The 288,358-nt window shown below is 37.2% G+C and overlaps 9 protein-coding genes and 1 long non-coding RNA gene across 23 annotated transcripts; 5 read left to right on the top strand and 5 right to left on the bottom strand.

Moving 5' to 3' along the window:
• Positions 1-13,153: 13,153 nt before the first annotated feature.
• Positions 13,154-38,283, bottom strand: LOC128864507 (glycoprotein-N-acetylgalactosamine 3-beta-galactosyltransferase 1-like). Its single transcript, XM_054104205.1, has 5 exons — positions 37,721-38,283; positions 36,961-37,447; positions 25,072-25,165; positions 16,678-16,977; positions 13,154-13,513 (listed from the first exon to the last, which is right to left on the bottom strand). The coding sequence occupies exons 1-5, from the start codon at positions 37,785-37,787 to the stop codon at positions 13,289-13,291; spliced, it is 1,173 nt and encodes a 390-aa protein (XP_053960180.1). The 5' UTR covers positions 37,788-38,283; the 3' UTR covers positions 13,154-13,288.
• A 6,380-nt stretch (positions 38,284-44,663) lies between these two features.
• Positions 44,664-45,776, top strand: LOC128864705 (putative uncharacterized protein DDB_G0282499). Its single transcript, XM_054104456.1, has 2 exons — positions 44,664-44,675; positions 44,736-45,776. The coding sequence occupies exons 1-2, from the start codon at positions 44,664-44,666 to the stop codon at positions 45,774-45,776; spliced, it is 1,053 nt and encodes a 350-aa protein (XP_053960431.1).
• A 13,723-nt stretch (positions 45,777-59,499) lies between these two features.
• Positions 59,500-84,668, top strand: LOC128863252 (glycoprotein-N-acetylgalactosamine 3-beta-galactosyltransferase 1-like). 6 transcript variants are annotated; one of them, XM_054102333.1, is made up of 6 exons: positions 59,500-59,643; positions 59,860-60,098; positions 78,703-79,295; positions 79,881-79,977; positions 80,069-80,347; positions 80,409-84,668. In XM_054102333.1, exons 3-6 carry the CDS (start codon positions 78,784-78,786, stop codon positions 80,601-80,603), a joined length of 1,083 nt encoding a protein of 360 aa, XP_053958308.1. In that variant the 5' UTR covers positions 59,500-59,643; positions 59,860-60,098; positions 78,703-78,783; the 3' UTR covers positions 80,604-84,668. The 6 variants fall into 6 exon arrangements, with proteins under 6 accessions (XP_053958308.1, XP_053958307.1, XP_053958309.1 ...); XM_054102334.1 differs by lacking the exon at positions 59,500-59,643 and adding an exon at positions 59,650-59,776; XM_054102332.1 differs by lacking the exon at positions 59,860-60,098 and having other exon boundaries at positions 59,501-59,643.
• On the top strand, positions 84,419-86,115 carry LOC128864704 (uncharacterized). The gene is made up of 4 exons (XM_054104455.1): positions 84,419-84,427; positions 85,661-85,836; positions 85,899-86,028; positions 86,101-86,115. Exons 1-4 carry the CDS (start codon positions 84,419-84,421, stop codon positions 86,113-86,115), a joined length of 330 nt encoding a protein of 109 aa, XP_053960430.1.
• Positions 86,116-89,519: 3,404 nt separating this feature from the next.
• LOC128865417 (glycoprotein-N-acetylgalactosamine 3-beta-galactosyltransferase 1) lies at positions 89,520-188,154 on the bottom strand. Of its 4 annotated transcripts, none has more exons than XM_054105780.1 (6): positions 187,537-188,154; positions 110,841-111,056; positions 105,488-105,998; positions 105,315-105,411; positions 90,629-90,913; positions 89,520-90,530 (listed from the first exon to the last, which is right to left on the bottom strand). In XM_054105780.1, exons 2-6 carry the CDS (start codon positions 110,881-110,883, stop codon positions 90,312-90,314), a joined length of 1,155 nt encoding a protein of 384 aa, XP_053961755.1. In that variant the 5' UTR covers positions 110,884-111,056; positions 187,537-188,154; the 3' UTR covers positions 89,520-90,311. The 4 variants fall into 4 exon arrangements, with proteins under 4 accessions (XP_053961755.1, XP_053961758.1, XP_053961757.1 ...); XM_054105783.1 differs by lacking the exon at positions 187,537-188,154 and adding an exon at positions 186,061-186,338; XM_054105782.1 differs by lacking the exon at positions 187,537-188,154 and adding an exon at positions 185,764-186,042.
• Positions 188,155-190,634: 2,480 nt separating this feature from the next.
• Positions 190,635-193,153, top strand: LOC128862715 (gamma-tubulin complex component 4 homolog). The gene has a single exon (XM_054101381.1). The coding sequence runs from the start codon at positions 190,759-190,761 to the stop codon at positions 192,772-192,774; it is 2,016 nt and encodes a 671-aa protein (XP_053957356.1). The 5' UTR covers positions 190,635-190,758; the 3' UTR covers positions 192,775-193,153.
• Positions 193,154-195,904: 2,751 nt separating this feature from the next.
• Positions 195,905-197,211, bottom strand: LOC128864703 (uncharacterized). The gene is made up of 2 exons (XM_054104454.1): positions 196,617-197,211; positions 195,905-195,981 (listed from the first exon to the last, which is right to left on the bottom strand). The coding sequence occupies exons 1-2, from the start codon at positions 197,209-197,211 to the stop codon at positions 195,905-195,907; spliced, it is 672 nt and encodes a 223-aa protein (XP_053960429.1).
• A 3,847-nt stretch (positions 197,212-201,058) lies between these two features.
• Positions 201,059-238,813, bottom strand: LOC128863277 (uncharacterized). 6 transcript variants are annotated; one of them, XM_054102375.1, is made up of 3 exons: positions 227,179-227,316; positions 226,460-226,985; positions 201,059-203,070 (listed from the first exon to the last, which is right to left on the bottom strand). In XM_054102375.1, exon 3 carries the CDS (start codon positions 203,057-203,059, stop codon positions 201,515-201,517), a length of 1,545 nt encoding a protein of 514 aa, XP_053958350.1. In that variant the 5' UTR covers positions 203,060-203,070; positions 226,460-226,985; positions 227,179-227,316; the 3' UTR covers positions 201,059-201,514. The 6 variants fall into 6 exon arrangements, with proteins under 6 accessions (XP_053958350.1, XP_053958352.1, XP_053958348.1 ...); XM_054102377.1 differs by having other exon boundaries at positions 226,460-226,735; XM_054102373.1 differs by lacking the exons at positions 226,460-226,985; positions 227,179-227,316 and adding an exon at positions 238,568-238,813.
• Positions 227,635-238,201, top strand: LOC128863279 (uncharacterized). Its single transcript, XR_008454590.1, has 3 exons — positions 227,635-227,731; positions 227,802-227,922; positions 238,004-238,201. It is a non-coding gene; the product is annotated as an uncharacterized LOC128863279 (long non-coding RNA).
• Positions 238,814-257,366: 18,553 nt separating the features above from the next.
• On the bottom strand, positions 257,367-288,120 carry LOC128864377 (adenylate kinase isoenzyme 5). Its single transcript, XM_054104009.1, has 8 exons — positions 287,664-288,120; positions 266,782-267,063; positions 266,569-266,711; positions 263,549-263,731; positions 259,063-259,601; positions 258,783-258,999; positions 258,554-258,718; positions 257,367-258,480 (listed from the first exon to the last, which is right to left on the bottom strand). Exons 1-8 carry the CDS (start codon positions 287,683-287,685, stop codon positions 258,091-258,093), a joined length of 1,941 nt encoding a protein of 646 aa, XP_053959984.1. The 5' UTR covers positions 287,686-288,120; the 3' UTR covers positions 257,367-258,090.
• Between the last annotated feature and the right edge of the window lie 238 nt (positions 288,121-288,358).

Below are 288,358 nucleotides of genomic sequence, written 5' to 3'. Positions count from 1 at the left end.
AACTTATTCTCAATATATATAAATGAAAAAAAAATGGAAACTAAATATATAATTTTTTTATATTAAATAAATCCTTCTTTAAAAATGGTTGAATGGTAAAATTGAGTAAATTTGATAAAATAAAAAACCGACGCCATAAGCGATTTCTCTTCACACCGTAACGGTTAGATGGATTTAGATAAAATTAGGTACACGGATGGCTTATAACTCTGATTATTTTTTGGAATACATTTTAGGTTTAGAAGTGAAATTTTACTTAATTTAACAGGTAATTGAAACACATACAGTGAAGAACTTAAGTACAATATATTTTCTTATTCAGAAGGTTTACAATAATTGAAAAAACCTGTTGATGTAGTTTTTTTCGGAATTCGTATTAATTCATAAATTTGCAAAGAACAAATTATTTCATTCGCTTTATAACCACAAAATTTAAAAAACAAGAAAAGAGCGGTATGACAAAAGTCTACATACATACATTCATCTGCTTTGGTACACTCACACAAATCAAACTTTAAAAAAGTAGCTGTAAATTACCGTTATTCAAAAATTTCAGTTTATTAATCGTCATTGTTATTACATACATACATACATGTGATAATTCGTATGAAAAAAAACCTGATGTTTTGGTTAAGTTTTTGTGAAAAAAAACCGAGTGCCAAGTGGTAAGAAGCTTTTCGTTTAAATATATTTTTGGAGAAGGTTGTCCTGTTTTGAAAGTCAGATTTCAATAAATTATACCCAAGTTATGTGAAATATTTACATTTGGTATCAAAAGAAGAGTTTCAAGAAAGCTTCAGTTTGAAAGTAAGAACCTAAATGAAAATGAATATGAAAGGTTTTTAGGAGAGGTATCGATTGAAAGAAATACTAATTTACTAACATTTACTATTAAATCAGAATTGGTTTGATTCAAAATCAATTGCAGCAGTTTTTGAAAATTAACATTAACAAACTCGTTTTTGAATTAAACTTTATTTAAGGGGTTAGGGGTAGTCAGAGTCAAAAATGATGATTTTCAATAATTTTTTGTTTGCTAGTCAATTGCTTTATTTTACAAAAATAAAAACATAGTATTAATGCATCATGTTTCGACTTGGCTTTGGCAAAATTAAAAAAAAAAATTAATAATTGTAAAAGTTATCGCTGTTTGTGTGGGGCCTGTTCCTCCAGAAGTCCCTTGCGGTGATCATCACAAGTCCTTGGAGATTCATCTAAAATCAATCGGACTAGAGAAATTAATTTTATTAATATATAATCTTGTGCCGGCCTCAGGAAATATTTTTCAGATTTTCGAGAAAAAACCGACAATTTATTGTTTAAAAAATCGAAATTTTTGAAAAAAAATTCTTCCTCCGGTACGAGTTTTATATGTTTTTCTAAAGCAGTATAAATTTTATTGAAATCTACCAAGCGGTTTTTAAGTTGCAGTGATCATCAGTTCAAAAAACATAGTTTTGAGAAAAACGCATTTAAAGTTTTGCTATCGATTTATGTAGAGCCCAAGCGCCCTTTTATTAATTGTTGAATAACTCGAAAAGTATTTGTCGGATTTTTTTAAAACTGAATTATTAAATTAATTTTTTGAAAATTCTCACTACCCCTAACCCCTTAATAATAGCGATTGGAGGCGGCTTCAAGTTAGCCCATGCTGTCCATCAAACGATATAATAGCGAATAAATCCAGCTTTGAAAATACAAAAAAAAGGTATCCGCTGGCATCTACGCATAGGGCGAACTACAGTTGGTAGTAGTTCTGGGCATAGAATTTTAATACACGGATGCGATGTAATTTAGTTCTTTGATTTACCAACTGGTAATATTTTATGAGTTATTCATTTATTTATTTATTTGTTTTAATGTGTTTTGGCAGGTTTATTATCTGAAGAAGATAGAAAGTTTAGACAAAATCTTTAGAACATGTCAGCATTCTCATATTCGAAAAACTGGAAGAGTACATACCAATCAAGATTTAATAAGTCATTTGCTATTATCGTCACATCTAACTTAGTTTCACGTAGTAGGAGCTTAAAATAAGGAAACAAATCATCAAGGGGTTCCCTTTTTGTATTTAGCAATATAAGGGGTGGTTATGTTTCAAAGGCCGGTGTTGATTTTGAATAAAGTACAACTTTTTTAGGAAATTATTGTGATTTCTCTTTATTATGATAATACTGGTATAGCTCAATTACGTATGGAACAAAATATCGGCTAAATGGGCGCCGCGGCCTCGGCGACACACCTCCATCCGATGGTCCAAATTTTCAATGATACTGAGGTATAATTGAGGTTCTATGCCGTTAATGTGCCGAATTATCTCACCATTTAGCTCTTGAATTGTTGCTGGATTATCGTCGTACACATTTTCTTTCAAATAACCCCAAAGAAAGAAGTCCAACGGTGTCGTTGACGTTTAGGTGTGGATCACATTCAACATCGGCCCTTGAAATTCGACCACCCTTTATATTAGGTATATATATAATTGTCATGTACACCCTTTTTGGGGTGTATGGCCGAGCACCTCCTACTATTTGTGGTGTGCGTCTAGATGTTGTTCTACAAATGGAGGGACCTACAGTTGCAATCCGACTCCGAACGGCAGATATTTTTTTATGAGGAGCTTTTTCATGGCAGAAATACACTCGGAGGTTTGCCATTGCCTGCCGAGGGGCGACTGCTTTTAGAAAAAGCGTTTTCTTCATTTTGGTGTTTCACCGAGATTTGAGCCTACGCTCTCTATGAATTTCGAATAGTAATATAGTTACGCACCAACTCTTTCGGCTACGGCGGCCGCCGTTAAATAATATACATATTGTTGAAAATGAAGAAACAGATAATGGCATAGAACTCTCCGCTTCAATTATAAGGATTTAAGTTCAAATACCGGCCCATAATACACAATGAATATATCATCAACTTATATCTTCGTTTTATTTTCTTAATTTTAGGAAATTTGTAGTAGACTGTTTTATTAATAATTTTTAGTTTAATTATGCATGTCAACCTAATTATGCCTTATTTTACCCACTATCAAAAAGCAAAAGAAAAAAGACTCGGTTGTTTCGAAATTGGTAACCATTCCATTTTTCTTTCATTTCGTTTTTGAAATTAACGTGATGTTATCCTTTCAGGATTAAAGTTGCAACAAATTCCGGAAACTCCGTATTAAGTTCCAGATTGATTAGTAGGCTGGTTTTTATTTTATAGTCTATTTCGCTCCCTTGATAAAGTGAGAATTACCAAAGTTCTATGGTGTATTCGGGGTGAGCTATAAATTAATTTAGTGCACTAAATATCAACCACCACCAATTAATAAAGTAGTGCAACTATGATATTTAATTACGCTAGTGCGTAGTGAACTTGGATTATTATCCACTATCAGTAATTGACGTAGTGGTAATGTACATTTTCTGGAGGACCTGGACTTTGTCGATGACATCTGCCGCCTCTCTCACAAACTCTCTGACATGCAGGCGAGGGCGGGCAAACTAGTCGCGCTAACACGCACTGTCGGATGTTCAACATCGCCAAGCCCAAGGCTATGAAAGTTAACCACAATAACGCAAGGCAAATATTGGGGCAGATGAAGATGTCAACGGCAGGCTAAGCAAAGTAAGGGCGGCATTCGGGCGAATGCATACAGTATGGGGGAGTTCGCAAATCTCCTGGCGCACTAAACTACGAATGTTCGGCTCATGCGTGAAGTCCGTATTGTTGTACGGAAACGAAACATGGCTGGTCTCTAACACCATCACACAGAGACTACAATCCTTCATCAACAAATGCCTCCGCATCATCTGCAGAATATTCTGGTCAAACATCATCAGTAATGACGCATTGTGGAGATTAACGAACTAGAAACCCATCCTTAGGCAAATCAATCGCAGAAGAGACGATGGCCACACATTGAGAAAACCACCAGATTGCATCACAAGAATGGCATCCGCAAGGAAGCAGAGGTCGCGGTCGACCAAAAACACTTGGAGAAGGTCGATGCTGTGCGTACTAGCAGATGGCGACATCTCATGGGACGGTGCGAAAACAGCAGCACAGATCCTTGTACGATGGAAGAGTCTTGTCGAGGCCCTATGCTCCCGAGGGGAGTGAACAAGGAAAAAAAACAAATGTAAATTTGTTCTAAATATTATTTTCAGTAGTAGAGTAAAGAGTGTAAGAAATTCTCAAATTAACGGCCTGTAGTGATAGTGACAATGGTAGCCACCACTGTGAGAAAATACTTTTTCTAACATTTAGGGGTTTCGAATATGACCTTACCGAACGGTCGTAAAAAAATAAACCAATAAAATACATATGTATGCATGTAAATATGTCAACAGCCCGATTCTATATACTGGCAAGTTCACGTTATCACTACTAGTCATTGTTTACTAATCTAACAAAGGCGAACGTATGCAAGTTTAAGGCACTAAAGTCTAGGAGATACCTTCGAATATACTTATACCTATAGCAGGATATACCACATTGATCAAAAAGTTACCGCAATATATTCGAAAAATTGAAAATACAAGTATATTCCTCAAAATTGATATTTTCGCCTTCAAAGTACTATCCATCAACTGCAAGGCACTTATGCCATCGTTTGATGCAGCCTTTGAAACATTTTTGGAACTCTATTTTCGGTATTGCAATCAGAGCCGTCTTAAATATTTTCATTACTTCTTTTTGCGGTTGTTAAACCATTTCCCCGTAATGGTTTTTGGACTCGATCAAACAGAAAAAAACAAATTGCAGGAAGCAGGTGAATTCGATGTCTATTCGATGTTTGGATGGTATTCGTTTCATTCATGGTGCAAAACTCACGAGTTGTTTTCCGAGAAATCCTTTCTTTTTCAGCGAATTACTTCACTTAAACGTCTCATAACGCCCAAATAATTATCCTTATTAACTGTCTGACCTCCTTTGTAATCCCCAAAAACCGTTAGCAACACTTTGTTCTTTGACTAAAACCAACGCGGTTTGTTTTTTGCCTTGCTCCATTCGGAGCTCTCCACTCAGTCACCTTATTCTGTGTCTGATTCAGCCTTGGAAATCGTGTCTTTGGCGATATCAATTCGCTCTCCGTTTGCATGAAAGTCAGAAACACGGCGCGAACCCAAATAATTAGCTACAATATCATGAAGGGATCAATAAGCAATGTTCAAGTCCTCTGCCAGCTGTCAGATTAACCATCAGTTACGGTTATTGATCAACTTTTCTTTCACTTATTAATGTTTTCTCTACTCTTAATATACATACATATGCCTTTATTTATATTGCTCAAATCAGAACTCAACTTTCTAAGATTGTAACCAGGTTTTATATTTTTTAATATACATACTACATACATACATATATATATGCATTGGCATTGCAAGTATTGCAAACGAATATGACAGCCTCAGTCTAACTTCTACATACTCTGCTATCCATATCAATACCAATTATTTGTATACGATGCTTGATGTAGGGAGCGTCCAAAACTATGCTACAAATGAAGTAAAACCAAAACTTTACAGTAGCCGTTAGAGTTATTGGGAAAGTAGGCCATAATTTGCCATTAACATTTCGATTATTAATATGGCGAAGTTGTATATTTTTAGGGTAAGGTATTTGAAGTTTGGTAAAAACGATACTGAAACTTGCATTTAAAATTTTAAATTTATTAATCAATAAAAATTAATAGTATTTTTGATTGACTTGGGAGAGAAGCTAAAATATTTTTAACGCGAACGGCTAAGTATCTTATTTGTATAAAGCCCACATTTTACTCCTTTTTTCATAATAAAAAATATAGATGTAAAAATTTCATCAAAATTAGATTTTTGAGGAAAGTTATTTACCGGAATTGCTAAAATAATTTAACTTATATTTCTAACTTTTTTTTAAGTTATATTTTGTATTTATTTAATCAGTAATAGTGTACCAAAAGGCTGCCAAAGTCATTCGCTTTAAGTTTTTTCTTTGTTTTTGCTGATCAAGCAAGAATATGGTGATTATTTTAAAAACCTTTTATTAAAAAATTGAAGCGTATTTTCAAGAGGTGCACCATTGCACTGATGACATAAATCTGATAAAAAGTCAGTTTTGCTCCATTTGTTCCATTCCCTGTTTGGCAAATAAACTATTTTATTTGTCCCGTTTGGGTTTCGAAGGAACTTTTCAATTGTGAAAGAGGAAATCATCATCGGGTGTGCAAATATAGGCACTGGAGAGTCCCGATGCGTAAATATCTATTTTAAGGTCTTCCCAAGATTTTTTTTCGTTCTGACCGTTCGGACATCATTTTGCTTATTTTCATTTATATGTATGCAATATGTAAGGGGCAGCTTAAAAAAGGTGACGAATTTAAAGGTATCGGATTTTAAATTGAAATAAAACAACGAATATTCAAATTAATTGGGTAATCTTTATTATTTTTGTGTTGCATCATTCACGATATTTATTTTTCAAAGAGAATCCCATTCAAATATTGACCACAACTGCGTCGTAATTCGGTCATCCGTAACCACTAATTTTTAATGACTCGCTGGAGGTCGGTATCTCTTGGATAACTTTAGTAATGTTCGTTTACAATGGCTCAGTCGAAGCTGGATTATCGACAAAGTATTTAGACTTTACATACCCTCACCAATAAAAGTCAAAAGTAGTGATATCACACGATCTTAATGATCAATCCACTGGCCCAAGACGAGAGATTAATTGCTCACCGAAACGACGACGCAGGAAATTCATTGTTTCATGGCTGTAAGGCAAGTGCGCCGTCTCGTGTGGAGATCACAGGCTTCAATTTCCGGCATCAAATGGTCGTTTATCATGGTGCGATAGCATCCGCCATTCATTGTTATATTGGCGCCAGCCTCGACTTTGAAGACATACGGGTCTATCATTCCTCCCAGTCTATAGGCCGCAGCTAACGGTTGTTTTCAATGGAAGTAATGGCTGTTCTTGAATGGCTTCGGGTTGCTCTTCAGCTCAAATACGGCAATTTTGCTTATTGACGTAGCTATCATCGCAGAACAAAATTCGGGTCTCAAAATACGGATCTTTGCCGATGAACACTTTTCACAGAGTGTCGATTCTCGTAAACTAATGTACGATTTGTAAACGTTGTTGAAGCGTAAGTCTTTCCATGACGAAATGTCAATGAGTACTGAAAAAAATGACAGTAGTTACGAATGATCTGTCAAAAAAGCCCTATTGGAAAACTTACCGCCAAACTGATCACCCTTTATTATAAGTTTCCAAAATCAGTCCTATTCTCGGATATTCCAACCTTCTTCGCGTTCCTCCTTCAAAAAAAAAAAACAAGAACTTTAAGAAAATAATGAACGGGGTAAATCCAAATTTCGTGTTAGACAATATTGAGTAATAGAGATTTTTTGTAAAGTAATAGAAGTTTGCAAAAAGTAGGGTATTCGTAGAGCATGACACTAAAGAGAGTAAGACATCCTTACAAGTAAACTGGACTTTATACTCTTATTTTTAGTATTTTTTTTACTAAAATGAGCTCTAATACAGGGCTAATGATCATTCGATAATGTTGTGTTTAATGCTGATACTTTTACTTGCTTCTGGTATCGGAGCAAAATATCGAATGTAATAAATATAGCAAAAAAAGAAACGCCTATAGTCAAGTACCGAGTAAAGGATTTTAATTATAAAAATTAGAGAATTTTTTTTAATATTATTTTTATTGAAGGGAAATTAATTTTTCGGATTTTGTTTGAATTTTATAAAGAGAATGCCTACAAATTAATATTTTTATGTTTAGCATAATTTATATACAGGCGCACAACCAGGTTTTTTCTCCGAACGGTAGTAGCCGATTTGACTAAGGGGACCGTATGCTAGCGAAAAATTGTCAAAAAAAAGAGGTTGTCTGTAAAGTCGGTTTACTGACGATAGTTTAACGTGACAACGTCATAAGAAAATATTGATGGAATGGTTGCAATTTTCAAAACAAAATTTTAATTTTATTTGTTTGATAGATATTTTGTATGGATATAGAGGAGGAGGTAAATGGAATTGCAATGGAATAGGTCAAGTTACATTTACACAAACGTGAAAAATGACGAAACATTTATCAAATTCATGAAAGATATCTTCAATTTCGATTGTGCATCAGACGTTAATAAGTCAACAACACTTAGAGGCATCATCATCGGTTTGACTTTCTCAAGACACATTACACTTGAAACACTCCCTTTCATTTCCTATTTTTCCTATCATCGTTTATTCTCAACAGAGAATTGGTTCATTACCATGCACACAGGAAGAAGGCATATGCAAATACAAGTATGTGAATTTATATACAAATGCGCATATACATACATATACATACATATATATGCTCACTCAAGTAGGACCAAGGTGGATTTAATAAGGTGACAGCATTCACCCAGCTGAATTTTTCGCCGTAGGTATGGCTTACGTCAAAATGATATGCTTTGTTTGTATGTATTGGTATGTTTACATTCGTATGTTTACATTTGCTTGCTGATTTTGACATGATGCTTGCACCAAACGCAACAACAAATACATGTAGGGTTTTACTTATATGTGTTTGCTGTCACCTGTAATAAATTCGCCTTGAGTAGGACAGAGCCAGATGTCGAACGTTGCCGAACGCGGGGGCCGATTGCGCTCTTTGTCGTTCGTTCCGCGCTCTCGCTTGCAGTTCATTAGCTTACATTTGCTTGCGGACGGAATAGATTCGTATATTTGATATGTCCATATGACTTGTATGCATCTTTACATATAGATTTGTTCTTTTTGAAAATTGCGCGAAATTGTATATGTATATGTATGTTTATATACATAATATATATTAGTATACAACATATCTTATAAGGTATGTGGTAAATATTACCATACATTTTTTCCTTCATATATAATAAAAAAATTAATAATAATAACATTAAAACAAGAGGTATTATTAACAAACTTGGTTTTATTTTAAATTCTTCAAGTGAATCAAATTAATAATAATCAATAAGAAGGCATATGCAAATACAAATACGTGAATTTATATATGTACATATGCGCATATACATACATATATACGCTCACTTAAGTAGGAGAGAGCAAGATGTCGAACGTTGCCTTTCGTTTGCTTTGTTTGCTTTGTCGTTCGTTCCGCGCTTTCGCTTGCAGTTCATTCAATGCAATGAGCAAGGTAACGACACATTTTTTCGTGCGTGCAGCCGGCTAAATCGAATTATAAGACGTTATCACGTCAAAAAGTAATTTATCTATATATCTCTAAATATATATGTATGTAAATTTGGGTTGGCCATATTAAACTGACCCATTGAGTAACCCTATAACTTTTTACTGTAATTTCAGATCAGCTAATGACATACCGCGTTGGAAGCGTCAGTCGAAGGAGATTTATACCATGAAACAGTACACCCCAATAGAACGCGCTGAAATTGTTCAGCTGTACATTCAAAATTCCTTCTCGATTGTAAAAACGCAACGTGCGTGGAGAAAAAAAAATAAAGTGAAAAGTGCGCCGCCAAAGAACGCAATCAAGCAAATGCACAAAAGATTTTTGTCTTCCGGCACTGTGGCTAATACCCGACGTCCAAATAAAAAGCGGCCAAGACGATCTAACGAAAATATCGCGGCCGTACGAGCCAGTATCGAGTCATCGCCGCGAACGTCAGGTAATCGTCGTTCTGCTCAGTTGGACATCCCTCGGACCACTCTACGACGTATCATTCGTTTGGATTTGGGGATATTCCCGTACAAAATACAACTAAATCAACAACTGTTGCCGGCCGATAAGCCTCGTCGCTTGGAATATGCCAATTTTGTCGTCCGAATGGCCCAAACTGATGAGGATTTTTGGCATCAAATGGCATCAAATCATTATGAGTGATGAGGCCCATTTCTCCTTGAACGGAACCGTAAATAAGCAAAATTGCCGTTTCTACGCCACTGAAAACCCTCAAATTATTGAAGAGGTACCTCTCCACGACCAAAAAGTTACAGTCTGGTGTGGCATTTGCGCTGATATGGTCATTGCGCCGTTCTTCTTTGAAAATGGTCAACACCAACCATTGACCGTCAATCAAGAGCGTTATCGGGCCATGATAACCGATTTTGTGATGCCGATTGTTCGTGAAAATGGTATGGAGCACTTCTGGTTTCAGCAAGATGGCGCACCACCACACACAGCACGAGCCACCGTCAACTTATTGAAGACTTTGTTCCCTGGCCGTTTGATATCAAAAAGCGGCAATTTTGACTGGCCGCCACGATCACCGGATTTGACGCCACCGGACTTTTTTCTTTGGGGCTATTTGAAATCTAAGGTTTACGTCAACAAGTCAAAGACACTAGGCGCACTTAAGGCCAATATCCGACGGGAAATAGCCGCCATATCGGCCGAGACGCTGGTCAAAACTATGGAAAACGCCGAAAAACGGGCACATTACGCTATACGAGCTAAGGGCGACCACTTGCGCGATATCATATTCAAAAAGTGATGTAAACGAATCTCCTTGAACTAAATTAAATGTTTTTCACAATGAAACACAAAAAAATGTTTCTTTTTCCATATTTTTTTAATAATCACATGGGTCAGTTTAATATGGCCAACCCTGTATATGTATCAATATCAGTTCAGTACGCATGCCAGCTCTCAATGTGGAACTTATGGCTCCAAAATTATAACGCACAATAAGTTTAACACCTATGGACAATACCACTACCCCGCCTAAGCTAACTTTTATGTGATCTATGCCCAGGTATTATAGGTATACCAAACTTTTATTCGAATCTGTCTGTTGTTTTCGATTACAACTTAGAGCATACATACAAAAATAGTTGCTTATTTAAATTCGATTACACTGATGTATCAGGTCAGTCCATAAGTTCGTGTGTTTTTTAAAGGTGGTTTTAAAATTAATCAATAATATATTATATTTTCCTTCATTACTTACAATGTCTTCCCAACGTGTGTTCCCAACGAAAATTTTTAATTCCCTTCTCAAAAAATTGTTTGTCCTTGAAGCCAAAATACGATAGGAAAAAAAGAATATCGAATTCCTTTTTATAGCTTCTTTTGAGGAGTAGTTCTTGTTACTCATATGGGATTGAAGTCCACGGAAAAGGTGATAATCACAAGGTGCAATATCCGGAGAGTATGGTGGATGCGGCATTAGCTCCCATCCGAGCTCGATCAGCTTGCCTAATGTTTGCCTTGCGGTATGGGGTCTTGCGTTGCCGTGGTGAAACAAAACTTTGCGTTTATTCAATAAAGACGGTCGATTTTAGTTAAGGGGGGAGCCTGGTTTATGAGGTCTAAAAATTGCATCTCTTTGCGATTTTTTTTTTTAAAGAAAAAATTAATTTAGCACTGCAAAGTTTTTTCTGGTTAAAATAAGTTGAAAAAAATGTTTAACATAGAAATTAGTAGAGCGCTGCAACGCTGGAGTTTCCAACTGGCGTACAAGATACAGCTCGTAATTATTATCTAAAGCAAAAAATTCAAATGGATTTCTAATTATAATGATTTTTTATTCTAGATGAACTAAGAAAACTGAGAGAAATTCCAAAATTTCAACTTTTTGGAGGTTTTAAAGAAAAAAATGCCTTTCTATAAAAAAAAAATTCACTTCAACTTGGTATAAAAATCTTGAAAAAAAAATTTTATCTATTTTGTTAGTTCAAATAGAAGAGAATTTAATACTGAAGGGGACAAGCTATGATTCATTTCAAAAGTTTCATTAGTTTTGTTTTCATTCATGTACACCAATTCAAAGAAATCATAAAAATGAAAAGTCGAGAAAAGAAGATAAAGTTAGTACTATAGCTGTCCGGTCACAGCGTAACTACCTAACGCTTGCCTACCTTTGGCTTTGTATCTACGGAAATATTGAGAATTAGGCTCTCTAACTTTGTGTGAATATTCTGAAATATATTAAGAATCCCTTAAAACGAAAAAAAAAAAATTGATTTTTTTGACCTTATAAACCAGGCTCCCCCCTTAATTGCCTCATGCAGGTTTGATAGCTGATGGGAATAATAATCAGCATTTATCGTCTGGTTTGGTTCCAGAAGTTCATAATAAACAATACCGGTCATATCCCACCAAATAGACAGGAGAATCTTCATGGGGTGAAGGTCATCTCTAGGGGTCGGTTCTGGTGTTCCATCTTTATCTAACCATTGGCGTTTTTCATCGGGATTTTACATCACCAGTAACGATACGGTTCAAAAAACTTTCATTTTCAAGCCGTTACAGCAGCTGAGAACACACATTCACTCTCTGCTGAAGGTTGGCGACGGAAAGTCTATGCGAAACCCATTTTGCCAGCTTTGAAACCTTTGCCAACTGAACCAGGTGCTTGTGAACTGTTCCATGGGATGGATTTAACCTCTGAGCTATCATATCGACTGTCAAATTTGGCTCAGGACTTCAGGACGACCAGCGCGCGGCGCATCCTCCACGTCGCAGTAGCCTCTTCGGAATTTTGAAAACCACTTTTGCGCAGTCCTTACACTCACGGTATCCTCTCCGTGAACAGTGTTTATTTCTGCAGCAGCAGTTGTTCCATTTTTGGAAAAAAAATACAAAATATGCCTCATATACGCGTTGGAAGATTCTATTTTATTTTTTAACAACACGTGCTTCTAACCCCGATTAAAATCACTTGTTGAATGCACAATATATCAAAGAAAATTTACGTAGTTCCGTTGTATTCTGCGAATAATTTTTTGTATGCAAATATCGTACAAAAGTGAAATTATGGGTAAAATACGCACGAGCTTATGGACTGATCTAATATAAAAAAAGTGTTGAACTTAGCGTTTTCGTATACTTACAATTAATTTATCTGTGATGCAAGAGAGTCCTGTAGCCAATCCTTGTCCAATAATGAAATTCGTTGCTTTAATTTCAAAATTACAATTTTTCTCTCATTTATTTTCCGAAATATTCCCTTTATAAAGCCTATCTATTTTCACAGAAAATTTTAACAAATAACAAGAGTTGAAAAACCTTAAAGTGTTTATAATAAAAACATAATTCACAAAAGCGGTAAGTTCTATGCATTTATGAATAAGAACAAAGGACTTATTTTAATCGAATACTTAATTGGACTCAACATTCGGTAATTATTAATATTTTTACAACAATGCAAGATAATCGTAATACAGTTATATAATTATAAAATACATCTGTACGTACATGAAGTTTATAATTATATTAAAATCTATATAAAAATATTTATTTTCTACTACACGACTTAAAATAAATATAACAGTAATCTGCCTATTATCAATATACATCCACCCATTTAAGAGGCATCTTAGTGGCCGACTCCATTTTGTTGTTAGAAAATCGACTAGAAAATGCAGTGAAATCAATTTTTTTAGGTAGTCCAGCGATGGGTTGCGAAAGTCCAATTGTACGCAAATGATATATAAGAAAATCGAATATATACATTTCGGTGGGATGAGTGTAATGAAAGGAGATCGAATAATTGGAGCAGCAGTCAAGGCCCTAGAAATAATAAGATTATGGGAAAAACATGTAATACAATCAAAACTTATATGCTTTTTTGATACATCTTTCATTGTTTGTTTATAAGTCATTTGAAGTTGATTTTTACAATATATCATGCAGTTGTCAAAAACAAAAAAAAAAAGAAATTATTTAAAAATACCTTTTTGCTATCATTTTACAAAAAAGAATTTATTTTTTCCTTTTTCTCCACCCTTCTTAATCGCAATATTTTGTAAGAGAATGCCAAAAAACTAATGTCGCAGGTGAGCAAACCACCATAATTAAATCCTAATAAAAGTTTTTGTTTTTGAAGATCTACCAAAAATAAAAATTAATATAATATAAAAAAAAAAACAAATATGAAAGCATTCAAATAATCTGCTCTTTCGTTTCCAACTGTGCATCTATGGTATTAGAATGTAAATATGATCATACACGCATTGAAATTGAACTACTAGCTGATGTCCAATACTAGACAGTCCGGATTCTTGACAAAATCGATGATTGGTGCATGAGACAAGGTCTTTCCGTTAATTCGAACAAAACAACTATAGTCTTGTTTACGAGAAAACGGAAATTGGATGGACTCAGTCTTCCAACACTGAAAGGTGTGACACTTGGTCTTTCCAACGAAGTTAAATATCTAGGAGTAATCTTGGATAAGAAGCTGACTTGGGAGACACACGTTTCACTGAAGGTGAATCGTGCATTGAATATTTTTCAGCAATGCCGTAGAGCCTTTGGCAAAACTTGGGGTCTGAAACCTGCTGTGGTCCTATGGATATACACGGCACTTATCAGACCAATCATCACTTACGCTTCTGTGGTCTGGTGGCGACGGAGCATGGTTAAGTCCACAATCCGGGAACTATACAGGCTGCAAAGAAGTGTATGTTTATGCATCACGGGTGCCATGAGTACAATAAAAGCAATGTGTAGACTCCATAAATATGGTTTCTGGCACGAAGATGGAACTTCGGGACACAGAGAAATCTTTAAGTTGCTGTCGGAGCAGTATCCACTGTTTTTGGCACCTAAAGATGACCTGATACCCACAGTTTCATTCGGAAGGAAATTTGATGTCAGATTTCCATTGCGTGAGCAATGGAGCAATCCAGGAGGCATGCAGGGAGGTTTGACGAATATTTTCTTTACCGATGGGTCCAAGACTGAAATAGGGTCTGGAGCCGGGTGGTACTTAAACGATAGTAATAAGTATCACTGCGCTATGGGGGGGAATGGCAACTGTTTTCCAAACAGAAGTTTTTGCCATCCTAAAAGTAGCCGAATGGATAATCGAGAGGAGATGGAGCGGGAAACAGATTGGAGTCTTCAGTGACAGTCAGGCTGCATTGAAGGCCCTGGAGAACGCGAAGCAAACCTCAAAGATTGTTCAAGAATGTAAGAAGAAGCTTAATTCTGTCGCAAGACAAAACAGGCTTGTACTTATATGGGTTCCGGGACACTCCGGTGTTCAAGGAAACGAAATTGCCGACGAATTGGCCAACCGTGGATCAGCGGTGCCCCCACAGGGGCCAGAGCCAATAATCTAAATCAGTCCCGCAGGAATCAAGAACTGGATCAACGATTATGTAGGCCATCTACATAAAGAGCGATGGACCGGTCTAGAACGCTACAGAACTGCAAAGTGTTTTGTGACAAGTCCGATCAGAAAACTGTCAAACGTTCTACTAAAACTTGGAAGGAAAGACGTTCGGTTGATGGTCGGTAACATAACAGGACACAACCCATGGGACCAGCATATGACCACCGTTGGAATCATTGAGGACCCAGTGTGCCTGTCATGCTTAGAGGAGGTGGATAGCACTGCGCACTTTCTCTGTGAGTGTCCTGCCTTTGCTAGAGTACGGCTACGAGTTTTGGGTTCCGATGTCATGAGAATGAGTAATATTCGTTCTCTAAAACTGAAGGATATTTATAGATTGCCAAAGAATCTGGAAAATTCTCACAGGACTAACTATCTCTATCTCAGTCTATATTCCTATCACTTTCTCTGATACTTTTCTCCTTCCCTCCTTGACTATCTATCCCCTTTCCAGAGCTTTATATACAATGGGCTTTTTAGCATGAGTGTTTTAGGAGCCACCAAATCTCCTGGTGCTCCTTGGCTCGACCTTTTCAAATTCAATTCAATACAGTCCGGTTCACTTGAATAGAGGCACTCAGTTGGTCTACAATATTTGCGCATTAAAGCTGTGAAAAGGGATCGTTTCTTTAAGCATTCATTGGGTTTGGTCGAAAACTTCTTAAATCTAATAAAATGGGAAAGCAGAAATGCATAACAGACCGCGCAAAAGGATCTTAACCTCAGAGGGACCTTCAAATCGCCACATGGCTTGGAGTTCTGTCACAAATAACGGTCCCGGTAAATGGAAAAAAGTAGTATTTAGTGACGAAAAGAAGTTCAGTCTGGATAGGTCGGATGGATACAGTTACTGTTTGCACATCTTAAGAAAGGAGGTGAGGTACTTTAGAACATAACAGGCGTGAAGTTAGTGTTATCGTATGAGGAGCAATATCGTACTATGACGCGTTCGAACTGAAAATTGTAGACTACAAAATGATGGGAAACAGCTATAAACCTCTATTGGAGTCATCTTCTCCCAAAATTCGTGAAGCACTTGGGCCTAATATTTACTTTCGAGTAAAGTACAGTCTTCACTTGAATTATAAGAAAACCTTGGATTACTAGATCAAATATCATTTTCTTCCACAACAATAATTGTCTCTAATCAAGTGAACCGCACTGGATATTATTATTAATTACTTATACAGATCCAAATTTCATTAAGCGTGAAATGGTTGTGACCAATGGCATCCCAGCTTCACGAATAATCGATAGTTTACATAAAGAACTTATGGAGAAAATGTTTGGAAAGTTGGCACCACAATTGTTAACAATTCAAGAAAACGCTGTACGGGAGTATTTTTCAGAGCTTTCAGAAAATCGTTACAGAGAAAGTGTACACTTATTGCAAAATTATTGGAATAAGAGTTTCGAAGTTGAGGTATATTATTATATATAGAATAATGTGAATAAAAACTTATTTCAATTTAGAATTCACATTCTATACTCTATTTTGGCTTTCTCACTTTTCAACCAACCTGTAAAACTGTATGTTAAACGTTAAAATACATACCCACTCAACTGTGTACGGTGTCAGACGCGCTAACCAATCTGCATTCGCCAAAGTTTCATTGACATTCATAAAGTCGTACAATCGTAGAGGGAACATTTTCTGTTTGTTTTCATTGGGCAGAACAAACCGTCCATCCAAAGGCAAAGCGCCTACATTCTGCAGACATATACTCATGCTATAATCCTCAGGTAGTGCGTAATTAGCAGGCGGACAAAGCGTTGCGTTTTTGAAACCTAAAGTGACTGCGCGTCGGAGTGCTTCCTTGCTGAGTACATAGCCGGCACCGCCTGACATATAAGTCTGAAAAAGATATTAAGGGAAAATATGAGCGATATTATAAGTTGGTAACTTATTTATAGTAAGTACGAAATTAAGATAAAATACATACATATGTACGCATATACGAGTATTAGAGCCTGTCTGTAATCTTCAGGGTAAAAATATAGTAAAATCATATGAAAGCTCTCAAAATTTTATTTAAAAATAGGCTATACTAAACTCCATTTCATTGTATAAAATGAATACCGTGCTATTAATTTCAAATGAAGTAGAGTAAATACGCTAATTGCCAGACACGTAACTTCTTTCACACTTTAAAATATCATAGCTTTCATTATAAATATATTGCGTATTTATACGAGTATGTAGTTTAGATTATGTTATAGCAGGTTTCCACTACGAGACGCACTCAGGCTCATAGCCTGGAGAAGTTGTCCCCGCTAAAACCAAGACGTACTTTTCAATACTGAGATCTTCCAATTTATTAAAAAATTGTTTATCTAAACTAGGGAATCTTCGTCTGGATAGATCAGGATAGTGGCAAAGAAGGTGCGGGATCGTCTCTACCTATATATGTACCGTATAACAGAAATTTAGTGTGCTTATTTTGGCTTGGAGATTGTCGACTGCTTTGTAAGCAATTTTATCGCTGACTGATTGTCAGCGGCCGCCGTAGCCGAATGGGTTGGTGCGTGATTACCATTCGGAATTCACAGAGAGGTCGTTGGTTCGAATCTCGGTGAAGGCAAAATTAATAAAAACATTTTTCTAATAGCGGTCGCCCCTCGGCAGGCAATGGCAAACCTCCGAGTGTATTTCTGCCATGAAAAAGCTCCTCATAAAAATATCTGCCGTTCGGAGTCGGCTTGAAACTGTAGGTCCCTCCATTTGTGGAACAACATCAAGACGCACACCACAAATAGGAGGAGGAGCTCGGCCAAACACCTAACCGAAGTGTACGCGCCAATTATTTATTTTTTTATTTTTATTGTCAGCAAAAATATACAAATAATTTGACGCTATCGTATCAAACTGCACGGTGGTGTAACGGCCTTATCTATTCCCATCAGTGTAGCCTGAAAAACACTTCAATAGTCGGAGGAAAGAAAACTAGAGGAGATCCTCATACGTTCGGAATATACGCCTCCGTAATCACTGTATACATGGATGGCTTCGCCCTTTTTTACAACGTCCTGTTTCCACTCTTCCCTTAGGGTAGGGCGTCGTGAACGTTGTGGTGACAGTGGTAGGCCGGACTTTCATACAAATTAATTTTCAAGTCTAGACACAAGTCTGTGAGTCGCACGAGATATTTTGACAATATTTGTGTTCAACATCGAATACATCTAAATTAAAATCTTTCCCGTCGGGAGATGTCACATTATCCAACTCTTCATCCCAAACGTTGTTTGTCACAACAGCCAATGCGAGCACCCGGTGTCGTTCTTGCAACCATGGTTCGCATGATTTAAATTCAAACTCCAGGCCCAGTTCGCGTTTCAAAAATTTTCTGCACACACTGCCCAATGATGAACAAGCTCAATACCGCTTTTACTTGATTGCAATTCATAGCTTGATTAACCCTTTACTGCATTAATTAATACAAAAAAAATGTTTTGCAGGGAAAATAGCTTTATTTACGCAATCATATATACAAACTTATTGCAAAGTTTAGAAAATAGTTGTAAACCGAAACAATTACTATCCGTCTAGAAGGATGAGTGTATCAACTCCATGAAAATAGTTTTTTTTGTCAAAAAATACTTACGCTTTACTCTGTTATCGCTTTTTGAAAATTAATTACTCGCACTTCTATTTTTCTTTTTCACCCACATTGACCTTTTATCAAAATAACACCTCTTATTGGAAAACCCTTTAGTAAATTATTAATATGCATATAATATCTAATCAAAGTTAATTCTCACTAATTGCATCCGCTGATTGTGGGACTGCCAAAATACATATGTATGTGTGTATGACTGATTTCTCATACATATAAGTATGTATTTATAACCATAGTAAATTTAAGATAAAAATTAAATTGTTTTCTTAATAACGTCTAAATACCAAAACCGTTAACATAATTTCCAAATTTTTTATTTATTGTCGTTATTCCTTATTTAAATACATATATAGAAAAATTAATGTTAATATTTCTTACTGGAACAAGCTAGTACAAAAATTAAACACACTTACGTTTCTATGTCATACGACCATAGATACATTTATTTTCTAAGAAGTGTTCGATTCACATTGTCGTTTTAGCTAACGATACTAAGAACAAGATTAATCATGATAATCGAATTAAGCGCGCAACCAACAACGTTTCGTAAGAGAAAATTTTAGCCGTTATTTATATTTCAAAAACACTAAAAAAATATTTTCACACATAATTATTTTATGAATATTCTTGTTAATTGAGTTATGCTATCAATTCGAATTGGTCTTTTTAGAGAGTCTCACTTTTATAAGCATCGTTCGCGTTGCTTGATGGATTAGACAGCTAAACCAATTTGCAAAAAAAAAAATAGTTTGCTATTGTATAAAGATGGCCTAGCATCTTAAAATTGGCATACTCAAGGGATTAACCACTATCCATCGCGTTTGGCCCTTTACGACCCCAAATTTAAATTATTTGCATTATACTATTTTAGTTTTTATTATTTACTTTATTTCACAAACTTTTTATTTAAATATATTTTAATTAAAGAACACAGTCACATACTTAACAAAAAACATTTATTCACATCTAAAGTAAATTTTGAAAACAGTCCATAAATTAGGAATAAATTATAAAAAAATCAAAGATTTCTATTTTAGTAAACTATATAAAAAGTGCAGAGGAAATGAATTTATATATATTATATTATATTAAGACAATATTTTGGACTCATATTGAATAGGAAACTCACATGAAAACCTAATATTGAGGCAAGAGTAAAAAAGGCCAACGTTGCATTATATACTTGCAAAAGAGCGGTCGGTATTAAATGGGAGTTAACACCTCACGTTACTCATTGGCTATATACTTCGGTAGTTAGACCACTCTTAATATACGGAATACTTGTATGGTGGCCATCGGCTCTAAAGGCGAGTTACACTAAAATCATGAGTAAGGTCCAAAGAACAGCTCTTTTATGCATCTCTGGTGCTTTAAGGATTACCCCAAACGAAGCACTAGAAGTGCTAATCAATTTCCCTGCACTAAATCTCGTAGGAAAAACATGGCCGCCGCCTCAGCGCTCAGACTCAAAAGTATGGCGCTATAGTTAGGCGGCTTTCCCACACCTGTATTTTGCACACTCTGAACAGTCACAAACAAGAAATAGATTATTCTATTCCTAGACTTACACCAAAGGCCATGGAGAAGGGGGAATTAAATTTTTATACAGATGGTTCCAAGCTAGACGATAAAGTTGGCTATGGACTGGAACTATCCGTTCGACTACCAGACTACTGCAGCGTTTATCAGGCACAAGTTCTAGCCATAAAAGAAGTGGCTACATACCTAAATACGCATGCCGTAACAAAAACGACTATAAATATGTATATTTCCGGATAGCCAAGCGGTTATTAAATCAATGAATGCGGCTATACTAAGATCAAAGGTTCACAGGAATTCCGAGCAGCCCTAAATGAATGAATATTGTAAAAGTTGTAGAGATGAGGAAGAGGAAGGAACAGTTATGCACTTCCTTTGCAATTGTCCAGCCTTAGCTAAAATCAGAGCAGCTTCTCTAGGTAAACACTTTTTCAATTCTCTTACAGAACTATCTGGCGCGGGGATTAGACTAATCCTGCGCTTCATAAGAGCCTCAAAATGGTTTCATGAAAGTAAATAAACAAGTGGTATCACAGTGTCGCACAGTGGTATCACAACGGTCCTGTAAGGTCTAAGTGAGTTGGTCATACGGACCGACTACCACCATAACCTAACCTAACCTAAGACAATATTTTAGTTATGCTTCGACAAGCAGCAAGATGAGTTTCAATTAGAGAAAATGCCAAAGACTCGCGTTTTATATTCTGCAAGAATTTATAAAGAGTCAAATATTATATTAATATAGTAAAAAAAAATAACAAAAAGGAAGTGGAAAAAATAAACAAAGTGACCACTTGGAGTAAGAGCGGGCTATGTGCTTACAACATTATTGTTATGCAAAGCTAGGAGGAGCAGCAAAAAATTATGAAGAACCTTCAATTATTCATAATTATTCATACCATTGCCATTATTGATGCCGTCAATTATTTCATCATCGCTTTCCTCTTCTAACCATCGCAAAATGCGAGCTTCTTGTTGCCAATACGTTTTCAAAGTAACGAAGGAACGATGTCATATAAGCCGTCGCGTGGGGCGAAAAAATACCTTATGAAGTTTAAAACGACTGTTTTTTATAATAGCGACCCAATAACTGAGCGAAGCCACATGAATATGTTAAGCATAGCATCACGTGAAGCTATAGGCTGGCCCGTAAGTTAATTCGTAGAAGAAAATGCAATATTAACTTTTTTTTAAAAAAGAAAAATGGATGGCGGATTAAGTTGTTAAGCATTTGTAAATACTTCTATTTTTATTTTAGATATTTGGATATTCACAACATTTATAAGTACAAGGTGGGCAAAATTAATCATCATTTTGGAAGATTTATAAAATTTGCAAAACTTTGCAAACTTTTTTAATACAAAATTATTAACTTAAAAATTAAAATAATATTGGTGTTCGCCCAAATCGAGGAAAAGTAAACAGGCGCATACTAAAATGCATAAAATTCTTTTGAGAAATGTCCAAAAAGTGGAGTATATATTATATGTAATAGGTCTATTTATAAGTTCGTGCGGTTTTACAACAGATGGCGTAACTTGATTATTATTCCATCGATCCACATTTCCAAACATTCATTGGAGAGCTACTGTCGTAAGGCACAAACGTCAGTATAAGTTTTTTATTTGAAGCGTAAACAACAATATTTTTACCACACTTGAAAATGTCGAATTTCGCGCCAAATAATGTGTTTTTGCGGGGAATTCTTCTTCATTATTTTAATATGAAGAAAAAAGCAGCCGAAAGTCATCGTATCTTGGTGGAAGTTTATGGTGAGCATGCTCTATCTGAGCGAACGTGCCAGAAGTGGTTTGCACGCTTTAAAAGTGGTGATTTTGGCTTGGAAGACGAAGAACGCGAGGGTGCGCCGCCAAAGTTCATGGATACCGAATTGGAGGAATTGCTCGATCAAGATCCGGCTCAAACGCAAGAAGAGGTTGCAAAAACTTTGGGAGTTGATCAATCAACCATTTCCAAACGTTTAAAAGCCATGGGAATGATCCGAAAGGTAGGCCATTGGGTGCCGTATGAATTGAAGCCAAGAGACGTTGAACGCCGTTTTATGGCATGCGAACAACTGCTTCAACGGCACAAAAGAAAGGGTTTTTTGCATCGAATTGTGACTGGCGATGAAAAGTGGGTCCATTACGACAATCCAAAACGTCGGGCAACGTATGGATACCCTGGCCATGCTTCAACATCGACGTCGGCGCAGAATATTCATGGCCTGAAGGTTATGCTGTGTATCTGGTGGGACCAGCTGGGTGTTGTGTATTATGAGCTACTGAAACCGAATGAAACGATTACGGGGGATGTCTACCGACGACAATTGATGCGTTTGAGCCGAGCACTGCGAGAAAAACGGCCGCAATACGCCGATAGACACGACAAAGTTATTTTGCAACATGACAATGCTCGGCCACATGTTGCACAAGTGGTCAAAACATACTTAGAAACGCTCAAATGGGATGTCCTACCCCACCCGCTGTATAGTCCAGACCTTGCGCCATCCGATTACTATCTCTTCCGATCGATGCAACATGGCCTGGCTGACCAGCACTTCCGTAATTACGATGAAGTCAAAAAATGGATCGATTCGTGGATTGCGGCAAAACCGACCGAATTTTTCACAAAGGGAATCCGTGAATTGCCAGAAAGATGGGAAAAAGTAGTAGTAAGCGATGGACAATATTTTGAATATTAAATTTGTAACCATTTTACGTCAATAAAGTTTCAAATTTCGAAAAAAAACCGCACGAACTTATTCATAGTCCTATTACATATGTATGTTCATACATATATTGTTTGTAGTCACGAGTAAAAGCGTCTGCAATCGAGCTTGGTTATTTCAAACTGGATACGAGTCGGTCTGGAGAAAAAGTTTTCACTTGAGTTATTCTTTCCACGGACTAAGGCGGGCAAACCGAAATCAAAACTTTTTGTAGTATGGATGCAATTGCGCTATTGGCAAAAGATGTGGCCTCTCTTCTAGAGTTGTACATATTTTGGCACCATAACACCATTATAAAGCCAATTCTGTTCTATGGAGTCCTAGTCTGATGGAACACTGGAGGGGATGACATCGGTGAAAAAGCTCGAGAGAATTAAAAACTCTGCTCACATTGAAATCAGTGGGATGCTTCGAACTACTGCTAACACAAGGCTAAATGTAAACATTACAGGCAAAATTGTTGCTGCACGTGCCGCAATCAGACTGAGAAGCTCGGGTCAGAGACTTGACCATACTTACGGACAATCAGGTGTCCCCAAAAAATTTAGGTTCATTCCCCTGGGAAATAATCAATGTTCACCCAATAAAATACTAAGTCCAAGCGGGACATTCTCCACATATTCCCATCAAGGGAAGAGTGGGCGTGGTGACGCATTTGCAGATAAGGCCTGGTAAACCGTTTATGGATGGCTAAAAGTTGGATAGAAAGATTAGCGACGGAATATATTACGAGAAGTTTCCTATAAGAGTCAAGTTCAGGCTACCAGACCACTTCTGTGTGTTTCCGTTTATGGATGGCTAAAAGTTGGATGGAAAGATTAGCGACGGAATATATTACGAGAAGTTTCCTATAAGAGTCAAGTTCAGGCTACCAGATCACTTCTGTGTGTTTCAAGCAGAGATAGCTGCAATCAGAGAATCGAGTGACTATGCAACTGATGTAATAATTTTGATGGAAGTAAATATCTACTCCGCAGGCCAAGCGGCAATCTGGGCCCAGGACTCAATGATGATGCACTCGAAACTGGTTCCGAAATGCCTGATTTCACGTTCGATCGCAACCTAAATCTTTGGTATAAAACTCAGCTGGATGCCTGGTCACAGCGATATTGTAGGAAACTGCGAGGTGGATGAGGGGACTAGGCAGGGGATCACTTCCACGCGAAATGAGAGGACAGGAATCTTCATCACCACCTGCGGTCTGCTCCTGGAAGTGCGAGGTTTGCGTCAAATCAGTGAGCGTCACATGTGGATCGGGGCCACACGAGGGATCTTCTAAGGTTAACCAAATCTCAGCTCTCGAACTTCATCGGTGCTCTTACAGGACACTAATCGGGATGTGTGCATGCTGTCAGACTTTGAATTACTTCAAGTGATTACTTTTACACCAGCTGTATAGATGATAAGGTGGAATTATCTCAGCACCTTTTCCTTAGATATCCAGCTCTTGCAGGGCTATGCTTTGGGCATCTTGAGTATCATTTCTTTGCTACACCTGTTCATATAGCAGATTTTGATATTAAACACCTGATCGTCAGCATCAAGCATTTAATACAACCTTAACTCAGTCATCATTCGGTCGTCATCTACAAATTTCTAATCAACTAAAATGCGAACCGTTTTAGTGCCGCGCAAGGAGAAAAATAGACTTGCAGTGAATGGTTCATAGATTCATAAGATGGTGTTGATGATCATTTATTTCACAGACCGCACCTCACAAAATAAATGAAGCAAATTAAATTAAATGTTTCGTTCAAACCGTGAATGCATAAATTAGTAAAATCGCGCTATCTTCAACCATTACATTAAATCAGTAGCTTATTAGCGATTTAGCATAGATTTGCATACACAATTTGAGTAAACAAACGTATTAGCAAACATATAATTATTTTTCACATAGTTAACGGTGTCAAAAACTTGACGTTTTTAAGACTTTATGTTTTCTGAATTTCGTTTTGGGGCGAAATTTTACTAAGTAAAAAACAAAAAATAAAAACACATAAATCACCGTGATGTATGTAAATACATACATATGCACATAGCGTTTTACTAATAAACTTACCACATTTTGCTGCACCAATTCATAGCCAAAAAATAGTGGCATTTCGGGTTGATAAGCGTAGAGAGAATATCGCAGATTTTCCATGATGACGTAGCTGTTACAGAAAAAAGGAGTAAAGTATAATTCTGCATTAATATAATATATTGTACATATGTATATACGAGTATGTATGTATTGCTGTAAATAAATAATAGATAACATGAGACAACTTGGTACATTTATTGATTGATTTTGAATACATGGATATGTATTAGGGTTTCTCTCCCGGGATTTCCCGTTCCCGATATCCCGGGATTATTTAACATTTATTATCATTTAAAATGAAAAATGCAAATTACTTTTTTTATTTAAAAATATTCAAAAACAAAGTAAGCTAAGCAAGCATTGACTTTCTTGTTTTCGTGATTATACAGCTGTGCAACACAAATATTTGAAAAGTCATAGCGTTTGGGTGTCTTTACTTTTTATATTTTAAAAAGTTATATATTAAAAGTGGTTAAAAGATTTCTTTGTGAATTAAAGTAAGTTTAATTGAATTTTAATAACAATTAGTTATTATTCCACTGATATTTTAAATATTAAAATTAAAGGGTTATTAAAAAATACGAATGTCGTCAGAAAGAAATTGGAGATTTTATTTTACCATTGATTCTACTAATAAGGACAAAGCAAAATGCAATAAATGTAATCAAGTGATTATGAGAAAGGGAGGTTCCACAAGTGGAATAAATCGTCATATGCAAATCCAACATGGAATAGATTTGGTTACCAAGAACAATAAATTCGACGCTCCAAGTACTTCATCGCCGGACAAATCTGATAAATCAATTTCAGGAAATCAAAATTCCATTTTAAAATATGTAAAGAAACAATCATTGGAAGAAATTCTTGCAAAACTAGCAGCTGTAAATGGAATTTCCATCAATGTTATTTCGAAAAGTACGTTCATTCGTGAATCTATTTGTGCGAAAGGATATTTTCTTCCTAAAAATCCTTCACACATAATGAATCTTATATTCAACTATTATGCCGAAGTTAAATCAAAACTTAAATATAGATTTTCAACTATTCTAAATGCAAATCAAAAATTTTGCTTAACTGTAGATGAGTGGACAAGCAGCCGTAATCGTAGATACATGAATATCAATGTTATGTCCAATGGTGGGATATTTGAAAATTTGGGATTAATAAGAATTGAAGGAAGTTGTGGAGCTGAAAAAACATTAGATTTAGTTAATGAGCGGTTAAAGGAATTTAACTTGAATTTATCTACAGATATTATTGCAATCATAACTGATGGAGCAGCCGTTATGGTGAAATTTGGAAAGTTAGCTCCTGCCTTCCATTTACAATGCTACACACATGGGATTCATTTGGCTGTTCTGGATACCCTTTTTGGTTCTACTAAGACAGAATTATTATTGCAAAAAAATCAGCAGCACCAAGTAGACCAATTATTAGATTCAGATGATGATAGCGACATTGATAATTATGATTGTCTTGACAAAGACGAAAATACAACATTTGAAGGGATGTCATATGAACATGATACAAATATAAGTGACCTTAAATTCAAAGATCTAAAACCTCATATCCAGGATGCAATAAAACAAATCCGCAAGATAGCATCATTTTTCAGAAAATCGCCAGTACGTAACACAATTCTTCAGCAAAATGTCAAATTAGAATATGGTAAAGAATTAAACCTATCATTAGACTGTACGACAAGGTGGAATAGCTTATTAGATATGTTGGAAAGATTTGAGCAAATAAGAATTCCGATTAAAAAAAGTCTATGCGAAGTTAATGCTACACATCTACTTGAAAAGGAAGATCAGCTGTTCCAAATTGTAAGCACATTAATTACTTGTTTACGTCCAGTAAAATTAGCGTCCGATGCATTATGTCGACGTGATATGGATTTAATAAAGAGTGAGGGAATACTATCGTTCCTAATAGAAACGTTAAATGCGTTAGATAATTCAATATCTCGAGAATTATTACAAAATTTTAAATTCCGTATGACAACTCGAAGATCCAAAATTTTAATTTCATTGGTAAAGTACCTAAATAATTCAAGTTTATTGTACTCCAATCAAGATGATATGTTTTTTGAAATGTCGTCGAAGTCTGAAATGGTTAAATTATCTAAAGAATTGATACACCGCCTATTTCCAGTTAATATCCTTGAAGACACCACTGTACTTGAAAATGAAGAAAGCGTATTGATTTCCGAAACGGAAAACAATATAGAAGCAGAAATGCCCGCGAATGTTTTGAAACGAAAGCTTGAAAGTGCTATAAATAGTATGAGCGCCAAAAAACAAAGTACTGGAGATACAGAATATAAGACTATATTAAAAGAATTTAATTTATTTGAAGCTAGTGGAAAGTTAACCAAAAATTTGAAAATGCTCTTAGATGCTCTTCTTTGCATTAAACCAATTTCAGTGGAAAGTGAAAGAGTATTTTCGACTGCTGGCCTTTTTGTCACCAAAATTAGGACAAGACTCAACGACAATTCAGTTAATGCGCTAGTTTGTCTCAGAACTCATTTTAAAAACTCTTCTAATAAATAACTTTTTTTTTTGTTTTATGAATTTGAATAAATATGAATTTTTTTGTTTTGTGAATATGAATAAAATATGTGAAAATGAATTTCTTAATTGTTTTTAAATTAATAAATTTATTTTAATTAGTAAATATAAAAACTCGATTTTCCCGGGAATCCCGGGAATATTTTCGAAATATTCTCGTTTCCCGGGAATCATTATGTGACGGGAAATGAGAAACCCTAATATGTATGTATGTGTGTACCTCGACTAGATTGTATTGTACATCAAAATTGGTAAGAAAAATTTGATTGACGTTATAATGAGGTCAGCAATATTTGAATATATGAGTTAGCTAAATAAAAAGTGACTTTACAAATTTCGTGGGCGATGTCAATTCGATTTTTCATTTTTTTTTATTATATTGGTGGACATGTCAGCGAAATATGTTGATATCTTAAGTCAGTTTGCTTTTTATATCCGCGCGAAGTTGTGCAAATGGCCATTATACGGGTAATATTGTTCAACTAATGACAGTATGTGCGAGGGGAGTTCAATAAGTACCAGTGTTAGAAATGTAGACACCATTTTTTCACAATTTGTTTTTTATTTTTCAACCAAGCCGCCTTTTAGAAAGATACACTTCTCCCAATGCTCCGGCCATTTTTAATCCCTCCCAAATGTAAGACTTGTCGAACTCTACAAAATACGTATCTGTTTCTGCGATGACTTCCTCGTTTGAACTTAATTTTTTTCCCGCGAGCCATTTCGGATGAATACTGGGGGTACGTCAGCAATTCATAACGCACTTCATGCAGTTTGGTGGCGACAACTCCGGATGAATTTTCCAATAACTCACTGCAGTATTGTCCAGTGATCGTTCTTACTTTTTCTAAAAAATCCATGAGAATGACGCCGTTCGCCACTCGCACCCCAAAAAATCGTCGCTATGATCTTTCCGGCCGATGGGACTGTCTTCTGCCTTCTTTCGAGCAGATTCACCGGGAGAAATCCATTATTTTGATTGTTGCTTAGTTTCTGATGTGTAATTAAGAAGCCATGTTTCATCAAAGGTGACAACTCGACGCAAAAATTCCTTCGGATCTCGCTTATTGTTGCTTATGAGCAATAGCGGCATCCATCGGGCCGACAATTAATTGCCGTTCCGGTCAACACACCTATAACCTCTGTTACTTCGCGCACTTTCGTTCGTCGATCAGCAACAATCATGTCATAGACTTTTTGAATGATTTACTCGGTAACCACGTTTGCCGCGCATCCCTGTCGCTCCTCATCAAAAACGATTGTTCGCCCACGTTTAAACTCGTTGAACCAATATCTAACTGTGGTCATAGATGGCGAAACGTCCTAAATCCAAACTAACTTATCAATCAGTCTGAAATTTCTTTTGCCGTCATTCGATACATAGCAGCACACGATGCTAATACCAACTTCCCTCAGGAACGCCCTCTGTCATCAAACACGGGCACTAATTGAAGCGCCCTCGTAACAGCTTAAAAGAATCGAGATAGATGTAGGCATATGCAAGTTGGCGCAAAATTAATCAATCTATCAGAGGATTTATAATTTATGCGTGGAATCATATTTGACAATTATGAGCGGAATATATAAACAGACAGGCAATGGAGTGCATAAAAGTCAAAACAAAAATATTTCTATCATTCAAAATATTTATTTTTATTTTAGTAGAAAAGTTATTCAAGAACAAAATTGGATGATTAATTTTGCGTCACCTTCATCATCATCCTTTGGCGCTACAGCTTCTTGTGGTCTGCTGAACAGTACGCCTCCATGCTGCACTGTGAATGGCCGTCTCCTTCCAGTTGCTCAGTATAAGCTGTTCCTGATCTTTCAGCTTCAGTATTTTCCTTTGGGCGCTTGATTTGTTCATTCTCATATCGCAACGTACCACATTTACGCCAAATATTTTTCTGAGAACTTTCCTTTCATTTCTAGTTTTATCTCATATTCTTCACTCAATGCCCATGCTTTATCTCCCTAGCACAGGACCGGCCGTACCACGGTTTATATACCCCAAAAGACTTAGAATTATGAGAGGTGTTCATTTCGCCATGTCTGTCACGATAAATGCCGATAAAAAGCACTACCTAACGGTAACGTTCTCTATTATAAATGAAACAAATTATTTCGCGTATGTACGAAATTCGGCCCGAACCCAATTTAGCACTTCCTGGCTTGTTTAGTCTGTTTTTGACAAATATGTACGAGGGTCGTTGAAAAGTCCGTGCAAAAGTAAAAACTAAACTTTAAAACTTCGTCCAATGTAGTTCTAGTTTGTTGATCCCTTCTTAATAATAGAATTTGTTCAAGCCTTAATAGCCATTCGTTTCTGCAATTACCTCCTCACTTGAATAAAATATTTTTTTGCAAGCCAGGTGTGATGGGGAAGGAAAATAACTCGGCTTCCTCGATTCAAACGAATGCTAAATATAAAGAAATAGAGCGATTTGACTGAAACTTGATGATACTAACTAAACATAACCTCGATATGAGCCAGATGTGCCGTCTCTCTTACTTTACACGGACTTTTCAAGGTTAGATGTGCTCCAGAAGATTTTACGATATTTTTCTATCGAAAAAAATGGATTAGAGAATTTTTATTAAATTTGTGTGTCAAAAATATATTTAAAAAAAGTGCTTCAACGTACTTAAAATGTTGACTGTGGCATTTGGTGAATTTACTTTGAGTGGGCAAATGTACAATATATAAATGGCACAAATTCCTCACAGATTGCCGCAAGGATTTTAATGAAATAATTTCGGACAAATTTGTTACTTTTCATTCTTCTTGCAACCAAAAATAGTAGAGCTTTTCTGCTATGAAATAAGGTATGGCGAAGAGTAAGCAAGAAAATTAATTACGTGAATTATCCTCTATTAATACCATAGAGTGAGTTTAAGTATTCAAACCTATTTATTGAAAATTCGGTGCTTTGAAAATTTTCAATTCTCAAAAAATTCAATTGATGAGAAAATGAAAAACCGAGTTTGAAGTATTGCTACATAAAATCTATAATTTTATTTTCTAATTTTTGTCGCAGAGTGTAAAATATAACGATTTTTCAAAAACCATTTTTCATCTGACAAGGCATTTGATGATCCGGTCCAACATATTATATATCCTAGATAAAAAACTAAAATATTCTTTAGAACAATATTTATATATAATACCTTCTTTTAACAGGTCTGTTATCCAATACTTATAATGACAAAATTACCCGTAGCCGCTTAACAGGGCATCCAAATCAAAAATAATCAAGCAGTGTTGAAAATTAGTTGAATGTTTGAAATAAACTTGTATATTTACCGCCGAAACCGCTTAATAGGGAGTCCGGTGGTAGAATTAGGTTTGAAATTAAAAGTTTCTCACTAAGCACAGCGTATATGAGTCGGGACCCCGTTAGCTAAGTTATTCGTGCGGGTTACATAGTCACGATGTCGCAATGAACATGTGAGCAAAGTGCGTTTACAACTGCTCGTCGCAGATTCCGTTACACTGTTCGACGTTTACATGATGCCACAAGTGAAGATTTGTTTCGTACATGGTTGCGAAAATTCCAGGCAACACGTTCAAAGGCAAATAAGTCACAGCCAGGATCCAGCCGGGCATCGAAAACAAATGAAAAAATGGAGCTCGTTGCTACAAATTTCCATGATAATCCGCGTCAGTCTAAGCTCCCGAAAACTATTGGGTATGAAATGTTGAAGAAGGATCTTCGATTTCACCTCTTTATAATTCAAATCGTGCATGTGCCTAAGCCTTGCGAATACAATTTGCATAAAAAATTGTGGGAGACAATGGTGGGGCGATTCCGTACGGTAAACTCTATCTTTTGGAGTGACGATGCACATTTTCATTTAAATGGAAGTCTCAAAGTGACGGCATGCTCAAGCAGTGGAATAATTGGACCTCATGTATATATATATTTTTTTTAAATGGTCGAGGGCAAGAATTTTCTGTCTACAGTGTCCCTTGCCGGCGCTTGTTGAACAATTATTTTTTTTTGCCAATAACTCTCTCATTCATTCCATCCATCTTTCACAGTACTCGCACTTGGTTTCAGCAAGATGTCATCAAGCCGCACATGGCCTAAGAGATCACGGCGATACTGCATGGTTTCTTCCCTACCGACAAGCAGTTTCGGTGGCATATCTTGGCCACCCAGGATTTCCTGCGTACTTTTCGTCTCAGCAGTAAAAGCAAATATCGCTCGAGAGGTTAATGCATCCCGACTTCACTTCTGCAGTGAATGGCACGGAGTACGCAGGCCACATTCGAAGGGTGTAAAAACATAAAACCCGCCATTGTCTTCCTTTAATTCCTAATTCTGCTGCCAGATATGCCAAAAATCATGTGGAATGTAAAACGTCGGCAATCTTCACAAATTTACCACCACAAAAGTTATTTTATTTTACTGTTTCTGCTAGGATTATCCAGAATTCGATTATATCAAACTATATTAAAACTTATAGCTAGTTTTTTATAAACTATGATAACATAACTACTCATAATGAAACTGTCTTCATGATATGCAACTTTTGCAACAAATAAATTAGTTTTCTTTTCAATTCACTATATTAACATATCAAAACCATTGTTCTAAAGTGAATAGTTAAACGATTAATCACACGAGTTCGGGTATTGCAATACAATATAATTTAATGAATACTAGTTAGTACCCAGCGAGCTTTTTAATTTTGTTTCAACATGAGTGGGGAAACAATGGCCCGGATATACGCAACGCCCATTAGAGTGGAGTGCAAAAAAAATTTAGTAAGATCGAAGCATAAATGGTTGCAAGCCGATTGTGATTGATTTTAGGTGAAGAATACAATTTGCTGAAATAATTGAGAAAATGTGAACAAAAAAATTAAATAACTAAAATTATTTAGAATATACCCTAAAATCTGTAAATGTGGGACAACCCTAATATTAATCGCGGCAATCCTTCCTAGTCATTAGAAACTTAAGGCTTTTAACCACTTTCTTGGTCGAATAGTAAAAGTCAAACGGTCCGCGAGAGCACCTTCAACGCTTGTGTCGTCTCCAATGAACACAACAAATGGAACACGAGTGAACATCTAAGTAAATCGGTCGCCATAGACCAACTAGCATAACTACCATTCGGATTTACGCAGATTCGAATCTCCATGCATGAAATACCAAAATGATAGAAAAAGTTGTTTCTAGTAGCGGTCGCTTTCTATGAAACGCTCCTCATTAAAACTGTAGGTCCCTCCATTTGGGGAACAACTTCAGGACGCGCTTCACACCCAAAAAGGGTTTAGGCGCCAATTACAATCACTTTAAATATGAACTATGGATGGAACCTGCGGCCTCGGTAGTCTAGCGTAAGTGCACTAGCCGGCCATCTCAGAGATTGTAGATTCAAATCCTACGTAAAATACGGTCCTCACATTTTTCTAAACTTACGTACTTTCCTAGTTTCTATAAAACAAAAAAAAGCAATTCCTCAACCCTAACAATCTTATCCTTCCAATCCTTATTCAAAAAGTCAGCGAATTACTTGCATTGGGGCTGCTAAAACAAGAAAAAAAAAATAAAGAAAAAGACACAGTTACACATTGCATCAGTGACGCCACCAAGAAGAAGCGGGCAATCGCGGTAATAGCGCAGACACACCAAATTTAGCGAAGTCCTCAACCATCTGTGTAATCCTTCTGCCAGAAAAATTTGACACACAGATGGTGTTTCAAGCAGTAAATAAGGCGTTGTTCCTAACCAACGACAGGTGGGCATTCCCACTACTTAGGGCTGGTAGCGGCAGGCTAATCACCTACCCTGTCAGAAAGCAAATAGATTAGCGAAATCAACGCAAGACTGAGTCTTGTCGAGGCCCTATGCTCCAGAGTGGAGTGAACCAGGACAAAAAAAAAAAATGGATGGAACCAAAAGTTATTTCATAAAGTGTTTTTCAATATGAAACCTTTCGAGTGCAGAGCGATTTTCATGTTTCTCGGTTTCTGAAGTGACTACTGTTTCATTAAAATTTGTTAAAAGATGTATTGGCCTTTCAGTCGCATCCTTCACAGTAAATAGTTTTTTCACCGTGTTTTAGCAGGCACTGAGGTTAATTTCCAAACAATTTGCGTAATATTTGTGTCCACAAATAATGTCTAAAAAATTGTTTTTGTATATGACGTAACAAAATCTTTAATATTTAACTCCTTATTCACCGAGCCGAGAGCGGCCATTGCGCTCTTCATCATTTCCTTTTTTTCCCCCCTTTTTTCTTAATGTTAACATATCCAGACTAGAACTAGGTGACGTCATGTCCTAGGGTTGTCTTCAATTTAGTGACGGCCAAATGTTTACTAATTCGGTGGTTTGTAGTGACAGTCAAGCTGCACTGAAAAGCCTTGCTAACCCACGCTGCTCTTTGAAGTTAGTCGGTGAATCTAAGACAAAACTAAACAGTGTTGCAAAATACATCAAAGTTAGTCTTATTTGGGTGCCTGGACATTGTGGTATTGCAGGGAACGAGTTAGCAGATAAATTGGCAAATGAAGACTCTGCAAGTATGCCATTTGGTCCTGAACCCTTTTCTAGGTGTCAATTCCGCATCGATTTAACGATGGATTGACAACTTCATGAGGTCTACTCACAGAGGTCGTTGGTCTGAGTTGAACTCGTGCAAGGAAAACAGCGACTTTCATCTTAAAACTCATCAGGAAGGTGCTGAGAGTATAGGTGGGTGCAATCACAGGGCACAACGTCTGTGGTCAGCATATGGCTACCATGGGGGTCGTAGGCAGCGCGATATGCCTATCCTGTCTTGAGAATGACGACACTGCAGAGCATTTTCTCTGTAACTGTCCTGGATTTTCCAGAATCAGACTTAGGATATTGGGTTGCGATACACTGAGTATGGACAAAGTTCATACTCTTCCTCTTCCGGATCTCTTAAAATTCATCAATGAATCGAAGAGATTCGTAGAAGAGTGACCTCAAACTAATTTATCCGTTTTTACCATCCATCTTTTATCTTTCCTATCTCTATTCATTACACTATCTTATCTATCCGGGTGTAGTACAATGGTCTACTGACTGAGTGCTTGGACTTGTCCAGCAAGTCCACTGTACAACAATTTTGCCCACCCCTGCTTTCGTTTCCACATTTCTTGACGAGGCTTGTCAAGTTCGAAGGTAGTTTTCAAAATACATAGTTTCGCTTAAACCTAATTTCTAAGTTCAAATATAGCTCAATTTAAAGTTTGTTTCCTTTATTAAAAACTACATTGAATTGCTTAAAATTTTGAATATTTTAATTTTGGAAAAATTACTACAATCCGGGCAATCCTAACGAATAAATTTGTGTACTCCAGACCACCCCATAAACCCTGAAACAAAAAAGCACCTCCATGAGTCTTTAAGAAATCTATCTAAAGTAATTACTTCCACATTCACAATAAGTCCAAATCCACGACATCTACAGTATATCGTGAAAACTTTTTAAAAATTAAAGAACAAAACAACCGTACATTGCAATACACCGACAACTCACAACACAACGAAACCGTAAGCTACATCAACATATCTGACTCAAACTTTGCTCGTAAGTAATCCTCAAATGGGTACCCGCCATGTAAACATAACCGGAAATGAGCTCGCGAACGAGGCAACCAAATTCGCTGTATATACACCAGCAGTTTCCAACAAAAGCTGAACGATACCGACATAGAACGTTACTGCAAAAAGCACTACTTCCACAAACAATCAAAGCCAATGACAACTAAGGTTTTCTTGGTACCGAAATATAAACTGCAGCAAGCTGAATGACAGAAATCGACTAAAATCATGCTACGATAGCCAAATAACAAGCCTTAGGTTAGGTCATACCAGCATAACTCGCTGCTTTCAATAGAACGTTCGAAATTTTACTCCTGTCACTTTTGTAACTCTCTAACGAAACTAACCATCGGACACATCCCGGTAGATTGCACGCACTACAGTTATCAACTCACTAGAATATTTAAAAGCTGGAACCCTCTACAACTTTTAGCGAACCCTTGTACGAACGATATCAAACAAATAATACAATTCCTGAAAACATCTCAAATTTACTACCCAATATTATCAATAAAATAAATGTTAATTGGTTAATTTACATTTAAGGATATACTATTGTAGTATCCATACTAATACCAATAACTTCAGTTTAGCTGAAGGATATCGTCCCCTTAGTATAACAGTAGCCTATGTGCTCATAGGCTATTATTTTTTTATTGAATTTTTGGATTCTCCATCGTCGATTTATATGTGGTAAAAATTTTGTCAAATTCTAGTTCCACAAAGTGGGTCAAAACGTCAGTCAAAAAATAATAAATATTTACAGACATAACGAGATTTGAGTGAGAGCTACTTTCAACAAAAAGTTTGAAATTCATTTTCTCAAAACATCAAAAAATTTATAGGCTATTTTAATACTAAGGGGACGATATAGGCATAGGTGAAAGCAGTTGTTATAGCTTAGTTTACCTAGATGTAGATAATAGTTTTAAACTCTAAGTTGCTATATAACAAGTAAATAAATATTCATAGTTTTCGCTACAGCAGCAATATTCTCAACAGTACGTCTAGTTCTCCGTCTGCCAGTCCTTTTTCTGGCTGTAGGCAGAACGATTCCTGGAATTTTTTTTTATCAACCTTTCAATTGTCGACTCATTGAAACGATTACCATTGCAGAGATAGACCGTTTTCATAATAAGATTCAATAATGTTAGCCCATTGTTCTACCGAGTAATATTGTACTTCTTTTTTTCTAGGAATTATTCACTACTCACGTCACCTTCATATATATAGGCGCCCCTATTGAAAGACCCTTTATTGCCGTTCTTAATATTTTTAATTAAAAAGCTATCGCTGCTAATTGTATCTACCCCTTTCAACATTCAATTAACTGGTTTCAGTTTTTTCTTGCTCTAGCTTGGCTTAAATAATTTAACCATAAATAAAGTTCATTCCCGACAACATGCCAACGCTTATTGATTGTAGTACAACAAGAAATTAAACTTCTAGGCTAATGAACCAGCACAATATAAAAGCATTCTGTGCAGTAAACCTGTTTCGCATTTCTCTACGTCTTTCTTTTTCATTCGTTTTTTGCCGGTCTACCTAAGCTAAAAATATATTCCTCCTAGCCAAATTTATTCAATAACATTTCACTTTTACACAATTTTCGAACCAAATCACATCAAAATTGACTAAATTAAATAGTTTGTTTGTGTTAGTTGTTGGCGTTTCATGGCTCTTATTTTTTATACACTCACTCACGTATCATCATCCGCTTTCAAAAACCAATCGTATTGCGCGTAGTACTGGGCGTATACGTAACTAAATCCTTGCCGCATCTTATGCCAAAGCAGATCATATGTATCGGATGCGCTATCCACTACCGCGACAGCGCCCAATTCGTCATCCAGTTCACTGCTGAGAAAAACTAGACGCGTGCAACGCTTGCCCCAGGTGGCTTTCACATGTGCCGCGCGCGTTTCATGCTGTGCCGGCGTGGTTAGAACCATGCATAGTATGCGCACCTCATCGAACAAGCGTTGCTGCAGTGAATCGGCGATACTTTTGGATTGTGGCGAGAAGCCAGTGTAATCGGTACGCCCTGGCGTGGTCTTGGTACTATGATGTCGCAGTTGGGCCGCTTGCAGTAGGAAACGGTCGTAGCAGAGAAGAGTCGTAAGCGCCATCAGGAAACCGAGAACATAACCGTAGAGGAATTGCAGTTGTTTCTTTAAATGAACAATGGATTCTGAAAAGGCAAGGAAAACTATTAAGCGAAATACCAAAATATACTATACGACGTGTACCTATTTAGCTTCTGAAAACACATACATGTACACATATATTTTTTCTGATGCAGACTACGGCAATTAAATACGAATTTGCAAACATTTACAGCTAACTACAAACATATTTATACTTTATGCATTTTTGTTTATGCTTTACGCTTTTTTATATGTATGTATGTATGTATATTAAAATCACACATATTTGATATGATTTATCGCACGCTTGCACTCACTTTCTGACGATTTTGCGTCCTTGCTTGCGGTCGCAGATGCGCGTTGAAATTCCACGAAACTACTCATTGTCGTTGTTGGCGAAAATAAATCACTTGCAATTGTGTACGTTATGTATCCCAGCAATCTTTCGGTATTTACGCGACTAAGCTCAGATCAGTACTGATAGAAACTCGCCGCTGGAGTCTTTGTTGGGCAGCTTAATGCGGCTCGCAGCGTTTACGCCTCCAACAATTAGTCGCTCATATCCAGCAGTCTTCGGCTGTTTGCCTGTAGTATTGTCAAATATTTAAACGACCGGTTTGTAGCTACTTATCTGCATGTCTTTTTTGCCCATTTATTGGTATTGCCTCTCTGTTGTATTCGTAATTCTTACTAAGCGTAGTTTCAGCAGCGTCTTTCTTGTCCAAATGCAAAAGCAACAGCAGCCCGCTATGAGGTCCAGGTTTTTCATACCCCCTGTTATGTTGTAACTTTATATGCTTACGGCTGATTGTCAGACTAAACGCGAATCCACATTGGTAAAGAAATATGTATCCCAAATGTTCAATATATATTTACGATATATGTAGAAATATTAGTGTTAAGCTTATTTTCTACTTTTTACTTGTTTGAGTATACGAACGGCTGCCGGCGACTTTCCTAGTTCAATATATATTTACGATATATGTAGAAATATTAGTGTTAAGCTTATTTTCTACTTTTTACTTGTTTGAGTATACGAACGGCTGCCGGCGACTTTCCTAGTTCAAGTTAAGTCAAGTGTGATTCACATTTGTACTAAAATGGGATCGCCTTTCTTTGTTATTTGTAAAAGTTACGCCTACTACTACCTCTGCACGTGTTTTCGATTTTTCGCAGTAGTTCACAACGGTGACAGGTAATAGTGTCAATGGATGTAGTGTCAATTGACATTATTTCGCTTTCGAAATGGAATTAGGGTCAATTGACACTATTGTACTATTTTTCTAGAGGAGGGCAACCCATCTACTCCACCCTAAGATACGTTTCTCAAATGAATAGACATGGAAAATTCTTCATTGATGATTGTGTCCAGAAATGTGTAAAAGCGTCCATTTTTGTTAGCTTTGAATTCAAGTTCGAATTAAAGCTCTCTAATGCACTAGTTGTTCTTAGACGATGGTTGTAAATGGTAAAAGCAGCCGGCGTAACCTGAGAAAAATTAATAAAATACAAAGATCATAGCAATTGAACATTCGAATATTATACCTTTGTCATCCACTGTTTTTCGAAATATTCAATAAAGGTTGTAAGAGGTTGGCGTATTTTTAAAGCATAGTCACGGTCTTGTACCTCGGCCTTTAGGATCATAAACATTTCTTCAATAAGAATAGGCTTGATCAAGGGAAGATATGGAAATTGCGATACCATTTCTTCAAATCAAGTAAACTTTTTATGGTTTTCCCAAAATTGGGTATTTTCAAAGCGTTCCGCCTTAATGCCTGCGTATAATGGAACCAGCATCCAGACAAACTCGCTTTAGGAAATATACTATTCAAGGCTTTTCGTAAAGCTTGTTCGAAATCCGTTTGGAAAGAAGTGGCTTTGAACTCAAAAATGTTCTTATCGATGAACTGGAAGCAATGCTTATATCCCTTACGGGATTTGTTGGTTAACAATACGTACGCGAATGGGAATACCTGAAATTTAAGAAAAAAGCATATAATTGGCGTTATACAAGTAAAAAACCAACCAAACCACTTACGTGATCCCAATTTCGATAAGAAATAATCAATAATTGATTATATCCGCATTTTGGCATCGATTTGGATGTGCCATCTACCAAATAGTGTCGTTCTCCTTGGACGTTTTCAATAACTTCACATATTGTTGGTGACATAAATACGGAGTAAGAGAAATACTTTTCTATAATTGTTTCCCTATAGAAAGGTTTTTTTCCACCTTCGAAATTCCATATTCGTTCTTAATTTCCTCGTTTAAAAACAACTATTTCAATTCGCCGGGGTTTTTCGGACATGACGGAAATCCATTGTTCCTTCTATTTAACAGAGTTCGCCTTATTTTCGCAAACGACACATGTCCTGCCAGCTCTGGATCATTTCTACACTCCTCATCAAATATTTCCCTTATTCCAGCTCGTTTTGTAATATTTTTTTCACATCGATTTTTACTGAACTCGTAATTTTGAGTTTTTTAATAAAATCGACCGGTGCGGCATGGTTATGTTGATCATTAGCACTTAACTCTTGACAATAACCATTTTCATCAATGGAAACAGTTACCGCGCAATCTTTCTCATAGCATTCATACCTTATATACGACGCAAGCACTTTTTTTTTTCGAAATAAATACATTTCATTAATTAATAATAATTTAGAAACTTTTCTAAGACCCTCAATAAATGAATAATTTAAAGACATTATTATTATATTATATTATTAATGCATGCTTAACGATTTAAATACCACACTTTATTAAATGCACTAATCGACTGATCGATAGTAAAATACTAATGTTTACTAAAAGTTTGCGACATCATCATTGACAAACGGTTGTGATAACTGTCTAACAAATCAAATCTGCACATATTTCTGCGAATGGGCATGTTTTTAGCACTTTTGACACTATTTCCATTTCAGTTTCCATTTCGAAAGCGAAATAATGTCAATTGACACTATTTCCATTGACACTATCACCTGTCACCGTTCACAACAGTGAAAGAAAAGTTGAATAATAACCGAAAGTTACCATCAGAGAACTGGCAAAGGACTAGAATATTGCTTATGGATCCGACACAGACATAGTAGTTAATGATTTCGGTTTGAGCAGTGTTTCTACAAAGTTGGTCGTTGTGGTTGGCACCTGAAATTCATACGCAAAAGGGACCGCGTTGATATCGCCAAATACATGATTTCCAAGGCTGAATCCAACCCAACATTCATCAAACGCATTATTACTGGAGACGAGACGTGGGTACGTGGTTTTATGAGTATGCAATCCAGACATCGGGCGAGTGAGTCCAGAGCTGCGAATAAATTAGGACCAAAAGAACCACGCCTTTTTCAGTTAAAAAAGTAGCCAGAAAACGATGCTCACGTTTTTTATGGATTCCGTCGATATTGTACACCACGAAGATTAGGCAAATAATGAGAACTATGATTTGGGCATTATGAGCCGTTTACTTGAAGCAATTCACCAAAAAACAAAAGATTCGTGGAAAAACAACTCGTGGATTTTGCAACATGATAACGCATTTTCGCACAGTGCTATCATTACCCGTTAATTTTTGACCAAGAACGAAACGAATACCATTTAAATACCGAACCGCCATCAAATTTTCCTGTTGTGGCTCCTTGCGATTTTTTTCTGTTTAATCGAGTCCAAAAACCACTACGAGGAAGGCGTTTTAACAACCGAAACATCCAAAAGGAAGTAATTGAAAAATCTAAGACAGCTCTGAAAATATAGTTCCAGAAATGTTTCGAGAATCAAAGTTGTATTTTGAATTTTCCAAATATACTTTTTGAATCAAGGTGGTGTGTAGAAGCTGTTAATGTGGTTGTTGTTTGATTTCGATTATATTAAAATGAATGTTCAATAGAATCGTTTATAAGTATAATACAATAATTGGAGTAGGTTTCGCGCCTATTTTATGAAATTTTCTACTTTTCTGAAGTAATATGCATTAATGGTCTTTGAGAAACTTTGTTTCTTATTTAATTGCATCTTTTGTATTTTTGAAAGTCTTTGTTACACAGAAAAAGGAGGTGAACTTCTGCCAAGAGTAGCGTGCGCTCATTGCCGCGATTTTACGCCAGTTACCAGCTGCAATCGGCAGTCGTCATAATAGAACCGGCTTGTACGCAAGTTTCTTCTAATAAAGTTCGCCCCTTGCCAGGTGTGAGTGACGGAAAGGTCTTAATATTAATAATAAGCCATGTGCTCTTAGCCAGCTAAATTGGAGACTCACAGTTGCAGATAGAGTAGGCAAAGCAATGGCGGCGTTTTACTTCTGCACAAGGTGAATTGCGGAAGAATGGGAGATAGAACCCTTAGAATAATACATTGGCTCTAAACAGCGATAGTTAGACCAACTTTCTAATATGGTATTGTAGTATGGTGCAATGCTCTCATGAGAAGGGTGTGACCATTAAAAGTGTTGACACGGTTTAAAGACTCGCAACTAAACTCATAACCGATGCAATGTTAGCTCCATCAAAAGCTTAATATGCGACACTACACTTCTTTCCAGTAGGTCTGCTGGTACCTTAAGTAAGTGGTCAAATATGGAAATTCCTGGATTTGTGGACTATGCATGTATGATGTAAGAAAGGGCGACGTATACACAGATGAAGAAACGTTGAGGACAGGGTGGGTGGATGCATAATTCTGAACATCTGGGTATATCTTGTTTTAGTTTTCATTGATAGCCTGCCGGCGAAAAAATCCTTCACAAAGCAGTCGACAACCTCCAAAGTAGCCATGATAGGCTGCGCTAATTCCACCCATAACATGGATTCCGGGCTATTACGTCATCGAAAAGAACTGCAGGGCCAATGAACCAGCCAGACTTGGCACCAGGGTAACTGATGGCTACATCGACAATGACATAAGTGTACCATACCCTTTCAGACTTGTAAGCTACTTATTATTGATAAAATTATAAGAACACCGATTGGAAAATTGCGTTATAAGCCCACCTGCAGAATTTTCCGTAAGTTGGGGCTGACTTTCAGTGCTAAACGCACAGCATTCCTGCTAAAGCAAAATAAGCATAACCATAAGCATTGCACGCTGCTTTCCGTTAAAACAGGCACTGTCTAGTAGGCAGCTTCGCCTAGAGGATGAGCATGCAGACAAATTACTGCTACAGAAGCTGTCTAAATGAGGAAGAGACGATCTCGCGTCCTCTGTGCCACTGCCCTGCTCTATCCAGACGTAGATTGTCCATTTTAGGTAGGCAATTTTTTAATAAGTAAATCTGAATACTGTGGAAATCAGGAATCTTCTAAAATTTTTTAAAAGTTGCCACTGGCTTTATGAGAGCTAAAGACTAACTCCCCACATGGCATCACAATGGGCTATGAGCTTGAGTATGTCCCGTAGAGGGCAATCGCTACAACGTAACCTAACCTTCCCTTGGCAGGCATGTCAAACATCTGATGGTATATTTCCCATGAATAATCTTATTTTCGGCTGATTTAAGCGTTTCACAGATGGATACAGTTTTATTGGGCTCATCAAGATCAAATTATTCGTCAATACTTCATACTGAGCTTCATGAAGGAATAAGAAAAAGTTACGACAATTACGTTAAGATGTTGCCTTTTCACTAAGGCGAATTACCGGTTCATTCTGCATTGTCTATCAAAAAGTTTATAGCCGAGGATTTTACACCAGGACCTGTTTTCTAAGGTAAATTCTGTATTAAAAATATTCGTACCGCTGAAACTATGGGAGGAACGTGGCGTAATTGAAGAAGGATCTAATAAAAGAAGTATTTCATTGCTATTTCCAAATTTGCTATTTGCCAGTTAGCGATTCGAAACCTCGGCACAGAGCACTAATTAATAGAAAAAGTTTTTTCTAAAGCAGTCGTTCCTCGGTAGTCAATGGCAAATCTCCAAGTGTATTTCTGCCATCAAAAGCTCCTTTAAAAAAAAACAAATGCAGGTGACATAAAACTGTAGGTCCCTCCATTTGTGGAAAAACATTAAGACGCACACCACAAATAGGTAAAAACTTTGTAAGAACCTGAAAGGTGCACGTTGGCAATGGAACAATTAGCTGTATGAACTTAACGATGACATAGACATAGTGCAGAAAATAAAGATCCAGCGGCTGCGCTGGCTGGGTCATGTCGTCCGAATGGATACAAACGCTCCGGCTCTGAAAGTACTCGATGCGGGACCAGCTGGTGGTAGCAGAGGAAAGGGAAGACCTCCTCTGCGTTGGAAAGTTCAGGTGGAGAAGGACTTGGCTTCACTTGGTGTGTTCAACTGGCGGCGGTTAGCACAAGAAAGAAACGACGTCATAGCGATTGCTTTGTTAAACTCGGCCAAAATCGCGTAAGCGGTTATCGCGCCAATTAAGAAGAAGAAGTAGATTGATCCAAATCTGATTTTGGTTCATTTGAAGGCAAAACTCCAGAAAGAAATGTATGATAAAGACTCTCACGGAGTGGCACCGAGTACTTTATTAATTTTTAAGAGGGTGTGTCGGTGCCAATAATTTACGGAGCTTAGCGTTTTGGCAGCGATGAAAAGTGATAAAAAAGAAATCAAGTAGGCGACAATTGGTAAAATTGCCTATTTCCAAACACTTCAATGTCAAATCCGATTTTCTGCTCTATTTTTCGAAAAAAAAGTCTATTGTGTAGCTGGTAGCATGTCAGGTGAAGAAGGAGAAACAGAGGCACAAAACTAAGGTAAGATGTCGAATATTGATGAGTCAGCTGTCAGCAAGGGGATGACATTTGATTTCTTTGATGAATTATATTTTCTTTGCATTATGACTGTGTTGCCATGTCGAGTATTTTATTTACGCATTTACACACATGCACACAAATGTATATGGCTGAAAGTGTAAGTTATTTCAATTAAGTATTCAACAACAATTATTATGGAGCAGGGCCAAGCTAATGCCGTGCATAGTTTACTGTTATACACAATATTTTGGTCATGAATTTTAGTTGCATTTATTTATTTTTTTTTTCGTTACAACTGGTATTTTTATTATAAAAAAAAGTATTGTAATCAAGTGCAGCCTCATTTATTTGTGGTTGTATAATAATGTAAGTAGTCTAAATTTGCCTACTTCATCGAATTGCCTCCAAACGATCTTTTTGCATTATAAATATTTCACTCAGCGCAATTGAAGAGCACAGTCCACAACAGCATCTATTCACATCAAGTCAAAGCATACGCTTTTAAACTAAATCAACTAAAAGGATTATTTAGGAAAATGGCTCTCAGGGTAAGACAAAGTTTAAAGTCTTTCAAAAGGACCGCTTATGTATCTCATTTGCCATTGCAGTTCTCTTTCTTCGCTTGCGTAGCTGTATTGGGCCTTCTAGGCATCACATCTGCGGAATTCGACTACAATCCAAATTTTTACAATACTAACAATAGCAACAACAATAATAATAATGTCGAAACGCCTAACATAAATGGTTATGACGATAACATCCAACAGCCAGCTAACAGCTACGACGCTCCACTAGCAGCTCTTAACACCTACAATAATAATAATTCAAAGCAGCAACAGCAGCAACCTCCTGTGAATGGTTACAACTACGACGTCAACAACGCGCAACAGCAACTTCCAAACAACTACAATAACAATAATCCTCAACAATCGCAACAGGAGCAGCAACAACAGCAACAACAGCAACCACAAGAGTCACAGCGCAACGACCATGGATATGCAAAAGGCGCCGAAGCGCAACCCACCAACGCTATAGCTACACCCGCTGGCTATGACTATAAGCCACAAAACTATGCCGCCCTTTCTTCGTCCTCATCGGCTTCAGGTTCTGCCACCACATCAACAAATATCGAAACATCATTCAGTGCGCAAGGACGGCAAATATTCGCCCCCGCTGCCGCGCCAGTTGAAGAGTACAATCCGCCCGCTAAATACGAATACAGCTACAGTGTACATGATGACGATACTGGTGATATCAAGTCACATAATGAAGCCCGCGATGGCTACTTTGTCCAGGGATCATACAGTGTAGTTGATCCTGATGGTTTTCAGCGCACTGTCCGTTACACCGTAGATGGACCGAGTGGCTTCAATGCTGTCGTCAATCGTGTGCCATATGCGTTGAAGCCAGTAGTCGCCGCCGTAGGTTTAAGTGCTTCACCAACCTCCGCCGCACCCGTTACTAATATAGCTGAGTTGCCTCTTAGCAATAGCGCTTTGTTGGAGCAGTCTTCTGCTGCTGCTTCGTCATCATCCACATCAGTTTCGGAGCAAGCGGACAGTTCAAATATCAACTTGCCTGTGGAGCCAAGTGATAGTTACGCAACGCCTCCATCCAGTTCCCGGGATGGTAAAGGGCCATACCCATAAACACTTGGCACTTTGCTTACTAATTTTGTTCTATATAATACTTAATTTCTTTGTAGTCGAATGAATGGTGTACTATGCATTTAATAAAAGTAGTTAGTAATAGTTTTTATTACAAAAAAATTCACTCATTTTTTCAATTATTTAATTATAGGGCCGTCTTGGAGAAAGTGCTTTTCAAATAAATTTCTGCTTCTGTTTTCATGCAGAATACGATTGATAAGTAAAAGTAATTTATTAGTTACATTTTTCACGATACCCGATATCTTCCGAGCTTAACGAGTCTACGCTCAGTGAACAAAATAGTGCTGATATTTACTTCTTCGTAACCACGTCAGGTGACACAAGCTCATTACAAGTTTTTCTAGAAAGATGTTTATCTCTTCTCTGATTAGATTCCAAAATGTTTGGCCCAGAAGATTAGCCAATAGAGTCCATTCTGTAATTGAAAAATGTGTCAAAGCACTTACTTGTAAAAAATTTGCATACTAAAGGCTAGCATTAACTTTACAAACGTGAAATTCTTCCAGCAAAATGCATTTTATTTGCTGTGAAAATTAAAGAAATGTATCAAACAAATTTAAGAGCATCGCACCGAAAGCAATTGGCAACTTTCGATAAGAAATACTACTACCCAGAACTTGGATAGTTTTTCGTTTTACATCCATATGCACAGTAAATTGAAACCGCTGAGTTACTTGTTTGTTTTTTAAACATAAAATCAAAATAATCGAAATAAGTTTTAGTTCGTTCAGGTTTTCTTTTCTCTCGAATTGTTTTTCTTCTTTGGCGCTTTAACATTTCCTCGTAGGCCATTTGTGTGAATTTCGCTCCCAACATATTCGTCGTGCTTTGCGGTAACTGCTCCAGAAGTGGCCATCTTTGTTTTCTTTCTACAATACTATCACTCGCATTACAGTTATTGGAGCGCCTTGTCGTTGGGCTAGGTGTCGACGTCTGGAAATAAAACAGAAAAAACTTTAATTAAGTTGCTTACTTTACAAAATATCGAAGCTGGTCCTAAATCTTACATAATTGTTCTTTTTAATTGGCACGATAACCGCTTACGCGACTTTGGCCGACTTTAACAAAGCGCGCCAGTCGTTTCTCTCTCGTGCTAACAGGCGCCAATTGGACACACTAAGTGAAGCCAAGTCCTTCTCCACCTGAACTTTCCAACGCAGAGGAGGCCTTCCTCTTCCTCTGCTACTACCAGCTGGTACCGCATCGAATACTTTCAGAGTCGGAGCGTTTGTATCCATTCGGACGACAAGACCCAGCCAACGTAGCCTCTGGATCTTTATTCGCTGTGCTATGTCTATGCCGTCGTAAAGCTCATACAGCTCATCGTTCCATCGCCTGCGATATTCGCCGTTGCCAACGAGCAAAGGTCCAAAAATCTTACGCACTCAAACACTCCAAGCGTCGCTTCATCGGATGTTGTCATCGTCCAAGCTTCTGCGCCATACGTTAGGACGGGCATGATGAGAGCCTTGTAGAGTATTAGTTTTGTTCGTCGAGAGAGGACTTTACTGCTCAGTTGCCTACTTAGTCCGAAGTAGCATTTGTTGGCAAGAGAGATTCAATCAAGGCAAAAGGTGGTCACATCGAGCAAAAGTAAATCGATTCTTAATCTTGTATTATTTTCACACATTTTTACTTTCAATTGAATAAAAGTAATTTTCCAAACTAAATTTATGGCATTTTTATTTGGTTACATGTCGAGTGCCGGACCCTGTATTTTCTTATCGACGAACAATTTTTAAGCAAAAATCCCGACTATGAAGTAGACTTTACACAATTTTCTTCATTCTAACGAAATAGCCAATGCATAGAGTTTGTCTATGGAATTGTCTCACATTGTTTCACATACCAATTGAAGAAACCCAATAAGAAGATATTGTCTTGCTTTGCTAACGCTTTAGCTTTGGTTAAACGTAAAAAATTGTGGCGCTTAGTATAAAAATTTGTCTTTTTAATTTTTCTAATAATTCTTCAGGAAATCCGTCTGAAAGTGATATTCTTTAATAGCTTTATTACTCTCCAAGTATTAAAAAATATAAATTTGCTTCCAACAGTGCCATTGTCCGCTTAATTTATTCCGCAGTGAATCGAGCATCGGTTTTTAAGCCTTTTCATGTTGGTTAACGTGAAAGAAAGTAAGGTGTGACTGACTAGAATAACGATTAGATATTAAAAATAGCATGCGACGGGAAAAGTACAAAATAAAAAACGAAACATAATAAAAATGCAAAATAAAAGGGAAATCTAAAAATCACAGCCCTGTGAATAAGTTCACATACTTTTAGTGCTCACACCAGCTCATACCCATAGAGTGGTGCTACATTCGAAATCACTAATATTATTCGTTTGCTAATACTTAAATACAAAAACAAAAAACAACCCACAGTACCTACAACGTTTCGTAAACTAGAATAATATAATTAAAATAAAGATATATCCAGCCACACTTTTTTGTGTTTTTTGTGATAAATTGAAACTCCCGAGAATAACTCTACATTTATATGCAAGATACATATGTACATATGTTTGTTTTTATTAAATAGCGAAAAATAGCTTTCTTTATAGGACTCCAACTACATATGTATGACGACATGGTCGAGGCACGTGCCACAATAAATATGTAAATTCAATAGCTACTAGTCGATGTGTCAATTTCGGATGTTTTAGCTACAAAATTTAAATTCTTTATTCCAATGTTAAAAAAAATTTTACATATGTACATACCTTTAACTCATTTGTGGTAAATAAAATGGACCAAAACTGCTTTTGCTTATTAGTTTTGTTCCAAGACTTGCCAAACCGAGGAATAAGCTTTTAAAAGTACGTGATTAAGTGATTAGCAACAAATCTACAAAAATTAGTCCACCCATTCACATATGGCATATTAACTGCAAAATTGGCAATCAGCTGTCCAGACTGGTTTGAAAGGTTTTTCTTCATAGAAATTGGTTTGGTGGAATATTTTAGTGTTTTTAATTTGCTTAATTATTACTAACGATATGAAGAAAAGGCGAGGAGAAGCAATAGGTAATTCAATTGTCGAATTTCTTCTGGTAATAGACAGTTGGAGGAAATCCGTAAACGATATCTAGGTAGATAGGCAGGTGAAATGGTTGAAGCACCACTCTGACACTGCTCGAGCGCCGTTTTGATATTAACGGGTGATTTTTTAGCTATTATCTTTTTAAACAGTTGGTTTAAACAGCTAACGCACGTTTCGTGTTTCGTTTCGCTGTCAAATATCTTCAGTTTGGTCTATAATTTAACCATGAATCGTCTTACAAACGAACAACGCTTGCAAATCATTGAATTTTATTATAAAAATGCGTGTTCTGTTAAGAAAGTTTAAAGTCGAAAAATTGTGTTCAGCGACGAAGCTCATTTTTGGATCAATGGGTACGTAAATAAGCAGAATTGTCGATTTTGGAGTGAAGATCAGCCAGAAAAATTGCAAGAGCTACCAATGTATCCAGAAAAGGTCACAGTTTGGTGCGGTTTATGGGCTGGAGGTATCATTGGACCGTACTTCTTCAAAGATGCAGCGAATCGTAACGTAACTGTGAATGGTGAGCGCTACCGTGAAATGATATCCAACTTTTTTTTGCCCAAAATGCAAGAGCTTGACTTGCATGACATGTGGTTTCAGCAAGACGGTGCCACATGCCACACAGCACGCGTAACAATGGACTTGTTGAGAGGCGAGTTCGGTGAACGTTTTATTTCACGTTCGGGAGCTGTCAATTGGCCACCCAGACCGTAAGATATAACGCCTTTAGATTATTTTTGGTGGGACTATGTTAAAGCTCATATCTATTCAGACAAGCCTGTTTCAATTAACGCATTGGGAGACAATATTTAAGCATTTATATGTGAGATACTGGCCGAAACATTGGAAAGAGTATGCCAAATTGGACTAAGCGGACGGACCATTTGAAGCGCAGTCGCGGTCAACATTTGCATGAAATATTCTTCAAACATTAAATTATATGGACTGTACTATCGATTTAAATAAAAATTTTATGAATTTTTCTGAATTTTACATGTGTTTTTTTGAAAAACTTTCCTATCGCTCTTAAAAAAATCACCGTTTAGTTATGTATTTGTGACCCTATTATAAGGGAAATTTAATAATGAAGGAAGATTTTCTGCTTAATTAGTGTACCACAGACACATATCTTAAAAAATGTTGCATAAAGGGGAAGCGACAAATATTTCAAGCATTGTTCACTATAAATGGATCAAAAAATGTTTTTGATTACTAGATTTGGTACAAGGCTTGATAAAAACACGCAATAAGTTTTTAAGGGAACATTAATAACACCTGCAGATGAATGATTTGTTATTTGAAAAGTATTTAAGGGGTTAGAATTTTAAGCCATTGCCCCTGACTCTTTAAGTCAATCAGAAAATAGAAAGTCTTTTCGTATTTCTAATCAAACTTAAACTAAATTTTTTTTTTATTTATAATGAACTTTATTAAGCCAAATATGTACCATTTTGGTAGACCACTTTTTGCCATTTTTCTTCTAGAGATATTATACCATCAGTGTAAAACTTTTGTGGTTTCTCGGCGAAAAACTGCGACAAGTAATTTTGCAGGCTTCTCTTGAAGCCAACTTTACTCCATTAAGGGAGTTCTGCATTGACCGAAACAAATGGTAGTCCGATGGTGCAAGGTCAGGGGTGTATGGTGGATACATCAAAACTTCCCAGCCAAGCTCTCCCAGTTTTTGCCGAGTCATCAAAGATGTGTGTGGCCTAGCGTTGTCCTGATGGAAGACGCCGCCCATTCTGCTGATCAGTTCTGGCCGTTTTTTTTTCTATTGCTTGTTTCAATCTCATCAGTTGTTGACAGTAAAGTGTAGAATCAATCGTTCGAGCAGGCTGGAGCAGCTCATAGTGGATGATTCCTTTCCAGTCCCACCTCAGCATAACCTTTCGAGGCGTCAATCCTGGCTTTGTGACCATTTTTTGAGCTTCGCCACCCTTTCACCATGATCTTTTTCGCACATTATTGTCGTATTTGATCCACTTTTCGTCTCCTGTTACCATTCGCTTCAGAAATGGTTCGATTTCATTTCGTTTCAGCAAAGAACCGCAGATGTTAATTCGGTCCATTAAATTTTTCACAGACAATTCATGTGGTACCCAAACATCGAGCTTCTTTTTGTAACCAGCCTTTTTTAAATGATTCAAAACCGTTTGATGATGAATGTTTAGTGCCTTGGCGATGTCATGTCAGCTTATGTGACGGTCCTGGTCAATCTTTTCCATAATTTCATCGACTTTTTCAACGATAGGTTGACCGGAGCGAGGTGCATCTTTCACATCGAAATTTCCAGAACGGAAGCGAGCGAACCATTGTTGTGCCACACGAACTGATACAGCATCGTCTCCGTAAATTTAACAAATTTCATTGGTCGCTTGCGTGGCATTCTTCCCTTTTTTATACAAAAATTCAAAATATAGCGAATTTCTTCATTATTTTCACTCATTTTTGAACAGCTAATTATAACTTTTTTTCAACTTCTCCGCATTTAATTTTTTTTTTCTGGTTAAATGAAGCTTAAAATGTCACCTTTCTAACACCATATGATATGACACAATGTGATTGGTAGCACTGGAGATAGATGACTCCAACGACATCTATTGACAAAATACGAAAAGACTTTTTCGACTACCCAATATACTATATAGGCATAGACTGATAAGTGGAACCGTATATTTTAAATATTTTTTACAAAAAACTTATGTAGTTCCCAAATTTCCTATTATTTTTTATTTTACTCTAAAAAATCACTAGGCACAAATATTTGTTAAAAAATTTCAGGTGATACGAAAAAAATGTATATTTCTACAAACCTAACGCGAAATGCAAATAATTTTTGTTTAAGCAAATTACAGCAATTAAAATTTCAAATACTTCAAAAGTATCACCCGCATAAAAGAGACAAATTAAACAAAAAAAGTGTAACATTTTTATTTTGTAGCACTTCCTACGTATTGGGACGACGTAGTTCGTGTACTATCATAAAGCTAGATATAACATTTATATTTATGGCCTAACAATGAAAAAATGAACATTGCTGGTTAAAAACGGTTTTATTTTTATTTTTTTCAAAATATTCTCCTTGATGATCAATACACTTTTGCATTTGTTTAAACCAATTTTCGCAACACTTTATCCACTCGCATTTTCAATGCATTTTTTAAATCGTGTGGGATCCAGCGTGAACAAATCTTTTTTACCTCAAGCTGATCAGGCAAGCTCTTAGTGGTGCTCATCATATTAATGGCCTAGGCTGTCTCAATCTTGCGGCATCGATTTTTTCTGGCATACCAACCGATTTTGGAACATCTTCCCCCAACGGCCACCAAAAAAACAAAATATTTTACGGTGCTATTTTGCCGAGCCAAATTTTCGACGCCACTATGAACAACACTAATATGGCCCACAAACCCAAACTTTCTAAGCGCGTTTATGGGAAAATATGTCAAACTTTCCAAAAGAATTGTCAGATTGCACCTGACAACACTAGATGTGTCCAAGGTAGAACATACAATATTATGTCGACTTCCGATTTGCTCCTAAGAAAGCAAAAACAAAACCTCCTTTTTAGTTTGAAGAAACTTACAAATGGCTTGTAGATAAAAGCTACACAATTTTCTTTTAGACAATTTTTAATTAAAAAACCACGCCATTTAATTATTTAATTGATTATTAGTCAGCAGTCACAGATATTATAACATTTATTGCCTGAGATTGGTTATCAAATCGCTAGCCAATTATAAAGACTGCATACGATAGTTGAGGGCATGTGTATGTGTATGTGGCTACAACCTCCCGAAACCATTATTTTTCTTTTTCCTTTTTTTTTTGAAATAAGACATCGAGGCCTACAATTTAACTGAAGAAGTGAAGAGACTTACAGTTATCGTCGCTATATGTAAAGGGTGATCAATTTAGAGGTATTGGATTTTAAATTGAAATAAAACAACGAAAATTTGAATTGATTGGACACGCTTTATTATTTTTCTGTAGATCCATTGCTGACATTTATGTTTCAAAGATAATCCCTTTCAAATATTGGCCGCAACTGCGCCGCAATTCGGCCATCCGTGAATTCCACTTTTGAATGACTCGCTGGAGTACTTCGATCGGTATATCGTGAATACTTAGTAATGTTGGCGTCCAACGCCACAATCGAAGCGGGTTCATCCATAAAGTATTTAGGCTTTGCATATCAACGTAGCCACAAATCAAAGCCCGATCTTAGTGGTCAAAATCCACTGGACCGAGACGACAGATAAATTACGACGAAGCAATAAATATTTTAAGTCTTGTTGGAACCAAATGTTATGGAGATCGCGGCCTTCAATTCCGGTATTAGAAAGTCGTTTGTTATGACGCGATAGCGTTCGCCATTCACTATTACATTGGCACCAGCTTCGTCTGTGAAGAAATATCGGCCGATGCTTCCTCCGGTCCATAGCCAGAACGGTTGTTTTCAATGGATGCGATCGATGCTGTGAATGGTTTCGGGTTGCTCTTCAGCTGACATAAGACAATTTTGCTTATTGGCGTAGCTATTAGCCAAAAATGGGTCTCATCGCCTAAATAAATTCGGGGTTCAAAATGCGAATCTTGGGCGAATCTTCCAAAAGTCCAAAACTGAAATTATGACGCTTTGGAAGATCTACCTTTAAGGCTTTAAATGTTGGACTAGCTTATATTACACGCTTTCAAACCAAGGTCTTTGTGTAAAATCGCCCAAGTAGTACCGTAAGATACGATAAGTTAAGATCGGCGCCGAATCCACTCTTCAGGATCTTCGGCAAAACTTTCATTTACAGCCGGAATATTCTCTTCATTTCGGTCTGTACGTTGTCTAATCGATCGAGTATCATACAATAACGTAAATTTATTCTAAATTTTGCCGACGGCCTGCCGAAAAATGCGTTCGGTAGAACGATTATGTACACCATAAGTTTGCCTGAGTGCGCTATGAACACTTTTCACAGATCATCAATTTTCGTTGTTGAAGCGTATGTAAGCCTTTCCATGATGAATTGCCAATGAATACAGAAAGAAATTATGTATTTAGTTTGATAGTAATCACGCGTAATCTGTCCAAAACACCCTATTGGACAAAGTACCTCCAATCTGATCACCATTTATGCATGTATGTGAAAATTACCTGACTGACAGTCAGCCTGACAGTCCAATTATGTTCACGCTTGAAAAAGTTTCAATCACGTACAATAATCCGTTCAGCTTTACGCAAAATCACGTATTTTACTCATCTCTATTTAGAATCTCGTTATGATAAACTTATGTTAAACCGTTAACTAGTTAGCATTTCAATATTACTAAAGCAGTTTTCTACGTAGGCGCATTCGTGTGCTACAAATGCACACAAATATATTAATGTAACTCTGTAAACGTTTTCGCCTATATGTATGTATGTATGAATGTTTGTAGATATGTATGTATATTCTCAAAAAACTGACTTTAATCTTACTCCAGTTTTATTGATATACATGCACATATGCCGGGCCGATAGAAAACGTAAACATTTGATGGAGAACATTAATTAAATTAGCGATTGAAAATTCTAAGAAATTAATTTAATTCAGAGCAGCTTAAATTTGTATCAAACTATAATTTATTTTTAGACTTACAGTACACTCCCGAAATGTGCACCAATTCATGTCTGCGAATATTTTCACATTTGCGAATTTTCAGAATCCAAATAAAATAAAAAAATATTTCTTACCTTTAAGGAGCCCCATAAATATGTAGATGCTAGAACACCACTTAAGCAAAACTACAGAGATGCAGAAATGTAGTTGCTGCCAGGGCATAAATATTATATAATATCTCTTGTGTTAAAGTGATTGTAAGAAAACATTAAAACTTCCAAATAATTAATTTAATTCGGCAAATAGTTTTAAATTTATGATGGGAACATTTCGTGCTTTGGAATTGTAAGAATTTAAAATTATTACGCGTAGGTGTGAATAGTATGAAATATTTATTTAAAGTGCTTCCAGGTGAAACGATAGTGTCTTCAAAGCGGACGTGGTTGCTATTACATGAACAGCTGATTGATGTAATCATCGATAGAATTCCATAAGCGGATAATTATTACCTCTTGTGATAGCCGTCCTCTCAGTTCTGCCTTTTCCAAACTGGATAAAGAAGCAAAGCGAATGGGTCTGATGGGGAACAAGGACAAATCGAAGTACCTTCTGTCTTCAAACAAACAGTCGGCGCACTCGCGTATCGGCCCCCACGTCACTGTTGACAGGTATGATTTCGAGGTTGATAAAGACTTCGTATATTTAGGAACCAGCATTAACACCGATAACAATGTCAGCCTTGAAATCCAACGTAGAATGTCTCTTGCAAAAGCGAAGCGAATAAAGATCCAGCGGCTACGCTGACTAGGTCATGTCGTCCGAATGGATGCAAACGCTCCGGCTCTGAAAGTATTCGATGCGGTACCAGCTGGTGGTAGCAGAGGAAAGGGAATACCTCCTCTGCGTTGGAGATATCAGGTGGAGAAGGACTTGGCTTTACATTTTTTTTATTTAATTCAAGTGCTATTCATTGAATATCTCGAAATAAAAAATATATAACTTCGACCACTTTCATAATTAGGGGCACAAATGTATATACAGTCTGTGTCAGAAAAATGGAACCGCATGAAAGTATGTACAAAACCACGTGTCACAATTACTCAATAAACCGTGTACTATTCATCGTTGTTGAGTATAGCCTGGCATCTTCTTCATGCTTTCAACCCACTTGTTCGCGTAGCTCGTCGACAAACAGGAGCAGATTTTGAGAATTTGACGCATGAGTTGCTCTAAATCATGGACTGACCTTCCGGCAAGATGCGTTTTCATAGTTCCCCATACATTTTCAATGGGATTGGGGGCTGCGGACTGGAAAGGCCAGTCCAATACTGTGACGCCATTTTCTTGTTTTATTGTTTCTCAATGTGTTTTTCTGAGAGCAGTGGTTTTGATGATGTGGGATGGCAGGAAGGATGGCCTCCTTCAGTCGAAGTTCGATGATGTTGATGCTCGCATCTATTCCATTTTTAGCAAGAATTGTGCGTGCTTGGCGTAGTCACAAAGAAGGGTCCCGCTTAGGCGATCACTTTATCCTCCTTTTTTGTCATCACTCGCTTCAAGCCGCGCTCGGGTAAAGTCATCAACATGTTTGTACACTTTATATCGCTGATTGCAGATCACAACAAACTTTTTTGAGTTTTTAATTACTTTTGCAGCCGGGGCATAAGATAATTTCGGCCTTTTCGAATACGTGCATAAAAGTATCGCCTCGAAACGCTTCGCGTACTCCTCACTAATTTTTGTTTGGTTACGTTGACGGGAAAGTTTCGAACAACACTAACCTGAGTTAGTACTGGCGTCATAGCCCTTGAGTGGGAATATTACGCATCAAAAAGCAGAACGAAATATATCTTGAAGTTACAAAAAAACAAGCTGGTTCTTTTTTCCTGACACAGACTGTACATGCACACAGATAATTTAAAAAACAGATACATCTGTTAAATTTAAAAACTTAAAACAATATTAAAATCTAGCAGAAGTCACCTACTTTAGAAACCAGTTTTAAAGCTGTGTCGATTTTTAGTCTCACTTTATAAAGTAGTCAGTGTAAATACTATTTGTTCACGTTATCGTGAGTCAGCCGTATTTGCAAGTAATACAAAAAGGGAATGCCATAAGAATCGACGTTTTGTTTAAACTTCCACTTCAAATTGGTATGGATTTAAAAATTCCAATCACGTTAATGGCTAAACAACAATAACTAATAAAAGACGAAAAACAGACAGCTATTACAAAAGCAAAGCATAAAAGAACTGTATGGTGGTTCATAGTAACAAAAAAAAAATAAAAATTAAATATACATACACACCTGTATACTGTGGTACAATATTGTGCAAAATCGAAGCAACCTTTCTCTTGAATTAAATAAACCACTTTTTCTAAAATATTGACGGAAAGGGACGACTTAGTATAATTGTATATATGTTTTTTAAATATCATATGATAGAAACTAATAGTGTTTTATTTCCCGATTTTCTTTGGATTCCAATTGGGTTTTCATACGACTTTTCCTCTTCAGATACAAGTAATTCTCCCTTTGTTTGATATTCACAGAGCCTGACGACACAGCGCATTCGGAAGGTCCTATATTGTACTCTATCATTCTTGTGATAAAATCTAATAGGATTTCCTTTTCTCGAAAAAAATGTAATCTCATTGATACTCATTAGAATCAATTTGGATTCCAATTAGTTTTTGAGTAGTGAATTTTTTAGCCGAGTCTCTCGGACCGAAAATTGCACCTTTTTGGCTTTATGGGTTGTTTGCACTTGGTTTGACTTGACGTTTTTAATTTTAGATAGCTACCAGAAGGCTAAAATATTGCTGCTGGGCTTTATTGAACTCGACAAATATCCCCAGCCACTTTTTGCTCTCTTACCACAAATCTGCAAAGATTGCTAGAGTTGATTGAGCATAATATTAATATTTTGTTTCAACGTTGATCTTTTTCTGTTTGAAAGTGGGAAATGAGCTTCATTAATGATATTCGAGTAGTCCAAACTGAAAACATGTTGTTCGTTGAAAAAGAGATAGTGTAAAGATATTAACAAAAATGTTTATTAGGTGCGAATGAGTGGACAAGCATATCGCCACGATGCTAAGATCAAAAAGGTAGGGATATTTGATCGCTACACTCCGAAAATTCAACCACCATCAAGAAAGTTTCACCATATTCCATGTTATACGTTTTTGCAGCCGAATACTGTATCATTAGGAAAATTCGGCGTCGACAACTAACTGATTCGACAGTTGGGTTAAGCTCCTGCTTTCAGAGAGCACTGATCAACCGATTTTGTTTGGGACCAGTCCGATTTTCTGTAAATAACTAAACCAGCTATCGATATCCAGACTATCTTAAGATTATGGTGATATCTCGAGGAGCTGATAAGATCTGCCATGCAAAGTCAATCCAATGTTTGCAAGCGTGATATTGTGATATTGCAATCCATGCGACCTAACATGGAATTTACATTCTTAATATTACATACGCATACAGTTCTCTTGTGCATACTGTGTGAAAGACTAAAGTTCATCACCAATGAACTATGAGTCTTAATAAAGTCATTTTAGACCTGCTTAATCGACAAATACCATCGGTCATATATCCATGATATACTTTATCTTTGAAAGATCCGAGTAAAAATAACAAACACACAACAATTTTGTCGATTTTAAAGCCCTTCTGATGGTCTGTCATGGTGCAAAGAATTCAGTCCGTTAACCGGCTCTCAGAGAGTTTGAAGAAATTAACTGATTGGCTGACGTCACCGGGGTATGACTTTGGTTTGCTTATGAAAAAAATCGATTGTATTTTTGATGTATGGAAGAAGTCAACACAGTCCACTCTCATATTGCTTCGTTGTCGTCTGAGCAACGACTGATTGGCCATAGTTGCCCACACAATTTTGTTATTCACCATAGCAGATTAGCCAAACCAGGTAATCTATCATCCTTGATGGCTTATATTACGATGTACAGAAAGCAGAGATGTAGCCAACATCAAACTGTTAACCAGGTTTCAGCTGTATTGAAGGAAACAGCTAATTTGTTGTGCTTATAACAGTAGTTTGCTTACAAAGAAAAATTAGATTCTGTTAATGATATACCAAAAAAATCAATCCAGCCTCCACTCACGTTACTTCATTGTCGTCGGAAAGTAGATTGGACGAGTGTGTGAATGAGTGTGAAACGCGTGGGCAGAAATCTGCGGCCGAATCCCCGGTGTCATAGCAGCCGAAGTTGTTCTAACAATTTTGCTTCGGATGGTCAAAGCTGGTAATTGAACATACCTGAACCTATGGTACTATTTTATGTTAGAAAAAAGTGTTGAAAGCGCAGAATTAAATCACTCAGACCCACCCTTTATATGTACATAGGTGAGTAAAATAAAATACATAAGCCTGAAGTCCTACCACAAAAATGACGACCTGCTCTCCCTATCGAGCATAACGAACAAATAAGGGGTTTATCGAAGCTTAGTAACTTTAGTCTTTCAGTAGAACTAAGATACGTCTTTGCTCAACTAAAAAGAAAAAACAACATTTAACTAAATAAGTTTATCGTTGTTACTCAGTTTTATTTGCATAAGGAGCTTGAGCGAAAATTTTTTGGCGAACCTAAAAATGCATTCAGGCTTGAAAAATGCACCACCACTGTGAAAAAAAGTATCGTTTAAAAATGGTGCCAAATGGTTTTAGGCTTTTATCGATAGTATTTAATGAATTAGTGGGCACACCGAACATATTAACATATTCTAGAAATAAAGGTCTTCCCAACGATATCTTGGGCATCGCTATGGAAATATATGTGGTTAATTTCGGCGTGAAATTTATGTCATACATTTTTGTTTCGGCCTTCGTCACTCTTAATCAAAATCTTACCTTATCTGAGAAGTGTTACTTATGTTTTACCCATGACTGTATATATGAATTAAAAACAAACCTTAGTGACAAGTATTGGACGAACGCAACCGTCTGCGCTGACCGCGACAGTGCAGCAACAGTCTGAAGAAGACACAGCGACGATGCTAACAGCTCGCGTGTGTTTACCTTCGTTTAGCTCACCGAGTGGTTTCTGCGCTCAGTCGACGACGAACGTTGACGATTGACGGTGTGAATTAAATAGTTACCGGACGGCTAAACGGATTTGGTTATTTTTGTGTGAAGCAGTATTTCTTGCAGTTAATGAAAAATAGCAATAAGAGGTAAAAAACTAAAAACCAAATCACAGAGAATGAATGAAAGTGAAAGAATTATGTAAATGAATTGGCTATTTCGTAGAAGCCACAAAGAACGTGAAGTGTGCGCTCAAATATGTGCCTGCCTATAAGTAAAAAAGTGAATATTACAACTTAGGTGCTTCAAAACAATAAAAATTCTGCTAAAAAGAGTGAAAATATATTTTTTTGTTTTTCTATCAGGTACCGTGAATTGGAGAACAAGTTTGTTTTTATTGGAATAAAGACAAATTAGAATCAAATAAGTTTTTAAATTGAATTAATTTCAAACGCTGGCTTAAAAACAAAATGCACTCAAGTGGTGTAGGTACATACATACTGACATACATACACATGTGAACCCATTTGTGCAGTGCTGCGATTATCAATTCTAATATAAACAAATACCAGAAGTGGTGCAAACGTGAATAAAAAGCAACTTTGTAAGTTCAATTAAAAAGAGTAAAAAACGGAATGTCAATGAGTTATTGTAATTAACGAACGTTATTGAATTTGTGCAATTACGAAAAATATGAAGTGGCCTTGAAAGCAAAATAAAATGAAAAAACCATTGCTAAATATGCAGTCTAAAGTGATGAAAAAAATTAATTTCCGTCCCAATCAGTGTCAACAAAAAAATATTTGTATTATTCCAATTGTTAGAGTGTGGATAAAACAGATAATGCAGATAAGCATAACTTTACGTAAGGCATTAATTGAATATTTTTGAAGCGGTCCTGTATATCCAATCGCGATAAGCTTTTTATAATTAAAATTATTCCAACGGCTTTTGGTTAACAGTAGTTATCACAAATAACAAGCAAGAGAAATTTGGCTGTGCTCAGTGTAATGAACAACATACAAAATAAATGTTTTTCTACAGAATAAATCATAGTTAACCCAATCTACATAAGTATGCACAAATGCGTGTATCAGCATGCAGAAGCGGTTGGACTTTTTTAAAGGGGATATCTAATTGTGAAGTGAGTTTTTCACGGAGCAGCGTAATAGCCTAAACAGACGGCAGCGAGACTACCGGCGGAGTTAATTGCGATTGAAATTGTAGTGTGACAGACGGTTTTTTAGCGGTTTAGTGAATAGCTGATTTGCCTCGTGAATAGTTTTGCCAGTAAAAGTTGGACCGAAAGCAAGAAATACGAATATTAGCTGCCCTGATATTAAGAAATAATTATTTATTTCAGAAATATCTTAAATAACAATTTCTTAAACTGTTCCGAAATATCAAAACAATGAATGTAATTTTGAAAGTGTTAGTCCAAACTAGCTTTGCATCAGTCTTTCTTGTTTTTCTCTCTAAAAGTTATATTTTTTCATTCACAATAGCTATTAACTGTCACTTTCCGTCAATGCTGCCATCGAAAAATCCCCTCTTTCGCCTAAATTAATAGAATTAACCCTAATCCCATGTCGTTCCGTTTGGCGTTCGGACCCATGAAAATTAGAAAACATTCAAAAGCTTTAGCTAAACATATCCGAAGAGATTTTTTCAACATTTTTTATTTTAACAATATTTTATCATAAACAAACGAACGACCTATCGACATTAGATAAGGGTAAAGTTTAGTTGCCAACCCGCATTAGTTGCACTTAATTCCTAATTAAGGGGGGAAGTTCATGTAGAAGCCTCAAAATCGGTCATTTTTAAAAAAAATTTTTAAAGGTGATAAAATAATTAAATTATTTTGAAACTTTGACACAACTTTATTTAACCTTTCGAGAGTACAAAAAATTGTTTTTCCAAAATGGCGGCGCAGGATCATTACTTGTCGGCTGCCTACGGCGCGAGGTCCCAAACTGCTCGACTTATTACTCTTAATCTATCGATCTGAAACAAAAAAATTTAATTGTTGTTTTTTTATAACATATTAACGGAAAGGATGAAACTACAAAATTAAAAAACAAGTATAAAATTAATTATAAAATAAGCCTTTGAAAAAAAAGTCAGAATTTACGGCTATTGTATTGACATTTTAAATCCAGAAAAAAGTAATTTATCAACGCGAAATATTTGAAATGTTAGGTTTATCCTTCCGATAGTAATGTACAGAAAGGCCTCACCAGACTTCAAACAAATCGGTCTATAACTTTTTGAGTTACAACACGAGCAGTTTTTAAAAATGCAGTTTCGAGATAAATGAGTTTAAAATTTGAGGTACAGGAGCGGGCGGACCGCTCTCTACATAGTTAATGGGCTATAGAAGCTGTAATATTGGGAATTTCCGCATTAAAATTTCACAGTATATTCTTAAGAAACTACACTTTCGAAATATCGAAAAAACAAAAAAAAAAACGATTTTTTGAAAATTTTACATAGTTTTCCCCCCTTAAGTCGTGAATCCCGATTAACGCCATCGTCTACCTATGCCATAAGGCTGAATTTTCCCACTTTGTAGTGTTCCATCAGTCACGAATTGTTCTCTCTTTACAGTAATATTTGGCGTCTTTTAGTTGGTTATTTTACTCAAAGTTTAAACCTGTGCAATAGAAAAATGAATACTGTAATAATACTTCCAAAAATTTTGGACATTGCAACAACAAGATGGCGCAAAATTGATAATCATAATTAATTTTGTTTTTGAATAACTTTTTTACTAAATAAAAAAAAAAAGATTTTGAAGGATGGACATCTTTATTATGACTTTTACGTACTCCATTTCTTGTCTGTTTGTATACTGCAGCTGTTTAGCTCACAAGTGTCAAATATAATTGACGTATGACGCCATTTGGTAAAATTATAAATCTTTCTTGTAAAATGAAGAGACATTTTCCAGTACTCGATTTAGCGAAATATTGGTGTTCAGTAAATCGAAAAACTATTGTGTAATCATAATGTTTTATACAATTTCACAAGTTGTCCGCTAATGATAAGCACTTTTTGTTTTACACTTTTCCTTATGCCTGTATGCCGCATTCCCAGTAGGGCCAACTATTCTGAAATTTTAAAGAAATGTAGTAAAGGCTTAAAACATGAAGATTATGAATGAGGAAAAATACTTGATAAATGGGCATCTCGCAATTTATGGAATTCGTTGGTTTTTTTTATTTATAGATACATATACCCCTAAGTCACTTTTTAAGAAGAAAGAAAAAAAAACATATTTTTTCTTACACGAATTGTTTTGTTTTAACACGATTTGCAATATTTTAGTAATTTTTCTTGAAACTAATAGAGCAAACGGAATGAGATTTTTCGATACATGTACGAAGCGTTAAAATTAGTCTAAGGGAAAGTCTCGGTAGATTTGCTCTCGTCGTTTAATAATTCATTCGTTATAATATATTTAATGATTTATTTCAACTCTAAAAATAATTTTTTAATATTGGTTTCACCTAATTCACAATAGACACGCACCCAAAAAACTCTCTAATCTTGGAATTCAAAATATTCTTACAGACCACATGGCTAACATTAATCTGAGAGTGCATCAATCTTAAAATTAGTAAAAATATTAAATAAATGAGCTAAAATCAAACACTAGTGATGTGGCGCAGAGAAAAACATTTGCAAATAATCAACTAAAGTAGGACTTGATTGCGTGAAATCAAAATCTAAAACATTGAAAACTAATTATAGTTCAGCACAGTTTCTAGATATGGGAGCGTTGACACAATAACTGCTTTTAGAAAAGGTAATTTTTTAAGGAATTCCGAATGGCGAAGAATTCTAGAGGGAATATTGAAAGCAATCTTTTCTAAAAGAAAATGATGGTCAATAGAGCCAGTTATGAAGTCAGTTCAGTCCTCAAGTGCAGGAAGGCTAATTAGTTGGTAATGAGAATAGTAAGAAGGTAGTGGTAGAGACCAATTTAGGAAGCAGAGAGCAAATTTTAGAAAAAAATGTTAAACTCGCTCAAAGCGGTTTGATAGAATTTTAGTATAAGCCCTCCAAATACCCGGATGATAGATTTACTAGGTTTGGTCATTAGCTATGGTGAAAAAAGAAATTGAGCGAGTAATTTCAGCTGCCACCTCACAGGGGACTCTGAGAGCAGTATTCTGCCATCTCCTTTCACACATTTGCAAACTCGTCCAACTGGTCGTTATTCAGACGGCAACGAATTAATGGCTGTGCTGATTTGTTTCGTATATCACCAACACAATCTCAGTTTTTTCGTAAACAAACAGCTCTCACGACATCGGTTACGTCAGTCAATCAGCTGATTCTTTCAAATTAACCGCCTAATATAGCCCACACCTTCTAAATTGTTCACCATGCTCTAAATAAATACTGCATACTCCAGTCTTGACCTAACCAATGCACAATACATAAGATCTAAGTGTGAAGTGGTTTTATTGAAAAAGTTTTCTTGACATTTCTTTGTAGTTCAAAAACCGTTATTGGCATATATCGCGCTTCTTGGGCCCACAGCTGTCAAACAAAAACGTTTTACGACCGACACATGAATTGATGTTGAATTCAAAATAGGAGTCGTCTGTAGTTCACCCAATACTTTAATTGTTTCTAACGGAAATTGGCATTCACCGTTTTGAATCTAATCATTATTACTCACATTTATGCGAGAGTCTTTTAAAACGAATGATAGAAGAACGATAATCGCACCAAAGCCGCCAAATTGGAAATCGTCTTCGCTTGCGAATAATATACATACATATGTACGTACATGTGAATGAAAAATAGTAAGGAATATCAAACATTTGTACAACAACATTCGTGCTTTGACTACAAATATGCGATAAAGCTTTGCAAAGAGGCCGCGGTTTCTGGGTTTTTACAATTCAATATTTTTTCGCACGTATCCGGTTTGGCTTCCATGGGCTTTGTATAAAACCAAAGAAATTAATTGAAATCATCCAGGTCATTTAGGAAAAAGTATTTTTTACACCTCGCATTCTTAATGACTCCCAAGTTTTGTCATAAAATATTAAAAACAAATTAGTTATGGAACGCAGCGTTGAGTTAAAATACTGCGAAATTTTATTCAAATATGATCATAAAATTCAAAAGTATTAAAAAAACCTATGTGTTTCTAGAAAGTGGTTGGTCATGTATGAGCAGCTATTTTTCGGTCAACACTGATTTAAGTGTAAATTAAATTGTGAAAGAGTTTGAAGCAAATAGTAATCTACCTGAGTACTTACGATTTCAGGCCATGTATAAAGTAGGTAGGTAAATGAAATGGTTGAAGTACCACTCTGGCACTCTGGCACTAGCACTAAAGCGCCGTTTTGATACCATTATGAGACCTCCAACAGGCAGATACCTACAACCAGCCAGAGCTGTTGATGTAATGGGAAAGATTGTGCATTGAGCAGAAGGAGCGTCCTGAGGACTTTCTGAGTTCTCCGTCTATTGCACTAAGAGCTCCATCTTTTCTCCGCCTTCCTAAGATAAAAGTTGTGCAATTTTCCTTTAATAACAATCAGGGCGATACCGATGACCGGCAAGCTCATCACCAATTTCATTTCCCCCTTATATACGTATTTGTATTTATTTATTTTTATTTATTTTTTCATATTTAGTCTATGAAACCACAATCTCTTACAGGCTATTTAAACTAGTCTGTTATATATTACTTAAACTAGGGCATCGAATTAAGAATATTAGTAAAAATTGTTTTAGAAAAATCAAGATTGTCAAATTTGGTAAATTTTGAAATTAATAGGTACATTACCAGCATAATTCGTTTAACATAGCACGAAGATACACATCTCCGCGGAATATTAAAATTTATTTTCTCCAAGAATGACTGACAATCATAAACTCCTTGAATACAGGGTTTGATTGAAAAGTAATGAACCTTCCCGCGCAGAGCGTTTGCCAAGCGATCAACCGAATCGGCTGGTGGGGGAAAATGATCGTTGGACCTTCCCCTTCCACTAGAAACCAGTCCCAGTTCGTTGGCAACAGCGGTGCAGTCAACATCGCTCCGCGCGTGAAAGCTGTAAAAAGTGTGTTAGGATTCTGCAGTGGCGAAAATGCAGCGATCGTTGGAGCAACGTTACTCGATCAAATTTTCGGTAAAGCTAAACAGTTTGTACCTGCAGGAAGCACTGTAAAGCAAAAAATAGTTAGGGATAATATTGACCTCCTTTTGTCGAGCGATTGCAAATTGAGCAGCGCTAAACGTGCACTATACGATGGTACAGGAACCGGGAAACCCAATCAATGCAAATCAATTTGAGATCTGCACGCGCTCTATCCAATCAGCATGGAACTGGTGGAAAGGGCGCCATATTATTGTTTATTTAAAATAGAACTAGTAGGTAAACGATCATGCTGTGTTTGTTAGCCCAGCAAAAAAGCACAAAAAATTGCTAATTCAGACGAAAATATCGATAAAATCACCGAAATAGTCGAAGTTGACCGGCATGTTAGTAGTTGTTGTATCGTCCAGAAGCTAAAAACAGTTTTATCCTATTTGCGACCACAATTTTAGATTTTAGATTACCAATATCAGTGGTTTTCTAAGAGCTTGAGAACTTAAATTTTTAATGCAAAACAGAAATATTGTTGGAATGATATTTTTTTTGGTTATAATCTGTTATATAATTTCAAGTAGTAGTCTGGTGAAATATTCTTTTTTATAGATATTTTTTTAGGAATTTTTTTAAAGAAAATAAAATGCGATCGTCTTGATTTTATAGTATGTTATTATTGACATCAAACAATTTTTTTTTACATATTTTTTTGTAGTGGGGTGGCACCAAAGTAAGCGTTTTAAAAAACAGATAGGTGGCTTGCCAACAGGGTTTCGGCTCTTCAGGACATTTGAAACGAAAAAGTTAAACTGATTATTATTCTGTAGGCTTTTCATTCTGGTAGGTGCTACTTTTGTTTCTTTTCAACCCTCACTTCCCATACTAGAGTCTGATTTCCACCCGAAAAACATACCTTTTTTTAAAAGCCCGCCATTTTGTTATTTTTCAAAAAAAATTTCCCATTTGACCAAACGTACCTGCATAGCATTTATTTCTTGGATATGATATTCGGTATATATCCGGCGTGGCTACGTGTTACATGGTATGATATATTCGATCTGTCCAATTTTTGTCTACTTTTTCCAATAAATCTGGTCATATGGCGTTAATGGTGATTTGAATATGGAAATAAATCGATTGTTAAGCGTGCTGTATGGCAAGTTGCGTCGTCTTGTTGCAATCAAATATCGTTGATGTTTAACTGATTAATTTTTGGAAATAAAAATTCAGTGAGCATGACTCGATAGAGTTCGCCATGCACCGTGACAGCAGCTAATTTCGAAGAAATAACCACCGATGATGTCAAGAACAGAATTTTTTTTTTCACACTTCACACACACCACAATTTCAAAGCGTTGTTCTGGCGTGAAATGCATAGATTACTAAATGTGAAACTCTTTCATTTTGAGAGAGAGCACGCCCACGCTCGTTTAAAAACTTGGCAGCATTCACACATTATGGGATTTTGAACAGCTGATAGGCGAAATGGCGGGCTGCCATAGAAAACGCGCCAAAAATAACTAACGAAAGTAGTTCGTTTTTGCTTAATGGAAAACGCGCCAAAAATAACTAACGAAAGTAGTTCCTTTTTGCTTAATGGAAAAAAGACGCGATTAAATATTTGTAATTATGTGTCTTAAAATTAATTCAATTGAAATGTAATAATTTAAATTGAAGGGAGTTTTAGAATTGTTCAAAGCCTCTTATATCCTTTTCGGCTTCTACTTTTAATTAGGCTTATGTACATAATGTAATTTTATTGAAAACTATGTGTTGGTTTATGTAAATTTGTATATACGTAAATACCCTATAGTTGAAAAGCGTAGACGCGAATTGAATTTGACTTTGAGATATTTTAAAAAGATTAAAGGTAATCTGCCTCAACTTATTCTGTTCGTTGTTTGAGATTTTTTTTTTGTTACCCACTTTCTGTGTTATATTAAAAAATCGCAATATGTCATGAATTTAGTTATACCTTATGTTTTTCGTGCTCATTACTTTATAATCATTAAATTACTTTTGTATTTCAGTTTTAAATAATTTCATTTACATATAAATTTTTAAATTTTTTGCTTATTTATGTACATATTTCATACGGATTGAGCTTATTTTTAGTATAGGTATATAGGTGTATACGAGTCATATAAGGCTATTGGGCAACCGCATACTAAATACTAACCTCAATGGTGGTGTGGAAACTAAAAATTCCCAATTTTTGTTCAAAAAATACCCAATTCATGTTTCTACCGCTGTGGCAATATTGGCGAATGTTATAAAAAATGCACATTTTTCAGCACTCTCACGAGAAAAAGAGTTTCACATCTAATCATCTATTGTGAAATGATTCACATTGACTTGAGAAACTTTACTGAACAGAAATATCAACACAGTTTGCCATTCTCAGCTGTCAAACCATAATTATCGACATTGATAGTTCTCATGCAGCTAAAAATAACACCGCATAAATTAAAATAAAATATTTTGGTTATAATGGAAATCATGCAAATATATATTAATAACGGCTTAAGAATATATGCCCTTATTTCGTTGATCGCCGCAGCCGAGCTCATTATGTGGGACGTGGTTCTGCATATTCACAAACAAGTAACTTGCACAGGTTTTTGCTTATTTCTTGTCCTGACGGCATTCAAAATAGTACAAATTTACCGAGAACAAAGTAGTGGTGCTGTGGTTGGTGCCACCTTTGGATTCTCTACATCTTATAAGTGTATGCATGTCTGTATATATATAAACGAAATGTCTTGTATCCCTTGTGCAGGCCGCGAATCTGCAAATCGACCAGACTGATCAACATAAAAACGCACAAAATAGACATAAAAGTTACTAAATAAAAAAATATCAGGAATTTATTCATTTTCATTCCACGGTGCAGCAATTCGCATTAACAGTCAGCCGTTTGACGATAATTCATTGCGACGCGCGCACTCGCAAATTGCAAATTCAAAATACACACATACATACATACATACATATGTATGCTCACAGTAAGAAAATAGCTCTACAAGTACGTGCATCCATGCAAAACACATACAAATGCTAATGGCACACATATAATTACGGAATGTACCAATCTCGCAAAAAATAGGGCAAAAAATACGCCAATTTTAAATGTTTTTTTTTTGGTTTGTTTTTTGTTAAGTGAAAATGCCAGGAAGAGGCCAAACGCGGGCAGTTGCCGGTACATGTATGTGCATATGTATGTGGTCGTGATGAGGCGCGCCACCAACAAACGACCCTGTCTATCAGCCGGCGCGTCAGTCAAAAAGTCAGCGAGTAATTATACACAAAAATGCATATACTTACATACATACATATATACATACATACTTATATCTTATATGAGTGTATTAGTAGATGCTGAGTGACGCGTGCGCTGCAATATTTTGGTAATAAGATTATATTTATACGTACACTTGTACGTATCAGGGATGTAACGGGTATTCGCATTCGCAAAAGCTCCGCATTGATTACTGCGCATGCGAATGTTTTGCTACTCATGACACGGCAAGAAATTATGGGCACTAATTAATCAACAGCAGTCTTCATTTCAGCTACTAGACGTACTTATAAGTGACCAAGTTTGATACATTACCCGACATCTGCACAGGCAAGAGTTTTTGCCTTAAAAATTTTATCAGACAATACATATCGAGTTTTTTTGCTGCATGAGAATTATGGATATCTATAACTATGGTTTGACAGGTAAAAATGACGAACTGTGTTGACATTCCCGTTAGTGTTGACATTCCCGTTCCCAAAAGTTAAACGGCTAAATACCGACGTCATTTGTTTCCAACAAGACGGCGCAACTTGCCATACAGTGCGCTTATCAATCGATTTATTGCCATATTCAAGCCACCATGACGGCTAAATTTACTGAAAAAGTAGTCAAAAATTCGACTAATCGAATGTACCAGTTTGCCTATTTGGCAGCTATATTTCCATTAAGAAACAGGCGGGAACCTGCAATGGCAGTAAAACCACTTTTTATTAAATTAAATGCTCTAATTTTGAAATTTAAGTACGAAATAAGATAAATATGTATTATTAAAAATTACTAACTTTATATTTTTTTTTATAATGAAATTTCTAAAAACGAAAATAATTTTTTATAAGAGCGTACAATTCTGGCGTATGCGAATCATGGTGAAAAAAAATTCGAAGGCGTGGCCAATATCATACAAGTTAACCGGCTCTCAGCGAACTTGAAAGAATCAGTTGATACGCTGACGTAATCGGGATCATAACAGCAGTTTGTTTACGAAAAAAACTAAAATTGTGTAGGTGATATACGAAAAAACGTCACAACAACGACTGATTGACGAGTGTACGAATACGTGTCAAATGAGCGAGCAGAATTCTGCTGTCGAGTATCCGGTGCCGTGACAACCGAATTTACTTGCCCAATTTCGCTTTGCACCATAGCTGATGGTAATCTATCTTCCCTATATCCTGTTAGTTTGCTGTTTCTAAGTTGGATAAAGAAGCAAAGCGAATGGGTTTGATGGTGAAGGAAGAGAACATGAAATAACTCCGTCGTCAATCAAAGAGACGGCGAATTCGCGTGTAGGCACCCACATCTGATAGTTTGACAGTTATAATATTGAAGTTGTAAGAAACTTCGTTTATTTAGAAACCAACATTAACACCGACAATAATGTCAGCCTTGAAGTCCAACGGAGAATCTCCCTTGCCAACAAGTGCTACTTTGGACTAGGTAGGGAATTGAGTAATGAAGTACTCTCTCGACGAATAAAACTAACACTTTCTAAGTCTCTCATGCTCTCTCTATTGTATGGCGCAGAAGTTTGGACGATGACAACAGCCGATGAGGCGTCCCTTGTAAGATTTTTGGATTTTGGTCTCTGCGATTATCGCGGACGATATAACAATGAGCTGTACAAGCTTGATGGGGACATAAATATACAGCGGCTACCTTGGCTGTCGTCCGTATCCATTCGGAAATGCTCTGGATCTGAAAGTATTCTAGGTGGTACCAGCTGGGGGTAGCAGAGGAAGAGGAAGGCCTCCTCTGCGTTGGACAGATCAGGTGGGGAAGGACTTGGCATCACTTGGTGTGTCCAACTGGCGCCGATTAGTACGAGAAAGAAATGACTGATGATGATTTCTGACCTTTCCTCTAGACCGGCAGAAAGCGGTCGCTCTCTAAGTATGCGATAATGTAATAATTTCAGCGATCAATTCCCTCTTCATCTTTCAAGAAAAAACCGGAAAAAAATATCAGCTACGGGTTTTCAGAGACAATTGGTGAATGGGCTTAAACAGCGCGTAGATGAACAAGAAAATTATTCATAAATTACAGAAAAAGGAAGGAGAAGTACATTAAGTTCCGAAATACTGTTCTGGTTATTATGATGAAAATGCAAGATTATTTGGGTCTAAGAAAGTCAAAAATTTAACAAAAAAAATAGTTAAATTTTGTTACATGTTAATCCTCGCCACGCTTTTGCTTAGTATGCTTCAATAAAGCTCATTAAAAGTATATTTGACTACATTCATTCACGTCACATTTATCTTTTTACTTTACTACTGTCGGTCCCACAAAAAGTGTAACGCCGGTCCCCAGGTACCTGTGCCAGGGAAAGACCAGCACCGGTTCTCCGGGACCAGAATCGCGCTCACCGTGTTAAACTCGGTCAATCAAGAAGAAGAAATTACTAAAATATTTCATCTAAGCATTCGCATTCGCATCCGCGTTTATCGAAAATTCCACATTCGTAACATCCCTAGTACGTACAGAGTCAACGATTGGCGCGACATTTTGTTTGGTTTTTTTTCTTAATTTTTTTTTCGTTTATTTACATTTTGTTAACTTTTTCGTTTCTTTCTTATATGGGCTTAACGCGTTGACAGCGCAGGCAGCAGCATGAATAACACACAATGGCAATAAAAGTGTAAATATAACTGAAGCTGCCGCGGTATGTTGCTGTTTACCTGCGATCTGCTCGATTATTGATCTTGGAAGATTTGTATGTGTAAGAACATACATGCATACATATGTACATACATACATGCATATGTGTATATTATTCAATAATACATTTGTGTATACATACATACACAAATAATGGTGTTGTTGTGGGTTTTTCGTTGATGATCGTGAAGTTTGGTATTTTTGTCGTTGGTGATGCTCGTGCTGGGTCGTTGTATCTTTATGTTTGGTGTTGTATTTTATGTTGCTGGTATGATTGCATCAACATGACCGCATGACTCACTCACCGAATAACCAGGCTCCAACTGTTCATTGGCTAGCAGTAGCCAGCAGTCAAACAACACTTGTTGCTTGTGCACACATATTGTACATATCTACATATGTATATACAGACAATGATTGGTATGTGAGCAATGCGGTACGCTACAATCAGCATGAATGCAAATTCATTCAGAAACTCATTTTGTCGTAGCTACGGTAAATGTAATTAATGTTCCCTTTATTTTAACCATTTACTGCGTGAATTAATGAAACGTTGAAAAAAATTGTTGCACGGTGGAAATAGCTTTACTATTTAATCATCAATAAGACATATTAAAAGAAAATTAATGGAAAAGTATTTTATTTAAATTTTTATTTTACGGAACCATATAAACATAAAAAGTAGTTATAAATTATAGAAAACAGTTCAAAAGCGGAAAAGTTATTATCCGACGAGAAAGACGAGTATGTCGACTTCATGAAAATATTTTTTTTTTTTTTGTCAAAAAGTACTTATGTAGGGGATCATGAAGCCAGACTCAACCTCCCCTTCAATCCCATCTGCAGAAGCTGTCAAGCGGAAGGGGTGAATGAAAGCCTTTTCCACTACTTATGCGAATGTCCAGGGCTAGCTAGGGCACGACTCCGCCTCTTCGGTAAGTTTTTCTTACAGCAAATCTCAGACATCAAGATATAGAATTTGCTTCTATACTTGGACCTAACTATATTAAATGGATCTGACTAAGAAAAAAAAGACATCCTCACACGAGGACAGTGGTAGTAAAACGGTGCTGGTCCCTAATTAGGATTATTTCAGTGGAAATACTCAACCACTTCAACAACAACAACTTACGTTTTACTCTGTTGTCGTTTTTTGAAAGTGAATCCTCGCACTGCAATTTTGTTGTTTCACCCACTTGCACAAAAGTTAGGTTATTTCGAAATGTGGTAAAATCATAGACAAATCTTTTGTGTTTTATTATTGCTGAATATATGTTTATTTATTTATATATATTATTTCATTATACTTAATTTGGAAATAAAATTGAATCAAAACCTTAATGCCATATATGGGCTAATATGCGGTAAAGGGTAAAAGATGATGAAATATGTAATTTAAATTGAATAGTGAATTTAATTAATTCGTTTATACTTGAACGGCCTTCCCGAAATTCATCCTCTAGGGATCGTTGCACTCGTTGTACCAGTGTTTCGCAGTGGCTAAGTGTGGTGATTCAATGCCGATGATCAATTCACTCCTATTTATGCTATTGATACCCATCTAAGTTTATGTTAAAAGATACCAATCCTTTTGATCAAAATATCGAATTACCGCTCATTACACGTGAAGTTGCAAGGGCGACCCTTTCAAAATGGTACCTTTCCGTAACATACATATGTACTATTGTATATGAATGTGCTTATAAATATGTGTTTAGATTCTGGGCAATGTTTCCAGGAGTGAATTTTTTCTTCAGAAGAAAGATTTTTTCATAAATAATCTGAAAGATCTCAAAACGAGGATATCAAAACAAAATCAAAATTCCATAAAAAATCGTCTCAGTGAAGATATCTGAGCACACTTAAATATTTTTTTAACGGGTCTGATGTCAACTATTCGCAGTGTCAAATGCGAAAGTAAGACCGATAGATATCCATATGAATATGTATGTAATTATTTGATATGAACTTATAAATAGTCGCTCATAGTAGACGTTTTGCAACTTCAAATGGAAAAATTCTGAGGAGGTTATTTGTTAAAACATTGCCCCATATTTCAATAGGAAAACGTCCAACGTGGAAATTCTGATTGGTAGACATTGCACCAAATATATTTTTTAACACTTCTGGACAACTAATTTTAATCATTTTAAACCACTGTCACTGTACTGTGCATTGAAATGCAGGCGAATTATCTTTGTAACCCATAAAAAATTAATTTGTTTCTTCTTTTTTTAACGTTGCAGATTATACTGAAAACGCTTGCGCTTACAGAAATGCTGAAACGTCAATCAACCACACAAAGCTAGTTTATTGCATAGGCTGTAGATAAATGAGTATTTTCAGCATTGGCACTGTGATTATTTACAGCACCATTTTTTGCATTTCGATTAATTACTTTGCGCGACGTTTGATGTTTCCCTGCTCATTTAAGAGAATTTCCCGGAATCCCATCCATTTTCTTGATTTGAGCCAAGCTATCTGGCAACACCAAAAATGCTTTATTTAATGTAATTAACTTTTACTATTTTGCCTTCACTGTTACTACTAAACTATAGAGCAGGGATTGAATCATCATTTCCGTGAACGTATCAGCAATCGCTTTAATTTGTTAATAAACAATTAACTACCACCTTAAAATGGGCAAATGGGGTTGGTGAAGCGAATACATAGCCTATCCGTCCTTAATGTCAGGAAGCTCACGCGCTTCCTCCTGTTTAAAATAAATGGGTCACTGACGACCGACCTTAAAACCTTGTATAGAGGAAATGCTATAGTATTGCGACCCAGGCAACTGGACTCTTGTCTAGAGGATCAGATGGCAGCCTCAGCACCTGAATCGGGTCCAGTATTCCAATCTCCTAAACATCTTAAAACAATCTGATTACATGCACAAGCGTCACCCTTTCTAAATATCAAAAAATCATGAAAATCGCTTGTGAAAAAACATAACTGTCAACTCTCCTCGATAAAGATGCTGTATCTCCCTCAATTTTGCATTTACATACAAATTCTTCTGATTCAAAAATTTTTTTATGAAGACAAATAAGTTCCCGCTGTTTGTCAATAGATGCCGCCAGCAGTGTGTGCTAGTCGATTCTAACATAACCTAAACATCATAAAACAAGCATTGACATATGGTAAACAAACTGCTTCGACACATTAGTGATTTTGTTTTGGTATCATATGCTTTTGGTTTTGTGAAAATGTCTGAATTTGTACCGAATAATCGTCATTTGCGGAGTGGTGATTTTCCTCTTTCATTCGGCAAAAACGGAAGCTGAAGCGCTTCGAGAGCTACAAAAAGTTTATGGAGATGCTGCTTTAAGTGGAACAGCGTCCGAGATTGGTTCCGTCTCTTCAAGAACGGTGATTTTAATGTTGACGACCGTCCGCGTGAATCGGAGGCTTTGCTCAATGAGGATCCGTGTCAAACGCAAGAAGAGCTTACTTCAGTATTAGGAGTTACCCGCCAATCTATTTCCAAGCGATTTCGTGCTTTGGGAATGATTCAGAAACAGGGGACCTGGGGTTCTTATGAGCTAAACCCAAGGAAGTTGAACGTCGTTTTTTCGCCTGTGAACAACTGCTCCAGCGTCAAAAAAGGAAGGGGTTTCTTCATCGCATCGTGACGGGTGATGAATAATGGATTCATTACAGCAATTCAAAGAAAAGAAAGTCATGGGGGAGTACTCGGTCATGCTTCTACATCTTCGCCTCGGCCGAATATTCACGCAGCGAAGGTTATGCTATGTATTTGGTGGGACCAAGTTGGTGTTATTTATTATGAACTGTTAAAACCAAGCGAAACCATCACTGGGGATCGTTATCGACTTCAATTAATGCTGGAAACACTGAAATGGGAATTCCTACCCTACCCGTCATATTCTCCAGATATGGCGCCGTCTGATTATCACCCTTGCCGACCAATGGCGCATGGTCTAGCTGAACAGCGATTCCATTCATATGAAAACATCAAAAAATGGTTTGATCCGTGGATAGCCTCAAAAGAAACAGTTTTACCGCGACGGTATACGAGATCTAGCACAAAGATGGGAAAAAGTAATAGGACTATGAATAAGTTCGTGCGGTTTTTTCGAAATTTGAAACTTTATTGACGTAAAATGGTTACAAATTTAATATTCAAAATATTGTCCATCGCTTACTACTACTTTTTCCCATCTTTCTGGCAATTCACGGATTCCCTTTGTGAAAAATTCGGTCGGTTTTGCCGCAATCCACGAATCGATCCATTTTTTGACTTCATCGTAATTACGGAAGTGCTGGTCAGCCAGGCCATGTTGCATCGATCGGAAGAGATAGTAATCGGATGGCGCAAGGTCTGGACTATACGGCGGGTGGGGTAGGACATCCCATTTGAGCGTTTCTAAGTATGTTTTGACCACTTGTGCAACATGTGGCCGAGCATTGTCATGTTGCAAAATAACTTTGTCGTGTCTATCGGCGTATTGCGGCCGTTTTTCTCGCAGTGCTCGGCTCAAACGCATCAATTGTCGTCGGTAGACATCCCCCGTAATCGTTTCATTCGGTTTCAGTAGCTCATAATACACAACACCCAGCTGGTCCCACCAGATACACAGCATAACCTTCAGGCCATGAATATTCTGCGCCGACGTCGATGTTGAAGCATGGCCAGGGTATCCATACGTTGCCCGACGTTTTGGATTGTCGTAATGGACCCACTTTTCATCGCCAGTCACAATTCGATGCAAAAAACCCTTTCTTTTGTGCCGTTGAAGCAGTTGTTCGCATGCCATAAAACGGCGTTCAACGTCTCTTGGCTTCAATTCATACGGCACCCAATGGCCTACCTTTCGGATCATTCCCATGGCTTTTAAACGTTTGGAAATGGTTGATTGATCAACTCCCAAAGTTTTTGCAACCTCTTCTTGCGTTTGAGCCGGATCTTGATCGAGCAATTCCTCCAATTCGGTATCCATGAACTTTGGCGGCGCACCCTCGCGTTCTTCGTCTTCCAAGCCAAAATCACCACTTTTAAAGCGTGCAAACCACTTCTGGCACGTTCGCTCAGATAGAGCATGCTCACCATAAACTTCCACCAAGATACGATGACTTTCGGCTGCTTTTTCTTCATATTAAAATAATGAAGAAGAATTCCCCGCAAAAACACATTATTTGGCACGAAATTCGACATTTTCAAGTGTGGTAAAAATATTGTTGTTTACGCTTCAAATAAAAAACTTATACTGACGTTTGTGCCTTACGACAGTAGCTCTCCAATGAATGTTTGGAAATGTGGATCGATGGAATAATAATCAAGTTACGCCATCTGTTGTAAAACCGAAACGAACTTATTCATAGTCCTATTAATAGCCAGCGACGGGCAATACTTTCAATGATTCACTTGTAACCATATTTGCACAATGAAGTTGAATTCTTATCAAAAAAACAGCGAGAACTTAGTTGCGCACCTCATAAATTTGCTACTCACCAAAAATACGTTGCGAAAAAGTGAATTGTCAACGGATATGAGAAAAATAAATGATCGAAAAGAAATCAGTTTGCCACATGGTACAAAAACGAAGGTAGTTCTACTTAATGACATTAGCGGCCATGTTAGCCATTTAACTTTTGCTGGGCTTCATCGAACTTTAACTACTAAACGGAAAATTCAAATTACATTTTTTTTGAGATAGCCTAAGAAAACTAAAAAAAATCTAATTATTTAGCTTGAAATATCCCAGGATCCGTTCAAAAAATTTGAAGTTAAGGGGGGAAACCGGTTTAGGAGGCCAACTTTTTGGTGTTTTTCGAGAATTTTTTGAGCAAAGAAGGAATAATCAGAAATTGTTTAAGTTTAGAGGATATTTTATTTATATTTTTAGGTACACTTTTAAATTTTTTTGAAGCTATTTCCGCGAGAGATAGTGGCGTTAGAGCGTACTGTCCATGGAAGATCGCCATCTGGTAGGAATTCCTGAAGTTGCAATTTTTCTCTGAAATCAACAGCAAATTTTTTTTATTAACAACATATTTCCTAAGAATATTAAGCTAATTGTGGTAAAAAAATATTGAAAATTGCATGCTTTTGAGGCGCTTCAACACAAAGTAGTTTTTTATACCATATTTTTCATATATTTTGCTTAAAATATAATATAATCCCAGAATCAATAACTTTTTAAGCTAGAACTTCCACCAGTTAAAAAAAGTAACTTCGAGGAACGTCGTTCTAACTAACGCGCGCTACGGTGCGGAACCGACAGGCAGTCACTTAATTGCTCATAGAATAGGGAATAATGCAAATTTTGCTTTAAAGTTTTTACCACATATTCTTGAGTAGTTATACTAACGATTTATGCAATAAAAAAATCAATTTTTATCGATCTAAACCGGTTTCCCCCCTTAAACTATCTTTTGTTATCATTGTGGAATACCCCACCTAAATTTTCACCTCTATATAAAAATTGCCTTTAAAAATTTGAGGAAATATGTAAAGCAACATTGCTTACTTCATTAGAAAGGGGAGAGCTCAGCTGGTAAAACTAGACCGAGGCGAGTCCTACTTACACAACCTTTTATAATTGAATCATGCCCCATAAATGAAAATATGTAAAAAAAACCATAAACTAAGAAAATACTACAGAATTAAATGACTTACATGCTTTTTCTAGCTAAAAGCGTTAACTGACATACACACATATTTTCACTGAAGCAACAGCATAAATAACAAGCCAGAGATAGCAGCACTGTCACTTATAGAAGCGAATTGAGTGAGAAAAGCTTGAGTGTAATTTTTCTACACAGAACTAATTTCGATTCGTTATCTGGACCTCAAAATGCCAGACGGGTTCACTTAATCCAATTCCAAAGCGTTCTTTTTATTTTAGTTATGGGAAAGCTTCTCTCTCAACAGGTCTGAAATGATTACGAAAGCAGCAAATAACCCTACTTATATTTTCGTCTTCTGTAATATCACACATAATTTTTAGTTGTAGTGCCGCTTCGATTACTAGCAACAAATTTTCACATGTAACGGAAAATATTTAAGGAATTTTATACCTCATGCGTAGTTTATAAAATTATAATTTTCATATAAAGTAACTAAAGTAGAGTAAGATTTATTTATCTTCTTTTCGATTAATTTCCAGATTTTGGCTACATAAAAATTCGAAACCTACGGTAATGTACTACATCCAACATCTTCGCTTACAATACAACCTAATATCACAATGCTTCGTCAAAATATATCGAACCACCTTCGCCCATTTTTAATGCTTCTTGGCGGATTCGTAATAGGATTTTGTTTCTCACAACAGCTCCGCAGCTCAAATTGTGTATTTCGTTTGGGTTTGCCCAACGCCAGTTATCTAGATCGAGTTGAGGAATACGATGATCATGTAGAGCTGATTCAAAATGAGGAAATTCTCCAGACACGGATTTCTAATACAGATGAAAACAGACTAGCCGCGCAACTATACAATGAGACTCGAGTACTCTGTTGGGTGCTAACCAGTCCAATCAACCACGCAAAGAAGGCGATACATGTGAAGAAAACATGGGGTAAGCGCTGCAATCGATTGCTCTTTATGAGTACGGAGACAGACGATGAACTGGAAAGTATAAAATTGCCTGTAAAAGAAGGGCGTGGTAATTTGTGGAACAAAACAAGGGAGGCGATGAAGTATATTTACGACAATCACTTTGATGATGCTGATTGGTTTCTGAAGGCAGATGATGATACGTGAGCATTACTTTTTGTTTGCGATCTGATTACATAATAAATCCCAAGTGATTGCTTTTAATGTGGTGGTGGTGGTTGCGTTCTTGTCTCAATATATCAACCTGTTTGCGCGACATTATCATATATTAAATTGTTTACGAAATTTACTTTTCAATGCAACTTAGTCCTACATCTCATTGCTTATCATCCGGTCAATTTTTATAGCTGAAATTCTTAAAATTGCATTTCTTCTTGTGGGCGAAATTATCGTATGTTCCAGCAAATTAGAACGGGAAGTGGACTGTTTTTTTTATGATTTCCTATTGCTAATACCTTTCTTACATACTCATCCCTGTTATCTTATGATATTTCATTCATTCTTTCTTCTGTTAATTTTGCTATCGTTTCCAACTTAACATAGATACACTGACCTTTGTTAATGTTAAAGTTTATTTATACTCACATACTGTTTATCCTAATGTTAATCGATCTTATATACATACATCTGTAATTGTAATCTCTTTGAGACTTGTTCTTAGGCTTTAAGTGAGAATTTTTAATTGAATACTGACTTTCATACAAAATTTATTATATGGTTTCTTATAGGTACGTTATTATGGAAAATCTACGCGTATTTTTATATCCTTTAGACACCAATGCACCGGTCTATTTCGGTTGCAAGTTCAAAAAGTGGGTTAGACAAGTGAGTAAAGAAAGAAAAAGTATAGCGCAAATATATGTTAATCTTATCTAATAATATAAGTACATAATCAAATCCGTTTTTCCTCGTACAGGGTTACATGTCTGGCGGCGCTGGCTACGTAATGAGCAAAGAGGCCGTCAAACGTTTCATGAATACCGCCTATCCAAATACAACAATATGCCAAAATGGCCACGGCGGTTCAGAGGACAAAGAAATGGGCAAATGTTTACAAAATGTAGGCGTGGTCGCAGGAGACTCACGGGATGAACACAAGCGTGGACGTTTCTTCCCCTCCGGTCCGCAGGGGCATCTTATACCGAAAGACAAATCAAGTTGGTACTGGCGTTATATATATTATAAAACGGAAGATGTGAGTAACCAAAACAAAACTATTTTAAATGGACGTAATATTTTTCCATACCAATTTATAGGGGCTCGACTGTTGTTCAGATTACGCGATATCTTTCCACTACGTACAGCCTTCCTATATGTATGTACTGGACTACCTGATATACAATTTGCGTCCATTCGGCGTTTTTAGACAGAATACAGCACTGCCAGCAAAACGGAATATGACTGAATTATTAGAGCAATGGCGAAATGACAAATCTGATAATCCAGTTTAAACGATTGCTTGGAAAAATGAAATTTGGTAAACGAAAACCAAGCCAATGTGAAAGGTACAATAATTGCATGTGGAAATGTTGAAACCTGCGCTCTATAAACGGGTATATATATATATTATATTAGTATGCGAATTTTTGCCTAATAAACAAAGGAAATGTAGATAGGCAAATGAGCCTTTATATGGGCGTACATACAAATTTAGTTAATATATTTGAAAATTTATAAAAGTTAAGTAAGAATTTTAACGGTGCAACTATACTAAAGAAGAATATAGCTAAGTGATAAAATGTGATTTGAAACATTAGGCGTAAATAAATAGGAATAAAGTAATTAATTAATGTAATTAATTTTGTGCCAAAATCATAATTAAAACCTTAAAATTGGAATAGTTCCATGATGAAAAAAACATGTCTATATTAAATACATAAGTAACACATATTTATATACATATATATATTATATATATATATATTTATGCATAAGTAACATATATGTAGATATTTATACATTACAAACATTTCTGTACATAGAAATCGTATTTCAGAATTATTCATAACAAATTTAAGATGGCATTTATAAAAATCATATATTTTTTCCTTATAATAATTAGTGCCACATACGACTACTTTCTATCCTTAATTTAATCCACACATTTGGATAATTTTTTCATCTACAATATTTAGCTAGTATTTGGAACTTCAGTAATTAAATTAAAACACAAATTATTATAAAAGGTGTCGTGCAAAATCTACGCAATTTTTGCCAATTTGGAAGTAATGACTTACTTCACCGAGAATCTCATGCAATTCTAGCTATCAGCATAATGAACTTTACTAAAAACTATGTAGAGCTAAAATGTTCAGAAATGTTCCCCGTTATTTTTTCTATGGAACAGCAGAATACATCAATATATCTAAACTGCAAGGATCACATAGTTTCCTATGCCAATTCACCTTAAGATAGTGAAGATCATCATCAAAATTTTCAACTTTTTAATGAGAGCCATTAGAAAACTTCTAAATTTGCTACTCTATGGCCCATTCAATTTGAGTTTTTTTTTTTTCATATGACGCACAGGGTCGGATGTATTTTACATAGAAAAAAATTATTGACAAGGTATGAATAACAATTTAAAAAATCAAGGTACCTTATCATACTGAAATTGAATGAGCTACAAAACTGCGTACATCTCTTTCTAGTTTCTATAGATTCTAATTGTAAAGTTTAAAACTTTGATTGCAGTTTTTTATATAAGTCATTTGTTAAATTTTTGTGAATTTCGTACAACGTTTGAAACTTTAAACATTTGTTATAAAGGGTTTTTCAATAAGGGCGGGTATGCATGCAGAATGTCAATCGTGGCGTTTGCTGTGTGGCACGTAGCGCCGTCCTGCTGGAACCACATGTCTAGGTCCATATGGTTTAATACGGGCCATAAGAAATTGGAAGGGCCACCACGTCTACCGAAAAATGGACGCAATGCGCGCAACGTTTGCGTTAATGAACACTCATTTTGATAATAAAGTTTTATCATTTGAACGTGCTGTTCAATCGTGTAACTTGCCATGATGATTTGGCATAAACAACTGAATAATAGACAAAAGATTTGACAGATGTCACCAAAACAAAGTGGCTGCCACAGGACGCCAAAATCGACCCGCGCCAATTGAAAAACCATTTACAATGGAATATATATAAATTTTTTTGTAATTATCGAGAAAAAAACTAACATTAAAAAATTGTGAATATTGTAAAAAGGTTAAGGGGTTATAGGTATACCTTGTGAGCCCGAAAAAATGGACGATTGTCATAATTTTTTTTAAATATGCTTTAGAACTTTTATTCAAATGAGGCATATATCATACTGAAGGCTAACTCTCAAAGAATACAGTTTGGTGTTTTTATTTTTAAAAATATTATTATTTATTGTTGATATCGCCCCTTCCCCGAAAGCACATGAGCAGCTCAACTGAAACCAAAAAAATTAAATTATTATTGTGCAAAAATGTTTTTAGTAAATCTGAACGGTTTATTTACGAAACAAAATTTTTTCTCGATATAAAAACTTTGCATCAAAAAAAAAAGATTTTTGAAGGGTTAAAAAATTCAAAAAAAAAAAATTTATTCCAGCGAACCATGCAAATATTTATAAAAAGTGAACTGTTCAAATTCACGAGGTTGTAACTTCGAATAATTAAAAGGAAGTTTATGCAAATCGGTCAAATAGTATTTGATAAATAAAGATAACCGCGACGTCTTCGAGATAATCGCGCCTAAAGTTTGCGTGCACTTCATTTATGGATATTCGAGCGCTTCCACGGTCTGTAACTTTCGTTCTAGTGCTCCGATCTTTACGATTTTTTGAATTTATATTTTTAAGGTGATGTACTTTTATAATATGCCATAAAAGTTTTTCGATTCTTTAGTCCAACACAAGGTATATAACCCCTTAAGTGACTTAATTATGTGAGCTCAACTGTATATACATAAGAAAAACTATATGTACATATATTAGTTTGGTGAAAAAGAAATCCATTACTTTAGTCTGGTATGCACCGCTTTGTTGTATAATTTGTTGCCGTTTTAAATGTAGATAAAAAACTCCAATAATCAATTTTCATAATTTTCACTTGATACCAATTTCTTGCAATTTCTTCTTTTTTTCTGTTCGCCAATTCTGGCCATTTCTGGTCAATTGTTAGCTTCAAACGGTCCAGGTGTTGACAGTAGAGACCCGAATTCAGTGTTTGGTCATACGGAAGCGCCTCATAATACAAAAGTACAAATGCACAGTAGAACCTTTCTGGCGCTTGGTCCTGGTTTGGCCACCGTTTGAGCTGCATCATCACACTTTGACTACGATCGCTTTCGTACAATATTGTCGCATGTGATTCATTACTCATCCTCAATCCTCACCTGTTTAAGAAATTGGTCGATTTTCATGACAAGGCTACGCAGATGGAAATTCGATCGATCATGTTTTTTGGTGTTAATTGGTGCGGCACCCAATCATCGAACTTCTTCTTTGTGAATCCAGCTTTGCGCAAATGGCTTAAAACTGTTTTAATGGTCGATCTTTAGCTCCTGGGCGATGCTGCGGCTACTAACAAGCTAGTGAACTTCGATTATTTCTGTGATTTTGTCGAAATTTTCTTTAATATCAAAAATGCCTAAACAGAATCGACGAAACCAAAATTGTACGTACACCATAAACATCATTCACAATTTCAGCGTCCTGGCTTGCATTTTCGCCTTTATTAAAGAAAAACTGTAAACCACCGAATTTTCTCTTTGTTGACTTCCATTGTTACCCTATAACTCACAACTGAAATGAACAAACAAAAGCAGCAAACATATTTTTTTAGTGTGCAATGCCACCGTGACAACGAGCATAAGCTTTAAACTGTTTGATCTGTACTTTACGAGATATCGATCCATACAGACATCTACCTAGAAAATAGTGGATTTCCGCAAAATAATGTAATAATTCTAAAAACGACCATTACAAGCAGAAGTTCCTGGTATATCGCACAGACATATATTTTTTTAGTTTCGGTATTTTGCAGATGAAATTATCCTGAAAATGTATGAAATGCAGAGCTATTTCACAAAGTTGAGAAGAGAATAAATTGCAATCATAGATCATCAGCGGATAAAGTTGCCTAGATCTTGCACAACATTTTATGAAATTGTACAAGGTGGCGCAAAATTAATCACCCTATTGGAAGATTTTGAATTTTTGAAAATGGTGTCGTACGTCAGTCATATTTGACACTTGTGAACCAATCAGCTGCAGTATATAAACAGATAAGCAATGGGGCGCGTAAAGTTCAGAATAAAGATTTCGATTACTCAAAATCATTTTTTTTATTTAGTAAAAAAAATTTTCAAAACAAAAATGGAATGACTAATTTTGCGCCACCTTATATACATATGAGAGTGCCTTAATTAGTTTCACTAAGCCCTTGTGAAAAATATTATCGATCTCACGTAGAAAGGGAAAACCTAATTGTTTTTTGGATTCTGATAGGCTATAATGAAATAAATCAGCTTGAAAAATTGTATTAAGTTGCGTTAATAAATAATAATCCAACAGCGTAAGTTTATTTGTAGAAAAATACCTAATCACAAACTTTTACTAAAACTTAAATATTTAGTGGAAGAACAAAAATAATAACATCCATGTGGAGACACAAATAGCTTTACTCCTCTTAATGCCCTTTTTAAAATATTCTAATATTTCAGAAAATATACTATTTTAACAAATATCGAAACAGATATTCGTGGAATTTTACTTGAAAAAGTCAGGTATCCCAAATTCTTTTGAAATATTTCCTTTTCGCAAGTCATTTGTCAATTGCAGCTAAAAGAAATAACAGCTTTTTTTTAATTTAACGGTTAAAATAAGAGGTACTTCCTTGAAAGGTGTTTGAACTGAGCTTCCACCCCAATTTATGATGTACGTATCGATGTTGTCTCAAAATTCAAGCGCTCTACAATTCTTTGCCGCCCCCGGTCGGCAGATGGTTTATTATGAGAAAAAGTTAAACTGGTAGTAAATATTTAGCGTCCTATCACACGCAGGCATTGGTACATAAAAGAAGTGTATGAACGAAATTAATTCCTTTTCCGAAAGTACAAAAATGCTTATTCGTCCTATCTACTCCAGAAGTATTGGATGTTTGTTTTTACATATACCTGTTTTTCACATTACGGTTATTGTAAGGTCATAATAATACGTTTACATATAAGTAGATGATGTACTTTTTCGCGCTTAAATCAAAATCCGTGATTAAAAAGCCCGATTTCCCATACAAAATTTCTCTCAAAAAATCTGAGATTATAAAATAATCCTAGATAATAACGATACTTTTCGACATACAACCCTGTGTTTTCTGTGTTATTGATAATTATTATTACGAATGTAAGGAGAAACATCAAAATAAAATCTAAATGAAATGGATGTCGGCAAAGAAAACAGGTCTGTAAACATAAATCTAATACAATTTTTGTTAAATATTATTAATTATGGATTCAGAAAAAAGCGTTTTTATAGAAAAAAGCGGTTGAGTTTCCTTGGGAGTTGTGGGAGGAGAAGCTGCCGCAACTACGAGGCCGCAAAAGAAATACGCATGTATATGCAGACATGGCCGTGAAAATGGCGACAAAAGGCTTTGTGTTCTCGTCAAGAGAAATAAAGGTTAAAATAGACAATTTAACAAATAAATATAGGTAATTTTGTTCAATAGCAATTGTTAGTATGTAAATTTTGAAATAGTGTTTTTGTTTTACAGAGATGAGAAGAAAGTTGTTGGGCCTTCGGGCGGTACCCCATCTGCGTGGGAGTACTACGATAAAGTGCACCATATCCTTGGCGGATACAAGTATTTTAATCTAGAAGCCATTGCAGAAGAGAGTAGTACGGTGAATCTTTATAATCTCATGCCTATGTTAATTGTCTTTTTTTTATATATTTTTTAATAATGCGACGTTTAGATTCTGAACACTTAAAATTTCTTACGGAAATTAATATTCAAATGCGTTCAAAGTTACTGCAAAGATTTGAAAAATATTTTCGTTTGCACTTTGACTCAATGCAGCAACCATCATTCTTGATATTAAATTAAAATTTTACAAAATCTTGCTGGAAAATGCTGAGTCATATACTCGGGATGATGTCCGAGATAAAGTTAAAAAATAGGCGCCTGAGTTTAAAAAGCAACCGATAGGAGAAGAAAGTAGTTTGCAACCTTCCAGTGCTAATACATCAATTCGATGAAAAGTCCACAGGTATTCAATTACAATAACTTCTGTCCGGTTAATTCTGCGATTTTAAGGGTGCATACCTGCATGGCATACAGAAGTGCTGGCCATACATACCATTTGACGAAGCAAATTTTTAATTTAATGGCTGCAAAGTATCGGAATTTGGAAACTCTTTCCAAGCCTTGGATTCATATAGTTAAATTATTCTCAATATTTTTTTGCATGCATTTACTTTTGGTGACATTAAGGTTAAGGCTGTATTTATTGCTGTATTGGCCAATTTTATAAAACATTCTTGGTAAATCTTCCATATAGTCTGTAAAAAGTGTCGTATCATCAGCATATCTGATGTTACTAATTCACACCATTCACTTTATGTCTTCGTGTGTGGTACAAAGTGCTTCTTGAAAAATCTCTTCTACGTAAATAAAGGGGTTTCCAATAACAGGTGTTATTGGTGAATGGATTGCGCTATCGAGAGATGATTAACGATTTTTTAGGACCGGAATTGGATGGTATTGATCTGGACGTTTATTTTAGACGGCGATACGTGCCACACAAGCAGCGAAACCATTGATCCTTTACGGGAAACGTTTCCGGACCGTGTTATCTCTCGAAAAGGTGATCACAATTGGCCACCGATATCTTGTGTTTTAACACCTTGTGACTTTTTTCTTTGGGGCCATATGAAAGAGAAGGTCTACGCCAACAGTCCAGGGTCGATTCAAGACCTCAAAGATGTAATTCGTGAGGCTATCGAAGACATAGGGCAGCCACTTTGCAATTCGGTTATGGAAAATTTCGTGAAAAGGATATTGTCCTATAAGCCTGGTCGTGGTGGTCATTTGCCTGATGTTATTTTCCACTATTAACGGTATAGGCACTATAAAGAGGAAGATATAATGAAATAAACATCCGATCATTTATTTAAAAAAATAGCATTTTTCTTTGAATATCAAAATAACACCTCTTATTGGAAAACCCTTTATTATATAAAAAAGATAGTGTGACAAAATTAATGCTTTTCTAACACCTTTTAATATATCGATTTCATTTGTATTTTCATTTTTTACTCCAACCTCTGCGGTTTGGTTCCAGTAGAGATTTTGTATACAGCGCAAATCTTTTTCATTTATGTCTAGTAATTGTAGTATTTATATTAAATATCTTGTCGTGTTGTAGAGTTTCGGAGGCTTTTTCATATGAAACATAGAAAAGTGGCCTTTTGCACGTCTCTGCAATTTTGAATTAATACTCGTACATTGACACATAAGAGTTTCGCGTGTACCCAACCCGTTTTGAAAGTCTGACTACAGAGATATTCGCACAAAACTATGCTACGGTTCGTAAAGTAATTCCACTTGTTAACTGTTTATAAGAGATCCTGGCAAACTTGTCTCCAACATTTGGTAGGCTGTAAAACGATTCGATATCACCAATCATTGCCTGTTGCAGATTCCTTTTCGTCTCGGAATTCGGCGACGAAAATGGAAATGGATTGGGCATACACTTTGGATGCCTTATGGAGATATTGCAAAAGCAGCCTTAGACTGGTACCCACCAGGAAATCGCAGGCGCGGGAGACCATCCAACACATGAAGGCGACTAGTTGAAACCGAGGCGCTACAAGCAGGCCGTTCATGGAGACAAATAAAATTTCTTGCGTGGCATAAACCTTGAAACTTGAATTTGTTTGTTGAGGCCCTTTGTTCCTCCTAGGAACTACGGGAATATATATATATTATATATAAAGGGTGGTTAAATTTCAAGGGCCGGTGTTGATTTTGAATAAAATACAATTTTTTTAGGAAATGATTGTCATTTCTCTTTATTATGATAATATTGGTAAGGCTAAATTACGTAAGGAACAAAATATTGGCTAAATGGCTGCCGCGGCCTCGGCGGCACACCTCCATCCGATGGTCCAAATTTTCGATGACGCTGAGGCATAATTGAGGTGCTATGCCGTTAATGTGCCGAATTATCTCATCCTTTAGCTCTTGAATTGTTGCTGGCTTATCGACGTACACCTTTTCTTTCAAATACCCCCAAAGAAAGAAGTCCAACGGTGTCAGGTCATATGATCTTGGCGGCCAATTGACATCGCCGCTACGTGAGATTATTCGGCCATCAAATTTTTCGCGCAAAAGAGCCATTGTTTCGTTAGCTGTGTGACAAGTGGCACCGTCCTGTTGAAACCACATATCGTCCACATCCATATCTTCCAATTCGGGCGATAAAAAGTTCGTTATCATCTCACGATAGCGAACACTATTCACAGTAACTGCCTGACCGGTCTCATTTTGGAAAAAATACGGCCCAATGATGCCGCCGGCCAATAAACCGCACCAAACAGTCACTCTTTGTGGATGCATTGGTTTTTCGGCAATCACTCTTGGATTATCATTCGCCCAAAAGCGGCAATTCTGCTTATTGACGAATCCACTAAGGTGAAAATGTGCCTCATCACTGAATCAGGAAGTGCGCGATATGCATTTTGATTTGAACGCCCGTTTTCATAATAAGCCTGAATAACTGCAACGCGTTGCTCGATTGTGTATCTTTCCATGGTTCAAATTGAGTTAGTCTGAAATTGAAAAATGTCAAATGAAATACAGAAAAACACTTGACGTTTAGGTGTGGCTCACATTCAACATCGGCCCTTAAAATTTAATCACCCTTTATACTTTTTCACAACAAAATTAACTGCACCTAGATATACTGAGAATGAAAACAAATTATTTTATTCCTCAAAACTTTTCATACTCGAAACTTTTATTCAATTTTTAATTTCACTATACTTATTTACTTATATTTAAGTAGTGTTTTTTTCGCATTTGTGCATGTCTTTGTGTTCGCTAAATTTACTTCTAAGCCAATACTAAGTATGTATACAAAAAATGGCAAATATATTTACATTTACGTATATATTATGAATAAGCAGTCACACCATTATAATTATTGCAGATATTCAAGACTACTGGACAAATCAAGCTTGGTAGTATATCAGGATATGAGTATTTTGCAACTAAAAAGTGCATAAAGTGGACAAAAAAAATTTTAATACGCTTTAAAATATGTACAATTTAGTTGTTGGAAAATACCCACACGCTTACACACAAGAAAGCTCAATTGCTTTTATATCTGGCTGAATTTTTGTATGTGTGGTAGTAAGGTAGGTAGTAATTTTTTTTTTTTTTTTTGTTTTGTTTTGTTTTGGTGTTTTAAATACGAAAGCATTTTCTTTGGTATATAGGCTTAATTAGTATTTTATAAGAGAATTTTTGGAAAATGTAATCGATTTTAGTTCGGTGTTTTTAGTTTTATGTCTTACTGCATCTCAAATGAAACCAGTCATCAATGAAATTAGTTCACAAACATGAGCTCTTAGCTGGATAATCAGGGTATTTGCTACTAGTCATTGTTTTTTCAACCACTAATGTTTTCTAATACAATACAAAATCGTTAATTCTATGAAATCCTTTGATTGAAGTACAAGTTTTTAACAAAACTATTTTAAAAATAGGAATATTATGAATCAAGTAGACTTGTGTGTACATATAAATATTCCTTATTCTATCTTAAATCTAAAGCAATCTAATCGAAGTAACTATCTAATACAACTTGGAATTATTTGAGGGCTGTTTTTTTCTTTTCTTCTTTTGTTTGTTTTTTGTACAATTCCTATATCGTACAACATTCAACACATTTTAGATCATCTCCATATAAACTTCACCAACTGTTGACTATGGCAAACATTTACATACTCGCACATATTCTAGGCTAGATACATACTTGTACGTAATTAGTTAACACAAAATACTCAGTTATAAAAAAAAAAAGAAAAAATATATACAAAACGATCTACTTTTCTGAATGCTAACACACTTTTTTTATACTGATGTACTTATATGTATACGAACTAATGCGTAAGCTTCCTTTTATGTTGAGATTATTTCGGTACGTTCAGGTTCTACAGGATCTACAGGCTCTACAGGAGGTGGCAACGTTTCTCCCACTTTCAAACGTTCGGGCAGCGGTTCGGGTGCATTGATAATGCCATATGGTCGCAAATGATATATCAAATAATCTAATACATACATTTGATTTGGCGTTACGTAATGGAAGGAAATGGCTGTGTCCGAACAGCAATCCAAGCCCTGTTAGAGAGAGAGAGAGAGAGAGAGAGAGTGAGAGGGAGATAAAAATATTAGGGAAAAAAATAAAAGCATTGTCCAAATATTGTTTAGTGCCGTACCTCATCGGTTTTGTAGTAAATATATTTCCAATACCAAAAATCTGAATTTACATGCGAGGGTATTAGATGATGTTCCGGCACGAATGGGAAGAAACGGCCACGTGCATGCTGATCACGTGAATCGCCAGCGGTTACACCTACATTCTCCAAACATTTGCCAATTTCGGCATCTTCTGCACCAGTGCCGTCTTGTTTACATAATTTCTTATTCGGTATGGCTTTCTCGACAAAGCGGCGTACCGCCTCCTTACTGAGTACATAGCCAGCACCACCGGACATATAACCCTGAAAATAAAGATGTAGCACATAGCATATAATATGTCTACTTAAGATTTGACGTATGTTATAAGGGGTTTTCTAAACAGAGGTGTAATTTTGATATTTAAAGAAAAATGCTATTTTTTATTGTAATATAAATGATCGGATGTTTATTTCACTATAAAGAGGAAGGTATGCCGTTAAGGCCGGCGGGCCAATTAAAAGGTCAAAAAAATCGATTTTTTTCCCCTGAAATCAATAGCTTAGATATTCAAGAACATGAAACACAAATTTTCAGAGTTAAATTCCAAGTATTTGCAGAGCTACAGAGCCGAGCGTACGTGTACGTCTCTGTAAGTGTTTGTTTCTCCTCTGCTTCTTGCAGTAACGGTCGTTTTAGTTTAGTTTTTCTCTGACTCTCGACGAGTGTACATTGAAATAATCATGACAAGTTATCCGAAAACTGAAGCAGGCAGCAGCAAACGCTCTTCGAGGCCTAATAAACGTAAATTTCACGGCAATCGTTTTACTACTAAAGATGATGAAGAGTCTTATGATACAAGCACTAGTGGGAAAAAACTATCAATGGCGAGTACGGAGGATATCGTTGTGAATCCGCTCCATTGTTATAGGATAGTTGAATTTTTTTTTTTTTTTTTTTTTTTTTTTTTATTTCCATTATAAATTCCGATCTGTTAATATTAACAATAAGTAATTGGTGTTAGGGTTTGGAATTAAAATGTCCCTTCCCTTTGAAAGAGAACATTATTGTCTTTGGTGGTATTTAGTTACAATTTTACTAATACATAGTTTTCTATAATTTTATATTATTATATTTTATTTTATATTACAGTACGAGCAAGATCTGTGGGTGTTTTGCGCTTTAGTCTTCTTGGTTTAAGTTCCATTTCCGGTATCAGTCTCATCTCATGGTTTTTGTGCTCTAATAGTCGCAAGATGTGCTTACTGCTGCTTCTTTTTACTGCTTCAGTGACAGTGTCTATGCCGAGGTCGCGGTGAATATCGTCATTTTTTATATACCAGTTTGCGTTTGTGATGGTCCTTAGCATCTTAGATTGACTTCTCTGAATGATTTGTAGGTTTGATTTACTGGCAGTCCCCCAAATTTCTAGTCCGTAGGTCCATGTCGGTCTGATTATTGATTTGTATATCATTTGTTTATTAAGTAAGCTTAGGGTTGATTGTTTTCCTAGTAGCCAGTAGAGTTGTCGGAATTTGTTTGTTCATCTCGTTTCTCTTGTTTAGTATGTGTTTTTTCCATGTGAGTTTTGAGTCAATCGTTTTACCTAAGTATTTTGCACTTGAGTGTATTTTTATGTCTTCCCCGTTAATTTGGATTGGATATCTTGCAGATTTTCTCTTCGCGTATATTACATGTTGTGTTTTGTCTTTATTGACCTCAATGCCCCATTTTTCAAACCATTTTGTTGTTGCTGATAGCGTATCTTGCAGTGTTTTTGTTGCTGCTTCTTCATTGTGGTTAGCTGACATTAAAACTGTGTCGTCTGCAAATGTAGCTATCATTGATCCTCGAGTAGTTGGCGTTGGTATATCTGCTGTGTATACTAAGTATAGTATGGGGCCCAGTACGCTTCCTTGAGGTACTCCAGCAGTCGCCGTCAAGATAACAGAGCACTCATCGTCATATTTTATGAAGAAGTGTCTATCAGACATGTAGCTTTTAAGGATATTAAATATGTTAAGTGGTAAAATGGTTTTTAGTTTATATAGAAGTCCTTTGTGCCATACTCTGTCAAAAGCTTTCGCGATGTCCAAATACACGGCAATGCAATATTTCTTCTTATCGAAGTCGTCTGTAATTTTGTTGACTACTCTGTGAATCTGTTGCACAGTTGAGTGTTGTTTTCGGAAACCGAACTGGTGTGAGGGGATAACGTCTTTTTGTTGTAGAATCGGGGCAATTCTGTCAAGCAGTATTTTTTCAAACAATTTAGAGAGGATGGGCAGCAAGCTAATTGGTCTGTACGAGCTAGCAACAGTGGCGTTCTTGTTTGGCTTGGGGATCGCTATAACTTGTGCAACTTTCCATGCTTTTGGGAAGTATTGTAACCTAATTATTCCGTTGAAGAGGTCTCGTATGTATTTTATTATAGTATCGGGTAGTTCCTTTAGTATTTTCCCATTTATTTGGTCATATCCCGGTGTCTTTTTGTCTTTAAGTTTCTTTATATAATATTTGATTTCTTCTTTTGTCGTGTTTTGTATTGTGTGGTCTGCATTCTCAATTGTGTTCGGCAGATTAATGTCTTTATTATCCATGCTATTTGTAAATATTGTTTTAAAGTGGTCAGCTAATGTTTCAGCCTTTTCTTTGCTTGTTCTAGCCCATGTGTTGGAGTTTGTTTTTATTGGAGGCTTGTGTATGATTGTTTTAGTGAGTTTTTTAGTTGCTTTCCATAGGGAATAGTTGGTAGCTGTAGTTGTTTCGAGGCTGCTAAGGTACTTCTTCAGTTGGTTGTCATTATGTTCTTCGAGAATTTTTTTGAGTTCGTTTGATGATTTGTTTAGTTTAGCTTTATCGGCTGGGTGTTTGGAGCGTTGCCAGTCTTTCCTGAGTTTGCGTTTTTGTTTGATTTTGTCTAAAATAAAAGCAGGGATTTTCTTTATTATTAAGGTGTCTAATATTGGTGTCGATTGTGTTACTGCTTTTATTATGTTATCGTTTAAGTATACGATTGCATTGTCCAGTTCGGAGGAGGATTTCAAAGAGACTCGAGTTTCCATGTTTTCTTTTATGACATCACGAAATATATTCCAGTTCGTCTTATGGTTATATAGCGAAGTGATGGTTTTTCTAACAGGTCTATCCGGGAGCGTTATTATTAATGGTGAGTGGTCTGATGATAAGTCAAGGCATGATTTTATTGCAATGTTTTCGTGAGTTAGGTTTTTCGTAATACAGAAGTCGATTAAGTCAGGAAGTTTTTTATTGTCAGTTGGCCAATACGTCGGTTCTCCTGTGCTTAATATGCTGTTGTTATTTGCCTTAATGGCCTCATATAGGTGTCTTCCTTTCGTGGTGGTTATCCTAGATCCCCATGTTACGTGCTTAGCATTGTAGTCTCCCCCTGCTAGGTATCGATTTCCAACTGATTTAAGATAATCAAGGTATTGGTGTGTTGTATTATTATACTTGGGTGGACAATAAACAGCTGATATATTTATTGGGCCAGTCAAAGTGTTGATGCAGACTGTAGTCGCCTGTATATGTTCTGCTTTGTAGCCATCCATTTCTTCGCATTTTATTGCTCTTTTTATTATGATAGCTGTGCCTCCATGAGCTTTGTTGTCAGGGTGATTTGTATAATAAATATCGAAGTTTGGTATGTTTATATAGGTCTTCTCAGTGGCATGGGTTTCGGAAATGAGCATGATATCAATTGCATTGTCTGTTAAAAATATTTTCAATTCTAGTAAGTGGCGGTATAGTCCGTTAGCATTCCAGATAGCGATTATTAATTTATTGTTTATCAAGTTTAGTTACAAGCAAGGTTATGATATTCATCATGTTGGTCATTTGAGCAACTAGTTGTTTCATCATTTGTTTCAATTCTTGTAAGTCGTCTTGTTGTTGCGTCGGGTAAGTGTTAATTGTGGGAGGATGCTGTTTATGGCTCGCTGATGAAGGCATATTTTTGGTAAGTGCTTCTGCGTACGATATTTCTGGGATTATTTGTTTATTTGTGCCAGAGTTCTGATACTGATCTGTGGGTGGCGTTGGCGTTGCTGGTAGTTCTTTTTTACGGAGGGAGGGGAATTTTTGTATTTGTAGGGCTTTGTAGACCATGCATCCTTTATAATTTGCGGTGTGATTTTCGCCGCATAGGGCACATTTAATTTCATTTTTGTTGGAGGAGTGATGGATTTTGCAGTTAAGGGTGTTATGTTTACCAGCACATTTTACACACATTTTGTGCAATAATTCTTCGTGTGGCCATATTTTTGGCAGTTTGTGCATTGGGGGATTGTCCGCTTTTGGTGAGGTGGCTCAAACGTGACTCTGCAGTGTAGAAGGGTTACTATTTTGTAGATTTCCTTGTTATTGTCTTGCTGCTTTAGTTCTATAGCGAAAAGCGGGAGAGGTTGTTTTGTGTTACTGCGTTGAATGTTGTGTATGTTTAGCACTTCATGACCAAGTTCTGCTAGTTCCATTATGATTTCGTTTTTATCAGTTGCATGATGAACGTTGCGAAGTATTACTTTGAAGCCTCGTTGGTCTTTAGGTCTAAATGTGTAGAATTTTGTTTCTTTATCTTTTAATAGTTTCAGAATGTTTGTGTAGTGAATGCTTTCTTGTGGTTGGATTTTAATTTCATTTGTTGAGAGTGCTTTAAGTTCGTATTTTGTATCAGTTAGTGATTTAAGGGCTGTTGTTAATGCATGTACATTTTCAACGTTTTGCACATAGATGGGTGGTGGTTTAAGTTTGCGTTGTTCTGTTTGGATTTGTGGTTTTGTTTTCGGTTCTGTCCCACTGTCAGTATGTAGTTCATTCGTTTCAGTTTATCGTGCTAGCAACTCAAATCGGTTGCTTGAATTAGGCTTGTCCAGCCAGTACTCTTTGAGTGTCTTTTGTGCAGTGTTTTGAGTTTTGTTTTTATGTTTTTTATTAGTGTTCATCTGTTCGTTTGAGTTGTTTGGGGACTGTCCGTCACGATGTCGTTTTAGGTTTTCTTGCTTATTTGGTTCTTTGGGGCTAATGGTGTAAATATTTTGTACTTGCGATGTTGTGGAAGTTTTTGAAGTTACTGCCGAAGAGGAAATCAGATGTGCCGGGGAACATACTGATGTTGTAGCTGCTGTGTTTGCTGTTGTTGTTGTGTTGGTTGTTGATGTTATTGTGGGAGGAAGAGTGGAGAGAGCGACCTGTTGGTTTGGTATTGTTAACAAAGTGGAGGAGGATGTACCGGTTGATGTTTTTGATATGTGCGGGAGAATTGGAGTTGATGGTGATGCGCACTGGGCACTCCAGGGAGTATTGATATTGATATCTCTATCAGGCGCGTTAAGGCAACTGTTACCTTGGGTGTGGCTTGGTGCGTGTGAATATGTGAAATATGCATTATTCACTTTTGTTTTTGTTTGAGGCTCTCGCCATAGAGTTTGAGCGTTATTCACGCTCATTTTTTTTTTTTTTTTGTTTTTTTTTTTTTGTTTTGGTGTTTTAAGAAATTAATGTGTTTTAGAAAATGTCAGCTAGCAACACTGAGGAAATTTGATTTATGCAGAGGCACAAAAAGCTTGCATATTTTTAGGCCGAGCTTATTGTAGCTGGCTGGGTTCGATTTTTGGTTTATTGTTTTGACGCCTTTGTTTGATGTTTTTGTTATTGTTTTATTTTTCACTTTGGTCAAGCTTTGAGCGCCAAATTTTTAATAAGGAGAATTTACTTTTATTGTACACTATTTGTATGTTATTTTATACACCACCGATTAAGAAAATTTTCTTTAATCGGGTTTGCACAAATTTATATTTTTTTGCCACTTTATACTCAGGTAATTTTTCACATAAAAAATTCACTGATGGATTCACTTTCGGTTGGGTTAAGGGCTGCCAACTAAAAAAACTGAATTTTTAACAGTGTTTACTGCGATTGCAGATATCGTAATCTGCAGATCTTGCAAACAAAAAATAACATTTTTGGAGAGCGGGCATCGAGGCTTCGGATTTAAAATTGTAGTATCGTGTATGTGCGGTCGAAGAGAAATTAATTCGGGACCGTTAATAAACACCGGTTTTGAAATCAATAGACGGCTTGTGTTTGAGAAAGAAAAGAAAAAAATACTTGACAACGACGCATTTGAGGAGTGGTACGAAGAACATAAAGATTCTTGCTCCTCGAATCACGAAGGCTCCGCAGGGAAAATGGAGGTGGATTCCATTGTGGAAATGTTTTTGAGTTCCGTTGCCAAGTTTGGTGTGAAATTTTTGAATTACATCGGTGATGGCGATTCAAAAACATTTGCAGGTATTTTAAAGATGAATCCATACGGTGACGAATTTCCTGCTGTGAAAAATGAGTGCGTGGGAAACGTCCAAAAACGTATGCAAAATTCCAACGAGGCGTTCAACTCGACCGTCTGGCGCATTTGTCCAAAACATCTGCATTCTGGGAAAAAAATCGTTGAAATTGCCGCCTACCTGGCTGTAGGAATTTTCAACGAAGGTTATTCTGCGATTTTGACTACCATGCAGTTACTGGAGTTGAGTATCGGCCAACAATGCAAGATGTTTGTTGATAAGGTGGACGAGCAACAGCTCGACAGAGAAAACAGGCGCACGTCATTATCAAGCAAGGAAGCTCGTACAACAAGAAGACTTGATCAATTACAACAAAATGAATTTTTTGAGGCAGAGGAAGGACTGCTATATGGTCCAGGAATAGCTGACTAGGAGGTTATTGGTGTAAGTAATCACAAATGTATAATTTTTCCTATCGAAAACTTTGAAGCGCGTTTTCTCGGCTTTTCATTTTCACGATTTTACCTAATTTATGTACACGATTGCAAAAAAACTAAAGGAGCTATCCATTTCATTCAAAATGCGTTATCTTCAGTATTGTTTTCTCTTCTATGTGAACTAAAAAAAAACATCCAAAAACTTTTTTTAAGCGACTTTTTTACCCAGTTGAAGAGTTTTTTTTTTTCTTGAAAAACCACTTTTTTTCTTCAAAAACCACCACTAGAAAAACTACCTTCCCCAAAAATTCGAATTTTACGTGTTTCTCCCAATTTTCTTAGTTCACATCGAAGATAATTACATCAAAATTAATAATCTTTTTTTTTTGTTTTCAGATGAAAATTGCAAGTTGTATCTTGTACAGAAGTTGGATACTTCAGTGGCAAGGCGCTCTGGGAATCTATTGATAATTCGGCTTACAATATATTGTTGGAGATTGTACAAATTTTTTTTTTTAGTTCAAATATATTTAAACTATCCCCAAAACTTCATTTGGCTAATTGTTTTTTTTCTCATCCTACAACGCTTCGCGAAAACTACTGAATTTAGGACATCTAATTGGTCCGCCGGCCTCAATGGTGGAAAATAACATCAGGCAAATGATCACCACGACCACGCTTAAAGGACAATATCCTTTTCATGAAATTTTCCATAACCGAATTGCAAAGTGGCTGCTCTATATTCTCGATAGCCTTACGAATTCCATCTTTGAGGTCTTGAATCGACCCTGGCCTGTTGGCGTAGACCTTCTCTTTCACGTGGCCCCAAAGAAAAAAGTTACAAAGTGTTAAATCACAAGATCTCGGTGGCCAATTGTGATCATCTCTTCGAGAGATAACACGATCCGGAAACTTTTCCGGTAAAACATCAAAGGATTCGTTGCTTGTGTGGCACGTAGCGCCGTCTTGTTGATAATAAACGTTGTCCAGATCAATACCATCCAATTCCGGCCATAAAAAATCGTTAATCATCTCTCGATAGCGCAATCTCATTCAAAATAACACCTGCTATTGGAAAACCCTTTATTAATTACTACGATTCAAATTAGAAATATAATAATACAAGGTGGCGCAAAACCAGTCATCAATTTGGTTTTTGAATAATTTTTTACTAAATAACGCGCTCCATTGCAGTTGTGTTCGTAAAATTAATAGAAATATGGTTCCACCTCGTTTTACATTACCCCTATTCTCTAAACTTGGCTCCATCGAATCCCTCGTACTACTATTTGTTCCCCAATTTGAAGAAATGACTGGCGGCAAAAGGATTTTACTCAAAATAGGAGGTGATTGCAGAAACGAATAGCTATTTTTCAGAAATCCAAATCCAAATCTTATCAATCCAGCATAAACCAGAGGCATACCTAAGGCGTTTTCTATTCGCGATGCGTTAGTGAGTGGCGAAAAGATGAAGTAATTAACAGCACTGGTAAGTAACTGCCCAAAATTACATTTGCTTGGAAACACTTAATGAGAATTTGTAAGACCGCGTTCATACAGGGAAACTTTTGGTGCTTCAACTTTGCGAATTCTCTTTTCGTACTGTCCGTAATGTTAACACAAGGCAACTCCTTTGCTTGTTTTGTTTTAGTTTTTAGTCTAAAACAGCATTGAGAAGAAGGAGAAGCAAAAATGTGTTGACAGATCACGAGCAACTTGATGGTCCTTTCTTTTGCTCAACTCCCCCTCTTTCACAATTCACGATTTGAAACAACAAAAGTTGCTCTGTATGAACGCAGTCTAATGAAATGTGTCTAATATCCGATAAGAGAGTTGGACAGCATTGAATATAGTTAGTTATACCAGATTTATGAGATATAACCATACTCGCTAGTGGCGTATCTTGCTCGATAACTTTGTTGTTGCTTTCACATGCAAATTTTTCGTCAAATGAACAGAAAAGCTGTGAATCGAAGACGTCTATAAACAGTTTGTTTCATCTACACTTGACACATGAGAACTTTGAATAACTTGCTTTTCACCTATGGCCCACACCGTGGGGTAGAATTTTAAGAATTGAGCAGATATGAACACATAATAACCTCTGCGCCACGAACACTATCGGGCGATTCGAGGATTACGAGGGTCGTACTGCAAGTGTCAATGCATATAGCTAATATCGATTCATGATCACCGAATTTTTGCCGCTATTAATTGAGGAAATCAGTTGGAGGATTATTGGCTTACTGCACTGCGCGGCAGATGATGAAAACAACGCTCCCTTGCTCAAGACAATGTTACCTCGACCGCTCATGTCCCGAAAAACAGCGATTTCGACTGGTCTCCTCGCTCGTCTTATTTGACAACACTGAACTTTTTACTATGGAGCTATGTACATATGTAAAGTAAAAGGAGTACACTAATAAACCTCAAACACTCAAATCGCTGAAGGGCAATATACGCAAAGAAGTCGACTCCAAATATATGTAACCACAGAAATACTTCAAAATGTTATGAGAAATGCAACAACGAAAACTTGCGTTACTAGTAATGGAGGCTACCTTTTTGATATTGATAGCGGTCTTCGACTTAAGAAGTTGTACCTCAAATCAAATGTTAAACGGAAGAAATGGAAATCGATGCATTTACATTAAATGATTTATATTTCTCATGTGTAAAGTATATATGGAACACCCTGTATGCATATACCAAAAGGCTCGGAATGATGAGAGGAGTCCTTTTAGCTATGTCTGCCCGATAACTCGTAACAAAAATATATACCTTCTGCTCAAATATGAACGAGACGTTATCAATAAAACGGTCCGCGGATGACATATGGCAAAAATAAATTTTTTGTTTTTTGGTAAGACTGTTATAAGCTTACATGGCAAATTTCAGCGTGATATGTCCATAGTTTGTTTTCTGTGCTACTGTAAACAAGTCAAGCTCGAGTGTGTTCTTCGAATTCTCTTTTATGACTTCAATTGTCTCAAAATGTTTTCCACGGAGCGGCAACTTGAGCTTGGGAAACAGGAATAAGTCACAATATTACAATATTAACATCATTTTTGTTCAAATAATCGCGAACAAGACGTGATGTGTGAGCTGGTGCATTATCGTGATGCAAGAACCATGACTAGTTGTCCCACATTTCCTTCCTTTTAAGACGAATGTTCTCGCGCAAACGCTTTAAAACGTCTAAATAATATTCAGCGTTAACCGATTTTGCGATTTGTGCGATTTTCAAGCACGATTTCCTTAACTTTTCCGATGTTTTCGTCGTTTACTGATGTTGCTGGACCACGTTCATGAGGCAAGTTTTCAACCGATGTACGGCCCTCTTTGAACGAATTGTACCATTGGAAAACACGTGCACGCGATAGAGCAGAGTTCCCATAGGTTGTCTGCAACATTTTTAAGGCGTCTGAAGCCGAAATTTTGTTGGAATAACAAAATTTCAAACAAATTCTTTGTTCAACTTGAATTTCCATCGTTAAATTCGAAGAACACACTCGAGCTTGACTTGTTTACAGTAGCACAGAAAACAAACTATGTGACATATCACGCTGAAATTTGCCATGTAAGCTTATAACACTCCTACCAAAAAACAAAAATTTATTTTTGCCATATGTCATCCGCGGACCGTTTTATTGATAACGTCTCGTTCATATTTGAGCAGAAGGTACAGGGTGGCTGATGAAAGCCGCTACCAAAAAAAAATTGAATAACTTTTTTTCTTTTTAAGTTATCTGTTCCATTTTTGTTTTAATTTGCAGATTGATCTTTAAAATTTATTAAAATGGATAACTGGGACACGCAAACAAGAATTTGGATAGTCCGCCGCTATCACGCACTGGAGTCCGTAGTTTTGGTACAGAGAGAGTACAGGCGGATGTTTGGCGGCGATCCCCCGAGCAGATGGACCATAATGAGACTGGTGAATAATTTTGCTGAGCAAGGAACAGTCGCAAGAAGGCCTTATCATCGAAACCCACCAGTTCGGACGGAGGAAACGATCGCTGCTGTAGCTGCAGCTATACAAAGCAATCCAAGGGTTTCAACAAGAAGCTTATCTGCTCAACTTGGTGTCAGCCGACAGTCTTTGCAAACAATAATGCACAAAGATTTAGACTTATTTCCCTACAAAATTCAAATGGTTAACAAACTGAATGCAGCAGACTTGCCGATTCGCTTGGAATTTTGCCAGAAGATCCTGCAAATGGTGGAAGAAGACCAAAACATGTTAAACTGCCTTTTCATGTCTGATGAGGCCCATTTCGATTTAAACGGCAATGTGAACAAACAAAATTGTCGAATATGGAGTACTTCTAACCCACAGATACTCCACGAGACGAAATTGCATCCTCTTGGCGTGACAGTGTGGTGTGCGGTTTCTTCACGCTGTATTTTTTTTGAAGAAAATGGTCACACCGTTACGGTTACTGGAGACCGTTATTTGAAAATGCTGAAAGAATTTTTCTATCCAGAACTACGCCGAAAGAGAATTCCTTTCAACTCTGTGTGGTTTCAACAAGATGGGGCAACGTCTCACATAGCCCAGACTGTTATGACAGAGTTGCGACGAAAATTTCCCAATAAACTGATTTCAAGAAACTCCGAATTTCGTTGGCCCCCCAGGTCGCCTGACCTTACTGCACCTGACTTTTTCTTGTGGGGTTTATGTAAACAAGAAGTTTATAAAACAAAGCCAACAAATTTGGATGAACTAAAACAATCCATTCGGGCAACAATTGCGGCTATTCCTGTCGCAACTCTCAAAGCAGCAATGAACAACTTTTTACTAAGATGCCGCACTTGTGTCAACGAGCATGGGGGACATTTAAATTCAATTATTTTTAAAACTAGTTAAGCTACATTTTATAAAATTTAATGACCTTCAACTTGAAAAAAAAAATGAATTCCTAAAAAAAAAGTTATTTGAGTTTCTTAATGTAGCAAAATTCATCAGCCACCCTGTATTTCAACGAAATTGGGACCTAAATCGATCACCCAGACCAGAGTTATCTCAACTAGTCGAGGGCCGTCAATTTATGTTAACCGTCTATAGCTGTGCGATAAACTGCCTCCTACCTGAGTTGAGATAAAATGGAATGTAAAGGAACAAATCTTTGGATCTGAGCTATGCTGTACGGTTCAACATTTTTAAATACATTTATAAATATTTCTTGAATTCTTGGTTTTAAAATTTCCGAGAACAATCTTTATAAAAATAGGTACCTGAAAGTGCAAAGATCGGAATTTTCAAAAAAAAATTAATTGTTGAATTAGTTGGTAGTTTAAAAGTACGTCAGGAGGTAAGTCAAAGTAAATGGAATAATTTGCCTCACAACGTTGAGCTAAGATGAAGCAATTTGGCTTGGCTGAGTTAGTGCAATGTTAAGTAGTTCAATTGAGCTAATCGCACGACGCTTATTATTGTTATTATTGCTTGCTTAGGCGCCGATTATAAGGCGCATAGTGCTAAAGTTAATGATTTCCACTTCTTTCTATCATTGGCTGTTTATTTAGCTGAAATTGTTGCTGGATAATTCCTCGAGAAGACTGCGTCGCCTGGATCCTTTGAGTCGTCCTCTGCGCCTATAATCTTGATGATTCCACTCTAAGGCCATCGCTGGTGTTTCTAGCGCTGTTTTTTTTAATAGTATGTCCGATCCTGGTCCCACTCCCCTTACGGGTTTCAATATTGATTGCGAACTGATTTCATTGCCTGGGTAAATCAATGTTTGATATCCAATATTCTGGGCACCAAGCGTGTATTATTGTACGGAGACATCGATTTGCAAAAGATTGCAGTTTGGATGTTATTTCCTGTGATGTTGGCTAGGACTCGCCGCCGTACAATAAAACCAATTTAACATTGAAACATTGAAAAATGCGGATTTTAGTTTTTTCCGTAAGGTGTTTGGACTACCATACGTTTTTAAGCATTGCAGAGGCTGATTTTGCTTTGTTTAATCTAGCAGATATATCGGGTAGGGCGTCACTATATGCAGTAATTTGTCTACCAAGATATGTAAACTCTTCAATCTCGTCGATCTTTTGGCCAGCAATGGTGATATTATTGGGCTAGATAGCCTTGATATTCATAGATTTGCTTTTCCTTATATTGATCTTTAAATAGGCATTTTAAAGATTTTTCGCGTAAATCACTCAGCTTTGGTTGTAAAAGGAATTATTTACTTGCAAAACGTACGATGTCGTCAGTATAATTCATATCGTTTAAGTGATCCACGCTAAGGGGGCTCCACACGATACCTCGTCTGGGATAATTGTCAATTGCGTTGTGTAAAATTTCGTAAATCAAAATCAAGAACGGTAGGTGGGAAGCACGCATATTTATCTGACACCCGCAACTACACCTATTTATTGGATCTGAGGGCATTGCATCATGCATAAACTAATTGGCGCGTACACTTCTGTTAGGTGTTTGGCCAAATTCCTCCTCCTATTTTTGGCGCGCGTCTTCATGTTGCTCCACAAATGGGGGGGGTACATACAGTTTTAAGCTCACACCGCACGGTAAATGATTTTTATAATGAGATTTTTCATGGCAGAAATGTACTCGAAGATTTGTCATTGAAGATTTGTCAATTGATGGCCCTCGATCGGCTGAGATAAGGTAGATTGGAGTCATCGGCATTACCTTTATTATACCTTCATTCAAGGTATGACATTGAAAATTGGCCAATAATGAGGCCCACTTCCATACGAGTATAACGGTAATTCTCAAAATCAAGCAAAATCACTCATATTCGATACAAACGATGAACCCAAAAAATAAGTGCGACACGAAAGAAAAATATCAAAAACTTGGCGGTGCCACGCATTATGTTGATAATGGCTTAATAAAACTCATCAGAACATGTGTTGTTTAAGTTGTCTGTTCATTTATATCCGACATACAGTGTATGGACACAAGTCTACATACAAACCCAATGAGCTCAGTATTAGTAAAGCAGTAAAGCAATAAATAATAAAAGAAAATAAAAAAACAAACGTTATCACAACACTGCATACTAGTATACAATCTAGGAACTTGGTCCTGTATGTACAGCTGTTGAAAAATATTTAAGAACGATGCGTCAATAACAAGGCCATGATCCAATAAATTTCAACAAGGCCATGATCTGAAGCATTCTATTGTTGCAAACAAGTTTTTCGATCACTGTTGTGGGTTACCAACTTCACACTGTTCGTATCTGTAAAACAGCTCATGACATCAACGTCAAAATTGTTCTAATGACAGTCCTCCCCAATCGTTTTTATCGAGCCTGGTGTCAAAGTGAATGCGTCTTATTATCGGGGAAAAGTTTAAGAAGCTGCTATAGAGCCCCGTGGAAACGCAAACATTTCGGTCGTAGACCATGGACGTTCCAACAGGACTCGGCACCGTCTCATAAAGCTCGTGTGAACCAAGAATGGCTAAAAAATCATGTTACACACTTCATTTCGTCCACACAATGGCTTTCGAATTCGCTAGACGCAAATCTGATGGACTATTCCATCTGGTCCCCTTTGGAGAGCAAGGTGACGACTAAAAAATATTCCAGTATGGATGCGCTGAAAAAAGCGATTATACGAGAATGGGACAAAATACCTCAAGATCACATTCGTGCAGCATGCAAATTGTAACCATTTATGAACAATTTTGTCTTTGAAATCAATAAAAACTAATTTCACACACAAAAGTTATGGTGTTTTGAATAGGTAACACTTCATATCGTTCACCCTGTATTATTGAGTTTGGAAAACAACCACGCTCACGTTTTATATGCCAACAGTAAAAGCAAAACTCGCTTCTATTATTTTTGATATTCTACACCGGAGCATTTGGGGTTGACTATAAAATAGGCTGAATAAACGTAGATGAACTCCACGCATAAAATGACTTATTCTTGTTTCATTGAAACTAATACCACATACATACATACATACATATGAACTTATATGTACTAGACCATATTTACCTGTTTCACATACGGTTTGAATTTGCAGCCAAAGTAAATGGGACTCTCCGGCGAGTAAGGATATAGCATGTACCTCATATTTTCCATGACAGCGTATCTAAAGGTGTTCAATAGGTAAGTTTTTAATTTATAAGACAAACTTTTAACATAGCTTCGCTCTACTCTCTACTTACGTGTCATCGTCCGCCTTATAGAACCAATCGGCCTCGTCCAAGTAGTGAGCGTGAATGTACTTAAACGCTTCTTTCGTCTTCGCCCATAAATGGTTGCGTCCCTCCTGCACCGGCAATGCTATCGAGCCTAATTCTTCATCCTTCTGAGAACTCATGAACACAAGCTTATTACAACGACGCCCCCACGTTCGCTTCACATGTCGCGCCTTTGCTTTATGATTATTCGGATTTGTCATGATCCAACACAACACGCGCGCCTCATTGTATAATTTTGTCGATAAGCTGTTATTTTCGAATGCGTGCTGATGAGAGCCAACATCGGCTTCGGGCCCCTCCTCCCCCAACATATCGTGGCTGTTGTGCGCATCGTTGGCGTCTCCATGTTGGTGGCCGGCATATGGCGTATATTCGGGACGCGAAGGCGACGACATTATGAACATTTCCGCAAGACAGAAACCGACAACCAGTCCCACTATAAGCGAAATCAAGGAGCGTCGATTCGATCGAGGTCCTACCGATATGAACGGGGTTGTGTCGAGCGCCATTTCAATGTAAAGAGAGTTAAAAATACAGAACACTTTTTAATTGCCTATTCCTTTGTTTTAGTTTATTGTTATATTATATTTCGATTAGAAAATATTTGTATGTGTGACTTCTTTTGTCAAGCGCCAATTTTACAATGAATTTTTCAGAAAACAGTCTTTGATATTCTTCAAAGTGATTCACCTATAATCCGACATTGGATACGAGTAACTAGTTAAATAAATATACTCAATGCTTGCAAATAGTGATCACACTTGTATTAATAAAAACGGAGTGTTGACATTATATTGAGCTTTTTAGTACAGAGAAGTCTTAAACCTTAAATTTTTCCCGCGAAAAAGAAAACTTTTAAGAATTACCGCAATGTGAGATTTAGAAAGAGTACTAAATTCACCGCTAAATATTTTCATTTTTAATACCATAAACACTGAAGAAATTAAGTCTTGAGATAGTTGAAGTGAACGGCAAAAAAAATGTTCACCTATATTTTCGCAACGGCTACTAAGAAGAAAATGTCCATCACTTTATTGATTGCGCTTAAAAAACTTTTATATTAGTTGTTAAAATCATTAAAAAAATGGGTTCAAAAATGTGCTCAAACATTAATATTCTCTGTTAATTCGCTAATGTTATATTAAATTTCATTAACATTCTCTGTTAATGTGATTCTCAGGCATGAACGGCGCAATAAGATCTCGCGTGTTGTTTCTAATAACAGAGGTCTTCCCCTCCAGTTCGCTGCTTCGTTACTTGACAGTTTTACCTTGCTTGGCTTTTCTTTTTGTAAATCCAACAAAAGATCCTAAGCGCCAAGTAACGAAGCACCACGGTGCGAAGCTTAGCAATTTGAACCGTAGTTCAGCTGTTATGGGCATTTGATGTTCAGAGGCGAATTTTAAGTTTAAAATATCAAAAAGTGAAGGAAAAAAGGAGGTAAATTATTTATACAGTCAAAAATTGTATATTTCAAGTATACATAAATGAAATGAATGATACGTAACTAAAACGCAAATGACTCAGCTGTTGCGAAAGAACATTAGCAAACTAACAGAAATATTCGAAGCAAAAAAATTTGTTGACAGTAAAAAACACTTGCCGAATTGCCACTAACAAACCGCCAAAGTAAGGAAATTGGTGTGATTACAACCAAAAATATAAATTTAGAAACAAGATCAGTACACACTAACTGTAAAAATAGAGCAAACATTATGTTGCGGAACTCCATGAATTCGTCAAAGCTTTTGCAGTTCAGTTAAATATTCTGACTTATTAAAGTCAGCAAGTCTAAAAAGCTGATTGTAAAACGCTTGCTCTACTTCAGGTACCTGGTACATAATGGATAAATATCTATTATGATATAAGCGGCAGCATGTGTTTTGCCTCCAATAATACAACGGGCACGAGCTAAAAAGTATAATCATATATTTAAACAATTGTTTGTATTTTTTATTTCTATTTTTTGGGGCACAGTTTTGCACATTTGCAAAGTAGGGGCATGTATTGAAAGTAGGGCTAAAAACAAAAAAACCATGTCTGACTGTTATTTTAGATTAATTTGTTTACGTTGTTAAGATGTAAATTAAGTTCATACGACTTATTTTTTTTAATGTTTTTGTTGTATACTGAGACAAGTGTAAATACTGAAGCAAAAGTTCATTCTAAATTTAAATATTCTTACATAAAAGTGAATTGAGACATGAAACATATTTTTCTCATAATGACCGATTGGGCTTGAAATACCCAAACACAGAACCCGCAAAATAAAAATCCCCAAATATGAAATTCTCATGGTTTGTGTGAAATGCGTTTAGATGAGGCCTAAAAAGCTGCAATTGGGCCATATTGACTTTCAAAGTTATTTTAGTGTTCAACAATTGTTTTTGTTTTAAGAGACTACAGTAACAAAACAAGCTAAGACTCTTCGATGCATTAGATGGAATTTTGAGTGAGCTGAAAGTTATGTTTAAAGGAAGCTGCTACACTCTAAAATTAGGACCATGCTTGGTATTATTCGATCTGGTTTTTCCAGTTAAATAGTTTTCTTTAAACCCTTATCTTTTTAAAAACTTTGACTTCAGTGAAGGCAATTAATTTGTTGTAGTAAAGTAAGACGTCTGCAGGAGGATAGTTCGGTAATCGATAAACCACAAACAAAATACATGGGAAAAAATTAAGACCCTTACTATTTAGAGACTATAGACTTATATGAATACATAAACCTTGCGGGTTGAAATTTCGCTTATTGTGAGTTTGAAGATTTTGAGTCTGTCCTTTGTACAGAACATAAAAATCTAGTTACTAATGGAAGGATTTTTTTATGCAAAACTTCTTTTTAAACAGCTTAAAAATCCCCGTTTTAAATATAAATCAAGCTTTCAACTTTGCAGGTCATCATTCTACTTAATATACAAGTTGGGGCAAAATTAATCACCCAGGAGGACAGCTGACAGAAATTTACATTTATTAGACACCCGTTAAAATTACTGGAACAAAATCTTCAGATTTTCCCCGTTAAGTCTCCAGCGTAGCTCTTCTGGGTTGGCAAGTCACCGAGCCTCAGGGTTGATATGTTTTTCGAGTCTTTAGACATGTATTTGAGTCTTGTCGAGGTCATATGCTCCTGAGTGGAGCGAACAAGGAAAAAAAAACAAGATATGAGCCGCAGCATACGGCTTCACAACTTCAGATACCGACTAAATCTTGTGGTCACGCTTGAAGTCAGTAAGTCAAAAAAATGAAAAACTTCCTCATTTAATGTACTTATAAATTCTTTTTTTTTGTTAATTCCAATTTTTCTAAATAAATATTTCTACACCACACGAGTACAGGACATCTTCCAATAAAAAGCTTCACATTTTCGTCTTCGTTCAGATTGCAGAGGCTGCCACATTTTTGACACGTTTCCGAATTTATTGGCATTTAACATAAGCAAGCCAAACGTGCTTTGAAAATCATTGAGATATCTTCAATCCCCATTCCTTCTTTTAAGTAGGTTGAACCCTTTGTTTGGTTTAAAGATTTTTATATGCGTGATGCACTTGCAAGTGCTTTCATGGGACTCTTTAGTTTCGGGAACAAGAAAAAGTCACAGGGGGCCAGATCTGGGGAACACCGTGGCTGTGGCATCAATAGCGTGTTGTTTTTGGCCAAAAAGTCGCGCACAAGCAACGATGTGTGACCAGGGGCGTTATCGTGATGCAAGAGCCAAATTTTGTTCTTCCACAAATCCGGGCGTTTCTGGCGGATTGCTTCGCGCAAAATTGCGCATAACTTGCAGGTAATATTCCTTATTGACCGTTTTACCCTATGGCAAGAACTTATGATGCACAACGCCCCTGCAGTCGAAGAAAACGGTAAGCAAAACTTTTACATTCGACCGAACTTGGCGCGCATTTTTCGGTCTTGGTTCGTGCGGCAGCTTCCATTGAGATGATTGAGCTTTGGTTTCCACGTCATAACCATAAACTCACGATTCGTCACCAGTTATGACCCTCTGGAGCAAATTTGGGTTGTCTCGGACAGAGTCATGCGATGCTGCTTTTCTCGAAATTGAACAGTTTTGGTATGAATTTTGCGGCGATTCGTCTCATGCCCAAATCATTGAAAAAAATCGAACGCCACGAGCCAATCGATATGTCTAGATTCGCAGCAACTTCTCTAACGGTGATTCGATGATTGGCCATTTTCTTCACCTCATCAATTTTTTTCGCCTGTTGTTGAAGTGCTCGGGCGTCCGGCACGTTTTTCGTCATTCACATCTTCTCGGCCTTCTAAGAACATTTTGTACCACCGATAAACGTTGCTTTGGTCCAAAGTAGCTTCTCCGTATGCCACAGTCAACATTCAGAATGCATCCGTGCACTTAATTTCGTTTTTCACACAAAATTTGATGCAGGTTCTTTGATCTATCTTTTTGAATAGGTAAAAATCGAAAACGAGCCGAAACACGTGCAGGAAAAACAACTGTCAACAATTAACTGAACATTCAAAATGGCCGAACTCGTCGACATGAGTAAGAGACATTAGTACCAACATATCGCCACAAAAAAATCGAAATTCGAATATACGTAACCTACGAAAAACCAAACGTAAATTCAAAATTAGCGATACTTGTTGAACACACCTCGTACATGTAACACATGGGCTGAAAAGACCCCGTTATAACACACAAATGTCACTTGTTTTATTGCATTCATCTATTTTTCAGTTAGTACTAACCTTAAAAAGACAGTTATAAATAATAAAAAACTTGTATCTGAATCTGTGCAAAATTTCATTAATATTCCTTGTGGTATCAAAATTGCATTAATATTCCTTGTGGTAAAAAAAAAAACTGAAGGCACTGCTAGTTCAATGTTGCACTTAAAGCATAACAATGCCAATAAAAAACCGGTATTTACGTAGTTGCCACATTTATTAAGATAAACTTTGCAAATCTGAGACCTCATAACTCTTCGCAGATATTTGGTATCGAAATTTTCTTTTGTATGATTTATTAGAAAAAAAAATAAATGACTTCAGAATAATTTTTTGAGGGTACAGGTATTTCCATATTCACACCTGTATATATTTTTTCAGGTCACAATTAGAATTTGCAACTAGCAAGCATACAAAGAAGTTGTCTACGATATGCTCTTTCTTCTTAACCTTTAATAAGGGCTCTATAAATCTTAAGGAAGATATTAAAAATTTTTCCGCGGAATGGATTGCTGATGCAATTGCGATATACTCATACATACTCGTATGTATGTATTTATTTTAAAGACATTTTTTTGTCGATACATAGTTAAATATTTATACAAAACCTTACCTTCAGTCAACACTGATCGTCCAAGTAACCCGTTGACAGTCATTTGTGTAATTTATGTAAATATTTTTGTTGTTACTAATTATTTTGTAGATGGGGTTTGTTAATGTAGCGTCCTTAGCTCCTAGATTTATCACGATGATCCTTAATAAATACCGACTTGTAGATTCTTTGGTTGATTTACAGTGGATTACTTGTTTTCTGTTGGTTTTACATTTTCTGCAAAAAAGATAAATTAAGAACTAGATTTTAGTAAACTTTCATGCAGCTTAAGGGTGCATTACAATCAAGAACATATTTTTTTTTTTTTATTAACTCCATTTATTAAGTACAACCTTTCATAAAAAATAACATTTAGTATTATTTAGAGTTGGAATTTAAAGCAGTTTAGCTTTGCGTAAGAACACCCAGCGGAGTTCATTACATAATTCTGCACATTTTGCATTTTCAATCTTTGGATCAATTCATTTGGCATGCATTTTTTCACGCCACATGAGACGCCTGTCTAGTAGAATATCTGCCACTGACTACTCTCTATGGAAAGCAAAAAAAAAATTAACAAAGGCCAACCGTAGCACAATCATCCATTAAAATGGAAATTAACAAATGGGCTAAAACAGACCTCGAGAAGGCAAACACATTTTCTCGTCACTTTACCCGAGTGTTCTGCTCTCACGAAATCGAACCCTCTCCAAGCACTGCTCAAAAAGTAAAAGATATCTTAGAACACACACACCAGATGGGCCGACCCATAAAAAAATGCGCGAAAAATTAAGTTAAAGAGGTGATAAAAACACCTAAATAAAGAAGGCCTCTGGATATGACCTCATAACAGGAGAGGTGCTGAAACAACACCCAGAAGAAGTACTCACTTTCCTTGCGTACATATATAATTCTATTGTATTATCTGGTTTGGTTCAGCTCAAGTAAAAATGATCCTCAAACCAGGAAAAAGCGCTGAACAAGTCGAATCATATCGGCATATCAGCCTATAGCCTATTGGCTCTGAATTAATGGAATCCCTTTTTCTTAAAAGAATGATGACTATAATTCAAGACCGAAATATAATCCCAAATCACCAAATCGGTTTCAGAAAAAAACACAGTTCCATCGAACAAGTTCATCGACTCATAAACCGCATACACGAAGCACTTGAACAAGAAAAAAATATTGCGCAGCGGCTTTTTTCGATATATGTATGTATGTATCTCAACCTTTCACCGAGTTGGGATTATGGCTTACTCTATAAAATAAAAGACACCCTTCAAATCAATTATTACACATTTATTAAGGCCTACCTGGAAAATCGATATTTCTTTGTCAAACAAGGCGAAGAACCGTCTAAGCCATGTGAAAAGTCAGCTGGTGTACCCCAAGGCAGTATTATGGGCCCCATTCCTATATACACATACGATCTACCAGCTTCTGAAGAAACAATAGTCAGAACGTTCGCGAATGGCACTGCTATATTCACAATTGACTCCCACCCCCATGTGGCCTCCCAAAAACTACAGAAAGGACTTGACAAAATAGCTCATTGGTTGAAAGAATGGCGCATTAGGCCAAACGAGACAAAATCTTCTCAGAACACTTTTACATTAAATCGAAAAATTTGCCTACCAGTTAAGTTCAATAATATAATCATACTCCAAACCAACGCCAGAAAATATCTCGGTATGCATCTTGATAGCAAACTTACATGGAAACCTAGTATTTTCGCTAAACGGAAGGCTCTAGGAAAAAAGTGGGAAGCCTAAATTAGTTACTTCATCGAAATTCTCACGTTTCTCTCGAAAGTAAGTTCTCACTTTACTCAGCTATATTGAAACCGATATGGGCGCATGGCATTCAACTTTAGGGCACTACAGCTAACTGAAGCATCGAAATAATTCAAAGATTCTAGTCGAAAACCTTCGAAATGATCTAGAACGCCTGTTATTATATCCACAATAATTGAAGAAATAAGAAAATATGCTACATCACACAACTCTCGACTTCAATCGCCTCTTTGTCACAGAAATAATAGCAAATCCCATAACCTTCACCAGACTCAAGAGAAAGTATACAATAGACCTCATATCATAATGAATTAGTCTACATTATTATTATTCTTTATTATTCCAACAAACTTAGAACTCTACCCTCTCTCTCTACCCTTCAAATGGCAGATATTTTAAAAACTAAATTTTAATTTGCACCCAGCGCTATCTATAATCATGTACAGGGTGGGCCATATAGCGTTTGCTTTTTGAACCACCTATTTTTTTGAGAATGGTAACACAAAGGACATGTCAAATGTGTTCATAATTTACTTAAAGGTTTGACATTTACGAAATGGGACGATATACGCTTAAACAAAATTGAAATATTGAAAACCTATTTCCAAATTGGTGAGTCTACTTCTTCTTTCGCGGTTACAGTAAATGGCGAGCGTTACCGTGACATGCTCAACGAGTTTTTGTTTCCAAAAATTGAAGAGGATGATATGGACGACATTTGGTTTTAACAGGACGGTGCAACTTGTCCCACTGCCAAAGTTACACTCGAACTTTTGGCTACCGTTTTTGAATTCCGATATCAATTGGCCGCCTCGGAGCTGTGATTTAAGCCCGTTGGACTATTTTTTGTGGAGAGCCGTTAAGGACAAATGCTATGCGAACCATCCAGAACGATTGATGCTTTAAAACACGAAATCGAAGTTGCCATTCATGAAATTGGAGCCCAAATAATCGAAAATGTGCTTAAAAATTGGGTTGATCGAATGGCCTACTGTAAAGCCAGTCGTGGCAGTCATTTGAACGATATTATTTTTCATTCATATATGACAATGCTCAATCTTCAAAATAAAAAAAAAAGTTTGAAAAAAATATTGATTCGTTTTTTTTTATAGCCGATTCAAAAAGCAAATTTTACATGACCCACCCCATATTAAGTCCTATAATGCGGTATTGAGCTCTAGTGAGCCTTATTTTGACCAAAGACGATAATTTCTTATCTTCTAATTTTCCTATAAGTGGAATATATACATACATATGGGCTTGCGTGTGTATACGTGGAGTTAAAATTGCTCAATTGAAGTTTAATATATCTATAAAGATTTGACCAACTTGAATTTGATTAATCGCAAATAAAGTGAAGTAATTGATTTTTCATTTTTAAACGAAAATATTTATTTGTTCGAAATTATCTTCAGCAATCACTGATATCGCACTATCCACGATTATATAGTAGACTGCGTGGTAAGTACTTCAAATGGGTAAAACAATGCGGAAATGAAATTTTACAATACCTTTCTTTAAATTTACATTATTCGAAAGAAACCACACCTACATACGGCGCAAAATTAATCACTCTATTGGAAGATTTATAATTTTTGCAAATGACGTCGTACGCCAATTATATCTGATACTTGTGAAATAGACAGCTGCAGTATAAAAAGACACAAGCACTGGAGCGCGTAAAGTTCAAAATGAAGATTTCCATCAGTCAAAATATTTTTTTTTTCTTCGTAAAAGAGTTACATAAAAATGTAGTGGATGATTAATTTTGCGTCACATTGTATATTTAAACAAGCTTAGACGAGCCCAGCGTTTTAACTTCAAATAAACCGTGTTTTTTTGCTACCCGAAAAGCCCCTTAAATAGTTCTACACTCAGAAAAAGTGTGGACTAGTGTTGGTATATTTTCGAACAGTCTAGCAGCAATAAAAGCTCTTAACGATATAATAGCAACGTCTATCTTTAAATAACAAGTAAGGAAGTGCATGCGTCACGGACGCGGAACAGAGCTACCCGGATCATGATTGATAAACTGGCCCCAGAATCACAAAAGTGTAGTATATCACTTCTATAAAAAAATTATCGACATCAAAATTAAAATTGAAAATTAAGCTAATTCCAGCTGGATCGATGGAATCTCCCAACGAACCAACACCACGAACAAAAACTAGTTTACCCTTTGTTACGTCAGTTTGTAGTTCGTGTTTTAGATGCCAAAATATACGCTAAATAAATAATTTTCAAAGCGTAAAGAAATTGTCACCAAATGTAAACCAAATTAACGCCACCAAAAGTTTTCTCCATAGCAATTACAAATACAATGTCTTTGCAACATAAAGGGTTATCAAATTGGAAGTACTTTTTCCAATAATGGTTTTTTGACAGATCACACGTGACTAATGTCAAAGTATAATACATATTTTTTTCTGTATGCACTGATATTTCTTAATGGAAAGTCTTACGCACCAACAACGTTTACATAATTAAAACCTGATATCACTAAAAGTTTTTCTCCAAAGCAATCAGGAACACACGCTTCTGCGTGGCTCAGACGTGGGCGATGACAACATCCGATGAAGCGACGCTTGGAGTGTTTGAGAGAAAGATTCTGCGCAAGATTTCTGGACCTTTGCACATTGGCAACGGCGAATATCGCAGGCGATGGCACTATGAGCTGTATGAGCTTTACGACGGCATAGACATAGCGCAGCGAATTATGATCCAGCGGCTAAGCTGGCTGGGTCATGTCGTTCGAATGGATACAAACGCTTCGGCTCTGAAAGTATTCGATACGGTGGCTGGTGGTAGTAAAGGACGCGTAAGCGATTATCGCGCCAAATAAAAGAAGAAGAAGAATTACAAATATCTACAATGTCTTCACAACACATCCCGCAGATGAAATCATTAACCTAATTCTCTTAATTCTTTCGGTGATATTACTTGAAAATAGTTGTTCCTAAGCTATTCTTGAAAAATAGGAAGCGAATCGCGAAATGACGGTATGTTTCTAATCGTCCGGGGGTCACAAAACACTTGCTTAATATTCGGAATTAAATAAAATAAGAATATGTGACTAAATTGGAAACTAATATTCGGAAATATGCCAATTCAATCAAAGATAATTCCATTGATTGAATGTTATGATCCTGAGCGTGTTGATGGGTGAAGGCCGACGGAAGTGAACGAAACGCGCGGGCGAGCCGCGCTAACTTTTAAAAATTTTCAGAGATGGGGAGTCACAATATTGCAGTTTTTTCAAAACGTTCAACATATGATTACTTTACATATTAAGAATTAAATGTTGGTTGGGCTAACAATAACGGCACTGTTGTTACGGTATACAAAATTAATGTATTTCTTCTGTGAAAAGACAGGTAAATTTTCTTAAATTAATTTTGTGTAAAATGGCTAATCATGCGGGTAAATATACGAGAATATAAAGTAAAAAAGATACGATTAGCGACATTGATCATTTTATAGCTGCCGATAAGCGCAGGTCGGGACGTTATACAAAAATTAGGAACGTGTAACAAATGCATAAGGTCGCGGAAAAGTTGGCATTTGAGCCAAGCCGTGCTCCTGCAGCCAGTGCAGATCAAAGGCAAATATCTGCCGTGTCACAGGAACTTGGTTTGAAAACGTGCGGTTATGTCTTTCACGAATATTTAATCTATTGCTTTGCTATGCATACCGCACGCCCCATAAAACTATTAAGAGGAAGGATATTATGAAGGATGGGTCCATCCTTTCTTTCCGAACGATTTCCGACTGGTTTAGTTACTAGAAGCAGGCTGTAGTACTATATTAGTTGGATCATCAGAAGATTCATAGAAGAATTGGCGAAGTAGGAAAAATAGCACAAATTGAAAAACGAAGTTACAACAAAAGTAGTTTGGCTTAATAATGGAAAAAATTGGTTGCAGTATTGTTAATGGAACATTTTATATATTAAAGGATGGGAAGGAAGACCTACTACGTTCGAAGGTGTGTGCGAACAGCGATCGGCTAGCCGATGTTCTGATCTCTCTAATGAAAAACACATAATCGACGGCACCAGCATACGTGTAGATAGTTGGCGAGCGTACGTCTCCTTGCCGGAGTGCGTAGCCGCAGACGGAACTCACGCCCAATAAATTGAGACGCAGTGGAGGGTTGCAAGAAGATTTTTTTAGAAAGACATTTTGAACAAGACTGGCAACTTTGTTAAAGTCACAGTAGAGTTCATTTGGAGACGCGACATTAGGATCAAAAAATCTTATCCGTTTATGAGCTTAATCAAAACTATTAACTACGTTTATAAGACATAATAAACAGTTTAATGTTATAAAAGATTCGTCTTTATTTTCAGTAAATTGATATTTGCAGATATTTTCTAGAAAAAAAAGAGGTCCGTTAAAAGGGTGGATTTTGAAATGAGTGAAATTAACCGTTGGCCTTCGATAAAACGATATTTTTATAAACAGTTATATGTAGTAATTTACCCGATTTTTTATTCCAAATTTTTGCCACAACCTCTCCGCCTATCAGCCGAATTCATTGTGGTAGCAATAGAAAGTTTAGCCAAATTTTCCTTCGCCATCAACAAAACACAAACAGATGCAAAAATTTATAGTACGAATTTCGTCAGAGTAATTCCGCTGTTCTTCGTTGTTTTTGTTTTTCATTCACGAACTATCATCTACCATGCATTTGGATCAATGATGCGAGCGAAGCTTTCTAATATCTTCACACCGAAAGCTTTCTCTCTAATGCGAATGATAGCCGCGGTATGGCTGCTGCAAAACAACAACCGATTGCTCAATCAACAAGGGGATTCTCTATGTTTAGCGCGATTGCACCATGGCATGAAATGCGAAAATTCGATACTGAAATATTCAAGGGTGCGAGAATACTCCCATTGAACACGGAAGTGACAATAAAAGAATAACAACAAACAACTGGCAGATAGCAGATGGCCCCAAGTCACAGCCTGAAAGTATGCATGGGTTTCGCCGTTGCTTAATTCGCAGATATTGCAACATGTCTTCGCTTGCATTTTCTCGTTGTGTCATTGTACTTTCGTGCAATCTTGCAACTTGCAAGGGTTTTGCATTCCCTTGCTGTTCGCGATTGCTGAGTTATAAAGTTTATTTACTTTGGATGTGTTCACTCCCTTTCATTTAAAAAAGTTTAAAATTGCATGCTTCGATGACAGAACAAAGGAATAGCAAAATAACAAAATTAAATAAATAAATTGAAAAAAATTTAAAATAATTTTATTTAACCGTGTCTACCACAGCTAGACATCCTGAAGAAATTGTTAATTACGTATGAAGAGTAACAACAAAAATTTCATAACAAATGGTCTTCCTATGCGACGGCTCCTTGGACTTCGCCTTCGAACACCTTCTTGGCTGGAGCTTCTTCATCCATACGCACGACATGCCCTAGCCAACGCGATGGCGATGGCGATGCGTTGAACTACGTCAATGTCGGCGTAGAGCTCATACAGCTCGGTGTTCATTCTTGAACGGTAGTCTTTGCCAACGCGCGCAGGACCGAAGAACTTTTCTCTCGACCACCCCAAGAGCGGCTGCATCGCTTTGTGACACTACCCATGCCTCTGCGCCATAAAGCAACACGGGTATGATGATGAGCGTCTTGTAAAATGTCAGTTTGGTCATGCGAGATAGGGTTCGACTACTCAATTGCTTTCTTAGCCCATAGTAACACCTATTAGCAAGAGTTATTCTCCGTTTGATCTCCAGGCTGATATCTTTGTTGCTGGTAACGGCGGTCTCTTGCCCCAACAACGTTTAAAAATCTTACGATGTATTACGATACTAAACGCTCTGTGAAAAGTATTCATCACGCGCTCAGGCGTGTACAGCGATGAGGCCCATTTTTGGCTTAATGGCTACTTCAATAAGCAAAACTTGGCCAGAAGAGCAACCCGAAGCTATTTAAGAACATCGATTGCATCCGTTGAATATAACCCTTTGGTGCGTCCTATAGACTGGAGGAAACATCGGCCCATATTTATTCAAAGACGATGCTGGCGCCAATGTAACAGTGATTGTCGAACACTATCGCGCCATGATAAACGACTTTCTGTGGCCGGAAATTGAAACCGTGATCTCCGCGAAACAATTTATCCCCCGTCTCGGTCCAGTGTATTGATCACCAAGATCGTGTGATATCACCCCTTTGAACTTTTATTTTTGGGGGTAAGTAAAGTCTAAATAATTTGTGGATAAACCATCATCGATTGAGGCATTAGAAGCGAACATTACTAAAGTTATTCAGGAGATACCGACTGAAGTCTTCCAGCAAGTCATTGAAAATTTTGGTATACGGATGGCCGAATTATGGCGCAGTTGCGGCCAACACTTGAAAGGGACTATCTTTAAAAAATAAATATCATGAAATAGTGAAGACTGCCCAATCAATTTGAATTTTCGTTGTTTTATTTCAATTTAAAATCCGATATCTCTAAATTGATCACTCGTTATTTATTTATATTAAATATTTATTACTTAAAACATGGCTTTTTTGAATGATGGTATGAAAAAAGAAATTTACAATGTTTGAGGTCTTCTTCTTAGAAATAGTAAAACTGTGCACTAAGTTTAGTCATTTTTCCCAACACGAGCTTCCACTTTTCGGTTTTCTCATACAAATCAAGCCTATCACAACTTTCATACATACGTACATGTACCTGGTACCACTAATTGTATCACGCATTTCAATAAAAACAAATTTCGAGTTCCAACTTAGATATTTGGTTGTTGTTTACAAATAACGAAATATTACATAGACATGTGCATATATCACTTTCATTATTTTTTTTATAAAATTGATACTTTATCTATATTATAAATGGCCATATTAAATGCAATATAGCAATTCCAATTATTTCTTTTTTGAATTTAATTATTAATTTATTATTTTGAGTGGGTTCTTCATTATCTGTAGCCATATGAAGTGGAGGGTCTACGATTTTTGAATGATAAGCCACCCTGCCCTTGTGAAATTTTTAGTGATATTGAGAAGTACGAGGTGTGTTCAAAAAGTATCGCGAATTTTGAATTTCCACAGGTTACGTATATTCGAATTTCGATTTTTTTGTGGCGATACGTTGGTACTCATGTCTCTCACTCATGCCGACGAGTTCGGCCATGCACCTCTTTGATTTTTACTTATTCAAAAGGATGGATCAAAGAACCTGTATCAAAGTTTTCCGAGAAGATGTGAACGACGAAAAGCGTGCCGGACGACCGAGCAGTTCAACAACAGACGAAAAAATTGATGAAGTGAAGAAAGTGGTATTGTCTAATCGCCGTATCACCATTCAATTTTTTTCAATGATTTGGCATGAGACGGGTCGCCGCAAAATTCGTACCAAAATTTTTCAATTTCGACCAAAAGCAGGATCGCATGAACATTGCTAATGAGATGTTGGACTCTGTCCGCGACAACCAAAATTCGCTCAATAGGGTCATAACTGGTGACGAATTGTGGGTTTATGGTTATGACGTGGAAACCAAAGCTCAATCATCTCAATGGAAGCTGCCGCACGAACCAACACCGAAAAAAGCGCTCCAATTTCGGTCGAATGTAATAGTTTTGCTTACCGTTTTCTTCGATTGCAGGGGCGTTGTGCATCATGAGTTCTTGCCACAGGGTAAAACGGACAGTAAGGAATATTATCTGCAAGTTAGGCGCAATTTGCGCAAAGCAATCCGCCAGAAACGAGAATCGCCCGGATTTGTGGAAGAACAAAAATTGGCTCTTGCATCACGATAAGGCCCCTGCTCACACTTCGTGGCTTGTGCGCGACTTTTTGGCCAAAAACAACACACTAATGATGCCACAACCACCGTAATCCAGAGATCTGGCTCCTTGTGACTTTTTCTTATTCCCGAAACTGAAGAGGCTTATGAAAGGACGACGCTACGCTACGATTGACGAGATAAAGACGGCATCGAAGGAGGAGCTGAACAAGATTAAAAAAAATGATTTTTTGAAGTGCTTCGAGGATTGGAAAAAACGTTGGCACAAGTGCATAATATCTGATGGGGATTACTTTGAAGGGGACAAAATAGATATTAATGAATAAATAAATACTTTTTGAAAAAACACAGGATAATTTTTGCTAGTAAAGTAGGTTTAAAGTAAAAAACCTGAGTTCTATTGTAATTTTTCCCCATTCTAGATACTCAAATTTTAAGTTAAGTATTTATATATGAAGTACTTTTAATTTAACTTTTTTATTACAGTACAAAAATTTATATACGAGTATATGAAAATAAAAAAAAATAAAATAGTTATTATTTAACCAATCCAAATTGCCGTATTCACTGAAATATGTATTTAACAAACTGTTGACGAACGTTCTAGACTTTACATTTTCACGAATTGTAGAATATATCGGAACCAGAAGATGCTGGCTCGAAGGACTTAACGAATATTAGGAAGATCGCATTCATACAAGGCAACATTTGTTGCCTTAACTCGTTGCTTGTGATGATCACTCTATCAAGAGCCGTTACGTGCTCGATCTCTTCAATGTTGCTGTTGACTGTAGACTAAAAACTAAACAATTGCAAGCAACAGAACTTCTTATGAAACAAGCCTAAAATCAGAAAAGAGAATTGACAGAATTGAAAATAGTGAGGTACCCCTCATTTACACCTTTCACCAAATGTGTTTTAACATCTGTCAAATGCCGGTTTTTACTTTGTCCCGCCTTCTCATGAGGGCACCTTGCTGTATTAACCTATCATTTTCAAAATGGCTTCAAACTACGAGAAAATTGCAGGTGATGGCAAGAGATTCGGTAACAGGATATACACATTTTAACAATGAAATTCGCTGTCTCCACCTGACACTTCTGTGGGGTTGTACCAGTTCTATGAGGCATAACCATATTCGCTAATGGCGAATCGATAACTTTGTCGTTGCTTTCACATGCAAATTTTTTGTCAAGCGAGCGGAAGCCAAATATAGCGAGCGAAGAAGTGGCGAATCGAAGGCGTCTAATATTTCAATGATTGCATGCCAAAATTTCTGTGCAATTTTATTACTAAATTGATAATTTATTTCCTTCTTGCGAATATTTGAGTAAGTTTATTAATAAAATTAAACTTGGAATTTTTTCACGCCCAGTTGTTTTTTCTTTTTTTTTTTTTTTGAAGTGAAACTTCTTAGTCGTCGATTGACGAGCGAGAATGGAGAGTAAAAGCTCAAGGCCATGCAACGTTTTGGCATTTTCGTTCCGCGAGAGAGAAAATAGATATAGAGGAAAAGAAGAGTGAGAGCTATACCTTATATATGTTCTATGATGAGTTTTTGTTGTACAGTACAATAGTTGGAACTGTTCGGCGCCGCCGCGACTATTTCAAACTGTTCAGCACTATGGCAACTAGAATGATGGCCGCTACGGCTGCGCCTATTAATACCTTTTTTTTGTTATTTTGTTCTTGTAGTCGCTAGGCTTAAAATTTTAGTTTTGGAAGCATACGCATGTAGAGCTATAAATTGAGTGTTTGCGGTTATATGTACATACATAGGTATACATATACGAATATGCATTGTTTTGCTTAGAATAGAAACATCTACGTACACACGTTGCCCCAACATATGCAACCACACATATGTATTAGGTTAAGATGAGATTTTTGCATACATACATATATTAGACATATGGTTGCAATTGTGTGTCTATTTGCTATTGATTTTTTTGTAAATTTGGCCTATTTGTATTCTCTGCAAATGTTGTGAACTTATTTATATATATATTCTTTCTCTCTCCCCCTCTCCCCCTCTCTCTCTCTCATTCTCTCTCGGGTCTCTACCTCTTTCTTTGTCTGCCTTGAAAGTTTCACTTCTGTTATGTGTACTACGCCACACGCACTTTTTTTGTAATTTTTCAATATGAAATGCCATTTTGTTCTCTCAATTTCCCCTTCGCTGCAAGTTTTTTGACACCAAAAATAATTCTTATTCAGCAGAAGTGACGTAAGATTTACGGTGAAAGTTAACAATAAAATTAGCAAAAGATGCTTAGGTTTCGTATATCATTTTTGCAATACTATCCGAATATTTTCAGTAAAAAATAATCAATGGAAAATAAAATAAAATGTATAAAAAAAAATTAGGAAGCTATTGGGAAATTAGGAAGTTCATTGTGTCATGCACAAAGCTGTACGTACACGTGTATACATAACTGGCGGCAAAAAGTAAGGTGAATTTGGTTGTAAAATGAAAAATCTTTATTTATTCTTGTAAATCAATTTCATCCCCTTCAATATAATACCCTCTCGATGAAATATACTTATGCCAACGATTTTTCCAATCCCCGAAACATGCCAAATAGTCCATTTCCGGTATAGCCATCAGCACCTTCTTCGATGCAGCTTTTATCTCATAAATCGACTGGAAATGCATTCCCCGGAGTGGTGTCTTGAGTTTTGAGAATAGCCAGAAGTCACACGGAGCCAAATCAGGCGAATACGGTGGTTGCGGAACGATATGCGTGGAATTTTTGGCGAAATGGTCACGAAGAACGAGTGCAGTGTGAGACGGTGCATTATCGTGATGCAAAAACCAAGAGTTGTTGGCCCATAATTCTGGTATTTTTAGACGAATTGCTTCACGTAAACGACGCATAACGCTCAAATAATATTCCTTATTAACAGTTTGGCCAGGTGGAAGGAATTCATAGTGCACCACACCACGAAAATCGAAAAAAACTGTCATCATGACCTTTATTTTTGAACGACTTTGACGTGCTCTTTTCGGTCTGGCCTCGCCTTTAGCACGATATTCGCTTGATTGGTCGGTTGTTTCAGGGCCGTAAGCATAAATCCGAGTCTCATCTACCGTAATGATGCATTTGAACTTGTTCTGATAGTCTGAAAGCATTGTTTCACACACATCAATGCGTCGACTTTTTTCCAAGAAATTGAGAGTTTTCGGTACCAAACGAGATTTGACTTTTCGTAGGCCCAAATGGTCTTTCAAAATGGTTTTCACAGATCCTTCTGATATTCCGATCATATCAGTAAGGTCTTTAACAGTCAACCGACGATTTTTGAGCACTAACTCCTTCACTTTATTGACGTGTTGGTCATCTGTTGACGTCGATTGTCGTCCGGAGCGCTCCAAGTCATCAACACGTTCTCGACCCTCTTTGAAGTCTTTGTACCTCTTATAAACATTTTTCTACGACATGGTCGTATCACCAAATGCCTTCTGCAACATTCCAAACGTTTCCGCAGCCGAAATTTCCTTCCGCAAACAAAATTTGATGGCACTTCTCTGCTCAATCAAATCAGACATTGTAAAAATCGAAAAATGCACTCTTGGTCGGTTGGTAAACACAAGCGTAAATATATTACTGATAATGACATTCACATGAAAGTTGGCCCAGATGTTATTAACAGTGCTGCCAACTCATGAAAAAAATAACTAGAGCGAAATTTTAATCCCGCGAAGTTTGACAAATAAATTCACCTTACTTTTTGCCCACTTACATACGTAAGTGTGCATATATACATACGTGCACCCAGGTAGATTTAATAAAACTTTGAATATTTTTAGATTACTCTAAAATTATTTGTACACCTTTCTTTATTGCATATGCATATGTTTGTAAATATACTTATATATATTGTAATATAAATATAATAGTACGAGCATGATTGCGCACGTATCTTCCTCCGCAAAAATAAGCACGTTTTGGCGTTGCAACTGATTATATGGGCACCGGTCATAATAATTGTGCAGATTTTATTAATCTACTCATTAAACTCAACACAAATCAACTTTTGTTTCACACAAAGTAAATATTTAATTATAGATATACATACGTAGGTACTGTATACTCATGCAATGTACAATATTGCTGGTATATTGTGTTTTGCTGACAGATGTTGAAATAATTCTCATTTATACCGGGTATATAGTAAATGCATGTATGATTTGCTAGCTTTCAATTAAATTATTTGTGCATTCGGTTTTAAGCACGAAACTGCAACGACAATTGCACCTGCATATATCATACAGTAACTCAAACGATTAATCGTACATACTCACTGTCCAACTTTAAAACAGTATTCCGGAACTGCAAGGTAATTATTATTTATTCTCATTTATCTAGAGTCTACTCACATAAATGAATAAGATTTACATTCAACATTTTTATACTGGCAAATAGAAATAAACAAAACCATGCAGTTAATGCCCAAACGAATAATTGTACGAAATTAGATGTCCTTAAATATTATGTAAAATTCCCTGATCAATATTTATTAACTAATCCTTTGGCGTTTATTGCTGCATTTAAACGTCTAGGCAAGTTTTTTTTTAAGTTTGAAAAGCTTATTGTACCTCTCGGCTATCAGAGCTTTCATCAATTCGTTTGTGTGTCGACAAACTATTTTTTTTTTATTTTTGTGGACACTTCCTCCAAAACGTGCGCGATTATATTAAGATCACGCGATTGAGCGGTTGTTTAGAGTGGTTTAGCGCAGTTGCATATGACCCACCTCTTGCCTAACATTAGCTTTAAGGATGTTCACATCTTGAAATTTGTCCATATTTTCTTCTACAAAATGAATATTTTCGCCCGCGCTTGTAGCACACCTTCGCACCATCACAGAACCATCACCATGCTTCACACTAGTTAGAAACTCGACTCGAATTCAGTATTGGGCTTTTTCCACACATAACACTTCATGCCAGTATGGGGAATTGTGCTAAACCGCAAGCGCAAAGCACTGGAGGCTGTGCAACGAACAGCGGCACTCAGAGTTTCCTCAGCCTACCGCACTGTCTCAGGCGCTGCAATTTTCGTGATCAGCGGTCAGATACCTATCGACCTCATGGTCCGCGAACGAATGGATGCGAGGGACTCCAAGAAGAAACACGTCATCACTAGCTTCCCAGAACGGAGACGCCAAACCGTGCTGCGGTGGCAAAGCCGATCGGACACTGAACCGAGTGGTAGATGGACGGCGAAACTTATTCCATAAATTGACATATGGGTCCAAAGGAACTTCGGAGAAATGAACTACTTCTTAACTAATTTCCTCGGGCCACGGATACTTCCGGAGTTAACTATACCGTATGGGCAAGGTAACCGATTCCAAGTGCATATACTGCGAAGCACCGAGCGATGACGCTAAACACATGTTTTTTAGTTGTGGCAGATGGCTCGCTGAAAGAAATGCTCTGAGGGAGCAGATTAGCGGCATCGCACCGAGCAACATAATCAGTAAAATGCTCGAACGTGGGGACAGCTGGAACGCGGCAAAGAAATACATCGAGAACGTACTGCGAAAAAAAAAAAGATTGACCTCGACACAGTGCAACAAAGTGAAGTCGCACAGTTAGAGATACAAGAAGACGAGCCTATACTCGTAGCATGAAAGCTAGCTACAAATATGGTGGACCCAGACGTGGGTGAATAGAATTGGTCGATGCCGTTCTGGGCCCTCCCGAAGTAATATATACAGCAGTTCCGGGAAGGGTGTCTATCGAAGTTATGTTTTTTCAACACATTTCGAACTTTTCCATCACAAAGCACTTTATTAGTACTTTTCTTACATTTCATTAAATTCAAGGCTGATACAAAGGAATTTTTTTAACTTCGTTTAAAATCATGCATTTTTTGCGATCATTAAGTTTCTTTCCTTGGTCCAGGCAACGGTTATTTGCAATCGGGGAGTTACTTTTGTGCCTTCTAATTTAGTATAGCACTTTAGAACGAGTGCTGTTCATTAAATTGCCGATTTCCCTAAAAATTGTTCTCTCTTCATGCAATTTAGCAATCAGACGGCGTTCGTCTTCAGTTGTCTGTTTTCGTGACGGAGTCGTCATGCAAAACTTGTAGCAAACTTTTAGAGCACTTTTTATGAAATTTGATGCGCATATTGACCGTGCACTTGAAATGTAATTCGAATTTAATTCTCCGGATTTTATTTTTATTTAACAGTTTAAAAATGTTGAATGCAAAAATAAATAATAAATAAAATCATTTTTAATATGTACTTAAATTCAGTAGACTATAAATAAATGAAAAACGTGCTTTTTTCGAAGTAAATTTAATATATCGGTTCGAAAATCTTTGTGTTTGATTAAGTGTTTGAACCACTGTGTAGGTATACCCATGTGCCGCAGTTGTAACTTTTAACACGTCGTATTGTGTTTTCCTGTCGAAATAAATACTAGTTGTGTGGCATGATCAGCACAATCTCTATGAATTCGGACTGTGGCTGAAACACTTTTATATTTTTATGCAACAACTTATATACAAATACACGTACATGTTTACACAAAGTACGTTGCATCAAATGCCATTAAATATATGTGAATCGTCAAATTATTATTATATTATAATAAATAAACTAAACTATTTTGTGAGGGTGTCTACTTTGCGCGTGTTGTTTTGCTTTATTTTTACCAGAATGATTTTTTGGAATTTTTCCGGTTCAATATTTATTCATGTGTATGTATGTAGGTACAATTGCATGAGACAGCACCAAATGTGAAATGAATCGTAGCCGGCATTTAGAGAACATGAAATATGACAACGCGAGTACTTCATAGCTGTAAAGAGACCGAAAGAAAAGTCTCATGTAAAATTAACATTTGTGCCCTATCAATTTTACAATATCATATCAACATAGACAATAATTGAAACAACAGGTTTCACGTTAAATTGACATGAATCCTATTAAATTAACATTGCCATGCATTACATTATCTTATCAGTTGCTCATGTTAAAATTACAAGTAGCGCTTTTTTTTATCGGGACAACTAGCAAACGCAGACATTATTTAAGTCCATTATACTACACTTCGATTCCCGTTTAAATTTCTTTAAATCTACCTGATATCCGAAGAAATCTGAGTAGATCTTGTGGTGCCAAGAAGCCAAGGTGGTCGCTTCTTAACACATCAGTGTCAAAGACCTTAAACTAAAGAAGTTGACCTCAGAGCCCATCTTAGCTAAGGAGTCAGAGGTCTCGTTACCCACGATACCCACGTGTCCCGGGACCCATGTTAGCATCAGGCTATTATGTCTACCGACATAGTTCAGCCTAGATTTACAAGACTCGACTGCCCCAGATGTGGTTGGGGGGCTGTCTAAGGCCATTAGCACAGCTTGGCTGTCGCTGCAGACACATACAGATCTGCCTCTTCATCGGTTTTCCACAACATCGGTTTTCCGCTTGAAACACGGATGCATGCATTCTCAGAGCAAAGTGCAGTTTTGTCCTGCTGGATTCCACGTAGACCCCAGAGCCGGAGCCATGCTCGGTCCTGGAGCCATCCCTGAAAATGCGAAAACAGTATTTGCCGGGCTCATTTTCAGAGTTTGACCACAACTGAGCCTCTGGTAGCACTACACTGAATCTCTTTTCAAGTACGATTCTTGATGGCATGGAGTCAAGGGGCATGGAGAGTATCGTGGAAACGAAGTCCATGCCTTCTCTGTTTTCCAATGCCGGACAAGGTTCGTACCAGTTCCCATTGTGTTTCAGCTTGCAGATGGCCTTCAAGGCCTCTCCTTGGATGAAAGCATCAAGTGGTGACAAACCAATCAGAGCATCTAATGCCGGGCCTGAAGTAGTCGGAAAAAATCCGGTGCAACATATGCCCACAGTGTTGTAGTCTCGATAAGGTCCTCCTGACTCCCACGAGAGAGAGTCTACTCACCTAGACCACTGATGCATAGGTGATATAAGGTCTTAGCATAGCCATGTAGATCCATAGGACCTTGCTAGGAGAAAGACCCCACGTTCTCCCAAAAACACTATTGCACTGCCAGAAGGCTATCAGTGCTTTGGATGTCTTTGTTTCAACGTGTGACTTCCAAAGAAGTTTACTATCGTGGATTACTCCAAGATATATGATTTCTTTGGATAGCTGGATTGTGACTCCTTACGCTTAGACAGAACGAGTCCATCAAGCTTCCTCCTTGTAAAGAGGGTAATACCAGTTTTGGTGGGGTTCGCCGATAGCCCATTCGCACAGTACCAAGTGTCAATCATATCCAGAGTTTTCTGCACTTTTCTACAGATGTTCATAAGGCAACATCGTCCGCATATACTTGTGTGTAGACTCCAGCACCATTTAAGGTGGTGAGTAGAGTATCGATCACCATGCACCAGAGCAATGGAGACAGCACACCACCTTGGGGGTAGCCTCTATTAACCCCGGACGGGCCCAGCAGATCCTCTTACGCCCGCACCGTGACGATTCTTTGGGCTAGCATTGCACGAATCCAATTCCCCAGCACCCGGTTTACACCATGTCTGCTGGCAGAGTTGCACATACTGTCAAAAGTGGCATTATCAAAAGCCCCCTCTATATCCAAAAAGCTGCCCATAGCATAGTCCCTCCTGTCGATGGCCTGCTCTATCCTAGCAACAAGGTTTTGCCGTGCCAATTCGCAGGATTTCCCGCTTTGATAGGCATGCTGAGATGGAGAGAGTGGGTGAACCTTCAGCGACTTCTGACGCGTATGCAACTCCACTAGCCGTTCGGAATTCACAGAGAGAACAGTGGTTCGAATCTCGGTAAAACACCAAAATTAAGAAAAACATTTTTTTAATAGCGGTCGCCCCTCGGCAGGCAATGGCAAACCTCCGAGTGTATTTTTGCCATGAAAAAGCTACTCATAAAATTATCTGCCGTTCGGAGTTGGCTTGAAATTGTAGGTCCCTCCATTTGTGAAACAACATCAAGACGCACACCACAAGGAGGAGAAGCTCGGCCAAACACCCAAAAAGGGTGTAGCCAATTATATATACGTATATATAATATAATATATATATAGTCAACTCTCCCAGCCTTAGGGATGAAAGCGACCGTCCCCATCCTCCACGAGCGTGGTATATAAGCCAGTGCCAAGCATGTAGTGCAGATTTTCTTCAGGGCTGCAGTCACTGACTATATGCCTCCCTTCAGCATGGCGAGATAAATGCCATCTGGTCCGGGGGACATGTAGCCGCCAAAAGATTCGATGGCAAATCGAATGGCGGCTTCATTCACCACAGATCTGAAAACGTACCAGTCACGCCGAGAAGGTGTAGCAGCTCTGACAGCAGCCTCTTTCGTTAAGGGCTGTTGCCGGCCAATGCTTATCTGATTTCCTGGAAAGTGTCTGTCTGTCAAATTTAGTATTCAATTGAGTGGTTTTTCGAAATGAGTGCAGTTTACGCCTCTCGCTTTGAGGCAATTTTTCTACTTTTGGTTATGAAAAGGGACCCAAATTAACGCAAACTGCTGCTGCGAAATATATGGGAAAGTCGAAGCAGTTCATTAGCAAGTGGATAAATCGCTATAAAAAGGTCGGTAACGTTGATGATTTTCCTGATCGCGGAAGTGCAAGCAAAGTCACAAAAAAAGACGAAAAAAGGATTCTCGCATTGTTTTCGAAAGATCCAACTTCTCCACGTAAAGTCAAAGTTGGATCTTTCGGGACGTGAATCTTTTTTTCGTCTTTTTTTTGAGAATTTGCTTGCACTTCCGCGATCAGGAAAATCATCAACTGTGAAATTGAAAGCAAAAGGTGTTGACATATCTTACGAAAGGATTCGCAGACACTTGCTTGCCAATGAACTGAGATATGGCAGTACTTTGGAAAAATCCATGTTGAGTGCAAAACACGTTGAAAATCGAATGGCCTGGGCGAAGGAAAACTGGACCGCGATTGGAGCAACGTAATTTTTTCTGATGAATCCTCCTTCTGGGCACTTCCGAGCATCAAACACGCCTGGACAACCTCCACCGGCAGGATGCTTCAACGGACTATTAGACACCCCGTCAAGGTCCATGTTTGGGGGTGCTTCTCAAACAAAGGTTTCGGTACTTTGTTCTTATTTACCGAGAATTTAAATGCCGAAAAAATTAATAAAATATATCAAAAGGCTTTGTTACCATGTGCTAAGCAATGCTAGATATATCAAGAAAAATGATAGTTGGATCCTTCAAGAGGACAACGATCCGAAACAGCGGAGTCGAGCGTGTAGCGAGTGGAAGGCGCAAACTTTAGATTGGCCATCTCGGTCACCGGATGCAAATCCCATAGAAAATGTGTGGGCTCTGATGAAAATGCAGCTTCGCAGACGAAAGCCATGTAATTAAGATCAACTTTCTCGACAAATTCGAAAAATTTGGAGGTGTTCTCCGGTAGAATATGCAGAAAAACTAGTGGAAAGTATGCTCCGCGGGTGCCAGGCCATAATTGACAATGCAGAAGATTGGGCTTGCTACTGAGGTATTTGCATTGAGTATTGACGAATTTTCGAAAAATCAATTGTTGTTATTATTTAACAGTGGCCACGCTCCAGACTGTATGTGAAACATCATTGCAGAAAGTGTTGCTATTTTGTAGTTATGAAGCTAATATTAGTCGATTTTACTAATATTTATATTTTATATTTTTTAAATTTATTTTATTTGTAATGAATTTTTTATTTGCGAAATTTTTATATTTACGCGTTTATTTATTTTTATTTTATTGTACTTAATAAATAAAATTAAAAGTACATTCAACTTTTGTTGAAGATTGATGGCTGCGAACAGAGAAGATCAATGCTAAATTCATGTTAGTTGAATCCACTAAAAATTAGCACTTGTGCGTAAAAAAAACATTCTAGGATTAAGAAAGAAATATAAATATCAATGGGAAACAGTCCTAAAAGTCCTTGACACATCCTATCATCGGATATTGATGCAATTGCACGAAATGGTTTCGAATCACTCGAAGACGATGTTTTTACTCAACATAATCCTGCATAGCCGTATAAGTTTCACAAGAATAATAAATTTAGGTATGGCGTGGAATAGATTTTTAGGTATTGCGAAAATCTATAGCAGATTTGACATGTTTGAAGCCACACTTATAAGATCCAACCTGTTGGTTTTTGACGGACTTCAGTCTCTGGCACAATGAAATAAAGTGCACTTGGTTCCAATCACCAGGTAAGTATTAATCTAATCAAATCGCCATTCAACGCTTACCAACCCTTCGCCACTTTGTTGTTTTTACGTCTTATTATAGTGATCGTCAGCTCATCTGGGCCTACTGTTGCAATTCACACTTTATAACTGACTAATTAGTAAAGCTTCTTTATATTCGAGATCGGCATAGGAATCGCCGTTAAACAGTACTGAGAATTGTGCCTTCACTTATTTTATCTTAACCTTCAATTAAATTTTGACGGCTGTACAAACAAAGAACTGTATAACGAGTTAACACTCAGTTGAAATCACAAGCAGACTTGACAAGCATTGAGAAATTGACTCATAATAAAATTTAGAAATAAATGAACAGAAATATAATGAAGTTCTCGATATTGCTAGGAGTGTTAACCCAAAATATAAATAGGGTTGTCAAATTCCCAAAACGCGAGTTCGTGGGTATAACGGGTTATAACTAAAAATCTGCACTAATTGAAAATTTCAATTCATTTACATTTATTGACTGTATAATTTTTAGTTAAATTACATCTTTACTCAAAATTTACTCATATTTACATATGTATAAATATTTATATCTGACATCAGGAGATATTGCTGATATGTTGTCTGTGTAATATATATCGTTTCCTAGCCTTAGTGAATCGCTTAATTAAAATAATTTTCCTCATCCAACGACACTGAGTTTTTGCCGCTCGAATCTGATACTCTGTGGACATTGAATTCCGCTGCATCTATCTCACCTTAATGTTGAGTGACTTCAATGTTTTCCAAATATGTGGCTCTGAACATCTCAATTTGTGAGATAAAATAGTTATATTTAGCACGCCCTCCACTCTAAAATGGGGCATGAATCGCCTACGATGGTTAGCACTCTCGCAATACCAAAAAATGAATAAGGAATGCTCGTACAATAGCTCGTAGCAAAGTTAGAATTATTACTAAAATAAAATCCATTATGGTCTGAGATTCTAAGTTAAGTTAGGGCACACTTGACAAAGAATCAAATTCATCTGTTGTGATGCCTTACAGATGAAAAAACAGAGGGAGAGAAAAAAAATAAATAAAATAAATAAATAATTGGCGCGTACACTTCTGTTAGGTGTTTGGCCGAGCTCCTCCTCCTATTTGCGGTGTGCGTCTTGATGTTGTTCCACAAATGGAGGGACCTACAGTTTCAAGCCGACTCCAAACGGCAGATATTTTTATGAGGAGCTTTTTCATGGCAGAAATACACTCGGAGGTTTGCCATTGAGTGCCGAGGGGCGACCGCTATTAAAAAAATGTTTTTATTAATTTTGCTTTCACCGAGATTCGAACCAACGACCTCTCGGTGAATTCTGAATGGTAATCACGCACCAACCCATTCGGCTACGGCGGGAGAGAAAAAACAAAACAAAAATTGAAGAGGTGGGCAAAAATTGGTGAGGCTGAAATTCACCACGTGCGTAATGTTTAAATCTGCAGGTGTAGCAAACACGTAAGACCTCAGATATCAGAATCTTAGCCCAACGAGCACGGAGCAGCTGAGGAGAACGTGCTGAGATGGTTCCAACTCGCCCTCCAAACAGCTTATGCAGAAAGGAGTTGAGGCAATCTTAGGTCTCACCGCATGGACACCTTTCGGACAAATCCTGTTTGCGGCCAAATTTAAGAGCGACGGCTTTGTTAGTCTCCCCCGATATACCCGTGGCCAAGAGGATCTCGCGATTTTGCTTGTTTGCATACTAACCCAGCGCTCGATGAGTTGACACGATGCTTTCTAGAAGCAGACCACAGGTTCTCAAGGGAACCCCCTTACTCTCTTTTTGCGATGAAACCATCTCGAGAGTCCCTTGTCTGGCCAGCTCATCAGCTCAACAGTTTTCCGCTATGCCACTGTGACCGGGAACCCAAATGAGTCTAATACCGATTTATTCGGGTGTAGTAGAGAGAAAAGTCAGACAAATTTCGAACGCACAGCCGCCTTACAGTAATTGCTGAGGAAAGCAACCAATCCTCTTCTTCTTTAAGTGTGGCAACCTCCGCTTGGAAAACGCTACAGTGGTCCGGTAGTCTAAATTTGGGCATGACCGTGAGCTGCTCGCAGAATACTCCCCATTCAACTTCGAGCTAAAGATTCTATGTTCGTCTATTTTTTCGAGCTCCTTAATGAATTCGCTTTCTTGATATCATCATACCAATTCTTTTTTTTTCAGAGGATTTGAGTAAATTCTAATAATGGCATTATAGGGAATTCCTTGCCCTCAAAGTTTATGTTAGCATCTGACCCATTCATACCATATACGAGTGGCTTGGAGTGTGGTTTGGCGATACCAAGAATGTTTTAAATAAAATTACACAAATATAAGAATTGATCTTTGCTGTCTCTGCTCAATATTTGATATAAAAATATTGTGCGGTTGAAAATATTTATTATTATTCAGAACACCAGCTTATCAAACTGTCAGCGAGCTAAGAGTGGTGGGCTGGAAAGAGTGATCACAGTAGAGATCGAAATTTTATTTAACCGTATGCTAAACACACATATACATAGATATATTATATATACAGAAGGAAGCTTATCAGGAAAGAGAGTACGCAAATATGTCTGAAATAAGCCGAACATTATTTCAGAAGTTCATTAAATATTGAAAAGAAATATTCTTACAAACAACAAAAAAACTGGAATACAAAAATAAATTTTTCTCATTTATTGTTTAAAAATATATCTTTATTTAAAAAATATAATATTTTGCTATAAAATAGAAAATATTTAATGTTGTTAAATAGTTTGAGGCCCTAAATGTGCAAACGTTTGCTCTCCTGATTACAATTTGTAAAAACACAAAACTTCTTTAAACTTTTATGCCAACCTTTAGCAAAAGTCCGCGCCAACCACGGCATTGCCGCTGGCAATCAGCTTGCGTACAATAACGATTTGAATTTCCGGCACAACCAAAATAGTCAAAGCTTTCACAGCGTCTAGTGCTGGTGTTGTAGTACCATCTATTTCCGCCTCTGCAACCCCAACCAGTGCGGCCTTGATCGCGCAGTTGACTACAAGTTAGAGTCCCTAAAATTTATACGATAATCGATTTTCATAGCGTTAAGAATATTTAAGAAAACTTACGCGGTTCGCCATAACATTTAGTCTGCGCAGTTTGACCGATTGAGGACAACGACAAAACAATTAGGGAGAATATTAAAAACTTCATAGTAAAATTAAAGCACATAAATTTATAAACTCTTTGACTCTGACACTTATGGCGAAATGTAATTTTAATTTTAAGTGTGCATCCTCCTCAAAATGTATAGCTGCTTATAAAAGTTAACAATATTTATTTATATTTTTTAGAGCTTCAAAAAAGTAGAATACAAAAAACATGTGCATTTAAAAACTGAAATTTGCTTATACCAATAATAATCTTTACTATTGACAGCAAAAACAAAATACTTACAAAAGCTTTAACAGCTGTGAAGAGGTCATTCACTTTTATACCCGCGCGCAATCGTGCACAAGGGTATTACAATTTTGTGCGGTTGCATGTAACAGCATAAAGGAATCGGGATAGGTATATACCTATATACTCGTACACCAAAATGCTCAGAATGAAGAAAGGAGTCGATTTAACCTTGACTGAGTTTCCGTCCGTTTTTAGGATAACTTTAGCAAATATTAATATGATACTTACAAGACACTTAGCGGAATTTGAGTACAAATTTTCATCGAAATATGCAAGATGGCGCAAAATTAATCAGCCTATCGGAAGACTTATAATTTTTGCAAATAGCGTCGTACCCCAATCATATTTGACACTTGTGAACTAGACAGCTGCAGTATACAAACGCAGTGGAGCGCATAAAGGTAAAATTAAAGATTTCCAGCACTCAAAATCATTTTTTATTTATTGTATTTAATAAAAAAGTTATGCAAAAACAAAATTGGACGGTTAATTTTGCGCCATCTGCACATTTCGATGAAACTTTTTACTCACATTACGCTTTGTCTCTGACTCTTACTCTTCGTCAAGATAACGAGAAAGGGATGTCTCAGTTATAATACCTTATAAAGGGTGGTTAAATTTCAAGGGCCGTTGTTGAATGTGAACCACACCTAAACGTCAAGTGTTTTTCTGTATTTCATTTGACATTTTTCAATTTCAGACTAACTCAATTTGAACCATGGAAAGATACACAATCGAGCAACGCGTTGCAGTTATTCAGGCTTATTATGAAAACGGGCGTTCAAATCAAAATGCATATCGCGCACTTCCTGATTCAGTGATGAGGCACATTTTCACCTCAGTGGATTCGTCAATAAGCAGAATTGCCGTATTTGGGCGAATGATAATCCAAGAGTGATTGCCGAAAAACCAATGCACCCACAAAGAGTGACCGTTTGGTACGGTTTATGGGCTGGCGGCATCATTGGGCCGTATTTTTTCCAAAGTGAAGCCGGTCAGGCAGTTACTGTGAATGGTGTTCGCTATTGTGAGATGATAACGAACTTTTTATGGCCCGAATTAGAGGATATGGATGTGGACGATATGTGGTTTCAATAGGACGGCGCCACTTACCACACAGCTAACGAAACAATGGCTCTTTTGCGCGAAAAATTTGATGGCCGAATAATCTCACGTCACGGCGATGTCAATTGGCCGCCAAGATCATATGATGTGACACCGTTGGACTTCTTTCTTTGGGGTTATTTGAAAGAAAAGTTGTACGTCGATAAACCAGCAACAATTCAAGAGCTAAAGGATGAGATAATTCGGCACATTAATGGCATAGAACCTCAATTATGCGTCAGCGTCATCGAAAATTTGGACCATCGGATGGAGGTGTGCCGCCAAGGCCGCGGCGGCCATTTGGCGATATTTTGTTCCATACGTAATTGATCTATACCAATATTATCATAATAAAGAGAAATGACAATAATTTCCTAAAAAAATTGTATTTTATTCACAAGCAACACCGGCCCTTCAAACTTAACCACCTTTTATAAGAAGAATTTACTCAAATTCGGTACAAGTGATGAGGGGCAGGTAAAATTTGAAAAATTGTGGGGTGCCACTCTCACATTTGGATGTAATGCTTGTATCATGGCTTATTAAAACTCGCCCAAATTCAGTAGACGTATTGCTGCTCCTTCATTAAATCCGTCATAAATATTATTGAAATCAGACAAAAAACTACGTACACTCTTTATTTGTTAAAACTAAAACCCGCCTGTCCTTCTCATTTGAAAAGCACTAACCCTCATTCTCTATGTGTTTGTTGGATTTCAAAAATTAACAGACAGGCCAAATTCATTGTCTAAGAGTTTATTTGAGTCCAAAATTTTAATAAAATGTGCCCGATTATAGTCCGGACCGAATTTAGCACTTCCTTACTCGTTAAATCTGTTTTTCTAAACTTGCTACAGTGATCCCATTCCATCAACAAAGCAACAGAAATACTTTTTTAACTTATTTATTCCGTAAGAAAAGAAACAAAGGCGTCTGAATGAAGCCGACAGCCATTCACTGAGTACTTGTAGGAAGTACAATAATAATAAAAATAGTTATTCAAGCGGCCGCCGAAGCCGTCTCGGGCTTTGCGTTACTACCAGTTTGACTCGAGTTCGATGCCCCCTCTGAGACCAGAGCTGCACCATATGCGATACAATAAATAAAAAAAAACTGATGAAATTGACGTCGTTAATTTCACCACCGGGGCCATCAGGGCGGACCTGTGATGAATGAGAACAAACTAAGTTAGAAACGAGTCTGAGGGCGGCCAACAATATCGGCCTTGAATTTAAGAGACAAGTAGCAAGATAATAATGCACTGAGTCGTCCCCGACGTACTCAACATAAATATGTCTGGCATGCAAGGCTACCCCGCATGACTCTAAGCGCTCCCGTACATGCCCACTTAAACCTACTCATCTACGCCCATTCTCTCAAAAACAAAAAAAAAGAGTGATTTTGATGAGTAAAATGAGCAATAGGCTTGACGCCGGACTTTTTCTTCTAAGGCTGTTTAGCTGTTTAAGGTTTCTTCTATGACTGTTTAAGCTTGTGTCAGCAAGGCCAAAACTTTAGAAGAACTTAATATAGAAAAATAGAAAATAAATAAGTCAATGTGACAGAAAATGCTAAATAAAAAAAAGTATAGCTAAGTGCAATCACTTTTCGATATCTTATTCAAAAAGTAAACTCGTGAAACTATTAAATTTATTTAAAAAATTAATTAATTTTTTGCATATCTGCTATTTTCAAGATCTATTTTTAATTTTCCATTAATATGGCTCAGCCTTATGTAGTTCTTCTCCTAGAGGAGCAATTTCATAGGTGTAATGTGTTATTGCCTCTTTTGGCTGCTGAACAGGGGCAATAAAGAGATCCATCAAGAACGCCAAATTCTTATGCATACATACACCTACATACAAGGTGGCACAAAATTAGTCACCCTATTGGAATCAATCATTTTTAACACACGTAAAAAGCTGCGGTATACACATAATAGGTGTATTTATAAGTTCGTGCGGTTTTACAACAGATGGCGTAACTTGATTATTATTCCATCGATCCACATTTCCAAACATTCATTGGAGAGCTACTGTCGTAAGGCACAAACGTCAGTATAAGTTTTTTATTTGAAGCGTAAACAACAATATTTTTACCACACTTGAAAATGTCGAATTTCGTGCCAAATAATGTGTTTTTGCGGGGAATTCTTCTTCATTATTTTAATATGAAGAAAAAAGCAGGCGAAAGTCATCGTATCTTGGTGGAAGTTTATGGTGAGCATGCTCTATCTGAACGAACGTGCCAGAAGTGGTTTGCACGCTTTAAAAGTGGTGATTTTGGCTTGGAAGACGAAGAACGCGAGGGTGCGCCGCCAAAGTTCATGGATACCGAATTGGAGGAATTGCTCGATCAAGATCCGGCTCAAACGCAAGAAGAGGTTGCAAAAACTTTGGGAGTTGATCAATCAACCATTTCCAAACGTTTGAAAGCCATGGGAATGATCCGAAAGGTAGGCCATTGGGTGCCGTATGAATTGAAGCCAAGAGACGTTGAACGCCGTTTTATGGCATGCGAACAACTGCTTCAACGGCACAAAAGAAAGGGTTTTTTGCATCGAATTGTGACTGGCGATGAAAAGTGGGTCCATTACGACAATCCAAAACGTCGGGCAACGTATGGATACCCTGGCCATGCTTCAACATCGACGTCGGCGCAGAATATTCATGGCCTGAAGGTTATGCTGTGTATCTGGTGGGACCAGCTGGGTGTTGTGTATTATGAGCTACTGAAACCGAATGAAACGATTACGGGGGATGTCTACCGACGACAATTGATGCGTTTGAGCCGAGCACTGCGAGAAAAACGGCCGCAATACGCCGATAGACACGACAAAGTTATTTTGCAACATGACAATGCTCGGCCACATGTTGCACAAGTGGTCAAAACATACTTAGAAACGCTCAAATGGGATGTCCTACCCCACCCGCCGTATAGTCCAGACCTTGCGCCATCCGATTACTATCTCTTCCGATCGATGCAACATGGCCTGGCTGACCAGCACTTCCGTAATTACGATGAAGTCAAAAAATGGATCGATTCGTGGATTGCGGCAAAACCGACCGAATTTTTCACAAAGGGAATCCGTGAATTGCCAGAAAGATGGGAAAAAGTAGTAGTAAGCGATGGACAATATTTTGAATATTAAATTTGTAACCATTTTACGTCAATAAAGTTTCAAATTTCGAAAAAAACCGCACGAACTTATTCATAGTCCTATTAGATAAGCCATGGAGTAAGTAAAGGTGAAAATAAATAAAAGAAAATAAACACTAGATATCTTTTTTTATAGATTAAAATAGTTATTCAAACCCAGACTTGGATGATTTATTCTGCGCCATCATGTATGTACTATATAAGTAGGTATATATTTAATCACTCTACGATGCGTCCAATTTGCTTGTTTCGTTGCTATTTCCATTATTTTAGCTTTTCATATTATACCGTTATGTGAACTAAGTTATATGTAATATTCTAGTGATTTGGTCGGCAACCTGCGGCTCTTTGGATGTGAAGCGGCGGCTCTTTAGTTCCATACGCAAACATTTTTTATTTTATAAAAAAAAAAAACATTTAAAGTCGTTCTGAATCGATTAACGAGGGTTAGGCACCGATTCTATCTTCCAGCCACTTGTACTCGCAATCATAATCAAGATTGCAAGAACAGCATCTTCTCAAAAGCCCTCTTTCCTCGTCAGTGAAATAAGGACAAAATGGAGATTCAGTATTTTGACCTCCTTCCTCACAATAAAGTGAGATGGTTTTCCAAAGATAATCAACATGATTTAGAGAACGTCAAATGGTTGCAAAATATGTACTTTATGGTGAGGATACCGTCAGTATAAGGACTCCGCAAAAGTGGTTTTCAAAATTCCGAAGTGGTAACTGCGGCGTGGAGGACGCCTTGCTCGAACTCGTGGAAGCTGAGCCAAATTTGATAGTCGATATGATAGCACAGAGGTTAAATTCATCGCAAGGAACAGTTCACAGGCACCTGGTACAGTTGGAAAAGGTTTCAAAGCTGGGAAAATGGGTTCCGCATAGACATTCCGTCGCCAACCTTCAGCAGAGAGTGAATGTGTGTTCTCAGCTGCTGCAACGGCTTGAAACTGAAAGTTTTTTGAACCGTTTCGTTACTGGTGATGAAAAATGGGTCCTTTACAATAATCCTGTTCGCAAGAACCGACCCCTAGAGATAGCCTTCACCCCAAAAAGATTCTCCTGTCTATTTGGTGGGATATGGCCGGTATTGTTTGTTTATTATGAACTTTTGGAACCAAACCAGACGATAACTGCTGATTATTATTCCCATCAGCTATCAAACCTGAATGAGGCACTTAACAAAAATCGACCGTCTTTAGTGAATAGACGCAAAGTTTTGTTTCACTACGACAACGCAAGACCTCATACCGCAAGGCAAGCATTAGGCAAGCTCAACGAGCGCGGATGGGAGCTAATACCGCACCCACCATACTCTCTGGATATTGCTCCTTGTGATTACCACCTTTTCCGTGGACTTCAATCCCATATGAGCAACAAGAACTACTCCTCAAAAGAAGCTATAAAAAGGGATATCGAAGCGTATTTTTACTCCAAGGACAAACAATTTTTTGAGCAGGGAATTAAAAATTTGCCTAAGCGTTGGGAAAACATTGTAAATAATGAAGGAAAATATATTATTGATTAATAAATACTTGAAACATATTTTTTATTAATTTTAAAACCACCTTTAAAAAATGCACGAACTTATGAACTGACCTGATAAAAATAGCCGTGTATATGAATAAATATTATTCCTTATGAATACATACATTTTTTTTTTATTTGGCAAGAAAAATAACTTTAATAACTTTGAAATTTTGTAAATTGTAATTTTTGACTCTTCATACTCAAAAGGTTGCCGACCCCTATTCTAGTGCAAACTTTCCAACCCAATAGCTAACCAAACTGATAACAACACTGACATATTAAATACCAGCATAAAATGTCTCACTGCGAATTGCTAAGCAAAAGACATCCGGAAGGTAACATTTTCAATTATTTTGCTATGATAGCTGTCTGTTCAACCACATAAGTATATCTCCATACATACATACATGCATATGTATGTACACATAATTAAATTTTATCAATCTTGTTATCGTCTGCACTTTTAAAATAGCGCAAAATACACAATAGCTGGTGATTTTTTATGAATATCAGTATCCTCTAGAAATTTTGTTCAATGATGGTTCTCACTTTTGGTTTAGTGCCTTTGCGCATAAAAATAAAGATGACATTTAGAGCAGCAATAATTCACACAAAACCCATCAATTGCCGATACACTCAGACACCCAGCACTAATTCTCAAAAGACCCATCGACTGTCAATACACCTGGCAAAATGTTCTGTTTGGCGTATACAGTGGTGCATACTTTTCAAAAACTGAAGATAGAGCCAACATTCAAGTATTTATTACCAAAATACTTCGAGACGCAGGACCAAATCTGAATTCGTCCACTAACGGAAACCTGGCTGAGTGTTAACTTTGATGATGCAGAGTTTTCAAATCCGCCTCGCTTAGACATTTTCCTCAAAGATAGAGATTTTATTAATACTGGTGTTAATAAAGGCGCCGGTGTACTTATAGCTACTTATAGACATCTTGGAGCTGGTTTTTATTAGCTACTGGATGTCAATTCACTGTTGGATTCTATCTTTATATATGGTTCAGCTTGAGTATGAACGAAGTGTTCATGCTTTGTAAATTTGCCGAATTGAATAATTTGTTTGATTTGGATAGGTCTCAGCTTTTCGGAAATTTGAATGCAACTTGTTTTAACTGTGTTTTGAAGTCTTTTCTATTGGACGTTTGCATGAGTCGCGTCTCAATGCTTAATTCTAAAAGCGTTAGGAGTCTCTAAAGAACTCAAATTTTCGGAATAAGTTCCACAAAAAGCAAAAGTCTTCTGATGGTGTTAATTTCCGTGGGTGTTACGTGTTCTACAGAGCTAAATTTAACAAACTCAATAAATGTTCATAAAATTTGCAAATTACAAAAAGTAATATAATTGCAGCTAACTCTAAAAAACCACCCGTAATAAAGAAAATGAATTATCAATTCGTGACAATATGATTTTTTTCCGTTCACTTGTCAGCTAAAGTAAAACACTTCAGGAATTGTGGAATTGGGCACGGCTGAATGATAACTTTACAGCAAATAAACATGAGGGTTTGAAATAACTGCAAACAGAAGGCATTCAAAAACAGTTAATGGAAAATATAGAAATATCTATACTCGTATGTACATAAAAACAAAATTATACCAAGAAAAGTGTTGGTGGTGTTTTAATAGTTTTAGAAAATGCCTAAGCGGTAGGTGTTTTGTGACGGTGTAGGTGTGAAGCTATACTTAGGTCGCGTACAATTATTTGTGCCAGCAGAAATCTAACTTTACTATTATCCACTACGGGGCTTGTACCAAAAGGTAGCACAATTCTATGGCCAGTCATATTTTTACCATGGGAAGTAAGTTTCTCTTCCAACAGCTGCTTTGTTCTAGTGCAAAAAATAAAAAATAGAATCGAACAAAAAAAGGCATCTTCTTCTTCGTGATTGGCGCGATAACCGCTTAAGCGATTTTAGCCGAGCTTAACAAAGTGCGCCAGTTGTTCTTTCTTGTGCTAATCGGCGCCAGCTGGACATACCAAGTCTTTCTCGACCTGATCTTTCCCACGTAGAAGAGGTATTCCTCTTCCTCTGCTGAATACTTCCAGAAACGGACGTTTCTATCCATTCGGATAACATAAAAGGTACAAAACTCGTCCGCAAAATCTTTTTTCAAACACTCCAAGGGACGCCTCATCGGATATTGTCATGATCCAAAGTTCTGCGCCATGGGTGTGCATGATGAAAAGCTTATAAAATGTTAGTTTTGCTCGGCGAGAGAGGACTATTCTATTCAATTGCATACTAAGTCCAAAGAAATAATTGTTAGCAAAGCTGACATTATTATCGGTGTTAAGGGGTAACACCACTGTAGAAATTTCAAAAAATTGCTTTTAAGCTTATAAGCTTTTAACCAAGCGTTAGTGACTGCTACCTAACGATTTCTCCAAATTTCCAAACTTTAAACGCGTTTTTCTCAAAACACGTTTTCTGAACGTTTGGCACGCAGCATAACTCAAACAATTTTAAATATTTTTAATCAGGTTTTTCACTACGTCTGTATAATAAACTTCTTAAGAGAAGAGCGTAGGGGATTTTCGATAGATTAATTTAAACGATTGTTATAATTATTTAAGTGCCGTTTTTTTAGTCCAAAATAGAGTATTTTCCTTCAAATGCTTGCTAATTCCACAAAAATAAATATTTTTTAAATCCCCTACGTGTTTCTCTAGCTATTCTTATCTAAAATAAATAATAAATAATTGGCGCGTACACTTCTGTTAGGTGTTTGGCCGAGCTCCTCCTCCTATTTGTGGTGTGCGTCTTGATGTTGTTCCACAAATGGAGGGACCTACAGTTTCAAGCCGATTCCGAACGGCAGATATTTTTATGAGGAGCTTTTTCATGGCAGAAATACACTCGGAGGTTTGCCATTGCCTGCCGAGGGGCGACCGCTATTAGAAAAATGTTTTTATTAATTTTGCTTTCACCGAGATTCGAACCAACGACCTCTCTGTGAATTCCGAATGGTAATCACGCACCAACCCATTCGGCTACGGCGGCCGGCTATTCTTATCTAGATTAAGAAAAAAAAATGTCCTTGTTCCAGATTAAAATTTGCACCCTCTGTGCTGCGTGCCGCGGAGCTCCTTCAAGAGAAACCACATTACAAAAATGTCTCCAATGCCGCCATTTTGTAAAATTTTTCGATCAAACTTTGTAGTTTTGTATTTTAGTATATAAGTAATAACTTCCCAAATCAGAGTGATTGTTTTCCTTTTCTTTCTACACAAAAAAATTCTTTAAAAATCGTGTTTATTTTACGCGTGTAGAGTGGTGTTACCCCTTAATGCTGGTTCCTAAATAAACGAAGTATTTCACAACTTCAAAATCATAACTGTCAACAGTGACATGAGTGCCATTACGCAAGTGCTCCGACAGTTTGTTTGATGAGAGAGGTATTTCGTCTTGTTCTCGTCCACCGCCAGATTCATTCGCTTTGCTTTTTTACCCAGCTTAGAAAAGGCAGAACTAACATCGTTGTTGTTAAAGCAATCGTTGTTAATATCACCGGTATACGCCAGCATAAAATAACTACTTTTATTAAACCCAAATCGTTTAAAGGCAAAAGTTATAGTCGTATACAAACTTTAGCATTAATTGGGCAAAAAAAAGGCACATCGAAGCCGCCAGATAAATGTATAAGAAGGTAGGACCGGGGTTTTAATTCATTTTATTTCACTTTTTTTATTCGATTTTGATGAATGTGCGCGGAGTCACGTGACTCCGTATCTCTACTCTCTACTTAAAGGTATAATTTCAAACTTAATCAAATTTTGCAGCTTTTATCTTTAATATGGGGAAATAGTATTTGTATAAATAACTTAACACGCCTATCCGAACACGCAAATAGAGTAACAATACATTCTAATAAGCTGTTGTTCGAGGAAAAGCATGGGAAGATACGCCCATAACGAGTAACAGAGGTCCTACATGGTGCGTGTGACTCGCGATCCACTTCGGGTAGGTTAGTGAGTGAGTTGCGCCACTGAATTTTATATTTATATTTAATAAAGCATCTTTACTGCTGAATGCTGCAGCGTGAATTAAATTAGTATTAAAGCGAAGAGAGAGTTTTTGCCTTAATTCCTCGGAGTTTTTCGGTCCTTAACTTCGTCTTGGGATGTAAAAAATAGGTATTAAGAACTGGCAGACAAAGGAGTATGCGAGCTAAGTATGTGAAATCGTTGACTCAAACAAATTCAACTTGTTTATTAAATTTGAATGTGTCCAGTCATTTTTCTCCTCCAAGGACAATCTCGAGTGCAATAAGACACTTGTCCGAAATATTCATAACCAACCTATCACTAAGAAAGCTGAACACAAATTATTTACCCATCTGATTCACGAGCCGTACGCCTCGTGTCTGACCCCTATACGAAACATGAAGAACAATTCAACGAAAAAGTACTTAGCCCTTTTGTTCCAACGAATTTAATAGTGCAACCAGAGAGTCTGAATGAAATGAGAAGGCACAAATGTTCCTGTGGTACCATTAAATTTTTATATAGACTTTTAAAAAAATTTTAAAGGTGAATTTAGTTACATACGATTTTTTTTTAACAACTTAGGTAAACTTGCGACCAAATTAGGAAAATTTCAGTGCACTGCAAAATAAAAATTGTTTAGGGACAAAACGGCAGGTGGCTCAATATTCTACAGCTCTTCCTATTTCATAATTGCTGCACTTCGTTATTGCCCTTTTTGGCTGCTGCATCATGCCATTAATGAGATTCGCCAAACGCCTATTTCGCCTACATACCTACATCCACTTGCATACAAGGTGGCGCAAAATTAATCACCGTATCGAAAGATTTATAATTTTTGCAAATGGCTTCGTACATCAATCATATTTGACACTTGTGAACTAGACAGCTGGAGCGCGAAAAGCTCAAAAAAAAAAATGTCCCCCATCAAAATAATATTTTTTTATTTGGTAAGAAAGTTATTTATTTTGTGCTACCTTGTATAACATAATTTGCTTGACTTCTTATATTATTTGCTCGAAAGTGGTGTCAAACAGTAAAAAACTTCATTTTTTTTTTTTGCATTTTCGAGTGGTACTGAAGAACTCTTCTGCGGAAGAAAAATTTCTAATCATAAAAAAATTATCACATTAAAAATTGCAATCAATTTCTTAGGGCTCTTCATATATGAGCAAAACAATTTTAATATAATTCTTGCTGTCAATGCGCGCAGGTTTGTACATATGCGCGATGGTCTAATTACCTCTTAAATACTTCCGATAGCGAAAGTGTTCTCCTTGGTGTTCAAAATGCCGAAACTAAACTAAACTAAATGCCGATAAGACTCAACTTTATTATATGTATACATACGTATACATATACCTATGTATGTGCGCGAAAAGCTGGTAGTGATTAGATAGAAGTTTGAGCAACATACCATATCTTGTACTAATTTCTATTTACAGTTGTGTTATTAACCATTTTGTTTGCTTTGTACAACTAAAACTAACGCAAATACTTTAGGAATTCTGATATAGGAACTTTAATACTTTTTTTGCACTGGACTTCAATTTTGTCGTAATAATAATAAAAAAGGTTAGCTCTAAATATCGTTACAAACAGCACACAATAGTGCCCTTACAACAACAAAAATACGTTAAAATTTGTTGGTAAGACTGTCAACTAGGAAGTGGGAAAAATCAAATACTCAAAATCCAGGTTAAATAAATAATATAGTATTAAAAGCGACACCTATTAATCGGCAGAATAATCAAAACCATCCTTCACTTGAACACACAAACATTTTTATTTCGCTTCACTTTGAAAATGTCAGTGTATGTACATATATTGTTTCACAATGCGAGGAGCCGAAAATGGTGCAGTAACAAAATCTTTTGCCTTGGAAGTTTATCACCAACAGAAATAAATTTAAAACAAAAAACTACAAACGTTTCAATTCAATTCAATTCTTCATTTCCAACTGGGTTTTATAGGTCAAAAGTGGTCATAACTACAAGCTTTGGAGATAAACAATGTAGTGGGCGTGCAACAAAACTAGTAATGATTGCTTATAAGAATCGAAGTTTGACTAAAGCACAGTACTAACTTCGCGTTTAACGTGAAATGGCTGTCAACATCCATACAAATTGCAATGCCATGAAGGATGCGTGAAATTTCGTACATATGTGTCTCACGACAAAGTATGTAGTACTCAGTTCACGCCTGGAAAACACCGCGCAACATGCCAGCAACATTTTTTCTACTGGACTGCAAAATACGCTTCCACAGCTGTTATGACCTCATCAATTGATGATAAACGCTTTCTATGCATGAATTTTTTATGTCAGAAAACAGATGGTATTAGAAACAGTTGGAAGTCGCTAGAGGCTAAATCTGGTGCATACGATGGATGCCCCAACAATTCGAACTTTAATTCTGTGACACGGTGCATTGTCCTGATAAAAAACAATTGTTTTTCTTTTTCAAACTGGGTAATTTTTCACGAATATTTTCCTTAAGTTTGCCTAAAAGGTTACAGAATTAATTTTTTTACCAATTTGCAAGTAATCCACAAACAAAACTCCTTTCGCAAACCAAAAAACTGGTGACAACAACTTCTCGGCCGGTTTCAAGACACTAACTTGTTTCGGAGCCAAAGAACAAGGTTCACACCACTCTTAAGCCTCTTGTTTTGATTTAGGATCATGGTTTTGGTTTAGGATTCAAGTCTCATCCATAATGATGAATCGATGCACAAAATCCATTTTATCTTTACAAAAATGCTCTAAATGTTGGTGAGAAAGTCGCATTCGAACGAGTTTTTGTTGCATTGTTAGCGAATGTGGCACCCAGCATTCTAAAACTCAATACTTCGGTTAAAATATTGGTTACACTGCCCAATGGGATGCCTAGAACTTCTAGGACTACATTTTTTTCAGTCACTCGACGATTTTCCAATACGATATGCTGCATTTTTTTCTTATGATTTCTGGTGTTGTTACTGTTTTTGGGCGTCTTATACGTCGATCGTCTGCAAAGCTTGTACGACCACATTTAAACTCAGCAACCCATCTTTCTACTGTACTAATTGATAGCAAAAAGTCCTTATATACCTTAAACATTTGTTCATAAATTTCCTCTGCTTTTAAACCTTCCAATAAAAAAAAATTCAATCACTGCCGATACTGTGACTCGTCGATACTAAATGGCTTGTAAATAAAGAATGAATTGACAGATTCCAATAAAACTTAACATAAAAAAAAATTAGCCTGGAAGCAACGCCCTCTCTTATCGAACCACAAAACTTATTGGACAACCTAGGTTTTAAAATGCACAGGCCATTTAAACTTGAGCGAGAACTGACAATTCGTTTGCAAGTGAAATGCCTGAGTTCGAATACTGAGTTACTTGAGATTAAATTGAATAAAAAACTAGTTTTATTTAAAAACGCGCCATGATTCTTTTATCAACTAGGTTTGCTCAGTAAGCAGCTTCCTCGTTCTCTCTTGACAAATCGGCTCCCTTAGCAAGTCACTGGGTTGCTAGCTCTAGAAATTTTGAGTAAAAGTGGAGGAAAAGTAAAATTTGTAGGAAAAAAATTCATTTTCAATATGGCCTGCTGACTAGCAACAACTCGCTAGAGAGTTTTCATCGGTATATTCAGGACTAAGGTAGTATGACATGAAATAACGGGTGATCAATCATGAGGTGCTTTTTTCAATAGTTAAAAAGAAACAAAAATTTAAATTATGTTCAAAACCTTTATTTATCATTTGAAAGGACATTCTTTGACATTTACTTTTTGAATATGACTTCATTCAAATGTTGGCCGCAACTACGCTTAAGGTGGTCCATTCTGAAGGTCCAATTTTCAATCACTCGTTCGAGCATTTCGACTGGTATGCCGTGAATAACACGCGTAATGTTGGCTTCCAGAGCTTCAATCGTAGCTGGTTTATCAGCATAGACCTTGGACTTCACGAATCCCCAAAGAAAAAAGTCCAAAGGTGTGATATCACAAGATCTTGGTGGCCAACTCACAGGTCCTAAACGTGAAATCAGCTGCTCTCCGAAATGACTTCTCAATAAAGTCATTGTTTCACGAGCTGTATGGCAAGTGGTTCCGTATTGTTGAAACGAAATGTCGTAGAGATCATTAGATTCAATTTCAGGTAGCAAAAAGTCCGATATCATGGTACGGTAGCGAGCACCATTCACAGTTACGTTGCGGCCATCATCATTTTTGAAAAAATATGGACCGATGATTCCACCAGCCCATAAACCACACCAGACCGTTGTTTTCTCTGGGTGTAAAGGTAGCTCTTGAACCTGTTCTGGTTGCTCTTCATCCCAAATACGGCAATTTTGCTTATTGACGTAACCATGGAGTCAGAAATGCGCCTCATCGCTGAACAAAATTTTGCTCGAAAACAGCGGATCTTCTTCAATCTTTTCAAGAGCCCAATCAGCAAAACGGTGACGTGCAGGAAGGTCATTTGGCTTTAGTTCTTGTACGAGCTGTATTTTGTATGCTTTTAAATGAAGATCCTTCCGTGAAATTGACCAAGTTGTTCCATACGACAGTCCAAGTTGCTGAGAACGGTGCCGAATCGATTCATCGCGGTTTTCACGTACACTCTCTGCTACTGCCGCTATATTCTCAATGCTTCTTGCTGGACGTGGTCTATTCGGTCAAGAATTATCCACCAATGAATATTCGGATTCAAATTTGTTGATGGTATGTCGAATAGTGTTTAAGGCAGGCCGATTATGTTGGCCATAATACGGTCTAAGCGCACGAAAAACATTTGTCACAGAACGCTGATTTTCATAACACAACAATTGAACAACTTGTAGACGTTGTTGCGGTGTGAGTCTTTCCATGATGAAATGCCAAACACTGTTCAACAAATCCACGATGACAGTTTGCCACAACTCGCGCGCGATCTGTAAAAAAAACGCAAATGAAAAAAACTCCTCTTAATTGATCACCCGTTACATACTGCTCAAGTCTGGACATGATAGAGTAGTTGAGCCAATCCGATATCGATGAGTGGAGAATTTACAAAGTTTTTTTTCTTATGATGTGGTTATTTAGACGGAATTCATGTTTTGCAAACAGCTAGCATTTCCCAAAGTGTTGCAGGGAGAATAATTGGATAGTCCCGACGCGATCGATAACATTTCAAACCTCATTATAAAAAAGTTGGGATTGACGGAACTTGTTTCCAATGAGCCCACCTTCCCATGGATAGATGAAGTGTTCAGAGGAGGCTTAGCAGAGCACAGTATAAAAAGCTCCCATAAAACTGTAGGTCTTTCCATTTATGGAATAGCTTCAAGACGCGCGCTACAAATAGGAGGAGGATCTCGGCCAAACACCTAACAGAATTGTACGTGCCAATTATTTATTTATTTTTAACGTAAAAGTTTCATATTGGCGAAACCTCGCAACTTCGCGATCGGTTTTAAATTTAAAAATGAATTCACAAAATTAAATCTTGGATTAAGTGAAATAATTTCTTGTTTTAATATTAGACTTGGCAATTTCCGCTAATAACTTCTATTTGTATCATTCTTTACTTTCAAATATTCATTAAAATTTATTTTTTAAACCGTTCGCCCTTTTCTTTCCCTTGAAGTAAGAAAATACTTTTTTGCTACCATTTTTACCAAAAAGGATTTATTATTTTCCACTTAATTCACCTTCTTAAATACAACCTTTTGTATGGGAGTGTCAAAAATCGAATGTCACTAGTGAGCAAACCTTTAATAATTGAACCATGAAAACGCACATTCTACTTTTTTCGCTTTCTTACTTTTCAACCAATCTGTGCAGCAATGACACATTAATAGTAAGTGTTTATTAGAAGAGTGCTGGTGGTATACTAGGTACATATGAAAGTAGTTGTGTAGTTGAAGTTAATTTACAAGCAAACCCATTGTTCATCAGACCTTATAAAATGTACTCAAACTGAGGTATTTTTAAAAATTAGCAATTTTTTATTCCTTCATGTTATCTATCAGAGGAGTGGTATTTGACTTGCAGAACTACATATGTCTACATTTGTGAACAAAAAAAAAAAATGAAAGTGTTGATGCGTTTAACAAAGTACCCAATTATTATGTTTTCTCTGAAGGGGGTATTCTAGTCTAGAAATTTGAAAAAATCGAAAAATTTTTTTTTTCAAAATTTGATAGTTTAACTATTCAAAAATATCTCCCTAAAAGGATTTTTCAAAATTCGAATTATTTTCGAAGCTACAACTATTTTAGTGACGCGACAGCTGGACTGGTTTGAGCGGTCGGCGAACTTTAAACGTGTTTTTCTCGAAACTACTTCTTTCGATACGGTCGGCACGATATCTCAAGTTCTAATCAACCGATTTACTTGAAATTTGTCATGAATATTCCTTAAATATATCTCTATCGTATGAAGCTCGAAAAACTGGAAATTTCAATTTTTTAATATGTGTAAACAATTCGAGAAAGCTTAAAAATAAGAGAAAAATCGACCTCAATTTTTTGAGTAGCCGCCATTTTATGGAAAATTTTTTTTTTCCGTTTTTTCTGGTTCATACGATAATGACATTCATATTAATTAAGGATTTGTATTTTTTTTTCAGATGACCACAAGGGTAGAAATCGTGACGACGGGGACACTGCCTTTTTTCCCCCCCTTCCACTTCAAGGACGCATAACTCCATGAAAATTCATTTTTTTTTTTCAAATTTATTTTGTGTGCTCCTAATATATGAATAAATAAATGATAAAAAAATGTATCGTAAAAATATCAATAGCTTTTTTTTATTCATCGTCAAAAAATGCTCGAAATTCGGGCCTCTAGACTAGAATACCCCCTGAATTGAAGTAACACCAGGAGATAACTCCGAAAGTCAGAAAACGATTTTTTTTGTTGAGAGAAGGGAGCGATTTTTTAAATAATGTCGCTTTTGAAACCTGATTTTACTGGCTAAATGCGTATAATTTTCGAACTGTATCAACCGCTTCCAAAATGGGTTAACTTTGTTGCATTTCAGCAAAAAACGCAGGCACCAATTCGGGGTATGCAGTTTTATGGCCCATCGAGTTTTAATATGAAAAAAAGGAAGCTCACAGTTTTTGTTTTTTTTTTTTTTGTGGATAGGTTTTGGGCATTTTCTGTGTATAACGAATGCACGATATTTTTGTTTCCAAAAATTCTATGGAAAAAGTATGCAATTTTGATGAAAATTTTCCGAATTTTCATGCATTTTTTAAAATGTTTGAAACTTTGAGTTCCATGACTTTTGTAGATTTTGTTATAGTATGAACACATTTTTGTTTATAAATAAAAACAAAAAAGAAGAGTCAGACTTTGTGCAAGGTGTCACAAAATTAATCACCCTATGGGGAGATTTATAAATTCTTCAAATGGGATCGTGAACTAAACAGCTGCAATATACAAACAAACAAGCAAAAAATTGTGGAAATTTACTTGAAAAAAAATTATGTTCGCAAAGTTCATAGAGCACTTCGTCCAAAAATTGTGTCTAGTGAACAAGCTCATTTCTGGTTAAATGGCTACTTGAAGAATTGCGGTATTATATCGAGCGAAGACAAGCCTTAAGCCGTTAACGAGTCAACATTACATCCATTCAAGTTAACTGTTTGGTGCGGTTTACACCCTGGCGGCATCATCGATCCTTATTTCTTTGGAAATGCTGAAAGAGTTGAATTTTTGTGCCCAAAAATTAATCAACTAAACATCGAAGACATTTGGACGGCGGAACAGGACTGCGCAAACTTGCCACACAGCGCGCTTAGCAATCGATTTATGGCAATATTCATTATCGGAAGAAGTACTCAAATCCAGTGGCTACGTTGGCTGGGTCATGTCGTCTGAATGGATACAAACCGGCTTTGAAAGTATTCGATGCGATACCAGCTGGTGGTAGCAGAGGAAGAGGAAGGCCTCCTCTGCATTGGAAAGATCAGGTGGAGAAGGACTTGGCTTCACTTGGTGTGTCCAATTGCCGCCGGTAAGCACGAGAAAGAAACGACTGGCGCGCTTTGTTTAACTCGGCCAAAATCGCGTAAGCGGTTATAGCACCAATTAAGAAGAAGAAGAAGTAGTCAAAAATTGGACTGATCGAATGCACCTGCGGCGAACATATGGCGGATATCATATTCAAAAAAATAAATGGCATTAAATTATGTACCAGATTATAATAAAAAAAATTATTCCAACAATTTCTGTTTTGTATTATCATTTTAAGTTCTCAAGCCCTTAAACAAAGACACAATAAAAGCTACTTATCAGTTCCTTCCAAAGATTCTAGACTTACTATATACTTCGCATTTTGTGGTCTATAAACTTGTTTTTAAATTGTTTTTGCTACTCACTTGTGAAAAGTTATATCCATATATATTATTATATGTATATGTACAAGGTGGCAAAAAATTAATTGTCCGTTTTTTTCAACTACAGTTTTTAATAAATAAATAATACGAATCACGCCGTTTGCTAAAATTATAATTCTTCCGATGGGAAATTAACTTTGCTCCACCTTGTATAAAATTATTTTAATAAAGCATTTTTTTTTCAAATTGATTGTTACATGTACATAATTATGTGGCTTATACATATATATATATATATATATATATATAATTGGCGAGTACACCCTTTTAGGCTGTTTGCCCGCGCTCCTCCTCCTATTTGTGGTGTGCGCCTTAACGTTGTTCCGCAAATGGAAGGTTTACTTCTAATAATTTTTTCGCCGCTATAAACCATAATCAGCCAATTTTTGTTGTTGTTGTTGTTGTTGTAGCAGCATAAACACTCCCCGTGCATATACGAGGAATGCTGCTGAAGTGACAGTCCTTGGCCGGATATAAATCCGGGTCGTTCCGGTTACGTAGAACCGACTGTCGTGGGAACGCAGTCAATTTTTGTTCTAGGTAGCTTAGTTTTCTTGATTTGTTTCTTTTTATAAAAATTTATCACATTTTTCCACTTTATTATATTACTCCTTGAAGTGATCTATTAACAGTAAATTAAACAATCAATTTCGGTACCTGTTATCAATTACACCATGCGAAAAATTCATTCCGAGTCACTTTATCACATTTTCTAAACATGAAATTTTATGTACTTTTTATGCTACTTTCTTCTTCTTGGGCACTTTTTCTGACTTTTCTCGAGCACAAGTACACTTTTCGCCCACCTTTCGATCACTTCACGACATGCGACGTTGTTGACACCCCGGAGTGTATGTATCGAATGAGGTGCAAGAGTAACAACACTTGTGCTTAAGTAAAAGTATAGCAAAGCAAATGCTGACTTTGTTTAGTTAATGCTCTTTTTAAATAAAAAAAAGTTAGAAACTATTGCAATGGCATTTTCACGCAATCATATATTTTATTTAAACATAATTTTTGTTGTTTTCTTTTACTTTTTTTGTCAGCGGTAAAATGCAATCACCAGCATAACCGTGGTTTTGCAGAACTCAATAACTGAACCCACTTCTGATTTACGAGCGCGCCTATATAGTTTTCCTCGAACGGTTTACGAACTAATCAACTACTTGCGTTGGCTAAAACCCACTGAGGGCGACTCTAAAGCACGTAAGTGATGCCCGTGCAACTAATGTAACGAAGTATGTGTTCTTTATCGTGTTTCATGTGCGAACAGTGAAATGTATAATTTATATTTTGCCTTCTAAATTACGACATCCAAGCAAACACATAAATTCAAACTACATATGTACATTCATATATATACATATATGTTATATACAGACCTGCACCCACAACAAGCGATAAAACACACAATAAAGTAGTCGTAGCATTTTAAAATTTATCAAAGTAATGTGACATTTGCTCCGCTGTTCCGCGCAGCGATCAATGTTGTTTCATTCATTATCGTCTTCATAAATGAGGACTTACTGCGACATCTCCTGCAAACACTCACATTCGATAGTGCCGCTATTTTGGTTTCAGTCGTTACTGATAAGACGTTCACAGTTCTCTTCTCACGAGTACTTCGGCTTGGTATTTATTGTGTTTGGTAGGTAGGCAACTCTCTCGCTCTGCTTTGACAAATCGGCTCCCTCAGTAAAAAACAGTAATGCTTCTTTGCAAATATACAGATTTTGAAAACAATAAATTAATTTGCAGTTAAAGGTTAATAATTGATAGGCATCACTGATTTTCATTTTAGTGATTTCTTCTTGTGAGCATTGGAGTAAGTACAATAAAATCCAATTATTTTTATAATGATATATAGATTTCATCTAGTAACTGTACCATTGTGTTAAGGGGAAACTACTTACGAGAGACTGACTTTTCAAGGACTCGCTCACACATTATCGCATTGAGTTTACCAATCTCGACATGAATGTTGCGTTTCAGTTCTGGAATTATGGTTGGCTTATTCATATAGACTTTGCTTATCAAAAAACTCCACCAAAAGTAGTCTGGGATCTATGGCCACATAGCAGTTTATGTCAGTATTGCGAGAAATAAATCGAACAAGAAACTTACATCCCAATAATGCAATGTTTTCCCGTGTTGTCTGACTTATGACGCCATCCTATTGAGAATGAAGATCGTCTATGTATTCCTTCAAGCTTAGACCACAAAAAAAGTTCAATCAGGTGCCCATAGAGATGTTCATTGAAAGCAACAGCTCTTTAAAAATTAAGACACCATTTCTTCAAAAAAAAAAAATTTTCTATTTTTCAACATAGTCCCCTTTTAGAAAAACACATTTCTCTTAACGCTCCGGTAATTTTTAAACCCTCCACAAAATAAGATTTTCCGAACTCTCCAAAATACACCTCTGTCTCGACGATGACTTTCTCGTTTGAACTAAATTTTTTTCCCACGAGCCATTTCTTCATGTTAGGGAACAAGAAAAAGTCGTAGGGAGCCAGATCGGGCGAATACGGGGGTTGCGGCAGCAATTCATAACGCAATTCATGCAGTTTGGCCGCGACAACTCCGGATAAATGTGTTGGCGCATTATCGTGGTGAAACAGCACCTCCTTTTCGCCAAATGTGGCCGTGTCTCCTTCAATTTTTTTTGTGAAAACTGTCCAATAACTCACTGTAGTATTGTCCAGTGATCGTTCTTAGTTGTTCTAAAAAATCCATAAGGATAACGCCGTTCACATCCCAAAAAATCGTCGCCATGACCTTTCCGGCCGATGGGACTGTCTTTGCCTTCTTTCGAGCAGATTCACCGGGACAAATCGATTGTTTTGATTGTTGCTTAGTTTCTGGTGTGTAATGATGATTCCAAATTTCATCAACGGTGACAACTCGACACAAAAATTCCTTCGGATCTCGCTTAAATTCCAAACACTGCTTCGAAGTTAACAGCCGCATACGCTTGTTGTTCACCATGAGCAATCGCGGCAGCCATCGGGCCGACAATTGGTTCGTCGCAAACTTATTATGTAAAATATTAATTGCCGTTCCGGTCGACACACTTATGACCTCTGTTACTTCGCGCACTTTCGTTCGCCGATCAGCGAGAATTATGTCGTGGACTTTTTGAATGATTTCCTCGGTACCCATGTTTGCCGGGCGTCCTGGTCGCTCCTCATCAAATTCATTGAACCAATATCCAACTGTGGTCATAGATGGCGAAGTGTCGCCGTAGACAGCATCCAACTTTGCTTTTACCTTCTCACATTTTTCCCCATCCAAAAACAAATAGCGAATTACCGAAGGGTATTACTCTTTTTCCATCTTCACGAAACACGTATTAGTCGAATAGCTGCCAAATCCAAAGTAGCCTACCAATCAATCTGAAATTTGTTTTGCCGTCGTTTGATAGATGGCAGCACACGATGCTAACGCAAATTTCCTTCAGTAAAGCCCTCTGTCATCAAACAAGGGTACTTATTGAACCACCCTCGTACTTTGTTTTTAAAAATCACCATTTTCATAATAGGTTTCAATAATATTATATTTTGTTCGTTCTATGGTTAAAATTGTGCGTCTTTCTACACATTTGAAAAATGTCAAAGATGATACAAAACAAATGTATCGTCTAGGAATTATTCACTACTGACATCTACGCGTCACTTTTGAGAGACACTTTATTGTCACATCAGCTATATTAGAATTTTATTTACCAAATCAGCCTTCTTTAATTTTTGATCTAATTGCTTAATTGATTTTTAAATGGAATTCTTAATTTCTATATCTTATATTTGTTCTAGCAATAAGGTACCAATAAATAAATCGCATGCAATAAAATGTATAAATTATGTATGCAAATATAATAATTCTAATATAAATATCCGATTTGCATTGAAATGTCATGAAACTTTACTTTTACGAGTATTATTACCTTGAAGCTTTTTTTTTTAGTTTTAAACCCATAATTAGCAGAATATATTGAGAGTTCATGTAAATTAAATAAGTTATAGACATAGTATTTCATATAAAATGCAGAAATTCCTGCAAATTGTTTTTTTTTTTGTTTTTCATTAAAATTTTTCTACTTTGCGTGCTATTTAGCTACTATTTGACAAAGCGGCATTTTTCGGGGAGCGCATAAATGCAAGCGAGTAGCGTTTGAGAACTGACTCATGATGAAGTTGTATGGGCTTGTGTTTGATTCTTATCACTATCTTTTCACTATCACTATAATAATTATCGATATGTATGGTACTATTTTAATAATGACGAAAGTGTTAGCAGTTGGATTTACTTATCCACTTGAAGTACGGATGCGAGGACCTAAATAGAAACGATGTGATCCAAAAATACGAGCATATAAATAAAATTGTGATTGTATAAAACTACAATCATAAGCAATTTTTTTTTAATTAATACTTCAATCCTAAATGAAAACACAAATTCAAACCGAATTTCAAGAATCACATTGATTTTGTGAAATAAACTCATTTTCTTAAGCACTGCAACTACTAATTAGAACGGATTTCATATAAGATAATAGTTTTTTTAGTACTTGATTTAACACTCTACACAAGCAAGCATGTTATGGTACAGGAATGGGAAGTGTTGAGTAAGCCCTCATTCTCTAATCACAGATACATAAGCTTTCAGGTTCTATTCCACTCAAAAAACAAACTTATATCCTTAAGAAATCCTAAGAATACGAACTGGGACTTTTATAGGGATATATGTACTATCAAAAACACCAATGATGCCCCGGAAACACAGGTCACACGTCGCACTTGAGAAAGGGGTTGAATTGTTTGCAACTACTAGTATGGAAGACACTAATAAACTGGCTAGACCAGGCTAACCCAACCTAATCTAAGAGTTTTCTGTAAATTTGAAGAAAAATTCATTATTTTGTAATAAAACCATCATTGAGAATTACGGCTTGCAATCTACGCGACATTACAGTTATACAGGTAGTAAAGTCACAAATACTTGCAGAGATTTCATACCATAATTCTGAATTCGTTTCTATAATTCGTGCGAAATTGTCTAAATTTTCCAATAAATTTTCCTACCGCGCGTATAATGAAATTAGAGCATTTGTACTTGTGGTAGACGAAGAACAGATTACCAGAAACTGAATTGTTTAGGCGAGATTCACGGAAGGAGCCACCTTCGATTGAAAAAAAAAGAATACCATTTGACGTAAATATAAGGGGGACCGAAAATGTCCTTTACGCGCATGTTAATGCTTCTTTACCAAGTCATGCCAGAGATATTTCAAAATCAAAGAGACCTATTTAGATAGTTGTGAAAACTTAAAAACTAAATTTTCTTTCGCCATTCTCAGTGAAATGGCTAGCCAACTACCATAAAAGTTTCATATCCACCATAGCAAGCTTTTGGAGTTTCACAAGGACTTTAATGCAACAGTTGCTACCAAAAGCATTTACGATGTTTACTTAAGCGCCTTAGATGTTCGTTAATACCAAAGATGTTTTTCTAAATTTAGATCTGGTAATTTCGATCTTTCCGGCTTACATCGTTCAGACAATGGCGTATTAGGAAGGAGGGAGGAACTGGAAGCAAATCGATTTAAAAAATGGAAAATCACTCAAAAAAATCTCTTTGAAATTTAGCAAACGAAATCAAGTGTTTGCACAATTTGAAAAAAAAAGCGTGTAGCGTAGTACACATAACAGAAGTGAAACTTTCAAGGCAGACAAAGAAGAGGGAGAGACCCGAGAGAGAAAGAGAGAGAGAGAGAGAGAGAGAGAGAGAGAGAATATGCATATATCTAAATAAATTCCCAACATTTGCAGAGAATACAAATAGATAAAATTTACAAAAACCGGAGAAGGGTCGACCGGTGTAGGTAAACGCTACTCCGCGTGTTTTTCACCCGCACAAATGCAGCGATTCCAAGACCGCAGCAACGGCACAAATTACCGCAAGGCGATACCAATAAATGCGACGCCGGAATGGATAGCACTTTAAAGTACGGTCAAGCACTAGCCAGGAAACGGAAATAAGCGCCTAAATGTAGGCACAAAAAAACGCCAAAAAAATTGGGACCACAAAACGCCCCAAACAGTAGGCACCACGGAAATATAACGCCAAAAAGTAGGCACCAAAAATATATTTTCTACAAGTTTGCACCAACAAACAAGCACCAAAAAGTAGGCAGTGTTATTTCGCACTAGAAATTAGAAACCACAAGGAAAAAATCAGGAAAAATAGCCTAAAGTGTATCTAAGATATATATAAGGATCGTTCTCGCTCTCCTTTTCCTCTACGTTATATCTTTTTTCTCTCTCGCGGAACGAAAATGCCCAAAACGTTGCATGGCCTTGAAATTTTACTCTGCATTCTCGCTCGTCCATCGACGCCTAAGAAGTTTCACTTCAAAAATTTTCACAAAAATGTATACTACTACATGTATACAGATCAAAATATTTTAGCTTGCATAAAAAAGTACTCGAACACGAAATGATCCATCCTCAAAAATAGTCGAGCATATCAGATTTTTTTCCACGGAATATGACCGCAAGGCCTGTGGAGCTTTTGTTATTTTACTTTGAGAAGTGCATCAAATAGTCTGAAGAAAATATGGCGGAGCAGATCAAAATATTTTAGCTTGCATCAAAAAGTACTCGAACACGAAATTATCCATCCTGAAAAATAGTCGATAATATCAGGTTGTTTTCCACGGAATATGACCACAAACCTGTGAAGCTTTTATTATTTTACTACGGTTTTTGGATGAGTACATTTTGATACTAAGCGAGCGCATATCTTTACATGATTTTTGTTATCCGATATGACGAATTTTCAGTTTAACGAATGGTCCTCACATCGTTCGCTTTACTGTAGCTTCGCTGTATTAATGAAAATAAACTTTCCCTAAGCTTTTGGTTTTATGCAAAAAAAAATTATTTAAAACTCATATGAGTCACGCCGTTTCTAATTAGGTGCAAGCAGCTGTAATTGTACGTACGTGGTAATTAGACGAAATGCCAGCAGTGTTATCTAGAAATACCATAATACTCACGCTGAAAAAAAAAAAAATTTTATTATGTTACATTATAGGTGTATATCAATACGTAAACAAACACTTGAACAGCGCCTCCGGCAGCAGAATTGGATTTTAAATTTAAAGTTTCTCCCTGACAGCTGAGCATTGAGCGGGGAGCGCTTCGCATTAGATCCGTTATTCGGGCGGGTTGTTTAATCACGATATCGCAGTGGACGGGGGATCAACGAGCGCTTGCAACTGGAGCGCATTTCAAGTCCAATGATTCGTGTGCAACTGCTCGTCGTAGATTTTGTTCACTTTACAATATTTGGCGCTTACGTGTTGCTCAAAGTCAATATTTGACTTTTTCGTAGGTGCGAAGGTTCCTTTCAAGACAAACATCTGAAGTTCGGTGGCAAACAACGCTCGGCAGGGACCCAGTCAGACATGAACGAGCCGCATGAGAACAAATGTAAATATTGAGCTCGTCGCTACAAGTTTGCACGGTAATCCACGTCAGTCCATGTGCAAAAAAAGCGGCTGCCCTCGGACTCTCAAAAGTTATTTTGTATAAACTATTGAAAACTTCACCTTTTTAAAATTCAAGTGGCGCAAGCATTTAAGCCTAACGATTACAATTTGCGCAATCATTTCGTACGATAAACACTAGATTTTGGAATGATTAAGCTCATTTTCATTTAAATTAAAGTGTGAATAAGCCAAATTACCATCAGAATAACTATTGAAGCAACAGCAGTCACTTCAAAGTCCCAAATTGACTAAGGGTGTGCATTGTCAAGTAGTCGCATAAATGGATCATTTTTTTTTGAAAAACGCCGAGGGCAACCAATTAGTGTGGACGGTGTCTCTTATTATTTTCTGTCAACAATGAGTCCACGGCCAGAGAGACCATGGCGATACTATCCTAAAAAATTGATAAGCAGTTTCGGTTACCCCTATGGACTTTTTTCTGTGGAGGTACTTCAGAAGTGAAGTCTATGAAACAAGCCCAGCGACCATCACATCACTTAAAGAAAATATCGTTCGCGAGGTTAATGGCATACCGACATCACTTGTTCAGCGAGTGGCTCGGAGTACGGAGGCCAGTTCCAAGAGAAGAAAGTAATTGAAAAAATAAAAATAATATTAATATAGTATATAATTATTGAAATAAACTTTTATCATTAGTAATTTATTTTTTTAATTTAGCCCTTAATCTCTAATCCTTCACCACAATTTATTACAATTTTTGTACACCTAAGTGGATAAAAATCATAATGTTAAACATTTTTACCAAGTGAGAACTTCACGGATGAATGTAGGTAGTTGAAATTGTTGAAGTACCACTATGGCACTCCCCAAGTAGCAGTCACGCGCCGTTTTGATACCATTATAAGACACCAACAGGCAGATATCTACACCCAGCCAGAGCTGGTGATGTGAATGGAGAAGATTGATGAGATTTAGGGTGGCGCACTGCCCCAGACTGTCGGAGAGTAAAGCTGGCAGTGGCCTTCATCGTCTAGCTGCGAAACCTGGGCATTTACAGAGAAAGTGCTCAACAGTCTCCTTCTCTGAAAGGTCTCTACAGCTTCTGCAGTGGGCTTCTTTGCGAAAACATTGAAATTAATGCGTTCGAACAAGAATGAAAAGTTTATGGTATTGTGTGGGAAACAAAAATGAGGCAATGAATAGTATATCTACTGTGTCATTTGAGGTTAATGAGAGGGCAACTTACTACACCCTGATCTGCATAAATTACGATGGAAATAGCTGAAAATTATCATTCTAATAAAATATTCTAAAAAATTAACATCGTGATTTATCGATTACTGAATAGGCTCCTCTGAATAGACTAAAAGACCCCCAATTGTTTTAAGTTTCATGAATATAACTATTACAACCTTATTTCTATTAATTACATTTTAAACAATACAGTATCTAATCTTAGCTTATGTATACAATTTACAACCTTCAATTTATTTTATTTATTTACATAAAACTTAACTTCCACCGATCAATTTTTTTTGTAATATTGGTTCAACGAAATGCATAGAATGTAAACCTCAACGCACAAAAGTGGCTCCAAATAAAAACAGAAGGTTCTGTAATGCACTTCGAAGTGAATTTCATTGAAAGTTTGTGGCAATTGTATTGAAATTGACTCGGAAGTAAATTACTGAACCTGCCTGCATATTCTATCTTAGTACGTAAACACTGAAATAAATAAGATAAACCGGCATATTTGTGGAACAACATCAAGACATACATACATATGTATATAAACCGGCACATGAATACAAGCAGGTAGTATGACTTTGCGACCTCGTAATTTAAATTCGTATTATTGACAAATTGCTTCGCTAAGAACATTTTACATGTGTATGTACACATGTATGTAGATATGTACATGTATAGTCCACACATAGATATTTACAAATGCATCTTTGTTAATGCCGAAGAAAGCCATGCTGCTGTCGTGAAATTTCGATCAGCAGCTTCTTCATTCACTTCACAGTTGACAAGATGTTAGCTTCATGTTATTCATAGTGAACGCGATGTTAACTCCACTGTACTGCTCCAAGTCATCACATTATGCATACTGGATGCGATGTTAACTTCTGTGCTCTGGTCTGTTGTACCCTAACACTTTCATGCATGCATTTGAAAAATTTATAGATCGTTCATAAAATGTGAAAAACCGCAAACATTGTTTCATGGATATTATTTCTTTCTTTCATCATTCATCACTGTTAAAGTGCGCATCGAATTCCTTATTTTGTTAATCTAAATAGTATAGAAGTTCGTGTGATAAAAAAGAAGTTCTAAAGTACCTTTATTGTCAAGGAAATAAATATTAGCTTTTTTGAATTCAATTTATTTATGTTTATAAGTTATTTTAAGTTTAAATTTTAAGACACGAAAAGATAAGCATATGGTAACTCTCGTCTCCCTAATCTAGTTGGCCCAGACCAAAGTGCCTAAAAGTATACCACATACTTGTCAAAAAAGTCAATGACGGTACCAATCGACGCTTATTGGGGCCGCGTTAGGTGGTACAAGCAACGATTTTCAGTAATGATGTATCAACCCTTATCCCTTTTATCGCATTTAAAATTGTTTGAAAATTATTTTTACTCCATTTTGAATCGAATAGTGTTTTATATTATTTGTAAAATAAAAATTTTGTTTACTAATATAACTAATTTTTTTTCTTTTTCAAACATACTAACTTCATCGACAAATAGTCGGCGCACTCGCGTATCGGCACCACGTCACTGTTATGACAGTTATGATTTCGAGGTTGTAAAGGACTTCGTTTATTTAGGAACCAGCATTAACACCGATAACAATGTCAGCCTTGAAATCCAACGTAGAATCTTTCTTGCCAACAAATGTTACTTCGGACTAAGTAGGCAATTGAGTAGTAAAGTCCTCTCTCGACGAACAAAACTAACACTTTACAAGACTCTCATCATGCCCGTCCTAACGTATGGCGCAGAAGCTTGGACGATGACCACATCCGATGAAGCGGCGCTTGGATACGGATCTTTATTTATTTGTCCGTTCTCAATGTATGTATGTATACACACAACACACAAACATGCAGCTTATAATGCTAAAATATGGGTACTTTTCAACACAAAGCACTTGCAATCACCTTTCCAAAATCCCGACATAAACCCTATAGAAAATCTGTGGGCTTGCCTCGAAGAAAAAGTGCGGGAACAAAAAATCTGAAAGTTACCTTAAGGAGACCCGGTGGCCTAGAAATTTAAAAAAATCGATTTTTTGTTTTTTTGATGTTTCGAAAGTATAGTAACTTAAGAATATACTGTGAAATTTTAATGCGGAAATTTCCAATATCATAGCTTCTACAGCCCATTAACTAGGTAGAGAGCGGTTCGCGCGCTCCTGTACCTCAAACTTTAAACTGATTTATCTGGAAACGACTTTTTTTGGCCTGGTGTTGTCAAAAAAAGGAATAAAAAAAAATATTCAACCGAATCGTCTGAAATTTTGATCTGTTGTTCACAACATCAATGGCTATTGCCCGTGCTAGAATCATTTTATTATTTCGTATTTTTTTGATTAAATAACTGAAACGAAGATTTTTAGAGTGTCTAATTCAAAACCACGCCATTTTGTAAATTTTTTTTTTATTCTAGTACGGGTACGGTAGTAAATTAATAACTTTTTTGGTTTTTTGTGTTTCAAATAAATAGAAGAGCCAAAATGGGCAACACCGTCCAGGTCCAATTTCTCGGGAGGGGGGTCAACTTCAGCGCCATTTTTAAAATTAAAAAAAAAACTTTTTTTTTTAATTTCTGTATTTAAAAGAAGTTAAATAAAAAGCGTAAAAAATTTAAATATCGTTTTTAATTTTTTTTATTGTAAAAAAATTCCTGAAAATGTCCTAAATTTTCGAGCTCTACCATCGAGACCCTTAAGGCTGATTTGATCGAGGAATTGGAAAAATATCTACCGAATTTCGTCGAAAGCTGGAAGAATCTATGCCAGGACGCTTAAAAGCTGTTCATGTGTTTGTATATTATATTTATATACCAGTGCTAGGAAAAAGCAAAATGCTTTTGTGAATTCGAATGTAACAGTTATTTTTAAGTTTTGCTGAGTTATTTATGTACATATATATAAAGGGTGGTTAAATTTCAAGGGTCGATGTTGAATGTGAACCACATCTAAACTTCAACGACACCGTTGGACTTCTTTCTTTAGGGTTCTTTGAAATAAAAGGTGTACGACGATAAGCCAGCAACAATTCAGGAGCTAAAGGTGATAATTCGGCACATTAACGGCATAGAACCTCAATTATGCCTCAGCGTCATCGAAAATTTGGACCATCGGATGGAGGTTTGCCGCCGAGGTCGCGGCGGCCATTTGGCCGATATTTTGTTCCATACGTAATTGAACCATACTAACATTATCATAATAAAGAGAAATGACAATAATTTCCTAAAAAAATTGTATTTTATTCAGAATCAACACCGGCCCTTGAAACTTAACCACCCTTTACACGTATGTTAAAATTACACAGGAAAGTAATGCAACACTTATATATTTTCGACTTTGGAACTTTAAAGTTTTCTACTTATGTTAATACGGTAATACACTTTATACTTTGGAATCAATCGCGAATAAACTGTCAAACTGTAAACATTGGTCGGCCGGCTTCTTGCTCTGGCGGGTATTTTATTTAACAAGCTATTAACCTTTAGTTTCACTTGCGAATTTATTTATAAATTATAAAAATATGCAATCGACTATTTTCATCATTTGTGTTTAAGATAAAAGTATGCTGTGGTTTTTTTTCAAGAAGAATTAATGAAAAAGATAAATGCATACATTTGTTCATGACTAAAGCCGACAGCTCGATCAATACTTCAACATCTTTCCAGCACTGAACTGTCAGCTTTTGCGTAAAAAATGAGGGCAGTTCCATTAAGGCACTTCCGGCGATTAAAGAGGCATAGCATGTGATTTTCCAATTTAATAATCAAGAGGAAAAATTAGAGCTGTGCGTTTATTCGATTATTCGAGTAAGTTGAGTAATCTATTGCCCAGTTAAGCGATTATTCGGTTAACCAAAATTTGTATTACTCGAAACGAGCGTTAGTTGAATAATTTTAAAAATGATTATTCAAAAAACTGCTTATTTTGTGCATATCACTTCAGGAAGCTTGTTCTTAAATAATTGAAAAATAAATTAAAAAACAAAACATGCTTTGAAAAGTAAGCATAAAAAATTATTAAATAAAAGCCACTTTATTTAAAGGCATAAAATAGAAAACCCGATTACTCAAATAAATTATACATATATATATATAATTATACATATATATATAATGGACCCTTTTTGGGTGTTTGGCCGAGCTCCTCCTCCTATTTGTGGTGTGCGTCTTGATGTTGTTCCACAAATGGAGGGGCCTACAATTTCAAGCCGACTCTGAACGGCAGATATTTTTATGAGGAGCTTTTTTGTTTTTTTTTTTTTAAATAAATTGCATTTCATTAATTTGAAGTTGTATTGCTCTAGTAAATTTACATCTTGATTAATTAAAAAATTTACAGTTTGGAAAAAAAAATAAATACCATAAAAAAACTTTTTCCTATTTTTTTAATTTTAATTTAATTTTAACGCCAAATTTATCAATCGATGACAAGTATTTGAAGTCATACGCCTCATCGTTACAAGGTGGCGCATAATTTGCAACCCAATTTCGTTTTTGAATAACTTTTTACTAAATAAAAAAAAAGGATTTCGAGTGATGGAAGTATCTATTTTGATCTTAAAGCGCTCCATTGCTTGTCATTTTGTATACAGCACCTTGCGCCACCTTGTATAACATAAAAATTATTCAGAATATTTACACATAACCTAATCGTGTTTTTCATAATTTTAAAGTTTGGAAATAAATTATTCTTTTTTTCTAGTTTTTAATTCTCAATCCGAAGTTTGACCACTAAAGATGGAACTTTTTCCAACTGTCATTTCAATTAGAAAATGTTAATTAAATTGAATATCCTGTGTTTTGAGGGTTGTGCTAGGGCTATCTTTCCGAGCAGGCAAGACTGGAAGGAGGGGAGAGTCGGCACGGATATAGGTACTTCTGTTTTCACTGACGGATCCAAAATGGAATCTAGAGTGGGGGCGGGGGTTTTCTCTAAATCAGCCAGCATTTCGGTCTCCTTTAAACTGCCGGAAACGAGCAGCGTTTTTCAAGCAGAGGTCTTCGCGATCCTGCAGGCATGCAAAATACTTCAAGATCGCTGTTGGGAGGGAGACATTAATATTTTTTCCGATAGCCAAGCTGCGATCAAAGCACTGTCGTCGCCGTATTGCAGCTCTCTTCTGGTGAGCTCATGTAAGGAGGAACTCAAACATCTCGATCGAGCAGGAAACATCTCCCTTATCTGGGTTCCTGGGCACAGGAATATAGAGGGAAATGAAATTGCCGACGAGCTTGTCAGGAAGGGGTCGACAGAACCGGTTTCAGCTGTCCCCCTCTCAGACATCGGTGTCCCTTTGTCCGTGGTTTCTAAGAAAAGCGCAAGACAGATGGAGGTTTGTCTCATCGTTTGCTATTTCGAACACACTATGGCCTCAATACGATAGAAACAGAACGCTTAAGGTGATGGGAATCCCCCGCCATTCAATTTCCAAACTCATTGCGATGTTCACTGGTCACTGCGTGATCGGTACTCATGCGGAGAAGCTTGGAATTCCGTACAACCCCTATTGCAGAAGCTGTGGGGATCCTACAGAGAAAGAGACTGTTGAACATTTTCTCTGCAAATGTCTGGCTCTGGTGGCTATTTGCTTGAGATTCCTTAGCGTGCCCTTTGGGGATGGCTTGAAGAAATTCTCCAGCCTAGATCCCTTTTCTCTCCTCCACTACATCAATAGCACTGGATGGCTGTAGAAGGTTTTCTCTTCCCAATAATTTTTCTTTGCACAGGTAATGGCCCACATTATGTTATCAAAACGGCACGTAAGTGCTACTTGAATTGAGCCTGGGGCACTCTTGCCATTTTACCTACCTACCTACCATCCGGCAAGATTTTCAATATTTAAAAATAGGAAAACCATGTTCTGTTTCAAACAAATTATATCTTAGCATCAAATTCCTCCAACGGAAACATTTTCGGTTTAAAAAAGGGCAAAGTATTCGAAACGAAGGGTATTCAGTCGACGTTGAAAAGGGGAACTATTCTTTTTGAAAAACAAAAACAAAAAAACAATAAGCGAGTGAGAAAACAAGTCCAACAAAACTATTAATATAACACAAAGTAATAAACCATATAATTAAAAATTAAATTGCATTTCTGCGACAACCGCAAAACACCAGCAGAGAATTCGATTAGGAACTTAGTGAGACCCAAACTCATGAATGTCTACAAGTGGCAATTATTCAATTAAAATCATTCAATATACATTTGTATGCATGTATGTGTGTATTTGTATTAAACAAATTAATTACTCAACTGCAAGTCAACACAAAAGAGGAATTCGCAAGAGAACTAGTAACTGAAGGAATAAGAAGTTTCAGCCAATAACCCGGGTAAGAGTCCAATTAACCGGGTGCTCATGCACCCACATATGTAGGGGTCTGACATCTTAATAGAATTAACTGAAAACACACAATTAAAGTTATTTTGATTTCGCAATAACAATAATAATAAAAAAATTCTTTATTGTATTGTATATTGCACAGCTACTTACAAATAAATACGAGTACGAAATGACGACAATGAATGCGTCGGAATGGAGATGGTGTTGGGTGTGTTATTTAATTCGACTTGGCATTCATAGCAGCTCCAATAAAAAAGCATGCACGCATACCTACATACATACATATGTATGTAGGTGCGTTTAGGTATTCTATACCCAACAAAACTTTTTGTTTGTTCTCAATCACATCTCCAACGGTAATTCTCAAGAGCATCTCAATAATGGGATTAAATGTGGTGTATACTCAATTTCTCCACTTGATTTCAAAGGAAATTGGAAAATTGGAGAGATTGATATTAAATGATATATTTTTTTATTTAATTTTATAATTTTAATTAATTCAATACTTTCAATAAATTATTTAGTTTAAAACTTAATTATTTACACTTTTTTAAGTAAACGTTAACGCTGGGAAATATTTTTTTTCTGGGTATGTTTATACGCGTATGTATATAGATGCTCCCAAGAATGATAGAAACAAGATTGCGCCTATCAGAGAGTGTGTGAAATCACATTAGCTGAGTTGTGCAGTGCTCCCAACCATTTGCTCTTCGCAACAAATTTAATGCCTTTTTATACCCGAAATGCGAACATTTTTAAGTCGGTGTCTGTTTCTTTTTTATTTTTAATTCAAAGCTACTGAAACTGTAAGTTAAAAAAAAATATATTATTAAACAAAAGAAAAAGCTCCTCATAAAAATACAATATCTGCCGTTCAGAGTCGGCTTGAAACTGTAGGTCCCTCCATTTGTGGAACAACATTAAGACGCACTCCTTAAATAGGAGGAGGAGATCGGCCAAACACGAAAAAAGGGTGTACGAGTCCATAATATATGTATATATATATGCATGCATATATACTATATATATATATATACATAAATATTACATTTCAATTAAAAAAGGCTAGAAAAATGTCATGAAGAAAGAACTAAAATTCCGAGACTAATGAAGAAACAAAATGTTAAATCAAGTTACGAAAATGGTAATCTTGCCATACTGGTGCTAATACGACGTCACTCATTGCCAAATTTGCTGAGAGCAAAGTAACGGTACCACAATAGGCGCAATCTCATTATTCTTTCCAACATGGATGTAAAGAATGGATAGATGTGGCAAACATCAGAGCGTTAACCGGCTCTCAGCGATTTTTAAGGAATTAGCTGATTGGCTGACGAAGCCGGGGACATGAAAGCGGTTTGCTTACGAAATAACTGAGATTGTGTTGATGATACATACATATAGGAACAAAATCAACTCAGCCTACACTTATATATGTAACTTCGTTGCTGTCTGAACAACGACTGATGGGACAAGTGTGTGAGTACATGTGAAATGAGCGAGCACAATTCTGCAGTTTAGTACCCGGTGACTTGGCAGCCGAAGTTACTCTTTTAATTTTGCTTCATATGATCAATCTTGGTAATCCATCATTCTTACATGCATAGATGACTAAATGTGAAACTCTTTCATTTTGAGAGAGAGCGCGCCCATGAGATCGTTTCAAAACTTGGCAGCATTCACACATTATTGGATTTTGAACAGCTGATAGGCGAAATGGCGGGCTGCCAGGATAAAATGCGCCAAAAATAACTAACGAAAGCAGTTCGTTTTTGTTTAATGGAAAAATTACGCGATTAAATATTTGTAATTATGTGTCTTAAAATTAATTCAATTGAAATGTAATACTTTAAATTGAAGGGAGTTTTAGAATTTTTCAAAGCCTCTTATATCCTTTTCGACTTCTACTTGTAATTAGTCTTATGTACAATACATAATGTAATTTTATTGAAAACTGTGTGTTGGCTTATGTAAATTTGTATATACCTAAATATTCTATGGTTGAAAAGCGTAGAGAAGGGAATTGAATTTGAGTTCGAGATATTTTATACAGATTAAAGGTAATCTGCTTCAACTTATTCTGTTCGTTGTTTGAGAATTTGTTTTTTTTTTGTTACCCACTTTCTGTGTTATATTAAAAAATCGCAATTTGTCATGTATTTAGTTATAACTTTTGCTTTTCGTGTTCATTACTTTATTATTATTAAATTACTTTTGTATTTCAGTTTTAAATAATATCATTTACATATAACTGTTTAAATTCTTTGCTTATTTATGTACATATTTCATCCGGATTGTGCTTACTTTTAGTATATGTAGGTATATACGAGTGATATAAGGCTATTGGGTAACCGCACACTAAATACTAACCTCAATGGTGGTATAGAAACTAAAAATTTCCAATTTTTGTTTCAAAAAATATTGCCACACCGGTTATATTGGCGATTGTTATAAAAAATGCACATTTTTCAGCGCTCTCACGAGAAAAAGAGTTTCACATCAGTTAATCTATGCTTACATGACTCCGTTAGAGTGTTGTTATAAATTCGGGCATACCAACAATCAACTGTCATCGCAATAAGATCATTCTTGTTAAATAGATTATTGTGGGACTCATATCTGTTTGATTAGAAATTATTTTATCGCCTCCACAAAGTCAGGTAAGTGTATTCTGTAATCTAAAATCAATCCTAAATGGGATCAAATCAATTAAAATTTTATTAGATGCAGATTAATGAAGAATTGCCATGATAATGGGTGAGTTGATAATGTAATATACAACAGTTAGGTTGTTCACATGGTATCGTAATGAGTTGTTTAGAGCACTTTGAATAACGACCAACTATTTTCGAACTGTCTGAAGATTCTTAATTCATGTGCGGTAACTTGTGAACAGTCTAAATATATTTTCTAATAGAGTCTAAATATATTTTTAGCCGTTTAAAGTTTGCGACATACAACAATACGACGCCCTTATGAATATCCCGAAAATAAAATCTAAAATTACTGCGCGCATACATACATATGTAGGTATAATACATATTCAAAGAACTATAAGCAAAATTTTAAATATTCGCTTAATGATTAAAATTGTTACTTTCCGAATCACATGCAAAAGCTTTTTGGTTGATTGGGTATGCTCATATGCATATGTACGATCTTGTCTCAAAACAATCGTGATACATATATGTATATATATACATATATATATAGGTATATTTATATATATGTATGTATGCATGTATAGGCTTAAGTAAGTGCTCCCTCGACAAACTGCCACTGATAAAGCAATGAAGCGGCCTATTGTCCGTCAGCTATGCTAGATTAGTGCTGGCGACGAATCGCATACAAATCGTGACGGTAGTGAATAATGCCATGTGCGCAAAGTGGAATCTCGCTGGGATTGTTAGCGAGCCCATCACAAGCAGGCAGACAGTTGCATATCTCATATATGGATGAGTACGACTGATCGCTAAAATATTGTTTGTGCATTAAGAAATGCGGAATGGAAAATGTGAAGATCGCCGAGAACTGTGACAATTTTATCTCTGCAATAAATACATATGCATATAACACATAAACACATACATACATATGCGTATGTGAAAATATGTATTTTTTTATTATTTAATGTAACGTTATATGTATGAATGTGTGTATATATGTGTGTGTGTTTTTTTTTTGATAATCTGCATAAGCAAAGCATCCCACAAAATTAACTGAGACGTACTGTAAATAACTATGTATATATGTATGTGTATAACACATGTACATACATACTTTGATATCAACTGCGGTTTGTTATGCGAAAGCTTAAATTTAATCAGTACTTCTGTTATTGTTGTTTTTGCCCACATAAGTACGTTGTAGTTAATTGAGAGATTTAATGTGCAATTAGCTTTGGTGTTGTACTGAATTTTTAATTATTTTATTTTGATCTTAGTTCCTATCACATTTTACTCATTTACTCAGACATTTCATTCATCGCATTTTTAATTTATTCTGACTTTTTTTTTATTTTGTACTACTCTTGCAGTAATTTAGCTCAAACCGGAAATATTTTATACATTTTTATATTATAAGTCGCAAGCGAATGAAGAAAATGAAAGATATAAAATATGAGAAAATTAAGTGAAATACAATAAAATCAAATAAGATAAAATAAGGCAAAAAATAAAATAAAAAGTGCAAAGTTAAGTAAATAATAACAAGACGAATTACCATAAAACAAAAACATAAAAGAAATTAATTAATAAAATAAATAATCAAACACAGAAATAACATTAAAAAAGCTATACATGTACGCAAACCTACACACTTACATGACCCGAAGGTGTCAAAGAGTACTGCTTAAAGTAAACTTGGATGTAAGAAATGCATTCAACACCACAAACTGGGCCAAAATTCTGGACGCACTGGACGAGATCGGAGTATCCCCCTACCTACGAGCAATGATTCGAAGCTACTTCGAAAACCGCGTACTGGATTACGACACAGCAGTAGGCAGAAAGAGTTATAAGGTTTCAGGCGGGGTCCCTCAAGGTTCAGTCCTTGGACCACTGCTCTGGAACATCATGTACGATGGAACATCAATATACCCAATGGTGCCAACATTATCGGATTTGCGGATGATATCGCAGTAGTTATTACGGCGAAGAGAATGAGCGACATCTGCGAAAAAGCAAGTCGGGCCATAGGGTCCGTTAATTCATGGCTGGTGCAAAACGGCCTTCAACTCGCCGAGCAAAGAACGGAGTCCGTTCTCATATGGAGCCGGAAAAAAGTAGAAGTGGCAACTATACAAGTTGGCAATCACAGCATCACGACAGTACAGAAGTTAAATATCTGGAGATAATGATAGACAGGAGGTTATCTTTAAAAACTCACCTGGAGTATGCGACCAAAAAAGCATCAGTAACTGTAGCAGCCTTATCGCGAATAATGCTAAACGCCCGCGGGCCAAAACAACGGCGACGTCAACTTCTAGCAGGCGTGGTGAAAAACCAAATACTATATGGTGCTCCTGTTTGGCTACGCAATATCCTTCCTACTTCCGCGGTATAAAGGCAGCGTATCGTTTATGTGCGCTTCGAGTCTGTTCCGCCCTTAAAACGGTTTCAGAAGAAGCAGCGCTGGTTATCGCTGGAATGTATCGAATAGAGATATTGGCAAACGAAGCTGCAGTATTGGCTGACAGTGAAACGCATCGCATCATACCACGGGAAACTAATATAGTACCCAAACTTGGCAGCAAAAATGGAATAATACAACGAAGGGCCGCTGGACACATCGCTGCATTCCAGACTTGCGAAGCTGGATTGAAAGAAAACACGGAGAAGCGAATGTAAGCGTTTTTTTGAAGGAAACTACGATCCAGATACATTCGTGCAATCCATGCTACAAAGCAGGGAAAAATGGACGACAGCATGCGACGTCATAGCAGAGACTATGAAAAAACTAATGACTCTTTCCGCGACGTTTGAAGTGTTTGAGAGAAAGATTCTGCGCAAGATTGTTGGACCTTTGCACGTTGATGACGGGGAATATCACGATGGACCCATGTGCTGTATAAGCTTTACGATGACATAGAATAGCGAATCGAATAAAGTTCAATCGTCCTGTCGTCCGAATGGATACAAACGCTCTAGCTTTGAAAGTATTCGATGCGGTACAAGCTGGTGGTAGCAGCGGAAGAGGAAGGCCTCCTCTGCGTTGGAAAGATCAGGTGGAGAACGACTTGGCTTTACTTGGTGTGTCCAACTCGCGCTTTGTTAAACTCGGCCAAAATCGTCTTTCTCTAAACAAAAGAGTTTCTCTTAACAAAAAACTAATAAATTAAAATATATGTACATAACCATAACACATTTTTTAAAAAACACCCACATGTTAAAGACAATTTGTCACGCATACAAAATTCTTTAAGTAATTCAATGAAAATTTGGTATTTTATTTTCTTTAAATTGGCATTTTAGTGCGTTTTTATATCCAAAGCGAGGCAGCACTGCAGTAGCGAGACAGAGATTTGACTGCTTAAATGAGAATAACACCAACAATAACAGCAATCGCGGGCAATGCGACCAGATGTTAAAAAAAAGTTAAGCTAAATAAAACTGAGTGAATTATTGAACTAACTTAAAAAAAATGTACATGCAAAATTAATCTCGACATACATATGTATGTATGTACGGATCTGGCGAGTAGTGTTTGACATCTTCCATACAAATTTACCATGCCCTTTGAGCCAAAATACAAGACATCAAGGTTTATATGTAAATACAATATCCAATCCGCAGTTCCGTTATTTTTCTCTCATACAATAGTATAATCAGAAATAATTACGGATGTAAAGAGGCGAATGTAAACAAAGTCTTAAGCAGGGGGCAAGGCCCTACGAAGTGAAAATGGTATCGCCTCCTGACGTCAAAGAGAATAAACATTTGTCACATTGCATGAAATTCTATGAATAGAATTCTTGATATGATATGTTGGTGGTTGCATAAATGTCACATTCTATTTTGGTGTCAGATCATTCAAACACTTAAATATTGTATATATGTAGGTATACCTACAGTCACTCACACCTGGTGTTGCCAAGTGTTCTGTATTTCATAATATTTTGCGAAAATGGAAAACAGAGTATGCAGAAATTTTATTTCTTTTGTTTTATTTGATTCCTCAACAAAAAAAAAGAGAAACAGCAAAAAGCAAAACATAGAATTACTATTACTATTTTTGATTCTAATTTTTAAGGGGTTAGGGGTAGCCATGAAAAAGCTCCTTACAAAAATATCTGCCGTTCGGAGTCGTCTTGAAATTGTAGGTCCTTCCATTTGTGGAACAACATCAAGACGAACGCCATAAGCAACATTTATCGATGGTATAAAATGTTCTCAGAAGACCGAGAAGATGTGAACGACGAAAAGCATGCCGGACGCCCCAGCACTTTAACAACAGACGAAACGTTTAATGAAGTGAAGAAAATGATATTGGTCAATCGTCGAATCACCGTTAGAGAAGTTACTGAGGACCTAGACATATCGATTGGCTCGTGCCATTGGGCATGAGACGGGTCGCCCCAAAATTCGTACCAAAACTACTCAATTTCGACTAAAAGCAGCATCGAACATCGTTGCTAATGAGATGTTGGACTCTGTCGACGACGACCCAAATTTGCTCCAGAGGGTCATAACTGGTGGCGAATCGTGGGTTTATGGTTATGACGTGGAAACCAAAGCACAATCATCTCAACGGAAGCTGCCGCACGAACCAAGAAAGAAAAAAGCGCGCCAAGTTCGGTCAAATGTAAAAGTTTTCTTCGATTGCAGGGGCGTTGTGCATCATGAGTTATTTACACAGGGTAAAACGGTCAATAAGGAATATTACCTGCAAGTTATGCGCAATTTGCGTTAAGCAATCCGCCAGAAACGCCCGGATTTGTGAAAGAACAAAAAATTGGCTCTTGCAACACGATAACGCCCCTGCTCACACATCGTTGCTTGTGCACGACTTTTTGGCCAAAAACAACACACTAATAATGCCACAGCCACCGTATTCCCCAGAATTGGCCCCCTGTGACTTTTTCTTATTCCCGCAACTGAAGACGCCCATGAAAGAACAAAACACCGTTACGGTAAGACATTATTTTGGCGTAAAACATTACATTTGCCTGTAGAAAATTTTGATAATATGTAGAATTACTGCAATTATTCTTAATATTATCAAAGTTTTTTCCTCTTAAAAAAAGAACGGAGTTCATATTGTATTCATTTTTGGTATATTTGTGTACTTACTTATGTTCGAAAACATTGGCTCATTTAATTAATTTCTTATTTCTTCGAGCTTCTGCTCAATGTTTCATATATTGTATACAAAATTCATAAATTCTACTCGAGTACTTTTCCACCAAAAAATATATCAAAAAAGTACAAAATATCCATTTTTTTTGTTCCACGTTGATACGCACGACACTTAACCACAAACACACAACTGTTCATACTCGAATTTACTCTCGCGTGTGTGGGCCTGCATTTATACACCATTTTATTTATTTGCAGCGATTCATTCGCCGTGTCCGTAAACAAATCAATGCGGTTTAAAATTTCATTCATCGCATTGGGTTACAAAAACTCTAAATAGCAATTTAATAATTTAAAAGTAATTTGATAAAAAATGACTACGTAAAAAGTGTATGTAGCCGAGTAAACGTAATTATTGAGATCCTATCCGTGTGCATGCGAAAGCTTACGTTCATATGTATGTATGTATATGGTACACAATATATATATGCTAGTCCCGAGATTACTAGATTTAGGTGTTTCGTAGGTACAAGAAATCCCGGGATTATCTTGTATTCATCCCGGTATCCCGACAAATGTTAAATATCAATTTGAAAGAAATAAAAACTTATTTATTACAATAGGTTAGGTTAGGTAAGGTTTGGCAGCCGCATCGCACATAGAGACAACGATGCCACTTAGACCACGAAGTGGGTACGTTGTGAGCTGCGGGGGCTGGGCTACATTTCCCTCTCCATATTGAACCATCCTGAGCTTTTGACAAAGCGTAAAAGGTTGTTGATACCTAAAATGTATAGATTATCTATATTCGTTAAGAAGTAGGATTTTAAAAATCGGTTCCTGTTTCTGGCTAGAGCTGGGCAGGTGCAAAAAAGGTGTTGAATTGTTTCCAACTCCTCCTCATTTCTGCACCTACGATAGAAATCATGCGTGTAAACGCCTAATCTCTTTGCATGATTTCCTATGAGACAATGTCCTGTGAGGGCCCCTACTAAGGTCCTGATTTGAAGTTATAATACTCTTGGATAGACGTAAATTTAGCCTTGGCCATGTTTGCCTAGCAATTTCACAGGTGTTAACGGTAATCCATCTTTGATTTGCAGAACTGATTAGTGCGTCCTTAGTGAGAAGCTTACAAGTTGCGAGAGGTATCTCCATGAAATTACTTATGTCTGGCATACAGATACTTTCTCTTGCAATATGGTCTGCCCTACAGTTCCCTGGTATATCTCTGTGGCCTGGAACCCAGCATAAGATTATACGATATTGCTTGGCCATCTCATTTAGAGATTGGCGACAACGTAAGACACACCTTGATGTTGTTTGGAATGCATCCAGGGCTCGTAGGGCAGCTTGGCTGTCCGATAGAATGCAGACATCCGTTGATGATGTTCTGTTTATCTTTAACCATTTTAAGGCTTCATATAGCGTTTATTTCCGCTTGAAAAACACTACAGTGATACGGTAGTTTAAAGGATTCACTAATAGAAAACTCTTCGCAAAATAACCCTGATCCTACACCGGTGTCCATTTTAGATCCGTCCGTGTAGATCTTAACGGGTGTGTTGAGTGTTGGATCTTCTTCAAGCCATTCCAGTCTAGAAGGGATTTTCATTAGGAAATTCCTTTCGAAGCAAAGAATGGGAGGGTGATAATCACAGTCACTGGGTATATCCGTGTAGGAGTTTAAGATGGTTAAATGTCCATGTGTGACACTCCTCCATTGTGAGCTCGCTGTGAGCCTTAAAGCGGAGCAGGCCGCTGCGTATTTGCAGACGAGATCTAGGGGTGGCAGATGTAGCATTATGTCCAAAGCCATGGATGGCGTGGTTTCCATGACGCCACATATTGCTAGTTCCGCTGATCTCTGCACCTTATTCAATAAATTAGAATAGGTGTTTTCTGCATAGCACACCACCAGACAACATTTCCATATAGAAGAATGGGTCGGAGGACAGCAGTGTAAAGCCAATGAGCAACCTTAGGTTTAATTCCCCAGGTCTTACCTCAAGCTCTCTTACAGGCATAAAAAGCTAGGTTCGCTTTCCTAACTCTTTCTAAGATGTTTGACTTCCAAGTCAGTTTCCTATCTATGTTTAGTCCGAAGTACTTGGTTTCTTCCGAAATCACAAGAGCTTTCCCCTTAAGCATAATTGGACTTAGCTGAGGGATTCTGTGTTTCCTAGTGAACAATATGAGTTGTGTTTTTTGTTTATTACAATAAACGCTTTTAAATTTTTAAGAAATTTAGTTTAATTTGCATATTAAAGCTTTATGCTCCAGAACAGAGCTGGTGATTTCATAGGTACGCGAGCCACATTTTTCACATCCACGTCTAAGTAGTAGTGTTGCCGAAGCTTATTGACTTTCTGTGAAAGAGCTCAAGAGCTCACAGTTAGTCTTTTAGCTGCTATCTGAGCAGTATCTTCTGTTTTTGGCACCTAAAGATGACCTGATGCCCATAGTTTCATTTGGAAGGAAATATGATGTCACATAGAAGTCACGCAATGGAGTAATCCAAAGTGCATTACAAGAGGTTTGACGGTTTTTTTCTTTACCGATAGGTCCAAGAAGGAAATAGGTTCGGAAGCCGAATGGTACTTAAACGAGAGTAATAGGTATCTTTACGATGTGGGAGGAATGACAACTGTTTTTCAAACAGAAAGTAGCCGAATGAATAATTAAGAGGAGATGGAGTGGGAAAGATATTTAACTCTTCAGTGACAGTCAGGCTGCACTAAAGGCTCTGGAGAACACAAAGCAAACCTCAAAGATTGTTCAAGAATGTAAGAAGAAACTTAATTCTGTTGCAAGACAGAATAAGCTCGTACTTAAATGGGTTCCAGGACACTGCGGCCTTCAAGGCAACGAAATTGCCGATGAATTGGCCAACTGTTGATCAACGGTTCCCCCACAGGGACCAGAGCCAACAACCGGAATCAGTTCTTATGTATACAACATACATAAAGAGCGATGGTCCGACCTGGAACGCTACAGGACTGCAAAGTATTTTGTGACAAGCCCGAACAGAAAACTGTCGGACTTTCTTCTAAAACTTGGAAGAAGACTTTCGGTTGATGGTTGGTATTATTGCAGAACACAATCCATGGGGTCAACATATGACTACCATTGGAATCATTTAAGACCCGATTTGCCTGCCTTGCTTTGAGGAGGTGGATGGCACTTGAGCAAGGTTACGTTGAAGTACCACTCTGCCACTCCCCAAGTAGCAGTGAAGCGCCGTTTTGATACCATTATAAGACACCAACAGGCAGATATCTACACCCAGCTAGAGCTGTTGATGTAATGGGGCAGATTGATTGAATTTAGGTTGGCGCACTGTCCCATGCTGTCGAAAAAAGGAGCCCTTAATCGTCTAGCTGCCCAACCCGGACATTTACAACAAATGTATTTAACAGTTTCCTTCTCTGAAAGGTCCCCACTGTTTCTGTGCTTCTGTACTGGAGGTTAAATGGTAAACCTATCTTTTCAGCGTGTGTACCCATCATGCAATGACCGGTAAACATAGCTACGAGTTCGGAAATTGAATTGCCTGGAGTCCCCATGGCTTTCCTAGTTCTACGTCTATTCTTTCTACTGGGGCCAAAAGGTTTTCGCAATAGCACACGAAGAAATGGAGCTCCATTTGATCTGTGCTGTTCTGGGAAATAACTTGTGCAATTTTCCTTTAACAACAGTCAGTGGGATGCCTATGATCGGATGCGTGATACCAATTCAGTTGACGCCTTTCTGGAAAGCTCAGCAATTTCATTTCCCTTTAAGATCCTATGTCCTGGAACCCAGATCAATAATATCTTACCTGCATACCCAAGTGATTTGATCTCCTCTTTACAGCAGCTGACTAGTTTAGATCTGTACCATGGCGACGTCAGACGCTTGATCGTGGCTTGACTGTCAGAAAAAATGTTATTATCTCCCTCGCTCCCACATTTCCTAAGCATTTCGCATGCCTGCAGGAACGCAAAAACTACTGCCTGAAAAACACTAGCTGTATTCGGCAATTTTAAGGAAATAGATAAATTGGAAACCCTTACTCCGACTCCCAATTCCAACTTACAGCAGAGGTACCAGCTTCGGAGCAGATTTTCCATTCGTTCCAATCCTGCCTACTTGGAAATATTGTCCTGACATGACCCTCAAAATTCCAGTTTGCGAATAGAGAGGTCTGTACGAAGTTCAGAGAAATATGGTTTGAGAAATTATCTCCACAGCCCAACCTCCTTTAACCTGATTTCGCTTTCGAAGAGCGATGGAAATAACGTAAAAGTCGATGGCAAGTAAGTGCAAAACGACATTCAGGGCAGCACTGAAGCAATTTATACATGCAGTCCTTTGCACCCTCTCCAGTTTAGAGATATTATAGCCCTTCCTAAGAGTTTTCTATTAAACCAAGGGCTATTAAATATTCTACAATTTAAAGAATTTATTACTTTAAGATACAAAAAATGATACACAAATTATTTTCTAATATATCAAACTCACTGTAGGCCCCTATATTTGCGGAAAAACGTCGAGACGCACACCACAAATAGTAGGAGGAGCTCAACCAACCACCCAAAAAGGGCGTAAGTGATTTTAAGTGATGCAGTTTATCTTAAATTTTAAATGGTTTTGTTGTTTTTTGCCACTATCTAGACGACGTCAGCCGCTGTGATGCACAAAGAGACTTCTGAATATGCACGGTACCCGTCGCGAGAGCGTTAAGGAATACTTTATAATAAATATAATACTTTAGTATTTTACAAAAATACTTTATAGTAAATAAAAAATATTAGGTAATTCCCGCTGTTTGTCAATAAATGCCGCCAGCAGTGAGTGATAGGCGATTCTAACATAACCTAAACATCATATTCAAGCTTAGACATATGGTAAACAAACTACTTCGACACATTAGTGATTTTGTTTTGGTATCATAATCATATACTTTTGGTTTTGTGAAAATGTCTGATTTTGTGCCAAGTAATCGTAATTTGCGGGAAGTGTTAATTTCCCTCTTTTATTCAAAAAAAAACGGCGGCTGAAGCGCATCGAGAGCTACAAAAAGTTTATGGAGATGCTGCTTTAAGTGAAACAACGTGCCGAGATTGGTTCCGTCTCTTCAAAGACAGTGAGTTTACTGTTGACGACCGTCCGCGTGAAGGAAGGCCAAAAACCTTCGAAGACGCTGAATTGGAGGCATTGCTCAATGAGGATCCGTGTCAAACGCAAGAAGAGCTTACTTCAGTAGTAGGAGTTACCCGCCAATCCATTTCCAAGCAATTGCATGCTTTGGGAATGATTCAGAAACAGGGGACTTGGATTCCTTATGAGTTAAAACCAAGGAATGCTGAACGTCGTTTTTTCGCCTGTAAACAACTGCTCCAGCGGCAAAAAGGAAGGGTTTTCTTCATCGCATCGTGACGAGTGATGTAAAATGGATTCATTACCGCAATCTAAAGAAAAGAAAGTCATGGGGACTGTCCGGTCATGCTTCTACGTCGTCGCCTCGGCCGAATATTCACGCTGCGAAGCTTATGCTATGTATTTGGTGGGACCAAGTTGGTGTTATTTATTATGAACTGTTAAATCCAAGCGAAACCATCACTGGGGATCGGTATCGACTTCAATTGATACGATTGAGCCGAGCACTGTGCGAGAAGCGGCCGCAATATGCGGAGAGGCATGAAAAAGTGATTCTACAGCATGTCAACGCTCCGTCTCACATCGCCAAACCCGATAAAACCTACCTGGAAACACTGAAATAAGAAATCCTACTCCACTCGCCATATTCTCTAGATATTGCGCCGTCCGATTATCACCTGTTCCGATCGATGGCACATGGTCTAGCTAACCAGCATTTCCATTCTACGAAGACATCAAAAAATGGCTTGATCCGTGGATAGCCTCAAAAGATGAACAGTTTTACCGCGACGGTATACGAGATCTACCAGAAAGATGGGAAAAAGTAGTACCTAGCGATGGGCAAAACTTTCAAAGATTCACTTGTAACCATTTTTTCAGAATAAAGTTGTATTTTCATAAAAAAAACAGTGTGAACTTAGTTGTGCACCTAATACTTTTCAACAGACAAAGGAGGTTCTTCACAGTACTCGAAACAAATCAATAAAGGTGCGAATATCTTCTATGAGAATTAGCAAATTAGATTTTCTGGTCATGTGCCGGATAACTACAGCGCCTGTCGAACGCAGATTTCGCTACATAGAATGCATGCATACTTTTCCAAAGTTGAAAACATCACTATCATCGTTGGCAGTCGGATTGCATTGCAGTCATGACTAGAAAACAAATGTCGGTTATCGCTGATGTCACTACACATCCATACACAAATATATATTTGGCGCATTTATAGTTTATTAGAAGTTTGTCCCAGCTTCTCATAGTGGTGTGTGGCTCGAGGTTGTTTTAACTGTAAACATTGCGGAGCCTACAGTTTAATTCCGCCTCTGGGAGGCCGATGTTGTTTTACAAACTTCTTAATGTTAAAATGCTATTATAAGTTTATTTTCCAGTCTGTTTGCCGTGAAGAACTTTATTCGATCAAAACAATATGGATGTGATATGTGGCTTAAATCAGGATATTACAGAGATCGGCACACGGATACTATAGAGTTGGCGCAATGCGTGTGGAAGATGGAAATTTTGACAATCTGAGCTTAATGCCTTTCAAATATAGGTTGCGGAAGTACTTACAAGGTTGCTTTAATAATTTACAAAATTTTCATGGCTATTTTCTTGCATAAAGTAAGAACTATTATAATAAATGAAGAAGCTGGGAGTAAAAAAAAAGACTAATACCCCACAACCCCAATAAACAATACTTTTCTAAGGAAAGCCGAAGGTGACTGATGAGGGTTTTTAAAGCACGACCGCGGAGTTTTACCTAAAAATAATGGGAACAATATTTAGCTCCTTTATCTCGATTATTTCTGTGATTTTATTGACATTTTCCTTAACATCAAAAACGCCTGAACGGAACCGACGAAACCGAAATTGCACGTAATTCACTTTTACAGTATCGTCACCCAAATAATCATTCACAATTGCGGAGGCCTGGCCAGCATTTTCGCCTTTATCAAAGAAAAACTGTAAAATTTAACATACGTGAAGTTTCTCTCTGTTGACTTTCATTGTTCACCCTCAAAACTGAACAGCAAAATAATTTGTTTAGTGTGAAATGTCACCTAGACAACGACCATAAACTTAAAATTTTGTATCGATACTTTACGAGATATCGATCACTACAAATAATAAGAATATAATTTATTTCTTATTATTTTACCCCAAACTATAAAAATTAATATTTATTTATTTATTTGTATGTATTTTTAAAGCTGCCAAACCAATCATCGAATTGCAATGAAGCTTCGCCAACTTATTGCCTGCAATAAAATTAATTTAAAATAACGGGCGCGACACCTTCCATACAAAACAATTTTTTTATATTACATATTTTCGGAACAATTCGTGAACTGAAATTGGGTACAATGGCATAAAATATTAATACCTTAACAGTTCAGAAAAGTAAGCAGCATTGGTAAAGTACGCGTGGCAGTTCCCAATAAACTATTGCGAATTTTTTTTAGAAAATCAAAGACAATTTGTTCATGGAACTAAATAACTTTGTTCTGTATTGTATGATCCATTTTGATCAATGACGGTTTGCCAACTTTCAGGCAGCCTCATAATCCCACGTTCATAAAACTTCTAGTTTTTATTGGCAAAAAACTGAATCAGGTACGATTTGACATCATCATCATTATTGAACTTTTTACCATTCAAGGAGTTTTGTAAAGATCAAAACAAAAACTGATTACTTTTGGTGCAAGGTCAGGACTATATGGTGGATGTGGCAAAATATCCGAACCAAGCGCCAATAATTTTTGCCGAATGGCCAAAGATGTGTAATGATGGAATGCAATACTTTTTCGATTTGTCAATTCGAGCCGCTTTTCTTCTACTGCATTGTTTAATTTCGTTAGTTGTTCAATGTAGACATCAGAATTGATCGTTCGGTTGTGTGTTTAGAGTTCAAAGTAGACAATTCCTTTGTAATCCCACCAAACTGATAACAAAACCTTCTTTTGATGAATATCAGCTCCTGATGTTGTTTGAGTTGGTTCACCTGGCCGGCTCTACAATCTTTTCCGCTTGATATTGTTGGAAACAACCCATTTTTCATCGCCAGTTATCAGTCGTTTTAAAAAATAGATCTTTTTCATTACGTATCTTTAGCAAATCGCAGCTGTTAATGCGTTGCGGTAAATGCTTTCAGTTCGTGAGGAATTCATGTATCGAGTTTTTGAATATAGCCAAGTTGTGTTAAGTGATTTTCAATTAATGTATGTATGTGATACATGAAGCTGCTCTCCAATCTCACGTGTTTTACTGTGACGATCCGAATCAATTATTGCTTTGATTAGGGCGTCATCAACTTCAACTGGACGACCAGAGCGTTTTTCGTCTTTGAGTGAAAGTCACCAGAACGAAATTTGGCAAACCAGTTTTGACACTGCCGTTCTTTTAAGGCTTCGTCACCGTAAACAGCACATAACTTTTTATGAGCTTACGATGCGGTTTACCCTTTGCGGAAATAAAAAAAAAAACACAAAAATGGCGAAAATATTCTTTTTGATTTTCCATTTTTCAACGAACGCCAAACGAAAACTAAGCAACCGATCAAAAAACCTTTTCTACTGATTGACAGCTGAATTGCCAACTATTAAATAACAAAATGTGTTTCACATTTGTACTACGTCTGCAAACCTAAAATTTCAATTGAAGCCATTTACGAGTGAAATCCGCAATTACTTAGTTGCCAACCCAATAATTTCTTATTATTGGATAGTTTCGATGATAGTTACCATGAATGGTCATGGTAGAGTATTATGATTTCGCAGACATGTATAAAATATCAATGCTGTAATAATTATGAAAAGTCGGCGGCGGGTCTCATACAAACCAGTTTTTAAATTGTGAATGATTTCTACATCATTCAATATCAATGTGTTGATATTTCCGAAAAGTGATTGGGAATTGGTAAAGGGAACACAACAAACAAATACTGAAACAATAAAATCCAGCAATATTTGGTTTCTATCTGCACACTAATATCACGAGTTTTCCAAATTTCATGGCACGCAATATTACGTTAACGTAATAAGAGCAAAAGAAGAACACTTATATACTATATCTATAATAAATATTTATAAATACGCCTCGCAAACGTTCGACTCTTCCAGTAATACCTAAGTCAACAGCAGCTGATGAACTCGAGGCTTGCCTCAAAGCAACGCACCTTTGGAGGCATGTGCGGAAGTTCACAATAAAGACCAATATGAGTGTATATTTGCAGCGCGAAGCGTTCAGACAAACATTTTCAAAGCATCAACAAAATATTGGTAAAGGAAAAGAGCAGCATTATGTTGCCACGTAATCCATTTCATTTGCATTGAACTTTTTCATCATTGTGCTATCCATTCAACAACTTATTCAAAAAGTTTGTGCGTACATTGGCACAATTTATAAAAATCATAGATGGCTTTGCGAACGTGCTATTTTGGCACCGAAAACCGCCGGCGTTAATAAAATAAACCACGCAGTTCAAGGGAAACTTACAGGCGATTATATTACATACAAATCCATTGACAACAGCATCAATCAGGACGATGTGGTAAATTGACCAAATATTCAATATTCTTAAATTTCCTGGTGTACTAACGCACACGTCACTCGAAGTCGCCATAATCGGTCATTGTAACGTCTAAACGATTTTAAATTCATGTATTCGCTTTCCATTACTACCACGAAAGGTTTGCAAATAATGTCCAAGCGCGTAGACCACTTTTAAAAATTAGTACACACAAATATACCAATATATCAGTTTTTCGATAGATAGTACTTTTTATAAATTACCATTAAGAATTAATAAGAATATTTAACGTTAAAAATGCTTATTTTTTGCATAAGCTTGAAAAATGCACTATCCCACTCGCTTATTTTGCTTAAATACAAACACCAAAAAGGAATGTTATTCACTTATAAAGAACCTTTATTGATTGAACATTTGATTTAAAGCCTTTTTTACTAAATAGCACATCGTATTTTATTGAATTTCTAGTATTACAAATGCTCTTCTAATCGTTTATAATACCGTGCATAATAAATGCGCGGCACGAACTGTCAAAGGAACGATAATGAGGAAAAGAATAAAACGAAACAAGGAAAAACCCCGTCAACCAAAAGGGAACAATTTGCATATACTACTTATTTTAGAACGCAGAATTATACAAAGGGTCCTGAGCGAGTTTATGCGCCGAAGGCCGATAGACGTCATGAAAAGATTTCTAAATCTAGCATCCTTGGATAGAAACCAACGCCCCCATGCGATCGAGCCACACCAACTTTTCAATTTTTTCAGAGGGGAAGAATCGCTTTGCTGCACTTTTTTTCAAAAAGTTTAAAATATATTTTTTGTTTACCTATTATGAATTATAAACCTTGCCTAAATCCTAATATAATATTTTAAGGCATAAGTGAAGAACCGGCACCGTTTCGCTGGAAAAAAGAACGGAAAAGTGAGGTTCGATAGAGCTTTTGTGGTGAAATTGACCTTTAGCCTACGATAGAACAATATTTTCAAAAAATAGTGAAAATTTGGACTAAAAAATCGCGCGATCTTTTAATCAAAATTTCCGAAGCGGCATTAAGTTCGACTATAGTTGAATTAAATTATACGTTTTAGCTAATTGCAAGTGTTCGAAATGTTTTCACTAATCGCAGAGCCTTCATTTACTCGAAACAAGCGAAAACGCGAGTAAAAGTTGTAATTTTTGGCACTTTTCTAAGGAGCACTACGGGGCCAGCATTTTTAATAATGACAGTTCATTCCCTCCACCTACCGCCATTTTAACTATCAGCGATATAGGAAAGTTTCTCTAGAATTTACAAGCACTCATTTTCCAATAACCACTTCTAAGTAAGTTATAATTCTTTGGGCCGCCCACTAGTTGGTTTATCAATTTTTCCTAAAAACAGCAAAAACTTATTGCAAGCAAAATCCAAAACAATTTCGCCAAACAAACAAAACATAAACACTCAAGTGAATTTAACATTTTTCTACGAATCCTGAGTCTCCAAGTTACGGACTGTGAGAGGATGTCAGACAAAGCTTTGAAAGGATACACATACATACACACACACGTAATAAAGAGCGTATAGAGACACACACTCAACTTTTTTCCTTGACTAAACATTTTCTTCCGGTCAGTGGATTTAAAAGCGAGTGTAAAATAAATATTTTTTATATTTTTTGCATATTTTGTTACTTTAAGGGAATATGTCTATTGTTCCATATATAAGAAACGTAAACCCTTTTTAATGAACACCAACCTTATTTAAACAATTTTCGTTCATTTACTCCGCATTTGTTTATCGGTGCAGCTAAAGCTGTTGGCCGCAGGGTCTGTAACCCATATTATTTTGCATTTTATCACATAAATCTTGCTTGCTTGCATTTTTTGACAATTGGACATTCAGCATATCAATTTAATTTTACACTTTCCATAGCCTTAAAATGTTTGCACTTTTAACATTTCTCTTATATGCGCTTTCATGTGGGCGAGTGTGCGTATATAAGCCATATGTGTTCTATACTCAAGAATTAATCTATATTTACACTTTCAAATTCACTTCGTTTGATATTTCCAACGCAAAAATATCATATAGAAACTAAAGAAAAACAACAAAATAATCACTCGGTTTTTGCTTAGTTGCCTACGAATTATCACGCTATGCACCGCACTGGCTTGGCATAGTGGAAACAAAAACAAAATGCGCACACGGTTAACATGCACTCAGCATTTTTTTTCTTTTACACCCGCCCGCATTCGCGTTGGCCATTAACAAGACCGAACACAACTGGCAACAGCCTGGCCCTGCTTACACATTCAGCAGCTGCGACAGGAACGAATGAACTATTTGAACGCGCTCACGATGTTATTAGTTGAGGGTCTGTTTTTGCTTTGTCAACCACAACCTACCAGAGTGTCTCCCTAAAAATTACGAGTACATTTCATTTAAAACTACGTACATTTATGAGTGACACAAATGAGCCGACAGTGCTGTTCGTGCGGGACGACAACTGAGAGAGAGAGCAAAAGCGAGTGTTTTTCCATATTAATTTAAGGGTTTGTTTACCTTCTTTAGAAGGGATGCAAATACAGGCGGTTTATGGGTGATTGTTTTTCGTTGCAAATTTCCAATTGTCCTTTGAAATGTTGAATGAGAGTTGGTGTATTTCTTTCAAATTTTCCGCTTAATATGGCATTTTCATCATAGTATAGTAGTTTAGTGCCTATTTCTTAAACGAATACAATACTATCATTAATGCATATAAAACTCTAAAACTCTAAAATAAAGTGCTTGTCAAATACAAAAAGCACAAAAAACAATAGCTGTGTAGGTACAATATTCTCCCTAGAATACGTATGTATGTAGTTATGTACGTACATGCCGCACTGCAGCAACTAAATACATTCTCTAATATATACACACACACACACGCACATGTGTATTATAAAAGGGAGTGCTCTAAGTTGTCTAAATCGACTTACAGATGTGCTACACGCTATTATAGATAAACTTAAAATGAAGATAAACTTTTATACGACAAAATAGTTGGCCTACTCGATTATTCGTGTGTATGTACTTTGTAAATATGAAACAATTATTAGCATTATTAGTTGGAGTAAAATAATCAATGGAAATGTCAATTTTCAAATATTATGTACAGCAACTATTACACGCCTTGTGGCATCACAAATTATTTCGTGCAACACTTCAGATTATAATCTACTAAAAACTTCGCGGCAAGCCGGCTGCATCCAAATAGTAAAAAATATTTAAATTTAAAGAGGAAAATAATTAAAAAAAAATTCAATTGTACACAATTTACGTTTTTTATGTATCTAAACCTTGAGCGGTGGTGTGCGTATTGACGCTCTGTCACCAAGATTACGCCCCTAATATATTAATACGCCCCTAATATATTAAGCGGGCTAGGAAAACCGGATGGATTTTATTATAAACCTTTTATAAGCGAAAATTTTCTCGCGCATTAGCACTGCCTTTCTTTAATTTTAGTTATTCTGAAATCTGAAGAAAATTTGGGTTTCCATTTAGCTAAGCTAGATGTTAAGTAATTTGCTTTACTAGTTAATTTATAAGTTAAAATAGAAAAGGTAAACAATAAATTAAAACAAAAGTGCTGAGTGTAGTGTACCTCTTTCCATATGTGTGTACATTTGTATGTGCTCTTTTGGATTTTGCGCCACTATTCACTCACTGATTCACGAATATGGAAATCCGTTTGAGTATGTTTTTTTTTCTTTACACATCTGGCGTTGTAATTGGGTTTCATTCGTTCATTTGCTCTCTTCACACATTTGATAGTAAAAAAGATCCAGTCAACGGTTGTATTAATAATTAATGATTGATATAATGATTATTAATTAATACTTTATACCGCTACTATAAGTACATATGTACATGTTTATGAGTGTATGCTATATCGCTTTGGCCGCGCAAGCTTTGTAATCTTTTAATATTTAAAAGCGGATTGTGTGTGCAATATAGAACGTGAGAATATTCGGCATATGAGAAAGACTCACCCCCTAAAGTTCGATTTCTTGAAGCAAAACAAATAAAAATAACACGTGAAAGAAATGCAATTATTAATAAGAAATGATGTGTTTCTTGCTGAAGCATAATTTTAGGCTCTACTCAAATTTATTTTGTTGGGAAGGAGCAAATGTTAAATAACTTTTTTTCGAGTACTAATTTGTAGATTCATAATAAGGGATTTTCAAATTCAACTTACCACACTGGTGCGGGATTGTAGATATTTACCACGCTAGTGGAGGATTTCTATATTTAGTTACCACACTAGTAAGGGATTTTATGTGATTTTTCACCACAGTAGTAAGGGATTCATCACACTAGTAAGGGATTCGTCGGTTTTCATGCTCGCACATAAGCGAATGAGTTTGCGATTCCATTAACATTCTGTGGTAAAAGCTACCTGCGTTCACAGACGCCGTAAAATTATATTCTGCTTTCATGTAATAACAACGCAAAGCTAAGGAAATGCCTACCAAGGATAATTGTGTTCTTCTATAAACTATTATTAAGTCTTATAAAACAAAGTATTTCGATTTCAATTTATTATGGTTTCGTTTCAAGTAATCACAATGCCTAGTTTCTATAGGTTGTAAGCATGAAAAAACTGGCAGTTTTTTGTAAAAAATGTTGCACAACTTACGTAAGCCATTTTAAGCCATAACATTTCATATTACCTTATAGATTCCTACACAGTACATTAACACCAGCGAGTTCTACCAATATAATTATTTTTTTATATTGCACGGATGGCAACGCTAACAATCTGATGTATGTAAACATTCCATGACATTTGTGAATCATATGTTTTGGTTGTGCTGTTTTGAAGGCGCGTCAATAGTTTGCTTAATAAACATTTAAAAAACAACTATTCAATAAAATATTCTTCAAGTATTGAAAGGAAGTAATTAAATCGTACAATTCACGTTTTCAAGCATGATTCATGAAGTGCTGCTCTCGTGTCTTAATTTACAATCAAAGCGTCTATCGCTGGAAGATTTCACCGCGCCAGATGTTACAGCTTTCCTGCATCCTTGTGAAAAGTACGTACTTCAGGATATAGTAACAATCATAAATTTGTTACGTGACATAGAAAAGTTCGCAAAGGTATGTGGCAGCAATAACAGTTGCAATCGGAGTGTATTAATCTTCGACACAGATGAGCCGCTACAGAAGGGACTTTATTTGAAAGCATTCGCTAATGGCATCGACACAATTTTAAAGGATTATTTCATAGACATTACGGCGCTTGAAAAAAGTTATCTTCAAAATCCCCAAAATTTCTCTCTTCTATTTATCTACCGCAATTTGAAATCATATGAACCACTGGCGCTTTACTTGCGGATGCTTATTCGGGTTATACGCACTCAAAAACTACATGGCTGCGGAATTATGCAGTACTTGCATCAAAATGGCGAACATGGTGATCAGAAAATACGCTTAGCCATAAAAACATTACAGCTGGCAGTAAATGTAGTGTTCTTTAAACAACTAACGCATTGGATACTCTATGCCAAAATAATAGATACTTATGGCGAATTCTTCATACAGTGCTCAGAAGGCCACCTCAATAGTGCAGCGGAGAGTGACACCAGTAAATGCGCTAGCACAGAGAGCGGAAAACATGCCAGCACTATAACTACGCTGTCGAAAGTGGCCAGCACCTATGCGGATATATGGCGCTACGAAATATGCTATGATCTACTACCACATTACCTACCCCCGGGCTGGGCTGAAAAAGTACTTTTTATTGGCCAAACTATACTCATCTTTAAAGCTGATGCTAATAAACACAAAAATCTAACGCAAAACTGGAATAAAACCGAGCACACCGATTTAGAAGATGAAAGTTCGCTGAGCAACGAAAAGGAGCATATTTATTTTGGCAAAATTCAAATGTTGCAAAACGATGAGGAATTGAATGTGCAACACTACGAAAGTATTGTTAACGAAATTAAAACGTACGTTACTACACGACTATCTGAAATCGCCATAAATCAGGCAGATTTGGTGCAACAATTAAGACTTATGAAGGACTTTTTCCTACTGGGTCGGGGTGAATTGTTCTTGGAGTTCTTACGCCTAACATATAACATTGGCAAAGATAAATATAATGAAAATAAGGTGCATGATTTTGTAAAAGCATTTGAATCGGCAGCGCACGGTGTTGGCGTCTCTGAAGACTTGGAACGTTTCTCTTTGAGTATTGCAAAACCGCTGATGCAAGGCAGTAGTTCTAAAGAACTGGAGCACAATTTCTTGCAGTATATGCAGCTAAATTATAAAATTAATTGGCCGCTACATTTATTGTTTTCACCAAAGGTGATGGAACATTACAATATTCTATTTCGTTTTCTGCTTTTGATAAAGAAGATGCAGTTTGAGCTCCATATGCTATGGAGTAATAATGTACGTCGTTCAAAAATGAACACTCATGAAAACATAAAATTAACAAATCTTCTCAACCAACTGATGTTTTTCATCGACAATTTGCAGTACTACATACAAGTCGATGTATTGGAGAGCCAATTCAGCATACTTTTAAATACAATACTGAACAAAGCTGATTTTGAGGAAATACAGAAAGCGCACAGCATATTTTTGACCAATATACGTTTTCTTTGCTTCCTATTAACGAATGAAGAAACTATGAAAATAAATATAAATCAATTTATAATATCGCAATCAAATAATCCAATTTATAATGTCCTTATCGATGTGTTCAATTTGTGCGATAATCTCAGTATGATTTTGGGGCAAGAATTGTCTGTGTCGAAAACTTACGACCAAATTGATAAACTGGATGAACGCTTTGGCATCTTAATGGATCAATTAATGAATTATTTAATCTCGTTAAAAACAAATCCGAATACGACGCCTTTAACACAGCTGCTCCTGCGCTTAGATTTCAATCACTGGTTCAGCACAAAGAAAAAGCAAACGCTTGCTTAAAAGTGCCAAACTTATTAGAGTTATTTAATGTTATTAAGAAGTCATCTCTTACCTTTTATTTCATTTAATAAATATAAATTATTTTCGTTCAAAAAAATCTTGTTCAAATGTATACCTGGATAAATGAATCGCTTACAAATGAAGAAATAAAATATGTATATAATGTAGCTATTTATTTATCTGCAATAACTGGAGCATCACAGATATCCCACGTACTTCTAAAATCATATAATTTTTATTTCTAATTACACCAGCGAACACTGAAATCCAGGCACTTGTGTAGCGATCAGTTACAGTTGAATTTTTATCTAGTAAACTTAGATATATTTTTGTGGCACTTAGTTCATATACCATTCATTCCTTGCCTTTAACTAAGTGTGCGATTGGTCAGTCGTGAAAAAATTTCGAATCATAAAAAATGAGCGAATGTAAAAAAGCGAAAACTACCTCTTTTCCGAAATTAGTGTTAAAACTAGATTTAAACATAAATTAGTTTGGATTTTTAAGTTTGCAGATTTCAGTGTCGGCTGTTGTGTATTAAAATACTTTTTTATTCAATTTACCATTTCCAAAGGTCACTAGTGGTATAAATACAGGGTGGCTGATGAAAGCCGCTACCAAAAAAAAATTGAATAACTTTTTTTCTTTTTAAGTTATCTGTTCCATTTTTGTTTTAATTTGCAGATTGATCTTTAAAATTTATTAAAATGTATAACTGGGACACGCAAACAAGAATTTGGATAGTCCGCCGCTATCACGCACTGGAGTCCGTAGTTTTGGTACAGAGAGAGTACAGGCGGATGTTTGGCGGCGATCCCCCAAGCAGATGGACCATAATGAGACTGGTGAATAATTTTGCTGAGCAAGGAACAGTCGCAAGAAGGCCTTATCATCGAAACGTACCAGTTCGGACGGAGGAAACGATCGCTGCTGTAGCTGCAGCTATACAAAGCAATCCAAGGGTTTCAACAAGAAGCTTATCTGCTCAACTTGGTGTCAGCCGACAGTCTTTGCAAACAATAATGCACAAAGATTTAGACTTATTTCCCTACAAAATTCAAATGGTTAACAAACTGAATGCAGCAGACTTGCCGATTCGCTTGGAATTTCGCCAGAAGATCCTGCAAATGGTGGAAGAAGACCAAAACATGTTAAACTGCCTTTTCATGTCTGATGAGGCCCATTTCGATTTAAACGGCAATGTGAACAAAAAAAAAATTGTCGAATATGGAGTACTTCTAACCCACAGATACTCCACGAGACGAAATTGCATCCTCTTGGCGTGACAGTGTGGTGTGCGGTTTCTTCACGCTGTATTGTCGGGCCTTATTTTTTTGAAGAAAATGGTCACACCGTTACGGTTACTGGAGACCGTTATTTGAAAATGCTGAAAGAATTTTTCTATCCAGAACTACGCCGAAAGAGAATTCCTTTGAACTCTGTGTGGTTTCAACAAGATGGGGCAACGTCTCACATAGCCCAGACTGTTATGACAGAGTTGCGACGAAAATTTCCCAATAAACTGATTTCAAGAAACTCCGAATTTCGTTGGCCCCCCAGGTCGCCTGACCTTACTGCACCTGACTTTTTCTTGTGGGGTTTATGTAAACAAGAAGTTTATAAAACAAAGCCAACAAATTTGGATGAACTAAAACAATCCATTCGGGCAACAATTGCGGCTATTCCTGTCGCAACTCTCAAAGCAGCAATGAACAACTTTTTACTAAGATGCCGCACTTGTGTCAACGAGCATGGGGGGCATTTAAATTCAATTATTTTTAAAACTAGTTAAGCTACATTTAATAAAATTTAATGACCTTCAACTTGAAAAAAAAAAATAAATGAATTCCATACACTAAAAAAAAAGTTATTTGAGTTTCTTAATGTAGCAAAATTCATCAGCCACCCTGTATTACATTAATGCTATACTCAACCGAATTCGGAAGTCTTGAATAATTATACATTTATATTAATTATAATTGCTCTTATTTCATACTTTAAGGGCCCCATCTAAACTTTGCCAAGCTCAGCGGCTGATGTGTTGCAGTGTTCAAAACCCCAAGGGGGGTCCATGAAGTTACATCATAAGAGTAAAATTTTTTCTACATTTTTGGAAAATGCTGCTGAAGCAACCATCTAGGCCAGATGTATACCCGTTTCCACGACAGTCGGTTCTACGTTACCGAAACGACCCGGATTTATATCCGGCCAAGGATTGTCACTCCAGCAGCATTCCCCGTATGTAAGTATGGGGAATGTTTATGCTGCTACAACAACAACAGCCAGATGTATACCCGGATCATTAGAACCGACTGTCGTTCCCACCGACTGTCATGGCAACGGAACGTATCGCTCCTAATGAATTGATGTGAAAGGATGTTTCGTATCGTGAGATGCTTGACAGAAGTTTACTGTGTTGAAATATTGGTACTACCTGAAGAAATTTTTTTCTTGTTGCTATCGACCTGAGGTCATGTATGTATTATCTTCAACCGGGTAGATCCATTATACGGTATATATACATTTCCGCTCCATTATGAGCGGTTTTGAGCTGATCACCTAGGAGAACTAATTCGATTTCATTGCGTTACGCTCATTCGCTTCCAATATTTAGATTTCGTTTCGATGGGGATAACAAATAGGAACCACATCAATCGAGTAAAACTAATTTTTAACAATTCCTTCTTTCTAATATCACAAATCATTTTTAAGTTACGAGGTTTCACAAACAAAATTTTATTATGACATGCTGGTTTTAAAGACGTGTTGGTTTTGTTAAGCGTTTTAGGGATGTTTTAACGATTTTTCGTCAATTCAGTACATAGTCATTTTACCGTAAAGACGTTTTTTTCTCTGCCTCGTAGCTGTGTCCCCATAAGACACAATGCTGGGTCTAGCGGTGGAGATATATTAAACAATGCCTAGAAGAGTACGCTGAGTTGGGTGTCCAACTTGTTAACCCTACATGGATCGAACTTGTGGTTCCCACATGTCCCCTTGCAAACTCGTGGTGCTCTGACCTCAGTCCCTGGAAAAAATTACCACACCTACCAGAAACTCTCCCACAGTGGAGGACCAGTATGTTAAGTACGAAAAAGGTATGTAGATATACGAACCAGCGCGGGTAGCATTATGGCAAATGCATCCAGAGGGTGTCGGCAAGGTGGTGCACTATCACAACTAAGGTGGAACGTAGTAGTAGATGTACTGTTGGAATTGGACAGGATTGGTTTATCATTTCAAGGCTCTTCTGATAATATATGTAGAGGGAAATTCGAAGAGCCTCTGTGTATCAGAATTCAATTAGGGATACAACTGTCGAAACATTTTTGTTGTTGTTGTAGCAGTACCTTTGCCCTGACAGTGTAGCGTAATCACCGGTCGTCTTCGTCTAGCTCATCTAACGGTAGGCCCAGGAAACTAGCGGTTTCGACGGGTTGGGTCCAGAGGGAGAGGGGTTTTAGATGCTTGGGTTTAATAGGGCATGTGAAAAGGTGGTTAGTGTCATGCGGGCTGCCTTCACATGCTGGACATATGTTTAGTATGTCGGGGTCGATTCTGGCTAAGTAGGAGTTTAACCTGCTACAATATCCAGAACGTAATTGTGCCAAGGTTACGTGGGACTCTCAGCGATTGGTGGTGGTTGGACTCCGATAAAGGCATTCGCAGTCGGGAGCTTAAGAAGGTGGTGAGAGTCTCCCGATGAATGTCGCTTATGGCCTGTCTGTACACAGTCCGATCCAGTAACTGTCTGTTTGTTTTGTCTGAGATCTCGTCCGCGTAGTTGAGGAAATGCCTCCTGATGTGCCTGGGAGGTGGCTCAGCCTCGAGCAGGTGTCTACATGGGTGAGGTCTGCGGTAACACCCTAGCAGAAACTGCTCACTGAGCAATTTGTTATGCTCCTTAACAGTCAGTATTTGGGCCTCATTATGTAGGTGTTGTATAGGTGACATCAGAAAACATCCTGTAACGGTCCTTAAAGCAGTGTTTTGGCAGGTCTGAAGCTTCGTCCACTGCGAATCACTGATTCCAGGTGACCAGAGAGGCGCAACATAGTTTAGAACCGGTCGGCCTATTGCTTTAAAAGTCGACAGCAACATTTCCTTGTCTTTGCCCCAAGTGCTGCCGGCGAGCGACTTGAGAACCTTGTTGCGATTCTGTACTTTAGTTGCAATAGCGGTTGTATGCGCTGAGAAGGAGAGCAAGCTGTCAAAGGTAACTCCCAATATTTTGGGGTTGTTAACCGTCGGAATTTGTGTATCATCGACTTTCACCTTGAGTTGTAGCTGGACCTCCTTTGTCCAGGAGGTGAAAAGGGTCGCCGTGGATTTAGTAGGGGAGAGTTGTAAATTCGTCGCAGTGAAGAATCGAGAAAGGCTGGCGAGATAGTCGTTTACCTTGGAGCACAGGCCATCAATGCCATTGCCCGGCGCCATTATCGTGCAGTCGTCGGCGTAGGAGACCAGGGAGACTCCCTCTGGTGGCTGGGCGAGTTTCGAGATATAGAAGTTGAAAAGCAAGGGTGAAAGGACACCTCCCTGCGCTACGCCCTGCTTTATTTTCCTCTGTTTAGATGTTTGGTCTCGAAATATCACCGACGAATGACGACCACTCAGGTAGTTCACGGTCCACCTCTTCAGCCCTGGCGGGAGTGTCGACTGTAAAATGTCATCTAGTAGCGTGGCGTGGCTGACTGTATCAAAAGTCTTTTTTAGATTCAACGCTACTAGGACAGTCCTCTTGCAGGGGTGGTTTTGGTTGAGGCCCGGCTTACCTGGATGTTAATGACGGTGAGTGCCGTGGTGGTGCTGTGCACTCTTCGGAAACCATGCTGGTGCGAGTGTATTAAGGTGGGGTTCAACGTAACGTTCATCATAGCATTTGCAAGGAAATGCAAACTCAAACATCTTATAACGGTTCACTTACATCGAATTGAGGTGAAAATACAAATGGATGTACTGGACTGTCACTCCAGCAGCAGGAAGTAGAAAAATGCGAAGCTCATACAGGGGCAATCTACCGAGTTTATTGCACTTAAAATCAATAATGGGTAGCTTCAACCTAATTCGATTTAAAGATTGTACGGAATTAAATAAGAATAATGTTACTAATTTAATCTCAATAAAAAAGTTCTACACGATACCAATCTTTGCTCATTCCCACTTAAACGAACTCACCTAACTTTTCTTTCTCTCTGGCCAACCTTATCCAATGTTACATTTCTGAGTCTACTGAGTAATGGGCTCAACAATTTAGGCGGGGATTATTAATGCCTTGCAATTTAAAGCTTTGAGTAAAACATAAAAAAAAATAATCCTTAAGACAACGAAGACAACAAATTTCTCGCAAATCAAATTTTTACATGTTTGGCTCACTGAGCTCTCTTTGGCACATTATTATTATGTTTCTGTCTAATAGCAGCAATACCACCATAACTTACTAACTATTTGACTTATTCCATTCATTGTATGGGCTTACAATATTTATTATACGCAATATAATCAATAAAATGATAGTCACCACCATTAGTTATAATGACTTCACATCTTCGAGTCATACTCTGCGTTAATTTCCGCTCCAGTTTTAAAGTTAATCGGCTCCAAATCAGCCGAAATTGCCTTGATAGCTGTTTGGCCGTCCATATTTGTCTTCCTTTGAGTTTTTGCTTAACTATTGCCCAAATATTTTCCGGCGACTGTGAAGACCAATTCAACATCGTTTCAACGACAGTCGGTTCTACGTTACCGAAACGACCCGGATTTATATCCGGCCAAGGACTGTCACTTCAGCAGCATTCCCCATATGTATGTATGGGAGATGTTTATGCTGCTACAACAACAACAACAACCAATCCAACATCTCAATCCTCTTTTATTGTTTGCACTCTACACATCTTCGGCTTCGAGGCTTGAGATCGTTGTCTTCTTGTCCAAGCCTGGCTAGTTCTTCCAAATATCTTCACAGCTGACAGTAATAATGTTTTTTGGTACATTTTATTCATCAAAACTGCATTCAAATTGAGGGTAAACACAAACAAACCGCCAAATCCTTTTTCGGAGAAGCAGCCCGAAACATGAACCTGAAGTGGATGCTTAAAAGTTCGTTGAAGTGACCGACGTATGCAACTATGCGCCAAAAAAGAAAATTTATCCGTGAATATTGCGTTTGGCCAATTACGTTCTGTATTTGCCTTAGCCTCTGTAAGTCCTTTTTGAATGTGTAATAAGGAGAGCAGCGGTTTTCTCAATGGACTCAATGGACAATTTGAGGTCTTCTCGTGAAGTCCTCGAAGCGTGTCTTTGGTTGCATTATTGGCTTTGTCACAAACAAATCAATAATGTAACTTGAATTTGGTTTGGAGAGGTATTTTTTATGGGAATTCGTCAACGTTTTCAACTTCATTATTCGGCTGCACCCATTTATTTGCGATACATATCAGGTCAGTCCATAAGTTCGTGCGTATTTTACCCATAATTTTACTTTTGTACGATTTTTGCACACAAAAAACTATTCGCGGAATATAACGGAACTATGTATTTATATTTTCTTTGATATATTGTGCATTCAACAAGTGATTTTAATGGCGGATAGAAGCAGTGTTGTTAAAAAATAGAATGGAATCTTCGAACGCGTATAAGAGGCATATTTTGCTTTTTTTTATAAAAGTGGTAAAAATGCAACAACTGCTGCGGCAGAAATAAACACTGTTCACGGAGAGGATACCGTAAGTGTAAGGACTGCGCAAAAGTGGTTTTCAAAATTCCGAAGTGGTAACTGCGGCGTGGAGGATGCCCCGGGCGCTGGTCGTCCTGAACTACGACGCCTTGTTCGAACTCGTGGAAGCTGAGCCAAATTGGACAGTCGATATGATAGCTCAGAGGTTAAATTCATCGCATGGAACAGTTCACAGGCACCTGGTTCAGTTCGGAAAAGGTTTCAAAGCTGGGAAAATGAGTTCCGCATAGACTTTCCGTTGTCAACCTTAAGCAGAGAGAGAATGTGTGTTCTCAGCTGCTGCAACGGCTTGAAAATGAAAGTTTTTTGTCCTTTACAATAATCCTGTTCGCAAACGCCAATGGTTAGACAAATATGAAGCACCAGAACTGACCCCTAGAGATGACCTTCACCCCAAGAAGATTCTCCTGTCTATTTGGTGGGATATGGCCGGTATTGTTTATTATGAATTTCTGGAACCAAACCAGACGATAACTGCTGATTATTATTCCCATCAGCTATCAAACCTGAATGAGGCACTTAACAAAAACCGACAGTCTTTAGTGAATAGACGCAAAGTTTTGTTTCACCACGACAACGCAAGACCTCATACCACAAGGCGAACATTAGGCAAGCTGAACGAGCTCGGATGGGAGCTAATGCCGCATCCACCATACTCTACGGATACTGCACCTTGTGATTATCACCTTTTCCGTGGACTTCAATCCCATGTGTGTAACAAGAACTACTCAAAAGAAGCTATAAAAAGGGATATCGAAGCGTATTTTGGCTCCAAGAACAAACATTTTTTTGGAGCAGGGAATTAAAAATTTGCCTAACCGTTGGGAAGACATTGTAAGTAATGAAGGAAAATATATTATTGATTAATAAATACTTGGAACATCTTTTTTATTAGTTTTAAAACCCCCTTTAAAAAACGCACGAACTTATGGGCTGGTCTGATACATTTCCCAAATCGTTTTTCATTGCTTCAAATCGTTTTTCATAGCCGGATATCGTTTTGTAAAAGCAACTCACGCTTTCTAAACTTCTCACAAAACTAACAAATTGCACAACGCTTATTGCGAAAAAAATTTTTTTTAATTTTTTCCTTTTTATAACGATATTAAACAGGCTGTATACATACATATATACTCGTAAATATAAATACTCAGCACTATTTTTTATTTACCTTTAGACGGCGGTGTAGAAAAAACTGTGTAGAGAAAACTAATAATGACTAAATTGGACAATGCAGAAGCAATGATTTTTGGAAAAAACAGTGGTCGTGACGGTTGAGTTCTTTTTGATGATAGAATATTTTCCGTGCTATTGTGTGCGTTTAATTTTAATTTAAACATAAATCAAGCCACTTTTTGCTAAAAGAATTGTTGGTAATTAGAGCAATGAAAACTAGCACTGACAATAAAAAATGTTTCATGGTTAGAAAAAAATTGTGACAAAAAGCTGTAATGCTTGGCTGGATGGCTAAATGAATATCATGAATACATACAGGTATGTACATGTATGTGTAAACTTAATTTCCAAAACCATTAAAACACATTATTGTTTTTATACATAAAGCGAAACGCCGCATCACTAATATAATTATTATCTGTGTTCCTCCAAACATACAGTTACAATTATATGCATAAGTATAAAATTAGTTAAAAAATACAATGCACACATTTTAAAAACTATTTTAAAAATTGTTCGAAAAATACAGTCAATTTAAATCTATGATTTTTTACGACATACTTATTTATTTGTTTTTGTTCTCTCGAATTCATCAATGCATTTTGCGCACTCATATGGCCGATGTGTAGATAAGCCTTCAATCTAATGATGACTTATTACATTCCATATTTTTCGATTTGTATAAAATTATTTATTTTAATTCAAGTGTACTCTTCTATCATTATTTTACGTTTATGTTTTATAATTTACAAAAAAAATTAGCTAAATTAAGTTTAAGCGTCACCCGTTCGAATATGTTTTGGGCCAGTTGGTTGCCCCTCGTCTCTTCTATAAAAATGAACAACTCAATATTAATATTAGCACCGCAATAGGAAAAATCGCGTAGACTGCCGTGCGCGGATGACACGTTGAGATTAGGTAAGTGATGTCGTCCTCTTCATGCTCGATGCCATCACGCGTGGGCACTTCCACTACTACAATTTCATCGGAAAGAAATCCAATGGGAAACGTGCAATTCGTCGCATTCACACAACCCGTCAAATCGCTCAAGTTGGAGTATTGAAAGGTTGGTTTGTAAATATCGAAAATGGCGTGAATGTCATTGCGCACCAGATCGTTGTCACTATAAAAAATATAATAGTAGTAACCATCTTCGTTTATTTCATGCTTAGAGAGCATGCGATGGGACCCATTCTCTAGGAAATGCGCATTGACGCATTTCGCTGAGGGTGGGAATCCTTCGGCTAGTAATATGGCACCATTGTAGCAGTTAAAAAGTCCAGTTTCAAAGCTTGAAACCGAGTTCGATTCATCAGTGATGGTAAAATTAACAGCATTGCCGCCATGACTGTATTTACGATCGTAGACATGCTCACGTTTTGTCCGCCGTCGCTTGTACAATTGATCATAGACTTCTTGTTTCCGATGTTCCGCCACCTGGTGTTTTTGTTTCAAGTGTGACGTATCTGCTGTAGCAGCGACATTCGAATGACTTCTGCGTCGACGATATCTATCCTTACTTTCATTTGATGCTCCCGCTGAGCTCTTTGCCGGTGTGTGCGTTGTGGCATGCATGGGGGCACTTGAAGGTAATCGGCGATTGCGCATTGAACTTATCGAGCCTTTTTTCAACTTCTTTCCACGTATTTTTGCTGGTTTTAACGTAGGTATAGTTGTTATATTACTTGCAAGTTGCGGTGGCATCACCAGCGCCGCTGCGGCTGCCATGTGTGCTGCAACCTTAGCGCGCTGAAATGACTCCTCTTCTGCATCTTCACTAGAATCCTCAGCACCATGATTTTCCTCCTCCATATTAATATCGACTGGCTTCTTATCAGCAGTAGCCTCGTCCACTGGCACAACGTCTGCCATTTCCTTAATATCCTCGAAGAAGACTTTCACCTGTTCGTGACCCTGCGCAAAATTTGCGCCTAATTTATTTTGATTGTGATCAAGCAGTCCGCAGGTGTTTAAATTGCGTTGTCCCTTTACTACCAGGATACGCGAGCCGTCATAGCGTGAGCAAAACTTTAGATGCACTCTGGCACCCTTTAGCAGATAGAAGCCCCAATACTCTAGCGTATCGTCGGGCAACGTCATTGACTTCTTTAGACGTATATGTTTACGATTTGTGGAAACTTCGGGTTTGCTGCGCAATTGAAATGCGTTGAAGTTTGAATTCATGCGTAGTGAATGTTGCTGACAGAAGATCGATGATAAGCCGTCGCGTATCTCAATGATGTCTGACTCGGCGACGGGATAAACAACGTCTGCGAAGACTGTGCGGCGTAGGTAGAGGGGTATGATTATCAGTGTGGCGGGCAGTATGACGATCAGTATGCAGAATACCACCACACGCTTCACACCTTGCATCTTGTCAGTCTCTGTGTTGGAGAAAAGAGAGGTAAAGTAGAGTTGATTTATTGAGACTTATGAATGAAATTGTTAAATATTTGTTTATTAAATAGCAATGAAGAGTTTGTTTAGCTATGAGATTAGAGTGAAGAATGTACTAATTTTTTATTTTGAGATTAAAAAACAAAAATATTTTTCAATTTAAATCAAGATGTGCCATAATGAAAGCTAAAAATTATAAATTTAATTTTATTAAGGATTAGGAGTTAGAAATACATAAAATCTTTAATACTGGTGGTTTTAAATATATATTATCATAAATCCATTATTTTCTCAGTAGATGTCTGTAGTGATCGATATCTCGTAAAGTATCGATCTAACAATTTAAAGTTTATGGCCCTTGTCAAGGTGACACTTCACACTAAAAAATCCTTGACTGGATATAAATCCGGGTCGTTCCGGTGACGTAGAACCGACTGTCTTGGAAACGAGGGAATATATAGATACCCGGCCGTTAGGTATGGTGAAAAAATAAATTGAGGAGCACTTTGGATTCTACATCATTCGTTTTGTGTTTCATGTTATTCGTTTTCGTTTTCGAATAACGATTTGCTACTAAATATGACAGCTACAGGCGAGTGGCCACACTTTTGAAACCCACTGTCGAGAAACGATGAAAAAACATATTTATAAAGAGCTGTCAAGTTACAATTTGAAAAAGTAACCGACGAAGCACAACCGTTGAAGGTGATATCCACCTTGTCGTTGTGCTTCGTCGGGTTCGACAGGGACCTTACGGTGCACCAGAGCTGAAGTTGGAGGACTTCAGATGCTCTTCCCATTTAGTCCGCTTATATCGGGTTACCAGTTACCGAATCTCAGAATTGAGATCCTTTATCCGAGGATCCCCTAGATCGGCCTGGTGCAGGAGATCACGCTCGTTGTGGCTGTGACCACCTTGCGGAATGTGCGTTCGCCTCCTTGCACATCGGTGAGAATGGGGAGAGCTGCGAAGATGTCTTCAGTAAATTCCGCGAATCTGGTCTAATCAGCTTTGTTAAAGTTGATGTATGACCGATGATCCGCGGAAACAAATTCGGCAGGTTTCTCGATCGAGATGATAATGAGCAAGTGGTCTAGTGCAAGCGATAGCATAGGTCGCCAGGTTATACTATTTATCAGACCTGCGCTAGCAATTGTGATGCCAGGCGAGCTGCTGCAATTGCCCACTACCCTAGTGGGGGCGTCGTCGTTTACAGTGCTGAATGTCGAATCGCCTATCTGCTCTGCAAATAGCTGTCCCCTAAGATCATTTGGCAGGCTTGAATGCCAAAGATCGTGATGCGCATTAAAGTCACCTACTACCTATCGGTTTTCACACCCTTATAAATTTCGAGCTCGGCATCGCCTGACCGGACAGCTATCCCTTGGCATTCTAAGGTGTTGTCCCTGCGGTCGATGAATTCATCGATGAGACGATACTGCACTGTATGGTGGACTATAAACGCTAAGCCACCACCGTGCTCTCGCTCGCGATCCTTTCTGTGCACGTTGTAGCCGTCCCTGGTGATCAGGGAGGAGCTAGCGTGCAGTTTTGTATCTTGGACCGCAGCTATCTTGATACCATGTCGGCTCATGAAGTCGACTATCACGTCAATCTTACTCGTAAGTCCGTTGCAGTTCAGTTGTAAGAATTTAAAACTTCGCGGTAGTGTGATCGTAACTTGTGGGGTGAGGGACGCGTGGTGTTGTCTGCGTTGGTCCTGCTGTGCGTTCCGCAAAAGTTGTTGTGGCTCTGCAGCAGGGGGCAACGAAGTCGCGTGTCCCCTCGCGGGTGGTACGCAGGCCAGAGCACCTTCGAAAGTTGGTCTGACACACGGAGCAGTGCGGGGACAAACCAGCAGCTCTTGGTCCTCCGCACCGGGATAGGCGCAGGAGGGTGTGGGTAAATAAGGGAGTTGTTTTGGGCCTGAGGTCTCCTTACCGTTGAGATATTGTTGGTGGCGACAGTTTGACGTACCGGCACTGAGAACAGTATCGCCGTTGAAGCAGGAGCCGCCTGATGGCGGGAGCAACACGTGGCCACATACCTTGTGGACCACTCCCTGTGAGTCTTAAGGCCTGAACAGGTCTTAAGATGGCACCACCCGTTGCACTTATTGAATCTAACCGAGGTGGAGCTCGGCTGGAGCCGTTTGTGGCAGATACCTCTGGTCCAGGGTTGGGTTCAACGCCAGCCCTGAAGAGAAGTTTTTGGAGTAAACGTGCTGCAAAGGATTGCTCCTGTGACGAGAGATTGGGGGTGGGATACGGTACACTAGACAGGGCTAGTATACTAAGGCGGCATCCCTTGGTCGGAAAAAACCCGAGTCATTTCGGTAACGTAGAACCGGCTGCCATGGGAATGCAGACAGTCTTCGGCTACACTTTAAACAAATTACCCTCATACATTAAAACGTTATATATATGTTTGTAGATAGAGGTACAATAGCCCTCATCCCCATCATCAACACTGAAATGAAATACTTCACTTTTGTTCTTATTTTAATTTTCATTTGCAGGCATCCGGCAACACAGTATTGCTGTTAATTCCAATGAATTGTTATTGTCGTTTGAAATTGAAAAGTGATGATACTGATAAAGGCATTTGTAAAGTATAAAAATAAGTAAAAGCACGTGTGCATGCAAGTATATTTCATGAATTTAAGTGAAGTATAGAAAAAAATATAATACAATCGCCAAACTATAGTGAAGTTGCTGAAGGCATTTTGAAGGCAAATAATTGCAAAACTATTACTTCCGGAATGTTGGGAGTTACAAGAGTTGTGCAGGAATCACTCCCGAACATCTCCGCCTTTATACATACTATTATTTTTTTTTTTTTAGACTGTTCACTAGACAGGACTAGTTTACTGGGGCGGCAGCCCTTGGTCGGGAAAAACCCGAGTCATTCCGGTAACGTAGAACCGGCTACCATGGGAATGATTTCATAGGGTTTGCCAATAACAGGTGTTATCGGTGAATGGATTGCGCTATCGAGAGATGATTAACGATTTTTTATGCCCGGAATTGGGTAGTATTGATCAGGACAACGTTTATTTTCAACAAGACGGCGCTACGTGCCACACAAGCAACGAAACCATTGATCTTGTACGCGAAAATTTTCCAGACTGTGTTATCTCTCGAAGAGATTATCACAATTGGCCACCGAGATCTTGTGATTTAACACTTTGTGAGTTTTTTCTTTGAGGCCACGTGAAAGAGAAGGGTCGATTCAAGGCCTTAAAGATGGAATTCGTGAGGCTATCGAGGACATAGGGCAGCCACTTTGCAATTCGGTTATGGAAAATTTCATGAAAAGGATATTGTCCTGTAAGCGTGGTCGTGGTGGTCATTTGCCTGATGATATTTCTACTATTAACGGCATACCTTCCTCTTTGTAATGAAGTAAACATCCGATCATTTATATTAAAAAATAACATTTTTCTTTGAATATCAAAATAACACCTCTTATTGGAAAACCCTTTATAATACAATTATATAATTATATTATATATATATATATATATATATAATTGGCGCGTACACCTTTTCTGAGTGTTTGGTCGAGCTTCTCCACCTATTTGTGGCGTGCGTCTTGATGTTGTTCCTCAAATGGAGGGACCTACAGTTTCAAGCCGACTCCGAATGGCAGATATTTTTATGAGGAGCTTTTTCATGGCAGAACTACACTCGGAGGTTTGCCATTGCCAGCCGAGGGGCGACCGCTATTAGAAAAATATTTTCTTAATTTAGGTGTTTCACCGAGATTCGAACCTACGTTATCTCTGTGAATTCCGAATGGTAGTCACGCACCAACCCACTCGGCTACGGCGGCCGCCTTATATTATAATATATATTACTAGCAACCCGCCCAGCTTCGCACGGGTATAAAATATATACCCTATGTCACTCACTGAAAAAATGATTAAAATCGATCCAGTAGTTTTGGCTTATTCATTATTGCCCGTGGCCCGCACGCGTTAAATTTGGAGTAAAACAATTCTCCTTTCTCTATAGCATGAAGATTTCCTGCTATCTTTGGGATATCTAAATTCATACCCTACATTTTTGCATATTAACTTTTTGCATTTTTACATATGTATTTATTTTATTTTTACAACAATTACTATATTACAGAATGTCTTTATATACAACGTTCATAGCCTTCTTGTCATGAGCCAATACAAACATGTTTTCTCTAGAGGTTACTCTTGAAAGAGCGACATACAGTTGGCCATGTGAAAAACAGTCAACACTCAAATCTAAGCCTGCAACGTTGAAGGTTTGACCCTGAGATTTATTAATGGTCATTGCAAAAGATGTCTTTACCGGAAATTGTAAGCGTTTAAATTGGAATGGTAGATCCGATGGTATCAGAGGGATTCGGGGAATCAATACATCTTCTCCGGTACCACATCCTGTGAGTATTGTGCACTCTATTATGAAAGTTTTCAGTGATTTTACCATCAAACGCGTGCCATTGCAAAGTTTAGGTGGACTTAGGTTTCTTAATAAAATAACAGGACAACCTATTTTCAGCTCCATTTTGTGAGGAGGGAGTCCAGACGGTTTCAAAGAATTTAGAAATTCTGTAGGAAATTGAACAGCTTCTTCCAAATCGAGAACAGTATCGACCGAGTAGTATATTTTCGTCGGCGCATCAATCTTTGAAATAATCAAGTTATTTACTTTATCTACTTGTTCGTTAGTTGGTGACAGAATAGCTCTTTCTTTAAACCAAGATATTGTCTGATAACTTATGTTATCAATGTCTGGATAGACATTGTTGACTAACTCTTGGATGTTGTCTATCAAAACACAAAGGTTTTCTAGGTTAATCCTTCCCTCACTTTGTGTTAATTCTCCATTGCCAACTTTTAGCAGCATCTCTGGAAATAGCCTGTTCTCACGTGAAGATGACGAAATCCTCATATTAGTTTTAAGCTCTAATTTATTGACATACGACTAAAGGTGGGATCTTTTTAGCGACGCATTTATTTCGTCAGCACGTGTTCCTCGAGTCACAACTGGTAGGATTTGACGGAAATCTTCTGAGAACAGAATTGTACATCCACCCATAGGTGCATTTTTGTTGCGCAAATCGCGCATTGTCCTATCCAGTGCTTCCACAGACGTCTTGTTTGACATGGTAGCTTCGTCCCAGACTATTAATGAGCAGTCACGCATCAATTTTCCTGTATTGCTCTGTCTAGAAACACTACAGACGCTGTTATCATCATCGGTGGCGATTTTCAGCGGGTGCTTCATTGTAGAGTGTGTGGTTCGGCCACTTTCCAAAAGACTCTTTCCAAAAGAGTAGCGGCAATGCCGGATGACGCAACAGCTAACGCAATTTTTCCGGTAGATCTCAATTACTAATTACTGTTGTAATATCTTGAAAAATATTGTTTTTAATTATATGCTGTAAAGAGCCATATACATAGATCTATATGAAAACAACAATGTATTTAAGGTATTTAATTGGATAAGGATTAATGTTGTACCCATTTGTTGAAATCGCTTCGAAAATAAGCTATTAGTTGTCGTAAAAAGTAAATGACAAAAAATGTTATTGTATGGAATTGATAGCAAACTAAACGCGCTCCGAATCAATAAAAACTATTCAAAAACTGCATTTTAATTATGTGCGATTTACTAATATAGAACCTGGAAATAGCGTTTATTTCGCTGTAAAATTGTATGTACATATAATTACATGGAATTCAGTACATACATAGATACATATGTACATATGTCCGAAATGAAATAATGCGAGCGATTTGTAAATACATGCATACATACGTCACCATACGATGTAATTCAACATTAATGAGGTGTGGTGAGATTATCGCTTAACGCCTGTTGCTTCATTCGGTTGACAGCGAACACACACACAAACAGCTTTTTTTGGAAAAAGAGCTGCTTTTGTTTAAACAATTTTGGTTAAATAACAAATAAATCAATTATTTTTTTTGATGCAGAACGAAAGTAAATATTTCAAAGTTAAACTTCAAGAAAGTTTCATTTTAATTGGTTGATTCGTTTATGATTTATGGCCGTGAAAACAAAAAAATTTTGTTTTTTTGCCACATTTTGACCGATTGCCACGCCCCCTTTATATATTTCTTCACATTATATAGATATAAACCTTCCTCTTCAATCAATCTATCTTTAAAAAAAACCGCATCAAAATCCGTTGCGTAGTTTTAAAGATTTAAGCGTATAAGGGCACATAGGGACAGAAAAAGCGACTTTGTTTTATAATATGTAGTAATACTTTGCTTAAAATTCCTCTACACTAAATCGAACACCGGGAAAGAGCTGCCAGTATCAAAACAACACAAAAGAGCTGCCAGTATCGGAACACAAAAGTAACTTGCATTTGAACCATTAAAACTCGTCTACAAATTTATACATGATATGGCAAGGCAAGTGTGTTATTTTGAAATTTGTTATAATTTTAACTGAATTCTGAAAAGCATTAATTTTTCTTAAAGCTCCCAGACTGAAGCAGCCATTTGATTAGATCTCTTTTCCGTTAATACTTTAATTTTTAAAGAAAAAAAGAAAGCATAAAGTGATAATAAATGTATGGATACGTTTTTAAAACGCTTGCATCTTTTTCTTGTTTTGAACCGAACGAAAAAAGTGAAATATCTTTACCTTTTACACATTTTTACCTTCACTTTTTAAGTAACAAAAATATTAGAAAAGGTTCTTATATTTATATTAAGCCAACTAATATATATAAACATATGAAGGTACATCAATTATCACCATATATATATGTATGTATATTTACATACTTACATACACACAAATCTACGTTTTATAATTATTTACTTATCGATATTATAAAATATTTTTTAATTTCTATACCTTCGAAATAGTATTCGTTCAGCTGCATTTTGACGCTTGTGGTTTCCTGAGAAAATTTTCCAAACAATTCGGTTATCACTAGGCGAGACTTTTATTCTCCGATTAGTGTTATATATTTTGCACACAAAACTAAAAAAAAAAGTATTGCTTTCAATAATCGTCCGTTGTTCACCTATGCGGGGCTGATTACCATCCAAAGCCCGTTTAATACTAACCAAGTAAAAAGTTATCAAAATATGAACTAAATATATCAATCTGAAATCAACAACACAAACATATTTGTTTTGTTTACCACTGAGAAGGCGTAGAAATCAGTTCGCTCAGTAGATCCACACAAGCGTATTTAATACTCATACATATGCATGCGTAGTCCAGGTATTTTAACTTTAAGAATCAAGCGGTAAAGTGCTATGAGTCTCAGGCAAACTCGGCTGCTGTATGCCATATAATCGAGTCGAAGGAGAGTCGGCATTAGTTTTCGAGAAAATACGCTACAAAATATGTACATATACGAGAGTACGTAGAGTATGTTGGGATGCATGACTGGCATTACTATTTTATTATATTTGCATAAATGCTTATTCTTTAGCGATATAACGATTATCAGACATACCGACTTGGCTAAGTTGGTTCATTGGTAGGTAGGTGAAATGGTTGAAATACCACTCTGGCACTCCCCAAGTAGCGCTAAAGCACCGTTTTGATGTGGTTCATTGGCCATTCTGAATATAATATTTTTCATTTCGATTCCGTTAGGCTGTTACAAATAACCGTTATGTGAATAAAGTTCTGATACCTTGGTTCTCCAGTGCGCACGGATATAATAATTAAAAAATTAAATAAATAAAAATCAGTTCTTTAATTACTTTTAGTTTATGTATATTCTTCCACTTCTAGACGCCAGTAGAGAATTCTTAGATGGTAACTTTTTTATCTGACAGATGTCAACAACCTAACATAATAAGAGTCTTACACCGCACAGACTAGATATATTGTTGCTGTAAACAAATTGGTAACGAGGATGTGGCAACAAAATGGTGCGGATTGGATTCTGGATGAACCGCCACTTAACCAAGCAACCTTTTTTAGGTCATCTTTGACATTTGTCAAGTAGACAGATGTACATTTTTGCACGACAGAACAACGCGTTGAAATTATTGAAAATTATTATGAAAATGGTCAATCTTTAAGAGCAACATATCGCAAATTCGTAAGTTTTTAGCGACAATAATCGTACGAATGAGTCGACAAGTCGAGGGTTGGTAAAAAAAATTTCAAGAAACGGTTCTGTCGAAAATAGAAAGAGGATTTGCAGACCAATACTCGTAACTATGTCTTTTGTTGAGAATATTGCTGCTGTAGGGCGGTCTTGTTGAACAAGCTTCAACATTGATATCTCGACGTTCTCAACAATTATCCATTCATTAGTCGATTGTTCTGCCGATTTTACTTGTAGAAGTGCTCATGGTGAACATTTGTCATTTGTCGGTTGTCACATATAATTTTTAACCCTTTACTGCATTAATTAATAAAAATATAAAAAAAAATTGTCACGGTGGAAACAGCTTCATTTAATTATCGATAAGACATATCAAAAGAAAAATAACGAACAAGTTTTATATATTGTTTTTTTGTACGTAATTATATTTAAAAACTAGTTGTAAAGTATAGAAAGCAGTTGGAGAGCGGATAAATTATTATCCGCCGAGAAAGATGAGTGTATCGAAATATTTGTTTTTTGTCTCAGCTATCGTTTTTCGAAAATAAATCACTCGAATTTCAATTCCGTTTTTTCACCCACTTGCAAAAAAAGTGAGGTTATTTTGAAATGTCGTAGGTAGGTAGGTAGGTAGGGTGGTTGTCATAAGACACACTTAGACCTTTCGCAGGTCCATTGTGATGCCACTGGAGCTTATCCTGTCGTTAAATCATATACAATTTCTTGGCGTTTTCTTATAGCTTCATATATATTTGATAGATTAAAACATTTTGAATATTTTTTACTACTTAATTTGGAAATAAAATGGAATCAAAACTGAAATACCATGTGCGGGAAAGGGTTAAGAGGCGCATTTTGAGTAAAAATGGTGAAACCTGAAGGAATCTAAATTTTGATATGTTGTATTTTAAAACAACATATGGGCGTGTCCGTGGAAAACCTCTTATTTTTATACGACGAAGTGAGTTCCATAAAAATATTTATTTATTTATTTATCAAAGTAATTCCCCTCAGATATAATACACTTGCGCCAACAAATCTTCGCTTTTTCATAATCATTTGCTGCTTTGGGAACAAAGTCGCCCGGCGCTAAGTCCAGTGGTACGGTGGTTGAAATTTTTTGAACACACCAAAATACATCCTAAAAATCATATATCCATATATTATACATATTATACATAGCTGAAACTGTAAACATATATTTTGGACAGTTATACCAAGAAAACAAAACGAAAATGCTAGAATGATATAATAAAGGGTTTTCCAATAACAGGTGTTAGCAACAGGAGAGATAATTAACGATTTTTATGGCCGAATTGTATGGTATTGATCTGAACAACATTTCTTTAAGACGGCGCTTCGCGCCACCCAAGCAACGAAGCCATTGATCTTTTATGGGAAAAGTTTCCGGACTGTGTTATCTCTCGAAGAGGTGATCACAATTGGCCACGGAGATCTTGTGATTTAACACCTTGTGACTTTTTTCTTTGGTGCCATGTGAAAGAGAAGGTCTACGCCAACAGTCCAGGGTCGATTCCAGACCTCTAAGATGGAATTCGTGAGGCTATCGAGGACATAGGGTAGCCACATTGCAATTCGGTTATAGAAAATTTCATGAAAAGGATATTATCCTGTAAGCGTGGTCGTGGAGGTCAAATGCCTCATGTTATTTTCCACTGTTAACGGCATACCTTACTCTTTATGGTGAAATAAACATCCGATAATTTATATTAAAAAATAACATTTTTCTTTGAATATTTCAAATAAAACCTCTTACTAGATAACCCTATACAAGGTTGCACTCATCAGAGATGCGTGACGTCACACTGCTGCAGTTACGCGCGAGAAAATGCAAACAGAATGCGAAAGGGAATTATACAAACAACATACGAATAAATTGCACAAATGTGACGTCACACACACAGCGATTCTGTCAAATTCATTGAAAGCGAAATAGTTGTACGACATGGGTGTAGCCTTTGCTCTTTAAACATCGTTTCGAAAATCGAATGAACGTTGCCCGCGAAATTTGAGATTATGTTGCTGTCTGAACACAGCTCATACAACAAAGCTTTTGCAAGGCATAATCGGTGAAACTATACCTATTGGTGGGCTTCGTCAGAATGCACCACCTGTGTTTTGAAAAATCAGCGTAAATATTGATTAGCGTTGATAAAACAAATTTTGAACTAAAGTAATTTTTGAATAAAAACTACACATTTGATTTTATTGATAAATATTCTCGTGATTCAATTATGATGGTATGTTGATAAACCCCATTTTACCAAAGAATTTTGTTCGCTACCAAGTAAAAATAATCTTTTGAGTAGCAAAACTTAAATCTCTCATCTCTCATGTCTCTCACACTTACGATTATTCCACATATTTGGGTGAAGAATGCGGCAGCGTTATTAAATTTTTGCTCAGCTTTATCAAAATACGAACACATGTACCTACACACAGGCATACCTACCCACTTATCTACGCGTAATCAAATGAAATATGTCTCACTTATTCCAAGGCACCAGCAACAAAAGTAACTTGTCCAATCTGGCACTGTTAGTTTTGGCGTGTCGTCGCTCTGTGAAAATATTTACTGAATAATTAACGAACCGTGATTCTATGGATAATTTGTATGTGTTATGTATTATTTTGTATGCTTTAACAATGACAAATTTATGCCACCAGCCAGCGAATGTGCGTACAACTGTATTATACCCTTGCACTTGTGAACAGGGTGTTATAATTTTGTTTACATAATGGTTGTATGTAACAGCATAAAGGAATCGAGAAAGATATAGACATATTTATATATGTATGTATATACCGAAATGCTCAGAATGATGAGAATAGTCGATTTTGCCACGCCTGCTGTCCGTCCGCACGATAACTCAAGCAAAAATAATATATTTCAGTGAAACTGTGTACACATTTTACTCTTTGTCCAAGGTAGGTTGGCATTGAAAATGGGCGAAATCGGTCAATAATCAGACCCAGCTCCCGTATAACGATAGTTTCCAAAAATGAAGAAAACGAGATATTTCTGTTATAAATCATGCATATTTACTCAAATTTGGTACAAATGATGAACACAAAACAAGAAATACGGCGCATGTAAAATTTCGAAAATGGGCGTTACCGCTCCCATTTTTTGATAAAATCGCCCAAATATGGCACATGTACAGTAACTCACAGCTTATTTGATGCAGGTAATACTTTTTTTAGAAATAAGAAAATGTCTCGATGTCTAATAAATTTAATAAACAAAAAAAAGAGGTTGTCTGTAAAGTCGGTTTACTGACGATAGTTTAACGTGACAACGTCATAAGAAAATATTGATGGAATGGTTGCAATTTTCAAAACAAAATTTTAATTTTATTTGTTTGATAGATATTTTGTATGGATATAGAGAAGGAGGTAAATGGAATCGCAATGGAATAGGTCAAGTTACATTTACAAAAACGTGAAAAATTACGAAACATTTATCAAATTCATGAAAGATATCTTCAATTTCGATTGTGCATCAGACGTTAATAAGTCAACAACACTAAGAGGCAACATCATCGATTTGCCTTTTTCAAGACACTTTACATTCGAAACACTCCCTTTCATTTCCTACTTTTTCTATCATCGTCCTATTCTCAACAGAGAAATGGTTCATTACCATGCACACAGGAAGAAGGCATATGCAAATACAAGTATGTGAATTTATATACAAATGCGCATATACATACATATATATGCTCACTCAAGTAGGACAGAGCCAGATGTCGAACGTTGCCGAACGCAGGGGCCGATTGTGCTCTTTGTCGTTCGTTCCGCGCTCTCGCTTGCAGTTCAAGCACATTAGCTTACATTTGCTTGCGTACGGAATAGATTCGTATATTTGATATGTCCATATGACTTGTATGCATCTTTACATATAGATTTGTTCCTTTTGAAAATTGCGCGAAATTGTATATGTATATGCATGTTTATATACATATATTAGTATACAACATATCTTATAAGGTATATGGTAAATATTACCATACATTTTTTCCTTCATATATAATAAAAAAATAATAATAATAACATTAAAACAACAGGTATTATTAACAAACTTGGTTTTATTATAAATTCTTCAAGTGAATCAAATTAATAATAATCAATAAGAAGGCATATGCAAATACAAATACGTGAATTTATATATGTACATATGCGCATATACATACATATATACGCTCACTTAAGTAGGAGAGAGCAAGATGTCGAACGTTGCCGTTCGTTTGCTTTGTTTGTTTTGTCGTTCGTTCCGCGCTTTCGCTTGCAGTTCATTCAATGCAATGAGCAAGGTAACGACAAATGAGCAAGGTAACGGCAATGAGCAAGGTAACGACATATGAGCAAGGTAACACTAATGAGCAAGGTTACACTAATGAGCAAGGTAACGACACATTTTTTCGTGCGTGCAGCCTGTTAAATCGAATTATAAGACGTTATCACGTCAAAAATGTATACGATATGTACATATGTATGTACTGTTTACCACTGCAAGAGAACAATAACAAAAACAAAGCTTGCTGAAAAAATATAGAAACAAATAGTTTTCTCATCAAAATGTGATCACAGCTTAAATGATGCAGTGTATTTTATATTTTCTCTGAGAATGCATTAAAATGTTCAGCTTAATGTCCCAAGTCATTTTCAGAAAAATTTTGTAAAGAAAAGTTGAAAAAAGTTAAATTTGTTAAAATGGGATCACAGCCCTCACGTTATTCGTCATTATAAAGAGGACAAAAGCCAACGAAAATTTGCAGAATTTGTTGCTATTAGTTCCTCAACAGTCCAGCACATTATAGAAAGGTTTCGCCACGAAAACAGGATAGAAGATAAGGGCAGATCTGCGCCAAATAAAATATTTAATCATGCAAGATAAGAGGTGGATTGTTCGCAAAGTTAAAGAAAACCCCGATTTAAGCGCTCCAAAATTAATGCACGAAGTCGCAAAATTCCTAGGCAAGATCTGTAACGCTGAAACTGTTCGTAGAGTTCTGCGCGAAGAAAATTTTCATGGAAGGACTGCCCGAAATGAGCCGTTGATTAATGCTCGTAAAACAAAACAAAGAATAGAGTTTTGCAGACAACACTTGAACAAAGACATTTCGTTCTGGAAGTCCGTTGTTTTTGCTTATGAAAGCAAATTTAACCCTTCAGGTCTGATGGGAAGTCTTGCCTGCGTTTGGAGAAAACCAAACATCACGCTTCAATCATGTAATTTGCGCTCTACAGTTAAACATGGCGGAGGCAGTGTGATGGTATGGGGTTGCATGTGCTATTCAGGCATTGGTAATTTAACATTTACCGAAGGAAACATGAATAAAGAGATGTATCTGGATCTGCTAAAAGGTAATTTAGTACAAAGTGCGGATAAAATGGGCATTTAGGTTCTACCAAGACAACGATTCCAAGCATATGTCTAGTATTGTAAAAACTTGGCTTATCTGGAACTGCCCACATGCAGTACAGACATCTGCACAGAGTCCAAATCTCAACGTTATTGAGAATTTGTGGTCAGTGCTGGAAAATTAAATAAGAAACCACAATATTTCTAATGCTTCTGATCTGAAACGGGCACTACAGGAAGAATGAGATAAAATTAGTTCCGATTATACAGCAAAACTTATAGAATCTATGAATTCCCGATTAGAAGCTGTTCTGAATCAAAAGGGATACTCTACTAAGTATTAGCCGTAATCATAAAATCGAAATATTAATGTTTTTATGTTTTTTGAACACTTTTAATTCAGTGCACCATTTAAGTTGTGACCTCAAAACTGTAACTGAGTTATTTTAATTTGCCATATCTTTCTAATGAAGAAACATTTTTTGTTATTAAATAAAACATGTTATTTAACAATAAAAAAAATATAAGATTTTTTTCTGTAATGGAAATACCATAAAATATATTTGATATTTTAATAGTTTTTTTTTGGCTGCATCAAATAAGCTGTGAGTCAATGTATCTCTATATTATTGAGATCAGATAAGAGCCACGCCTCCTTTTTGCAATCTAAGCCTAAATTTCCCTCAGTCACTCTGATGTTACAAGCTTTAACTTCCATTGCTTATTCCAAAAATAAAAAGCTAGCTCAAATTGAATTTTATTAAAATATACGCTCGTATAGAAAGTTCTGCCGGGCCGAATTTAGCCTACTTACTGTACATATCTGAGGATTGCTATTTATATTTGTGACCTAGTAATGGCCTCTCCATGATGATCAATACACTTTCGCATTCGTTTAAGCCGATTTTCGAAGCACTTTGAAATGAAAAAAATGGCCACGGTTTAATTCCATTTCTTATCCAGATGAAGTTTTAAATCCACTGTAAATACTACTAATACGGTTCATACATCAAAAGGTTCTGAGTGCGTTTATTGTAAAATATGGCAGCATTTGCAAAGGGAATATCCGGTAGCGGCGAACAACATTAGAAGTATCCTGTTCCCATGACAGTCGGTTCTAAGTTACCGGAATGCCCCAGATTTATATCAAGTCAAGGACAGTCACTTCAGCAGCATTCCTCGTACATACGGATGTGGGTAATATTTATGCTACTACAACAACAACTGCAATTAACCAAGGCCAGAAGTATAAACAACAACCCTCGTATATACATGTGGGTAGCTGATTGTTACTTTTTCAGCGCCTGAAGTAGACGGGTTCAGACAAAATTCATTGCAAAGATTTTTATCAACACCTTATCAGACTACAAAATAAAAAGAAAAAGTTGAAATGAGCAATACAAATTTATAGTCATTAAAACATTGCGGTCATGCGATTGAAAACTGTGTGCTACAAAACGTTTTTGATACTTGACATTTTCTTTTGATAACAGTCTAATACAAAACACAATAAAGCTTATGCGAATTAATCATGGTAAGTTTAGCTGATAAGATGGGAACCAAGTGAGCTACAAAACGTGATGGGCATTGTTTCAAGACAAAAAACCTATTTTTTTAAATTAAATAAACAATGATGTACACAATCGTCCAAACTTACAATGATAGCAGGTTGTTCATCATTGTGAATACTGCGAACTTAAAAAGCTCCCGGAAACTCTTACTAAAAATAACAACAAACAAATAAAAAGTTTAACCACTGGCTAAAATATTGATACCAAATACGGGCTTTCTTCTTGTTGTTGTAGTAGTTTACTAGGCCCTGCCAGTGCGGTGTAGGTACCGATTGTCATCGTCTAACTCATCTAACGGTAGGCCCATGACATTTTCTGTTGTCGTTGCTGTAGCAGCATATATTTATGTATATATATGGGGGGAATGCTGGTGGAGTGGCAGTCTTTGGTCGGATGACTTTTTCAGTTATCGACTCAAATACTTTTAGAGATGCATCTTATGGTAAAACGTGGTCTGCAGAGATGCTGAGTTACAACTCGCCGAACTAAATAAATCGAAGTTATCAAAAAACTTCCTTTTTATACTCGGCGGCTGCTTTGGAGAATATGGCTCATTCGGTAGAACATTTCTCTAGAACCCTCCGTAAGATTCATCGGATGACCTTTACGTCAAGGTGACTGCCTTTTGTAAGAGCCCAGGCTCGAATCTCCGTACATGAAACACCAAATGATAGAACACGTTTTTTCTAATAGCGATCGCCCATCGGAGGGCCAAGGCAAAAGCCCGAGTGTATTTCTATCATTAAAAGAAGTTCCTCATACCATCTGATGTTCGGAGTCGGCTTAAAACTGTAGGTCCCTCCATAGTCATAGTTAACTAAGTAGAAAAGGAGCATTGTAAAAGCTCCGGGCAAGAAGAAAAGTATACCCACTTAGGACAATATTAAAGCCGGCCAAAGAGGATAATGCTGCACCTGCAACGCGCGGAGTGGCAGCGCAAAACGCAGAGAAAAACAAATTCGCTCTAGATAGGAGGTGGACGAACTGACGACAAATAACAGACGGTCGAGTCATGTGCTCACGACAGCAAAAGACGGTATAATATTACCGCAACATATTCTTTGCTGCAGATGCAAAAGAAACCTCGATAGCGTGTAACATAGGTACATACGCCCATGTGAGAGGAACCTGAGAGCATGCCACACATACCACTGGTATGACGGCACTGAGACATTAGAAGACGAGCCTGTAGCTACAAATATGATAGACCCAGAGGTGGGTGAATAGTATTGGTCCATTTAATGGACATCGTTCTGGGTCTTCCTGAAGAAATGCAAGGTAGTTCCGGAAAGGGAGTATCCGCTGTAAGTGCGAAAGCATTTTAAGGCCGTCTCACCCACTACAAAAAAATAAAAGCCAGCGCTTAGAAAGTGACTAGGTGCTCAGTTGTGAATTAAGCTGAGTCAGATTGCTTGACCGAAACTAACTACAGATAATAGAGAAAGCTCTGTAAGATAAAAAATATAATACGATCTGCCCTGGGAAACAAAGATGAAGGCGATAAGATACATAATATTATATTATAAATACCATAAAAAATTGCAATGTGTGATAAGCTTATAAATATTTTCTTACTTTAAATTAAATTTGAATAACTTTTAACTAACAGACATTCTCATTGTTTTTTGTTTAGGGTAGAAATTTGTTGAGCTTTGCAAAATGTTTCAAAATATACCTACATATTATTTTATTTTATTTGAATTTATTTTTTTTAATAGGACTATGAATAAGTTCGTTACGGTTTTACAACAGATGGCGTAACTTGATTATTATTCCATCGATCCACATTTCCAAACATTCATTGGAGAGCTACTGTCGTAAGGCACAAACGTCAGTATAAGTTTTTTATTTGAAGCGTAAACAACAATATTTTTACCACACTTGAAAATGTCGAATTTCGTGCCAAATAATGTGTTTTTGCGGGGAATTCTTCTTCATTATTTTAATATGAAGAAAAAAGCAGCCGAAAGTCATCGTATCTTGGTGGAAGTTTATGGTGAGCATGCTCTATCTGAGCGAACGTGCCAGAAGTGGTTTGCACGCTTTAAAAGTGGTGATTTTGGCTTGGAAGACGAAGAACGCGAGGGTGCGCCGCCAAAGTTCATGGATACCGAATTGGAGGAATTGCTCGATCAAGATCCGGCTCAAACGCAAGAAGAGGTTGCAAAAACTTTGGGAGTTGATCAATCAACCATTTCCAAACGTTTAAAAGCCATGGGAATGATCCGAAAGGTAGGCCATTGGGTGCCGTATGAATTGAAGCCAAGAGACGTTGAACGCCGTTTTATGGCATGCGAACAACTGCTTCAACGGCACAAAAGAAAGGGTTTTTTGCATCGAATTGTGACTGGCGATGAAAAGTGGGTCCATTACGACAATCCAAAACGTCGGGCAACGTATGGATACCCTGGCCATGCTTCAACATCGACGTCGGCGCAGAATATTCATGGCCTGAAGGTTATGCTGTGTATCTGGTGGGACCAGCTGGGTGTTGTGTATTATGAGCTACTGAAACCGAATGAAACGATTACGGGGGATGTCTACCGACGACAATTGATGCGTTTGAGCCGAGCACTGCGAGAAAAACGGCCGCAATACGCCGATAGACACGACAAAGTTATTTTGTAACATGACAATGCTCGGCCACATGTTGCACAAGTGGTCAAAACATACTTAGAAACGCTCAAATGGGATGTCCTACCCCACCCGCCGTATAGTCCAGACCTTGCGCCATCCGATTACTATCTCTTCCGATCGATGCAACATGGCCTGGCTGACCAGCACTTCCGTAATTACGATGAAGTCAAAAAATGGATCGATTCGTGGATTGCGGCAAAACCGACCGAATTTTTCACAAAGGGAATCCGTGAATTGCCAGAAAGATGGGAAAAAGTAGTAGTAAGCGATGGACAATATTTTGAATATTAAATTTGTAACCATTTTACGTCAATAAAGTTTCAAATTTCGAAAAAAAACCGCACGAACTTATTCATGGTCCTATTATTTGTATTAATTTTTTCATTTTGTTTTATTGTTATTCTACTATATGTTATTGTTTACCTTATTTTTGTTTGCCTTTTTTTCAGTTATTTCCTTTTAGCAACTTTTATTTTGATTTATATTTTTTTATTTGAAACTTATTTAACTTAATTTAATTTCACTATATGTTATTATATTTTTTGTTTATCTTACTTTTATGCTTTTATAATTTTATTTTGTATATATATTAGTTTATTTTATGTCGTCTTATTGGGTATGGGAATAAGTTTCCGCCCTCGTAAAAGAGGTGTCGCTGCTGATACTATTTCTGTGTTCGCTCTAGTAATATACTGGTGATTTGAAGGTGTATATGTGAGGTCTCGATTGCACTAGTTGACATTCGTTTGAAGTGTAAAGATCCTTTTTTTTATGATGTCAAAAATGTCTACCTTCGTCCCGAAAAAACAGCATTTGCGGGAAGTCATGCTTCATTATAACCTTTTAAAGAGAAGTGCAGATGAAATTTGTCGGTCGTATATTGATCCATATTTACGGTAGTCACACTCCGTCAAATACAATTTGTAAAAAGTGGTTTCGACGCTTCCAAAGTAGCAATTTCGACGTAAGTAATAAAGATCGCGCAGAGGCTCCGAAAAAATTCGAACATACTGAACTACAACAATTATTGGATGAAGACTCATGTCGCACCCTTGATGATTCGTCTAAAAAGTTGGATCTTGACAAATCAACCGTCGGCAAACATTTGCACGCGATGGGAATGGTCCAGAAAGCAGGTAACTGGGTGCCACATCAATTGTAGGAGAGGGATATCGAGAGACGTTGGGTGAGATGCTTCTTGAACGGCAGAAAAGAAGAGGTTTTCTGCATCGCATGTTGTTGCTGTTGTAGCAACATAAACATTCCTCATACATATGTATATGGGGAATGCTGCTGAAGTGATAGTCCTTGGCCGGATATAAATCCGGGTCGTCCTGGTAAGGTAGAACCGACTGTCGTGGGAACGTTCTGCATCGCATCGTCACTGGCGACGAAAAATGGATCTATTATGACAACCCCAAAATGATGGAGCCTCACCTGGTAGGCTCCATCGACAGCGAAAAAAAATATTCATGTTTCAAAGGTTATGTTGTGCATCTGGTGGGATCAGAAGATCAGAAGGGTGTCATCTATTATGAACTCCTTAAACCACCTAAAATCATCACTGGCGAATGGGACGGTAGACTTGACAAACTGATTTTGCTCCATGACAACGTCAGGCCACACGTTGCTAAATCGGTCCAGAAATATTTAGAGGGACTGAATTGGGAAATCTCCGTATTCCCCAGACATTGCACCTTCGGGTTTCCATCTGTTCCGATCAATGCAGTCAGCCCTTATTGAAGAGCGGTCCACTTCTTACGAGAGCGTCGCCAACTGACTCAATGAATGGATCAAGTCAAAAGAAACCGAATTTTTCGTCAGAGGGATTCGATTGCTGCCTGAAAGATGAAGTAAGGTTGTAGCTTCGTATGACACATACTTCACATAATATCATGTGTCATTTAATTGTTTAAATATGTAATTCGTAACTTTGGCTAAGAAAGGACGGAAACTTATTCCCATACTCAATATTTCACTTTTATTTTACTTTATTTTATTTTATATATTATTATTTTACTATAAAATTAAGTTATTTATATTTAATCATTTTGTTAAATTTAATCACCTATTATAATTTTACTTGGGCTTATTTTTTTATATTGGTGACAAAGACATAACCGCGTACTTTATGCAAATTAACCAAACCTCGCATCCCAACAAAAATGTAAACACAATTGCATTTTTCTATTAGCTGCACTTTGCTTTTTCTGCACCTCTTTTCAGAAGTTCAAAAGAAAGCGATTTTAATCGACGTTACAAACTGGTTCTGTTTTATAAGCAATAAATTTGCTCGTGCATCTGCTTTTAAATAACATTTCCTGCGGTTTACTCAAACCATTAAGATGATTGCATAATTCTAATTACATTTCATCATAATGATTTTTTAAATACTATCTGACTGCCACACAGAGCTGAGTGTATCTCCCACATTTTCAAATAGCAAATTATTTTGTATAATTAAGTAGTTGTATAATACAAATATTTATCATGAAGAAATAATCAGGTTTTAGTTAATTTTTATTGAATATTTTTTCTTGTGAAAATTCAAAAGGCTTTTTGAGCACTGCATAATAACTACACCGCGCGATAAATATTACATACTTTTTCTTTGTTATCCAGCAAAAATTGCATAAGCAGCTGAGATATGGGTTTTATATAGTAATCCCACATACTCAGTTTTTCATTTTCTCATTGATTTTATTTTTTAAAAGACTTTAAAGTTTCAAATGATTTTTAACATTTTTCAAGAAATGGTTTTAAGTACTCACACTCACTGTACGATATTAATTTGGATAACAAACGAAGTATCCAGCTATAACTCTTCTGAATTGTGGAAATTTACTTTGAAAAACACATGTCTGTTCATGATGTTCATAGGGCGAAGTGTTGAAGAAGACGCCGAAATCTCGATTCGTTGTTGTTGTTGTTGTAGCAGTACCTTTCCCTGTCCGATTAGCGTAATCATCTAACGGTAGGCCCAGGCAACTAGCTGTTTCGACGGGTTGGGTGCAGAGGGAGAGGGGTGTTAATGAGGCATGTGAAAAGGTGGTTGTGACGCGCGGACTGCCTGAATAAGTAGGAGTTTAACCTGCTACAATATCCAGGACGGTATTGTGCCAGATTAAAATAAAAAAAAATTCATTCCAGCAATATTTCTCTTTTGTATTATCATTTTAAGCTCTCAAGCTCTTAAAGGAACATCCTTTATATTTACTTCATTAGATCACAAAAGAAAAGTTGCAATATTGTTGTTGGAGTTATTGGTATTCCCCACACATGCAGGGGAATGCTGCTATATTGAAAGTCTTTGGCCGGATATACATAAATCCGGGTAGTTCCGGTAATGTAGAACCAACTGTCGTAGGAAGCGTACACCCTTCCAGGAATGCAGGCTTCTCAGACGCCGATAACCGGTGCATTCTAGCAACAAAAATCTAAATCTAAAGCAGCAGCCAACTGAAAGAAGTCATTACTTGGTCTGCAAAGTGCTAGCCGAACTACGAAAGATGCTGGCACTCTGCAGAGCACATCATACATACAAGTTGCGGCGATCGATTGCGACATTTTTTAAATTGAAAGGGAAGTTGAAGACGATATCTTCGTTATAACTATCACCAGCATTGGGTCACCCGCACGCGTTGTAAATTTAACTTAAATATCAGAATTGATCAGAAATTTCCGTTTATTTATTTTGCTGTACAAATTTATGAATAATTAATCATGAATATTACATCCGCAAATTTAGTACAGATTGATTGTCATTTTCGGGATCAAAATCGAGAACACTGCTTTACGGAAGCAGTTTTGGATTATTGTTGTTGATGCTACTTTATCCCATGCTTTTTGATGAAATAAAGTGTATTTTACGACTCTGAGGCTGAGGTTGCAGAGCCAATTTTTAGTAGTAATTTTTTTAAAAGTAAGTATTTCCAAATTTTGGATTAAACCTTCAAATCTCTTGAAACAGATGCTGCGTTTTCAAAAAATAAGCAGATTTTTCGCTTTTGGGTGTTAACTTTTTTGTATGCGTGGGTTTTTTTTACAGGCTCCAAGAGAGAGAGATGCGAAGTGGTTTGAAACATAGTGCCCGCGTCCGGTTATTGGGGCGATACAAAAATTTATGAAAATCCTGTGTTAGAAATTTATCCGGTAATTGGAGTTTTACGGTTATAAAGACTTTCCGTAATGAGGAATTTAACTATATTTTGGTGGTTAAAATGTCAAAACCAGTTGATTACTTTGCAAGAATTTCAATCAAAACAATACCGATCATTTGACATTCTAACCGAAACGGAAAAAAGAAAAACAAATCAGCTGTTCTAGTAACACTGCCTCGCAGGATTTTGCCTTGGCACTACTATTTCACACACAAGCAATAATAACAACATTTTTCTTGAGAGCTCAGTACTAGCCTTAACCCATAGCTGGTGATTTGAAAAATTTGTCTATTAAAGGCAGTGGTGTGATTGGTTTGGTTTTCTTTTTATTAAAATTCGGGTAGTCAGAATCTTCGAAAAATTGGATTTTTTTACATTTTCTTAAAGTATATTATCTTAAAATATTGTGTGGAGATTTGAAGTGAATCCGACAAACACTTTTCGAGTTATTCAACAAATAATAAAGGGCGCTCGGCAAAAACAAAAGCTTTAACTGCGTTTTTCTCAAAACTATGTTTTTTTGAACTGGTGATCACTGTACCTTAAAAACCGTTTGGTATATTTCAATAAAATTGATACTGCTTTTGAAAAACATAAAAAACTTGTGCCTGATCGAGTTTTCGAAATTTCGATTTTTTTGAAACAATTAATTGCCGGTTTTTTCTCGAAAATCTGAAAAATACCTCCATGTTGTTAATTTTGAAAAAAAGCTTTGATCAGGCACAATATTATCTATTAATAAAACTAGTTTCTCCTGTCCGATTGATTTTAAATGAATCTCCAAGGACTTGTGATGATTATTTTCAATTATAAATATTTTTTTTGAAAATTTTGCTAAAGTCAAGTCGAAATATGATGTATTAATGCTACGTTTTCATTTTTGTAAAATAAAGCAATTGACTAGCAAAAAAAAAAAAAAAATTATTGAAAATCATCATTCATTCGGGCTCTAACTGCTTAAAATACAAACAAATAATTATGTGTAAATTTTGAAGTACTGAGAATTTTATAATAATTAAAGTCCCCTTTAAATAATATAACGGTTGAAAACTTCAGAGAAGTCTGCCCAACCAAATGAGAAGGAAAGTTTCATCCTCACAACGTTCGTTTTATTGAATTATTTCATTCTGAATTCCTTCTTATACCATGCGGGACATAATTCTTTTGTTTAATTCCATTTATTTAAAATAGTTTTCATTTTGAAGTTACGCATTACAACGGAGTTAAAGTTACGCAATACTTCTTAATCAGCAGAAACACTTTTTGACAAAATATTTTTATCTGCCAAAAATTTGGGCCACCCTATTGCGCACACGTACGTATATGTATGTAATCATATGACCTTGCATGTACATGTGCAAAATGTTTGTTGGTTTATCGTGTGACATTAGTAATAATGGTTAAAAGAGAAGAGAAATTGTTCTAATGACAAAATCGAAATGTTTAATATTTACTATTGTTCTCTTGCTATAATTGAGGCATAACATCCCCCCGTGCACATTACCATAGTTTGTTAACACTTACTTATTATATTTTGTTGCTGTTGTTCACGCACGCACCGCTGGAGCTGTAACAATTGTCACTAAATCGGGCGTCGTATTTGTTTTCGTTATCGCTGCTTTTTAGTATGTTATATTTTTTTTCGTTTGGTACAAACTGTCGGCAATATGAACAGCGCGTATACTTAGACGACAAAGGAATGGCGCAACTGTCTACTTTTTGTAATTTTCTTGCATTTACTTTCGTATTGGCTGTGTATGTTTTTATTGCATTTATAATTATCCATACATTACAAGAAGACTAAAAACCCGTTCGATAAAGTAGAAAATTTATTCCGATGTAGGTGTGTATGTAAATTCTCGCATCAGCGTAGCTGATAGTAGCGCAATTTTGCTTTCATAGTGATAAATGTAACAATATTTTTTTATTATTTCATGCATACAATTTTCCAATTGCCTTATCTCTCAAAGTGCATCAATAGTAATTTTAATATATGTATACATCTGTATGTATGTAATGTCATTAAATTAGTTCAGTAAAACACACTATTCTGCAAAAATTACACTAATATTTGTTTATAGACGCCAGAGTAAATATGTATGCAACTATCATGTACACCTCTCATCACCGGTTATCATTGGTATTTGGTTATAAAGAATTAGGAAAATATTGAGATGTATGTATGTGTGTCGAATTCTAATTTTGTAATTTGTTTAAATATCACTTTTAAATTTTTATCACACCTATTCAATCCCATGAAAATCTACATTTTTACCGCATTCCCTTCCACTTGCACTACATTACGAATCCGCTGTTTTCCCCAGCGGTCCGCTACGAACATGACTTTTCACAGCCGCAAAATCACAACAACTGTTCGTATTTTTTATCATATGCATACACCTGGTTCATGTGCAGCAAAACACGGAAGTCTCCCTTTTCGTAAAACACATCAATAAAATTAAAAGTAAAGACAAGATACTCACACACAGCAAATTATACAAACAACAAACCAAACGTGTTGAAACAATAATATCAGCACTCATTGAGCCGCTCAAAGAAAGCAAATCATCGAGCACTTTTGCTTGAACTCTCTTGCTCTTTCGTTTTTATGTTGCTCGTGAAAAACCAAAACAAACCGAGTAACGAAGAAAACAATGAAGTGGAATGTCAAAAAATAATTGACGTTCCTCGGAAAACAATTCAAATTAGAAATATGGTGAAGTTGGTTGTTGTTTGTTAATGTAACGATACGAAGGGAAATTTCAAGGCATTGAAATAAACAGGTGGAGGCTAAAGGTACATATATTTTTAAATTGTGTAATTGTACGAACCCATATCCAATGTATAGTTTATTGTTAAACTTTAGGGTTTCCCCCGAAAATATTTATTTACATGCGGCCTTCCATCAAAACTTGGAGACAAACGATTATGGGGTTTTGTGTTTTTCATGGACAGAAATAAGACACAAAAAAAGTTGTTACTCAGTGGTATGTAAATGTGCTAAGTTAAAATATAAAATAAAAATAATAATACGTGCTAAGTTCACATATCTCATATGGCTATCAGACGGGGCTGGGTATTTTGAAGTCGTACGCTCAAGACTACAGCGTTTTTAGTTGTTTAATACATAAATGACAAAAAACAGAAAGAATGTTCCTTACATATTTATAATAATTTCACTTTAACAACTAGCGAAGCAAATTTCTGAACAATTAGTACCAAACAGAAATCACTTAGCTTCCACTGTCGTAAAAACGTGTTTTTGGTTTTTTAAACTATAATTTTATTTTGTGTTAGGCGAAGGCTGCGAAAAGTTTTCTAAATAATTGCTTAAATATTTTAACTTCTTATGCAGAAAAGCCTGTGTTGGAAGCCATCTCAGACAAACGCCTTTAGATTTCACTCAAAAATATTAAGTTGGGGAATAAGTTCATAGCGTTTTTTCCGAAGACTTTTTATTTAAACAAAAAACAATTATATCAATAAGTCAATAAATTATATATTCGCTTTTGCTGTTTACAACCTCTTTAACTTCTCGACCAATTTGTTGATGCCGTTCCGCCAAAAATCGCCTGGTCTGGTGTCAAAGAAGTTGTTGAGCCGCTTTTTAAGGACTTCTTTGTTATCGAAGATAACGCCCTTTAGATGGTTTGACAGAGAGCGGAAAAAATGGTAATCGGTTGGTGCAAGATCCAGAGAATACGGCGGATGCTGAGGGACTTTCCATTCGATTTCTTGGAGTGAGGCAGCACTTGGGGCAATGGCAAAGAATTGTTGCTATCGACATTTAAGGCAATAGGCCGCCCGGTTCTAAACTCTGCTGAGGCTGTCTGGTCGCCTGGAACCAGTGACACGCAGTGGATAAAGCTACAGTCATGCCATAATACTGCTATTTGGACAGCGACCGGTCGCCTCCTAGGAGCCGCCATCAGGAGACACCTTTTAAACTACGCTGACGAGATCTAGGACAAAACTGATAGAAATCTACTGGTCCAGACAGTGTTTAGATAGTCATTAAACGGCATTAACCGGAAGACGATCACCACCTTCTTGAGCTCTCGTCCACTGAATGTCGTAATCGGAGTCCAACCACCACCTATAACAGATGAAGAGCTCCAGCTTCCCCGTGAGACCCGCCTAACACTGTCACAATACCGTTCTGGATATTGTAGCAGGTTAAACTCCTACTTATCCAGAATTGACCCCGACATACCAAACATATGTCCGGCATGTGAAGGCACTCCGCACGACACTAACCACCTTTTCACATGCCCTTTAAAACCCACTCATCTAACACCCCTCTCTCTTATTCCCCAACCCAATACATGCAGTGGGACAACGGTGCGTTCTCAGATAAAAAAAAAATTCAATAAATGTCCCAGACTAGTGCAATTGTTATTGGTTCGATTTGCGTAACAACGACGTACGTATGTATGTCAAAAAGAGACTTTGGTGGTAGCAGCGTTATGGTGTGGGCGGCATTTTCATCAAGAGGATATATTTGCTTTGTATGGAGTAAAATGAATTTTCATTTATTTATTTATCACATTTTTGGATGATAAAATGGATGAAGAATCGCTGAAATGGTTGGAAGAGCACAACACACCGCTTATGAAGTGGCCTGCATGCAGTCTTGATTTGAATCTGGTGAAGAACGTGTGGGCGTGCATGTCGCGCAAAATGTAAGGACAGCAGCATATTACTGCACTAGACCTCAAATTGGCTATTAAGGAAGCTTGGGAAGATTTGAAAATTAAGTAAACGTAAACGTATTTTTGAAGTTACTAAAAAAAACGGAGGAATAATTAAGTATTAAAAATTCTATAAATATGTTTATATTAAAAATCAAGTTCATGCGTTTTTACAAATATAATATGTTCTTATTTTTAGTATGATATAAAAAAGCAGTGATTTAAGTATAACAACAACAATGAAACTTGGATATTACATGCAATCTGTGACCAGGTCTACGAGAAGGTACCTTACCTGCGAAAACAAGTTTTCGAGAAAACAGCAGTTAAAGTTTAAACTTCTAAAAAACCCTTGTAACTTTTTTAAATATTAATATTTTTCAATCCGGTTTGGCTTATTTTCTTCAGCATAGATCACAGTATCAATAAAATCACAGAAGCAGTGAAAAATATTTTTTTATATATAAATAAATAAGAAAAAGTTAATGCAAATCGCAGAAATCGTTTTAAAAACTAAGTTAGCTTTTGTACCGACATCCATGCCAAAAAAAATTTATAAGAATCAGTTTTTTTTGTACTCGAAATATTCTTTCTCTTCACTCTGAAAAACCTTTTAATAAACTTGTCAAAAAATCAAACACCCTAAAAATCCCCGACTAAAAAATTTCAAACGAATCCGATGAATTTTGAGTTTCGAAAACCATATTGGATCCATCATATAGAATCTTTTAAATTTGATATTGGATTCGCAATTAGCGACACCAAAAACCCCTAAGTAACGAGTTTAGAAAGAATTCGATGCATTTTTTTTAATTTTTCCGCCATATTGGATCAGCTATTTTGATTTTTTTAAATCTCACAACATATTCATAATCAGCGACCTCCAAAACCCGCGAGTGAAAAGTTTCAAGCGGATCTGATGAATTTTAAAAAAATATATCCGCCATATTGAATTTCTGAAATCTGATATCGGATTCGTAATCAGCAACGCCAAAAACCCCCGTGTATTGAATCTTAAGAGGATCCGTTAAATTAAAAAAAAACATGTCCGACATATTGGATCTGCCATTTTGATTTTAAATAATCTCACTTCATATTCAGCGACCTCGCAAACCCCCGAATAACAGTTTTTTAAATAGTTTAAGGGGTAACACCACTGTAGAAATTTCAAAAAATTGATTTTTTTTTTATAAGCTTAAAAAATTCTTTGAACCTTTTAAAATACAGAACAAAAAGTTTTATACGTTACCGAAGTTTATTTCATAAATATTTTAAGCTTTCAACCAAGCGTTAGTGACTGCTACCTAACAACTTCACCAAATTTCCAAACTTTAAGCGCATTTTTCTCAAAACACGTTTTCTGAAATTGGCACGCAGCATAACTCACACAATTTTGAATAATTTTAATCAGGGTTTTCACTACGTCTGTATAATAAACTTCTTAAGAGAAGAGCGTAGGGGATTTTCGATAGATTAATTTAAACGATTGTTATAATTATTTAAGTGGCGTTTGTTTTAGTCCAAAATAGAGTTTTTTCCTTCAAATGCTTGCTAATTCCACAAAAATAAATATTTTTTAAATCCCCTACGTGTTTCTCTAGCTATTCTTATCTAGATTAAGAAAAAAAATGTTTCTTTGTTCCAGATTAAAATTTGCACCCTCTGTGCTGCGTGCCGCGGAGCTCCTTCAAGAGAAACCGTATTACAAAAATTTCTCCAATGCCGCCATTTTGTAAAATTTTTCGATCAAACTCTGTAGTTTTGTATTTTAGTATATAAGTAATAACTTCCCCAAACAGAGTGATTGTTTTCCCTTTTCTTCTATACAAAAAAATTCTTTAAAAATCGTGTTTATTTTACGCGTGTACAGTGGTGTTACCCCTTAATTAACTTTTGATGTTGAAACAATGCCACAATTCGTGACAAAAATTTTGACAAATCCTTAAAAAACACCATTTATAAAGTTATCAATACATTTTTTGTAACAAATTTTTTGAAAACAGACTTCAGTACCGTATTCATTACACCTCAGACTGTCCAGGAATGGTTCAGTTTTTAATTTGCACAAATTATTGTCTTCGTTATTCTAATTTGTATCATGACAAAAAAATCAGTCTTTTTCGTATTTATACTTTTCTTTTTTTTTACTTTTAACAAACTTTTAAACAAATTATGACTTTCTGGTTTTCACCATTTTAAAGAGCCTTTCACATACTATTCGAATCAACAAAAAAGTGAAAAATGATTTTTTGACACGTAAGGTACCTTTTCATAGACCAGGTCACAACTTATGGTGTTAAAGCACCACACTTAGCAACTATGAAACGCTGGAACACGAGTTCCAACGTGGTCGTCGATCCTTGCAGGGTGGAGGTCGTCCAAAACCATGTGACATATAGCTAGATAGAGGCATCCTAGGGCATTAGTGGGATCAGTATATATTCAATATTTAATGAATATATATATTCAATATATATTCAATATTTAATAATTTGACAATTGCCCAAAAAAAGAATCGTATCGAGTGGTATAAAGAAATATTGAAGAAATTAAAGGTCGATTAAGGCATGCCTGTGGCATCGTAATATGTGACAAATCTTGGATCTATGTATGCATATGAGTCGGAAAAAAACAGCTTACGATAGAGCTCAATCCAACAAAAGTTGTTCGCGGAAGAAGTATCTCAAAGTAAACGGTCGCCTGTTTTTCGAAATATCTGGTCATGTCACAACTGTACTACCAGAGAAATTTAAAACAATTGGTTCTGAGTGGTACATACATAATCAGTACGAGCTCTCACGTGTCGGCAAGAGAGCTTTTGAGCATTCGAAAGATCGAATTAATATGCCATCCGTCTTATAGCCCTGATTTGGCACCTAATGATTTTATTCGCTAAAGACGAGTCTTGCTCGATCATTTTGTTGTTGTTTTCACATGCAAAGAAGTGGAGAAGTGGTGCATGGAAGGCGCCTATTATCATTTGGGGATGTTTTTCTGAACGAGGTTTAGTTAACATAAAATGTTTGGGTTTTTTATTTGTTAATATCCATAGACCGACTTCATTTATACTGTATTTAAAAAAACTGTCAAAAGTGAATTGTGCGTGAGAGGCATTTCAGTGTTTCTATTTGCTGGAGGATGACATTCGTTGCAATCATCCACTCGCCGTACTATTCCATATGTCGTCTTCTATTCCTACGCGTCAAATCCAGTCTCTTTAATAGGGCTGTCACAATGGGTCCTTTGTGACGTGACGTGTAGAACGTACCGTGATGCCACAATGAAAATATTGCCGCATATAAATAAAAAGGCAGCAGATGTTCTTTTCGTGAAAGCAAATGCCGTATTTCGTGTAGTATAAACAGGTTTTTGTTGGTTGTGAAATATATCATATTGAAGCAAAATAGGCGTTTTAATAGAATTTATGGTAGTCGTGGTCAACCATAATTTCTAGATCGGGAGGCACGTGCATTTTGAGAATGAAGCTTAGCCTTTTCGGCTTTAAGGACGCAAATGAATTGACTCAATTAATTCAAAATCTATTTAATTTGATATAATAAAAATCACCATCGATACAAATTTGTGCGATACAATATTGTTCTTCTTTAAATAGTTGTCATTTTCGCCACACTTGCGGTACGGCAAAAGTAGAAAGTTGCCAATTTGTGTGCAGTTTGGCATGGCGTACGGCCTGTGGTGCCTTCGACTCAAATACATATAATCGATTTTACGGATCCATTGTGACGGATCTATACAGCTCAGCCAATGCTTTGTTTTTGTAGCCGAATCGCTTACTGCGTGGCTACTATTTGGGAATGCGTAGGTTCGAATGTCTGTGCATGAAGCAGCAAAATTATAGAAAACGTTTTTTCTAATAGCGATCGCCCCTCGTGCCAAAAAAATCTCCTCATTTGCCGAGTAGACTTAAAACTGTAGATCCCTTTATTTGTGGAACAACATTAAGAGGAAGAGCTCGGCCAAACACCTAACAGAAGTGTGTACGCCAGATATTATTATTTTTCATTGCATCACTTTGACAGTTCTCCTCTTACACTGTCATATAAAATAAATTGTTTCCAAAAATAGTTTCTACATACATTTATTTTAAGAATTATTTTTATAATTTATTTTATAATTATAAAAATAAAATAATTTAATATGGGAAGTCTGACTATTCCACCGCTCTCAATTTACGTAATGCTGGATTCTAAGAATCTAAAATTTATTTTATAACTCATATTACTCAACAAGTTGGGTTAAATGTCAAGTGAAGTTAAGTTACGAAAATTAAATCTAGATCAACTGATATCCTATGCCGTCATCATTTCAACGTGTTTTCTATTGAATCCATTTTATAAGTGGAAGAAAGCTACATACATATATCTGACAACATTTTGCATTGACGGCAGACTAGGCTAAATCGACTCCTTTTATCATTCTGAGCATTTTGCTATACTTATATATCAGGTCAGCCCATAAGATCGTGCGTATTTTACCCATAATTTCACTTTTGTACGGTTTTTGCATACACAAACAACGCATACAACGGCTTGAAAATGAAAGTTTTTTGAATCGTATCGTATCGTTACTGGTGATGAAAAATGGGTCCTTTACAATAATCCTGTTCGCAAACGCCAATGGTTAGACAAAGATGAAACATCAGAACTGACCCCAAGAGATGGCCTTCACCCCAAGAAGATTCTCCTGTCTATTTGGTGGGATATGGTCGGGATTGTATATTATGAACTTCTGGAACCAAACTAGACGATAATTGCTGATTATTATTCCCATCAGCTATCAAACCTGATTGAGGCACTTAAAAAAAATCGACCGTCTTTAGTTAATAGACGCAAAGTTTTGTTTCACCACGACAACGCAAGACCTCACACCACAAGGCAAACATTAGGCAAGCTGAACGAGCTCGGATGGGAGCTAATGCCGCATCCACCATACTCTACGGATACTGCACCTTGTGATTATCACCTTTTCCGTGGATTTCAATCCCATGTAAGTAACAAGAACTACTCAAAAGAAGCTATAAAAAGGGATATCGAAGCGTATTTTGGATCCAAGATCAAACAATTTTTTGGAGCAGGGAATTAAAAATTTGCCTAACCGTTGGGAAGACATTGTAAGTAATGAAGGAAAATATATTATTGATTAATAAATACTTGGAACATCTTTTTTATTAATTTTAAAACCACCTTTAAAAAACGCACAAACTTATGGACTGACCTGATATTTTTTTATATCTATCGCGCTTCTTTTGTGCAGTTATACAACCGTTATGTGAACAATTTTTTTTTAAATTAAAGTTCGTGTTTACACACCAACAATAATCTCTTCTTTATAATCAACCTAAAACTTTATGTGCAACTTTATCTTCATAAAAGGGAACAACTTAAATCCATTCCGGAAAAGTATTATGGAGTTATAGGCCCGTCACAATGGATCCGTTGCGGCAACGAATTTGACTCACAGCAAAATATTTGTAGATTATGTGCACTTGTGTCGAAGGCAACACATACGTGCCGTACGCCGTGCCGGAGCAAACACAAACTGGCTACTTTCTACTTTTGCCGTACGGCAGGTGCTGCGAAAATGACAACTGTTTGAAGAAAATCAATTTTTTATCGCGCATATTTTTATCGATGGTGTTTTGTATTATATCCAATTACATGCCGAAAATAAATGGAGTTTAAATTAACTGAGTCAGTTCATATGCGCCCTTATCTAAAGGAAGAAAGAAAAGATTAGGCTTCATCCTCAAAATGAATGTGCGTCCCGATCCCGAAGCTATGATTGCATCAAAATACTTTCATTGTGGCAACACACCACGTTTTACACGTCACGTCAGTCAAATATAGGGCTGTCACTGCTTTTCCTAATCGTTGTTATCTTTGCATTTACATTTGTAACGAAATATCTGTTTAAATAAGCAACAATTTGTCCGTTAGACAAATCGGCACGATATGGTTTTTTAATTCAGTGACGATGACGATACGCTTACATGTCCGTACACAATGCGACTATCTATCGTCAAAGCACGAGCTGTCAATATGTCGAGCGATGAAAAGTGATTTATTTTATTATACATACGAGTATCAACTTCTTCTTCGGAGGAGAAATAAAAGAAAAAGAAGGCATTGAGTGCACCCGTAGGATTAACTGAAACAGCAGATTATTCATTACCACAAGGCAGTTATAAGAGGGGGATTACAAAATTCAGACATTTTATAGGATGTTTAAAAATGCTTTGAAGAAGCGTGTAGAAATTGTGTAACCGGCTATTCAAAAACATAATGCTAACATGCGCGAATACATTAGTTATGATTACGCTGAGGCAAGTAGCATTCTTTTTGAGACTTTGGACGGAGTACATGAGGGGGTGGATTTCTCAAACGTACTCCTTAGGAGAAGCAAGTGTCTAAACTTTAGCAAAAGTTATCCCTCACCTCTTTACCTCCTCTATAAAACGCTAGGGAAACTTTTTTTTAAAAGGCATTACTATTACTATAATAATTATCAACAAATTAAATGAATTCATCAGACATTTTTATTCAAACAGTTTTTGACGCGCAAACTGTAAGCGAATTATGGTATTTGATGACACTGTTGTACCTGTTGCATAATGCCTGTCATGCTGCATGCTTGCTGTGACGAGTACGAGTAGTTACCAACTCGCGGAACGCCATTTGAACACAAAATTGCGACAACGAAGAGTACGTTTCCACGCCAGTCCGTTCTATGTTACCGAAACGTCCCGGATTAATATCCGGCCAAGGATTGTCACTCCAGCAGCACTCCCCGTATATGGCATAAGTATGGGGAATGTTTATGCTGCTACAACAACAAAAACAACAAAGGGTTTCTCTCGCGGACATTTTGTGCATACGCTACGAAGACGATACGAGCCGTGTGCGAAGGTCCTTAGTTTCGCTTAGGATTGGTATGATACTTATATACAGGGCGAACGATATGAAGTGTTACCAACTTCACACTGCCTGTATCTGTAAAACAGCTCATGACATCAACGTCAAAATTGTTTTAATGACAGTTCAATATATTGTCAATAAACCATCAAAAGCATTTGCGTCTCAGTTTTGTTGATTTTTTTTTTCTGTGATGGAATTCAAACGTAATAGTGTGATTGCGTTATATTTGGCTGGAAAATCACAACCAGCCATTGCACGTGAGCTCAGTCACCTCAAAGTGAATAAAATGTTTGTGCTATAAAACGTTACAATGGTACCGGTAGCATTGCAAAACGCTATGGAGGTGGACCAAAAAAAACCGCAACAACGCCAGAAATAGTTCGGAAAGTGAAGGCTCGATTTGAACGAAATCCACGTCGAGGTGGAAGAAAAATGGCCAAAGAACTGAAAATATCGCAAGACAGCACTCGACGCATATTGAAAAATGAGCTCAAGGTCAAGGCTTACAAGTTCCAAAAAGCACACGATCTTTCACCCCAGCAAAAAAAAGTTCGGTGGTCATATCGAGATAAAGTGAATATAGGTTAAAATTGTAATCACTTTTGAACATTTTTGTTTTTGAAATTAATAAAAACTAATTTCACACAAAAAAGTTATGATGTTTTGAATAGGGGCGATATTTTCTCAAATTTTGCAAGTTATTGAAAAAATCTGTGAGCCTGCTTCAGGCTTCAGTTTTATTTCGATGGATGAAGTTTGCGGTTATCTAAAATGTATTATCAGTGAAAATGAGCTGAAAACGAAGTAAACTTGCGATAAAATTAAATAATAAATAATAAAAAAGAAAAGTGTAAAATTCTTAGAATTCCATCGCTAAAACTATTGGTCGCGGTAAGCCAACATCGCAAACAATATTAAAAAACTTTTTTGAGACAAAGCCATTAGCGAGCAAGCCTAGAAGTTGTCGACTACCTAAAATTTTTCAAAGAATTAATCTACACAAAAGTATAGAAATTCGTAGAAATTCGAAATTCATTGGAAACCGACTACAACAAAGTTCATGAAGATCTGCGGAGAAATAATCTCATCAAGAGAGGTATAAATAGATACTAAAACTAAACCATTTGCATTTATTATAATTATTTTTAAGTAGTTTTTTATGGAGTATCTATACTTTTCTGCCTTGTGAATTCATTCCTTTCGTTTTTCATAGAAGTTGGGGGAGAAAGAAATCCATTATTTTCTCGGTAGGTAGATGGCTGTAGTGATGGATATCTTGAAAAGTTCTTTGGTAAAGGCAAAAATGCGACCATAAATCAGTTTTAAGCCATTTGCGCTTTATGGGTAATGGACTTCTTTTTCCCTAAACTTATATAATTTGAAAATATTCAAAATATTCAACAATTATTTTTATTATCGTTTTCGGAATTTCATCCAAACAGGCAATACGCTGGGCACGAAGAGCATAGCTTTTCCACGCATGACACTAACTACCTATTCACATGCCCCATCGACCCCACTCATCTAATACCCCTCTCCCTCTGGACCCAACCTGTCGAAACAGCCGGTTTCCTGGGCCAACCTTTAGATGGGCTAGACGAAGACGACCGGTAATCTACACTACACTAACAGAATTAAATATAGTGCTTTATAAATTCAAGAATTTGTTTAAAAAAATTATAAAAAAAGTTATTTTACAAAATATAAAATGAATTTTGAAAACTTTTATTACTTTACTTTTATTATCTTTCCTTCTTCTACATAAATAGTTTTGTTCTTACCCTTAAAAAAATTTTCGTTGCTAAAATACGAGTGTACAATTTTTTGTTAGAAAGTGCAAGTACCCACTCTTCCTGGCCTCTACGGCCTCAAACATTATTTTAGCACATAGAAATGCATTTGTTTTTTCATTTCTATTTACATACATACACAAAAAAGTGAATGCAAGTTTGGAGATAACAGATGCAATATGATAAAATTTCAAGTGAAAACTTTTTGATACTCACTCCTAAGATTCGGCAGGGAGTAGTAAAAGTCCGAATTATAGTAGTGATATACTCCCAAGCTGGGTGATGTGTGCGTTGGCTGCACTGGACGTTTCATTAGACTTTTTTCCGCCATGATGTTCAAGTCTCCTGTTTTAACTCTTTGTTCGGATTCACTGTTAGTTTGTAGCTCTTAGCAGGAAAGTTTTGGTAATTGGCTTACTGAAGATGACACAAAACGAACACCAAACAACCGATGCCAACGAGATTTCTACATCAACTAACTTAAAGGCCTAGAAGGGACGCAACATTTTTGCGATAAACGCTTATACTCCTGCATACTGTGCTTACATTCCGACAAGTGTCCATTATTCTAAGTAAAGGTACGGTGGGCAAGGAGATAGAGGAGTCAATTAATCAGGAAAATAGCGTTACTGTAGTGTTACTGAAGGCGCTGGATGCATTGGTGTTGAGGGTTACTCAGCAGCTGAGCTGATTCCGCTGCGGCTGTTTTTGATTTTGTTGATTCTTTCTCAGCTATATCTATGTGTTGGTGTGGTTGTGTGCGACATATTTGTTTCATTTCTGTATGTATGCATGTACATGCATATATATGTACCACAACTATACAGATATAAAAATTCCTAGTCTAATCAGAGTATGGGCATACCTATGTATGTGTGTGTATGTTTGTAGGTTGGCGTGGAATAGCAAATATAAACAAGACAATCAAGCGTAAAGAAATGAAATTAATATTGATAATAGCCTCAGGAGTTGTTAGACATTCACAAGAATGTATGTACATGGGTACATACATATTAAGCTGGAATATAGGCATACAAACATACATACCATATTAACGCACCTACATATCGGCCAAATAAACTGAAAATTGACAGAATTTTGATACAAGCTGACTTGTGCCGTTATTTATAAACAAATATCATAAAGATATAAGCTGCGAGTAAACCCAGTAATCTCTGATGTCAAATTAGATAACTACACACGTATACACATATGCAGATGCATAGAGGTATAAGGAGATAGGATAAATATTTGCCGCTGTGCGAAAGCAATAAAAAGTAGTCATATATTAGTGAATTTTTACTCGAAGAATTGCAACAGTAGATTGCAATTATTTCATTGGAAGAGAATAGCGAAAATTCTGCAACTTTTTTAGTTCCCTTTTAAATAGCTTTTAATAACTTGCAGTTCATATTAAGCTCATATTCTTCGACTTTTGTATGCATCCACATACACATACCTTGATCAAAAAGTTCCCGGCACAACCGCCGAGTGACGCTCTAAGTTAACTGATTTCAGTTTTTTGGTTTTGTTAAGTTGCCACATCTGTGATTAACATTCCTACCAAAATTGGATCGCCACTGCTTGACATTGGTAAAAATTACGCCTTCTTGAGTAAACATACCTTTGCACGTGTTTTCGTTTTTTTACAGTTTTAAAAATGATTCTAAAATTGAAACAACGAGTTTGTATTAAATGTTGCGTTAAAAATGGATTCAATGGTGCAAAAATCTTAGAAATGTTGGGAAATTGTTTCAGTAATGATACTCTAAAGAAAGCAGCCGACAACCGTTTACAAGTGGCATGAACGCTTCGAAGATGACGTTACCGACAGTCAGTTCTACGTTACCGAAACGATCCAGATTTATATACGGCCAAGGACTGTCACTCCAGCAGCATTCCCCGTATGTAAGTATGGGGAATGTTTATGCTGCTACAACGAAAACAACAACGAACGTAGTGATAGGTCGTCAACATAAAAAAATAATGGAAACATCAATAACATAAAAGAAAAGTTGATCATCAATAACCGCAAATTATCACTTAGGGAGCTGACAGAGGACTTGAACATTGGTTATGAGTTCGTTTAGGTCATTACCGTTAATGATTTGAGTTTGCGCCGTGTTGCTGCAACATTGCGTCCAGTTGGTTGGGGCCTGAATTTCATGCAAAAAAGGGACAGCGTTGATATCGCCAAAGACATGATTTTCAAGGCTGAATCCGACCAAACTTTCATCAAACGCATCATTACTGGAGATGGGATGTGGGCTTAAGAGTACGACGCGCAATCCAGATACCAGAGGAGTGAGCTCCAAATGAACCACGACCAAAAAAAAAACGTAATTTTCGGTCAAAAAGTCACGGTTTTTATGGATTACACCGGTATTGTGCCCCTCGAATTTTTGTCAGACTGGCATTATGAGACGTTTTGTGGTTTGCGTGAAGCAATTCGCCAAATAAAGAAAGATTTGTGGGAAAACAACTCGCGGATTTTGCACCACGATAGTGCACCGTCATGCAGTGCCATCATTATCCGTGAATTTTTGACCAAGAACGAAACGAATACCATTCAACAGCCATTGAATTCACCTGATATGGCTCCCTGCGATTTTTTCTGTTTGATCGAGTCTAAGAATCAATACGAGGTACGTGTTTTAACAGCCGAAAGAGAGTAATGGAAAAGTCGAAAACGGCTCTGTTGGGGATACCGACAATAGAGTACCAGAAATGTTTCGAGAACTGGACTAGGGGGGGCCCCTTATCAGTGGCTTCAAAAAAAGATGTTTTTTCTCCATTGTTTTTGGAGGCGAAAAAAGCGACACACAGGAATAATCTTTTGCATTGATTGAAGAGTAATAAACATTTTTTTAACATAAACCAAAGAACAAACAGATCTGTAACTCCGAAATCAATTGGAATTCGGATATATTTTGAGGGCATTTTCACCTATAATATATCTATCGATCGCAGTAAAAAAAATCGATTTTTTGAAGCCGACTGATAAGAGGCCCCCCTTAAACTTTAGCATACTTTGAAGGCGTTAATATCCCTTGTGCAGAATAAACTTGTATTTTGAGTTTTCTGAATACATATTGGGAACTTTTCCATCATGGTATGCATGTATTCACATACAAACGAATGAAGTTACTTTTTCGCTTAACGTAGATTTTCTCACTACACTCCTTATAAATTTTTAATTACTTTTTATAGCTCAGAAAAAAAAAACAATATTACGTTCGAATACATACTAGAAATAAAAATATTGTTATTGCTTTTATAGACTATAATGACTTTGGAGTTGTTGTGCTAATCACTCCGGTTCCTTATCACAGCATCGTCCGCTTATCGCAAAATTTGTTTTTGCCTTACGAAGAGCCACTAAACATTAAATATTATTGTAATACTACGCTGAGTAGGCGATAAATTTAAGAGCGCGCAAGTTTGTATGTATGTGTACATGACTAATAATGACATTCATGAACATGTGAAGCTACCTGCTCTGGAATATTATGCAGAATTTAGGCAATCCAAAGTGATTTCCAAAAGCAGCTAGAAGATAATGATGAATGGCTTAATGTATATCTGCTTAATCCTGCTTCTTTTTGCAGATTCAAACTGATAGAGAAAATTTTAAGTTGCATTTCATGCAGATATGTATATGTATGTAATAATAACGACTTAGGCAAAATTAAAGAAATCAGTCATTTAATAAATGACAAACAAATAAAGGGTAATCAGATTGAAATCACTTTTTCCAAAAGAGTTTTTTGACAGATCACGCTGGACTACTGTCAAACTAAATATAATTTCTTTATAATACATACATAATTTTTTTCAGTATTCATTGGCATTACATCATGGAAAGACTTACGCGTCAACAACGTTTACAAATCGTACAATTGCATTACGAAAGCCGTCATGGTGTTAAGCGATGAAACCCATTTTTGACTTAATGGCTACTTCAATAAACAAAATTTGGGCTGAAAACAAACCTGAAGCCATTCAAGAGCATCCATTACATCCATTGAAAACAATCGTTTGGTGCGCCCTATGGGCTGAAGGAATCCTCGGCCCATATTTATTCAAAGACAACGCTGGCGCCAATGTAGCAGTGAATGGCGAACGCTATCGCGCCATGATAAACGACTTTTTCAGGCTGGAAATTGAAGTCCGTGATTTCCGTGATTTGATTGAAATAAGACGACGCTACTTGCCATACAGCCCGTGAAACAATGAACTTACTGTGTCGTCGTTTCGGTGAGAAATTCATCTCTCGTCTCGGACCAGTGGATTGGCCGCTAAGATCGTGTGATATTACACCTTTGGACTTTTATTTGTGGAAGTATGTAAAGTCTAAATGCTTTGTGGATTAACCACCATCGAAGGAGGAAGCCAACATTGCTAAAGTTATTCACGAGATACCGGTCGAAGTCGACCTGGTCTACGTAAATCCAAATACCCATATTTTAATCGTTTCTTGCACTCGCCTCCTTCGCCATCCAAAACTCCTTTAACAAAAAAGTTTAGAGCCAAGAATATTTCCCAGATTTATAATTTTAAGTAATGAAGTTCTAAAACCATCTATCTTACGTCGCTTCGGGTATGTACAAGACCAGGCCAGTTTCAAAGATATTAGCCAGTATCCAACTTTCTTTTATGCATATCTACTTCGGCGGGCATAAAATTTTAAAAAGAAAAACACAAGTATTAGAGGAATTAAATATTGTATTGTATAAATATTAAATATTTCCGCACTTTTGCTAATGAAATATGTTTGCATTGATTATAAATGAGTAACATGTCTCTAAACAAATATCAATAGCGGTTGTACGTAACACATAGGCTGAAAAGATCCGGGCCTAACAAATAAAACACGTTTCTTGTTGAAAATAAGCTGCATTCAACATAATTTCCATCAAGAACAACGCAATCATCCCAACGCCGCTCTAACACTTTAATAGTGCTTTTGTAGACAGACTGCCGGCTGAGCTATTCAAACATGGCGGCGAGGAGCTGGTAAGGTGCATGCATCAGCTCCTATGCAAAATATGGTCGGATGAAAGCATGCCTGCCGATTGGTATTTAAGTGTTCTCTGCCCAATTCATAAGAAGGGCGATCCTGCAATCTATGCCAATTACCGCGGGATTAATCTTCTAAATATCGCCTATAAGATTCTAGCGGGCCTATTGTGTGAACCGTCAACCAACTGATTGGACTTTATCAGTGTGGCTTTAGACCTGGAAAGTCTACCATCGACCAAAATGAGGAGAATCGACACACACCATCTTTTCGTCGATTTCAAAGTTGCATTCGGCAGTACGGAAAGGAGTTACTTGTATGCCGCGATGTCTGAATTTGGTATCCCCGCAAAACTAATACGGCTATGCAAGATGACGTTGCTCAACACCAGCAGCGCCGTCAGAATTGGGAAGGACCTCTCCGAGCCGTTTGATACCAAACGAGGTTTCAGACAAGGTGACTCGCTGTCGTTTGACTTCTTTAACCTGATGTTGGAGAGCATCGTAAGAGCCGCAGAACTTAATCGCTCAGGCGCTATATTTTATAATAGCGTACAATTGTTGGCGTATGCCGACGATATTGACATCATCGGCCTTAACAACCGCGCTGTTTGTTCTGCCTTCTCCAAACTGGATAAAGAGGCAAAGCGAATGGGTCTGGTGGTGAACGAGGACAAAACGAAGTACCTCCTGTCTTCAAACAAACAGTCGGCTGTTGACAGTTATAATTTCGAGGTTGTAAAAGACTTCGTTTATTTAGGAACCAGCATTAACACCGATAACAATGTCAGCCTTGAAATCCAACGTAGAATCTCTCTTGCCAACAAGTGCTACTTTGGACTAAGTAGGCAATTGAGTAGTAAAGTCCTCTCTCGACGAACAAAACTAACACTCTACAAGACTCTTATCATGCCCGTCCTAACGTAGGGCGCAGAAGCTCGGACGATGACAACATCCGATGAAGCGACGCTTGGAGTGTTTGAGAGAAAAAAATTCTGCGTACGATTTTTGGACCTTTGCATGTTGGCAACGGCGAATATCGCAGACGATGGGATGATGAGCTGTAAGAGCTTTACGACGACATAGACATAGCGCAGCGAATAAAGATCCAGCGGCGACGTTGCCTGGGTCCTAATGGATACAAACGCTCCGGCTTTGAAAGTATTGGATGCGGTACCAGCCGGTGGTAGCAGAGGAAGAGGAAGGCCTCCTCTGCGTTGGAAAGATCAGGTGGAGAAGGGCCTGGCGCCACTTGGTGTGGCCAATTGGCGCCGGTTAGCACGAGAATGAAACGATTGGCGCGCTTTGTTAAGCTCGGCCAAAATCGCGTAAGCGGTTATCGCGCAAATTAAGAAGAAGAAGAAGATAGAGATGCACAGTATATCTCATTTGAGCTCGTAGGAATAATTTTCAAAATTTCATGAGCTTCTACGGCAGAGATATCGGAAACATTTGTACAATCAGTTTGAAATGCCGGACTGAGAATAGAAAATTATTCTAACAGGATTTATGTAGACTTTAATGAATAAAGAAACGTAAAGAAGTATAATTTAAATCCGATCAGCATGAATGATAGCATAGTCCAAAACGTATACAATGATTGAAGGCAGTAAATTTACACATTTTTATTCCAAAAATTGCCTTGAATTTATTTTCCGACTTTGAATTCATTTATTTCGCGCCATCATTTACAAACAAAAACATAGCGCACGCACAGTTAACCAGAGTAAGTTATCAATTTCAAATCATAGACAGATCGAAATAATAGGCTTGGAATATGAGGTAAATTATTATGATGAACGTTCAAACGAAACAGTGAACACAGGAAAACGTATTCTAAACTTTTGAAATTTATGGTAAAAACCATCTCTCTCATTCAAAATCGAAGTTTTTTAACAAAAGGAGGAAAGGTCGATCGATGTGAAAACGGCAACACTAATGACTAAAGCCATATAGGTATTATAGCCATGCTTTTACTTTCCCGATAAAGAAGTGGCCAGTTGTATTTACATGCAGATGTATATGCACGGCATCATACACTCAATCAACTCACCACACTTCTTTATTCCCTCAATTGACGTATGCAGTCATTGAAATCAATAGCATACACATACACGTGCCAGTCGACTGGGGAGTGTCTATAGGGCGTAGGTGTGCATTAATGTACAAATATGCACTAATCGGAAGTCTAAGAAGAAGGTAGCGCAGAAAACCAGGGGAATGAGTGCGACGAGTCTCTCAGTCCTTCATAGTTTTTTTATTGAAATTTTATTATATGCATAAATATTTTATTGTAATTACTTGCTATGAAAACCATAATTGTGAATTTTTGAATTTTAAAACTAATTTATCGACAGATTTAACAACCCGATTCCTGAATTTAAGTTATAAAATTTCACAATTATACCACCAGAATACATTCAGGAAATTCAAAATACAAGTTTGTTCCTCAAAAGTGGTATGAACGCCTTCAAAGTACTCGCCATCAACTCAACTGTAACGCCATGATTGGCACTTGGTGCTGTGCGAATAGGCCATCGGCAAACCCAACCAATACTGCTATTGTACTCTTTACCAGAAGGAGGAAGCTGGATGGATTCGTTCTGCCTAAACGTAAGGAGTCACAATCCAGCTATCCAAAGAAATCAAATATCTGGGAGTAATCCTCGATAGTAAACTTCTTTGAAAGTCACACGTTGAAACAAAGACACCCAAAGCACTTAACGCTTTCTCGCAGTTGCAAGAGTGTTTTTGGGAAAACGTGGGGTCTTTCTACTAGTAAGGTCTTATGGATCTACACGGCTATAATAAGACCTATTATCACCTATGCATCAGTGGTCTGGATGAGTAGACTCTCTCTCTCGTGGGAGTCAGGAGTACCTTATCGAGACTACAAAGCACTGTGGCCATCTGTTGCGTCGGAGCTTTTCCGACCACTTCAGGCCCGGCATTAGCTGCTCTGATTAGTCTACCACCACTTGATATTTTCATCCAAGGAGAGGCCTTGAAGGCCATCTGCAGGCTGAAACACAATGGGAAGTGGTACGGCCCCTGTCCGGCATAGGACAACAGAGTAGGCATGGACTTCGATCTACCGATCCTCGCCATGCCTCTTGACACCATGCCATCCAGAGTCGTGCTTGACAAGAGATACAGTATGGTGCTGCCAGAGGCTTAACTGTAGTCAAATTCTGAAAATGAGCCCGGCAAACACTCGCATTTTCACGGATGGCTTCAGGACCTGTCATGTCCGATCGACTGTCGCAGTTCCTCCTGACACTAAGGAGAGTAGTAGGCTGTAGGCGGCTCGTTGCATGGGCAAATCACATAGAAAAGGTAGGCATCTCAGACAGTGCACTTTGCCCAGTATGTGGAGAGGGGGATGGGACGGCCGACCTTTTTCTGTGCGTTTGCCCCGCCTTCGCTCGAATCTGGCTTGAGGTCTTTGGCACTGATGTGTTAAGAAGCGTCTACCTTGGCTCCTTGGCACCACAAGATCTACTCCGATTTCGTTGGAGGTCGAGTAGTTTTAAAAAAAATTAAAAAGGGAACCCGAGTGTAGTTCAATGGACTTAATTGTGTCTGAGTGTTGAGCTTGCGCTAGTTTATCCCGACAAAACAAAAAACACCATTACGCCAGAACTTGATTCAGCTCTCGAAAATTTTCTGAAACTCTATTTCCGGTTGTTAAAACGCGTTCCCCGTAATGGGTTTTTGACTCGATCAAATAGAAAAAAGTCGCAGGGAACTACAGCAGTTCGTTTCTGGTCAAAAATTCACGGATGATCATGGCACTGTGCGACGGTGCGTTATCCACGAGTTTTTTTCCATTAATGCATTCTTATTTGGCGAATAGTTTTACGTAAATGTCTCATAACGCCCAAAAAAAAATCCTTATTAACTGTCTGATATTCTGACAAATTTCCGTTGTAATCCATGAAAACCATAAGCATCCTTTTTTTTTACTGAAAACGACGTGGCTTTGTTTTTTTCGTCTTGGTTCATTCGGAGTTCTCCACTCACTTCTCCAAAAAGCTGGAGGAGGGTCAAGGTGATTTTTATCCCCAAAGCGGGTAGATGCCGTGATGATACAGCGAAAGATTTCAGACCCATCAGCTTATCCTAGTTTATTCTCAAAACTCTCGAGCCTTCTCGAGTCGAGCGTTCAACAATGTTAGCACAAGATCCATAATTAAGGCTCTTAATATGTTAGGCCTTGACATAGGTATCAACGAATGGATAGAGAACATGCTTAAAACAAGAATAATCATCGGTGAGGTAGGCAGTAGCACGGTACAACGCTCTGTCAACAGGGGCACCCCTCAGGGAGGAGTCTTATCCCCTGTGCTGTGGTTACTAGTCGCTAACAACATCCTTACCGAATTCAACCGAAAGGGAATTAAAGTAGTGGCGTACGCGGACGACATAGTGCTCATGATTTCAGGAATGTTTCCAACCATTATCACTGAGATTATGGAAGGAGCTCTGGTATTACTCAGTAATTGGGCCACGGACTGTGGTTTAAGTGTAAACCCTAGAAAAACCAAACTTTAATCTCCCAAAACTAAACGGTGTCAGTCTCCCGCTAACCCAACAGGCAAAATATTATACCTAGGTGTTATCCTAGACCACAAACTCAGCTGGAAGTCCAACGTAGAGTACAGGGTAAAGAAAGCGAATATAGCTCTTTACACGTGTAAGAGAATGTTGGGTAAAAAATGGGGTCTCCAACCAAAACTATCAAAATGGTCCTACACAGCCATTGTAAGGCCAATATTAACATATGCGGCACTAGTTTGGTGGCCTGCAACAGAAAAGAAAGAACTACAACAAAACTAAGCTGAATAAGATACAAAGAACTACGTGTATCTTCTGAAGCGCTCAATGTACTAACACATCTATTGCCATTAGATTTACACATTAAAACAATAGCTACTTGCAGCGCGGTGAGACTCAGACACATAGGAAGCTGGACAACAAGGTCGTGCGGTCCCAGTAAGATCTTCCTACAGGGACCCTCGCTGCTCAAAAACAGATCAGACTACGCAGTCCCCGACCTTAACTTCAAGAAAGGCTTTACGGTACGTTTTCCACCGAGAGCCGAATGGAGCAAAGGGAAGGTGATTGGAAGATACGATATCGAAATCTATACCGATGGTTCTAAGATGAACTGTGGTGTGGGAGCTGGCTTCCATTCGGAGCCACTCAACCTATATCAGTCAATTCATCTTCCTGACTATGCCAGCGTGTTCCAGGCAGAACTTTTAGCGATCAGAGAAGCATGCAAATCACTAAAGCTCTATAAGGAAGTTGGTGCAAAAGTAGCTATCTTCTCAGACAGTCAAGCAGCTATAAAGGCTTTAGACTCCAACTCCATTTCATCCAAACTGGTCGTACAGTGTAGAGAAGAGCTGGAATCGCTTAGTCTTTGGCTTGAAATTACACTGATATGGGTTCCCGGTCATAGGAACATACGGGGTAATGAGATAGCGGATGAGCTAGCAAGAAAAGGTTCGACACTAGAAATAGCAGAGGTGGTGGCAGTCTCCACCCCACTGAACACATTAAAAGCATCCATTGCTTCACACTATCATGCTTTAGCCGAAAGAAGATGGAAGCAACTAACTACATGTATTACAACAAAAAACACATGGCCGTCATACAAAATCCAAAGGACGAATGATTTGTTAGGATGTTCTCGGCTAAACATCTCACGCGTCACTGCAATCCTCCAAGGGTCATTGGAAAGTAGGGGAGCGTGCAGTCAGACTCAATCTCCCCTTCAATCCCATCTGCAGAAGCTGTCAAGCGGAAGGGGCGAAGGAAAGTCTTTTCCACTATTTACGTGATTGTCCAAGGCTAGCTAGGGCATGACTCCACTCCTTCGACATGTTGGTCACTAATTAGGAGTATTTCAGTGGAAATATTCAACCACTTCAACAACAACACTCCTCTCATATCTGAATTGCGTGTCATACTCATAAAATATATAATAATTAAAAAAAAAAAAATCTTATAAAACTCCTAATTTATTCGAATTGTGAATGAATGTTTTCTTCGCTACTTAAGCACAACGAAAACCCAATCAATGAGTTTATTAAGTACTGACATTTTATTTAAATTACACTAGGATTTTTGAACATACGCATTGCTATATATACCGTTTTTTACGTATTGTATATAGTTCTAGTTCCAGTTCTAGTTTATTTTATATATTTTTTATGTAGTTCTATAATTAAATATTAATAACTTTTCATAACTTAAATCCACAAAGAGCACTGCTCGGTAAAATATGTATGTATGTAGTTTATAGAACCAACAATCAAACGTTTGTTTTTTACAAAAGCATTTGTATAATGTGAACATTTCTATAAAACACTTGTAACTTTAATTATTGCTATTACTAATAGATATAAATATAAAATGTATAATTATTTTTTAAATAATAAATTTATTACTTTATAATTGTGTTGATGCATGCTTACAAATAATTTAAATTTATTAATAAATCTTCATATAAATAACGTTTTTATACCTAGTATTTAAAGCATTTAACCATTCCCCAAGGTTGTCACACACCTAAACATACATATGTATGTACTTATATAAGTATTAACAAACGATGTAACACATTATTTGCACAAAATGTTCTACACATGCGCCTAAACAATTTAATGCGTTTACTTAATATTTAATTACACCTTAAATGTATTAAAACTTTTCATTAGTTTAATATACGATTCCTACGCTTACTAACGCAAACTTAAAACTGAAATTCGTTCAGTAAATTTTTACTTCTTATTTTATTGTTAAATTAGTACATACTGTTATTAAAATACTAACCCGTATTTAAAAAAACGAATCAAGTTAATGATTGAAAATCGACTTTTCATGGCCAAATATGTATGCATGTATTATCGAAGGTTAAGTACATATCTTCCAAAAATGTTAAATAAATAGTAGCCTAAATATATGCAACAACTGCATTACCGGATTGTGGGCATCCTCTCATTAGAGCACAAGCAGTCAACACAGAGTTCCAATGTTTAAATATTTCTGTTAACGCACTGACCGTTGTTCCAGAGAATGTTAAAGAAATGCATTAATGTACATTCTCTGTTTCTATTGTACATATCAGAAAATGGCCGCTGACGGGGTAAGCAACATATCATGATAATATGCGACTAACTTAAAATAAAAATTTCTATATTCACAGTATGTTCAATAAATAACAGAACTTTTTATTTAAATCATGGAACACGTAGAGCTATCTATTAAACTTTGATCATATTCAAAAAGCGTCAGCTTTCAACCGCAGCCAACTTCATGTAAATCGTTTGACAGGTTCAAAAGTTACGCGCCTTTTATTGACAATCTGTTTCGTGCTTGTGTCGTAAAAATACAATGCAGCAAAGAGCAAATATTAAATTCTGTGTTAAACTTGGAAAAACATTTAGTGAGACGTACGAATTGATGCAAAAAGGTTATGGTGATGATTGTTTAGCTCGTTCAAATGTATATAATTGGTTTGAACGATTTAAAAATGGTCGTGAAGATTTGAATGATGATGAAAGACCTGGTCGTCCAGAAGCAAGTAATCGTGCTGAATTGGTGGAAAAAGTCCGCGAAATCATTGCTGTTGACGGAAATTTCACTGTAAGAATGTTGGCTGCAGAATTAAATTCATCTATTGGTACTATTTGGAAAATTTTAACTGACGATTTGTGTAAAAGAAAGGTTTGTGCACGCATTGTTCCACACCAATTAAATGAAGATCAAAAAATCGCTCGTGTAGAGCTTTGTAAAGACATCATTTCAACAGCTGAAAACGATCCAGATTTTCTTGATTCGATCATAACTGGTGACGTAACATGGTGCTTCAAATATTACCCTGAAACTAAGCGTCAATCTGCAGAATGGAAGACGAAAGGGGAGCCAAAAGCAAAGAAATTGCGTTTTCAGAAGTCAAGAATCAAAACAATGTTGATCACGTTCTACGATTCCAAGGGTATTGTACACAAGGAATTTGTTGCCGAACGTCAAACTATTAATGGAGAATACTATTTACAAGTTTTACATCGTTTGTGGTCAAGAATTGTTCGTGTAAGACCTGAATATCCAGAGGGGAAACAACTGTTTTTATTGCATGATAATGCAACACCTCACAAAACCAAAAATGTTCGTGAATTTTTGATGCAAAAACATATTTGTGTCCTGGTCTATCACCATGCGACTATTTTATGTTCCCTAAATTGAAATCTGCCGTGCGTTTTATGATGATATTCCAGCCATTCAAGCAGCCGTGATACAGGTGTTAAAGAGCATTCCCTTAAATGACATAAAAAAGTCCATGCAGAAATTGGTTGATCGTCCTGAACGTTGTATCGAGTTAAATGGAGACTATTTTGAATAAAAAATAACTTTCAAACACAGTACGATACGTGTTTTATTCTACATCTGAAAAGTTATGTTATTTATTGAACATACTGTGTATGTATGTAAATCGCTAGCTTAGAGGGGAAAGTTGCTTAGTCCAGTGTTTTCAAATTTTACAAGAGAGAATAGAAATATTTAAAAGTTGTTTCCTCCAAGCACTCACTTGCGTATTTCAAGCAAAAACAACTTCAAAAGAATCGATTTCCACAAAAGTTTTTGGGACTTATGATATTTTCGATCAGAGTTGTGCATTTTGCACTGTCACTGAATTGCACTACCACTAATTTTTTAGAGGTTGTTAAAGTAAGGGTTCTGTTATCACGAAATCTTCAGGTTTTCGCTTATTGCATTAATTATTTAGTGCATTACGCCCAACCCTATTTTCGAGGACTATTGCGGGTTTGACAAAGTGGTTTACGCAGGTATTTGATTATTTTATAAGAATTTAAATGCCATTCCTGAATATCAACCAAGTTCCGCTGCCAAATAGAAGTAAACATTATTTTTGTTAATTGCTATTGAAGAGCGGATAAGTTAATTTGAGACTTGCGATGAGCTAATTTATTTCTTTAATTATTTGAGTTGCTTCTCTTTGGGTGGAGTGTGGCATATTTTTTATTGTTACATAAGACATCAAGGTCAGAGAAAACTAGGATCAGCATGAGCCTCATTACCCATGAGATTAAACGAGCTTTCTTCGACACAGGCCCATAGGTCTGTAGCATAATTATAAGCGCACAATAATTTTACTTAAATTTTGTTTTTATGTTTTAGAGAAAATAAATTTTCTTACATTCACTGTTTGCGCAAGTGTGTTAAGAGAAACAAGTTCACATAACAAGCACAAAAAAACAAACAACATCAATAGTATTAGGCAAGATGAGAGTAGACAAATATAACTGATATAAAATTATAAACGTACTTCGGAGAATTTTTTAAAACGTTTTTATTTGCTCTTCCTTTTAATGTGTGTTATTTCCATTATTTTCAACAACTTCAAAGGTCCTTTGTTGAGTACTGCTCATTTTCTCCATAAACTGCACGCACTAATTCACCCCACATGTTCTCCATGATATTGAGATGTGAAGAAATAATGGCCACTCATGAAAGGGGGGGATTCATTGCAAACCAACTAAAAATGCAATGAGATGAATGGCCTGCCGCATTATATAGCTGGAGAACAAAAGAGCTGGAGAGGGGAGAGAACAAGAATGCACGTTGAAAAATGACACCAATTTATGTGAAAGTAGGTCTATGTACGCTTCGGAATTCATATGTGTTGATGGGAAGTGGATATTGATGTTTTCAAGTGTACTCACAGTTGCCAACAACATCAGAGATTCACCGTTGAAATTTGTTTTTGAAAAATATCTGGGCTCAAAACGCAAATCTCTCCGATACTTACTGAACCCATCTAGCCCATTTATGTTAAGTGAACTTTATTTTCATCAGAAATGATAACCTTAAAATAATTCGTAAAAATTGTTAAAATTTGGAAAACTTATACATTCCTGAAAAACTGTTTTATTTATTTTAAACTGCCAGATTCCAAAGCAATCCATATTATAACGAGCGAAGGCTTTTCGTCTCATTTTGTGGTCAGCAGTAAGTTTTGGAGCTGATTTTAGAGAACTTAATATTTTCCGCGCTCTTTAAAATTCTACTTAAGGGGTTATATACCTTGTGGTCCGGTGAAATTAGCGAAAGTTGGGTTTTTTTTAAAGATATGTAGCAATAATTTTATTGTATAAAAGTTTTTATTATTGGATATTACAATGTTTAAAGAAAAAAAAAGGCTTTGTTTGTGTAAAAATATTTAAAAATGGCGGAGTTATGGCGTTTTCCCCCAAGACCCTTTTTTTGGAAGAGGCTTGCGGTGGACGCGATTCAAGTCCACCAAGTCAACTGAAATCAAAAAATCGAAAAGATTTCATTAGTATAGGGTTATATCTTCTTAGTGAACGATCAATATATTAAATATTTTGATTTTTGTGAAAATAGGAACATGTTTTTAAAAAACTCCACTTCTACAGTCCTAAAATTGGCATTAAAAAATTCATATCTGCAAAATAAAAATTTATACATAAAAAGTTGATCGTTCACTAAGAGGCGACATCAATTACGAACAATTTAAAAAAAAAATTATAAAAATCGGTTGAATACTTTTTTTGCAATCGCGTCCACCGCAAAAGCATTTTTGGAAAAACACGTTTTTGAGATAATCGCGTTTAAAGTTTCAAGCGCCGCATGAGGCCGTACGCTCAGGACGTGACGACGCACAATTTAAAATGCTGTAACTTTCGATCTATTGCTCAGATCTCTATGAAATTTTTGGAAAATGTTCTCAAGGGATTGTACTTTACGATAAAGAAATAAAATTTATTTTGATTTTTTTGAAAAACACAAGGTATATAAACCCTTAACTTAGCCCGTGAAACATTGAGATCACATTCGACCTTCATATCACGTAAGCTCTTTGTACTGTTTCAGGCCATGCGAATAACTTTTTGCCCTTCACGGGTGTTTAAAATTTGTTTGCATCCACTCTGATTATTTATAGTTCCATAATTTTCTTTTTTTTTATTTCACACGATACAATCACTTCTTTCTATTAGTCGGCCTATTTCCCGAAATGAAGCAAAAGCTAAAATTGTATCTTTTCCATTTCTGTAAGGTGGGTACCACGCGGCATCTTGATATAAAATGGCAAAACACCTTCAAATTTCTACATTTCTTAATAACCGTACTTTGCTTTTATAATTTTGCAGTTATATGTATTTGTCTACTCTCTTCTTGCCTAATACAATATGTTGTTTTTGTTGCTTGTAATGTGCAGTGGTTCTTCTTATTCGATCAGTGCAGGTAAAGAAATTTTCTCTAAAACAGCATGAAAAATATGTGCAAATGAAATGATTGTGTGCTTATAATTACGGAAGGTGATGTATAGTCGAACAAAGATTACTATTCACAAAATTAAGTAAGTTTCATCTGCTGCTCCGGTATATCGTCCCCTTAGTATTAAAATAGCCTATAAATTGTTTGATGTTTTGAGAAAATGAATTTCAAAATTTTTGTCGAAAGTAGCTCTCACTCAAATCTCGTTATGTCTGTAAATATTTATTATTTTTTGACTGATGTTTTGACCCACTTTGTGGAACTAGAATTTGACAAAATTTTTACCACATATAAAATCGACGATGGAGAATCCAAAAATTCAATAAAAAAATAATAGCCTATGAGCACATAGGCTATTGTTATAGTAAGGGGACGATATGAGGGTAGGGAAATATTATAAAAAATAATAGGTGACCCGTTAAAATCATCTATTTTAAAATTTGAATCTTCACAGAGTTTATTTCAGAAATGTTGACGTTTTTTGTTTGTAATAAAATGTTGGCATAGAGATTATGTACGCAACACAATACCCAATAAATGGCCACATTGTGGCAGCAACCCGTTTGACAAAATTTTCCCTGCCATTTTGACATAGCGCCCGGATTCATTTTATCATTGGCACGTCAGGTCGAGCTCCTCCCCCTATTTGCCTATTTGTGGTGTGCGTCTTAATGTTGTTCCACAAATGGAGGGACCTACAGTTTCAAGCCGACTCCGAATGGCAGATATTTTGTTTTATGGGGGCTTTTTCATGGCAGAAATACACTCGGAGATTTGCCATTGCCTGCCGAGGGGCGACAGCTATTAGAAAAAAGTTTTTCTTCATTTTGGTCTTTCACCGAGATTTGAACCTACGTTCTCAATGAACTCCGAATAATAGTTACGCACCAAGCCATTCGGCTACAGCGGCCAATTTAATGTGGTTCCAATAAAAATGGGTAAGCGGGGCGTATGCGTAACATTAGTCAAATTCCTTTATTTATGGGACATGATTTCATTCATGTAGTTGCCTCCAATGGCTTCGTAGTAGCGCATGCTGTTAACCCAGTTTTCCAAGACCTTTGTGACGGTTTCTGGCTCTATCTCACTAATGAGTTGCTCGAGTTTCGCTTTAGGAGTTTCGCTTTGAATCGTTAATGGATTATTCGCATAAAATCGGTCTATCACGGCACCCCGCAAAATAAAACCTAACGGCATTAATCACAGCTCCGTGGAGTAGTGAATTGATGATCAGCTGATAACATGACCTGCTGAAATCAAAGGTCATTCAAGTCCATGTTTTCAATTTACGACCAAAAAAAACGTATTGTAGTAGTATTTCCATCAGAAAATTCACAGACAAATAAGTCAAAGATGGCGCCGCTACCAAATTGTCACTCTACGAGGAGGCTTGTTGGAAGCGTGCAGATTTTAAAAGCCCAAGATTATTATGCTTCCAAATTCCAAAGAAAAATGAGCCGATTATGCCATGACTCCAAAATCCGTATCAAATTGTCACTCTAGAGGATCCACTTGCTTGTTGAAAACGTACGGGCTTTCCGATCCTCACGCGCTTCGCCAAAGAAAATGATTTTTCTTCTTTTCAATAAATGCACTGTGTTTGGCTACACAGCATTGATTTGAAAATAAGTTTGCAATATTTCCCAACGTTATCCTTGCATTGAGTTTTTTATTTTATTCCACGGAGATATGATATTGAGTATCTGTAAAGATTTCCAAAGGGGAGAAGCTGCCACTATCAAAATACACTCTGATAGAAAAAATTCTATAAGAATGACCCTGTAAAGTAGGTATTAAATTCTGCAAATCCATCTTTTTATTAAATTATCCTTTAAAAATTACTTGTTTTACTGCGAGGACTTGGCAATGAGACTCCTTATGATTTGTCAAAAGCGAACTCGCCCTAATCCCCAAACCTTCACACTAATGCTAAAGCTACATATTTTGGTCATCCAAATATCAGATACTGTCAGAAAATGTTTAGTATATCACTTACTGATTTGCAGACGGAGTAAGTAGAACTTCAGGAGGTCTAGCGATCTTTGAAACTGGTTTCCAGGAATATGAGATTTGCCTTTTATATTTTGCGCCTTTGCAACACTACGTGTAATTCGATATTTTTATCGAAAAGTATTTTTTAGCATACATTTACATAGAACGTTTTTACTTCCGAGCTTTCTTCGTTCTTTTTTCAGTGAGTTGAAAAATTCATCTCGCCCAAAATTCGGAATTAGCTCGTGCGAATTTTTTTGCGCTGATTTATTACGAATTTCATGTGGATTATCGAGACAGGAGTCCATTAATCAAGTTTAAGCAAGTTTGACATTGAAGCATCACACTTAGCCACAGTGAAACACTGGTACAAGGAGTTCCAACGTGGCCGTGGATGCTGATCACGAATTTCGTGAAGACCATCTGAAAATGGTTGATGTGCCAGAAACAATCTATTCTGAGCGTCAATCGATAACGCAAGATCTTCATGTGACATATCGCAAGATAGAGGTATTTGTTGAACAGTAATGAGATCGGCATACCATACATTCAATATTACAATACATTAACATTTGCTCGTCAAGAAGATTTTCTTCCGTTGGATACCATATAATTGGCCCAAAAAAGGACTACTGCCGATTGATGCAAAGAAATATTGAAGAAATTTAGCCGCGATGATGCAAATCATGTCTGTTATATCCTACTATGTAAATAATCTTGGATCTGTGCGCATGAGTCGGAAACAAAATAACAATCGATAATATGTTCCGTGATGAGCTCAATACAACAAAAGTTGTTGGCGGAAGAAATACCTCAAAGCATCTGATGATGTCGTGACTGCAACACTAGAGAAACTTAAAATAGTCAATTCTGAGTGATACACAACCAGTTGTTTGCCAGAAGTTTTCGAAGCATTAAGGGAAACCAAACACTGAAGACGAATCATCCTGCAACAAGACAATGCCATCTCTCCCGTGCCACAAGTATATCAAAAATAAAATGCGCGGTCAATGTGTTTCGACGTCTGTAGGTTGTTGAAGCCTTTAAACAGCTCGTTTTGGAGCTACCCACTTCTGAAGTTCAGCATCAAATATATTTGTACACCGGGAATTTTAAAATAAATTTAAATTACAGGGACCGTGAAAGGAAATCACATGTTTTTTTGGAGCAGTTTTCGAAAGTTTTCGATACATGCAAATCTGATGAAGGCTAATAGCAACAAACGAAACGGCTGAAAGGTTGCGGTACCGCATATAACAGAATTTTCGGAATAATTGGACTCTCAAAATGTTTAACACAGCAACGAAAATATAAGTAGATATACTTAGTGGAATTTATGCACTTAAATACATTTCTTTTAGCTTTATTTTTCTCTGTACTGTACTCCTGCCCCCTTTTTACATATACGAGTCTACGGGGTATCTCTCAGCCTCCTCGAGCATGTGTCTAAAATCCATACCACCGGTCATTCCCGATACGCGTATATCGCCGTTCATTGTCGGTTGATTACTGTTTAAGCTATTTGCTGCACTATTATTTCGATTCTTCAAATGGCCATTCATGAGCGATACATGATGACTTATAGTTGGCACTGCACCCGGAACATTATTTTCCAGATCATGTAAAATGGCATCGGTTTGATCACGATTCACATGATTGGTCATCATGCCAGCATCAATCATATTGCTTGCTGGTCGAGTTCCATCATCTTGTATATTTTGTACGTGCTGGCGTATGATTTTTTCGAATTCGCGCTGCACTGATGGGCTGTCTGTATCGCCATCGACCTATTGCAGTGGTTGAGGAACGTTTGTGATTATAAATGCTTAACTGTAAAGAATTTATTGTTGTTTTACTCACAATTTGCAGCCGATTATCTTTATCCATAGTCTTCAGCATTGGTAGGGTTTCCTCTCGGAAAAGTTCTAGCCGACGCCGAAACGAGGAGACAGTATCATCGACCCGTCCACGGCCCAACTGCAGTTTTGAACAGTCCAGCAGCACAATGGGAGGTCGCTGTTTGTACTGGAGATGGAGTGTATAGAAAATAGTTTTTAATGATTTCTTTCGAAAATGGGAAAAACTTCACCTTATTTTCAAAATGTTTGATTTGTTGCAAATTTCGTGGATAACCATCGATCAGTATGCCTTTACGATCCATCATTTGCCGTATATTCGCATCGAGTATGTTGCTAATCGCCTTCTCCGGCACCATTTCGCCAGCGGAAAGTGACTCTTTGACGGTATAGTTTTCAGTATTGGCACGTGGTGCCGAGTCGGTTATGACACGCAAAAGTCGTCCCATGCTACAATAAAGTGTAATCTTTGAAAAACTTATTTACTATGCATTCAACATGGCTTGGCCTCACCTTATGTGCCCCCAACCAGGATTCAAACCCACAGCCTTCATGCACAGCCTCGCTTTATTGCTACCTGGTCCACCGATGACCCAAATTACTGGCGGTATATTGTCCATATTGTGGTCCATACTCGTCGCGGCATTATTGGTTGTCGTCAATGCAGGTTGTGAGGTGATGACTTCAGCATCTGTTATTCCTGCAGTCGCAGCAGCAGCAGTGACACCTGAAGCAATGTGTGCGCCCATTGCATTCGCTATGCTCTGATTGCCCACATTGTTGTTGTAATGGCTTCTATTGTTGTTGTGGTTGGTGTTGGCAGCAAATACAGTTTTGTTGTTGGCGTTGGCATTTGAAATGTCTGCAATATTCGCGGCTTGACTAGGTGCGGTGTCTACGCTAACAATACTGCCGGGTATATCATTTATCCCTCTGCCCATACCTGTAACTCCATTCAGCATGGCCTCTTGATTTTCAAGCGTGCTCAGTATGTCGAGTACAGCAGTACGAAAGTCTTTGTACACTTCGGCTGGCGCCCGCTCACCATTTACCTAGAAATTTAAAAGAACATTGAATATTGCCATGAATATTTAAATGAAAGAACGGATTGTACGTAGTCAACAGCAGTCAGAAATCGATAAGTCGAAATTTATACGCGAAGTTGAAAATACCTGTTTGGACGGTGTGAAAACAAATATAGTGATTACTTCCTATGGAAGGTAACGAAAAACTTCGCTCGTTCGACAACAAGAGTTCCTCCACTAAGAGGTAGTTTGAGCGGCTGACTGAAAACAAACCATGCCAAAGCTACAGCTTTAGCAAAACATCTTACATCAATATTTACTCCGCATCTATACACATCGCTAACAGACGAAATCGACATATTTGAGTATCTGGACGCACCTCACCAAATGTCTCTTCCGATTGTACTTACAAAAATATGATAAATTACAAAAATCATTATGGTCATCAATGCAAACAGGGCCCAGCATACGACCTCCTAACGGCAAAGTCCTAAAAGAACTCCCGTACGCAGGCTTAGAGTACGTCACGCAGCTCTTCAATGCCATTTTGTGAACCAGTTATGTTCCATAGTAATTCAAAAACGCTGAAACTATCCTAATCTCCATCACTAGTAAGCCACTAGAAGCTGTTACTTCTTACAGACTGATTAGTCTTCTCCCAATCTTATCAAAAGTTTTTGAAAAAAATCTAGTATGACGATTTAAGCCAGTACTAATAGAAAAGCAATTAATAGCCCATCATCAATTTGGCTTCCGCAAAGAGCACGCAACAACGGAACAAGTTCACCGAGTCTATAATACTACACGCTAGGCTTTAGAAAAAACATTTCTACTGCGGCTTTGCTCGGTGTTTCACAGGTATTCGATAAAGTTTGGCACCTGGGTTTACTGTATAAATAGAAAAAGAACAGTTCCGCACAGTTTCTTTAACGCTCCTACCTTAATAACAGGTACTTCAGAATCAAACTAGGAGACGAAATCACGGATTTAGCCCCGATCTCTGGAGATGTCCCACAAGGAAGCTCTTATTCTTGGTCCTTGACCCTATATTTATTGGAGATCTACCACTCTCAAGAATGGTTGAGACTGCAACTTACGCTGACGATACCGCCATTATATCTACAATAGTATTCTCTCCACATTTTCTACAAGAAAACATTAAAAACTATAGAGAAATGGCGTATACAGGTTAAACCAACAAAGTCCACACAATTTACCTTCACACTGAAATGACAGACACCTAACGTAGCTCGGTTTTAAATTCACTTTACAAGGACCTATAGGAAGAAACTCAGTGCTGTCTCTTGAAAACAAACCTCTTCTGTACAAGGCCGTAATTAAACCCATTTGGACTTACGGCATGCATCTATGGGGAACGGAGAGAGAGAGAGAGAGGCTCCAGGCAAAGGCACCGCGAATAACCTTCGGAGACTTGGATTGATTCTAGCAATGAGCTAATACCCAAAAAAAAACGATGATACCTTTAGTACGGGCAGAGATTATGTAGCTATTATCTTTTTAAACAGTTGGTTTAAACAGCTGACGCACGTCTCATGTTTTGTTTCGCTGTCAAAAATCTTCAGTTTGATTTATAATTTAACCATGAATCGTCTTACAAACGAACAACGCTTGCAAATTATTGAATTTTATTATAAAAATGCGTGTTCTTTTAAGAAAGTTTAAAGTCGAAAAATTGTGTTCAGCTCATTTTTGGATCAATGGGTACGTAAATAAGCAGAATTGTCGATTTTGTAGTGAAGATCAGCCAGAAGAATTGCAAGAGTTACCAATGTATCCAGAAAAGGCCACAATTTGATGCGGTTTATGGGCTGGAGTTATCATTGGACCGTACTTCTTCAAAGATGCTGCGAATCGTAACGTAACTGTGAATGGTATTCCCTACCGTGAAATGATATCCAACTTTTTTTTGCCAAGGACGCAAGAGCTTGACTTGCATGACATGTTCAGCAAGACGGTGCCACATGCCACACAGCACGCGTACCAATGGACTTGTTGAGAGGCGAGTTCGGTGAACATTTTATTTCACGTTCGGGACCTGTCAATTGGCCACCCAGATCGTGCGATATAACGCCTTTAGATTATTTTTTGTGGGGCTATGTTAAAGCTCACGTCTATTGAGACAAGCCTGCTTCAATTAACGCATTGGAAGGCAACATTAAAGCATTTATATGTGAGATACTGGCCGAAACATTGGAAAGCGTATGCCAAAATTGGACTAAGCGGATAGACCATTTAAAGCGCAGACGCGGTCAACATTTGCATGAAATAATCTTCAAACATTAAATTATATGGACTGTACTATCGATTTAAATAAAAATTGCATGCATTTTTCTGAATTTTACGTGTGATTTTTGGGAAAACTTTCCTAAAGCTCTTAAAAAATCACCTATTACATATCGCGCGGTATACCTCTTCAAACCATATGAAACATAACAAAAAAAAATGAAATTAGCCTCAAAATGTCAAAGCTCTCACTTCATGTTGGGTAAGTTATTTCCATCAAGAGCATATGATGAGCGAATTCTTTAGGTGAATTTGGACCAGAGAACTGCACCGGCTCAGTGTAAAACATTCATACGCTTCGCTTGAACAAAAAAACAGGCCTTTGCGTTCAAACGATCGAACTTGTTCAAATAAGTTATTGTCATTGTTTATTTCAGCTCAATCAAATCATGTGCTGCGTTTTAGCTCTCCGATGTTATCACCAATCGTCTTCATAGCAGCCGTTTCGGGTATTTGCTCGTTCGGCTATACATTCATTTTTTTGAGCAAGAATAAAAGGGCTATAGAGCCAAATGAGCCGGTTTGAACACCTATGATCCCGCATGAGTTTTTGCTTGTAACTAACGATAGCAAAGTAAAAGCAAAATTTTAAAGCAAAAACACTATATTTTCATATTTGTTTTTTTTCTTAAAACTTATAATAAAACACGAAAGAAAATAATGTAAATAAGGAAAACATTGCAATTCATTTTTTCAACGGCTGAAACCAACTATCCTTTCAAATAAAAAAAAAAAAATAAATAATTGGCGCGTACACTTCTGTTAGGTGTTTGGCCGAGCTCCTCCTCGTATTTGTGGTGTGCGTCTTGATGTTGTTCCACAAATGGAGGGACCTACAGTTTCAAGCCGACTCCGAACGGCAGATATTTTTATGAGGAGCTTTTTCATGGCAGAAATACACTCGGAGGTTTGCCATTGCCTGCCGAGGGGCGACCGCTATTAGAAAAATGTTTTTTTTTTTTTATTAATTTTGCTTTCACCGAGATTCGAACCAACGACCTCTCTGTGAATTCCGAATGGTAATCACGCACCAACCCATTCGGCTACGGCGGCCTTTCAAATACGAAACGCAATTTACAGCGTACATTGTACGCCAACGCTCGTTTGCTCGAACATGTGCTAGTTTGATCGTTTGAACGCAAAGGCCGATGCTAATTTCATTCAATGCTGCTTTTTGTTCAATGATTGGATTTGAGCCGAAGACATTAGATCATACGTGTTGACTGAGCTGAACTACGCGTTCGCCTGCATGAGCTGACTGCACTTGACCGAATATTTTGGTTCAATTGACTGAATGTGAGCAAGAAATTTAGCGTATGAACAACTCAAGAATACAGTGAGCCATGCAGGTCTCTGATTTGGACTTCACCCCAATATCGCCTCAATAACCCAAGTTATATATGTAATGCTTTAATGCTTAAATTTAAAAGAGATTGCAATAAAATAAAAATAATAAAAAAAACTATTTCTTTTACTAAAAATTCTATCTAAATTATTACAATAAAATAAATATAAAAAAAAAATAATAATTACTATTTCTTTTACTCAAAATCACCATTTCTTTCTCTCTAATTAATGCATCGTATGTCTATAGTAATTCTTATTTGTTCAACCGTTACTCGACTTATCGCATTCCAACTGGGTTTATTTATTTATCAGTTATTACTTACAGCTATTAACATATCACTTTGATCGAAGTAGTCTGCTACAGGCATCACATTTTTAAAGAAATTCTCTAATTCCATTTTGGCTAAGGAGAGTACGACATGACCTAATTTTGCGCCATAATCAATTTGCTTTTGCAGAACCGATTGACGCCAGGATATCAAAATCACGCCATTCACGACTTGAATCTGTAAAAATTGTAAATTTGGTACTACTTGTGTTTGACCTGTATGTACGTGTGCACTTGTGTATGTGTGTCGTTTTTGTACTAAAGTGAATTGTATAGCAGTATATATAAAAAAGTGATAGTAGCGATTCGGAACGGAAAAGAAGCTGGAGTTAGAAGGCTGAGTAATATTTCCGATGGTAAAATATGGTATACCATATGCCCACATGTAAATGACATTGCCAGTTTTTGCACCGTAAATGGATATGATTAATTCAATTTTGCATTAATAAATTATTTGATTACGTCTCTTGATTATAACTGTGCTTTGAGGCCTAGACTAGTCTAGCGCAATACTAATTAAATATGTAACTAGCAATGTATGTATGTGCAGCCGTTGGAAAATACTTAGGAGCGATGCGTTGACAACCATATAAGCGCATGTTTTATCGGGCAGTTGGTGTTAGCATCGTGTGCTGCTATCTATTAAACGACGTCCAAACAACTTCCTGGCTGATTTATGGGTTAGTTTGGATTTGGCAGCTATTCGAGTAGGACCTGTTTCGAGATTTTTGCTAAGATGGAAAAAGAACAGTACCGTTTGGTATTCCCCTTTTTGTTTTTGGATAGGAAAAAATGCGAGGAGATAAAAGCAATGTTAGATGCTGACTATGGGGACGCTTCACAATCTGTGACCACAGTTAGATATTGGTTGGCCAACGAATTTAAATGTGGGCAAACATCCATTTTTGTTGACGAGCGACCAGGACGCCCGGCAGACGTGGTTACCCAGTTCATTCAAAAAGTCTATGACATGATTCTTGCTGATCGATGAACGAAAGTGCGCGAAGCAACGGAGGCCATAGGTGGGTGGACTGGAATGGCGATTAATATTTTACATGATAAGTTGGCGATGAAAAATTTGTCGGCCACCGTCACGGTGGACAAAAAGCGGATGCGGCTGTTAACATCGAAGCAGTGTTTGGAGCAGTTTAAGTGAGATAACAAGGAATTTTCGCGTCGAGTTGACACCGTTGATGAAACCTGGACTCATCATTACACATCAGAAACTAAGCAACAATCAAAACAATGGATTTGTCCCGGTGAATCTGCTCCAAAGAAGGCGAAGACAACTTCATCGGCCGAAAGGTCATGACGACAATTTTTTGGGATGCGAAAAAACCTATCAGAGCTTCACAGTCGTCTGGCACGGAAGAAGCCATTGGTAACAGTCGCAACTCAAAATCTAGTGGCGTTATATTTTATTCAGCGATGAACGAAAATAAATAGAGTTAGCGCAGATGGTACTAAGTACGTGCGGCGGCCAAAATGCGCCCCAAATGCGCCCCAAGTTCGTCTCACTTATCATAAAACACGGGGAGGCTCAATAATGGATCCGGACGTGGAACGGTGTCGCTCGAATTCTTCGTATGAAGTCAAGGTAATAAGGATGCCAAGTATTTAAGACATGGAAGGCAAGTATGTTGGAATTTCAACAAGACAATGACCCGAATTACACTTCTCGTATGGCACGATAGTTTTTCGAAGACAATTTGATCACTGTCCTGGATTGGGCACTTGAAGATGCCCATCTTTGAAACGACACAAAAAATGCGCTCAGGACGCTAAATTGGCTCAGTTATTTGAAAAGGTCAGGTAACATGGAATCTATTCCTGTTGAACGTTTAAGAGGTTTAATAATGTCAATACAAAGACATTTGGACTAAGTTGGCAATTGAGAGGTCAAGTCTTCTCTCTACGAACAAAACTAACTACTTACAAGGCGCTCATCATGCCCATCCTAATGTATGTCGCAGACGCTTGGATGATGACAATATCCGATGAGGCGTCCCTTGGAGTGTTTGAGAAAAAGATTTTGCGGGAGACTTTTGGTCCTTTGCATGTTAGGGACGGCGAGTAGCGCAGCGAATAAAGATCCAGCGGTTTCTTTGGCTGGGTCATGTCGTCGGAATAGATACAAATGTTCCTGCTCTAAAAGTATTCGATGCGGTACCAGCTGGTGGTAGCAGAGAAAGAGGAAGACCTCGTCTGCGTTAGAGAGCTCAGAGGAGAAGGACTCTGCTTCACTGAGTGTGTCAACTGGCGCCGTTAGCATGAAAGAAATTACTGGCGCGGTTTGTTTAACTCGCACAAAATCGCGTAAGCGGTTATCGCGCCAAACAAGAAGAAGAAGAAAGGCGCTGTGCAGCAGAAATAAAGCAAAAAGGATTTTTAACAAAATATTATATTAATGTATGCATTTTTTATGATTTGACTATATTACATGCATTTTTTATGATTTTGTTCCATTCTTAAATATTGTTTTCGAAGGATTTTTAAATCGCATTAACTGTTGTACTTATACATCAAGTAAAAAAATATCAAGTAGACAAAAGGACTCATACGGATTGAAAGCATTTTAAATTCATTCAATTAAGTGGTTTTATTGAAAAAAGTCTCAGATGGAGAGAATTGGGTACAAAAGTACCCAGCAGTCCAACCAAGTGCTAGCTCCGCTATATACAAAAATTATACACCCGAGGGACTATCGAGCCTGGTAGGACATCACTGCTTTGTCATCACTTTTTTGTGAACTAGTAGTTCCCCAGTTGATTTCACTATACAAGTATGTACTTACATATGTATTTTTCTAGTGTTGGGGGGTTATGATAGAGTGCGATAATTGGTGTCATCATTTGTGGATTGGAAGCTGTGTACGTAATAAATATTTGTGTGCTTATGAGAACAAAGGCAGAGATTAGTTCATATAGGCTATACAGAAATATTTAAAAATCCAAGAAATAAGTAGTTAAAAATATAAAGGCATAAGCAATAGTTGATTACATTTTTTTACATTACCTTTTCCGAATATTCGACCACGTCGCGCATTGAGCGTGGAAATCCCGAAATTAGGTACGCTTTGGCAGCTGGAGCCATTTTCATTTCCAGCATGAGCACCTCAGTGACGGTCTTTGAGGATAGTTGCGAGAAGTCTTGCATATCTACACATATGAGCAAAGAAATTAGACGAACGAAGAAAATTGGTCCTATGAGGAAATTTTGTTTACTTACCGTTACCCATTGCATACTGCTGCAACAAATCCATCATATTTATATGTGTCACACCACGGCGCTCCTGCATAAATGTGTCACAGTGTGTCACCTTTCCACTACCTGGGCCGCCTAAAACAAATATCACTGGCACTTTGGGCGGATCGAATTTTATTTTTCCAGCATTTGGCATGTCTATGGCGACCATGTTTCCCGTACCGATCCGTCCGTTGGCACTGTTTTGAGTTCGTATATGATTCCAATCGTTCCCGGTTTCGCCGGTATCTTGTGCCGCGCTGGCATCTAAAAAGAAACGAGTAAATAAAATTAAATGGAACCAAGTATATTAAAAAACAAAAAAAAAAATACAAAAAAACAACAACAAGAAACCGTCCATTTGGCATACTAAATCTATTTAGCTGAAGAAACCACACAATGAAAAAAAATGTTTTTCCTTCATAAAGAGTTGATTTACTGTTCATTTTTCTTCAACAAATAAAGGTTTCGACCTTATTTTTGCACTTTTTGTGGCGGAAATATACAATTTGGCTAATCGCTAAGCTGAATCGCTTCGGTTGCGCATTTCAGTCGTCCCACTAACAACAGGAAGTTGCAAAATGTTGTTAGTCACACCTTTATTCGAAATGCTCCAACTCGTTGCTCTAAGTGTGGCATGTTGCATGTTACATGTTGCTTTACAAGAATAATAAATTTTCTTGGCTTTCTTAGCAAACGGCGTTGGCGTGACTCGCGTCATTTTAATCGTCATTAGTACATCGTTAAATGCAAATATTTTGCCGACAAGCTTCAAGTGTTGTTTTTGGTTTTTTTACATGAGTAGCTGCAATGCGACGAGCCTGTTTCACAATGCTATGTAACAGGTAATGCAAATTGGGTTGGGCTATTTTGGGTTGAGGGAAATAACCTGAAGAACTTAATTAAGGAAGTGGAAAATTTCGATCAAGACATCTTATAGCTTATAGAAGTTGAGAGTCAAAATGGGTATTTAGTTTTACGTATATTTGAATGCGTGTAAGAACAACAGTCAAACTAAACTTAACTAAAAGTGAAGAGTTAATTTTCTGTTTGAAAATAAAATAAACGAAAATTACTCTGATATGCCTATTAAAAATAGCACCGGTTACTAGGGCCAGTGTGCTAATTAAGTTATTAAGTTTTATTTATCCCCTTGAAATTGAAATTGTAAATTTGAAAAGGTCGAGCCAGAGAGCACCAGGAGATTTGGTGGCTCCTAAAACACTCAGGCTAAAAAGCCCATTGTATTTAGAGCTTTGGAAAGAGAATAGATAGTCAAGGAGGGAAGGAGAAAAGTATCAGAGAAAGAGATAGGAAAGAATAGAGACAGAGATAGAGATAGTTAGTCCTGTGAGAATTTTCCAGATTCTTTGGCAAATCTGTAAATATCCTCCAGTTTTAGAGAGCGAATATTACTCATTCTCACGACATCGGAACCCAAAACTCATAGCCGTGGCATAGCAAAGGCAGGACATTCACAGAGAAAGTGCTCAGTGCTATCCGCCTCCTCCAGGCACGACAGGCACATTGGGCTCGGAAAGGTCCTTCCTAATTCTGACAGCGCTGCTGGTGTTGAGCAACGTCATCTTGCATAGCCGTATTAGTTTTGCAGAGATACCAAATTCAGAGATTGCGGCATACAGATAACTCCTTTTCGTACTGTCGAATGCAGCTTTAAAGTCGACGAAAAGATGATGTGTGTCGATTTTCCTTTCATGTGCATTTTTCAAGATTTGGCGTATTGTGAATATTTGGTCGATGGTAGACTTTCCAGGTCTAAAGCCACACTGATAAGGTCCAATCAGTTGGTTGACGGTGGGCTTTAGCCTTTCACACAATACGCTCCCTAGAACCTTGTAGGCGATATTTGGAACACTAATCCCGCGGTAATTGGCACAGACTGCGGGATCGCCCTACTTATGGATTGGGCATAGCACACTTAAATTCCAATCGGTCGGCATGCTTTCATCTGACCATATTTTGCATAGAAGCTGATGCATGCACCTTACCAGCTCCTCGGCGCCATGTTTGAATAGCTCAGCCAACAGTCCGTCGGAGCCCGCGGCTTTATTGTTCTTTAGCCGCGTTATCGCTATTCTCACCTCGTTATGGTCGGGTAGCGGAACGACAATTCCGTCGTCGACGTTTGGGGTATCGGCATCTTCACATTCTCAGTGACATGCGCAGCTATCATTATTTAACAGGTTCGAAAAGTGTTCCCTCCATAATTTAAGTATGCTCTGGATGTCAATCACCAGATCACCGTCTTTGTTCTTACAGGAAGTAAAGTAAAGTTAAAGTCTTTCTAGTCGGCAACAAAACACCCTGATGTTTTTCCACAAATGGAGAGATCTACCGAAAGGTAGTCTCACACACTGCCACCGTTTTATACTCTGCCTATCCTATCTTACATGTATGTATGCATCTTTGTACGATGCCTAGAAGGAACAGCAATTACTAAATGCGCAGAGCTTTGCTCAGCATAAGACATTAATAATTCCCTACAAATCATTTGTATTACTTTCTATTCCTTTATATACATATACATATGTATGTATGACACAATTATATGGTGCTTGTTACATACCCCTGCACTAATTGTCAACTAATCCTTACCAGAAATTTCCAATAATATTATCTTTGATCACATTTACTTTGCACAATTATTTACAACGACCTCGGTGCATTTTTCAACTCTTCTCAGTTTGAAAACGTACGCAAAATAGGTATGTAGTAGGGCACTAGCCCTTTTACAACATTGCTACAATTTACATATAAAACACGTGGCGCTTTGTCTGGCTCTAGCCAATGCACAGAGGTATACCGTAATTAAAAAATTTGAAAGCAAAACTAAGTAAATAAATAAGTAAAATTTTTAATATTCATATCATATTTAGGTGGTTGCTCTAATAAAAAAGTATACATATATCAATTTCACGTCCATTTCTGATAAATCTGCAAATTTACTAGTAAGTGTATGTAATTATTAAAATCTATTCTAATGCATTAAAAATTGATTAATTCATCCCAACTAATTAGTGTCCTATAAACATATTTTTAGTCCCCACATGCATATACACATATGTACATATAATATCTAACTACATATCCATTCAACTGCTTTTGTGCGCCTAAGTATTTACATCGAATAACAGAACTGTCATACGTTCTCATTTTCATAAGTGGAAAAAGTGTGGCGTAGCGGCTGTGACATCAACCTTAAATAAAATTTTATATCCAGATAGATGTAACAATACAGGGTGGTCCATGAGATTTATTTAAAAAATTTAACAAAAACCAACATTTTTCGTTGTATTATTAGTTTACTCGAGAGAGCGGACATTATCATTATTTACGGAACATGATATCAGTAATGTGGCTGCTCTGGTTTGCTTCGCGATAAAGCATCCTAACCACCCAGTTTTCCAAGGCTTTTCTAAAAGCCCTGAATCATTAATAGATTGTACGCATAAGACTCCAACGACGTCCAAAACGTGGAGACGGCTGATAATTATTGACGAGCTATGCTGCCGAAACCAAGGATCGTCCAAGTTAATATCTTTAATTTTCGGCCATAAAAAATTGTTTATCCTTGTTTCTGTAGCGCTTATCGTTGACCGAAATGACGGTTCCAGCAGTATTTACAAAGAATATGATGCCACCTCTCCAAAATCTATACTCTCGGAAGATGCATTAACTTCTCCATAATCACATGCGGGTTTCCCAATCCCTACAGGTGGCAGTTTTGCTTGTTAACATAGTCGCTGAAATGGAATTGTGTTTCGTCAGAGAAGTCGATTTTCCTCCTTTCAATAAACGCACTGTTTGGGCTACACAGCATTGACTTTGAAATACCAAATGCATCCAACAAAACAAAAAAGGAAAAAGTGTTAATAGCAGTTATGGGAATAGTAGCAGAGCAACAGAAGCGGTAGCGGTAGCTGAAGCACACATAAATAATTTCACAAGTAGTGTTCCGGCCGACTCCAAATATGTTGCTATCCCTGCTACTACAGAGAGCACTTAAACCTTTTTTTTCGACTATTGTTCTGAGCTACTACAATTGATGCCGTGTTTTGCGCTACCCGCTCTATTACTCATCTATTCAAGTTCAGATCAGAGCAGTGTTTCGTTGGTAGTGCAGCAACGAAATAGTTAATGAAAACACTAAAAAAATGCTATACGGACCATCCTACGGTCTGACTCAGTTGACCCGATTTACACGAGGAGACATCTGGAAGGGAGACACAGGAAATTCTCTTTTGAAGTTTCATTCGCGTTCACACGGGCAAAAATGTTTCCGCGACATTTTGACATTTAACACTTTAGCATCGTCTGGTTCGGATGTATTCTAGCACGCGCTTACATGTAAAGCAGAGAGCGTTCGACAGCAGTTTCTTAAATATGTGAATGAAAAATGCAAACTGGTTAAATAATAAATAATTTGTTGTTTTTTTATTGAAATATATTTATAAATTCTTATACTTGAATAAATTCTTATACTTGAATAAAATATGTAAATAATTAACTTAAGATTAACTTGAGTAACTAGAAATGCGAGGAAAATTAGAATTCAACATAAACATGCCCCATAATATATTTTAAATTATACCTACTTTACTAGCAAATATAATCGTGCATTTCCCAAGCAGTGTTCGGATGTTTGTCATCTTTGTTATCTTCCGTTTGCTTGAAAACCAACACATAACTCAGAACCTTCTCCCACAAAAGAAAAAAACGAATGAAGCAACTGTCAAAAATTGGAAAGATTGGAAATACGAATAAGAAGAGCAAAGCGTGTCGCCGAGTACGGGAGACAAAATCCCTTCTCTCTTCCCCGACCGTCCTTCGCCACCGAACAAAATGTTTCCCTTCCAGATGTCTCCTCGTGTAAATCGGGTCGTTCAGATTTCAGTTTTGTAATTGTATGGGACGATCTCAAATACTTAAACAAAATGTATGGAGCACATAAGGCATCTAATGTACATATATGTATATGTAGGTATGTATATAGGCACATCTTTGACCCACTAAAGTTGTACATATATACATACATACGTATGTACTTACATATTTAAATACATAAGAACAGTTTAGCAAAAACTCATACCAATAACAACTCGAAAAATTATACAACTTCCATAGTTTTTCCACATTGTTTTCAAAAACATGTAGGCGACTACGATAAGTAAACAAAATAACTCATAACAAAAATATTCATACACTTGTATGTGAGTTTTCCATCGTTCTTTAAAGTGTAATGGTGCTCACACTCACCAACGTAAAGGTACGTTTCGTGTCAGCTGGCACGAAAACCTTATAAGAGTCCCATGTAATAAAAACTCAACCGTTCCGTTCCGCAGTATCGTAGATCGTTGACGTGGGTAAATGAAAAATGTTGGATTGTTCCGTAGAAACGTGCCAGCTGATTGCGCTCCCACCACACAGTGTTGCCAAACAGTAGATTTAGAAATCATTTACAAAATAAACTTAGAAAAATTTTAATTTTTATTAAAATAACTTAAAAGCAATGTTGAATAAACTTCATTATAGATAAATGAACTAATTGCATTTGTTGGTTTTGGCTTTGGTTTATTAAACAATTAAAAAGTGTAACTGATAACGCTGATGTGTGTAAAAGTGTGTATGCAAAAATATCAATGGCAACATAGTGTCGATACCCCCAAACACAGACCGATGTATTGTGTAAATATGTAGCCAAAGGAAAGCAGCTGTTTTCTAAGTACTGGGTTGCCCATATTCGACAGACCCATGTGTTTTTTTTTTTTAACCAAAGAAAAACACAATTTTTTTGATGTTGACGATAATAATCATTTAATTTGGTTCAAGTAGATTTGTGGACATCACTTTTTGAATATGATATTTCTCAAATGGCCGCCTTGAGCCTTTACGGCGTATTGTGTCCGTTTTGCAGCATTTTCCATAGTTTTAGTTAACATTTCGGCTGGAATAGCGGCTATTTCCTCACGGACGTTGTTCTTGAGCTCTTCTATGGTGTTTGGCTTATTAATATAAACCTTTGATTTTAAATATCCCCACAAGAAGAAGTCAGGTGGCGTTAAATCGGGCGAGCGCGGTGGCCAGTCAAAATCGAAGAAAAACGGCCCAATAATCGTTTTCGCACTAACGCCGCACCAAACAGTGACTTTTTCGTCGAAAAGAGGTAACTCTTGAATTTCGTGAGGATTTTCAAGGGCTTAAATACGGAAATTTTGCTTGTTTACCGTCCCATTCAATAAGAAATGAGCCTCATCAGACAAGATGATTTTGTTCCAAAATTGCCCGTCATCTTCAGCCATTTCGATGACTCTTTGGGCCCATTCCAATCGACGAGGCTTGTCCGCAGGCAACAATCTTTGCGTCAATTGAATCTTATACGGGAATAAATTCAAATCAATGCTGATAATTCGTTGTAAAGTGGTTCGAGCAATGCCCAACTGCTGAGAACGGCGATTTTGGGATGTCCTTGGCGACGTCTCAACACTGGCCCGTACAAGAGCAATATTCTCATCCGATCGCCTTGGTCGGTTTTGATTTGGCCTCTTTGGATTAGAAAGAGCAGTCGAAAACCTTAATGGTGTTCTTAGAAGGCGTACTTTTCACATTATTTAATTTTTTATACGCACGTTGAGTTTCACAATTGACTGAATGTAAATTTCCACAATTTGGATGCGCGCGCGTGGCATGTACTGTTCCATGGTAAAAATCTGCTTGGACTGACGCTTCCAACGCGGTATGCCATTAAGCGATCTGACGTCTCTGTCAAAAGATACAGGCTTGCCAGATAGGCCCGTCGAATATGGGCAACCCTGTATGTATGTATGTATGTATGTATGTATCCTACGGGCAACAGAAAGGGACTACGATAACGTCAGTGAGAGCTGGCACCATAAGGCTTTTACATATATTCATAGACACGTAAGTGTTTTTGTCTATGTATTGCGAAAAAGATAGAGGTTCATATGTACATATGAACATACTCGTACTTAATGCATTTCATTGAGCCCTGCATGACTTTGAAACCTAAATAAAACCATAATGAGTGAGAATTAGTTTTGAATTTAGTATGCCTCTGAATAACATGTTTCGCAAACTATTGAAAAATAATAACCCGGAATGGGAAAGTATGAAGGAAAATACAGTTGCAGCAGCAGAAAAGGTCGTCGACGCTATCGCTTATTTTTCTCTATCATTAGCTTCTGAATAGACAAAAATGATGGAATACAATATTTGGTCATCCAAAGCAAAATTGTGAGATTGGCCCACTACCATGTCAGCACTACGTGTTTTTGGTTAGCCTAAACTCCACTTAACTTAGAAAACATAGAAAGTTGTGAGTTTAGATCCCGAAGCTATGTATTACTTGCATGTATGTACATACTTGTTATTTTTATTTTGCATTATCTTATTCTGTTTGTTAATTTATGTAATGTTAAAAAATTGTAAATAAAAAATTTATTTTTCGACTTCATTATTTTTATCTTTCAATATTTGAAATTTTCATCGAGATTTGCGCAGAGCTAGGCATCAAGCAGCCATTTAAGCTTCCTGACCACTGTAGTATCTTTCAAGCAGAAGTCTTTGCGGTAGGAAAGGCTGCAGAAATAGCAATCGCAAACACATCAAGCAACTCCAGAATAAATATATGTATATGTACGTTGACAGCCAAGCTGCGATAAAGGCAATATGAAATTTCATCTAGAAATGTTCTAAAAAACAGGGAAGCCATAGAGAGATTAGCCGCAGACAGACGGTTGCATATCTATTGGGTACCCGGACATAAGGGCATTGCAGGAAACGAAATTGTAGATGAGATTACCAAAAGCGCTGTTTACAGAAAATTCGAACAAGAAAACGACATACTGAAACCTTTAAATACGATATGCAAAGACATCGCTGCGGACATGAAAATACTGATAGATAGGAGGTAGAATAATCTAGCCACTTACAGAACCGCGAAAATCATGTGTACACAGAGTGCAGATAAATACGTCCGATTCGTACTAGCTCTGTCTAGAAAAGAAAGCAGAACTATCGTAGGTATGCTGACAGGCCACAATTTGCTAGCGGCGCACGCATACAAGATTTGCAATGTGCTAGAAGGGAGGGAAACGCTAGAACCAGATTAAAATGTTTAGGAGCTTTACAATATTAGAGGTTAGAAAGCCTCTCGGGGAGAGAGCTCCAAAGTTTACTTAGATTCGCAAAGAACGCAGACGTATAACAAGATGTCTACTACAAAGAAACGTAAGGGTCTAGCTCCATCTGGTAATCCTAAGGATCAATAGGTATATGTGATGGCTTTCAGCCAGCCAGGTCAACCTAACCTAACCTTCATCGAGATTTTAACTTTTCCTTGTTTATGTATTTTTATAATGGGTTGTTGTTGTTGTTGTTGTTTTAACAGCATAGTTAGCCCTGTCAGTGTGGGTATATCATCTGTCGTCTTCGTCTAGCTCATCTAGGGGTAGGCCCAGGAAACATGCTGTTTCGACGGGTTGGGTCCAGAGGGAGAGGGGGGTTAGATGAGTCTGATTAAGGGGGCATGTGAAGAGGTGGTTAGTGTCGTGCGGGGTACCTTCACATGCCGGACATGTGTTTGGTATGTCGGGGTCAATTCTGGATAAGTAGGAGTTTAACCTGCTACAATATCCAGAACGTAATTGTGCCAATGTTACACGAGTCTCACGGGGAAGCTGGAGCTCTTCTTCTGCAATGGGTGGTGGTTGGACTCCGATTACGGCATTCACGGGACGGGAGTTCATGAAGGTGGTAACGGACTCCCGGTGAATGTCGTTTATTGACTGTCTGAATACTGTCCGGTCCAGTAGGTCTCGGTCAGTTTTGTCCTGGAGTTCGTCAGCGTAGTCGAGGAGGTGTCTCCTGACGTGCCTGGGAGGCGGCTCAGGCTCAAGCAGGTGTCTGCAGGGGTGAAACCTGCGGTAACACCCCAGCAGGAACTGCTTGCTGAGCAGTTTGTTGTGCTCTGCGACTGGGAGCATTTGTGCCTCGTTGTGCAGGTGTTGTATGGGTGACATCAGGAGGCACCCGGTCGCTGTCCGAATGGCGGTATTCTGACATGTCTGAAGCTTTATCCACTGCGAATCACTAGTGCCAGGCGACCAGACAGGCGCAGCATAGTTTAGAACCGGCCGGCCAATTGCCTTAAATGTCGAAAGCAACAGTTCTTTGTCCTTGCCCCAAGTGCTGCCGGCCAGCGATTTGAGGACCTTGTTGCGATTTTGGACTTTAGTGGCAATTGCGGTTGTGTGCGCAGAGAAGGAGAGCAAGCTGTCAAAGGTTACACCCAAAATTTTGGGGTTATTCACAGTCGGAATTGGTGTGTCGTCGACTTTTACCTTAAGGGACAGCTTGACCTCCTTTGTCCAGGTGGTGAAAAGGGTCGCCGTGGACTTAGTGGGGGAAAGTTGGAGATTCCTCGCAGTGAAAAAGCGAGAAAGGTCGGTGAGGTAGTTGTTCACTTTGGAACACAGGCCATCGATGTCATTGCCCGACGCCATTATCGTGCAGTCGTCAGCGTATGAGATCAGGGAAACTCCCGCTGGTGGTTGGGGGAGCTTCGAGATGTAGAAGTTAAAAAGCAAGGGTGAAAGGACACCACCCTGCGGTACGCCTTGCTTAATCTTCCTCTGCTTTGACATTTGATCTCGAAAAATCACTGACGAGTGCCGACCGCTCAGGTAGTTCGCGGACCACCTCTTCAGCCCTGGCGGGAGTGTCGACTGATAAATATCATCTAGTAGCGTGGAATGGCTGACTGTATCGAAAGCCTTCTTTAGGTCCAACGCTACTAGGACAGTCCTCTCGCAGGGGCGGTTTTGGTTAAGCCCGCGATTTATCTGGGCGTTTATGGCGGTGAGTGCCGTGGTGGTGCTGTGCACTCGTCGGAATCCGTGCTGATGTGGGGCTGGGGCCAGGTGGGTCGTGAAGAGTGGGAGTAGGAGGGCTTCAAGTGTCTTCACTACTGGGGAAAGGAGAGTTATCGGCCGATAGGACTCTCCTTGGTTGGCGGGTTTCCCAGGTTTCAATAGTGGGACCACTCTCCCTGCTTTCCACTTGTCAGGGATGATGAGAGCGGCCAGAGACAAATTGAAGACCCTTGTGAGGTATCCTACTCCCAGGGGTCCCAGATGCTTCAGCATCAGCGCGTTAAGTCCGTCAGGGCCAATGGCTTTCGAAGATTTCGACTTGTTGATGGCCCCCTGAACCTCATCACCGGAGAAAGTAAGTGGCGCACTGTCGTTCGTCAGTTTGTGCAGCCTTCTGGTAACACGACGTTTGGTTCTGTCGCCCGGAGGATGCAGTGTAAACAGCCGGCTAAAATAGCTCGCGCATCTCTTCGGGTCCGACGAAGTACAACCGTTGAAGGTGATAGCCACCTTGTCGTTGTGTTTCGTCGGGTTCGACAAGGACCTAACGGTGGACCAGAGCTTACTCACTCCGGAGGTGAGGTTACAAGTCTTCAGGTGCTCAACCCATTTAGTCCGCTTGTGTTGATTTACCAGTTGCCGGATCTCCAAATTGAGATCCCTTATGCGGGGATCCCCGGGATCGGCCTGGCGTAGGTGGTCACACTCGTTTGCTAAACTGGCTGCTTCTGCTGGGAAGTGGGGACGGATGTCCTTATAACATCCAGCTGGGATGAAGCGAGCCGCAGCAGCTGTGAGCACCTTGCGGAATGCGCGTTCGCCGACGCGCACATCAGTGGGGATGGGAAGAGCGGCGAAGGTGTCCTCGGTGAATTCCGTGAAGCCGGCCCAATTAGCTTTTATAAAGTTAAAATAGGACCGGTGATTCGCGGAAACGAAATCGGCAGGTCTCTCGATCGAGACGATAATGGGCAAGTGGTCTGATGCAAGCGATAGCATAGGTCGCCACGTTATGCTATTTATCAGACCCGCGCTAGCTATTGTTAGGTCAGGCGAGCTGCTACAATTGCCCACTACCCTGGTGGGGGCGTCGTCGTTCACTGTGCTGAATGTCGAGTCGTCTATCTGCTCTGCCAATTGCTGTCCCCTACGATCATTTGGCAGGCTTGAATGCCAAAGATCGTGATGCGCATTGAAGTCACCTACAACCAATCGGTTTTCACCTCTGATGAGCGCACCTATATCAGGGTGATATCCTGCCGGGCAGCAGGTGACAGGGGGTATGTATATATTAAAAATTTCGAGCTCGGAATCGCCTGACCGGACAGCTATGCCTTGACATTCTAAGGTGCTGTCCCTGGGGTCGATTCCTTCATCGATAAGACGATACTGCACAGTGTGGTGGACTATAAACGCTAGGCCACCACCGTTGTCTCGCTCGCGATCGTGTCTGTGCACGTTATAGCCATCCCTGGTGATCAGAGATGACCTAGCGTGCAACTTTGTTTCTTGGACCGCAGCTATCTTGATACTGTGCCGGTTCATAAAGTCGACTATCTCGTCGACCTTACTCGTAAGTCCGTTGCAGTTAAACTGGAGAAGCTTGAAGCTTCTCGGTGAGGTCAGTGTAATCCGGGGGGTGAGGGACGCGTGGGGTTGTCTACGTTGGACCTGCTGTGCAATCCACTGTGGTTGTTGCGGCCTGATGGTGGTGGGCGGCCGCTCCTCCGGGGGAGGTAGTGGGTGCAGAGCTCTGCAGCAGGGGGCAACGTAGGCAGTTGTCCACTCACGGGTGGTGCGCAGGCCGGAACATCTCCGAAAATGGCACCAGCCATTGCAGGAATTGCACTGGACTGATACCAGATTCCGAGGTATTACGGTCTGACACACGGAACAGACTGTACGGGGGACCAGGAGCTGCTGGTTTGTCCCCGCACTGGGGTTGGAGCAGGAAGGGATAGGAGGGGTTAAAGGGGAGTTGTGTTGCTCCGATAGGCTCCTCACCGTGGAGGTGTGGGTTGTGGTGGCGGTTGGTAGTGCCGGCCTATCAGGGGGTGTAGTAGCCGTGGAGGCATCAGACGCCTGTTGGCGGGAGCAACACGTGGCCACATACCGTGTGGACCACTCCCTGTGCGACTTAAGGCCTGAGCAGGTCTTAAGGTGGTTCCACCCGTTGCACTTATTGCACCTAACCGAGGTGGAGTTCGGGTGGAGCCGTTGGTGGCAGACGCAGCAGTAGAATACCTCTGGCCCAGGGTTGGATTCGACACCAGCCCTGAGGAGAAGTATTTGGAGCAGGTTAGCTGCGGGAGTTTGCTCCTGTGACGTAAGGGGTGGGGTGATATACGATACACTAGACAGGGCTAGTGTACTGGGGCGGCAGCCCTTGGTCGGGAATAAAAACCCGAGTCATTCCGGTAACGTAGAACCGGCTGCCATGGGAATGTGCTCCTGTGACGTAAGGGGTGGGGTGATATACGATACACTAGACAGGGCTAGTGTACTGGGGCGGCAGCCCTTGGTCGGGAATAAAAACCCGAGTCATTCCGGTAACGTAGAACCGGCTGCCATGGGAATGCTGTTTTGTATATGGATATAATGAATAACTTAGGTTCACGTGTATTTGCTTTCAAGACACCGCAGAGGTTCAAGCTATTGATAAAGAAATGTTAAAAATATAAAAAGTATTTGACAGGGTAAAGGGTTATGGGCCAAACACGAATTTCCTGTAGGGTACAAAACTGTGTTCGTGGATTTTTTCTGGCTTTATGTGTTTTTTTTTTTTGTATTATAACATAACCGTTTCATTGAGAACCGTTTTACAAGAAGTAAAGAGCAAAAATACGTTTACTATCTAATTGCTTATTACTATTTTTAGGAACTTGGGAGTGCAAATAGAACAAATATTTATATATTATTTCGCTCCACTCCTCACTCAGGGATATTAAAATCACTCCGACTACCGAGATGGGAAATAGGCTCACGGATGCTTCGACAATTGTTTCATTTGCCAATTAGATATCCGTCAACGATTTCTTTTTTACATTTCTAAAAGTCTATTCATACAGATTTAAGTTTTCATTTTTATAGCTACATTAACTTGGTATTCTTGGCTTTGTTCTATGTTATTTGTACTACTTGTTATTTGTATTTGTTCTTTATGCACAGTTGAAAAACTTGCTTTCTGCTCATTTTAATTGGACAGAGTTTAATCCTTTTACTCGTAATCAATTAATGTTTAATGTGTTCAGGCATTTTCAAAAAAACTTATCAAATCCTATAGCTGGTCTGCATATAACACGTAACAGTGATACTTGTCACCTAACATATAATTATATATAGATATAACATACCTATATATTATTGTATATATAGGCACAAATAATTGAATTAATTGGCCACATGGGAAAATCAATATAATATTATTGCTGCTCGTATTTTTCATATATTCAATTTATTCATATATAAATTTCATTGATTTATGCCTTAGCTTTAACCTATTATGTAATTTTGGGACGATTTTCGCTTCATAATACACATAGGAGTGTATGCATCATATTGGACAGTTGTAACTCTCCGCCTCCAGTAGTTGCCAATAGGGTCCTTCCAAGAGGTTACATACGCAGATGACATATCACCTCTTAGGTGTGAGGTATGAAGGTTTGAAATAATGCAGACCTATGTGAAATTGATTATAAATCAAGCACGTACGCACATCGTCACCTTGTTTAGTAACTTTCCAAAGTGACTTTCCGTGTGTGACATAGGCGGGATCGTGAGTGTATCTGTTTTTTTGAGATGCATGAGAATAATCGATATCGATCACTATACAAGTAGTTTGACATCTGGGAAAGGCTAATTATGTTGACAATAACAATGCTACCTAATTGTGAAAATTTACTTTGAAAAAAAAAAAAAACAAATCTGTTCGCGAAGTTTATAGAACACTGGCGGCATCATCGGTCCTTATTTCTTTTGAAATGAGGAAAGAGCTGCTGTTACACTGAATGGCGAGTGATACCGCCTGATATAACGATGTGCATTTTAGATAGATATGGCCTCTGAATATAGGATAGGAGAATGGGATGTGTTTTATTTGGCTGCTTAAAAAATATTTTAAATCTCAATTTATTGTATTTCTCAATGTTTGAATACGAGATGTGGCGATTATATAGACTGATGCTAACATATTTTATTCTGAGGGCTATTTATTATCCAGTCCTATTATATTATATTATTGTCTTCTAGCTCTAGCAAGCTGTACTTCGCGGGTAACTTTTTGACATCGGCATCGATATCAAAAAAGCAAGCTCACGAAGGAATATATGAATTGTATGCGTATGTTGTAAGTACTAGTGCGGTTTAGCTCAGCAGCGCGAAAGATTTCTTCCAGTAAGAGGTTGAAAAAGTCAGAAGATAGAGAAGTACCTGCTGTCAACACCCGAGGAGCCTCTACGTTGTGCGTCTTGGACAATATGTCAGTGTTGGCAAGCAACAATTCGAAGTTGGAAAGGACTTTGTCGACCCCGCGCAAGTATCAACAACAGAAATGACGTCGGCCTGGAGATCTTGCCAACAGGTGTTACTATTGGCTTAGCAGGCAATTGATAAATAGAGGTCTTTCTCGAAGGACCAAACTGACACTCTACAAAACGCTCATCATTCCCGTCCTGCTATATGGCGCAGAAACATGGACGATGTCCACAGCAGATAAAAAAGTTTTGGGAGCCTTCGAGAGAAAAATTCTACGTAAGATCTTTGGCCCCCTCCGTGGAAGTGAGGACTACCGCGTACACGGTACCCTAAAAAGGAAGAAGTGGAAGAGGAAGACCACATCGCCGTTCGAGCAACAAAGTGCTGCAGGACCTGTCATCACTCGAGGTTTCCAACTGCTACCAACGAGCGCAGGACAGAGACAGCTGGCGCGCTGTTTTCAGTTCGATCAATACCGACACCTGGTTGTAGCGCCACAGAAGAAGAAGATCATTAGTTTATTCAGGTCGAATACAATTAACTGCAAAAGCTCTCATCTGGCCATATATGTACATGCATGTGTCCAAACATGTGTATATGCATGTATGTATGTATGTATGCATACGTGCATTTATGATAGAAAACAGTTAACGCATAATTATTATGACACACGTGTCCCATTGCATTGTGTACATATAAAAAGGTCTATAAAGTAAGACAGTAAATACAATTATAATTCACGGTTTCCGTCCCAACAAGTTCAACGTCAATGACAGCGGCATTGCGCAGTTCAGGTTGAGCCAATATTGAATATGGCCTAGGTATTTATCCTCAAATTAAAATGTTTGTATTAGTAAAATAATAATAGGACTATGAATAAGTTCGTGCGGTTTTTTTTCGAAATTTGAAACTTTATTGACGTAAAATGGTTACAAATTTAATATTCAAAATATTGTCCATCGCTTACTACTACTTTTTCCCATCTTTCTGGCAATTCACGGATTCCCTTTGTGAAAAATTCGGTCGGTTTTGCCGCAATCCACGAATCGATCCATTTTTTGACTTCATCGTAATTACGGAAGTGCTGGTCAGCCAGGCCATGTTGCATCGATCGGAAGAGATAGTAATCGGATGGCGCAAGGTCTGGACTATACGGCGGGTGGGGTAGGACATCCCATTTGAGCGTTTCTAAGTATGTTTTGACCACTTGTGCAACATGTGGCCGAGCATTGTCATGTTGCAAAATAACTTTGTCGTGTCTATCGGCGTATTGCGGCCGTTTTTCTCGCAGTGCTCGGCTCAAACGCATCAATTGTCGTCGGTAGACATCCCCCGTAATCGTTTCATTCGGTTTCAGTAGCTCATAATACACAACACCCAGCTGGTCCCACCAGATACACAGCATAACCTTCAGGCCATGAATATTCTGCGCCGACGTCGATGTTGAAGCATGGCCAGGGTATCCATACGTTGCCCGACGTTTTGGATTGTCGTAATGGACCCACTTTTCATCGCCAGTCACAATTCGATGCAAAAAACCCTTTCTTTTGTGCCGTTGAAGCAGTTGTTCGCATGCCATAAAACGGCGTTCAACGTCTCTTGGCTTCAATTCATACAGCACCCAATGGCCTACCTTTCGGATCATTCCCATGGCTTTTAAACGTTTGGAAATGGTTGATTGATCAACTCCCAAAGTTTTTGCAACCTCTTCTTGCGTTTGAGCCGGATCTTGATCGAGCAATTCCTCCAATTCGGTATCCATGAACTTTGGCGGCGCACCCTCGCGTTCTTCGTCTTCCAAGCCAAAATCACCACTTTTAAAGCGTGCAAACCACTTCTGGCACGTTCGCTCAGATAGAGCATGCTCACCATAAACTTCCACCAAGATACGATGACTTTCGGCTGCTTTTTTCTTCATTTTAAATAATGAAGAAGAATTCCCCGCAACATTATTTGGCACGAAATTCGACATTTTCAAGTGTGGTAAAAATATTGTTGTTTACGTTTCAAATAAAAAACTTATACTGACGTTTGTGCCTTACGACAGTAGCTCTCCAATGAATGTTTGGAAATGTGGATCGATGGAATAATAATCAAGTTACGCCATCTGTTGTAAAACCGCACGAACTTATTCATAAAATATGTAACAGCAGGGATTTTAAGGTCTACATATTTAAAATTTAATTTAAAAAAGCCACCTGTACTTGATGTGTCCTTTTTATGGCAGAGCGTGCCATGAAGACAATGGAAAGGCAAAGTTCACACATTCCATATTAAATTGTACATATTTCTATCTGCTGAGAAACAAAGCAGAGAAATAGCGACCGAATGGAGAGGATTATGCCAGAGGCGAAAAGCAGAGAAAATGAGAGTAGAAAATATTAATTCAGTAAGGTTTATATGTAAAACTAAACTATTCAAAGATGAGTGACTAATACTATATATGTAAAACTAGAAAACTAAACCGAAGAATAAGGAAACATACACCGGTTTAACACACGGAGACATCTAGAAGGGAGACCCTGGAAAATCTCTTTTCATGTCTCATTCGCGGCCACACGGGCAAAATTGTTTTCGGGAACATTTAGACGTTTACTACTTTAGCACCTTCTGGTTCGAATATATTTTACAAGCCGCTAACATGTAAAGCGGAAAACGCTCGTCAATAATTTCTTAAATATATGAATGAAGAATTCAAACTGGTTAAATAATAAATACTTTGTTGTTTTTTTTTATTTAAATATATTTATAAATTGTTGTAATATACTTGAATAAAAAAATTAAATTAAAAATACTTCATATATAAATAATTAACTTAAAATTAACTTGATTATCTAGAAATGCGGGGAAAAATTAGAATTCAACATAAGCATATCCCATAACTATTTTAAATTATACCTACTTTACTAGCAAAAATAATTGAGAATTTTCCAAGAAACGTTCGGATGTTTGTCATCGTTTTTATCTTCCGTTTGATTGAAAATCAACACATAACTCAAAACTTTCTCCCACAAAAGAAGAAAACAAATGAAGCAACCGTCAAAAATTGCTTTAAGATTGGAAATACGAATGAGAAGAGCAAAGCGTGTCGCCAGTACAGGAGACAAATTCTCTTCTCTCTTCCGCGGCCGTCCTTCACCCGCGAACAAAATGTTTCCCTTCCATATGTTTCCTTGTGTAAATGGGCACATACTAACGGTTTCCAACCTAGAACTAACATTTCCAAAGACAAGTACGATCATGTGATAAATGATATTAATGGTATTTTGAACGTATGGAAAGACGATAAACAATAATGACCACATACCATTCGATTATAAAGTGTATACGGGTGAAGACAGAATAGAACCACCCTCTTACCAAGGCACTGAAGACACAATTAGTAGGCCTAAAAATTATAAGAGCTGTAGCTGCAACGCAATCAATGCGGAATTGTTAGAAAGCAGTGGATATGAACTCCACAAATTTGGTATTGCAAAGATGGTTTCAAGAAACAATGCCTACAGAACGGGAAGAAAGTATAATTGTACCTATACACAAAAAAGGTGATAAAGCCAAGTGTGAAAACTATAGACGCCTCTCTTTGCTGAATATATGCTAAAAAATATTTCTAAATATTATCTACAAAAAACTAAATGAATATGCTGGAAAAATTATCGTCGACTATCAATGCGGCCTCAAGGCAGAGCGATCAACAATTGGCCAATGTTTTTCGCTGTCCCAGATATTTGAAAAATGGCGCGAATACAAAATTATGCTATGTTGTCTTTTAATAGACTTAAAACAAGCGTTTGACAAACTTAACGGTAAACATATTGAACATCATTTAAAGATGTTAGGCACACCTTGTAAACTAGTACGCCTGATTGGCATAGCTTTAGCAAACATTTGGGCAAAAGTGAGAATCCAAGATAATGTCATTGCCCATTTTGAAGTGATTTCAGGTGTAAAACGGGGAGATGCGCTTACGTCCCTGCTTTTCAACCTGATACTACCAAATGTTATAGCTGATATAGGTTCCGGAGGCATAATTCTTTGCAAATATGCGCCAATAGTGGATGAAATCGTAATTATAGCCAAAAACAGAAAGGCTCTACAAGAAACATTTATGCGTCTAGGATGTTAGGATGTTAGGACTTATCATCAACGGGCAACGCGCATCGCAACACATAGCTTGCAAATCGGCAGCTATAACTTTGAAATGGTCAATGAATTTAAGTACCTTAGAGTTATGCTGAGCACACAGCAAGATGCATCTATTGCCATACAAGACAGGATGGAAGCTACAAATAAGTTTAATTTCGCGCATATAAAGTTGATGAAGTCAAGATTACTTTCTAGAAACCAGACACTACGAACTTACAAAACTGTCATAAGACCTACACTCACGTACGGGTGCGAAGTCTAGGTCCTGAGATCCCATTAAACCGATTCGTTAAGTTGTTTTGAAAGAAAGATTCCAAGAAAAATATGAAGATGGTGTTTACTGCATTCGGTGCAATGACCAGTTAAACAATAAAATTTATTAAACTATCTGAAACTAAATTATCTTAGTCTGTAACTTAGAATATAAACGTGTTTAATTCAACTCTACATTTATACGGAAGCTTAAGCCAAAGAAGAAACTATGATTCTAAGAATATTTTTTTGACCAAAGACTAGTTACCAGTTTAAAATTAATTTTTTATGAACGCATAAGACAGCTCTGATTTCGATAAAAGGGAACATTGATTGAAATATTACGCCATGCTGCGTATGTAATGTAGGGAGGCGCATAAAAGAAATATATGGTATAAAAATAAACGAAATACATGGAATATTTTTTGATATGATGCCTTAATTACATTACACTTTAACTATGTCCTATGAAAAGTTTATTATTATTATTATTAGATAATAATCCTTTACGACTTCTGATATTATATATTGTGCTTGACCGCGCGCCTAAAATTGGAGGCTTCTGATGAATTTAAGTACCTCCTCACTTAATGTTTTTCTTTATGGGAAACCGATTTTCTGTTCCACTAAAGCAGAGTTAATTAGCATATTTATTGGCTAATTTATCCCAGTGCTTAATTTTTTGTTGTATAATTATATATAGGCGGCCGCCGTAGCCGAATGGGTTGGTGCGTGATTACCATTCGGAATTCACCGAGAGGTCGTTAGTTCGAATCTCGGTGAAGGTAAAATTAATAAAAACATTTTTCTAATAGCGGTCGCCCCTCGGCAGGCAATGGCAAACCTCCGAGTGTATTTCTGCCATGAAAAAGCTCCTCATAAAAATATCTGCCGTTCGGAGTCGGCTTGAAACTGTAGGTCCCTCCATTTGTGGAACAACATCAAGACGCACACCACAAATAGGAGGAGGAGCTCGGCCAAACACCTAACAGAAGTGTACGCGCCAATTATTTATTTTTTATTTTTTATTTTATAATTATATATAATATTCCTAACGCGATGCTTACCCGTAAAGGAATGATTTTTAAGAACTGTAATTATAGGAAATACTCAACAATAATTGCAGAGGTCAGAAAACCTTTAAGCAGTAAAAATATTTAACTAGTCTACACAAATACAAGCATTATGGCGCTGAAGTTGAAGTCGAATTTGAAAACTGTTTAAGGACTACCCACATGTTTGCATTTACTTGAAAAACGAAAAAACAAAATCTTTTTATATGTATATGAAACTAAAAGAGCTTCACTACTGACTCCCCAGTCAAATCAAAGATTTAAATAGAAATCTTCTAGCTCGCTTAAAAGCTTCCCAACAACATAATTACTGCGCAGACTTAGACTGAAAACATGGACAAATCGGTAGGACACAGAAACTTTGAAATATTTGAAATCCGCGAACTCACGACAGAAACGCTTTTATGCCAAATATAATTAAAGAGGTCAGATACCATTGTTAATCTCCGCGAATACACAGAAACGTTAAATGAATCACTGAATAGGCAAATGTGGTACGTAGAACTCAGCTATCGTAACTAACGCTCAGCTGAGCTGAAGGTTAAATATCCAACAGCAACACTCGAAGGAATGGAAAAATTTTGCGATGCATCTTTTAATCAAGCGAAGCCAGTGCTTAATAAAATACTATTTGAGAATCTGGCGCACACACCCTTTTTGGGTGTTTGGCCAAGCTTCTCCTCCTATTTGAGGTGTGCGTCTTGATGTTGTTCCACAAATGGAGGGGCCTACAGTTTTAAGCCGATTACGAACGGCAGATATTTTTTATGAGTAGCTTTTTAATGGCAGAAATACAGTCGGAGGTTTGCCATTGCCTGCCGAGGGGCGACCGCTATTAGCAAAAATGTTTTTCTTAATTTTGGTGTGAATTCCGAATGGTAGTCACGCAGCAACCCATTCGACTACGGCGGCTCATAATACTAACCCCACATTAATTTACTTAATAAACTACATATCAATAAATATCACGACTTTAGAACACCTTTTGCCGTACATTGAAATCCTCGCTCACCTGTGTCTAAACAAATACCCATTATCCATTCGGTAGCCAGTATAGCGGAATCGACGCTATTTTCGTTGTTTGCTGGATGCTTGGGCTGGTGCGAATGGAGAGCAAAACGAATTAGTGAAATTTATTGTCGCTATCACTTTGTCACACTGACTATATTTTATCGCACTATAAATTAGATTTAACTGCCACAGCCTTGAAAAAATCACTGGCACGGCAATTATGCGTTATTACTTCGGCCAATAAACGAAAATTTTTCGGTTTCACTTGAAATAATAATTCGGTAACTCATTCTATTGAATTTATTAAATATTGAACTATGAGAACTCGTAAGGATTGTTTTCACACAGTTCATTTATTTCACAAGCACGTCGCCAATTGCGTTTCTTACAGTAAAAAATTCAATCCATATTATTGTTCAATTTTGCATTGTTTAAAACTCCTTATAAAATATGTGCTTATATTATATTAGTGTGTGTTTTAAGCACTTTGTAATTTTATAGCATTTCATTTCACATCCACACAATTTGGAAAAGAATTTTTCTCGAAATACAGCTCTCGCGCTTGTACTGGGGTGCTGAGAGATTGTGAGTGGTAGTACATTTTTAGCGTTTTTTAATCACTCCTTTCTTATATTACAATACTTATTTTAATGCGCAATGCGTATTCTGTTTGTGGCACGTTTTACATGTTGTAAG

Source organism: Anastrepha ludens, chromosome 5 (assembly GCF_028408465.1).
Source record: "Anastrepha ludens isolate Willacy chromosome 5, idAnaLude1.1, whole genome shotgun sequence".
In the NCBI taxonomy this organism is placed as follows: Eukaryota; Metazoa; Arthropoda; class Insecta; order Diptera; family Tephritidae; genus Anastrepha; species Anastrepha ludens.
This window is presented reverse-complemented; position numbering and strand designations above follow the sequence as displayed.

Bases quoted from the DNA above. Each gene is read 5' to 3' on its own strand.
- LOC128864507 (XM_054104205.1), bottom strand. From the start codon at position 37,787: ATGAGTAGTTTCGTGGAATTTCAACGCGCATCTGCGACCGCAAGCAAG. The intron at 25,166-36,960 runs GTGAGTGAGTGT...TTTCTGTAACAG, and splicing joins TTGAAAGCGGATGATGATAC to CTACGTCATCATGGAAAATC. The intron at 16,978-25,071 runs GTAAGTTTATTA...TATCTTTTTCAG, and splicing joins AATTGGTGCAGCAAAATGTG to ACTTATATGTCAGGCGGTGC.
- LOC128863252 (XM_054102333.1), top strand. From the start codon at position 78,784: ATGCTTCGTCAAAATATATCGAACCACCTTCGCCCATTTTTAATGCTT. The intron at 79,296-79,880 runs GTGAGCATTACT...GGTTTCTTATAG, and splicing joins CTGAAGGCAGATGATGATAC to GTACGTTATTATGGAAAATC. The intron at 80,348-80,408 runs GTGAGTAACCAA...ACCAATTTATAG, and splicing joins TATATTATAAAACGGAAGAT to GGGCTCGACTGTTGTTCAGA.
- LOC128864704 (XM_054104455.1), top strand. The intron at 85,837-85,898 runs GTAATTTTGTTC...TTTGTTTTACAG, and splicing joins AATTTAACAAATAAATATAG to AGATGAGAAGAAAGTTGTTG.
- LOC128865417 (XM_054105780.1), bottom strand. From the start codon at position 110,883: ATGACTGTCAACGGGTTACTTGGACGATCAGTGTTGACTGAAG. The intron at 105,412-105,487 runs GTAAGTAGAGAG...GAACACCTTTAG, and splicing joins TATAAGGCGGACGATGACAC to ATACGCTGTCATGGAAAATA. The intron at 90,914-105,314 runs GTAAATATGGTC...CTTTATTTTCAG, and splicing joins TCAAACCGTATGTGAAACAG to GGTTATATGTCCGGTGGTGC.
- LOC128862715 (XM_054101381.1), top strand. From the start codon at position 190,759: ATGATTCATGAAGTGCTGCTCTCGTGTCTTAATTTACAATCAAAGCGT.
- LOC128864703 (XM_054104454.1), bottom strand. From the start codon at position 197,211: ATGGCGCCGGGCAATGGCATTGATGGCCTGTGCTCCAAGGTAAACGAC. The intron at 195,982-196,616 runs GTAGACACCTGC...CAATTCCAACAG, and splicing joins TTACCGCAGACCTCACCCAT to TACATCTACTACTACGTTCC.
- LOC128863277 (XM_054102373.1), bottom strand. From the start codon at position 238,682: ATGGCGGAAAAAAGTCTAATGAAACGTCCAGTGCAGCCAACGCACACA. The intron at 203,071-238,567 runs GTGAGTATCAAA...TCTCCAACACAG, and splicing joins CTCCCTGCCGAATCTTAGGA to AGACTGACAAGATGCAAGGT.
- LOC128864377 (XM_054104009.1), bottom strand. From the start codon at position 287,685: ATGGGTATTTGTTTAGACACAG. The intron at 263,732-266,568 runs GTAATGTAAAAA...CAATTTTTACAG, and splicing joins TGGTCGAATATTCGGAAAAG to ATTCAAGTCGTGAATGGCGT. The intron at 259,000-259,062 runs GTGAGGCCAAGC...ACTTTATTGTAG, and splicing joins CCTGGTTGGGGGCACATAAG to CATGGGACGACTTTTGCGTG.